The sequence below is a fragment of the Rattus norvegicus genome, chromosome 11 (genome assembly GCF_021556685.1).
Source record: "Rattus norvegicus strain SHRSP/BbbUtx chromosome 11, alternate assembly SHRSP_T2T, whole genome shotgun sequence".
In the NCBI taxonomy this organism is placed as follows: domain Eukaryota; kingdom Metazoa; phylum Chordata; class Mammalia; order Rodentia; family Muridae; genus Rattus; species Rattus norvegicus.
The window spans coordinates 15,677,174-15,965,531 of NC_141544.1; the positions used below are offsets into that span (position 1 = coordinate 15,677,174).

General features: G+C 38.2%; 1 protein-coding gene and 1 non-coding gene across 3 annotated transcripts; one reads left to right on the forward strand and one right to left on the reverse strand.

The window, feature by feature from the left end:
* Positions 1-114,395: 114,395 nt before the first annotated feature.
* Csnk2a2ip (casein kinase 2 subunit alpha' interacting protein) lies at positions 114,396-240,210 on the reverse strand. Of its 2 annotated transcripts, NM_001398858.1 has the most exons (3): positions 240,029-240,210; positions 146,474-146,578; positions 114,396-116,901 (listed from the first exon to the last, which is right to left on the reverse strand). In NM_001398858.1, the coding sequence occupies exon 3, from the start codon at positions 116,604-116,606 to the stop codon at positions 114,423-114,425; it is 2,184 nt and encodes a 727-aa protein (NP_001385787.1). In that variant the 5' UTR covers positions 116,607-116,901; positions 146,474-146,578; positions 240,029-240,210; the 3' UTR covers positions 114,396-114,422. The 2 variants fall into 2 exon arrangements, with proteins under 2 accessions (NP_001385787.1, NP_001385788.1); NM_001398859.1 differs by lacking the exon at positions 146,474-146,578.
* Positions 147,175-147,278, forward strand: LOC120095814 (U6 spliceosomal RNA). Its single transcript, XR_015633829.1, has one exon. It is a non-coding gene; the product is annotated as a U6 spliceosomal RNA (small nuclear RNA).
* Positions 240,211-288,358: the final 48,148 nt, after the last annotated feature.

A 288,358-nucleotide genomic window follows, 5' to 3' on the forward strand; every position in this document is an offset into this window, starting at 1 on the left:
ATAATTCCATAGGCTATATGCTACACTGTGAATGAATAAACAATGGAGAAAGACAACTGGTCTGCTCTACCTCAGGATGTCAGCACCTCCCTCCTGGAAAAATTTCTAAGCTCTGTGTAGCCCTCATTGGCCTTTAACGATGACTGCATGCTGTCTATCTGAGAAAGCTGCCAGAATTATGATATAAACAATACCTTTCCCTTCTCATCCATTTCTACTTTTTCTTATGATACTTTCACTTTTGTCACATTGTGTCCCACTTAATATTTATGTTACTTTCTATGTGTGCATTCATTTTCTGTCTCTATTAAGGCATTAACTTCTATAAAGAATAATGATCTATCTTTTCTCTACTGTGTTACCAATGCCCAAGGTACAACCTTATATTTCTTTTCAAATGAATGGATGAATGAGTGAATGAATGAACGGATGAATATGACCAGGTTTCATTTTGAAACACCCCATGTTTCAAAAGAGCTTATGATTAGATGTTGGTTGTTCTATTCTACTTAAAAGTCTACTGGGTGGAACATTTCCTTTCCACGTCCAAATACACATAAAACATATGCAGCACTTCCCCAACTGGTTCCCACTATTACAACTATAGATATTCCAGTCATCTTTTAATTTCCACATTAAAAGACATTTCCTTCCCAAATACTTTAGCTTTCCAGATGTATTGAATCAGTTGTTTCCTCTCAGTTGCTAAGATATTCTTGTTATAATCTTTATTTACTTTAGATTTTATATCCTTCTGTCCCTAATTAGAGTGGTTAAAAAATAATTTACTTCCTTTTTACTGCTCTTAGCAGTGAGACCTAAGAGAATTGAGACTCTAAATGAGGTGAACTAATGCCTCACACAGTAGCCAACTTTATTCAGAGCATCAGACAATTTCTTTTTGGGGGGTTAAGGGGAGTCACTTGAGTAAAGTGTATAATGATAAGGGATGCCACCTGTGGCAGGCAAGCCTCATACGGCAAAAACATGTTTTTCTATGAGTCATATATCAAATAACAATATCCAGTTGTAGTGAATAATATGAAGTAAACTTACTCGTAACCAATACACATTGGGGGAAACAGAAACATAATTTAAGAACAATTCCTTGATTTTGAAGAAACTGAGGTTATAAGACCCTTATCTTGGTTTCTTGGAGTTTTCTTAGAAACACTCAGAAATCTCCGATAACTTTAGTCTGGAATCATGTCCCAACATATTCTTCATTTAAAAAAAAACACAAGATATCCAGAGTGACTTTGATTTGAGATGTTGTAGAGAAATCTAATTGTCATATGATTCATGGATATCCTATAAGCAAGCAAATTATAAACACAATTATGAATATTAGAACAGTGAAATCATTGTATAAAATCCTCTGCCACCAAGAACAGGAATCCAAATGAACCCAGGTACTATTGGTTACATTATTATATTGAGCAGAAAAATTGGAGAATAGGATAAAAAGAGAGTCATATGATTAGTTGTTTTAGTCCCTGTTCTAACACAAACCTATATTTGCCCTTCAATAGGAACAAAAATGTAATGATGTACTACGCAAATTGGAGGTGATTCAAATTCCAAGAAAAAAATTAAATTCAGTCCCTTCTTCAGGTGAATGAATGAGTCTATTACACTCCCAAAGTCTAGTCATAAACAGAGTCACTAATAAAGAGAAAAGGAGCTGGTTCCATTCAATCTACAAGTTGAAGCAGAGAAAGATGAGAAACCTAAAACCCATACTTGTGCTCAGAGGCACTCACTGCAGATAAACAGGTCTAAGCAGGTAACACTGCCAGAAAAAGATTCTCTGGTGACATAGGGCTCTGTCTGCTTTACAGGATAACATTTCCCTTGGTGATTAGAGCCTGAATGTGGCCCCGGGGTAGGCAGACATGACTTTTGATGATATGTTCAGCATCTCCTTTGACCATTTTGTGTTAATGTCCATCGTCTTCTCATCAACAATCATTGTCCTTGATGGCCTGGGGCCACTGGCACCAAAGAGGAATCCATAATGTTTCAGTGTATCCATCTGTAATAACAGATGTACACCCCTTCCCAGTTTTCTACTAGATATGTAAAAGTAGGGCAAATTAATGCATCAACTTGCTTGTTTCCTTCTGCAATAAAGCTAAGGAGGCTGTAGTATTCACGGGTATGAGTGTATTGCTGGAAATAAGCCTACAACATAGGCAGAATCTGGAACAATATTGAAGGGCCTATGAATTAGTTATAATAGATGAATCAAAATAGCCAGAAATTCTGCTGGGCTGAAGACAAGGAAATATTAATATTTTGATGAATATTTGGACCATGAATCTTTACTATATCCTTAAATGAACCTTCAATAAAATAAACATCTGCCAGTGGAATAAGAGAAAGTTGAGACATTTTTATAATCTCAAAATCAGTTCGTAAGAGAAAATCCCATATCTTACTATCTGGATAATGATTTCCTTACTTTCCATAGCAATCTGCTGATTGTTAGTTAAGGGTAAAATAGTACAGCTAGGATCAAATCCATATAATTGTTGACATTGGGTCCTCTGATTTACTAATTGATAAAGAATAGTAAGATAAGCAATTAGTATTTTCTGGCCCTTGTGATGTAAATAAATCTATTGCGAAGGTTTATCATAGCTCTGTCTTTACTTTCAATGTTGCCTGAATGAGGAAAATTTCCTTTTCTGTGTATTTTACTAATAATTGTTTAATATTTAATAGTTAGTATTCAGCTTCCTCCTATAAAATGATGCACAAGCTCAATATAAGGTAAAGCCTTCTCTGGTTTCTGCCCCATTATTCTCACACACCTCTTTCCCTGAAGATCCCTACTCTTTAGGTACCTAGCTTTAGGTACCTAGCGCAGGTGTCGCTTATCACCGCTGTAGAGGCTGTGGTATTTAAGAGAATGGAGTTAGTAAATAAGGCTGAGTAAAGTGTCATTCAATAGCAAACTTTGTTCAGAGCAACAATTTACACTCTAAGGGTTAAGAGGAGTCACGTGAGTAAAGTACACAATTATAAGGACACACAGAGAAAAAAATATGTTTTTGCATAAAGGCATATAAACTAGTAACAATTGCCAATTAATAATGAGTAATATTATGTAAACTCACTCCTACCCACTACATCTGGGAGAGGTGTAAAAGCACAATCCAAGAACAATTTTGTATTTCTGAAGAAACTGAGGTTACGATACTCTTATCTTGGTTTCCTGGAGTTTGCTCACCAATGCTCAGAAAACCCCACAGAAGGCTCCATTTTTGGAATGTATCTGACAATCTCCCAACTCTGTGAGGCAAAGAGTCTGCAGCATCCTATCCCTAAGGTAATTTGCCTGATAAAGAAAATAATAAATGAATTGATTAAATGCTCTCAGCCAATGTCCACAAAAATACTGATGTGCAGAGGGATTCATAATAATATAAATTTAAATAATATTTAATTATTCTGATCTACCGTTTAAAAACATAGGCAGGGACCACTTATGTTGGCCACTATGCAAAATAAGAAACATACCTACAAGATCATTTTTTTCCCTCCAGATACTTTTAACCACGCATGAATTTATAGGCTGAGTAGTAAAGATCTTCAGCAGAAAAGGCTGTGTCTTCACACACTGCCTGCTTGACATTTCTGTATCTGTGAAAACTCCATTGTGTTAGGAGATGTTGCCTCTATTGTGTGTTGCCCATAGCTTGTTCTCTCATTCTTTAATAATATAGAGACTCCATGTCTAGGACAAAAGTACATTTCAAGCATGTCATAAATATCTGGATATGGGGCCTGGTGATTATCAGCACACTTCAAGGAAAAAGTTCAGATAATGTCTTTTCATCCACGCCTTTGCTGTTAAAGATGTTGCCTGAGGGAAGGCCAACAGTGAGTATCATTACTGCTAGAATCCTGAGAAAGAATCCAATCAGGGAACTGTGACCATTTCTTAACATTAGTAGGAGGCAGCACACATTGTTGCAGAAATCCATTTCAAAGCAAGGCTGCTGACAAGAAAACTTGAAGAGGGCAAAGCCTTTACAAATGGTCAGAGGCTGACAGCAGGCACTATTGACTTTCCCTGGAACGATCCCTTGCCAAAGTCTCAGAGGAGGCTAGAGGAGCCTTGCAGGAGGCAGGTGGGGGGAAGGAGCTGGGCTTTCTCAGAAACTACCTGCTGCCAGTCAGCTTGGCATCATTTAAGGCAGCAGGTGCTCTGCAGGATAAAATGAAAGATTGTCAGAGAGTATCCTTTTCCTTTCCTTTCTGTTTTTGACAACTCATTGATGAAGAGACTTGGTTGAGATGAAAGTTCAGTTGCCATTGACAAGATAGCTTTTCCTCCTAGCTATTAACCCAGTCAGTGGTCTGTGACAGATTAGGGAAAGGGACTCATAGATATTTAGCTTTCACCAGCTTCCCTCCCCTCCTTTTCTTATTCTGCACATGAAAGATATAGATGAACAGAGAAATTACAAGGCAGCATTTGAAACACGGTCCCTCCCCTAAATACTTACTAGTGTGCTGTGTTTGTTTTGATTTTACGATCCATCTCTATCAACATCTCTGATCTACAGAAAGACAGACTTTTGCATAATGTTACTGCCATGTGTTGCCTGAGTTAAGTAACCTGAAGATGAAGTCAAATGACTAGACACAGTTTTCATTTTTAGCCTAAGTTACCCACATGGAAAAAAGTCTGTAAACGATGCCAAAATTTCACAAATAAAATCTGTTATGGTAATACAGCATTGTGCCATACCTAATGAAGTAGCCAAATGCTGTGCCTAAAGTTACACCAAAGTTACCAGAAAGTCCCTAGAAACCACTAAAGATGGTGAAATAATAAACTTGGCTATAACATTTGATACACGGATATGAGTAATGGAAGATAAAAATTAAAAAGAGTAATGCATATATTTGGCTTACTTTATGAATTTAATTTAGAATCAAAGCTATCACTTTTACTACTGAAGAAAGAAAACACTAAAATGTCCCCATTAAAAGTAAATTAACGAGTCAAGATATAAGGAGAAGCACGCTATGCAAAACAGAGAAAGATCACATTCCAACAAAACTTTGCTTAATTTAATCAGGTTCTTGTGTGCATCCACAATTATAACTAAAAATAAATAAGTCACCTCATGTGATAGAGTTTTCAACATTTCTAAATACAACCTCATCATAGAAAGAAACACGGAACAACATTCTATACAATTAAGACCCCAATCCTTGTGCTTGGGCCCCACGGCTCTTCACCACCTCAGATGCTGATAATTGCTAATATGGTTATTTACATGGAAGAAAGAGACACAAATAGAAAAATTCCACCATCCATCTAGCAGAGTTGATGAAAATCTAGCCCTTTTATTCAATAGTTTAAAAAAAGATTTGGTTTCTTCACAGGTCATTGGTCATAACACAGCCAGACTTGAATTCGTCTTCTAGAGGTAAAAAGCAATGAGCTTTCCTTACACATCTCAGCCTTTGCTATGCTTCTTGGAAGTGTTCTAGAAAGCTAAAGATGTACACACACACACACACACACACACACACACACACACACACACACAAAGAGAGAGAGAGAGAGAGAGAGAGAGAGAGAGAGAGAGAGAACAAGAACAAAATCTAAGTTTACCCAGATATGCACAATCCCACATTCTTCACAATATTTGCTCTCAGAAGTTTTATGACATCACTCTGTGAATGTCTATGTGCCCTGGCGATACTGAAGCATAGCTGAACTGCCTACCTTAGCTCTAAGTCAGAAGAACCAAGGGTCACAATGAGGGATTAATCTGTGAAAAGCCTGATAGAGGCCATTTTATTATATTTTGTTCTGCTTTTTTGAACAAACTCTTTGAAAGACAATTGACATGCTCTCCAGGACGTCCATTTAAAGTATACATTCAATCGTTTCCCAGTGTATAGAGCACTTAATTTGATTATTGGCACCGCTTCAGAAAGAACCTGAATACCCTGTAAAGGTCTTGCTATCTTCCCCACTTGCAACTTCTGAAAAATGTGCATCTATTTTCTGATTTCATAGGTTTTTCTGTTTCACATGCTTCTTATAAATGAAATCATACATTTTTGTTTGGCAATACCTTATAAATATGCATGCTTAAATGTATATGGACACAAATACACATAATTGTGTATGTATACACAATTGTATACAAACATATATGTATACAATTTTGAGTATCTGTTTAAAAAGTTAGAATTTAAAGTTGGGAGAGAAGGAATGGAATATGGGAAGAGTATAATTTGCTATGCGATACAGATTCTAAATGCTGAATAAAGGTATACCAAGTGATGGGAAATAGAAAAAATCATTCAAACTCTATAAAAGTAGTCACAGCCCTACATTGTCTCCATATTCACTCGGTTTTGAAACTCCTACTTCAGACTAGACTAGGATTCACTTGTGAATCTTTAATTTCAATCATTAAGTGACACAAAAATATAACCAGGGTAATCATTACAAAGACATGTAGCTGCAATTATTAATACTTCATCCAGATCTTTCTCAAAAACCCTCACAAAAGACATGCATCAACTCTGATAATTATTCAACTGTTCCCCTGTGGGATTAAGCATATATCAACTATTCAATACTAGTTTGCATTTTATATTTGTGGTTTTTTTATTATTGTTAAAGAACTGAAAATATGCCAGGTCAAGGGTCGGGATTCATAGGCTTCAAGTGAATTAAGTCATAAGTAAGATTTTATTGACATATAGCCAGGCACATTCATTCACTTAGGGCTGCTTCTCCACGATGGTGCTCAAGCTGAGCCACAACAACCGCCCCTACGACCTGAGAAGCCTAACACATTTACCACATGACCTTTCGGAGAATAATGTTTAGCGAGAAAGAAATACAAATGTTGTAAAAGTCCCTTCCCTGTAGACTTGGATCAATTGAAGTAAGTGAAGAAAGCTAAGTGAATAATTAGTTGAGAGTTTTCATTAGGGAAAGTCATTAAGTGGCCGCATAGTAAATTGTACTTCAGTTCTCAAAATCATTGGATTATTGACTATTATTAGATTTTGCTAGGCTTACATTTTCAAGACACCTAAAATACACATTTTAAAAAGCATACTTAAATAAGATAGTGTCAATCAAAATCAAACAAAATTGATAATTAAAATGTGCCACTTTCTATATTTTTATCACCACCATGATTACATTTCTATGCTAATGCAATTGTTTGCAAAAGCATACATTGCCATTTTCTAATCCACCTAAATTAGTGTCTGGTTAGTTTAATGCACATTGTCTTATCTAAGAAGAAATCAAATACTCCGAGTCAATTATTTACATAAATGAATTGTTTTCATTGTTTCTCTTTAAAACTTCTCCTTTTATCTCTCCCCTAGCCTAGGTAGAATTAAATATATTTCAAGCATTGTCTCTAAATAAAAGCATAATGAACCCATCAAAATCATGTATCTACTCACACAAAGCATGCGAACATGACAAAGTAGTTGTTTGCAGTCAACGTTGAGAGTAGCCCTTATTTATTTCTGACAAGTATTAGTTGCATTATTTAGACTTAGGTTTGAAAATTCACTAATTTGTATTTCCTCATTTTACTACAACTCCAGAACAATGTCTACATCTTTGCATCTCATGTGAACTTGACTCGGCATTATTTAATACAATTTTCCAACCAGGCGTACTTACCAACTGAATTTCTTTCTTTGGGAAGTGTTAGGGAGAGTTGAAGTTAAATTTAGTAAAAGATGATAGTTCCTATTTATTATTTTCATACATAAGAATTTTACATTCAATAAATTTGAAATATCAGTTAAGCAGACTTATCAATTTTGTTTACATTTACAGGTCCTTAAAGGCAAACTCTTGACTACATTAAAATTAAAAATATATTAATTTAATTTTAGATAGACTTCTTTTGATCTTGTCTTATTTTGGAAACATGTGGCAAGGTCTGGTTTCTACTGTGTGAAAAATAACATTACCGTATATTTTAAATTCCAATTTCAAATTGTTCTGCTTCCAGAATGTTCTGAATCTTTTTTTTCATCTTTATTAACTTGAGTATTTCTTATTTACATTTCTATTGTTATTCCCCTTCCCGGTTTCCAGGCCAATTTCCCCCTAGCCCCACCCCCTCCCCTTCTCTACTGGTGCTCCCCTTCCCATCCTCCCCCATTACCTCCCTCCCCCCAACAATCAAGTTCACTGGGGGTTCAGTCTTGGCAGGACCAAGGGATTCCCCTTCCACTGGTGCTCTTACTAGGATATTCATTGCTACTTATACAGTTGGAGTTCAGGGTCACTCCATGTATAGTCTTTGGGTAGTGGCTTAGTCCTTGGAAGCTCTGGTTGGTTGGCATTCTTGTTCATATGGGGTCTCAAGCACCTTCAAGCTCTTTTAGTCTTTTCTAAGATTCCTTCAACGGGGGTCCGATTCTCAGTACAGTAGGTTTAATGATGGCATTCGCCTATGTATTTGCTGTATTCTGGGTATGTCTCTCAGGAGAGATCTACATCCGGTTCCTGTCAGCCTGCACTTCTTTGCTTCATCTATCTTATCTAGTGTGGTGGCTGGATATGTATGGGCCACAGGTGGGGCAGGCTCTGAATGGGTGTTCCTTCAGTCTCTGTTCTAAACTTTGTCTCCATATTACCTCCCAAAGGTATTCTTGTTCCCCTTTTAAATCAGGAGTGAATCATTTGCATTTTGTTCATCCTTCTTGATTTTCATGTGTTCTGTGCATCTAGGGTAATTCAAGCATTTGGGCTAATAGTCACTTATCAATGAGTGCATACCATGTGTGTTTTTCTGTGATTGGGTTACCTCACTCAGGATGATATTTTCCAGTTCCAACCATTTGCCTACGAATTTCATAAACTCATTGTTTTTGATAGCTGGGTAATATTCCATTGTGTAGATGTACCACATTTTCTGTATCCATTCCTCTGTTGAAGGGCATCTGGGTTCTTTCCAGCTTCTGGCTATTATAAATAAGGCTGCGATGAACATAGTGGAGCATGTGTCTTTTTTATATGTTGGGGCACCTTTTGGGTATATGCGCAAGAGAGGTATAGCTGGATCCTCAGGCAGTTCAATGTCCAATTTTCTGAGGAACCTCCAGACTGATTTCCAGAATGGTTGTACCAGTTGCAATCCCACCAACAATGGAGGAGTGTTCCTCTTTCTCCACATCCTCGCCAGCATTTGATGTCCCCTGAGTTTTTGATCTTAGCCATTCTCACTGGTGTGAGGTGAAATCTCAGGGTTGTTTTGATTTCATTTCCCTTGTGACTAAAGATATTGAACATTTCCTTAGGTGTTTCTCAGCCATTTGGCATTCCTCAGCTGTGAATTCTTTGTTTAGCTCTGAACCCCATATTTAATAGGGTTATTTATCTCCCTGCGGTCTAACTTCTTGAGTTCTTTGTATATTTTGGATGTAAGCCCTCTATCAGCTGCAGGATTGGTAAAGATCTTTCCCAATCTGTTGGTTGTTGTTTTGTCCTAATAACAGTGTCCTTTGCCTTACAGAAGCTTTGCAGTTTTATGAGATCCCATTTGTCGATTCTTGATCTTAGACCATAAACCATTGGTGTTTTGTTCAGGAAATTTTCTCCAGTGCCCGGGTGTTCGAAATGCTTCCTCACTTTTTCTTCTATTAGTTTGAGTGTATCTGGTTTGATGTGAAGGTCCTTGATTCACTTGGACTTAAGCTTTGTACAGGGTGATAAGCGTGGATCGATCTGCATTCTTCTATATGCTGCCCTCCAGTCGAAACAGCACCATTTGCTGAAAATGCTATCTTTTTTCCATTGGATGGTTTTGGCCTCTCTGTCAAAAATCAAGTGACCATAGATGTGTAGGTTCATTTCAGGGTCTTCACTTCTATTCCACTGGTCTTTCTTTCTGTCTCTGTACCAATACCATGCAGTTTTTATCACTATTGCTCTGTAATACTGCTTGAGTTCAGGGATAGTGATTCCCCCTGAAGTCCTTTTATTGTTGAGGATAGTTTTAGCTATCCTGGGTTTTTCCAGATGAATTTGCAAATAGTTCTGTCTAACTCTCTGAAGAATTGGATTGATATTTTGATGGGGATTGCATTGAATCTGTGGATCACTTGTGGTAAAATGGCCATTTTTACTGTATTAATCCTGCCAATCCATGAACATGGGATGTCTTTCTATCTTATGAGATCTTCAATTTCTTTCTTCAGAGGCTTGAAGTCCTTATCATACAGATCTTTCACTTGCTTGGTTAAAGTCACACCGAGGTACTTTATATTATTTGAGTCTATTATGAAGGTGTCGTTTCCCTAATTTCTTTCTCGGCTTGTTTCTCTTTTGTGTAGAGGAAGGCTACTGATTTATTTGAGTTGATTTTATACCCAGCCACTTTGCTGAAGTTGTTTATCAGCTTTAGTACATCTCTGGTGGAACTTTTGGGATCACTTAAATATACTATCATATCATCTGCAAATAGTGATATTTTAACTTCTTCTTTTCCAATCTGTATCCCTTTGATCTACTTTTGTTATCTGATTGCTCTGGCTAGAAGTTCAAGAACTATATTGAATAAGTAGGGAAAGAGTGGTCAGTCTTGTCTCGACCCTGATTTGAGTGGGATTGCTTCAAGTTTCTCTCCATTTAGTTTAATTTTAACTACTGGTTTGCTGTATATGGCTTTTACTATGTTTAGGTATGGGCCTTGAATTCCTATTCTTTCCAGGACTTTTATCATGAAGGGGTGTTGAATTTTGTCAAATGCTTTCTCAGCATCTAATGAAATGATCATGTGGTTTTGTTCTTTCAGTTTGTTTATATAATGTAATATGTTGATGGCTTTCTGTATTTTAAACCATCCCTGCATGCCTGGGATGAAGCCTACTTGATCATGGTGGATGATTGTTTTGATGTGCTCTTGGATTCGGTTTGCCAGAATTTTATTGAGTATTTTTGCGTCGATATTCATAAGGGAAATTGGTCTGAAGTTCTCTGTCTTTGTTAGATCTTTGTGTGGTTTAGGTATAAGATTAATTGTGGCTTCATAGAAGGAATTCGGTAGTGCTCCTTCTATGTTAATTGAGAGTTTTGCTGGATACAGTAACCTGGGCTGGCATTTGTGTTCTCTTAGTGTCTGTACAACATCTGTCCAGGATCTTCTGCCTATCATAGTCTCTGGTGTGAAGTCTGGTGTAATTCTGATAGATCTGCCTTTATTTGTTACTTGACATTTTCCCCCTTATTGTTTTTTAGTGTTCTTTCTTTGTCTTGTGCATTTGGTGTTTTGACTATTATATATGTGACTAGAAGAGTTTCTTTTCTGGTCCAATCTATTTGGAGTTCTGTAGGCTTCTTGTATGTTTATGGGCATCTCTTTCTTTAGGTTAGGGAAGTTTTCTTCTATGATTTTGTTGAAGATATTTACTGGCCCTTTGATTTGGGAGTCTTCACTCTCTTCTATACCTATTATCCTTAGGTTTGATCTTCTCATTTTGTCCTGGATTTCCTGTATGTTTTGAGCCACTAGCTTTTTCCGTTTTACATTATCTTTGACTTTTCGTCAATGATTTCTATGGAATCTTCTGCTCCTGAGATTCTCTCTTCTATCTCTTGTATTCTGTTGGTGATGCTTGTATCTACAGCTCCTTGTCTCTTCCTTTGGTTTTCTATATCCAGGATTGTCTCCCTTTGTGCTTTCTTTATTGCTTCTATTTCCATTTTAAATTCTTTCACCCATTTGATTGTGTTTTCCTGTAATTCTTTCAGGGATTTTCGTGATTCCTCTCTATAGGCTTCTACTTGTTTATTTATGTTTTCCTGCATTTCTCTAAGGGAGTTCTTTATGTCTTTCCTGAAGTCCTCCATCATTATGATCAAATGTGATTTTAAATCTAGATCTTGCTTTTCTGGTGTGGTTGGTTATTCAGTGTTTGCTTTGTTGGCCGAATTGGGCTCCGATGATGCCATGTATTCTTTTATTCTGTTGCTTGGGTTCCTGTGCTTGCCTCTCACCATCAGGTTGTCTCTGGTTTTACCTTGTTCTGTTATTTCTAATAGTGGGTAGACTGTCCTGTAGGCCTGTGTGTCAGGAGTGCTATAGACCTGTTTTCCTGTTTTCTTTCATCCAGTTATAGGAACAGAGTGTTTTGCTTTCGGGCATGAAGTCTTTCCTGTCTACTGGTCCTCAGCTGTTCCTGTGGGCCTGTGTCCTGAGTCCACCAGGCAAGTCGCTTGGAGCAGAAAACTTGGTCTTACTTGTGGTTCCACGGCTGAAGTGGCTCCTAGGGGGCTGCTTTTGAGCTCTCCATGAGGGCGGCAATCAGGAGGACCTGTGCCACCTTTTCCTGGGGGCCCCATGCATCAGGGTCCCAGATGGCATTAAATGTTTTCCTCTGGAGTCAGAAATGTGGGCAGAGTGTAGTCTCTTCTGACTTCCCAGGCCTGTCTGCCCCTCTGAAGGTTTAGCTCTCCCTCCCCCGAGATTTGGGTACAGGGAGATTTTGATTGTGTCCCTTCATCTGGACTGCAGGGAACCTGCCGCTTGAGTGCCCCTATCTTCCAATTCCCAGAGGCCCTATACAGTTTCCTCTTCTGCCAGGGATGTGGGCAGAGGTGGGCAGTATTGGTGGTCTCTCCTGCTCTGCTGTCTCACGAGTGCCCATCTGTCTGGACAGTGAGCTCTCTCAAATGTTCTGAAACCTATATATAAAATACATAAGAATGTAGAACCTAATGTTAATCGAACTATTAATTGTGAGTATAAAATACTCACAAAAGTTTTGATCTGCTGTGCTGGCAAGTTTGCCTCAACTTGATATAAGCTAGAGTTATTTTGGCAGAAAAAAAGCTCATTTGAGAAAAGTTCTTCGCCAGAATTACCATTGGTGAAGCCTGTGGTACATTTTTCTCTAATGATGCATGGCATGAGAGGGCCCAGCTCTCAATGGGTCACTATTGGTCCTAGATATTGAAGAAAGCAGGGTGAGCAAAGTATGAACAAACCAGTAAGCATCATTCCTCCATGACTTCTACACCAGTCCCTACCTCTGGGTTCTTGCCTTGAGTTCCTGCCTAACTTCCATAGATGATTGATGGGTTATAATGTGGAACTATAGATGAAGTAAATCTTTTCCTCCCCCAAATTGATTTTAGTCATGATGTTTAATTATAGCCATCGAAATTCTAATTAAGCAGAATTTTTCAAAACTCTCATGTATACCTCAGTCAACCTTCAAAATAGACAGTTTTGCTCTCTAACAAGAATGAAGATTTTCATGAGACGACAGGCACTGTCTGTCAGAGCACAAGCTAACGTAGCTGTGGCTCTGGTAACTCTTCCCGTTTTCTAAGCTCTCCACATGACAACAGTTCTAAGCCATCAGTGATCCTGGCAGCCATTGCCCTCAGTAGCAACTTCCCACACTGCACCAAAACTGGGAAAAGCAGAAGTAACAGTGCAAAAGTCCTGAGGGATCTGGTTGCATGGGGCCTCCAAGAATAGAAATTTATTTCCCTATGAGACTGTAATCTCAGTTGGTAGGAGCTGGGTAGTCCACGCTTCTAAAAATATCCATGTAGAGAAGAGACTGCTCTCTGCACACACATCCCGAACGCCAGAGGAAAACACTAAAGGCCATCTGGAACCCTGGTGCACTGAAGCTCCCGGAAGGGGTGGCGCAGATCTTCCTGGTTGCTGCCTCTGCAGAGAGCCCGTGGGCAGCACCCCACGAGCGAACTTGAGTCTCGGGACCACAGGTAAGACCAACTTTTCTGCTGCAAGAAAGCTGCCTGGTGAGCTCGGGACACACGGAGGCAGAATTCCTCTAGGACCGGGCACGTCCTGTGTTTACCGGAAGTCCCACACCCGAGGATCCCGGCATGCAGCAGCACTCTGCTCCCAGACCCCGTGAGAGAGAGACCCAACCTCCTGGTCAGGTGGGCACTCCTGAGGCTGCAGAGCAGAAGAGACCACCAACACTGCCCACCCCTGCCCACATCCCTGGCCCAAGAGGAAACTGTATAAGGCCTCTGGGTTCCCGTGGGGGAGGGCCCAGGAGCGGCAGGACCCCTGCCTGAGACACCTCCAGAACCTGAAGGAAACAGACCAGATAAACAGTTCTCTGCACCCAAATCCCGTGGGAGGGAGAGCTAAACCTTCAGAGAGGCAGACAAGCCTGGGAAACCAGAAGAGACTGCTCTCTGCACATACATCTCGGATGCCAGAGGAAAACACCAAAGGCCATCTGGAACCCTGGTGCACTGAAGCTCCTGGAAGGTGCGGCACAGATCTTCCTGGTTGCTGCCACCACAGAGAGCCCGAGGGCAGCACCCCGCGAGCGAACTTGAGCCTCAGGACCACAGGTAAGACCAACTTTTCTGCTGCAAGTGACCTGCCAGGTGAACTCAAGACACAGGCCCACAGGAACAGCTGAAGACCTGTAGAGAGGAAAAACTACACGCCCGAAAGCAGAACACTCTGTCCCCATAACTGACTGAAAGAGAGGAAAACAGGTCTACAGCACTCCTGACACACAGGCTTATAGGACAGTCTAGCCACTGTCAGAAATAGCAGAACAAAGTAACAATAGAGATAATCTGATGGCGAGAGGCAAGCGCAGGAACCCAAGCCACAGAAACCAAGACTACGTGGCATCATCAGAGCCCAATTCTCCCACCAAAACAAACATGGAATATCCAAACACAACAGAAAAGCAAGATCTAGTTTCAAAATCATATTTGATCATGATGCTGGAGGACATCAAGAAAGACGTGAAGAACTCCCTTAGAGAAACAAAGGAAAACATTAATAAACAAGTAGAAGCCTACAGAAAGGAATCGCAAAAATCCCTGAAAGAATTCCAGGAAAACATAAATAAACAAGTAGAAGCCCATAGAGAGGAGACACAAAAATCCCTGAAAGAATTCCAGGAAAACACAATCAAACAGTTGAAGGAATTAAAAATGGAAATAGAAGCAATCAAGAAAGAACACATGGAAACAACCCTGGATATAGAAAACCAAAAGAAGAGACAAGGAGCTGTAGATACAAGCTTCACCAACAGAATACAAGAGATGGAAGAGAGAATCTCAGGAGCAGAAGATTCCATAGAAATCATTGAGTCAACTGTCAAAGATAATGTAAAGCGGAAAAAGCTACTGGTCCAAAACATACAGGAAATCCAGGACTCAATGAGAAGATCAAACCTAAGGATAATAGGTATAGAAGAGAGTGAAGACTCCCAGCTCAAAGGACCAGTAAATATCTTCAACAAAATCATAGAAGAAAACTTCCCTAACCTAAAAAAAGAGATACCCATAGACATACAAGAAGCCTACAGAACTCCAAATAGATTGGACCAGAAAAGAAACACCTCCCGTCACATAATTGTCAAAACACCAAACGCACAAAATAAACAAAGAATATTAAAAGCAGTAAGGAAAAAGGTCAAGTAACATATAAAGGCAGACCTATCAGAATCACACCAGACTTCTCGCCAGAAAATATGAAGGCCAGAAGATCCTGGACTGATGTCATACAGACCCTAAGAGAACACAAATGCCAGCCCAGGTTACTGTATCCTGCAAAACTCTCAATTAACATAGATGGAGAAACCAAGATATTCCATGATAAAACCAAATTTACACAATATCTTTCTACAAATCCAGCACTACAAAGGATAATAAATGGTAAAGCCCAACATAAGGAGGCAAGCTATACCATAGAAGAAGCAAGAAACTAATCGTCTTGGCAACAAAACAAAGAGAATGAAAGCACACAAACACAAACATAACCTCACAACCATATATGAATATAACAGGAAGCAATAATCACTATTCCTTAATATATCTCAATATCAATGGCCTCAACTCCCCAATAAAAAGAAATAGATTAGCAAACTGGATAAGCAACAAGGACCCTGCATTCTGCTGCCTACAGGAAACACACCTCAGAGACAAAGACAGACACTACCTCAGAGTGAAAGGCTGGAAAACAACTTTCCAAGGAAATGGTCAGAAGAAGCAAGCTGAAGTAGCCATTCTAATATCAAATAAAATCAATTTCCAACTAAAAGTCATCAAAAAAGATAAGGAAGGACACTTCATATTCATCAAAGGAAAAATCCACCAAGATGAACTCTCAATCCTAAATATCTATGCCCCAAATACAAGGGGACCTACATACGTAAAAGAAACCTTACTAAAGCTCAAAACACACATTGCACCTCACACAATAATATTGGGAGATTTCAACACCCCACTCTCATCAATGGACAGATCATGGAAACAGAAATTAAACAGTGATGTCGACAGACTAAGAGAAGTCATGAGCCAAATGGACTTAACGGATATTTATAGAACATTCTATCCTAAAGCAAAAGGATATACCTTCTTCTCAGCTCCTCATGGTACTTTCTCCAAAATTGACCATATAATTGGTCAAAAAACAGGCCTCAACAAGTACAGAAAGATAGAAATAATCCCATGCGTGCTATCGGACCACCACGGCCTAAAACTGGTCTTCAATAACAATAAGGGAAGAATGCCCACATATATGAGGAAATTGAACAATGCTCTACTCAATGATAACCTGGTCAAGGAAGAAATAAAGAAAGAGATTAAAGACTTCTTAGAATTTAATGAAAATGAAGGTACAACATACCCAAACTTATGGGACACAATGAAAGCTGTGCTAAGAGGAAAACTCATAGCGCTGTGTGCCTGCAGAAAGAAACAGGAAAGAGCATATGTCAGCAGCTTGACAGCACACCTAAAAGCTCTAGAACAAAAAGAAGCAAATACACCCAGGAGGAGTAGAAGGCAGGAAATAATTAAACTCAGAGCTGAAATCAACCAAGTAGAAACAAAAAGGACCATAGAAAGAATCAACAGAAGCAAAAGTTGGTTCTTTGAGAAAATCAATATGATAGATAAACCCTTAGCCAGACTAACGAGAGGACACAGAGAGTGCGTCCAAATTAACCAAATCAGAAATGAAAAGGGAGACATAACTACAGATTCAGAGGAAATTCAAAAAATCATCAGATCTTACTGTAAAAACCTATATTCAACAAAACTTGAAAATCTTCAGGAAATGGACAATTTCTTAGACAGATACCAGGTACCGAAGTTAAATCAGGAACAGATAAACCAGTTAAACAACCCCATAACTCCTAAGGAAATAGAAGCAGTCATTAAAGGTCTCCCAACCAAAAAGAGCCCAGGTCCAGACGGGTTTAGTGCAGAATTCTATCAAACCTTCATAGAAGACCTCATACCAATATTATCCAAACTATTCCATAAAATTGAAACAGATGGATCACTACCGTATACCTTCTACGAAGCCACAATTACTCTTATACCTAAACCACACAAAGACACAACAAAGAAAGAGAACTTCAGACCAATTTCCCTTATGAATATCGACACAAAAATACTCAATAAAATTCTGGCAAACCGAATTCAAGAGCACATCAAAACAATCATCCACCATGATCAAGTAGGCTTCATCCCAGGCATGTAGGGATGGTTTAATATACAGAAAACCATCAATGTGATCAATTATATAAACAAACTGAAATAACAAAACCACATAATCATTTCATTAGATGCTGAGAAAGCATTTGACAAAATTCAACACCCCTTCATGATAAAAGTCCTGGAAAGAATAGGAATTCAAGGCCCATACCTAAACATAGTAAAAGCCATATACAGCAAACCAGTTGCTAACATTAAACTAAATGGAGAGAAACTTGAAGCAATCCCACTAAAATCAGGGACTAGACAAGGCTGCCCACTCTCTCCCTACTTATTCAATATAGTTCTTGAAGTTCTAGCCAGAGCAATCAGACAACAAAAAGAGGTCAAGGGGATACAGATCGGAAAAGAAGATGTCAAAATATCACTATTTGTAGATGATATAATAGTATATTTAAGTGATCCCAAAAGTTCCACCAGAGAACTACTAAAGCTGATAAACAACTTCAGCAAAGTGGCTGGGTATAAAATTATCTCAAATAAATCAATAGCCTTCCTCTACACAAAAGAGAAACAAGCCAAGAATGAAATTAGGGAAACGACACCCTTCATAATAGACCCAAATAATATAAAGTACCTCGGTGTGACTTTAACCAAGAAAGTAAAAGATCTGTACAATAAGAACTTCAAGACACCGAGGAAAGAAATTGAAGAAGACCTCAGAAGATGGAAAGATCTCCCATGCTCATAGATTGGCAGGATTAATATAGTAAAAATGGCCATTTTACCAAAAGCAATCTACAGATTCAATGAAATCCCCATCAAAATACCAATCCAATTCTTCAAAGAGTTAGACAAAACAATTTGCAAATTCATCTGGAATAATAAAAAACCCAGGATAGCTAAAGCTATCCTCAACAATAAAAGGACTTCAGGGGTAAATCACTATCCCTGAACTCAAGCAGTATTACAGAGCAATAGTAATAAAAAACTGCCTGGTATTGGTACAGAGACAGACAGATAGACCAATGGAATAGAATTGAAGACCCAGAAATGAACCAACACACCTATGGTCACTTGATTTTTGACAAAGGAGCCAAAACCATCCAATGGAAAAAAGATAGCACTTTCAGCAAATGGTGCTGGTTCAACTGGAGGTCAACATGTAGAAGAATGCAGATCGATCCATGCTTATCACCTTGTACAAAGCTTAAGTCCAAGTGGATCAAGGACCTCCACATCAAACCAGACATACTCAAACTAATAGAAGAAAAACTAGGGAAGCATCTGGAACACATGGGCACTGGAAAAAATTTCCTGAACAAAACACCAATGGCTTATGCTCTAAGATCAAGAATCGACAAATGGGATCTCATGAAACTGCAAAGCTTCTGTAAGGCAAAGGACACTGTGGTTAGGACAAAACGGCAACCAACAGATTGGGAAAAGATCTTTACCAATCCTACAACAGATAGAGGCCTTATATCCAAAATATACAAAGAACTCAAGAAGTTAGACCGCAGGGAAACAAATAACCCGAATAAAAAATGGGGTTCAGAGCTAAACAAACAATTCACAGCTGAGGAATGCCGAATGGCTGAGAAACACCGAAAGAAATGTTCAACATCTTTAGTCATAAGGGAAATGCAAATCAAAACAACCCTGAGATTTCACCTCACACCAGTGAGAATGGCTAAGATCAAAAACTCAGGTGACAGCAGATGCTGGCGAGGATGTGGAGAAAGAGGAACACTCCTCCATTGTTGGTGGGATTGCAGACTGGTAAAACCATTCTGGAAATCAGTCTGGAGGTTCCTCAGAAAATTGGACATTGAACTGCCTGAGGATCCAGCTATACCTCTCTTGGGCATATACCCAAAAGATGCCTCAACATATAAAAAAGACACGTGCTCCACTATGTTCATCACAGCCTTATTTATAATAGCCAGAAACTGGAAAGAACCCAGATGCCCTTCAACAGAGGAATGGATACAGAAAATGTGGTACATCTACACAATGGAATATTACTCAGCTATCAAAAACAATGAGTTTATGAAATTCGTAGGCAAATGGTTGGAACTGGAAAATATCATCCTGAGTGAGCTAACCCAATCACAGAAAGACATACATGGTATGCACTCATTGATAAGTGGCTATTAGCCCAAATGCTTGAATTACCCTAGATCCCTAGAACAAAGGAAACTCAAGACAGATGATCAAAATGTGAATACTTCACTCCTTCTTTAAATGAGGAAAAAGAATACCCCTGGCAGGGAAAGGAGAGGCAAAGATTAAAACAGAGACTGAAGGAACACCCATTCAGAGCCTGCCCCACATGTGGCCCATACATATACAGCCACCCAATTAGACAAGATGGATGAAGCAAAGAAGTGCAGACTGACAGGAGCCGGATGTAGATCGCTCCTGAGAGACACAGCCAGAATACAGCAAGTACAGAGGCGAATGCCAGCAGCAAACCACTGAACTGAGAATAGGACCCCCGTTGAAGGAATCAGAGAAAGAACTGGAAGAGCTTGAAGGGGCTCGAGACCCCATATGTACAACAATGCCAAGCAACCAGAGCTTCCAGGGACTAAGCCACTGCCTAAAGACTATACATGGACTGACCCTGGACTCTGACCTCATAGGTAGCAATGAATATCCTAGTAAGAGCACCAGTGGAAGGGAAACCCTGGGTCCTGCTAAGACTGAACCCCCAGTGAACTAGACTGTTGGGGGGAGGGCGGCAATGGGGGGAGGGTTGGGAGGGGAACACCCATAAGGAAGGGGAGGGGGGAGGGGAATGTTTGCCCGGAAACCGGGAAAGGGAATAACACTCGAAATGTATATAAGAAATACTCAAGTTAATAAAAAAAAAGGTAAAAAAAAAATCCATGTAGTAAAAGCTGGGAAAAGAGAAAATATTAATAATAAATTCTATTTTTATATTCATTAATACGTGCTATTATGGGGTTTTTTTGTTTGTTTGTTTTATTCTGGCATGTGCTGTTGTAAAAATATAAAAATAAAAAAGTAATGACTGTCTTTTACCCAGCTTTCTCCACAGGGCGGTGCCCCAAGACATCTGCTAGATATCTTGGCGTAAACACAGCCCAGCCACACACTTTCCTACACTCAAACCCTCAAATAAAAGAACACACAACACAATAATCTTTGACCCAATTGATAAGATGTAATTGCCCACTTAAACATACAAAGCCCAGTACCATCCATCCCTTAAGAACATTAATAACAACTTGTAAATACACAGAGCGGAATCTTAATGTCACCTGCCATCTTGTCCTGCCACGGCTCCTCCCCTCTCTCCCTTTTGTCTCCTCCTCTTCCTTCAAACTTCCCTCCCGCCCATCCTTCCTTCTCCTCCAATGACAGGCTTCCTTCTATCCTGTACCTGCCCCTCACCTGTACTTTACAAATTCAATGGGGAGGTGGTTCTGGTGAAGTCTTCTGACATCTGAGTACCTACTAGGTAGCTGTCCTTGGGGCAGTGGAATTAGCATTAAAATACAGATAACTTCAGGGTTTAAATGTTTCTTGAGATTTAGATGTTGGCACGCCAATCCAGTTTTCTTATGACAATAGACTTTAAGCTCCTTTGGTATAATTATTACTCTAAAAAAATAATGAAATTGAAGGTCAGAAAGACATAAGTCATATGACCATGTGATCTACCTCTCAATTCACTTGAGAGCTAAGATTCAAATTAGGTTTCTTTGAATTTAATGATTTCATTACTTTAATGTTAAAAATATGGCTTTATGTATTTGGTACATATGTATGATATTTAAACAGAGAATTCAATAAATAATGTTATTATGAACATTAATACACAGAAAATCTTCTCCCTTTTGCCAACTTTCATGGCTGTATGGTTTTATGTGTGTGCATTTTTGTATGTGTGTGTCTATGTGTATGTGTATGTGTGTGTGTGTGTGTGTGTGTGTGTGTGTGTGTGTGTGTGTATTTGTGTCTCCTTGAATAGGTGTGCTCATTTGTAGCAAGATGAGAGGTTGACAAGAACCATGTATAGGAAAAAATGAGTGAGTATACAGAATCACAGAGTTGCTATATCATGTAAAAGTTTGAGTTAATACTTGAAAACTTCATTAGAATTAGTATCAGGTCATAAGTGTACAAAATTTAGAATTGTTTTTAATAAAGAGTGTTTGAACTGCTTTTAATATAAGAAGTGTTTCATAGCAGGAGGTCTTGTTTTTTCTTTGTTTTTGTTGTTTGTTCAATTTTTTTGTTGTTGTTGTTGTTGTTTTTGAGATGGGGTTTCTCTTTATAGCCTTAGCTATCCTGGAACTCTCTCTGTAGGCCAGGCTAACCTTCAATTTATCGAAATCAGCCTGCCTCTGCTTCTTGAATGATGGGATTAACGGTGTATACTACCACCCTGACTTACATTTCTTTTTAAAGACAAGGTCTCAGTAGACTTGGACTGCCTTGAACTCTTGACCTTCCTGCCTTCACATTCCAAGCGCTGGGACTGCTAGTATACACAAGCTACCACATCTAAAGGCAGGACAGCCTTCAGAAAACATATATTTTTCCTAAAATTAACTTCTTGATAAAATAAAACAACATAATTCATTTAAAATATATTTAAATTATCAGAGAGAATTTTGTTTCTTTTTTCACAGCCCCCAGTAACATGCTATCACCACAACTTTGTATGATTTCATGTCTCAAGTCATCCACACCACCATTATGGGCAGTATGTCTTATATCATATATGCAGGTAGGTATAATCTGTCAAAATGGTGCTACATGTTAGTGAGGGATCAAGTCCTATACTGAGCCTGCATATCCATCACTTGACAGGTCCAGTTCCCAAGAATTCTTTGTGGTTCCTGTGGACAAACAATGTAAACCAACTTCCCTTCAAATTTTAAGCCAGTTGAGTTCATCACTCAGAGGACTGTTGACCTCTGGGTCAAAAGCTGGCAAGTGTGCTGTCAGGTGTGCTACTATATTGCTGTCAGGTGTACTGCTATACTGCTGTCAGGTGTACTACTATACTGCTGCCAGGTATACTACTATACTGCTGCCAGGTGTACTAATATACTGCTGCCAGGTATACTACTATACTGCTGCCAGGTGTACTAATATACTGCTGTCAGGTGTACTATTATACTGCTGCCAGGTGTACTACTATACTGCTGTCAGGTGTACTACTATACTGCTGTCAGGTGTACTAATATACTTCTGTCAGGTGTACTACTATATTGCTGTCAGGTGTACTACTATATTGCCATCGCTCTTCTTCCCAAGAGCTGTGTTGAAAAAGGACTCGTTCACATTTGGACAGCCCTTCTCTTCACATGGTCTTCTCTTCAGGACTCTATAATTACACTTGACCTAAGAATATCAAATGTTTCTAAACATATAATTTTTTTTACAACCAAAACAAAACAGAACAGAAAACAACAAAAAAAATTGTCTTTAAAAACTAGGAAAAGGCTAGCAGCACTGAGAAAAGATACTGAATTTGTTATATGAATTAGAAAATATAGAAATGAAAAATGTTAAAGAAGTCACATCTTTAAGAATTTCATCTTTATCAGATTTTTAAACATAATTCTGTTATACTTGCAGACAGGAGCCTAGCATAACTGTCAGCTGAGAGGCTTCCCATAGCAACTGATGCAAACAGATACAGAGACCCACTACAGAGACTCACAGGTAAACATTAGATGGAGCTTAGGGAATTTGGTCTAAGATGGAGAAAAAGGATTGAAAGAGCCAGAGAGTTCAAGGATGCCATAAGAAAGCAGAATGAACTAACCTGGTCCCATAGAGTTTCATAGAGACTAAGCCACTAACCAGAGAGCATGCATAGGACAGACCTAGGCCCTTTGCATAGATGTAATGGTTGTACACCTAGATATTCATGTGGAACTCCAAAGGAGCAGAGGCTTTAGGAGACTGCACTGCCTGCCTTCAGATCTCTTTACTCTTACTGGGCTGCCTTTTCTAGCCACAATAGAAGTCCTATTGTGCCTTTGTAAACCAATTCATGGGAGCCATCCCTTTTCTGAGAAGTAGAGAAAGGGTGAATGGAGGGAAGGGGAGATGAGAGGGAGAGAATGAGAGAAGGGGAAGCAGCCATGCTGATATAAAACAAATAAATGACAATAAGAAAGATGAGTTTACATGTGCTTAATTTGATTTAAACAGAACCATTTTCAAAAAAAAAGTATAAACTTTGCATACAGTTTATTTCAATGACTTATACTGAAAGGAAAATTATACAGATTTAAGGTTTAAAAATATGAAGTTAAAAGAGTAAGTTTCAAAACTCACAAACTCAGGACTAAACACTGTGAAAAGCAAATTCAGGCAGCCCCGCCCTGCCGCTAGAACTAACAGACCATAAAAGGAAAGGAATGCAGAACAGACCAGGAGTACCGGATCTGACTCACAGGCCACCTGGCAGGAAGAGATAAGCCCCCAGCCCTCGACATTCAGGATGCCCCAAACCTGCCAATGTGTGCAGCTATACCTTATTACCTCATCATGTGAAATAGCCAATCATATGTGAACATGTCTATGTGCCTCGTTTGAATCCCCCAATCCCTGTAACTATGCATCTGCTCCTGTACGCCCGCTTCTGCTTCCCCAAACCCTATAAAAGCCCCATGCTGGAGCTGCTGGGTGCGCAAGTCCTCCGAAGAGACTGTGTGCCTGCAGGTACTTGTGTTTTCCAATAAACCTTCTTGCTGATTGCATCTGAGTGGACTCGACTCGGTCATTGGGTGCTTGGGTCTCCTCCTGAGGGAAAGGTCCTCTCCGGAGGTCTTTCAATACCTTTACTTTTTTCTAAAAGTAGAACATGATGGTATAGTTGAAGAAGTCTAACGTTTGCATGATGCTAATGGTTTAGTCCGGGTGTCATAGTGTTATAGTATTATAGTCAGTGTTATAGTTTAAGGAATTAAGTTCAGTTAAGAACATAGAAGACTGTATTGTAGAAAGAAAAAAGAAATAGAGACAGAAGAGGGAGAAATGAAGAAAAGATAAGTTCTGTTATGATAAATGTGCAGCCATGAAATGATTACTGTATAAATTCATTTTTAATCTATAAATATATTATTTAAAAGTATATTTCAATGAATAGTTTGATTATGATGTGTATCTCCTGAGTAGAGAAGTTTCTGCCTTATTGCTTTGAGTAATCTGAGTAACAAATACTCATATTATCTTTCTATAATTATGCCATTCATAAGCAGGACTCTTCTCCACATTTCATAGTTTATGGTTATAAATGCCTTTCTTCTACTTGGTATGTCCCACGTGCGACTTCCCGGCGGCAGGAAACACGTGGGTACACAGAAATCCTTACAGTGGCCAACTTTATTAATCTTAGAAGAGGAAGCCCGCCGCGCCAACATGGCGCGCTTATAAACACCCTAGTGCGGCGCACCCACACCTGATTGGTTGCTTACCCATGATCTCATAAGGAACGCCCCGGAGTGGGCAAAGACCTGGCACGAAGGCACTCTTGCACATGCACACAGTTAACTTCCTGAAAGGGGGCCGGCTGGCGCGGTGAAGGCTGGCGCCATCTTGTAATAGCGGAGGCTATCCTGGCCTTCCAGGTGGGGCGCAGTGGAAGCCAGCGCCATCTAGTGGTGGCGAATGTTATTGTGGCCCTCTACAATGGTAGAGTCATTAGGAAGAAAACAACCTATGTTTTACCAGGTTTCTATTCAAAATACTTCTATGACTCCAGTCCACAACTCTGTACTAACACAGCTGAAGCTTTATCTCCAATGTGCATAACAAAGACCTAAGTCCTCTGGTAGGGTGAGGTACTTAGCCAATTAACATATCCTTAGAAGCTTAAAATTAGCTTCAAATATTCTTATCTGGAGTAGTGTAACAGCTACTCCCCAGATATCAAAGCTCATTTTGAGAGCAAAGGTTTGTAGTAAAAATTTCCATATACATTAAAAGATTTAAGTTCTAACTTCTTACACTGAAGAAGCAACAAAATTACCTAATATAAGGCTGTTAGCAATCCTCTAAATCTATCCTGAAAAGGCAGTTGGAGTAAGTAAACTGGCTGTAATGTTCTCACAAGTTCCAAAACCTCATCAATCCTTCGTAAATCTTGTAACAATCTCTACCTGTTTGATTTTTTTTAATTATAAATAAGTTTGAGTTAGTCAATGTAACACTGGCAATCTTTAATCACAATCTTTAAGTTCTCCTTGTGACACCAGAGCACAGTCACAATTTTGGAAAGTCACCTGAGTTCTGAGTATGTGACTAGGCAGCTGTTCTTGGGGCAGTGGAATTAGTATTAAAATATAGGGCAAACCACAACTTTGGAAAGCAAAACTCAGCTTCTAACAAACTAGCTTTTAAAATCTAGTCTCTAAAACACCCCAAGTCTATCTTTTATGTTACAAAGTTTGACTGCCAATTCTAACATCAATGCACGATGGTGCGGTCTCTAATACCTCAACAAAGAGACATTGTCCTAAATTCTTTTAGAAGCCTGGTTTCTAGAATAAGAATTCCATAAAAACATTACCTCAATTTAGACCTGTCTCCCTAGGTTGGCCCATGTCACACGCTGTCTAGAATGACTCCATCCAGATTACCAGCTTTATGTCAACTTTCTGTTACCAATATTATACCCTTCTAACCGTATCCAATAACTTGAAAGCCAATAGTCCATAACCAAGGCAAGTAGAGCATATTTATACATTTAAAACCAATGAGAAACAAAATTGAAGTGGCTACACATATCTTTAATATTTAGACCAAACACCATTTTTACCTTTTTAGCTATGATTTTAAGAGAAGCACCTTGTCACCTGTTGAGTCAAATAATAAGTCAGGGATCTCTCTAAGAGAAACAGCTATCAACTCTTGTATCAAAGAAGCTGAGAAGCTGTTGGTGTCTTTAAGATCAGCTTGTGTAGACGCTTAGCCTCTGGGCAGCTTCTCCAGCTAATCTAGACACCTGGCTCCAGGCACAGGGGTCCAAAGACCTGATTGAAACTGTTTTTTATTCATTTGTTCCCTTTTGAAACGAGTTAAAACCAAGTCAAGGTGTGCACGACCAGCAGATAAAGTTTTTACCATTTTTTCTTTTGAACATGAAACATAAAACATTTAAACAACGAGAAATAAAAACCACAGACATACACTGACAGACATGGGGACATCCTGGTGCACCAGAGACAAACAATAGACAAAGAGGGAAAAAACCAGATGGTGTTCACCGCGACTATCCACTCGAGTGGAGTCGATATGGGCGATGGATTGTCTCAATTCCTGGACTAGTCCACCAACGTGTTGAAACCCAATTCCTGTAAGATACTGAGATATATTATCTGAGCAGAACGACTGACATTTGCCAGTGGTATGGAAGTGAAACACAGCCCTGAATATATTTACTCACAACCCAATTACATTAACTCCATCAGGCTGTGCACAGGCACTGAGATGTCCTTTTGTTTGATTCTCCTGAATAAATTTTCAGGCGGTCTGACTCTATCAAGCCTAATCAGTATGACTCTGCAAAGCCGGAGCTTAAGCACACTTCTTACAGGCACAAAGACAAATTTTTTCTCCCAAAATGCTGTGTTCCTTTTATCTCCTCCCTTCTCCTCACCTGGGGCGTTCTTTCCCCAATCTTTCGCCTCTGGCGGTGGTAAGACCGCAGGGGGGCCTGGTGCTTGAGGTCGATCAGGTTCTTTTCTCGTTGCAACTTTTCACTACCCTCTGTTTCTGACACGCTTCGCCCTTCCCCCAACACTCTCTGCTTTGCTGTTACAGCTGGGCAGTTCCCACGCGACCTCTGACACCGTTTGGCGGTTACTAGAAACTCAAAGGTCAATAGAAACAACCCGAGGGCTGCCAGAGCAACCATAGCGGCTCCTGCCGCGTCTGGCAGGGGACTGAGCTGGAACAGGTCAAGGCTAAACATAGTCTCTCAGAGTCTTACCCGCATTCCACAGCTTCTGGATTTCTTCCGTGAAACGGATCATCCTCTTGGCACCAGCGATGATGTAGCTTTTTTGTGTCCCGGGTTCTCGGCACCAAATGTCCCGCGTGCGACTTCCTGCAGGCAGGAAACACGCGGGTACACAGAAATCCTTACTGTGACCAACTTTATTAATCTTAGAAGAGGAAGCCCGCCGCGCCAACATGGCGCGCTTATAAACACCCTAGTGCGGCGCACCCACACCTGATTGGTTGCTTACCCATGATCTCATAAGGCACGCCCCGGAGTGGGCAAAGACCTGGCACAAAGGCACTCTTGCACATGCGCACAGTTAACTTCCTGAAAGGGGGCCGGCTGGCGCGGCGAAGGCTGGCGCCATCTTGTAATGGTGGAGGCTATCCTGGCCTTCCAGGTGGGGCACAGTGGAAGCCAGCGCCATCTAGTGGTGGCGAATGTTATTGTGGCCCTCTACAATGGTAGAGTCATTAGGAAGAAAACAACCTATGTCCTCACATGAAGTGACTGCATAAATTAATGTAAATTCTGTATAGACTGTAGATATTTCTAAATTTTCCTTCAGTGGTTATAAACTCTATTAGCTGAGGTTTTCCATAGACTGTTTAACGAATTTTCCAGAAATAAGGTGGAGCCACTGTTCATTTATAATTTGATATGTACCTAGATTGGTGTATGATTTCTGGCTGTTTTATCCTATTTTTATATTGTTCTTGCTAAATTCTTAGTATTTTTATGATTGGATATATATTCATTATGTATATATTTTAAATGTATATTCTATACAATTATAATGATATTGATATCTATATGCGAGGGTGCAAAGACCAAAGTGATTAATATAATGTGATATAAGTTATGAGTCATTGATGATGCCAACATTCAGGTGAAACGAATTCAGTAATGTATCATTGTAAACATGGATTAAGTTGTTTTCCAAAATATAAATGACCAAAGAATTACAAAAAATTTCATAAGAAATAGCATTGAGAGTTTCTCCTCTTAACCTTTGTTCTTTAAATTAGCTGATACTTTCACTTACATTATTTGAGACATATAAAACTCAATTTTACATGTCTTCAAAAAGTAACAATTTTTCTATTAATCACAAAAGATAAAATGATTGAAGATAAAGTTATTATGTTAGCAAAGTGACTGATAAATATTCAAACTGGTCTTAACCTTAATGAAAGTTAAGCCCATAGGGTATAAACTAAATATTTGTTTCATGGGCTATTTTTCTAGATATTATTGATATTTAGTTAAGCAAATCTATAATACAGAATTGTGTTTTTCACTACTCATTTCACAAGAGCTATTAGAGGGGGAAAAAAGCAAATTAAAGAAAAATATGGCCATGTGTTTCTACAGAGTAGAACTAAGATTTTAACTATGAAAGTGAAAGGTGAAAGAGGAGGCCAAGCCCTGGGGGAGGCAGCAACACTGAAGGAATAGATTGCGGGGAGGGCGGTAATGGGGGGAGGATGGGGAGGGGAACACCCATACAGAAGGGGAGATGGAGGGATTAGGGGGATGTTGGCCCAGAAACCGGGAAGGGGAATAACAATGGAAATGTAAATAAGAAATACTCAAGTTAATAAAGATGAAGAAAAAAAGAGAGAGAGAAAAAAAGAAAGAAAAAGAACATGAGGCCTGAGTCTCGTCTGAGTGGCCACGCAAAAGCTCTGGCCTCCCAGAGCTTATATTTCTTAGTCTCTGTTAAATAGTTCGAATCAGGATCGAAGCCTTCTAAGTCACGGAGCGAGCTGAGTACAGGTGGACACTGCACACACTTTGTAAACCCAAAAGCACTAGACATTTTCTGTTCATGTTCTTTGGGTGGTGTCTGCAGAGACCCTGGAAAATTCCATCAAGCGAATGAAAAACTCAGGTAAGGTTCAGCCTAGAAAAAAAAAATGTTCCTTGCTCTCGCCCAAAATTATTCTTAATTCCTTCCTTACCTCAAGGACCCTTGCTACACCTTTCACCCTACGTGGGTGTAGGTTGATGTCATTATGCAGGTGAAGGCAGGTACAGGATAGAATGAGGACTCTCATTGGAGGAGAAGGAAGGATGGACAGGAGAAAATTTTTAGAGAAGAGACCAGAGGGAGGGGGAGCAGCAGAGAGAACATGGCAGCGGATGTTAAGATTTCTCTCTGCACATTTACACATTGTTATGACCATTCTTAAGGGATGGGTGTGTACAGGATTTTGCACTGTTTCGATGGGCAAATTATATCTTATCAATTGGATCAGAAAAAAAAAGGAGTTGAAGATGCCATGGGCATTTATTCAGAGGGGATATTAGACACAGCAATCTGCAACTGTCAGTCAAAGGCATAACCTTCAAGTTCACACCCTTTGCAAATCATCAGGACATTATCTTCTCAGTAACGGCAATACAGGCCATCGGTTTATATTGGGAGTGATGCCTGGCTTAAAAAGTTGGTCCACAGTATTCAATATGTAACTCTTACTGTCGTTATAAACATTCTATAATTTTTCCATTGTTATACGTTGGATTGGCATAAGTATAAGGCATTGAGCAAGGTCCTTCATATAGTTTCTTTCTCTTTCTCTCCATTCTTTGTGATACTCATCCTCCGCAGCATGCCAGGGCATGAAGAAAAGTCAGAAAAAGGCAAGAGAGTGTAGGTTTATGGAGATGGCACAGGGGCAAAATCACTTGGAACTTGGGAGTCACTGGAACTTTCTCTGGAAGAGTTACAATCCTCTGTATCAGATGATATTAACACAATCTTTCTCCCTGCATCCTTGGAATGTTCATCCCTCCACTCAACAGAATCAATATAACATAAACACAGCAGCAATAGATAAAAACTGTTCTCCAGATTCCACTAGAGATCTGAAAGAGAAATTTCACTAATGTATGAATATTTTCTTTCCACAAAAATCCTACACTTCTCTGTTCTTAGTCTCAGGGTATCATATCTAGCCCCTGCTTGCTTCTTGCTTTTTTTTCCCTCCCAATATGCAGACTTCTGGTTTCCCTATTCCTTTTCTTGAATTACAATTTTTGTCTAGCTCTGTCTTAATCTCCATACCATCGCTTAGCACATGGAATCCAGTAAAAGAGAGACTATTTCTCAGGTGTACCAGTCATATGTCTGGTTACACTTGGCTGTTTAGAGCTGTCTGTCATGTTAAGGGCAGACTCACCTTCAGTGGAATAGAAATAGTCTGTATGAAGCTGCTTTCTGTGCCCATGATACCTTTGTGAACACCATCATTTGAGGGCTCCACATAAACAATTCACCTTTGTGACATTCTGTATAACTTTAGGTTGGTCTAGGAATTCATTTTACATGACATAAGATATAGGCATAGGCTTCTACTTAGAGTGTCATGTACTTTGTGTGCATACTTTATCACTTGGTGTAGATCTCTTAATTAAGTGTAGAGTAACTAAAACTCCTAAATATGACTCGGTTATGGAAACAGTTGACAGAAAACCCGGAAAGCATGGTATTCCAAATAGACCCCTTCATAGGTCTCATCTGTGAAAGAGGAATAATAAACAGCACTTATTTTTAAGAGGGTTATATTTCATGCTTTCCTATTCAGGTGGGTAGAGAAACTCTAAGATTATGAATCACATTTTTGAATGTTAAAAGGTTAAATCCAAAAACTATCTTTGGTGGGTTTTACTTGTTCATTGTGATGTGCATCATGATTTTATTATTTATAACTTCAGACAAGTTTAGTCAACTATTAAATTACCATCTTTAAGTAATAAAATTATTATACCAAGAGATTTTTAAACATAGCTAAAAAAATACATGCATGTTCTATTATCTGCCTTTTACACATTTCTCAAATTTTCATGATAAAGCATATTTTTTCTAAATAAACCTACACACAAAATTTATAAGTGCATCAGAAATTGTTACCACTTGTGTTTGATCTAATATTGTACCGTTCGAACACAAAATTTAGGAGAATAAAAAGTTATGTGAACTCAATATTAAGCAGTTTACTGTTCTAGGTCCAATATCTAAAACTGAGAATCTACTCAGTCTGAAGTACAGTCATGACTTATGTTAAATTGCTAGAAAACAGATTACAGAAAAGCACAGCATAGAATAAGAAGTTACATTGAAATGGTTCATATGAAAATATAATTATCTTCCCATGAGCATATGCGTTCACAAAAGCAATATGAATCTGTATCACCTGCTGGCTACATTCTCATTATTATGAGACAGGAAATTTCAAACACACAATTTGTTCTACCTATTGAAGTAAAATAAATAGGGTTTATTCTGACTACTCCCCTTCTGATTTACAAAATGGAAAATAGTCAACCGTGCCGCATATACCCTCTAAAAACCAGATAGACTTTCAAACAAAACTTTGTAAAATATCATATGTCATAGGAAGAAAATCATCATACAAAAAGTTCCAGAGCTCGATGGTGATTTATGGATGTATGAACCCTCTAGCCTTTCTAAAAGAGAAAGGAAATTATACATATATATAGTTATAACATTTGTGGCAAGTATGAACCTATTACTCTAAGAATCATTTTCTATATCTACAAAATGGATTTAATATTTTCTACTTTACACAGTTTTTTTGAAAAAATAACACACCATAATTGTAAAGAACTAAGTTGAGTTCTCTGCACCCAAATCCCGTGGGAGGGAGAGCTAAACCTTCAGAGAGGCAGACACGCCTGGGAAAGCAGAAGAGACTGCACTCTGCACACATCTCTGATGTCAGAGGAAAACACCAAACGCCATCTGGAACCCTGGTGCACAGAAGATCCCGGAAAGGGCGGCGCAGATCTTCCTGGTTGCTGTCGCCGCAGAGAGATCATAGGCAGCACCCCACGAGCAAACTTGAGCCTCGGAACCACAGGTAAGACCAACTTTTCTGCTGCAAGTGACCTGCCTGGTGAACTCAAGACACGGACCCACAGGAACAGCTGAAGACCTGTAGATAGGAAAAAACTACATGCCCGAAAGCAAAACACTATGTCCCCATAACTGGCTGAAAGAAAACAGGAAAACAGGTCTATAGCACTCCTGACACACAGGCTTATAGGACAGTCTAGCCACTGTCAGAAATAGCAGAACAAAGTAACACTAGAGATAATCTGATGGCGAGAGGCAAGCGCAGGAACCCAAGCAACAGAAACCAAGACTACGTGGTACCATCAGAGCCTAATTCTCCCACCATAGCAAACACGAAATATCCAAACACACCAGAAGAGCAAGATCTAGTTTCAAAACCATATTTGATCAGGATGCTGGAGGACTTCAAGAAAGACGTGAAGAACTCCCTTAGAGAACAAGTAGAAGCCTAGAGAGAGGAATCGCAAAAAATCCCTGAAAGAATTCCAGGAAAACATAAATAAACAAGTAGAAGCCCATAGAGAGGAGTCACAAAAATCCCTGAAAGAATTCCAGGAAAACATAAATAAACAAGTAGAAGCCAATAGAGAGGAGTCACAAAAATCCCTGAAAGAATTCCAGGAAAACACAATCAAACAGTTGAAGGAATTAAAAGTGGAAATAGAAGCAATCAAGAAAGAACACATGGAAACAAGCCCAGATATAGAAAAACCAAAAGAAGAGACAAGGAGCTGTAGATATGAGCTTCACCAACAGAATACAAGAGATGGAAGAGAGAATCTCAGGAGCAGAAGATTCCATAGAAATCATTGACTCAACTGTCAAAGATGATGTAAAGCGGAAAAAGCTACTGGTCCAAAACATATAGGAAATCAAGGACTCAATGAGAAGATCAAACCTAAGGATAATAGGTATAGAAGAGAGTGAAGACTCCCAGCTCAAAGGACCAGTAAATATCTTCAACAAAATCATAGAAGAAAACTTCCCTTACCTAAAAAAAGAGATATCCATAGGCATACAGGAAGCCTACAGAACTCCAAATAGATTGATCAGAAAAGAAACACTTCCTGTCACATAATAGTCAAAACACCAAATGAAAAAACAAAGAATATTAAAGGCAGTAAGGGGAAAAGGTCAAGTAACATATAAAGGCAGACCTATCAGAATCACACCAGACTTTTCGCCAGAAACTATGAATGCCAGAAGTTCCTGGACAGATGTCATACACACCCAGAACACAAACCTGAGCCCAGGTTACTGTATCCGGCAAACCTCTTAATTAACATAGATGGAGAAACCAAGATATTCCATGACAAAATCAAATTTACACAATATCTTTCTACAAATCCAGCACCACAAAGGATAATAAATGGTAAAGCCCAACATAAGGAGGTAAGCTATACCCTAAAAGAAGCAAGAAACTAATCATCTTGGCAACAAAACAAAGAGAAGAAAAGCACACAAACATAACCTCACATCCAAATATGAATATAACAGGAAGCAATAATCACTATTACTTAATATATCTCAATATCAATGGCCTCAACTCCCCAATAAAAAGACATAGATTAACAAACTGGATACGCAACAAGGATCCTACATTCTGCTGCCTACAGGAAACACACCTCAGAGACAAAGACAGACACTACCTCAGAGTGAAAGGCTGGAAAACAACTTTCCAACCAAATGGTAAGAAGGAGCAAGCTGGAGTAACCATTCTAATATCAAATAAAGTCAAATTTCAACTAAAAGTCATCAAAAAAGATAAGGAAGGACACTTCATATTCATCACAGGAAAAATCCACCAAGATGAACTCTCAATCCTAAATATCTATGCCCCAAATACAAGGGCACCTACATACGTAAAAGAAACCTTACTAAAGCTCAAAACACACATTGCACCTCACACAATAATAGTAGATTTCAACACCCCACTCTCATCAATGGACAGATCATGGAAACAGAAATTAAACAAAGACGTAGACAGACTAAGAGAAGTCATGAGCCAAATGGACTTAACAGATATTTATAGAACATTCTATCCTAAAGCAAAGGGATATACCTTCTTCTCAGCTCCTCATGGTACTTTCTCCAAAATTGACCATGTAATTGGTCAAAAAACGGGCCTCAACAAGTACAGAAAGATAGAAATAATCCCATGCCTGCTATCAGACACCATGGCCTAAAACTGGTCTTCAATAATAATAAGTGAAGAATGCCCACATATGTGTGGAAATTGAACAATGCTCTACTCAATGATAACCTGGTCAAGGAAGAAATAAAGAAAGAAATTAAAAACTTTTTAGAATTTAATGAAAATGAAGGTACAACATACCCAAACTTATGGGACTCAATGAAAGCTGTACTAAGAGAAAAACTCATAGCGCTGAGTTCCTGCAGAAAGAAACAGGAAAGAGCATATGTCAGCAGCTTGACAGCACACCTAAAAGACTAGAACAAAAAGAAGGAAATACACCCAGGAGGAGTAGAAATCAGGAAATAATCAAATTCAGAGCTGAAATCAACCAAGTAGAAACATAAAGGGCCATAGAAAGAATCAACAAAACCAAAAGTTGGTTCTTTGAGAAAATCAACAAGAGAGATAAACCCTTAGCCAGACTAATGAGAGGACACAGAGAGTGTGTCGAAATTAACAAAATCAGAAATGAAAAGGGAAACATAACTACAGATTCAGAGGAAATTCAAAAAATCATCAGATCTTACTATAAAAGCCTATATTCAACAAAACTTGAAAATCTGCAGGAAATGGACAATTTCCTAGACAGATACCAGGTACAGAAGTTATGTCAGGTACAGATAAACCAGTTAAACAACCCCATAACTCCTAAGGTAATAGAAGCAGTCATTAGAGTTCTCCCAACCAAAAAGAGCCCAGGTCCAGACAGGTTAAGTGCAGAATTCTATCAGACCTTCATAGAAGACCTCACACCAATATTATCCAAACTATTCCACAAAATTGAAACAGATGGAGCACTACCGTATACCTTCTACGAAGCCGCAATTACTCTTATACCTAAACCACACAAAGACACAACAAAGAAAGAGAACTTCAGACCAATTTCGCTTATGAATATCGACGCAAAAATACTCAATAAAATTCTGGCAAACCGAATTCAAGAGCACATCAAAACAATCATCCACCATGATCAAGTAGGCTTCATCCCAGGCATGCAGGGATGGTTTAATATACGGAAAACCATCAACATGATCCATTATATAAACAAACTGAAAGAACAAAACCACATGATCATTTCATTAGATGCTGAGAAAGCATTTGACAAAATTCAACACCCCTTCATGATGAAAGTCCTGGAAAGAATTGGAATTCAAGGCCCATACCTAAACATAGTAAAAGCCATATTCAGCAAAACAGTTGCTAACATTAAACTAAATGGAGAGAAACTTGAAGCAATCCCACTAAAATCAGGGACTAGACAAGGCTGCCCACTCTCTTCCTACTTATTCAATATAGTTCTTGAAGTTCTAGCCAGAGCAATCAGACAACAAAAGGAGGTCAAGGGGATACAGATCGGAAAAGAAGATGTCAAAATATCACTATTTGCAGATGATATGATAGTATATTTAAGTGATCCCAAAAGTTCCACCAGAGAACTACTAAAGCTGATAAACAACTTCAGCAAAGTGGCTGGGTATAAAGTTAACTCAAATAAATCAATAGCCTTCCTCTACACAAAAGAGAAACAAACCGAGAAAGAAATTAGGGAAATTAAGAAATAGACCCAAATAATATAAAGTATCTCGGTGTGACTTTAACCAAGCAAGTAAAAGATTTGTACAATAAGAACTTCAAGACACTGAGGAAAGAAATTGAAGAAGACCTCAGAAGATGGAAAGATCTCCCATGCTCATGGATTGGCAGGATTAATATAGTAAAAATGGCCAGTTTGCCAAAAGCGATCTACAGATTCAATGTAATCCCCATCAAAATACCAATCGAATTCTTCAAAGAGTTAGACAGAACAATTTGCAAATTCATCTGGAATAACAAAAAACCCAGGATAGCTAAAACTATCCTCAACAATAAAAGGACTTCAGGGGGAATCACTATCCCTAAACTCAAGCAGTATTACAGAGCAATAGTGATAAAAACTGCATGGTATTGGTACAGAGACAGACAGATAGACCAATGGAACAGAACTGAAGACCCAGAAATGAACCCACACACCTATGGTCACTTGATTTTTGACAAAGGAGCCAAAACCATCCAATGGAAAAAGGATAGCATTTTCAGCAAATGGTGCTGGTTCAACTGGAGGTCAACATGCAGAAGAATGCAGATCGATCCATGCTTATCACCCTGTACAGAGCTTAAGTCCAAGTGGATCAAGGACCTCCACATCAAACCAGACACACTCAAACTAATAGAAGAAAAACTAGGGAAGCATCTGGAACACATGGGCACTGGAAAAAATTTCCTGAGCAAAACACCAATGGCTTATGTTCTAAGATCAAGAATCGACAAATGGGATCTCATAAAACTGCAAAGCTTCTGTCAGGCAAAGGACACTGTGGTTAGGACAAAACGGCAACCAATAGATTGGGAAAAGATCTTTACCAATCCTACAACAGATAGAGGCCTTATATCCAAAATATACAAAGAACTCAAGAAGTTAGACCGCAGGGAGACAAATAACCCTATTAAAAAATGGGGTTCAGAGCTAAACAAACAATTCACAGCTGAGGAATGCTTAATGGCTGAGAAACACCTAAAGAAATGTTCAACATCTTTAGTCATAAGGGAAATGCAAATCAAAACAACCCTGAGATTTCACCTCACACCAGTGAGAATGGCTAAGATCAAAAACTCAGGTGACAGCAGATGCTGGCGAGGATGTGGAGAAAGAGGAACACTCCTCCGTTGTTGGTGGGATTGCAGACTGGTAAAACGATTCTGGAAATCAGTCTGGAGGTTCCTCAGAAAATTGGACATTGAACTGCCTGAGGATCCAGCTATACCTCTCTTGGGCATATACCCAAAAGATGCCCCAACATATAAAAGAGACACGTGCTCCACTATGTTCATCACAGCCTTATTTATAATAGCCAGAAGCTGGAAAGAACCCAGATGCCCTTTAAAAGAGGAATGGATACAGAAAATGTGGTCGATCTACACAGTGGAATATTACTCAGCTATCAAAAACAATGACTATATGAAATTCGTAGGCAAATGGTTGGAACTGGAAAATATCATCATGAGTGAGCTAACCCAAGCACAGAAAGACATACATGGTATGCACTCATTGATAAGTGGCTATTAGCCCAAATGCTTGAATTACCCTCTATGCCTAGAACAAATGAAACTCAAGACGGATGATCAAAATGTGAATGCCTCACTCCTTCTTTAAAAGGGGAACAAGAATACCCTTGGCAGGGAAGAGAGAGGCAAAGATTAAAACAGAGAGTGAAGGAACACCCATTCAGAGCCTGCCCCACATGTGGCCCATACATATACAGCCACCCAATTAGACAAGATGGATGAAGCAAAGAAGTGCTGGCCGACAGGAGCCGGATGTAGATCGCTCCTGAGAGACACAGTCAGAATACAGCAAATACAGAGGCGAATGCCAGCTGCAAACCACTGAACTGAGAATAGGTCCCCCGTTGAAGGAATCAGAGAAAGAACTGGAAGAGCTTGAAGGGACTTGAGACCCCATATGTACAACAATGCCAAGCAACCAGAGCTTCCAGGGACTAAGCCACTACCTAAAGACTATACATGGACTGACCCTGGACTCTGACCTCATAGGTAGCAATGAATATCCTAGTAAGTGCACCAGTGGAAGGGGAAGCCCTGGGTCCTGCTAAGACTGAACCCCCAGTGAACTAGACTGTTGGGAGGAGGGCGGCAATGGGGGGAGGGTTGGGAGGGGAATGCCCATTAGGGAGGGGAGGGGGGAGGGGGATGTTTGCCCGGAAACCAGGAAAGGGAATAACACTCGAAATGTATATAAGAAATACTCAAGTTAATTAAAAAAAAGAAAGAAACATCCCTCCCTGGCCTCTGCATCAGCTCCTGCTCCCTGATCTGCTTGAATTCCAGTCCTGACTTCCTTTGGTGATAAAACAGCAATGTTGAAGTAAACTGAATAAACCCTTTCCTCCCCAACTTGCTTTTGGTCATGATGTTTGTGCAGGATATAAACCCTAACTAAGACATCATCCTTTCTTGTTTTGTTAGAAACGGAGTCCAAGTTAATTTGGAATCACTGTGTAACCTAGAAAGGCAATCATTCTGCCTCAGCTTCCAGAATGCTGATAGAAGATATCTGAGCCACAGAGACAGCCACTCATCTCACAGGGCCTAATCTTTAAATCTAGATAGCCTTCAGGATAAGAACATGTGGCACACACACAGTAAACAGCTCACTGGGAGATTTCCCAGAAAACAAAACCAATAGCATGAATTTTAATAGAAGCAGATTTAAGAAAGACTCATGTGATTTTGCAAATTAGAACATGCGGCAACTTCAGAATGGGACAGCGTGTTAGACTTATAAAGATGTCCAAGATTTCAGTTGAAACACAAAGGCCCTTAACTGCCAGGAGGACCTGTTGCCCTGAGTGAGCTGGCCTTTCTTCTACCTTGGCCGTTAACTAATTGGGTAAAGTCTGTCCACTCTAGACAGACATCAAAGTTCACTGACTTAAACCTTGATCTCATTCAAAATCACATTCACAAAATATCCACAAATTAAATGTGACTGTGAACTAGAGTAGCATGGCCCAGATAATTTGACAGTAAGTTCACACAGCTCATCTCAGCAGTTCTGCATAAGTCAACACTTGTACTTTATATTTTAAGGAAAAAAATCACACATTCTCCTCTTTCTGAATTCGTTGCTTTTCTCTTTTATAAGATAATGTGGAGAAACACGTTCAGCATGGAAAATTGTGAAGTATCCAAAAATAGCTAATGTGGTCCTCCTCATAAACACTTGAAATGTAGACATTTAAACATTTATTTAACTGGTTCTTATTTGAGAGTTAAGTGCTCAGTGAGCTATAAAAGACTCAAGATGCCATCAATCTATGGGTTTATTATCACCATTAATATGGAGCTTTGGGAGAGTGTCCAGAGCATTAGTTCTGAGTTATATCTAGATTTCTAACTGTATCAATAACTGTAATGTGTTTTTACACTCCAGCTTATAATACACACAAAAAGTTGGAGGTGGTTTAAAAATGAACATTTGTACAAATTAAATAAATTTCAATGTGCCATTTGAAAAGATCACCACTTTCATCAGTGATGTTTATTTTTACTTTATTTTTATTGTACATTTTATTTTTAGTTGTGTGTGTGCACGCGTGCATGTGTGTGTATGATGGGGAGGGGGTGTTTAAAAGTATAGTCGATGCAGGATAGAAGGAGGTGTCAGAACTCCCTGGAATTGGAATCATAAGCAGTTGTGAGTCAAATGATATGGGTTCTGGAAACTGATTTGAGTTCTCTAAATGACAGTACATGCTCTAACCCTCTAAGCTACTTCTCTAAGACCTTATTCATATTTTAGGGGATTTATTATATATGTAGGCATCTTAGGCTATCTGAGTTTATGAGTACCATATGTATTTATGGGCCAGCAGTGGCCCTGGATCCCCTGGAACGAGAGCTACAGACTGCCGTGACCCCCTAAAACTGCAGTTTTAGACTGTTATGAACAGCCATGCACGCACTGGGAACTGAACCTGTGTTCTCTTTAAAAGATTCAGGGTTATCTCCCTGGCCCAAACCTTTGAAAAGCTAATCATATCTACAAATGTCTCTCTTCAGAGTTAGGTTGTGTGATCATCAGTAGTCCTGCTAACTATGAATGGGCTCATTTGAATGAAATAGTTACCATTTTATATTGAGATGTGCATATTGCAAACAATTGTTTCTAATTTCCAGAACTGCAGACATTCTTATCTCCAGTTACTTTTGAGTGTAGTCTAAACTGTGTCAAGGTATCGATACTTAGAATGGCAGCATTTCTGGATGGTGGAATTGTTGTTCTTTTCATATGTAAAGAGAAACGGGAATTCTGAAAGATTATAATGAATAAAGTCTTTTAGCAGCTCAGTGAGCTCTGCAGTCAGAAAGAAAAAAATTTCAGGCAATTCTTAAACTATTCAGCAAAGAAAGGATATTAAATGAGTAAATCTTTACAGCTATCTAGTGTAAGAGAGATCTCCAAAGGTCCTTTAAAGAGTTATTTAACTTGCCCACCAGGATGTAATGTAGTATAATTATTAGCAGTAGTTTCCATGATGTTTTCCTTCTTTTTTTTTTTTAATGAAGCTGCAACATTTGTATGGATGTATTCACACAGGGGATTTTTAAGAAAGGAAATAACTCAGCTGTTTTGCTAATATATAGTCCACATGTTCACATAATTTCAAGATTTTGTAACTATGAGCTATTTTACAGCATACGACAGATTCATGGGTGTGACATAAGAATTGTGACAAACTCATTAGTGCAGGCTTTACTTTTTCAAATACATTGTGAAGAAGAGCCACTGCCTTTGGCACAGCATCAGTGTCTGGTCTGAATATCTTTACTTCAAAATTGGATTTCATCTCAACGTCAACCAAGTCTCTTTTGTCCTGTGTCTAGGCTTCTTTAAGAATGTATTTATAGAAATACTTTTAGTATGGCAAGGGTTAAAGCTATCCATCAGGACAGTCTTCATATAAAAATGTTTTGTTCTGAGTAAATCTAAAACAACTGATCTGTGTGTTGTCTAACTCAGTTGGCCTAGCTTTATATAAGAGAAGCAAAATTTTATATTTCATGCAAGCAATAATTTATCCTAAGACTGATTAATGCCTCATTCTCTTTCTCTTCTCTTCAATCACCTAATTATCCATAACAGTCAATACTTAAAAGTACAGCACTTGAGAGTAGTGGGTGGTACTCGATAGGTAAAAATGTTGAGAATTTTTCCAAAGCCAAGAAAATTGATTAATTAATTGTGGGAGAGTAGTTAATGTCCTGCCACATAACAAAACAGAACAAGAAGGGACTCTGATAAAAGAAAAGTAATTTTTAATTTGTTATTCAGTGCTTTTGGTATTTTTTGCTGCTTTTCAAGTATAAGTCACAAGTGTTGGGAGTGTCTGCTTGTGTCATGGATGACTCAGGATAATTATTATCAACTATATACTAGTTTTACATAGAACTGAGGAAAGCAATGGTTCCTTTGACATAGATAGCTTTAATACATGTTAATTTATTCATGTTAATGCTTTTAATCAATGAGAAATAGGACCTTATTTTCATATCCAGGTATATACATTTATGTTTAGAAAGTATATATTGTATAATCATTTTGTTCTGTAACCTTACAAGTAATTGACTAGATAGATATAATAGAAAGACAACCAAAAGCAGTGCAGTGCTTCTAGTCTGGGCATGATGAAACACAATCTAATGTGTTTGGGAATCAGAAGAAATAGAAATGTCACTCACTGAACACCAACATGAACTATATTGAGCTCTAGGCCAGCCAGAGCTACATAGTGAGACCCTTCAGATAAGCATGTGAACACACACACACACACACACACACACACACACACACACACACACATCTCATAAAGCAATGCTCCTATTTGTAAAATTTTCTTCACATTTAATGCCTGAGCTCTAGCTAATTAAAGATTTCCCCATGGTTTGTATCCTACAAAGCCAATAAGAACTAAATAATGACCTGGAGATTACAGTGTAGTTTATTTTGACATTATTTATTGTAGTTTATTATGTGTATCGTTTTCATTGAATATTCAAAGTCATGTGAATTGACAATTTGCACAAGTACGGGAAATGCTGGATATACATATGGATTAAGGAACAGTGCTTGTGGAGTGCATGTTAAAATCTGTGAATCAAAAACTATGAAATAAACACACCTTGGGACATATGGAAAAATAGCAAAAGAGGCAGTGTCCATAGCATTTTATAGAATTTTATTTGGAATATGTCATTTGTATATCATATTTGTACTTTAAGTAAAATTAAGATTTACTTATAATAATTTTTAAAAACTATAATTTTAGTGACTCAAATTATAATTTGCATTCTTAGTTATAGACTAAAGTTTAATTTCTTGCTTCCTCCATAAAATTAAATATAATAAATCAATGAGAAAATATTAATAGATCTAGAAACAAAACTAAATGTGAAAAGGAAGCTTAAGACAGTAAGTCATCGGGGTTGGGGATTTAGCTCAGTGGTAGAGTGCTTGCCTAGCAAGCGCAAGGCCCTGAATTTGGTCCCCAGCTCCGAAAAAAAAAAAAAAAAAGACAGTAAGTCATCATAAGTCATCATGGTTGAAGACAAAATAATGGTGTTGATAATGTCATCATTAGTAAAAGCATGAATATAATATTGGTAATTTATAAATTATAGATTGTATAATTGTACATTTAATTATGGAAGATTCAGTTTCATTGATAAGACCACAAAAACTTGATATTAAAATTTATTGATAGGAACAGATCAATTAATGACAAGAAAATTTCATTAAAAACAAGGTAAAATTCATATATTAAATGTATTAAAATCTAGTTAATCATTTCCAGACAGAATTGGATTCAGAATTGGAAAGATGGTATTGCATTAAAAGGATCAATTAAAAACTCGTCTAGTTTTACAAAAGAAAAATTATATACACAGAAATTAAGTAAATGAGCTTAAATTTCTTTAAATTCTCTATATCAGTGAAAATTAAATTTCTTAGATTATCAGATTAAGACAAATAAATCTCCGACCCTGGAAAGTCCACAACACCCTACAGCAAACATGCACTTAGTATAATTCTTAAACTCACCAGCACTCTCTAAGATGAAGACAGCACATATCTACTCAGTGGGTTATTCTTCAAGAGCGAGCTAAAGATCACCCGAGACAATTACACAAACAGATAACTTACCACAGAAATAGCAGAGAAGGAAACCAATACATTATTTTCTTGCGATATAGTTTACTTATTCAAAGTACATATTTCAAGTAATTTAATGACCAGGATAATGTCAGGCATATAAAAATTTAAATAAAAGCTTTTTCCATAACAAATAATATAATGATACAAAGGTATTAGGTTATCCCTGTGACCCAAAGTTTGTGTAGGAATCAACATAGCCACATGTAAATAAAAGATTATAAAAATTATTTCAAATGGTTTCCTACCCCAAAAAATGAACAAATTTTATATGTACACTAATAACTCTAAGTTTACAATTTTTCTAATTTTATAAACTCTAATACTAGTTTTAGGAATTTCAACAAAATTTAAAATTATAGTAAGTTTCATATACCTCAGATAATTGGGGAATACAAGAAGAAAGCTAATCAGTGCAGCCCTTATTCATGCAAAAAAATAGTAATCAAGGTTGTTATGGTAGCAGTTACAGGTCAAACAAACAAACAAACAAACAAACACATAAACAAGCTACAACAATAAAACTAGATGCTTCCAGAGAATGGAACCTGGAATTCAACACGATGTAAGAGAATTGTGATATTGTTGTTTCTATCACTGTGATGAACACTATGACTAAAAGCAATTTATGGAGGAAAGAGTTTTTTTCACTTACACTTTGATATCACAGTTCATCATTTAAGGCAGTCAGGGAAGAACTCAAGCAAGGAAGGGCCTGGAAGCAGGAGCGGATGCAGTAGCCATGGCTTGTTCCTTATTTCTTGCTCAGTTTTCATTTTTATACACTCCCAGAACCACATACCCAGGGGAACCACAACCAAAATGGGTTGGGTCCTCCCATATCAATCACTAATTAAGAAAATATCCCACAGGTTTGACCTCAGGCCAAGGTGGTGGGAGGCAATTTCTCAGTGTTTTTACTCTCTAATGACTTACTTGTGTCAAGATGAAATTAAACTACCCAAACCAAGGATGCCATGTAACAGAAACAATCTCAAAAGCAGAAGGAAAAGAGGAACAACTAAAGATGCTGACTTGCACCATCAGATGATCAAAGTTAAGAAAATTATATCCAAGAGTTCTTTAGGGTATGGGAGGTGGTGGGAGGACTTCTTTATGCTGTATGATAGAAATGGAACACAGTCAGACATCAAGCATTACTTTGGAAGCATGAACTAAAAATGAACAAGCAGGACAGTTACCCACTTAAGATTTCTCGCATTGCTGTATGAGTGTCACAGGGAATACAATCTCTGTTGTCTTTAGAGAAGAGTAGTTTAAAATATCAATGTAAAGTGATGCAGGAATAACTAAATAAATATGGAACACACAAATAATTAAATTATGTAATAGAGATTTAAAAATAACTATAACTTCATAAACTAGAGGAAATTGGAAACTGTAATACTGGAGGAAGAAGCCAGAATATTTTTAAAAATGCTGTAAGTTAAATAAACAAGAGTTGGAAATGAAGGTTTGTGTAATGAGGTTAGAAAGGAGGAAATAAGAGAAACCAAGAGGACGAAACAATAAATATGAGAAGGTGATCATGTCTAGATTAATGGTGTTTCAGAAATAAATTAGTTTTCAATAATTTTCTAAAAATAGGTCATTCATGCAGCAATATATAATGAAATACAAACATGATATATGTGGTATTTATATAATTATCTTTTGTGTAGTGTTTCCTAAAATGACATAAACTCAGACCAACAAAACACCAAAGTTGCAGTTCTGCTGGAGTCCAATTTGATGAACTAGTGAGTTTCGTGGAATTAGTGTAGGTTAGAGATTACACAGAGGGACAGGGATAACTTGTGAAGGTCCCATTCCTGGAGTTTCCTGCATGACTTAAATTGAACTATATAGATTAGATAGTTTCCAGTACCCTGCAGAATATAATATTGGTGGGGAAAGAAAGGTTATAAGTTTTGCAAATTTCAAGAACATTCTGAGATTTGTAAGTTGCATGTTACCTGGACGTTATAAATCCCATTTACTTTATTACTCATAGGAAGCCTCCTTCTAGACAAAAATATTTTTTTAATCTTTATTAAATTGGGTATTTCTTCTTTAAATTTCAAATGTTATTCCCTTTCCTGATTTCCAGGCCAACATCCCCCTAAACCCTTCCCCCCTTTCTATAAGGGTGTTCCCCTCCCATCCTCCCCTCATTACTATCCTCCCCACAACAATCCTGTTCACTGGGGGTCCAGCCATGGCATGACCAAGGACTTCCTTTTCCACAAGTGCCTTTACTAGGCTATTCATTGCTACCTATGAGGTTGGAGCCCAGGGTCAGTCCATGTATAGTCTTTGGGTAGTGGCTTAGTCCCTGGAAGCTCTGGTTGCTTGGCATTGATGTTCATATGGGGTCTCAAGCCCCTTCAGCTCTTTCAGTCCTTTCTCTGATTCCTTCAACGGGGGTCCTGTTCTCAGTTCAGTGGTTTGCTGCTGGCATTCGCCTATGTATTGGCCATATTTTGGCTGTGTCTCTCAGGAGAGATCTACATCCGGTTTCTGTCAGCCTGCACTTCTTTGCTATCCATCTTCTCTAGTTTGGTGGCTGTATATCTATGGGCCACATGTGGGGCAGGCTCTGAATAGGTGTACCTTCAGTCTCTGTTCTAAACTTTACCTCCGTAACCCCTCCCAAGGGTAATCTTGTTCCCCTTTTAAATAAAGAGTGAAGCATCTGCATTTTGGTCATCCTACTTGAGTTTCATGTGTTCTGTGCATCTAGGGTAATTCGAGCTTTCGGCCTAATATCCACTTATCAATGAGTGCATACCATGTCTGTTTTTCTGTGATTCTGTTACCTCACTTTAGGATGATATTTTCCAGTTCCATCCATTTGCCTATGAATTTCATAAAGTCATTGTTTTTGATAGCTGAGTAATATTCCATTGAGTAGATGTACCACAATTCCTGTATCCATTCCTCTGTTGAAGGGCATCTGGGTTCTTTCCAGCTTCTGGCTATTATAAATAAGGCTGCGATGAACATAGTGGAGCATGTGTCTTTTTTATATGTTGGGGCATCTTTTGGGTATATGCCCAAGAGAGGTATAGCTGGGTCCTCAGGTAGTTCAATGTCCAATTTTCTGAGGAACCTCCAGACTGATTTCCAGAATGGTTGTACCAGTCTGCAATCCCACCTACAATGGAGGAGTGTTCCTCTTTGTCCACATCCTCGCCAGCATTTGCTGTCACCTGCGTTTTTGATCTTAGCCATTCTCACTGGTGTGAGGTGAAATCTCAGGGTTGTTTTGATTTGCATTTCCCTTATGACTAAAGATGTTGAACATTTCTTTAGGTGCTTCTCAGCCATTAAGCATTCCTCAGCTGTGAATTCTTTGTTTAGCTCTGAACCCCATTTTTAATAGGGTTATTTGTCTCCCTGCAGTCTAACTTTTTGAGTTCCTTGTATATTTTGGGTATAAGGCCTCTATCAGTTGTAGGATTGGTAAAGATCTTTTCCCAATCTGTTGGTTGCCGTTTTGTCCTAACCACAGTGTCCTTTGCCTTACAGAAGCTTTGCAGTTTTATGAGATCCCATTTGTCGATTCTTGATCTTAGAGCATAAGCCATTGGTGTTTTGTTCAGGAAATTTTCTCCAGTGCCCATGTGTTTGAGATTCTTCCCCACTTTTTCTTTCATTAGTTTGAGTGTATCTGGTTTGATGTGGAGATCCTTAATCCACTTGGACTTAAGCTTTTTTACATGGTGATAAGATTTTAATCGAGACAAAATTGCTACCTGGTGTTATTTGTGCTCCTTCTTCATGTATTATGAACATACCTTTACTTATCTTTCCCTATGAAACCAGAGAAACATTTTGAACACAAGGAGAAATATTTATATTCTACTAAACAGGCAAGTTAATTTTTAATGTCTTTCCCTACAGGTGTATATTTAGTTTGTTTTAATTTTAATATCTGTTTTAAAAAGCACTTAATGAATATTTCATGAATATATTTGCAAACTTATAAAATATAACTGTGCCTTTCTTACATATATTTGTCCTCCTTATTTAAGTTTAACTACAAAACAAGTGCCTAAATAGAAGTGATGAATTAAAGATTATAGAAATTTTAATTCTCTATTGTTATCTTCAGATTACAATAGATAATTGTATTTAATAATTAGATTAAACATCTAGAATTTCTGGTTTAAATGTTTATATCTTTGAGTCATAGTAAATTTATTTAATGTAAAGGAAGTGGTGATATAGTTTTAATGAGATTGCATGTTGTCACAGTAGCAGCTACTAAAATACCATTTCCTCATATTCTCATAAACCAGTTTTTCCTATGATGTTCAATCTCTCTTTGGTTCTCATTCCTCTTAGGAACAGAAGATTTACAGGTTGGAGCTTTCTGGTTACAATCTTCTACATTTTGTTTTCTTTAAATCACATTAGTAAATGGTCTCACTTATTATATTTCAAAGCCCATTATTTTTAAAATGTTAATTAAAATATTATACTCTTCCTTCCCTTCCTTTTCCTCCCTTGAACCTTTCCCATGTCCAGTTCCTCAAGCCCCTTCCATGTCTTACCTCCTTACTCCTCAAATAATGGCCTGTTTTCCCTTGATTCACATTGTTACACAAACATAAAATCACACATACACTTCAACCTGTTGATTCTGTTCAGTGTTACTTTTCTTTTTTTAAGTTTTATAAAGGATAACATTTAATTGGGGCTGGCTTACAGGTTCAGAGGTTTAGCCCATTATCATGGCAGCTTCCAGGCAAGGCACGATGCAGGAGGAGCTGAGTTCTACTTCTTCACCTGAAGGAAGCCAGGAACAGACTGAGCATCGTCAGGAAACTAGGAGGAGGGTCTCCAAGCCCACCCCACAGTGACACACTTCCTCCAACAAGGACACACCATCTAATAGTGCCATTTCCTGGGCCAAGCGTATGCAAACCATCACAGTATTCACATGAATTTCACAAAAGTTCATCTTCAACTACTTTGACAGTTTTCTTGGAAGCCTCTTCCCCACACATCTACTGCCTTCTTCATTCGTGCTTTCACTTAAATGCCACTTGTGCGGAAGAACTTGTATGCACTACCTTATCCAGAATCTCAACCTCCTACTCTTGACAAAACCTATGCTTTGAGTGTCTGAGGTCCTGGGGACCAAATCCAGTAGTTTGTACATCCTAGACCAGCTCTCTACCTCTACCTACATCCCCTGAACCTCATCTTTTTTTTTAATCCTTATTAACTTGAGTATTTCTTATTTACATTTCGATTGTTATTCCCCTTCCCGGTTTCCTGGCCAACATCCCCCTAATCCCTCCCCTTTCCCTTCTTTAGGGGCTTCCCCTCCCCATCCTCCCCTCATTAGCACCCTCCCCCCAACAATCACGTTCACTGGGGGTTCAGGCTGGGCAGAACCAAGGGCTTCCCCTTCCACTGGTGCCTTTACTAGGCTATTCATTGCTACCTATGCGGTTGGAGCCCAGGGTCAGTCCATGTATAATCTTTGGGTAGTGGCTTAGTCCCTGGAAGCTCTGGTTGGTTGGCATTCTTGTTCATATGGGGTCTCAAGCCCCTTCAAGTTCTTCCAGTCCTTTCTCTGAATCCTTCAATGGGGGTCCAGTTCTCAGTTCAGTGGATTGCTGCTGGCATTCGCCTATGTATTTGCTGTATTCTGGGTGTGTCTCTCAGGAGAGATCTACATCCGGGTCCTGTCAGCCTGCACTTCTTTGCTTCATCCATCTTATCTAGTTTGGTGATTGTATATGTATGGGCCACATGAGGGGCAGGCTCTGAATGGGTGTTCCTTCTGCCTCTGTTCTAAACATTGCCTCCCTATTCCCTGCCAAGGGTATTCTTGTTCCCCTTTTAAATAAGGAGTGAAGCATTCACATTTTGGTCATCTGTCTTGAGTTTCATGTGTTCTGTGCATCTAGGGTAATTCAAGCATTTGGGCTAATAGCCACTTATCAATGAGTGCATACCACATGTGTTTTTCTGTGATTGTGTTACCTCACTTTAGGATGATATTTTCCAGTTCCATCCATTTGCCTATGATTTTCATAAAGTCATTGTTTTTGATAGCTGAGTAATATTCCACTGTGTAGATCTACCACATTTTCTGTTTCCATTCCTCTGTTGAAGGGCATCTGGGTCCTTTCCAGCTTCCGGCTATTATAAATAAGGCTGCTATGAACATAGTGGAGCATGTGTCTCTGATATAGGTTGGGGCACCTTTTGGGTATATGCCCAAGAGAGGTATACCTGGGTCCTCAGGTAGTTCAATGTCCAGTTTTCTGAGGAACCTCCAGACTGATTTCCAGAATGGTTGTACCAGTCTGCAATCCCACCAACAATGGAGGAGTGTTCCTCTGTCTCCACATCCTCGCCAGCATTTGCTGTCCCCTGAGTTTTTGATCTTAGCCATTCTCACTGGTGTGAGGTGAAATCTCAGGGATGTTTTGATTTGCATTTCCCTTATGACTAAAGATGTTGAACATTTCTTTAGGTGTTTCTCAGCCATTTGACATTCCTCAGCTGTGAATTCTTTGTTTAGCTCTGAACCCCATTTTTAATAGGGTTATTTGTCTCCCTGCAGTTTAACTTCTTGAGTTCTTTGTATATTTTAGATATAAGCCCTCTATCTGTTGTAGAATTGGTAAAGATCTTTTTCCCAATCTGTTGGTTGCCGTTTTGTTTTAACCACAGTGTCCTTTGCCTTACAGAAGCTTTGCAGTGTTACTTTTCTTTATACGACTTCATGGATGACCACATGGTATCAGATAATGAACTGGGAAGCTTTTTCCTGGGAAGGATTATTTCTTCTATTCACAGCATAGTTGTCTGTGTGTCTATTAGGGGTGGGGCCTATGAGACTTCTCCCTTCCACATTGGTATATCTATTCATGTTGCAATTGTTAAGCTCTTGGTGAAGCATCCAGAAGTAGCATGACATTCCTAGGGGACAATAGGAAAGAAAGCTAAAATTTCTGTATAATAATTTTCAAAATTATTTTGCCAGATATGTCTGCTCTTGAAAATTCTATTCATCTAATCTTGTTCCATACACTAAGAATAATAACTTCACACTTTCATTCCCATTTTGATATTCATTATAACTTTCTTTTGGCAATTTGCATTGGTGAGACATTTTCTAACAATGTTAAACAAAAAATAATGGTGCTACCAGTTCCCTATCCATGTCTATAGAATTAACTGCTGCCAAACTATAAAAGTTTAAAACAAAAACAGTATTTTTTCTGCCATAGCTTTATGCTCATTCTGACATAACTTGGAAATTCTGCTTTTCTTAATTAGGGTTGTTCTTCCAGGTGCCCTTGGTCCTAGAGACCAGATAAAACACTGTCACCACTAAGTTTATCTTGTTTCTGTATTTTGTCACAGCATTCTGCTGTCCTGTTCTTATATTCTTTCCTATAGCATATTGAGACTTTCAACATTGAAATTTATTTTTAATTGGTTATTTTATTTATTTACACTTCAAATACATCACACTTCCTGGTTTCCTTTCTACAAACCCCCATCCCATTCCTCATTCCCCCTACTTCTATGAGGGTACTCCTCCACCCACCCACCCACCCACCCACCACTCCTGCCTCACCATTCTAGCATTTCCCCACACAGGGGCCTCCCCTTCTATTGATTTCAGATAAGGTCATTCCCTGCTACAAATGCAGCTGGAGTCATGTGTCCCTCCATGTATATTCTTTGGTTAGTGGTTTAGTCCCTAAAGTGCTTGCTGACAGGATCCTGATATAGATGTCTCCTGAGAGGCTTTGTCAGAGCCTGACCAATACAGATGCAGATGCTTGCAACCAGCCATCAGAATTGAGCACAGGAACCCCAACGGAGGAGTTAGTGGAAGGACTGAAGAAGCTGAAGGGGTTTGCAACCCCATTGGAAGAACAAAAATATCAACACTGAAATTTAAAACTTCAAAAGTGCATAGTTAATTCAACCCCTTGGAAGACAGAGGCAAGTGGATCTCTGTGAGTTCAAAGTTAGCCTAGCCTGCCTAGTATATTCCAGGACAGCCAGAACTACACTGTCAAACCCTGTCTTGGAACAAAGCAAAAATACAAAGAAAGTAAGAGCCAAATAAAAAGTGGCTAAAATTTTCTTAAGTCTTAAACCAAGATTTGTGTCAATTATTTCTTCTCTTAGTAAGGTCTCAGAAAAAATATTCAGAAAAAAAGAATCAATGAAAAGGAAAACTTTATTCCTTGACATTAAGTGATAAGGTCATAGTTTGACTTAACTTTTTTACCTACTTATAACAATTTGGATCATGGTTTAGTTATGCCCTATGGTCACATTTTGAACTTTAGGGTGGAAAATTGGAAAGTTAAAGAGTCTTTACGTTTGAGCCTAGTGACCGTTTCTTTGCTTCATTGGTGACACACTGTCAAAAGATGAAATGATATTTCTTATTGGATCCCTCTTAGTACTCTCAAGAAGTTTGCTATAAAAGCCTGAGTCTGATTTAGAGATGATACAAAACTAATGACAGATAATAATAGTTCCTAGGTTCTGATCAGAATAAGGGTAAACATAGTAGTAAATTTCTGGACTAGGACTGAACCTTACTCAACAAAGGTGGTTTTCTGTGGCATATGGTTCTGTTCTTTGTGCTCTGTTTGACTTTATCTTATGGCTTTTATTCCATAAGGCACAATATAAGTAAGCCATTGAGTAGCTTATATTAGTGAGCTTCCTGTCATAGGAGATCTGTGACCTATAGTATTCTTATTTTGCTCCCTTCTAGAGCATATGGGTATAAGTATTTTAAACTATTCAACTTTCCTGAGTCTCAGAACAACTTATTTCAAGGCCAAGAGTCACACACACTGACTTGTTGCAATGGTCCCCCTTCTACCTTAAACTGAGAGCCAAAGAATTGTGATGCCACACAATTAAAACTTCAGTAGCTTCTCGGGAGGTGTGGTCCTGGAGAACTGTATTTCTTCTTCTGTCATAAGTCATTGTCTGTTGCTCTTTAAAGTAGGGTTTTGGCCTTGTGAAATTTCCCTGATCCATGCCTGCTAGCATGTCAACTGTTAGTCTGAAGGTCTTGTTTAGGACCTGTTGCTGTAAAATTATAATATGAGGATTCTTTTACCCTGCACTAGATCCAGCACTACAGTGCCCCAAAATATCTGCTAGATATCTTCATCTCAGTCAGCAAAGCATCTCACCTGCTTTGCACTATTACACATCACAGTGATGATGGCTACTTTCTGAGCCTGGCAACAATCTCTCTACCCATTTAGTTCCCAGGGCAGGTTGTCACCATGCCAGACATACACATGTTTACAGCTACCACATACTCTCTTGAATTCAATTAAATCACCACATGAAAGAACATACAAAACAATAACCTCTGATCTAATTATCTTATCAAGATATAATTGCCCACCTAGACATACAAAGCCCGGTACACATTCATCCCTTAAGAATATTCATAAGAGAGAGGAAAAAGCCTAGCACTATCTGGGCCCCCTGGCCACAGGGTCCTGAGAGAAGGCGGAGCAGTCCCTTCTGGTTCTGCCCTCACAGAAAGCTGAAACCCAGCTCTGAGGAGTGACTTCAGGCCTGAGACCAGAGGTAAGACCAACTTTTCTGCTCCAAGTAACCTCCCTGATGGACTCAGGACACATAAAGGCTAAATTCCTCTGGGACCAGACACTTCTGGTTTCTATCTGGGGCCCGAAACTCGCTGATCCCAGCTCTCAGCTCCCTGATCCCAAACCCTGTGGGAGAGAAAGCTCATCACATAGACAGGTGGACACTCCTCAGAGTGTAGGGCAGGAGACACTGATAGTACTGCCCACCCTTGCCCACGTCCCTGGCCCAAGAGGAAACTCTGGGAAGAGGAAGATAGGGGCACTCAAGCTGTAGCAACACTGCGGTCCAGAATGCGCCCAGATCTGAAGGGGCCCGGGCAAACAGGGCCATGCACCCAAATCCTGAGGGAGGGAGAGCTAGACCTTCAGAGGGACAGACATGCCTGGGAAGCCAGAGGACTCTACTCTCTGCCCACATTTCTGATTCTAGAGGAAAATGCCTAGTGCCATCTGGGCCCGCACTGGGGCCTAGTGCACAGGGTCCCGAGAGAAGGCAGGGAAGGCCCTTCTGGTTGTTGCCCTCACAGAGAGCTGAAACCCAGTCGCTCTGAGGAGCGACTTGAGGCCTGAGACTAGAGATAAGACCAACTTTTCTGCTCCAAGTGACCTGCCTGGGGGACTCAGGACACACACCAACAGGAACAGCTGAAGACCAGTAGACAGGAACAACTACACGCCTGAAAGCAGAACACTCTGTTCCCATAATTGGCAGAAAGAAAACAGGTCTACAGAACTCCTGACACACAGGTCTATAGGACGATCTAAGCACTGTCAGAAATAGCAAAACAAGGTAAAAACAGAGACAACCTGATGGCAAGAGGCAAGCACAGGAACCCAAGCAACAGAAACAAAGACTATGTGGCATCATCGGAGCCCAATTTGGCCAACAAAGCAAACACTGACTATCTAAACACACCAGAAAAGCAAGACCTAGATTTTAAAACATATTTGATCATGATGATGGAGGACTTCAGGAAAGACATAAAGAACTCTCTTAGAGAAATGCAGGAAAACACAAATAAACAAGCAGAATCCTATAGAGAAGAAACACAAAAATCCCCGAAAGAATTACAAGAAAACACAATCAAACAGGTGAAGGAATTGAAAATGGAAATAGAAGCAATAAAGAAAGCACAAGGGAGACAAACCTGGATATAGAAAACCAAAGGAAGAGACAAGGACCCGCAGATACAAGCATCACCAACAGAATACAAGATATAGAAGAGAGAATCTCAGGAGCAGAAGATTCCATAGAAATCATTGACGAAAAGTCAAAGATAATATAAAATGGAAAAAGCTAGTGGCTCAAAACATACAGGAAATCCAGGACAAAATGAGATCAAACCTAAGGATAATACGTATAGAAGAGAGTGAAGACTCCCAATCAAAGGGCCAGTAAATATCTTCAACAAAATCACAGAAAACTTCCCTAACCTAAAGAAAGAGATGCCCATAAACATACAAGAAGCCTACAGAACTCCAAATAGATTGGACCAGAAAAGAAACTCTTCCAGTCACATACATAATAGTCAAAACACCAAATGCACAAAACAAAGAAAGAATACTAAAAAAAAAAAATAGGGGGAAAATATCAAGTAACATATAAAGACAGACCTATTAGAATTATATCAGACTTCTCATGACAGGCTATGAAAGGCAGAAGATCCTGGACAGATGTTGTACAGACACTAAGAGAACACAAATGCCAGCCCAGGTTACTGTATCCAGCAAAACTCTCAATTAACATAGAAGAAGAAACCAAGATATTCCATAACAAAACCAAATTTACACAATATCTTTCTACAAATCCAGCCCTACAAAGGATAATGAAGGATAAAGAACAACAAGGAGGCAAGCTACACCCTAGAAAAAGCAAGAAACTAATCGATTTGCAACAAAACAAAGAGAAGAGAAGCACACAAAAAAAATCTCACATCTAAACATCAATATAACAGGAAGCAACAATCACTATTCCTTAATATCTCTTAACATCAATGGACTCAATTCCCCAATAAAAAGACACAGATTAACAAACTGGATAGCCAACATTTTGCTGCGTAAAGGAAACATACCTCACAGAAAAAGACAGATACAACCTCAGAGGAAAAAGCTGGAAAACAAATTTCTAAGCAAATTTGGTCTGAAGAAGTAAGTTGGAGTAGCCATTCTAGTATCGAATAAAATCGATTTTCAACCAAAACTTAACAAAAATGATAAGGAAGCACAGTTCATATTCATCAAAGGAAAATTCCACCAAGATGAACTCTCAGTCCTAAATATCTATGCTCCAACTCAAGGGCACCTACATACTTAAAAGAAACCTTACTAAAGCTCAAAGCATACACTGCACCTCACACAATAATAGTAGGAGATTTCAACACCCCAATCTCATCAATGGACAGATAGTGGAAACAGAAATTAAACAGAGACATAGACAGACTAAGAGAAGTCATGAACCAAATGGACTTAACAGGTATTTATAGAACCTTCTATCCTAAAACAAAAGGATATACTTTCTTCTCACCACCTCATGGTACTTTCTCCAAAATTGACCATATAATCCGTCATAAAATAGGCCTCAACAGGTACAGAAAGGGAGAAATAATCCCATGCGTCCTATCAGACCACCATGGGTTAAAGCTGGTCTTCAATAACAATAAGGAAAGAATGTCCACATATACATGGAAGCTAAATAATGCTCTACTAATGATAACCTGGTCAAGGAAGAAATAAAGAAATTAAAGACTTAGAATTTAATGTAAATGAAGGTATAACATACCAAAACTTATGGGACACAATGAAAACTGTGCTAAGAGGAAAACTCATAGCTCTGAATGCCTGCAGAAAGAAACAGGAGAAAACACATATCAGCAGCTTGACAGTACCTCTAAAAGCTCTAGAACAAAAAGAAGCAAATACACCCAGTAGGAATAATAATCAAACTCAGAGATGAAATCAACCAAGTAGAAACAAAAAGGACTATACAACGAATCAATAGAACCAAAAGCTGGTTCTTTTAGAAAATCAACAAGATAGATAAACCCTTAGCCAGACTAACGAGAGGACACTGAGTGTGTCCAAATTAACAAAATCAGAAATGAAATGGGAGACATAACTACAGAATCAGAGGAATTCAAAAAAAACATCAGACCCTACTACAAAAGCCTACGTTCAACAAAACTTGAAAATCTGGAGGAAATGGACAGTTTTCTAGACAAATACCAGGTACTGAAGTTAAATCAGGAACAGATAAACCATTAAAACAACTCCATAACTCCTAAAGAAATAGAAGCAGTCATTAAAAGTCTCTCAACTGAAAAGAGCCCAGGTCCACATGGGTTCTGTGCAGAATTCTATCAGATCTTCATAGAAGACCTCATACCAATACTATCTAAACTATTCCACAAAATTGAAACAGATGGAGTGCTACTGAATTCCTTCTATTAAGCCACAATTAATCTTATACCTAAACCACACAAAGACCCAAAAAAGAAAACTTCAGACCAATTTCTTTTATGAATATCGATGAAAAATACTCGATAAAATTCTGGCAAACCGAATCCAAGAGCACATCAAAACAATCATCCATCACGATCAAGTAGGCTTCATTCCAGGGATGCACATATGGTTTAATATACAGAAAACCATCAACATAATCCACTATATAAACAAACTGAAAGATAAAAACCACATGATCATTTCATTAGAAGCTGAGAAAGCATTAGACAAAATTCAACACCCCTTCATGATAAAAGTCCTGGAAAGAAAAGGAATTCCAGGCCCATACCTAAACATAGTAAAAGCCATATACAGCAAACCAGTAGCTAATATTAAAGTAAATGGAGATAAACTTGAATCAATCCCAGTAAACTCAGGCACTAGACAGGGCTGCTCACTTGTTCCACTCTTTCCCAACTTATTCAATATAGTGCTCGAAGTCCTAGCCAGAGCAATCAGACAACAAAAAGAGGTCAAGGGGATACAGATTGGAAAGGAGGAAGTCAAAATATTACTATTTGCAGATGATATGATAGTATATTTAAATGATCCCAAAAGTTCCACCAGAGAACTGCTAAACCAGATAAACACCTTCAGCAAAGTGGCTGGCTATAAAATTAACTCAAATAAATCAGTAGCCTTCCTCTATGGAAAAGAGAAACAAGCCGAGAAAGGAATTAGGGAAACGACACCCTTCATAATAGTCCCAAATAATATAAAACACCTCGGTGTGACTTTAACCAAGCAAATGAAAGATCTATATGATAACCACTTCAAGCATCTGAAGAAAGAAATTGAAGAAGTTCTCAGAAGATGGAAAGATCTCCCATGCTCATGGATTGGCAGGATTAATATAGTAAAAATGGCCATTTTACCAAAAGCAGTCTATAGATTTATTGCAATCTCCATCAAAATTCCAATCCAATTCTTCAGAGAGTTAGACAGAAAATTTGCAAATTCATCTGGAATAACAAAAAAACCCAGGATAGGTAAAACTATCCTCAACAATAAAAGGACTTCTGGGGGAATCACTATCTCTGCACTCAAGCAGTATTACAGAGCAATAGTGATAAAAACTGCATGGTATTGGTACAGAGACAAGACAGATAGACCATTAGAAAAGAATTGAAGATCCAGAAATGAACCCACACACCTATCGTCACTTGATTTCTGGCAAAGGAGCTAAAACCATCCAATGGAAAAAAGATAGCATTTTCAGCAAATAGTGCTGTTTCAACTGGCGGTCAGCATGTAGAAGAATGCAGATCGATCCATGCTTATCACCCTGTACAATGCTTACGTCCAAGTGGACCTCCACATCAAACCAGATCCACTCAAACTAATAGAAGAAAAAGTGGGGAACAATCTCGAACACAGGGGCTCTGGAGAAAACTTCCCAAACAAAACACCAATGGCTTATTCCCGAAGATCAAAAATCAACAAATGAGATCTGATAAAACTACAAAGCTTCTGTCAGGCAAAGGACACTGTTATTAGGACAAAACAGCAACCAACAGTTGGGAAAAGATCTTTACCAACCCTACAACTGATAGAGGGCTCATATCCAAAATGTACAGAGAACTCATGAAGTTAGACAGCAGGGAGACAAATAACCCTATTAAAAATGGGGTTCAGAGCCCGGCCCGCAGCAGCTCTCTGCTCCCAAACCCCGTGGGAGAGAGACCTCACCGCCTGATCAGGTGGGCACTCCTGAGGCTGCAGAGCGGAGGAGACCACCAACACTGCCCACCCCTGCCCACATCCCTGGCCCAAGAGGCAACTGTATAAGGCCTCTGGGTTCCCGTAGGGGAGGGCCCAGGAGCGGCAGGACCCCTGCGCCTGAGACACCGCCGGAACCTGAAGGAAACAGACCGGATAAACAGTTCTCTGCACCCAAATCCCGTGGGAGGGAGAGCTAAACCTTCAGAGAGGCAGACACGCCTGGGAAACCAGAAGAGACTGCACTCTGTGCACATCCAGACGCCAGAGGAAAACACCAAACATCATCTGGAACCCTGGTGCACGGAGGCTCCCGGAAAGAGCGGCGCAGATCTTCCCAGTTGCTGCCGCCGCGGAGAGGACTTAGGCAGTACCCCACGAGCAAACTTGAGCCTTGGAACCACAGGTAGGACCAACTTTTCCCCTGCAAGAAACCTGCCTGGTGAACTCAAGACACAGGGCCACAGGAACAGCTGAAGACCTGTAGAGAGGAAAAACTACACGCCCGAAAGCAGAACACTCTGTCCCCATAACTGGCTGAAAGAAAACAGGAAAACAGGTCTGCAGCACTCCTGACACACAGGCTTATAGGACAGTCTAGCCACGGTCAGAAATAGCAGAACAAAGTAACACTAGAGATAATCTGATGGCGAGAGGCAAGCGCAGGAACCCAAGCAACAGAAACCAAGACTACATGGCATCATTGGAGCCCAATTATCCCACCAAAGCAAACACGGAATATCCAAACACACCAGAAAAGCAAGATCTAGTTTCAAAATCAAATTTGATCATGATGCTGGAGGACTTCAAGAAAGACATAAAGAACTCCCTTAGAGAACAAGTAGAAGCCTACAGAGAGGAATCGCAAAAATCCCTGAAAGAATTCCAGGAAAACACAATCAAACAGTTGAAGGAATTAAAAATGGAAATAGAAGCAATCAAGGAAGAACACATGGAAACAACCCTGGACATAGAAAATCAAAAGAAAAGACAAGGAGCTGTAGATACAAGCTTCACCAACAGAATACAAGAGATGGAAGAGAGAATCTCGGGAGCAGAAGATTCCATAGAAATCATTGACTCAACTGTCAAAGATAATGTAAAGCGGAAAAAGCTACTGGTCCAAAACATACAGGAAATCCAGGACTCAATGAGAAGATCAAACCTAAGGATAATAGGTATAGAAGAGAGTGAAGACTCCCAGCTCAAAGGACCAGTAAATATCTTCAACAAAATCATAGAAGAAAACTTCCCTAACCTAAAAAAAGAGATACCCATAGGCATACAAGAAGCCTACAGAACTCCAAATAGATTGGACCAGAAAAAAAACACCTCCCGTCACATAATTGTCAAAACACCAAACGCACAAAATAAAGAAAGAATATTAAAAGCAGTAAGGGAAAAAGGTCAAGTAACATATAAAGGCAGACCTATCAGAATCACACCAGACTTTTCGCCAGAAACTATGAAGGCCAGAAGATCCTGGACAGATGTCATACAGACCCTAAGAGAACACAAATGCCAGCCCAGGTTACTGTATCCTGCAAAACTCTCAATTAACATAGATGGAGAAACCAAGATATTCCATGACAAAACCAAATTTACACAATGTCTTTCTACAAATCCAGCACTACAAAGGATAATAAAGGGTAAAGCCCAACATAAGGAGGCAAGCTATACCCTAGAAGAAGCAAGAAACTAATCGTCTTGGCAACAAAACAAAGAGAATGAAAGCACACAAACATAACCTCACATCCAAATATGAATATAACAGGAAGCAATAATCACTATTCCTTAATATCTCTCAACATCAATGGCTTCAACTCCCCAATAAAAAGACATAGATTAACAAACTGGATACGCAATGAGGACTCTGCATTCTGCTGCCTACAGGAAACACACCTCAGAGACAAAGACAGACACTACCTCAGAGTGAAAGGCTGGAAAACAACTTTCCAAGCAAATGGTCAGAAGAAGCAAGCTGGAGTAGCCATTCTAATATCAAATAAAATCAATTTTCAATTAAAAGTCATCAAAAAAGATAAGGAAGGACACTTCATATTCATCAAAGGAAAAAATCCACCAAGATGAACTCTCAATCCTCATCTTCGATTGGTTTATATACAAGTGTGCAATTTCTAGGCTTGAAAGTAAAATGATGCTATCTGGTGCTGGATAGAGGAACCTTATTTTTTATTATGGCAGCTTACTATTTTTGTAACATGGTGATTTGGTTGAACACAATAAAGTACAGTAGTAACTGATCTCCCCCTCTTCCTGGATGAGTGAGGAGATGATTAAATGTTGATGTCAGCATCCATGAGCATATTCAGATGAGCTTCTGCTTCTGTTGAAAAGGATGCTGTGTTTGATTGTGGTCCGAAGCTTTGAAGCACTACTTGGCATCTCCTTCCTTGGAGGTCTCACTGTTTAAACATAACAGATTTGATAGCTTGTTGGTAAGGTGAGTTCCAGCTTGTCTCCACTAGGTCATCTTCATGTGAATCCGGTGGTTATACGGTTTTGTTCTAGGGATATTTCATTTTTTTAATAACGGTTTTAGCTGACATTCATGGAGAGAATGAATCCTTAGAAGTGTGCCACTAGTGAAAGGAAATCCTGTCTAGAGTATGTTTCTTTACAAAGCTGTGTCACACCATCCTTTGGGCCCTCTGCTGGAAAAGTAGAATCAAGTCTCAAATAATGCCTTTTAAATTGTATCCTCTAGTATTATAGATGTAGGACAGTACTGTATCATACCTCTGTGGATGTAAAATAGCTTGTACCTGCTTTATGATACGTAGTAGTGACCGTGCTTTATCAGAGCTGTATTTAATGATGTTGCTCAGAATGTTTTCTTTCCAGATGATGATTGAGAAGCTAATTTAAAAAAAAATGGTGCCAGGTACCACAAGAGTAACAGAACTGTGCTGTTTTCTCGGGTTTTGTTTTTTTACTTTTTTTTTTTTAATGGAGTGTGCTGGATGTCTCTACAGTTTTGTTCAGATCACTGCAGAACCTGGAAAAGCTGTTGCTGCTGTTGATGCATAACACACTGCTATTATTGGTCTTTTTATATAAATATAAATATATAGATATACAGATATATAATTTGAATTTTTTGAAACTTTACCTGTGCTGTCAACTTTCGAAAAAAGTATCCCCGTTTACTGTGTTGAGTTGGCACTGTACAGAAATTAACAGCCATATTGGTCTAGAAATGTTGAACTTAAGTTTTTTCCATTTGTACAGGGGTAACACACTGTATTAAATATGTAAGGTCTTATATACGTGGATTTGATTACAAAAACTAATAAAGTATTCTCTAAACTAAAAAAAAATGTGAATGCTTCTCTCCTTCTCTAAAAGGGGAACAAGAATACCCTTGGCAGGGAAGAGAGAGGCAAAGATTAAAACAGAGACTGAAGGAACTCCCATTCAGAGCCTGCCCCACATGTGGCCCATACATATACAGCCACCCAATTAGACAAGATGGATGAAGCAAAGAAGTGAAGATGGACAGGAGCCGGATGTAGATCGCTCCTGAGAGACACAGCCAGAATACAGCAAATACAGTGGCGAATGCCAGCAGCAAACCACTGAACTGAGAATAGGACCCCCGTTGAAGGAATCAGAGAAAGAACTGGAAGAGCTTGAAGGGGCTCAAGACCCCATATGTACAACAATGTCAACCAACCAGAGCTTCCAGGGACTAAGCCACTACCTAAAGACTATACATGGACTGACCCTGGACTCTGACCTCATAGGTAGCAATGAATATCCTAGTAAGAGCACCAGTGGAAGGGGAAGCCCTGGGTCCTGCTAAGACTGAACCCCCAGTGAACTAGACTGTTGGGGGGAGGGCGGCAAGGGGGGAGGGTTGGGAGGGGAACGCCCATAAGGAAGGGGAGGGGGGAGGGGGATGTTTGCCCGGAAACCAAAGAATTATTATTAAGTATTAAATAAATAAATAAAAAAAAAGAAAAAAATGGGGTTCAGACTCCTCCATTGTTGGTGGGATTGCAGACTGGTACAACCATTCTGGAAATCAGTCTGGAGGTTCCTCAGAAAACTGGACATTGAACTTCCTGAGGATCCAGCTATACCTCTCTTGGGCATATACCCACAAGATGCCCCAACATATAAAAAAGACACGTGCTCCACTATGTTCATCGCAGCCTTATTCATAATAGCCAGAAGCTGGAAAGAACCCAGATGCCCTTCAACAGAGGAATGGATACAGAAAATGTGGTGCATCTACACAATGGAATACTACTCAGCTATCGAAAACAATGTCTTTATGAAATTCGTAGGCAAATGGATGGAACTGGAAAATATCATCCTGAGTGAAGTAACCCAATCAGAGAAAAACACACATGGTACATACTCATTGATAACTGGATATTAGCCCAAAGCTAGAATTACCCTAAATGCACAGAACACATGAAACTCAAGTAGCATGACCAAAATGTGATGCTTCACTCCTTCTTTAAAAGGGGAATAAGAATACCCTTGGGAGGAGATAGGGACCAAAGTTTAGAACAGAGCCTGAAGGAACACCCATTCAAAACCCTCCCCACATGTGGCCCATACATATACAGCCACCAAACTAGATAAGATGGATGAAGCAAAAAAGTATAGGCTGACAGGAACCAGGTGTAGATGTCTCCTGAGAGACACAGCCAGAATAAGGCAAATACATAGGTGAATGCCAGCAGCAAACCACTGAACTGAGAACGGGATCCCCGTTGAAGAATTCAGAGAAAGGATTGAAAGATCTTGAAGGGGCTTGAGACCCCATATGAACAACAACGCCAACCAACCAGAGCTTCCAGGGACTAAGCCACTACCCAAAGTCTATACATGGACTGACCCTGGGCTCCAACTGCATAGGTAGCAAAGAATAGCCTAGTAATGGCACCAGGGGAAGGTGAAGCCCTTGACCCTGCCAAAACTGATCCTCCAGTGAACAGGATTGTTGGGGGAAGGGTGGTAATTCAGGGAGGATTGGGAGGGGAACACCCATATAGAAGAAGAGGGGGAGGGGTTAGGCAGATGTTGGCCTGGAATCCAGGAAAGGGAATAACATCTGAAATGTAAATAAGAAATACCCAATTTAATAAAGATGGAGAAAAAGAATATTCATAAGAACCTGTAATTGTACAGAGAGGAATATTAACATCTGCCTCCTCCATGTTCTCTCAGCTGCTTCTCTCTCTTCTCTTCAGTCTTGTCGTCTTGTAAGACTTTTCTCCCACCCATCCTTCCTTCTTATGCAATGACTGGCCTAGTTCTGTCTTGTGCCTGCCTTATCCTACATAATGACATCCTCCTATAAGGACCTTATTGTTAAGATATTAGATATTATGGATGTATCTTCTCTGTCATATAACGAATAAAGAATCCCAGAGCAGATAGGCGTATTTTTGCTTTTGGGATCTTAGAATTTGTTCCATCCCAAAAGTAGTCATTCATAAACACACTTAAATATTAGCAATGCTAAATGAATTTAACAATAATAATGAAAGAAAATGATGTCACGAAGTTGAAGGGGAATGGATGGGTTGAAGGAAGAAATGGGAGGATAGAAAATCTGGGTTGGAAATGATTTAATAAAGTGCTCATGTAAGAAATTCTCAAATAAAATGTGAAAGAGTTTTTAGCAACTCTTCCATTTAATAGAGGTCCAACTCTCGGCAGTAGGAGCAGTATAACCCTAACCTTGAGTGTCCCAAGGCTCCATGACACCTCTAGTGTGAAAAAGCTGAAATGCCTTCTTACTATTCATTGGAATCCTGAAAGAGTTCATCTGTAAATCCATTCAGAGACATCTATTATTTTTATATGTTTAACTGTCTGGACATTTTCCTCCTTCATTTTACAGGTACAACTCTACTGATTTGTTTTAAATTTCAACCTGGGTTGATTTGCTCTTTTTAATTTCCCTAGGAAATTACATACTTCCACAGTTTATTTTATTTTTTAAATACTATATGCCTAAGGGGAAACATAGTTCAAATCCCTCTGTTCTTGGTAAATTTACCCATTCCAAAGTATAATTTTGTGTATTTTGGCTTTATCCATACTTTGGTCAGATCGGGATGGAGACTGAAGCAGAACAAACATAAAAAGAATATCATCATTTATGACTTCATTGAATAGGAAAAACAACCCAGAAAATTCCTTTGGGAATGTTTTACTTCAAGTATTACATAGGCAGGCTCACATTTCTCTCTAGTACCGAAAGAGATTTCTGTTTCTTGAAGGACGGGTGATGTACATACAGGCTTGAGCTGAGAGGACTTCTGTATGAAAAGTTGATGCATGAATAAGCACTAACATAGTTCTTACATGCCACACCCGAAGTGTTCACAGTATGAAAAGCAGCAGTGTGATCAAGTCAGGTACCCAGCAGTTAGTCCTCAACCTCACACAACCCCCAATTAGAGCATATTCCTAGGGGTAATGCAGTGTGGCTTTTGGAACCCTTCAGAAGTACTGATAGCAGAAATGAACTAAAGATTTGAAGAGAAATCTGCTCCTAACCTCTTGCTATTTTCTTTCATTGTTCCCAATCCCATGCATTTTTGCACAGATTCTTTATACCTTTGTCCCCAAGATTATAGACACTTCTTTATTTCATTAAAGACTATGAGTTTTCTCTCTGTTATTTCAGTTTGTGTTTTGGTTTTGCTCCTGGCATCTTTGAAGACAAATTCAATTAAAGCACCCTGCTGTCTTACATTTAATCTAAAATCAAATTTCTCATTCAATTTTGTCATTTTTGTACTATGATTCTCTAAAATTTTCATTTTAACCAAAAACACTGCAAGTTATTAAACTGAATAGCTGAATTATAATAACCTGTTTTTATCCCAAATATTAATTTCATAATTGATTTGGTTTATAATTGACTTTTAAAGTATATCAACACACACATGTCTGTGTATATATAGTATACATATACATATATATACAATTAAATATAATATTGACATTAGGGATTGTAGATACTTTAGAATTCCATCTCTAAAATAATAAAGTACATTTCAATATTATCAGTATTTTACTTCAAAAGTCATAACAATATGTAATGTGCTGGATTTAATATTCACTAAAGTGAGCATAGTGATTCAACTATATTAATTAAACATCAAAAAGTATGGGAGACATAGAGTTCAGGCATGTGCATCTGTTCTCATGCCCATACATGCCAAAACCTATTGCTGGTTTTGTATAAATCACTGTGGGGCAAGCTCTTCCTTCTGTCACATGTACTCACTCTGAGTTTCCCAATTAATTTCTATATTTATTCATGTTTATAAGAATGGAAGGATTTGATTATAAGTGGAAGTTATTTTTAAAAAATATTCCCTCAAAAGTATATTCATTTTCACCTATCATTTCCCAGTATCTCTTAGGATGTTTCTCTTTTCATTTCTTCATTCAGCTGTATGTGTAAACAAGAACTTAATGTTTGCCAAAATCTGTGCTCATTCAATGGAAATATAATATTGAGCCTCTCCCTGCATGTAACATAAAAATACAGCCAGAAAGTTATTTTAAAAGTGAACTGACAAGTATAACAATTTGACAAACGCTAAAGTATGAAAGACACCACGACCATAGACATCAGATAAAAAGGGCTAAGGCACACAATCTAGAGAACAAACAACAATAAAAATGAGAGACAGTTTATGAATAAGTCATCATCTTTGCATATTAACTGTTTATTTCAGTTTTCATTCTAACAGAGTCTCTAGCCTGCCTAAGTAAACTGTGCTTTAATTACAAGGTTTGAACTATTCGTAAATTGGCAAAAAAACTCTTTTCTGTTTGTCTCATTGTTTTTATACATTAGAAAACTCATTTCCTCCATAAAGTTTGCTTAATATATAGAGGTAAAACACTGAATTAGTCAAAACCAAATTGAAAAATCATTATTGCAATGAAAACAATCCTGGTTTTTTCCATACCGAGCTTGAAGGTTCATGGCTGTGCATAGCAGATTCCATAAACTCTTTACATATTGAAGAAAATCTACCTACTTTTTAACAATATGAACATTATAGACTACCTTACAAATAACACTTCTTGCTCTCTATTTCTGGACCTTCACTTGATGGAAAAATTTCTAGTGTTAATGCATTAAACTGAACTTCACAATTCTAAGGTCCTGTGGTTAAATCATTCTTGTAGACTTAAATAATGAATGTCATTCTGTCCTCATTTATTTTGGCTTAACAACCTAATAGAAACCCCCAAAATGTCGTTGATCAGGGAAAAAATAGTAATAATCTCTGTAGACAATTGGTTTTCAATTTGGCATCAGCTGAAACAATTCAAACCAGCTTATGTCTCACACATCTACTTCATAGACGGCCACTAAGATGTTAGACATTACACTGTACACATAGTATGTATTTCTTGACACTAAGATGAAGATGTTGGTAAATACTCTAACGTTGAAAGGAGAAATAATATACAATGTTTACGAAACATGTCCACTGTATGTGAAATCCATCTTAAAGGCTGTAAGGGAGCTCTATGATAAAAACATATTTTTTCTAGAAAATTTTCACCTTTTACATTAACATCAGCCTAAAACTTTACTTGGGCCAGACATCTGAACCAAGGACCATGCAAATTAACCATATTTTTCCCATCTAACTTTCCTATATTATGGAAAAGCATATTGTAGTTTTAAAAGTTAGTGTATCTAACAATCAGTTGGTTTAATGGAAAACAAAGTCAGAGATACATAGATTTTTGTCATTGTTTTTTTTAAAAGGATCACCCTTTTTCTCTCTCACCCTTGTCATGTTGGGGATTGTCTATAAGCTAGTTTAATTCTTACAGTCAATAAAAATTATTCTAGTGTGTAATTTCAATTTTCTCAAATGAAGGTTTACAATGAACTGTGGCTACTTGGATATGGAAGCAGTTATTATAGTATCGTTCATCCACATCTCCATTCTCTCTAAGATCTAGTTCCAGAATGGCAGGGAATTACCTTAACTTTGGCTATTTCTATTTTAATTTTAACATCCTCATCCCTGGCACATGTGGCACATGTGAATGTTGAACATCCAGGATTTGTGGTTTTCTCCTTTGAATTATTTTGAAAACCTAAGTTTCACATCAAGAGGGATTCAATTTCCTTTACCTTACCCACTTTTGAATTACCTACTCATTTCCCTTTGATCACTAGGCAATATACATTGTGGGCTATAACAGTGGAATCTCAAGTTTGTTGACTTTGGTTGTACTCTTCCAAGGTTGCAGTCCTTGAAACTCACATGGCAGACCAGCTAATGATGAGATGCCCACTGATCCACTCCATGACTATTTCTCATCTAATATGACCTATCTTTAATTGTTCTCCTTGCTGCTAACATATAATAGGGCATGCCTATCAACTATGGTCTAAAGGATGAATAGATGGCTATAGTTCTACAGGAATCCTCATCGCCCATAGTATTGCTCCAGAGAGGTTTTTCATATTTCACATGAGTAAAATTAAAGAAAATACAAATACCTATTGACCTGATAATTAAAGCAAAAGAATTGTGAATTCCCCCAAACCCCAGAGACAATTGATTGTGTCTGCAATTTCATACATTAGTCACCAAATTCTGGCAATACATAAAATTACACATGATGGCATCCCAACAACCATAGCCTATGGGTAAATGAATGGAGATTCTATAGAAATAACACAAGAAGTTCACAACTGTTCTTGATTGCTGTTGTTGTTGTTATTGTTGTTGTTGTTGTTGTTCTTCTTCTTCTTCTTCTTCTTCTTCTTCTTCTTCTTCTCCTTTCTTCCTCTTTTTCATCTCCTTCTTTGACTAATAATGTGATACTAAATACCTTGGTAAAGTAACATTTATTTGACAACAAGGTAAATGAGTCTAATAAACATGATTGTTAATATAAATTAATATAGATAGAAAGAATGTGAACATCAGTAAAATTATTTTATGGTATTCAAAATCAGTTAGGGAAAATAGTAAGCAGCCTCAAAATTAACCCAAGGATTTATTTCAGGTTATTAATTGCTTTTCAATTTAACCAAGATTTCCAAATGCCTAAATATATTTCTTTACTGTATTATACCAAACTACTTTTAATTTGTTTTATATGACATATTTTTATATGATGGTAGTTACAGACTGTGTTGTATCACCAATTAAACTAATACAAGGATATGAAGGTAAGTAAAATCACAAAAGCAGATCTCTCTATTTTGATAAAATAAAAAGTCTTATAAAATAAAGCAATGATGACATGATGATAATGATGATTCCCCTTTCTCCTCTTTCTTCATCTTGGTGGCTTCAATATTGAAAGAGCTAGACTCTTTAAATGTAAATGTATTAATGTTTCAAATCAAGGACACGATAGGGATGAATATTAAATTTTAGTGGTCTGCTATCACAAGTGCCACACTTTACCTTCAGGAGAACACAAAGAGACTGAATAGAAAAAGTTATGTTGCTCTGTACCCAAGTCCCATGGGGGAGAGAGCTGGACTCTCAGAAGTGAAGACTTTTTGAGAGCTAAGGAGAGATCACCACTTCTACTCACATTCCTGGCGCAAGAGGAACCTCCTAGTGCCCTCTGGATACAGGAACATAGGAGCAGTCAGCAGTATAAACCTTCTAGTTTGTGCCTGCCCTTACAACTGAACCAGTCCCACAGCTCTCTGTACCCATATACCAAGGGAAGATACCTGGACTCTCAGAAGTGCTGAAAGCCAATCACCAGGAGTGATGATAAAGCTGAGAGCAGAGGTAAGACCAATCCTTTTGTACCAAACAACACTCCTGGAGGTTCCAGGACACACCAACCCAGGAGCATATCTCTGTTCCTGGATCAGACAGAAAGAAAACAAGTCGACAGGAGTACTAACACATAGACCTAGAGAAGGGTCAAGCCACTGTCAGAGACAGCAAGACAAGCTAATACCAGAGACAACTTGATGGCAAGAGGCAAGCACAGGAATCTAAGCAACAGACCAAGATTACTTGAAATCATCAGAGCCCAGTTCTCCCACCAAAGCAAATAGTAGATAGACAAACACACTGGAAAAAGCAAGATTTAGATGTAAAATCACATTTTATGATGATGATGGAGGACTTTAAGAAGGATATAGAAACTCCCTTAAAGAAACAAAGGACAACACAGGTAAACAAGTAGAAGCCCTTAAAGAAGAAACACAAAAATCCCTTAAATAATTGCAGGAAAACACAACCAAACAGGTGAAGGAATTGAATAAAATGATCCAGAATCTGAAACTGGAAAGAGAAACAGTAAAGCACAAAGAGAGACAACACTGGAGATAGAAAACCTACGAAAGAGATCATGAGTCATAGACAGAAGCATCACCAACAGAATACAAGAGATAAAAGCTCAAAACACACATTGCACCTCACACAATAATAGTAGGAGATTTCAACACCCCACTCTCATCAATGGACAGATCATGGAAAAAGAAATTAAACAGAGACATAGACAGACTAAGAGAAGTCATGAGCCAAAAGAACTTAACAGATATTTATAGAACATTCTGTCCTAAAGCAGAATGTTCTTCTAAGCTACTTTCTTCTCAGCTCCTCATGGTTCTTTCTCCAAAATTGACCATAAAATTGGTCAAAAAACGGGCCTCAACAAGTACAGAAAGAAAGAAATAATCCCATGCGTGCTATCGGACCACCATGGCCTAAAGCTGGTCTTCAATAACAATAAGGGAAGAATGCCAACATATACATGGAAATTGAACAATGCTCTACTCAATGATAACCTGGTCAAGGAAGAAATAAAGAAAGAAACTAAAGACTTTTTAGAATTTAATGAAAATGAAGGTACAACATACCCAAACTTATGGGACACAATGAAAGCTGTGCTAAGAGGAAAACTCATAGCGCTGAGTGCCTGCAGAAAGAAACAAGAAAGAGCATATGTCACCAGCTTGACAGCACACCTAAAAGCTCTAGAACAAAAAGAAGGAAATACACCCAGGAGGAGTAGAAGGCAGGAAATAATCAAATACAGAGCTGAAATCAACCAAGTAGAAACAAAAAGGACCATAGAAAGAATCAACAGAACCAAAAGTTGGTTCTTTGAGAAAATCAACAAGATAGATAAACCCTTAGCCAGACTAACGAGAGGACACAGAGAGTGTGTCCAAATTAACAAAATCAGAAATGAAAAGGGAGACATAACTACAGATTCAGAGGAAATTAAAAAAATCATCAGATCTTACTATAAAAGCCTATATTCAACAAAACTTGAAAATCTGCAGGAAATGGACAATTTCATAGACAGATACCAGGTACCGAAGTTAAATCAGGAACAGATAAACCAGTTAAACAACCCCATAACTCCTAAGGAAGTAGAAGCAGTCATTAAAGGTCTCCCAACCAAAAAGAGCCCAGGTCCAGACGGGTTTAGTGCAGAATTCTATCAAACCTTCATAGAAGACCTCCTACCAATATTATCCAAACTATTCCACAAAATTGAAACAGATGGAGCACTACCGAATTCCTTCTATGAAGCCACAATTACTCTTATACCTAAACCACACAAAGACCCAACAAAGAAAGAGAACTTCAGACCAATTTCCCTTATGAATATCGACACAAAAATACTCGATAAAATTCTGGCAAACCGAATCCAAGAGCACATCAAAACAATCATCCACCATGATCAAGTAGGCTTCATCCCAGGCATGCAGGGATGGTTTAATATACGGAAAACCATCAACGGGATCCATTATTTGAACAAACAGAAAGAACAAAACCACATGATCATTTCATTAGATGCTGAGAAAGCATTTGACAAAATTCAACACCCCTTCATGATAAAAGTCCTGGAAAGAATAGGCATTCAAGGCCCATACCTAAACATAGTAAAAGCCATATACAGCAAACCAGTTGCTAACATTAAACTAAATGGAGAGAAACTTGAAGCAATCCCACTAAAATCAGGGATTAGACAAGGCTGCGCACTCTCTCCCTACTTATTCAATATAGGTCTTGATGTTCTAGCCAGAGCAATCAGACAACAAAAGGAGGTCAAGGGGATACAGATCAGAGAAGGAGAAGTCAAAATATCACTATTTGCAGATGATGTGATAGTATATTTAAGTGATCCCAAAAGTTCCACCAGAGAAGTACTAAAGCTGATAAACAACTTCAGCAAAGTGGCTGGGTATAAAATTAACTCAAATAAATCAGTAGCCTTCCTCTACAGAAAAGAGAAACAAGGCAGCAGCTCTCTGCTGCCAGAACCCGTGGGAAAGAGACCTCACCGCCTGGTCAGGTGGGCACTCCTGAGGCTGCAGAGCGGAAGAGGCCACCAACACTGCCCACCCCTGCCCACATCCCTGGCCCAAGAGGAAACTGTATAAGGCCTCTGGGCTCCCGTGGGGGAGGGCCCAGGAGCGGCAGGACCCCTGCCTGAGACACCGACGGAACCTGAGGGAAACAGACCAGATAAACAGTTCTCTGCATCCAAATCCCGTGGGAGGGAGAGCTGAACCTTCAGAGAGGCAGACAAGCCTGGGAAACCAGAAGAGACTGCTCTCTGTACATACATCTCGGACGCCAGAGAAAAACACCAAAGGCCATCTGGAACCCTGGTGCACTGAAGCTCCTGGAAGGGGCGGCACAGGTCTTCCTGGTTGCTGCCGCCACAGAGAGCCCTTGGGCAGCAACCCGCCTGGTGAACCCAAGACACAGGCCCACAGGAACAGCTGAAGACCTGCAGAGAGGAAAAACTACATGCCCGAAAGCAGAACACTCTGTCCCCATAAGGGACTGAAAGAGAGGAAAACAGGTCTACAGCACTCCTGACACACAGGCTTATAGGACAGTCTAGCCGCTGTCAGAAATAGCAGAACAAAGTAACACTAGAGATAATCTGATGGCGAGAGGCAAGCCCAGGAACCCAAGCAACAGAAACCAAGACTACATGGCATCATCGGAGCCCAAATCTCCCACCAAAACAAACATGGAATATCCAAACACACCAGAAAAGCAAGATCTAGTTTCAAAATCAAATTTGATCATGATGCTGGAGGACTTCAAGAAAGATGTGAAGAACTCCCTTAGAGAATAAGTAGAAGCCTACAGAGAGGAATCGCAAAAACCATGAAAGAATTCCAGGAAAACACAATCAAACAGTTGAAGGAATTAAAAATGGAAATAGAAGCAATCAAGAAAGAACACATGGAAACAACCCTGGATATAGAAAACCAAAGGAAGAGACAAGGAGCCGTAGATACAAGCATCACCAACAGAATACAAGAGATGGAAGAGAGAATCTCAGGAGCAGAAGATTCCATAGAAATCATTGACTCAACTGTCAAAGATAATGTAAAGCGGAAAAAGCTACTAGTCCAAAACATACAGGAAATCTAGGACTCAATGAGAAGATCAAACCTAAGGGTAATAGGTATAGAAGAGAGTGAAGACTCCCAGCTCAAAGGACCAGTAAATATCTTCAACAAAATCATAGAAGAAAACTTCCCTAACCTAAAAAAAGAGATACCCATAGGCATACAAGAAGCCTACAGAACTCCAAATAGATTGGACCAGAAAAGAAACACCTCCTGTCACATAAAAGTGAAAACACCAAACGCACAAAATAAAGAAAGAATATTAAAAGCAGTAAGGGAAAAAGGTCAAGTAACATATAAAGACAGACCTATCAGAATCACACCAGACTTCTCGCCAGAAACTATGAAGGCCAGAAGATTCTGGACTGATGTCATACAGACCCTAAGAGAACACAAATGCCAGCCCAGGTTACTGTATCCTGCAAAACTCTCAATTAACATAGATGGAGAAACCAAGATATTCCATGACAAAACCAAATTTACACAATATCTTTCTACAAATCCAGCACTACAAAGGATAATAAATGGTCAAGCCCAACATAAGGAGGCAAGCTATACCCTAGAAGAAGCAAGGAACTAATCGTCTTGGCATCAAAACAAAGAGAATGAAAGCACACAAACATAACCTCACATCCAAATATGAATATAACGGGAAGCAATAATCACTATTCCTTAATATCTCTCAACATCAATGGCCTTAACTCCCCAATAAAAAGACATAGATTAACAAACTGGATATGCAACGAGGACCCTGCATTCTGCTGCCTACAGGAAACACACCTCAGAGACAAAGACAGACATTACCTCAGAGTGAAAGGCTGGAAAACAATTTTCCAAGCAAATGGTCAGAAGAGGCAGGCTGGAGTAGCCATTCTAATATCAAATAAAATCAATTTTCAACTAAAAGTCATCAAAAAAGATAAGGAAGGACACTTCATATTCATCAAAGGAAAAATCCACCAAGATGAACTCTCAATCCTAAATATCTATGCCCCAAATACAAGGGCACCTCCATGTGTAAGAGAAACCATACTAAAGCTCAAAACACACATTGCACCTCACACAATGATAGTGGGAGATTTCAACACCCCACTCTCATCAATGGACAGATCATGGAAACAGAAATTAAACAGAGATGTAGACAGAGTAAGAGAAGTCATGAGCCAAATGGACTTAACGGATATTTATAGAACATTCTATCCTAAAGCAAAATGATATACCTTCTTCTCAGCTCCTCATGGTACTTCCTCCAAAATTGACCATATAATTGGTCAAAAAACGGGCCTCAACAGACACAGAAAGATAGAAATAATCCCATGCGTGCTATCGGACCACCACGGCCTAAAATTGGTCTTCAATAACAATCAAGGAAGAATGCCCACATATGCTTGGAAACTGAACAATGCTCTACTCAATGATAACCTGGTCAAGGAAGAAATAAAGAAAGAAATTAAAAACTTTTTAGAATTTAATGAAAATGAAGGTACAACATACCCAAACTTATGGGACACAATGAAAGCTGTGCTAAGAGGAAAACTCATAGCGCTGAGTGCCTGCAGAAAGAAACAGGAAAGAGCATATGTCAGCAACTTGACAGCACACCTAAAACCTCTAGAACAAAAAGAAGGAAATATACCCAGGAGGAGTAGAAGGCAGGAAATAATCAAACTCAGAGCTGAAATCAACCAAGTAGAAACAAAAAGGACCATAGAAAGAATCAACAGAACCAAAAGTTGGCTCTTTGAGAAAATCAACAAGATAGATAAACCCTTAGCCAGACTAATGAGAGGACACAGAGAGTGTGTCCAAATTAACAAAATCAGAAATGAAAAGGGAGACATAACAACAGATTCAGAGGAAATTCAAAAAATCATCAGATCTTACTATAAAAACCTATATTCAACAAAACTTGAAAATCTCCAGGAAATGGACAATTTCCTAGACAGATACCAGGTACCGAAGTTAAATCAGGAACAGATAAACCAGTTAAACAACCCCATAACTCCTAAGGAAATAGAAGCAGTCATTAAAGGTCTCCCAACCAAAAAGAGCCCCGGTCCAGACGGGTTTAGTGCAGAAATCTATCAAACCTTCATAGAAGATCTCATACCAATATTATCCAAACTATTCTACAAAATTAAAACAGATAGATCACTTCCGAATACCTTCTACGAAGCCACAATTACTCTTATACCTAAACCACACAAAGACACAACAAAGAAAGAGAACTTCGGACCAATTTCCCTTATGAATATCGACGCAAAAATACTAAACAAAATTCTGGCAAACCGAATCCTAGAACACATCAAAACAATCATCCACCATGACCACGTAGGCTTCATCCCAGGCATGCAGGGATGGTTTAATATACGGAAAACCATCAACGGGATCCAATATATAAACAAACTGAAAGAACAAAACCACATGATCATTTCATTAGATGCTGAGAAAGCATTTGACAAAATTCAACACCCCTTCATGATAAAAGTCCTGGAAAGAATAGGAATTCAAGGCCCATACCTGAACATAGTAAAAGCCATATACAGCAAACCAGTTGCTAACATTAAACTAAATGGAGAGAAACTTGAAGCAATCCCACTAAAATCAGGGACTAGACAAGGCTGCCCACTCTCTCCCTACTTATTCAATATAGTTCTTGAAGTTCTAGCCAGAGCAATCAGACAACAAAAGGTGGTCAAGGGGATACAGATCGTAAAGAAGAAGTCAAAATATCACTATTTGCAGATGATATGATAGTATAATTAAGTGATCCCAAACGTTCCACCAGAGAACTACTAAAGCTGATAGACAACTTCAGCAAAGTGGCTGGGTATAAAATTAACTCAAATAAATCAGTTGCCTTCCTCTATACAAAAGAGAAACAAGCCGAGAAAGAAATTAGGGAAACGACACCCTTCATAATAGACCCAAATAATATAAAGTACCTCGGTGTGACTTTAACAAAGCAAGTAAAAGATCTGTACAATAAGAACTTCAAGACACTGAAGAAGGAAATTGAGAAGATGGAAAGATCTCCCATGCTCATGGATTGCCAGAATTAATATAGTAAAAATGGCCATTTTACCAAAAGCAATCTACAGATTCAATGCAATCCCCATCAAAATACCAATCCAATTCTTCAAAGAGTTAGACAGAACAATTTGCAAATTCATCTGGATTAACAAAAAACCCAGGATAGCTAAAGCTATCCTCAACAATAAAAGGACTTCAGGGGGATTCATTACCCCTGAACTCAAGCAGTATTACAGAGCAATAGTGATAAAAAAACTGCATGGTATTGGTTCAGAGACAGACAGATAGACCAATGGAATAGAATTGAAGACCCAGAAATGAACCCACACACCTATGGTCACTTGATTTTTCACAAAGGAGCCAAAACCATCAAATGGAAAAAAGATAGCATTTTCAGCAAATGGTGCTGGTTCAACTGGAGGTCAACATGTAGAAGAATGAAGATCGATCCATGCTTATCACCCTGTACAAAGCTTAAGTCCAAGTGGATCAAGGACCTCCACATCAAACCAGACACATTCAAACTAATAGAAGAAAAACTAGGGAAGCATCTGGAACACATGGGCACTGGAAAAAATTGCCTAAACAAAACACCAATGGCTTACGCTCTAAGATCAAGAATCGACAAATGGGATCTCATAAAACTGCAAAGCTTCTGTAAGGCAAAGGACACTGTGGTTAGGACAAAACGGCAACCAACAGATTGGGAAAAGATCTTTACCAATCCTACAACAAATAGAGGCCTTATATCCAAAATATACAAAGAACTCAAGAAGTTAGACCGCAGGGAAACAAATAACCCAATTAAAAAATGGGGTTCAGAGCTAAACAAAGAATTCACAGCTGAGGAATGTCAAATGGCTGAGAAACACCTAAAGAAATGTTCAACATCTTTAGTCATAAGGGAAATGCAAATCAAAACAACCGTGAGATTTCACCTCACACCAGTGAGAATGGCTATGATCAAAAACTCAGGGGACAACAGATGCTGGCGAGGATGTGGAGAAAGAGGAACATTCCTCCATTGTTGGTGGGATTGCAAACTGGTACAACCATTCTGGAAATCAGTCTGGAGGTTCCTCAGAAAATTGGGCATTGAACTGCCTGAGGATCCAGCTATACCTCTCTTGGTCATATACCCAAAAGATGCCCCAACATATAAAAAAGACACGTGCTCCACTATGTTCATCACAGCCTTATTTATAATAGCCAGAAGCTGGAAAGAACCCAGATGCCCTTCAACAGAGGAATGGATACAGAAAATGTGGTACATCTACACAATGGAATATTACTCAGCTATCAAAAACAATGACTTTATGAAATTCGTAGGCAAATGGTTGGAACTGGAAAATATCATCCTGAGTGAGCTAACCCAATCACAGAAAGACATACATGGTATGCACTCATTGATAAGTGGCTATTAGCCCAAATGCTTGAATTACCCTAGATACCTAGAACAAATGAAACTCAAGACGGATGATCAAAATGTGAATGCTTCACTCCTTCTTTAAAAGGGGAACAAGAATACCCTTGGCAGGGAAGAGAGAGGCAAAGATTAAAACAGAGAATGAAGGAACACCCATTCAGAGCCTGCCCCACATGTGGCCCATACATATACAGCCACCCAATTAGACAAGATGGATGAAGCAAAGAAGTGCAGACCGACAGGAGCCGGATGTAGATCGCTCCTGAGAGACACAGCCAGAATACAGCAAATACAGAGGCGAATGCCAGCAGCAAACCACTGAACTGAGAATAGGACCGCCGTTGAAGGAATCAGAGAAAGAACTGGAAGATCTTGAAGGGGCTCGAGACCCCATATGTACAACAATGCTAAGCAACCAGAGCTTCCAGGGACTAAGCCACTACCTAAAGACTATACATGGACTGACCCTGTACTCTGACCTCATAGGTAACAATGAATATCCTAGTAAGAGCACCAGTGGAAGGAGAAGCCCTGGGTCCTGCTAAGACTGAACCCCCAGTGCACTAGACTGGTGGGGGGAGGGCAGCAATGGGGGGAGGGTTGGGAGGGGAACACCCATAAGGAAGGGGAGGGGGGAGGGGGATGTTTGCCCGGATACCGGGAAAGGGAATAACACTCGAAATGTATATAAGAAATACTCAAGTTAATAAAAAGAGAGAGAGAGAGAGAGAGAGAGAGAGAGAGAGAGAGAGAGAGAGAGAGAAACAAGCCGAGAAAGAAATTAGGGAAACATCACCCTTCATTATAGATCCAAATAATATAAAGTACCATGGTGTGACTTTAACCAAGCAAGTAAAAGATCTGTACAATAAGAACTTCAAGACTCTGAAGAAAGAAATTGAAGAAGACCTCAGAAGATGGAAAGATCTCCCATGCCATGGACTGGAAGGACTAATACAGTAAAAATGTCCATTTTACCAAAAGCGATCTACAGATTCAATGCAATCCCCATCAAAATACCAATCCAATTCTTCAAAGAGTTAGACAGAACAAGGCAAATTCATCTGGAATAACAAAAAACCCAGGATAGCTAAAACTATCCTCAACAATAAAAGAACTTCAGGGGGAATCACTATCTCTGAACTCAAGCAGTATTACAGAGCAATAGTGATTAAACACTGCATGGTATGCTTATCACCCTGTACAAAGCTTAAGTCCAAGTGGATCAAGGACCTCCACATCAAATCAGACACACTCAAACTAATAGAAGAAAAACTAGGGAAGCATCTGGAACACATGGGCACTGGAAAAATTTTCCTGAAAAAAAACACCAATGGCTTATGCTCTAAGATCAAGAATTGACAAAGGGGATCTCATAAAACTGCAAAGCTTCTGTAAGGCAAAGGACACTGTGGTTAGGACAAAACGGCAACCAACAGATTGGGAAAAGATCTTTACCAATCCTACAACAAATAGAGGACCTATATCCAAAATATACAAAGAACTCAAGAAGTTAGACCGCAGGGAGACAAATAACCCTATTAAAAAATGGGGTTTAGAGCTAAACAAAGAATTCACAGCTGAGGAATGCCGAATGGCTGAGAAACACCGAAAGAAATGTTCAATATCTTTAGTCATAAGGGAAATGCAAATCAAAACAACCCTGAGATTTCACCTCACACCAGTGAGAATGGCTAAGATCAAAAACTCAGGGGACAGCAAATGCTGGCGAGGATGCGGAGAAAGAGGAACACTCCTCCATTTTTGATGAGGTTGCAAACTGGTACAACCATTCTGGAAATCAGTCTGGAGGATCCTCTGAAAATTGGACATTGAACTGCCTGAGGATACATCTATACCTCTCTTGGGCATATACCCAAAATATGCCCCAACATATAAAAAAGACACGTGCTCCACTATGTTAATAGCAGCTTTTTTTATAATAGCCAGAAGCTGGAAAGAACCCAGATGCCCTTCAACAGAGGAATGGATACAGAAAATGTGGTACATCTACACAATGGAATATTACTCAGCTATCAAAAACAATGACTTTATGAAATTCGTAGGCAAATGGTTGGAACTGGAAAATATCATCCTGAGTGAGCTAACCCAATCACAGAAAGACATACATGGTATGCACTCATTGATAAGTGGCTATTAGCCCAAATGCTTGAATTACCCTAGACGCCTAGAACAAATGAAACTCAAGACGGATGATCAAAATGTGAATGCTTCACTCCTTCTTTAAAAGGGGAACAAGAATACCCTTGGCAGGGAAGAGAGATGCAAAGATTAAAACAGACACTGAAGGAACACCCATTCAGAGCCTGCCCCACATGTGGCCCATACATATACAGCCACCCAATTAGACAAGATGGATGAAGCAAAGAAGTGCAGACCGACATGAGCCGAATGTAGATCGCTCCTGAGAGACACAGCCAGAATACAGGAAATACAGAGGAGAATGCCAGCAGCAAACCACTGAACTTAGAATAGGACCCCCATTGAAGGAATCAGAGAAAGAACTGGAAGAGCTTGAAGGGGCTTGAGACCCCATATGTACAACAATGCCAAGCAACCAGAGCTTCCAGGGAGTAAGCCACTACTTAAAGACTATACATGGTCTGGCCCTGGACTCTGACCTCATAGGAAGCAATCAATATCCTAGTAAGAGCACCAGTGGAAGGGGAAGCCCTGGGTCCTGCTAAGACTGAACCCCCAGTGAACTAGACTGTTGGGCGGAGGGCGGCAATGGGGGGAGGGTGGGGAGGCGAACACCCATAAGGAAGGGGAGTGGGGAGGGGGATGTTTGCCCGGAAACCGGGAAAGGGAATAACACTCGAAATGTAAATAAGAAATACTCAAGTTAATAAAAAAATAAAAAAAAAGAGATAGAAGACAGAATATCAGGGACAGAAGATACCATAGAAAACATTGACACAATCATCAAAGACAATGTAAAACGCAAATAGCTCCTAAACCAAAGCATCCAGGAAATTAGAAGAAAACTTCTCTAATCTAAAGAAAGAGATGCCTATAAACGTACAAGAAGCCTACAGAAATCCAAATAGATTAGACAAGAAAAGAAATCCTCCCATTCCATAATAGTCAAAACACCAAACACACACACACACACACACACACACACACACACACTCACACACACGCAAAGAATATTAAAAGAAGTGTGGGGAAAAGGTCAAATAACATATAAGGGCAGGCCTATCAGAATTACACCAAACTTCTCTACAGAGATTATGAAAGTGAGATCCTGGGCTCATGTCATACAGCCCTTAAGAGAACACAAATGCTAACCAGGCTACTATTTCAAGCAAATCTCTCAATTAACATAAATAGAAAAACCAAGATATTCCAAGACAAAACCAAATTTACAAAATATTTTTCTACAATTCCAGCCCTACAAAGGATAAGAGATGGAAAACTCCAAGAAAAGGAAGAAAACTACACCCTAGAAAAAGCAAAACAATCTCCTTGCAATGATATACGAAGAGAGACACACAAACTTAATTCCACTTCTAACAACAAAAATAACAGAAAACAATCACTATGCGTTAATATCTCTTAACATCAATGGATTCAATTCCCCAATAAAAAGACATAGACTAACAGACTGGATGAGTAAAGAAGTCCCAGCATTTTGCTGCATACAGGAAACAGATCTCAGAGACAATGAGAGACACTACTTCAGAGTACAAGATTGGAAAACAACTTTCCAAGCAAATGGTCCCAAGAAAAAAAGCTGGAATAGCTATTCTAATATTGAATAAAATCAACTTTCAAACAAAAGTTATCAAAAAAGATAAGGAAGAACACTTCATATTCAAAGAGGAAAAATCCACCAGGATGAATTTGAAATTGAATTCCTATGCTTCAAATGCAAGAGCATCTACTTTCATAAAAGAAACCTTACTAAAACTCAAAGCACACATTGCACCCCACACAATAGTAGGGGGAGACTTCACCACCCCACTCTCATCATGGAAACCGAAAGTCAATGGAGACATAGAGAAACTAACAGAAGTTATGAACAAAATGGATTTTACAGATATTTATAGAACATTTCATCCTAAAACAAAAGAATATATCGTCTTTTCAACACCTCGTGGAACCTTCTCAAAAGTAGACCATATAATCAGTCACAAAACAAACCTCAACAGATACAAGAAGATAGAAATAATTCCATGCATCCTATCAGATCACTAAGAACTAAAGCTGGTCTTCAGTAACAACAATCACTATGGAGAGCCCACATATACATGGAAGCTAAACAACACTCTACTCAGTGATAGTTTGGTCAAGGAAGAAATAAAGAAATCAAAGACTTTTTAGAATTTAATGAAAATCATTAGTGAGCATACATTAGCAGTTTGACAGCACACCTAAAGCCTCTAGAACAAAGAGAAGCAAATACACCCAAGAGGAGTAGACAACAGTAAATAATCAAACTCATGGCTAAAATCAACCAAGTAGAAACAAATATAACTATACAAAGAATCAACAAAGCTGGTTCTTTGAGAAAATCAATAAAACAGATAAACTGCTAGCCAGACTAATGAGAAGGCACAGAGCCAGTATCCAAATTAAGAAAATCAAAACAGAAAAGAGAGACATAACAGCAGATCCTGAAGAAATTTTAAAAAATCATCAAATCCTACTACAAAAGCCTGTATTCAACAAAAATGAAAAATCTGGATGAAATGGACAATTTTCTAGACAGATACCACATACAACAGTTTAATCAGGTTCAGATAAATCATCTAAGCTCTTAAAGAAATAGAGCAGTTATTAATAGTCTCCCAACCAACAAGAGTGCAGGACCAGATGGGTTTAATGGACAACTCTACCAGATCTTCATAGAAGACCTCATATGAATACTGTCCAAACTATTCCACAAAATAAAAACAGAAGGAGCACGACCAGATTCCTTCTTTGATGCCACAATCAGGCTTATACCTAAACCACACAAAGACCCAAAAAAGAAAGAGAACTTCAGACCAATTTCCCTTATGAATATTGATGCAAAAATACTCAATAAAATTCTCAAAAAAGGGTTGGGGATTTAGCTCAGTGGTAGAGCGCTTGCCTAGCAAGCGCAAGGCCATGGGTTCGGTCCCCAGCTCCAAAAAAAAAAAAAAAAAAAAAAAAAAGAAAAGAAAAGAAAGAAAAGAAAAAAATTCCCCCTATGAACAACAATGCCAAGCAACCAGAGCTTCCAGGGATTAAGCCACTACCTAAAGACTATACATGGACTGACCCTAGACTCTGACCTCATAGGTAGCAATGAATATCCTAGTAAGAGCACCAGTGTAAGGGGAAGCCCTGGGTCCTGCTAAGACTGAACCCCCAGTGAACTAGATTGTTGGGGGGAGGGCAGTAATGGGGGGTGGATGGGGAGGGGAACACCCATAGAGAAGGGGAGAGGGGAGGGGGATGTTTGCCCAGAAACCGGGAAAGGGAATAACATTCGAAATGTATATAAGAAAGACTCAAGTTAATAAAAGAAAAAAGAAAAAAAAGAAAGAAAATGTAAGTAAGAACTGAGAGTGAGAGGACCATCAAGGGAGGAATATCAAAAAAATCTCAAAAAATAAAAATAAAAAGAACACATCAAAACAATCATCCACCATGATCAAGTAGGCTTCATCCCAGGGATGCAGGGATGGCTCAATATATGGAAAGCCATCAATGCAATCTACTATGTAAACAAACTCAAAGAAAAAACCACATGATCATTTCATTAGATGCTGAGAAAGCATTTGATAAAAGTCAACACCCCTTCATGATAAAAGTCCTGGAAAGAACAGGAATTCAAGACCCATAACTAAACACAGTAAAAGCCATATACAGCAAACCAGTAGCCAACATTAAACTAAATGGAGAGAAACTTGAAGCAATCCCACTAAAATCAGGGACTAGACAAGGCTGCCCACTCTCTCCCTACTTATTCAATATAGGTTTTGATGTTCTAGCCAGAGCAATCAGACAACAAAAGGAGGTCAAGGGGATACAGATTGGAAAGGAAGAAGTCAAAACATTACTATTTGCACATGATATGATAGTATACTTAAGTGACCCCAAAAGTTCCACCAGAGAATTACTAAGCCTGATAAATAACTTTAGCAAAGTGACTGGATATAAAATTAACTCAAACAACTCAGTAGCCTTCCTCTACTCAAAGGATAAACAGGCTGAGAAAGAAATTAGGTAAATGACACCCTTCAGAATAGTCACAAATAACATAAAATACCTTGGCATGACTCTAACTAAGCAAGTGAAAAATCTGTACGGCAAGAACTTCAAGTCTCTGAAGAAACAATTTGAAGAAGATCTCAGAAGATGGAAAAACCTTCCATTCTCATGGATTGGCAGGATTAATATAGTAAAAATGGCCTTTTTTCCCCAAAAGCTATCTACAAATTCAATGCAATCCCCATCAAATTTCCAACTTATTTCTTCATAGAGATAGAAAGAGCAATTTGCAAATTCATTTGGGATAACAAAAAACCCAGGATAGTGGAAAACTATACTCAACAATAAAAGAACTTCTTGGGGAATCACTATCCCTGACCTCAAGCAGTATTACAGAGCAATAGTTTTAAAAACCTTACGGTATTGGTACAGAGACAGGCAGGTAGATCATTAGAAAAGGAGACCCAGAAATGAACCCACAAACCTATGGTCTCTTGATCTTTGACAAAGGAGCTAAAACAATCCAGTGGAAAAAAAGATAGCATTTTCAACAAATGGTGCTGATTCAACTGGAGGTCAGCATGTAGAAGAATGCAGAACGATCCCTTCTTTTCACCCTGTACAAAGCTTAAGTCCAAGTGGATCAAGGACCTCCACATCAAACCAGATACACTCAAACTAATAGAAGAAAAAGTGGGGAAGCATCTCGAACACATGGGCACTGGAGAAAATTTCCTCAACAAAACACCAATGGCTTAAGCTCTAAGATGAAGAATCAACAAATGGGATCTCATAAAACTGCAAAGCTTCTGTAAGGCAAAGGACACTGTGGTTAGGACAAAACGGCAACCAACAGATTTGGAAAATATCTTTAACAATCCTACATCTGATAGAGAAAGGACTCAAGACATTAGACTCCAAAGAGCCAAATAACCCTAATAAAAATTGAGGTACAGAGCTACATAAAGAATTCTCAGCTGAGGAATATCAAATGTCTGTGAAGTACCTAAAGAAACATTCAACATCCTAAGACATCAGGGAAATGTACATAAACCAATCCTGAAATTCCACCTCACACCAGTCACAATGGCTAAGATCAAGAGCTCAGATGATAACAGATGCTGGAAAGGATGTGGAGAAAGAGGAACACTCTTCCATTTTTGGTGAGATTGCAAACTGTTATAACCACTCTGGAAATCAGTCTGGAGATTGCTCAGAAAATTCAACATTGTACTACCTGAGGACCCAGGTATACCACTCCTGGGCATATACCCAAATGATGCTCCAACATACAACAAAGACACATGCTCCACTATGTCCAAATAGCATCCTTATTTATAATAGCCAGAAGCTGGAAAGAACACAGATGCCTTCAACAGAAGAATGAATACAGTAAATACACAATGGAATACTACTCAATTATCAAACACACATGGCATGCACTGATATGTAGATATTAGTCTAAAAGCTCAAATTACCCAAGATACATTCCACAAATCACATGAAACTCAAGAAGGATGACTAATTTGCGTATGCTTCAGTCCTTCTTAAAAGGGGGAACAAAAATATTCATAGGAGGAGATGTGGAGACAAATTATGGAGCAGAGACTGAAGAATGGCCATGTCAGAACCTGCCCCATTTGGGGATCCAGCCTGTATATATATACAGTCACCACACCTAGACAATATTGATAAAGCCAAGAAGTGCATGCTAACAGGAGCCTGATACAGCTGTCTCCTGAGAGACTCAGCCAGAGCATGACAAATACGGAGGGGAATGCTAGCAGCAAACCATTGACTGAGAATGGGATCCTAATTGGAGGAATTAGAGAAAAGACTGAAGGAGCTGAAAGTGTTTACAACCCCATAAAAACAACAATACCAACCGAGCAGATCTCCCAAGTACTAAGCTACTATTCAAAGACTACACATTGACAGACCCATGGCTCCAGCTGCATATGGAGCAGAGGATGGCCTTATTGGCCACCAATGGGAGGAGAAGCCCTTGGTTTTGCCAGGGCAAAACTTCCAGCAGTGTAGGTGAATATCAGGGTTGGGAGGCAGGAATGGGATTGGTTTTGGAGACCAATTGGATTGGATGACACACTTATAGAAAAGGCAGAGGGGGATGCCATAGGAGGCTTATGGCTGGGAAACCGGGAAGGGAACAACATTTGAATTTAAATAAAAATACCCAATAAAAATGTTAATAATAATGTTAATAAATAATGTTAATAATATAATTTATTATTATAAATTTATTATTATAAATAATAATAATAATAAATGTTAAATAATAAGCAAAAAAGTGATAATATAGATTAAATTTATATAACAGGCTTTGTTATAGCTTTCTTTTTTTTTATTAACTTGAGTATTTCTTATTTACATTTCGAGTGTTATTCCCTTTCCCGGTTTCCGGGCAATCATCCCCCTAATTCCTCCCCCTCCCCTTCTTTATGGGTGTTCCCCTCCCCATCCTCCCCCCATTGCCGCCCTCCCCCCAACAATCACGTTCACTGGGGGTTCAGTCTTAGCAGGCCCAAGGGCTTCCCCTTCCACTTGTGCTCTTACTAGAATATTCATTGCTACCTATGAGGTCAGAGTTCAGAGTCCAGGGTCAGTCCATGTATAGTCTTTAGGTAGTGGCTTAATCCCTGGAAGCTCTGGTTGCTTGGCATTGTTGTTCATAAGGGGTCTCGAGCTCCTTCAAGCTCTTCCAGTTCTTTCTCTGAATCCTTCAACGGGGGTCCCGTTCTCAGTTCAGTGGTTTGCTGCTGGCATTCGCCTCTGTATTTGCTGTATTCTGGCTGTGTCTCTCAGGAGCGATCTACATCCGGCTCCTTCCGCTGCACTTCTTTGCTTCATCCATCTTGTCTAATTGGATGGCTGTATAGGTATGGGCCACATGTGGGGCAGGCTCTGAATGGGTGTTCCTTCTGTGTCTGTTTTAATCTTTGCCTCTCTATTCCCTGCCAAGGGTATTCTTGTTCCCCTTTTAAAGAAGGAGTGAAGCGTTCACATTTTGATCATCTGTCTTGAGTTTCATTTGTTCTACTCATCTAGGGTAATTCAAGCATTTGGGCTAATAGCCACTTATCAATGAGTGCATACCATGTGTGTTTTTCTGTGATTGGGTTACCTCACTCAGGATGATTTTTTCCAGTTCCAACCATTTGCCTACGAATTTCATAAAGTCATTGTTTTTGATAGCTGAGTAATATTCCATTGTGTAGATGTACCACATTTTCTGTATCCATTCCTCTGTTGAAGGGTATCTGGGTTCGTTCCAGCTTCTGACTATTATAAGTTATAGCTTTCTTGAACCTAGTTCATGTAATATGTGCATAAATGACATCTCCATAGAAAAATATGTAACTATAAATATATTCAAACTACATGAGAACTCTTAAATATATAAAACAAATGGTGATATTCTAAAAAGGGAATCTAATATGTATGCAATAATAAAAAAGACTTCAGTACTCCAGACAACCCATAGAATACCCAAAGAAAATCAATAGACCAATTTGAATAAACCTATAGAATAAGTTAACATTATAGACATACACAAAACTTTACAATGAACAGCAGTAGAAATCTACATTCCTTAATTGCACACAGAATGTTCTCTAATATAAGTAAATTTGAAGTAACAAGAGAATTCTTCACAAACGTATGATAAAAAGAATTTCATATATCTTTTTCATGCACAATGATTCAAAGGTCAACAGTATTTATAAGAAGGGAGGGCAAAAACTACAAAAAATCTAAGTAGCATAAACTTGAACCTCTGTCCTAGAAGAAATTAAAAGGATGCTCAGGAATGGGCAGATGACTCAGTGGAGAAAAATGCTTGCTCTGTAAGCAGGAAGACCTGAGTTTATAAGTTTATAAATCTATAAGTCCAATAGGTAGACTTATTTCCAGAACTGAGATTCTGCTAAATAGTTACCTCTAACAAAAGAGTCCAGGAAGTTTATAATATTGAAAACATAATTTTTTAAAAGGACCTAGGCTGCAAAACAAGACATTTTTAAAACAGTACCAATACACTGAAATAAGAAACTTCAACAGACTCCAATTTGATAGCAAGAAACAATGATCATGGTGAGATTTAACAAACAAGGTAACAGGGAGGAAATGATAGTTCATGTGGCAAGCTGAGTGTACAGGAGGGTTCAAAGGCAATAAAATCTGATGACTCTGGAGATGTAGTCAGGAGTCAGATGGGAAGTCAAGGGTAACCCCTTTAGTTCTGTATCATCCATAGATGTGGCAGCTTTGTGTTATTAGGAGACTCGATAAATTATGCATTCAGATATTTGACAAACTAGAGAGGAGTGGCCAGAACTGGGAGTAGGTGATGCATGTGAAAGTCTGAGTCATGTTTTTATCTTTAATTTGATGGAACATTGAAGGATGGTATTTTGGATGTGACAAGAAGAAACCGGAATGATGTTATTCTTACTTCATACCATTGAGCTTTGTGGGGAAGAGGAAGCCACTTGAAAATACTATGCTTGTTAAAATTCCACCAGGAAAAACAGTTTTACACAGGACAGGGCATAAGAAGACACTGGCAAGTATGTCTGTACATTATAGAGGCTTGTTAGTTGTGAAGATGTAATTGTGGTAGGCACCGGGAAAGGATTTCTGCAATGGGGAAATAACCTGAAGGAAGGACCTTACCCAGGTACGAAAAAAAAAGTTATCTAACTGCTTTAGAAACTCTATTCAGCAAAGCTCATAAAAATGCTGATAGAAATGAGATGGGAAATTTGCATTTAGTCTGGAAAGTTTTCAAAGAAGAGGACCACTAAGCTTAGAATCTGTGAACTGAGACAACGCTCAAACCAGCAGAATTCAGATTCACCTAGAGTGGTTCGGATCCCTGTTATTGGGTTCAGACATGTTCAATGGCATGAAGATCCATGCTTCTGCACATAGTCCTTACCAGAGCAATGCTTTAAGTATATCACAAATGGGATCTTGTTTGACCCTCTAAGTAGCTTGACGATGTTACATCACTATCATTACAATTTATCATGGGAATTCTGCAAAACTTGTTAACTAAAGAGATCATACTACCTTCCTAGTATCTCACAGGTAGAAAATAGTGGAGCTAGGATTGAGATCTGCCATTCTGACAACAGCTTCTGCTTTATGATAGAAAATGATTAAATCTGTTTTAACCTGATGTGAAGATGTATAAAGTATATAAAAGAGGACATATTTAAAGGAATATATAGCTGGTTACAACCAAATATCTTTGTTTGTTTGTAGACAAGGTTTCTCTGCATAACAGTGCTGGTAGTCATGGAACTCACTCTGTAAAGCCAGCTGGCCTCGAATTCACAGAAATCTGTAGCTCTCTGCCTCTCAGAGATGACATGGTATGTGCTGGGATTAAAGGCACATACCATGCATCACCATGGCCCAGCTAAATGAACTCTTTATTTTTTACAAAATTCAAATTTTGTTCTAGATGGCAATACAAAGACTAAAACACTTTATTCTGTAGCAACCCTTACAGTGTTTTGCATGGCAGTGACTATGTCTTCTCCGAAAGTGGAGGAGAAGACAAAAGGAATATACAAGCATACTCCATTGGAATGATGGTGGCATTCCCCCATCACTTATCTTTTCCTGCCCATTTCTGTCAACACAATAAGTGGACCTTCATGACCAACACTGGACCCAGAGGTAAATTTGAGGGACGATACTAAGGAAGCACTCTGGATCTGGTGAAACCTTGACACTGCCAGGTTTTTCTGACTTCCTAATTTCAAGTTACTTTATGTGAGAACAAAACTCCTTTCCTGATTTAGCCACTGTTCTCATAGTTTTATTTTTTGTTTTGTTTTCTGTTAAATTTTACTCAGTCAATATGTAAATTCAAGATACTTGTAAAAAGCTAATTTTCTAGTGAGGTACTTTATTAGCAAAGAGATAACCTACTCAAATGTGCTTATTGCTGTAAGAAATGGATGGTATTGGTGACTTGAGAAGAGAAAACTCAAATACTCATGACTAATGGTTTTAAAGGTTCTTTGATTTAGAAGATTAGAGATAGAAGCAAATAGTACAAAATAGAAAACAAAACCAATCTGAATGTTATATGCATTATGGGTTTGCGTGAAAAAGAATATAAAGACAAGGAAAGTGAGTGAGGGAAGTGTCAGACACTGTTGGGATATGACAGTTTGCTTTGGTCTTAAGAAATGTAAAGCCAGATGTGGTGATGGAAACACAAGGGTTTGAGGTGGGATGTCCTGAGCTTTCCGGGCTACATAGGAAGACCCCCTCCCATCTCAAAAGAGAGCAATTTAGTTTGACACACAACTACAGTTGTGTATATCATACTGGATGAGCACAAAGTATATGGGTTTATAATTTTATATGAGAGGGAGCTAGAGTAAGGGGAAGAGATAAAAATGGAAGTAAGAAGGCACTTTCAGATGGGGTGAATTTCTATTTATGTGTGATGCTGTAAGTGAAATTTCTAAATGAATCAAAGTCAATCTAAGACTCTGAATTGAAATAAATATGCACAGCAACTAAAGACGTATGTGTTACACCTCAGTGCTTAGGCTGTAAGATAAGCTTGCACCTGCATAGCCTTAATTTGTACTCTTGCTGGTAATTACATCAGAATATTTTATTAAAAATATATATTTAGAATTTTTATCAGACTAACTTTAAGATTTCACTTCACTTCCAACTTATAAGTATTCTGGGAGGATATTATTTCTGAGAATACTTGAAATTGAAACTGAGAAACTCACAGTGCATTTCAGAAGTAAATGTTTCAGGAAGATTCTGTAGCAGACTGTTTATACACCAGCAGTCACTTTTTTTTTTTTATTAACTTGAGTATTTCTTATATACATTTCGAGTGCTATTCCCTTTCCCGGTCTCCGGGCAAACATCCCCCTCGCCCCTCCCTTTCCTTATGGGTGTTCCCCTCCCCATCCTCCCCCCATTGCCGCCCTCCCCCCAACAATCTAGTTCACTGGGGATTCAGTCTTGGCAGGACCCAGGGCTTCTCCTTCCACTGGTGCTCTTACTAGGATATTCATTGCTACCTATGAGGTCAGAGTCCAGGGTTACTCCATGTATAGTCTTTAGGTAGTGGCTTAGTCCCTGGAAGCTCTGGTTGCTTGGCATTGTTGTTCATTAGGGTCTCGAGCTTTCCAGTTCTTTCTCTGATTTCTTCAATGTGGGTCCTGTTCTGAGTTCAGGGGTTTGCTGCTGGCATTCGCCTCTGTATTTGATGTATTCTGGCTGTGTCTCTCAGGAGAGATCTACATCCGACTCCTGTCTGCCTTCACTTCTTTGCTTCATCCATCTTGTCTAATTGGGTGGCTGTATATGTATGGGCCACATGAGGGGCAGGCTCTGAATGGGTGTTCCTTCTGTCTCTGTTTTAATCTTTGCCTCTCTATTCCCTGCCAAGGGTATTCTTGTTCCCCTTTTAACGAAGGAGTAAAGCATTCACATTTTGATCATCTGTCTTGAGTTTCATTTGTTCTAGGCATCTAGGGTAATTCAAGCATTTGGGCTAATAGCCACTTATCAATGAGTGCATACCATGTGTGTTTTCCTGTGATTGGGTTACCTCACTCAGGATCATATTTTCCAGTTCCAACCATTTGCCGACGAATTTCATAAGGTCATTGTTTTTGAGAGCTGAGTAATATTCCATTGTGTAGATGTACCACAATTTCTGTATCCATTCCTCTGTTGAAGTTTATCTGGGTTCTTTCCAGCTTCTGGCTATTATAAATAAGGCTGCTATAAACCTAGTGGAGCATGTGACTCTGTTATAGGTTGGGGCACCTTTTGGGTATATGCACAAGAGAGGTATAGCTGGGTCCTCAGGTAGTTCAAAGTCCAATTTTCTGAGAAACCTCCAGACTGATTTCCAGAATGGTAGTACCAGTCTGCAATCCCACCAACAATGGAGGAGTGTTCCTCTTTCGCCGCATCCTCGCCAGCATTTGCTGTCACCTGAGTTTTTGATCTTAGCCATTCTCACTGGTGTGAAGTGAAATATCAGGGTTGTTTTGATTTACATTTCCCTTATGACTAAAAATGTTGAACATTTCTTTAAGTGTTTCTCAGCCATTCGTTATTCCTCACCTGTGAATTCTTTGTTTAGCCCTGAACCCCATTTTTAATAGGGTTATTTGTCTCCCTGCGGTCTAACTTCTTGAGTTCCTTGTATATTTTGGATATAAGCCCTCTCTCTGTTGTAGGATTGGTAAAGATCTTTTCCCAATCTGTTGGTTGCTGTTTTGTCCTAACCACAGTGTCCTTTGGCTTACAAAACTTTGCAGTTTTATGAGATCCCATTTGTCGATTCTTGATCTTAGAGCATAAGCCATTGATGTTTTGTTCAGGAAATTTTTTCCAGTGCCCATGTGTTCCAGATGCTTCCCTAGATTCCCTTCTATTAGTTTGAGTGTATCAGGTTTGATGTGGAGGTCCTTGATCCACTAGGACTTAAGCTTTGTACAGGGTGATAAGCATGGATCGATCTGCATTCTTCTATATGTTGACCTCCAGTTGAACCAGGACAATTTGCTGAAAATGCTATCTTTTTTCCATTGGATGGTTTTGGCTCCTCTGTCAAAAATCAAGTGCCCATAGGTGTGTGGGTTCATTTCTGGGTCTTCAATTCTGTTCCATTGGTCTATCTGTCTGTCTCTGTACCAATACATGCAGTTTTTATCACTATTGTTCTGTAATAGTCCTTGAGTTCAGGGATACTGATTCCCCCTGAAGTCTTTTTATTGTTGAGGATAGTTTTAGCTATCCTGGGTTTTTTGTTATTCCAGATGAATTTGCAAATTGTTCTGTCTAACTCTTTGAAGAATTGGATTGGAATTTTGATGGGGATTGCATTGAATCTGTAGATCGCTTTTGGTAAAATGGCCATTTTTACTATATTAATCCTTCCAATCCATGGCATGGGAGATCTTGCCATCTTCTGAGGTCTTCTTCAATTTTTTTCTTCAGAGTCTTGAAGTTCTTACTGTACAGATCTTTTACTTGCTTGGTTAAAGTCACACCGAGGTACATTATATTATTTGGATCTATAATAAAGGCTGTTGTTTCCCTAATTTCTTTCTCGGCTTGTTTCTCTTTTCTGTAGAGGAAGGCTACTGATTTATTTGAGTTAATTTTATACCCAGCCACTTTGCTGAAGTTGTTTATCAGCCTTAGTACTTCTCTAGTGGAACTTTTGGGATCACTTAAATATACTATCATATCATCTGCAAATAGTGATATTTTGACTTCTTATCTGATCTGTATCCCCTTGACCTCCTTTTGTTGTCTGATTGCTCTGGCTAGAACATCAAGACCTATATTGAATAAGTAGGGAGAGACTGGCCTTGTCTAGTCCCTGATTTTAGTGGGATTGCTTCAAGTTTCTCTCCATTTAGTTTAATGTTAGCAACTGGTTTGCTGTATATGGCTTTTACTATGTTTAGGTATGGGCCTTGAATTCCAATTCTTTCCAGGACTTTTATCACGAAGGGGTGTTGAATTTTGTCAAATGCTTTCTCAGCATCTAATGAAATGATCATGTGGTTTTATTCTTTCAGTTTGTTTAAATAATGGATCACGTTGATGGTTTTCCGTATATTAAACCATCCCTGCATTCCTGGGATGAAGCCTACTTGATCATGGTGGATGATTGTTTTGATGTGCTCTTGGATTCGGTTTGCCAGAATTTTATTGAGTATTTTTGCGTCGATATTCATAAGGGAAATTGGTCTGAAGTTCTCTTTCTTTGTTGGGTCTTGGTTGGTTTAGGTATAAGAGCAATTGTGGCTTCATAGAAGGAATTCGGTAGTGCTTCATCTGTTTCAATTTTGTGGAATAGTTTGGATAATATTGGTATGAGGTCTTCTATGAAGGTCTGATAGAATTCTGCACTAAACCCGTCTGGACCTGGCCTCTTTTTGGTTGGGAGACCTTTAATGACTGCTTCTATTTCCTTAGGAGTTATTGGGTTGTTTAACTGGTTTATCTGCTCCTGATTTAACTTCGGTACCTGGTATCTGTCTAGGAAATTGTCCATTTCCAGCAAATTTTCAAGTTTTGTTGAATATAGGCTTTTATAGTAAGATCTGATGATTTTTTTAATTTCCTCTGAATCTGTAGTTATGTCTCCCTTTTCATTTCTGATTTTGTTAATTTGGACACACTCTCTGGGTCCTCTCATTAGTCTGGCTAAGGGTTTATGTATCTTGTTGATTTTCTCAAAGAACCAACTTTTGGTTCTGTTGATTCTTTCTATGGTCCTTTTTGTTTCTACTTGGTTGATTTCAGCTCTGAGTTTGATTATTTCCTGCCTTCTACTCCTCCTGGGTGTATTTGCTCCTTTTTGTTCTAGAGCTTTTAGGTGTGCTCTCAAGCTGCTGACATATGCTCTTTCCTGTTTCTTTCTGCAGGCATTCAGCGCTATGAGTTTTCCTCTTAGCACAGCTTTCATTGTGTCCCATAAGTTTGGGTATGTTGTAACTTCATTTTCATTAAATTCTAAAAAGTCTTTAATTTCTTTCTTTATTTCTTCCTTGACCAGGTTATCATTGAGTAGAGCATTGTTCAATTTCCATGTATATGTGGGCATTCTTCCTTGATTGTTATTGAAGACCAGTTTTAGGCCGTGGTGGTCTGATAGCACGCATGGGATTATTTCTATCTTTCTGTACCTGTTGAGGCCCGTTTTTTGACCAATTATATGGTCAATTTTGGAGAAAGTACCATGAGGAGCTGAGAAGAAGGTATATCCTTTTGCTTTAGGATAGAATGTTCTATAAATATCTGTTAAGTCCATTTGGCTCATGACTTCTCTTAGTCTGTCTATGTCTCTGTTTAATTTCTGTTTCCATGATCTGTCCATTGATGAGAGTGGGGTGTTGACGTCTCCTATTATTATTGTGTGAGGTGCAATGTGTGTTTTGAGCTTTAGTAAGGTTTCTTTTACGTATGTAGGTGCCCTTGTATTTGGGGCATAGATATTTAGGATTGAGAGTTCATCTTGGTGGATTTTTCCTTTGATGAATATGAAGTGTCCTTCCTTATCTTTTTTGATGACTTTTAGTTGAAAATTGATTTTATTTGATATTAGCATGGCTACTCCAGCTTGCTTCTTCTGACCATTTGCTTGGAAAGTTGTTTTCCAGCCTTTCACTCTGAGGTAGTGTCTGTCTTTGTCTCTGAGGTGTGTTTCCTGTAGGCAGCAGAATGCAGGGTCCTCGTTGCATATCCAGTTTGTTAATCTATGTCTTTTTATTTCGGGGTTGAGGCCATTGATGTTGAGAGATATTAAGGAATAGTGATTATTGCTTCCTGTTATATTCATATTTGGATATGAAGTTATGTTTGTGTGCTTTTCTTCTGTTTTGTTGCCAAGACGATTAGTTTCTTGCTTCTTCTAGGGTATAGCTTACCCCCTTATGTTGGGCTTTACCATTTATTATCCTTTGTAGTGCTGGATTTGTAGAAAGATATTGTGTAAATTTGGTTTTGTCATGGAATATCTTGGTTTCTCCATCTATGTTAATTGAGAGTTTTGCAGGATACAGTAACCTGGGCTGGCATTTGTGTTCTCTTAGGGTCTGTATGACATCAGTCCAGGATCTTCTGGCCTTCATAGTTTCTGGAGAAAAGTCTGGTGTGATTCTGATAGGTCTACCTTTATATGTTACTTGACCTTTTTCCCTTACTGCTTTTAATATTCTTTCTTTATTTTGTGCGTTTGGTGTTTTGACTATTATGTGACGGGAGGTGTTTCTTTTCTGGTCCAATCTATTTGGAGTTCTGAAGGATAGAAATAAACCCATACGTCCTATCAGACCACCACAGGCTAAAGCTGGTTTTCAAGAACAATAAGGGAAGAACACCCACATATACATGGAAGTTGAACAATGCTCTACTCAATGATAACCTGGTCAAGGAAGAAATAAAGAAAGAAATTAAAGACTTCTTAGAATTTAATGAAAATGAAGGTACAACATACCCAAACTTATGGGACACAATGAAAGCTGTGCTAAGAGGAAAACTCATGGCTCTGAGTGCCTGCAGAAAGAAACAGGAGAGAGCATATGTCACCAGCTTGACAGCACACCTAAATAGAACTAAATGAAGCAAATACACCCAGGAGGAGTAGAAGGCAGGAAATAATCAAACTCAGAGCTGAAATCAACCAAGTAGAAACAAAAAGGCCATAGAAAGGAACAACAGAAACAAAAGTTGGTTCTTTGAGAAAACCAACAAAATAGATAAATCCTTAGCCAAACTAACAAGAAGACACAGAGAGTGTGTCCAAATTAACAAAATCAGAAATGAAAAAGGAGACATAACTACAGATCACATGAAATTCAAAAATCATCAGCTCCTACTACAAAAGCGTATATTCAACAAACTTGAAAATCTGCAGGAAATTGACAATTTCCTAGACAGATACCAGGTACTGACGTTAAGTCAGGAATAGATATACCATTTAAACAACCCCATAACTCTTAAAGAAATAGAAGCAGTCATTACAGGTCTCCCAACCAAAAAGAGCCCAGGTTCAGATGGGTTCAGTGCAGAATTCTATCAGACCTTCATAGAAGAACTCATACCAATACTATCCAAACTATTTCACAAAATTGAAACAGATGGAGCACTACCGAATTCCTTCTATGAAGCCACAATTACAATTATACCTAAACCACACAAAGACCCAACAAAGAAAGAGAACTTCAGACCAATTTCCCTTATGAATATCGACACAAAGATACGCAATAAAATTCTGGCAAACTGAAGCCAACAGCATATCAAAACAATCATCCACCATGATCAAGTATGATTCATCCCCAGTATGCAGGGATGGTTTAAAATACAGAAAACCATCAACATATTCCATTATATAAACAAACTGAAAGAACAAAAGTACATGATCATTTCATTAGATGCTGAGAAAGCATTTGACAAAATTCAACACCCCTTCATGATAAAAGTCCTGGAAAGAAAAGGAATTCGAGGCTCATACATAAACATAGTAAAAGCCATATACAGCAAACCAGTTGCTAACATTAAACTAAATGGAGAGAAACTTGAAGCAATCCCACTAAAATCAGGGACTAGACAATGCTGCCCACTCTCTCCCTACTTATTCAATATAGGTCTTGATGTTCTAGCCAGAGCAATCAGACAACAAAAGGAGATCAAGGGGATACAGATTGGAAAAGAAGAGGTCAAAATATCACTATTTGCAGATGACATGATAGTATATTTAAGTGATCCCCAAAAGTTCCACGAGAAAACTACTAAACCTGAGAAACAACTTCAGCAAAGTGGCTGGGTATAAAATTAACTCAAATAAATCAGTAGCCTTCCTCTACAGAAAAGAGAAACAGGCCGAGAAAGAAATTAGGGAAATGACACCCTTCATAATAGTCCCAAATAATATAAAATATCTTGGTGCGACTTTAACCAAGCAAGTAAAAGATTTGTACAATAAGAACTTAAAGCCTCTGAAGGAAGAAATTGAAGAACACCCCAGAAGATGGAAAGATGTCCCATGCTCATGGATTGGAAGGATTAATATTGTAAAAATGGCCATTTTATCAAAAGTGATCTACAGATTCAATGCCATCACCATCAAAATACCAATCCAATTCTTCAAAGAGTTAGACAGAACAATTTGCAAATTCATCTGGAATAACAAAAAACCCAGTATAGTTAAAACTATCCTCAACAATAAAAGGACTTCAGGGGGAATCACTATCCTTGAACTCAAGGACTATTACAGAACAATAGTGATAAAAACTGCATGGTATTGGTACAGAGACAGATAGACCAGTGGAATAGAATTGAAGACCCAGGAATGAACCCACACACCTATGGGCACTTGATTTTTGACAAAGGAACCAAAACCATCCAATGGAAAAAAGATAGCATTTTCAGCAAATGGTGCTGGTTCAACTGGAAATCAACATGTAGAAGAATGCAGATCAATCCATGCTTATCACCTTGTACAAAGCTTGAATCCAAGTGGATCAAGGACTGCCACATCAAACCAGATACACTCAAACTAATAGAAGAAAAAGTGGGGAAGAATCTTGAACACATGGGCACTGGAGAAAATTTCCTCAACAAACACCAATGGCTTATGCTCTAAGATCAAGAATCGACAAATGGGATCTCATAAAACTGCAAAGACACTGTAAGGCAAAGGACACCTTGGTTAGGACAAAACAGCAACCAACAGATTGGGAAAAGATCTTTACCAATCCTACAACAGAGAGAGGGCTTATATCCAAAATATACAACGAACTCAAGAAGTTAGACTGCAGGGGGACAAATAACCCTATTAAAAATGGGGTTCAGATATAAACAAAGAATTCACAGCTGAGGAATTGCAATTGGCTGAGAAAGACCTAAAGAAATGTTCAACATCTTATCACTTATGACTAATAAGTGATTACAAATCAAAACAACCCTGAGATTTCACCTCACACCAGTGAGACTGGCTAAGTTCAAAAACTCAGGTGACAGCAAATGCTGGCAAGGATGTGGAGAAAGAGGAACACTCCTCCATTTTTGGTGGGATTGCAGACTGGTACAACCATTCTGGAAATCAGTCTGGAGGTTCCTCAGAAATTTGACATTGAACTACCTGAGGACCCAGCTATACCTCTCTTGGGCATATACCCAAAAGATGCCCTACATATAACAAAGACACGTGGTCCACTATGTTCATAACAGCCTTATTTATAATAGTCCGAAGCTGGAAAGAACACAGATTCCCTTCAACAGAGGAATGGATACAGAAAATGTGGTACTTCTACACAATGGAATATTACTCAGCTATCAAAACAATGACTTTATGAAATTCATAGGCAAATGGAGGGAAATGGAAAATATCATCCTGAGTGAGGTAACCCAATCACAAAAAAAACACACATGGTATGCACTCATTGATAAGTGGCTATTAGCCCAAATGCTTGAATTGCACTATATGCACAGAACACATGAAACTCAAGACAGATGACCAAAATGTGAATGCTTCACTCCTTATTTAAAAGCGTAACAAGAATACCCTTGGGAGGGAATAGGGAGGCAAAGTTTAGAACAGAGGCAGAAGGAACACCCATTCAGAGCCTGCCCCACATGTGGCCCATGCATATACAGCCATTCAATTAGACAAGATGGATGAAGCAAAGAAGTGCAGGCCGACAGGAGCTGGATGTAGATCTCTCCTGAGAGATACACCCAGAATACAGCAAATACATAGGTGAATGCCAGGAGCAATCCACTGAACTGAGAACGGGAACCCGTTGAAGGAACCAGAGAAAGGACTGGAAGAGCTTGAAGGGGCTTGAGACCCCATATGAACAACAATGCCAACCAACCAGAGCTGCCAGGGACTAAGCCACTTCCCAAAGTTTATACATGGACTAACCCTGGGCTCCAACCTCATAGGTAGCAATGAATAGCCTAGTAAGGGCACCAGTGGAAGGGGAAGCCCTTGGTCCTGCCAAGACTGAATTCCCAATGAACCTGATTGTTTGGGAAAGAGTGGTAATGGAGAGAGGATGGGGAGGGGAAAGCCGTAGAGAAGGGGAGGGGAAGGAGTTAAGGGAATGTTGGCCCAGAAACCCGGAAGGGTTATAACAATCGAAATGCAAATAAGAAATACTCGTGTTAATAAATATTAAAAAAACATTTCATTTTCTCTAAGAAAAGTGTCATTAGGAAAACAAAGTACTCTTAAGGATAGACCACATGACGCTGGTAAGAAGAAACAAACCCAACAGCGTCATTGGATGTTACTTGTTTTAAGCCACACAAAGGTTTTTCCCTTTTATTTCAACATTTTTACATTTTGTTTGATTCTTTCTACCCTGCTGGTGTATTGTGTATACATTATGGATTCTCATTTTCCATTTTCATAAACAATAGGTCTTTGCACACATATCTGGTTTTTGTCCATTTCCTGGGCTCTTTTCTTCCATTTGCTTGTCCTATTCCTATGTCCTTCTTCTGCATTATATTATTTTATTTTTTATTTCACTTAGATGCATGCTTGTTTTAAAGACAGAGTTGAGGGGAGATAAGAAGGAACTAAGAGGATAGAGAAAGAGGAAACCATTATCAATAAATATGTGAAAAATACAGATTAGGCGCTGGCTTAGCACCCAGTCCTCCAACACACCCGGGATCAGAGGTGAAGAGGCCACAACTGCCTCAATACTGTGAGAAACTGGGACCCCTGGGATCCAGTGATACAAGGGACCCACACACAACCAGGGTCATGTATCCCTTCCAGTCTGAACCAGTGCCCTGAGCAGACCTTGGGCCCTGACTCTGCAACAAGCACCACAACACCAAGAAGAGCCAGACTCCCAGGTGCTCTAACACATCCAGGATCAGAGGTCCACTCAAATGTCCAGGATCACAGGATCACAGAGGAAGCTCGACTCCCAGGATATCAGACACACCAAGGATCTCAAGATCTCAGAATAATAGGATCACACAGACAGATGGATGATGATGAGTTCTGACACAACAAGGATCACAGGAGAGACAGGCTGTAGTCAGAGATAGCAAGGGCAGGTAACACTAGAGATAACCAGATGGTGAAAGGCAAGTACAAGAAAAAAAAGCAACAGAAACCAAGACTCCTTGGCATCATCAGAACCCAGTTGATCTGCTACAGCAAGTCTTGAATAACCCATCATACCAGAAAAGCAAAATTTGGATTTAAAAACATATTTCATAATGATGATAGAGAACTTTAGAAGGGACATAAATAACTTCCCTTGAAGAAATACTTGACAACATAGGTAAACAGGTAGAAGCTCTTAAAAAGAAGAAACACAAAAATCCCTTAAAGAATTACAGGAAAACACGACCAAACAGGGGATGGAATTGAACAAAACCATCCAGGATCGAAAAATGGAAATAGAAATAATAAAGCAATCATAAGGAGAGACAACCCTGGAGATAGAAAACCTAGAAAAGAGATCAGGAAACATAGTCATAAGCATCATCAACAGAATACAAGAGATAAAAGAAGGAATCTCAGGTGCAGAAAATACCATACAAAAATTGAAACAAAAGTTAAAGAAAATGCAAAATGGAAAAAAATACTAACCCAAAACATCCAGGAAATTCAGGACACAATGAACTTTTAATTCTCAATATCTATGCTCCAAATGCAAGGGTACCCATATTCATAAAAGAAACTTTACTAAACTCAGAACATATTGCACCTCACACAATAATTGTGGCAGACTTCAACAAACCAATCTCATCAATTGTCAGATCAAGGAAACAGAAACTAAACAGAGACACCAAGAAACTAACAGAAATTATAATCAAATGTACTTAACAGATATCTATAGAACATTTCATCCTAAAAAAAAGAATATCTATGCTCATGGTACCTTTTCCAAAATTGACCACATAATCAGTCATAAAACAGGCCTCAACAGATACAAGAATACTGAAATAATCCCATGCATCCTATCAGATTACCATGGACTAAGGCCGGTCTTCAATAACAACATAAATTACACATACACATGGAAGTTGAACAACTGTCTACTCAATGGTAACTTGGTCAAGAAAGAGATAAAGAAATTAAAGACATTTTAAATTTGATGACAATGAAGGAAAAACATACCCAAATTATGGGACACAATGAAAGCAGTGCTAGTATGAAAACTCATAGCTCTGAGTGCCTCTAAAAAGAAACTGGTGAGAGCATACATTAGCAGTTTGACAGCACACCTAAAAGCTCTAGAACAAAATGTAACAAATACACCCAAAAGGAGTAGAAGGCAGGAAATAATCAAACATAAGGCTGTAATCAACCAAGTAGAAACAAAAAGAACTACACAAAGATTCAACAAAACCAGGATCTGGTTCTTTGAGAAATTCAACGAGGTAGACAAACCCTTAGCTAGACTAACCAGAGGGCACAGAGACAGTATTCAAATGAACAAAATCAGAAATGAAAAGGGAGACATAACAACAGAATCTGAGGAAATTCAAAAAATCATCAGATCCTACTACAAAAGCCTATATTCAACAACACTGGAGAATCTGGAGGAAATGGACAATTTTCTAGACAGATACAAGGTACCAAAGTTAAATCCAGATCAGACCAACGATCTAAACAGTCCCATAACACCTAAAGAAATAGAAGCGTCAGGAAAAGTCTCCAAACACAAAAAGCCCACGACTAAATGGGTTTGGTGTAGAATTTTATCAGACCTTCATAGGAGACCTAATACCAATACCCTTCAAATTCTAGGACTATGAGAAAGCAAAAGGACATCAAAGGATACAAATTGAAAAGGAAGAAGTCAAAATATCACTATTTGCAGATGATATGATAGTATATTTAAGGAGACCCCCAAAATTCCACCAGAGAACTCTTAAATTTGATACACATCTTCAGCAAAGTGGCTTGATATTAAATTAACTCAAACAAATCAGTAGCCTTCCTCTACTAAAAGAATTAACAGGCTGAGAAAGAAATTAGGGAAACGACACCCTTCACACTTGTCACAAATAACACAAAATATCTTGGCATGACTCTAACCAAACAAGTGAAAGATCTGTATGACAAGAACTTCAAGTCTCTGAAAAAAGAATTCAAAGATATCAGAAGATGCAAAGACCTTCCATGCTCATGGATTGACAGGATTAATATAGTAAAAATGACCATCTTATCAAAAGCAATCTACAAATTCAATGCAATCGCCATCGAAATTCCATCTCAATTCTTCATAAATTTAGAAAGAGCAATCTGCAAATTCATTTGGAATAACAAAAAAACAGGATAGAGAAAACTATAATAGAACTTCTGAGGAAATCACCATCTCTGACCTCAAGTTCTATTAGACAGCAATATTGATAAAAAAAAAACATGTTGTACTATACAGAGACAGGAAGATAGATCAGTGGAATAGAATTGAACACCCAGAAATTAACTCATACACCTATGGTCACTTGATTTTTGACAAAGGAGCTAAAACCATCCAATGGAAAAAAGACAGCATTTTCAACAAATGTTACTGGTTCAACTGGCAGTCCAGCTGTAGAAAAATGCAAATTAATTCATTCTTATAGCCTTGTACAAAGCTCAAGTCCAAGTGGATTAAGGACCTCCACATAAAACCAGATACACTGAAACTAATAGAAACGAAATTGTGGAAGCAACTCGAACACATGGGCACTGGAGAAAATTTCCTGAACAAAACACCAATGGCTTATGCTCTAAGATCAAGAATGAACAAATGGAACCTCAGAAAATGCAAAGCTTCTGTAAGGCAAAGGACACTAAGACAAAAGCAACAACCAACAGAGAAGGCTAATGTAGTAGACGGCTGCCAAAGGACGATCACTTCTCTCTGACATGGATGAGATTCTTTTTCCTAGCTTAGGCAGGTGATACGATCGACCATTCTAGATGTAATATGTTCCTATTTATTTAAAAGGTGAGTGCATGGGGAGCATCTCATAAAAGCAGAGGGGAGGGGGCATGGAATAGGGAATGGGTAGAGGGGAAACCGGGAAAGAGGATAACATTTGAAATGTACATATTTAAAATAACTAATAAAAATAAATATTTACAAAAATATTTGTACGTCCATTCAAAGCTATATGGACATCACAACTAGAATGTGTTGGAAGAAACCATGTTAGAATTAAGCGTTTCTACAATAAGATTTCATAAAATTCTAATAGTAGCCATCAACATCCAAGTCTGTATAAAATAATGTAAATTGTATTTGAAAAATTTCTGTAGAACAGAATGCTATCTCTGGTCAAATCAGAATGATTTTCTGTCTGAGGCCTGATATCTCAAAATATATATTAAAATTTATAATTTTTCAGGATGTTCACTTTGTGTGTTCTCGCCCTGAGAAGAGCTACACACACACACACACACACACACACACACACACACACACACACACACCTATCTATAGAATCTAGTGGTAAATGTTGGATGTCAGTCCTTCACTGGTACCCAACATGGTTTTGTGACAATTTGTCTAACTGATCTAAAGCCCGCCAATTTGGATAGATTAGCTGGACAGCAGACCCAATCTGTCTATGCATCTCAGCAGCACTAAAATTAAAAGTGTATACCACCACACCTGGCCTTTTACATGAGTTCTAGGTCTAACACTCATGTCTTAAGTGTTGCATTAAATGTGTTATCTTCTCAGGCCTTAACAAGCATTTTTTTATGACTGTACACTAGCCAGTTACCAAGCTCTCTGTTCCCACCTCCACTTCTCCAGTGCTGAGATTACAGGTGGTGCTACCACATCCAGCTTTTTCAGTGGGTACTGGGGATCTGAACTCCATTCTTCAGGCTGTGTAAAAAGAACTTTATTAATTCATTTCCTGTCCCCAGTAATTTTTATTTCAAAAAATCAGACATGAAGATGGAAAGCAAAAAGGAAGAATGGTGATTGATGAAATGTCTGCTGCTTACAAATCCCGTGAAACATCAAATGGGGTCCTAATCACATTGTCAACTTCTATATACTTAAATATATTCATAAATACCAATTAAGGGTTGGCTATGTTTCTCTCTGGCCTTAGAGTGTGGAATAGTTTCAAATTATTCAGCCTTCCTGTCTCCATGTTGATATTCTTGGTCAATACTGTCTACTAGAAATTTGAGCCATATGTATGATTAATAATTTTCTAATATATGCAAAAAGAACAAAAATAACATTAACAGGATATTTGACTCACATTTAAAGTATAATCTGTAACATATAATGAATATAAATATATATAAATATAAGTGAAAATTTTCTGTACCATCAGATTTAAAATTGCATGAGATAAACTCATAAGACATCTGTTTAGATTCTAAATTTTCATCATATTAATCCGTATTTATAATTGGCACATATGCATTTAATAAATAACTTTATCAATGTGTTTAGGATTTTCAAACATTACAATGATGTCTAAAGACTAATTTAAATATCAGAAATCATTTTGGTTTTGCTCCTTCATGCAAGTTAATAAAATGAGTTTATTCTTTATAGAATATGTTGATTTTGAAAAAAATTCTTATTACTGTCAAAACTATTCCATGGGCTAAATGTATCCAGTGATTCTGTAAGATGAAGGACTAGTATTCTTTAGTTTTCTTGTAGATTTTGAGGCCAATTTACATAATGTTGTCCATTATAGTAAAAAAAAATGGCATATGAGTCAGGTTGGGAAATGCATAATCATTATTATTGATTTAATTTACAACACACTTTCATTCCAACATAAATCTAGCCTGTCTCCCTGGATCATAAATAAGTTTTTCCATGCTACAGATTTCACATGTTGATACTCATTGTTATATAGCTGAAAAAAATGCAAATCACACACTGTCATTTTTAGTTTAGAATGTTGAACATTTGCCATAGATTTCTTTCATTTCAATAACACAATAATTTAAGATAACAGTTTAAATAAAAGGAAGAATCATTTCTATAGCATCTGCACACATCTCAGCAGATGAGTATTAGGAAAGAACCAGAGACACTAACTTCATTATCTTGACTTTTAACAGGTTTTATAAATTGACAAGGGTTCATAGTACTAGCGCACATAAACTGAGTGATCTTTAACAGCTGTGTGCATGACATTTAATATAATTATCTAAAATTCGAGCACAGATATTTTAACATTTATCATGCATTGCTGTTTTAAGTAACAAATCTGATATTTCTGCCTAACTGCTCAGAGCGCTCACTATACATCTAAATAAAAGTTATAGTTTCTATATATTCTTGCTGCAATTCAGTTTTAACAAATAAAAAAAGATCATCAGAAGTTCATGATAAAAGTTTTAGTCCATTTGGATGAGATCTGAGGAAATATTAAACTCTAAATACTTAGTAGACTTTCTCAGGGACTTTGTAACTCAAGTTTCAAATAAACTAATTTATTATAGCAATAGAAAGATTTTGTATTCAGTTATTGCTTGATTGTTTAACAAAAAAATTGCTTTTAGACAAGTGGGATGGTTTTATGTATGAAGGAACCTGTCACCAAGTATGATGTCGTAAATTCAATTCCTGGGAATCACGTGATAGAAAAGTCAACCAACTCCTACAAGTTGTCTATTGACCTTAGAACATGAGCATTAATCAAGTATGTATTAAGTATGTACCCAAGGAAGGGGAGGGGGGAGGGGGATGTTTGCCCGGAAACCGGGAAAGGGAATAACACTCGAAATGTATATAAGAAATACTCAAGTTAATAAAAAAAAAAAAAAAAAAAAAAAAAAAAAAACTTTCCAAAAAAAAAAAAAAAAAAAAAAAAAAAAAAAAAAAAAGTATGTACCCAAATAGGTGTACGCACAGAGAGAGAGAGAGAGAGACAGAGACAGAGAGACAGACAGACAGACAGACAGACAGACAGACAGACAGACTAAGGATGGGAAATAATTTTTAAGTAAAACATTTATTAGGGGGCTGGGGATTTAGCTCAGTGGTAGAGCGCTTACCTAGGAAGCGCAAGGCCCTGGGTTCGGTCCCCAGCTCCGAAAAAAAGAACCAAAAAAAAAAAAAACATTTATTAGGAATATATGATTTATCATCCTTTCCTTTCATTTTAACAGTTCCCATAACTAAAATAACTTTCCACTTCCCTGCATCAAGCTGGTTTTCCTTATAATTTGGGTCCAAACTATCTTATACCTTAGCAAAATTATACTCATTTAAAAAAATGTTTAAATGTTTTGCCACGTTAAGTGATGATTTTGGCAGATAAATCTGTGGAAGCTATTTGATTACATGTTTACTGAAGGTGTTTTCCTCGCTGTCTATTTAATTTTAGGTTGCTGTTTTGTAGCACAATGCAGTTGCTGTCATATTTTTGCTCTTCTCTTTAATATTTCTACATTCAGAATTTCTGCATTCACACACTAGTTGGGGGGAGAGTAGTAATGGGGGGGGGATGGGGAGGGGAACACCAATAAAGAAGGGGGAGGGGTTAGGGGGAAACCGGGAAAGGGAATAACAATCGAAATGTAATAGGAAATACTCAAGTTAATAAAGATAAAAAAAAGAAATTGCAGTAGCCAAAGGCAAGAAAGAGTGTGCTTGACACAGAATACATGGTAAGTGCTAAGGACACAAAGTGAGACATCTTTCATGAAGGAAAAGTGTAGAGAATCAAAGACTCATAAAATTAAATATAGGACTATGGGCATCATGGCATTTCCATACTAAATTACATCATAAAACTCCAACTATCACTAAATCACAAAGCAAACCTAAGGAACTAGGAAGAACCCAAATGGACTAAGATAATATTCCAGTTCCAAATTGTTTGTTGTGGTTGTTGTTCGTGGCTTCAGGAAAGACTCTAAAGTAGAGACTTTGAATGATTTCTCAGAGATTTCAGGATTTGGGACAGAAGTGACTTACTTAAAGTGAACAATTTATGTTAGATAAATAAATGAAGAAATGAGTCTTGAATATTTTATGAATTGAAATTAAGTGAAAAGTGATGGTAGTTTGTGTATGTCATCAGAAGTGGACGTGAGAGCAATATATACAACATATTAGCCAACCCACGAGGCTGTTGTTAAGTATTTGAAACACTCCAACAAAAAAGGAGGGAAATTACATCCTATGTGTTTTAGTAAAGAACAGACTGATCTATACTTATATATTATGTGTACTGTGCAAACAACATGAAACACTATTGGTGTATTTATTATTTACCTTCCAGGTATACAGATAAAGGTAAAAGAAGCAATGTCACTTGTCAATTGACCCACAGTTTGGAAACATGAAAGTCAGATCCAAAATTTTGTATGGGCAATTCACTGATTGACACTACTTGGGGAGAAAAGGACACTGTATAGCAGCAGCTTTTGGCAAGGACCACAATCGTAACAGTTTGATATTAAATGAGGTCAAAGATAAAGTCATGAATTTGCTCTTAAAAAAAGAAGAAACCAGTAGAACATGTTTGGGGTTTATTCCAGTGCTCTAGTTGACAAAAACTTCCCAGAGATTGTGGTAGAACAGAAGAATGAGGGAGTTAGTGGAGGAGCGTAGGAAAAGGAGGATATAAAAATAGCACTAGTTGAAAATCAAACTGAATTTTTATTTTGGAGACACTAAGCTATTCCATGTGTCAGAGAAACAAAGGTTCATCGAGACCCTGAAAAGAGGGATGAAGACAGGGACCTGGGCCACCAGCCGGTGACAGGGACTGGAATGCAGGCAGTGCACCCGCTGGTTTCTTAGGATACTCCTGACATCCCGCTTCCTCCATTCGTTCCTTCAGTTATCCTTCCTACTCATTTATATTTCACTCAAGTTTCCCAAATAATTGAAAAGCCAACGAAATGGATTTTATAACCATTTCTAAATTTAAAGGCAGCTAAAACATTTCCCTTTTAACATTTATGATTCCATCTTCTCATATTTCCATTAAAGCCTTTGAGGAAACCTAGTGCTCTAAAGCAGACCAGCTGTGGCTAGAGCATACGGAAAATAAAGGAGGAAAAGCCTACCTGGAACTGACTTTAGAAATAGCTTTTCTACAATCTCAGAAACATCCGCTATCAAAGCAGCTCTCTCAAAACATGCTAGAAAATGTTTAAGGTCACAGTGGACACACCTGGCACAGACTGAAGAACCCTGTACTCAGATTTACCTAAGGATTTTAAATTATAGGTCTTCAAGGCCAAAGATAAAGGAAAGAAAACCTGAGCTTCCCTGGAAGCTTCTGTGATCTGCTTCCTATCCTTGCTCTTACATATGTTATTTATTCTAGAAGAACTACATGCCAGGTTTTCTGCTTTTTAAGCTATCATCTTACATTTTTTAAAAGTATTACAAAATATCACCAGTTTGTGCCCAGAAAGTGGTATGGCATATTTGACATTCAATGGTGATCTGTGCATTAGACATTCATAAACTCTAGTTTTATCATTATCATAGTCATCATCATTACTACTACTACTACTACTACTACTACTACTACTACTACTACTACTATTATTATTATTATTATTATTATTATTATTATTATCATTAACCAGAGATACTTCTCCAAGGGTGTGTTATAAGTAAGAATTACTTCTCTTAGAAAGAGTCCGTGGTTCATTTAAAGGAAACTCTATTTAACAAAGTGGGTACCAGTTGCCTGTTTTATTTTCTTGATACTGTGGGGTTGAAGAATTAGGGAAAGAAGAATTCTTCCTAAGATAAACAAATTCCAGGCAAACCCTTTAAATACTTTATCCAAGAAACTTCAGGCAATACAAAGCAAATCAGTATCTGAAGGGTCAGGCTCCAGGAAATTATGTCCTAACTCTTAGATGCAATGGATACGTCAAATAAATAATATCAGTGCACGTTCATGCTGCAGTGTGTGCCCTGCTCATTTTGCTAACTACACACATGCAGAAAGGTTCTGTTGAAAAAAAATGGGTGGGAGAAAAGCAGAGAACTGGGGAACTAGTCTCCTTAAAGAGAAAAAGGGAAAGAACTGGGCAGGGCACAAGGAATGTACCCAAAGTAAAATATCTAATTTCTCCACAGAGGAAGGAAGAGTGGTGCTGGCAGGGCTTGGGATGACAGTGGTTTGTGTGCATTTCAATATAATGTCAAATCAAATAAAAACTTGATAAATATGCCGTTTCATTATTAACTGGTCTTGTAAATAGTCCATAAAACTTAGAAAAGAAGCAAAAATACATTGGTACAACTCAGAAATGTTATCTTGCTCTTGTGGACATTTGAAAGTAATAAAAAGCAACAAAAATTTTAAGAGTTCAGTTAAGGGGCTGGGGATTTAGCTCAGTGGTAGAGCGCTTACCTAGGAAGCGCAAGGCCCTGGGTTCAGTCCCCAGCTCCGAAAAAAAGAACCAAAAAAAAAAAAAAAAAAAGAGTTCAGTTAAAACTCGAATGGGAGACAGAAGCAAACAAAATATAGCAAGATGATGCAGGAGTAAACCTCAGATGATTTTCAAGATTTTTCAGAGACTGAGGAGACAGGAGAGATGAAAAACGAAACAGTGGCACCAACACACAAAAAACTAGGGGTCATAAACAGGGAGCAAACCACAAGGAATGGAGTCGTCAGCAAAGTTAACCAACACAGTAAAAACGGTGTACGTAGAAATCTGATTGTTTTAAATTTTTAAAAATAATTTAACAAGAGGAACAGCAAGATGGTGGCAGAATTCCTCCAATGTTTTCTCCAGTCTGGACAGCTATCTATGTTCAGGATGACTTGCTTTTTTGCGCAAGTGGATCAGAGGAACTCAAGGTAGCAGCTAAAGATGAAGCAGCAAAGAAACACTGCTTTCTGGCTTGTTTTGCCTAGTTGGCCCATATATATATACATATATATATATAATGTGTGGGTGTATGTGTGTATGTTTATATGTATGTGTGTATGTGTGTATGCGTGTATGCGTGTCTATGTGTGTATGTATATGTGTGTGTGTGTGTGTATATATATATATATATATATATATATATATATATATATAATGTATGTGTGTATGTATGTATATGGTCTACTTGCCTAGGGATGGCACCTTGCACAGTGAGCCGGTCCCTCCCATATCAATCAATCAATAAAATGCCCTGTAGTGGCTGTCTAGCTGGCTCAGGAATTAAGAGCACTTTCTGTTCTTGCAGAGGACTTATTTGCTAACAGACAAATGGCAGCTCGCAACCATTTGTAACTCATTTTAGGGGATCCTGATTCATCATTTGACCATTTCAGGTCCCAGACATGCACTCAATATACTTCCATACATGCAAGAAAAACACTAAGGCACATAAAATTTAAAATAATTTTTAAAAAGAAGAAAAGGCCCCAGAGTCATTCTCACAGGACAATCTGAGGAAGGTGATTGAAGCTCACTGTTGCTGGGAGACTCTATACTGATGTATCTTCTGTTCACTGTTATCCTTATCTGAAAATTGCTTTTTAAACTTTAGACATAATTGCTTAGCTATCTTTAATATGTTTTATTTTCTCCACTCAGACTAGGATCAGGGCCATTATTTATGTCCATAGCTCTGTGTTCTCTACTAGGTTCCTCTATCATTAAGGGGTTAAAATATTATTTAATTCGAATATTAATTTTAAAAAATATTTTGATAGGAAACATTATCTATATGACCTATTTTGTATTTTCTGTAGTGTATTTACACATTCCTGACTATTTGAAGCAAATAGAAATTGTTACAATTTAAAATACTTTACGTAACTCACAATAATTTTGGGGTGTGTGTGTGTGTGGTGTGTGTGTGTGTGTGTGTGTGTGTGGTGTCTGTGGTATGTGTGTATGTGTGGTGTGTGTGTGTGTGTTTGTGGTGTGTGTGGTGTGTGTGTATGTGTGTGGTGTGTGTGTCTGTGTGTTTGTGGTGTGTGTGGTGTGTGTGTATGTGTGTGGTGTGTGTGTATGGTGTGTGTGTGGTGTGTGTGGTGTGTGTGTATGTGTGTGGTGTGTGTGTATGTGTGTGGTGTGTGTGTGTATGGTGTGTGTGTGGTGTGTGTGGTGTGTGTGTATGTGTGTGGTGTGTGTGTGTATGGTGTGTTTGTGGTGTGTGTATGGTATGTGTGTGTGTTTGTGGTGTATGTGTGTAGTATGTGTGTGTGTATGTATTATGTAAACAGGACATCACAATGTAGCCCAAGTTGGCTGAAACTTGTAAGCATTGTGATTCTACTCTGAGTGCTATGTTTACAAGTATATGCCATAAACTTAGCTCATATTTTTTCCTTGAGAACAATCTTAAGGGGTAAAACAGTAGAGAAGTAATTCTACTTCGGGTTTTGCTATAACTGCCGAATTATTTTCCTGGTGTGCCATGCGGCATTGCGCTAAGCAGCATGGTCAACTGTGAGCCCATAGAGCCTGTCATACATTGACTTGCCCTTCACTATTAGATATCACTGATATTTTGAGGTTAATTTTCAAATAACCTCCTTCTTTAATGATTAAATTGTGAATACTACTTCCTTTAAATATAGTCTCATCTTTTCAAAAAAACTGGAAAAATATTTTTATCTTTCTATCACCAACAGGATTGTCCCCTCATGAAATTCTGTCTAGCTGAGAGAATATCACAGTAATGATTACAAAAAAAAATGATGTGTTATCACCAAAAGTCTAAGATGAAAAGAGCCTGCGTTACAATTCTCTGAAAAGGTTACAGAAAGCCTTGTATGTATTAACATATCAATAATGCCATTTTGCCCATGTCATTATTAAGATAAGAAGTAAGAACCACAATTTACAATTAACTATATTAGAACGCATCAGACCAATGAAACATTACTTTAAAGTTTTGGTTTTTTTTTTAATAAAGAACTCCAATACCATGACCTCAGCATTTACATATATTTTAGGGTACTTTACTTCAAAAATAAGGATTAAAAACAACAAAAAGAAATCAGAAAACTTCCCAACGAAAGTTTTTAATCTGGAGAGTCAAAAGAAATAGGAACAAAAACCCCACTGTCATACACTGTCATACACTGTCACACACTGTCACACACTGTCACACACTGTCACACTGTCACACTGTCATACACTGTCATACACTGTCACACACTGTCACACACTGTCACACACTGTCACACACTGTCACACTGTCATACACTGTCATACACTGTCATACACTGTCATACACTGTCATACACTGTCACACTGTCATACACTGTCATACACTGTCACACACTGTCACACTGTCACACTGTCATACACTGTCATACACTGTCATACACTGTCATACACTGTCACACTGTCATACACTGTCACACACTGTCACACACTGTCACACACTGTCAGACACTATCACACACTGTCACACACTGTCATACACTGTCACACACTGTCATACACTGTCACACTGTGATACACTGTGATACACTGTGATACACTGTCATACACTGTCATACACTGTCATACACTGTCACACACTGTCACACACTGTCACACACTGTCACACTGTCACACACTGTCACACTGTCATATACTGTCATACACTGTCATACACTGTCACACACTGTCACACACTGTCACACACTGTCATACACTGTCATACACTGTCACACACTGTCACACACTGTCATACACTGTCACACACTGTCATACACTGTCACAACTGAGAGCAGCACATGGGTGAGCAGCACCTTTTATGTTCATAGGAAAGCCAGTCTGTGTACACTAAAGAAGAGAAAGTTTCACAGAAGACACCAAGGAAAAACTGACACTTTTTGGATAAAAATGCACAAATGGTAGTTCTTCCCAGACAAGAAGGCTATGAATTTAAAACACGTGAAGGGATAAAGCCCTCACTATAATTTATTCATTGTAAAAAAAATCAGTGTAGTGAAGCAACAGAGCAGAGACAAGAGAGAAGAAATTCGCTTTGAGAAAGCATTGTGGTTTCAGGAGTGAGCTGGTTCTGGCCCTGAGATGCTTCTAACAAGAATGACCCACCTAGACTCAGACACTCGGATGCTTGGTTCTAAGTTAATACTACATTTAGGTGGATTAGGAGACGTGACCTTGTGGAGGACATGTGACATTGTTAGAGAAAGTGTCACTCGTGTGGAGGGTGTGGGCACTGTACACTGTTCTGTCTCTCTGTCTCTGTCTGTCTCTGTCTCTGTCTCTCCCCCTCTCTGTTTTTCTCTCTGTCTCTCTCTCTGCCTCTCTCTCTCTCTCTCTCTCTCTCTCTCTCTCTCTCTCTCTCTCTCTCTCTCTCTCTCTCTCTCTCCCCTACACATCAGGATATAAAACTCTCAGCTATTGCTTCAGCGCCATGCTTGCTTGCTTTCGACTATGGTGATAATTGACTTTAAACTACAAAGCTTACAATGAAATGCTTTCTTTATAAGAGTTGCCTTGGTCACAGGACCCCTTCACAGCAATAGAACAATAATTGATACAGGTGGTAAATGCACTTGTTATGCAAGCCTACTGACATGAGTTTGTAATGAACCCACATAATGGAGGAAACAGAAAACTGACTCCAGAAAACTGTCTTGTGATCTCAATTTATGAGTGCTATGGTACATACACAAACACATGCACATAAATAATAATAATTAATAATAATAAAAACAGTGATGATTATTATATTTTTAGAAATTATTATGCTTCATCTAGGAATTTAAATACCCACAAAACAAAGGACAATGATTGATTTAAATTATAGACAATGGAAAAGTATCAATCTTTTATATCTCAAATTCAAACTCAGAAGTAAAAGTGCATGTTTACAGGTTATTGCTACAATCCATGTGACAAATAGCTGTGATCAAGACTAGGATCGACTATGATAGTAACATGGGGGAGCAACAGACCACAACAATAGTTCTACACAGTTAATGACCTAGGTTAAGAGATAGGTAGTGAAAACAGTCCCATGTGACTATGTAAAGATGGAAATTATCATTGTAAAAATGAAGAATTGTGTCTAGGTCATGTTGAGTTTGAGATGTCATGGGCTGGAGAAACAGGTTTGTAAATTAATAATTCTTATCATAGGAACTGATCATCAGCCTTGGGGCTACCAGCAATCCATTGTTAGATTCTGGAACAGAATCATATCATTTAAACATTCTTTTTATCAACCCAATGGCTGAATAGATGAAAGTAATAAGCAAGTAACATTAAAACCCATGTCTGAAGAGTCTACAAGCTCATAACTGAACTTTTCTGTATGTTCTCACCAATTGAGTGAGACCTGAATTTTTGTTAGATCCAGAAAAGCAGATTTGCATAAATTGGCTTAAGAATCCTGCTATTAATATATCTTATGAAGTAGAAGAACAACATGCCATTCAGGACCAGGTGGGAGGAGTATTTCTCACATGTGGCCATAAGCTTATTCATTAGCAGTTACACAGTTTCTGCCATAAGCAAGGAAGATACAAGTTTATCCTCCAACTGACAGATACATTCTAAAAATAATGTTTCTCCTTGTGTAGATACTTAGTCAACTAATATACAGAATCATAATTTTCAATAAGAATATAAGCATGGTAAGAGAAACAGGCATTAGTGTCAAAGAAATAGAAAAAATCATTGGTTTCAAAGAGACAGAAAGTTGATTTAATCAGGATTTCTCATTTTGAAACTTTGTTTGGAAATATTTGAGCAATGCGCTGGTTTCCCTTCTCCCTTTTTTCAAGCATTTCGTATTGTGAGACCTCACAGGCTTGGTTTTGGCTGATGTCGATTGTCTTAGTTTGGTGGTGTCAGAACTTGAACCCCTTATGAACTCAAGCCAGGAGGTCCCTGGAGGTAACCGGTGATAACTTCGCACCTTTCCAAGAACATAACCTGGAACATGAGCTGGAGTGGGATCTGTGCAAAGAGTGGGTGGAGAGGGACGTCCAGAAGAGGAAGAGGAAGAGGAGGAAACGGAGGAGCAAGAGGAAGAAGAGGAGGAGGATGGGCCTTGAACCTGGGTTTGGGACTGAATACCATTACTATTTTTAACATACAACAGCCAGTCAATAGACTGGGGCTCTTGGCTTGTATCTTTGCTCTCGGAGGATACAGCCAAACATTTTCGCTTTGTCTTGAGCCCCTGGATAAAATCAGATTCAGATGCAGGGAAAAATTGTGTTATCTTCTCTAATACGTCCAGATTATCATCGAGGGCTTCTAAATTATTTTCAGATTGACTGTCTTTCATAGGAAGTTGGAAACAGGATGAGGAAGGTGTCTCTGGTAGAGAAAGGATAAGGATTATTTTCACGTCTGCTTTCCCATCGGTGCCACTCTCGGGTGTTGGTATGACAAAGAGTGTCGCGCATCGAGGATCTCTCTTTCCTGTAAGATGGTTACACTGAGATTTTATGGCAGAAGCACATTCTAAACAAACAGAATATGTTGATGAAAGGCGGGGACCAGGACGAGGATTTGGCTTTCCTCTCATTCTTCGCAAGAGAATCTGCCTAGAGAGATCCTTTTGGATTGTAGACTTGGAGATGGAATTGACAATTTTATTTACGACATCAACGGGAAGACTACCACCTTTAATAATGCAGGGATGACTATAATCTAATGACCAAAGGACTTCACTCTCTGCCTCTGACGTCACACTCTTTTCAAAGCTACATTTATTCGGCAGTCTGGAACACGGGACTGAGGCATTTTTGCTCTTGATACAGGGCTTAGGACTTAGTATTCTTTGGCCTGAGATGTTTGGTTTAGTGTGAACTGAGGGTAGCTGACGAAGTCTGTGTTTGTCAATGAGTGAAGCAGTATTCTGGACCTTGGGATGGCAAACAGTTGCACTGATGGCCCGGGTACTAGGATCACATCTAGCTGCAATTTTAGGTTTGGGCTGGCACGTTGATAAACTCCGAGATGGCAGAAAAGAATGTGACGATGGAGCTAACTTTCTCGATTTTGCTTGGGACAATGGTAAAGTAAAAACATTGTTATTAGAGTTAGATATAGGAATTTTCAGAGACTTACAGTCAGATAATGGTGAACTCTGAACCACTCGATTGGATTCAAGAGCTGAAGTTTGGGGAAAGCTGTGTCGTTGAAGTTTGTGGGTGAGTGATGGCGAGCTCAATGGTTTTGGATTGGATTCTAATAAAGATGTCCAAAGGCAGTCTAATGAGGAATCTTTCTGTGATTTAGATTTACATAATTGTGAGTTACGTTCACTTTGACTAGATTCCAAAGAAGGCGTAGACCAGATGATATTTAGGGAAGATGTTTCGCGTTGGCCGAGGGGAGGTGAAGATGATGTTGAGATTCTTTGAGTAGACTCCAATGAAGGTGATTTCCAGCAAAGGTCAATACTTGATGGTGTCTGCGTCTTCGGGAGGGGTAACCTTGATCTTGGACTTGTTTTGCTAGGTTCCAAAGATGAAGTACCGGTAAAACTTGATGATGTCTGAGATTTGTGATGAGGCAAAGACGAGTCCAAGGATTTCCAAGAGAGCTGTGATGAACTTTTCAAGAGGGAGTCTTTCGAAGTTGTTGCTGGGCATTTGGAATATAATAATGGTGATGATGATTTCATAGCCCTATTATAGGAGCCTTTAGTGACTTTAGAGTTCAGAGGAGACAATGCAGAGAAGCTCTGGGCCTTCTTGTTAAAGCTTGATGGGGACACCACAACTGTATTTTGGGGTTGTTCTTTGCACATGGGTTGGCTGTAAGGTTGGTTTAGTTTGTCACCTGTGTAATGATGTGCAGGGGAATTATTTGCAGTTTGTTGCAGACAGTCTTGTAAATACACAAACGGTTTATCATTATAGCCCAATGGTACCATTGTGTGCTGAAGTAGGGATCTTTGGAGAAGCACTTGGCTTACAGGATGTTTTAGTAACAGGCTTTAAAACAAGAATCCATGGACAATGGTCACTTAAATAAGCACTAGTAGTTCTAATTCCTATGTTGTTATGTTTGTGTTAATGACAAATGTTGTAGAATGTGTCACAATTAAGCTGTAAGTGAAACTGGAGGGCCAGTGTTACAGTGTTACCATTTAAGCTTTTCTCTGTCTTCCATTTAATTTCCAAGAGTTCCGGTTTTTTGTCTCTCTGTCTCTCTTCAAGGAATAATTCCTGTTAACAAAATTGTAGAGAATTTAGAAGAGGTCCTCATAGGATATACTTTTACTAACTTGTAGTAATTAGAACACAAGGTTTATAAGACTATCCCCAGAATGTATACCCCAGCCACCTCATGTATCTTCTGAATTAATTTTTCTAAACCCATTACATATCTATAAAATGTATACATTTAATTTCCTGAGCTAAAGATTAAAGTAATACATATAAATTTCTAATAGTTCACAGAAACTTAAATGCTCAGAAAATAAAAAAGGAATTACTTTTACTTCATAAGTATTTTATTCCTATTAAAAATGAATTTAAAACTTCTTATGCGTAATAACAGCATCTTGAAGAAAGGTAAAAGGCAAATTTGGAAATGTTGGCCTCAAAAGTAGATTCAGTTCTCATTATTGTCACATTTTTTAAAAACTTAGATCTAAGAATCTAAACATCTAGTTGAAAGTCTCTTATATTTAGTCTCATTTCTGCCTGTCATCACTTCAGTACCTTAAGCATGTTCTGTTCGCTTCTAAAACTGCTGGCTTCTTGAAATTCACTTTCTCTTATTTCTCTGTAGATCCCTGTATTGTTCATTATTTGCATCTCAGCACAACACAGTTTTCAGCTACATCATTGTGGTGATTTAGGTGAAAATGGGACGCAAAGGCTCAAAAACTTGGGTGCTTGGCCTTCAGTTGATAGAAATGTTTTGGGACAATTAGGACGTATGATCTTATCGTTTTGATATGTCATTTTGAGGTCTTAAAAGCTCATGACATTTCCAGCTAGCTAGCTTTCTCCCTCTTGCTTGTGGATGAGCTCTGATCTCTCAACTACTCTTTCAGTGCCGTGCATGCCCTCTTCCTGCCATTGTCCCCTCTGTGGTGGCCATGGACTCAACCTTTGAAAATGTAAGCCCCAATAAAGTGTTTTACGGGTTTTTTTGATCCTCATGCTTTCTAACAGCAATAGAAAGATAGCCAAGGTAACTACCATTTCTCTTTTCATATAATCCCTGGTTAAGTTCAACAATTATTGTTTAGAGTTTGAAAAGAAACTGTAGAAGTTTCATAAGAAAAGTAGACACTCATTCCTAACTTAAGGAAATCTTTACTGAGATATTAGATCTAAAGTTATTATTTTTTCTACTCCTCTATCCCCCTACCACTACCAACCTAATATATAATAAAAATAATGTATTATTCACATATATCAACTTATTCAAGTAATGTAGGAACAATTACGTTATTGCTATTGATGGTACCCTTTTGAAAATGTAACTTGATAGATTTATTTTCACTCTACTTGCAATTATTTGAAACACATCTTATGAGAATCCTTAGTGCAATTGCTTTTAAGTATTTGGTCATTGAGATCAATAGTATTTATTGATTCAATAGCAAGTCTTCCTAATACTAGTTTTCCAAAGCATGCCCCGATTATTTCCTCTACTTCAAAGGTGTCCAACAAAGCATCAAACTTCTCCATCTAAAAGTGCCAGTGATAATTCATACACAAAGAAATAAAACTCAATTAATTCAATTTTTCCTAGAGAAATTTATTTTCCCGTGTCTTCTATTGTAGTCCTAAAACTTAGCCATTTATTTTAGAATCCTTGTAGTAATAGAAAATAATTTCATTTTATGAAGCTATGTAAACATCAACATTGATTTTTGCCCCTTTCATATCTTAGTTTTCCAGTCTCACCATTTCAGTTTTTCTACAGGTAAATCTCAGGCAAATTAATGTGTGATTATATTTACTTCTATAAATCATGTGCCTATAAATGAAACCTTTTCTATTTCTCTTCACCAAACATAAAAATGTAAACCATCTCTGGACAGACAGCCCTGATGCTCACTCATGGGTTTTACAAGCTTTCAATTTCTGAAAAGGTGTGGTTAAGTTTTGAGTTCAGACCCTCAAAATCCAACAAATTGCCCATTTAAATATCTGAACAATATATTAGTAAATATCATCAGAATTTGATAGACAAAATGAAACTGAAGTATTCAAAATGTTCGTGTACTGCTAACTTGGCAAAGATAATTTTGTTTGATAAGTTTGGTTAGATCTGTTAATTAAATTAATTTTATTATTAAGGAGAGAATTTCCACTGCAAAGAACATTACAGCAGGGAACAAGATAGTCTTTGAGTATTTTCATAATAACCACAAACTAGAATCAAGTGCTGATCAATAGTAGACTATATAAATAATGTATATTCATTCAAAATTAACAAACTGAAAATTTACAGAAAATATAGCACAAATGCAGTTGTGTACATGAATCTCATATGGAAAACTTTCAGTGAAAGAAAACACATATAAGTGCTAAATGTTTCATGATTTTATGTATGAAATTACAAAAGGTGGTGACCCTGACCATATTGCTAAAATGAACGTGTTTGGTGAGGTGGGGATTAGGAAAGAGAACAAAGATATGTCTGAGAGGTGATGCTGTACTGCTTTATGGACCTGGATCCTGACGGGATAAATGAGCTCATTTGGTGATAATTGAGTTCTAACACTTATAATATGTGCATTCTTGTAGATCCCTTCACTAAAATAAAAAGTGTAAAAGTAGATGACTTGAGGCTAATTAGAAAAGACACATCTGAGAGAGAATTGCACAGGAAGGTGAAACTTTAAAGAACAGATCAAGGTCTGGTTCACAGATGCAAGAGACCCCACCCCCACCCCAACCCACACACATACAAAGAGAAATTGAGAGAGAAAGAAAGGGAGAGGAAGAATGCAAGGCAGAAATCCTGCTAGCTTATCAATGAGAATTGGAATGAGCCAGAAAATTCTAAAGGTAAAACTGCAAAGAAAATAACATTTCAGAATGTTTCTACTTTCAGAATTACTCAGCAAATATTATTTATATTTTAAAAGCATATCTTTCAATAGCTATAGAAGTATTACAAATATCAAGAGACAAGCTTGGACTCTCCATAAAGCTACAATTATTGAAGAAAATTAACACTAATATAAAACCATTAAGTCAAATATTCCCTCTGTTCTAATGCTTTTATTCTCGGATTGATTCAAATGTTCCACAAATCAGGGTAACATTAAAATTCTTCAAAGTAAGATAAAAATAGAAAAGCTCAATTTGTTCTTTGAAAATAATGTACAATTTATACATGTCCGTATGACAATGTCAAAATAAATAAGGGGAAAATTAATATTATAATTCACAAGTGGAAATAATGAAACCCTTATTCCTTTTTTTAAAATGGTGTGTATAACTGTTGTGCCTGCAGGTGTGCACATGAGGCTGTGCATGTCTGGTTCGTACAGGCCAGAAGATGGCATTGGATTTCTCAGAACTGGCATGGGAGTTGAAGCTGAGTCCTTCAAAGGAACAGCCAGTGTGCATAACCACTGAACCACCTCTCCAGCCCACCGTAATTTTTTTAATTATGTTTTTATGTTTCCAGCTTTCATATAACTTTGGCATTTCCCATTTTCTTTTTCTTCCTCCAAACCCTTTCATGTGCTCCTCTTTTCTATCTTTCAAATCATGGCCTTTTTCTCTTTAGCATGTTTGTGTATGCATGCAAGGGTGTGCATGTGCATATGTGCATGATGTAATGTGTGTCCGTGTGTGTCCGTGTGTGTGTGTGTGTATGTGTGTGTATGTTTGTGTGTGTGTGTGTGTGTGTGTATGAATGTGGTGTGTGTGTGAGTGTGTGCTGTGTGTTTGTGTGATATTATTAGTTGTACATGTACATTTTATGTTTTCAGGGTTGACCATTTGATATTGGATACCAATGGTATATTCTTCCCTGTAAAAGACTATTTATCCTACTTGCAGAAACCCTTATTTATCTATAATTATTTACTAGTACTGATGCCTTGAGAGCTCCCCCCATTCAGGGTTAGCCTGTGTGTTGGAGTCATCACTGTTCAGGTCATATTTATGCAGCCATGTTGTTGAGACTACATGGATATAGTTTTCAAGAAACAATCTCACAGCAAGTTCATATTCCTCTGACTATTACAATTTTTCTATAACAATCTCTGAGCTTTAGGTACAGGATTTGTGATATAGATGTACCAGGTAAGACTGGACTCTATCTCTTGCAAAGAGAAGTTTTCTTGATGAGAACTACATTTATCTGTGGTTATAAGGATAAATATTAAGAATGTTGTTAGGAATTATGCAATGATGAGTCAACTCTAGGGTTTTTTTCTCCAAAACATGTTTCATAAGCTCTGGGTAGTTGGCTGGTTATCAGTTCAGGCATGATCTCTGAAGAGAGTATTGCCAGTGAGCTTTGAGGTGCTTTGCAATTATGATATCCACACAAATTTGTTATTCTAATATGTTCAGTTTAGTCACACTAATATTACTCAGAATACCATGCTAATATAAAGGTTAAACCACCATCTCACTAGCCAGGGAACAGTTGGTCAGAAAATGCTACGGGGTTCTACTGGGGAATCTTCTCTGGTTGCGGTTAGGATGTTTCCAGAGTTTTGAGGGTGGAACCCAGATCCAACACGGATGGATGAAATCCTTCAACCCTGTGCCAGGCCGGAAGGATGGCACTGATGGAAGTCCAGAAGGTCCTTCAGAGTTCCTGCTGGTGGCTACACTGACAAGTGATCATGTATGAGCTTGAGATTGGTATGGAAAACTCGACAGTCACCAAAACCAGGACCACACAAAGAGGACAATATCAAAGTCCCTTGCCAGTGGGTTTAAGATGCCACATCCTGGGAGCAGTACACAGTGAGGATACGGACCATTTCTCATTGCAGCACATGGAGACCATTACAAAACCAACACAACTTGTCAAAACACAAAGAATACTGGTTGTGGAGTTCAAGACAAACATATCCATCTACCACACAACTTCTACCTCTACATTTCAAAGAACATCATGGAAGGTGGGACAAAACCTTAAGAGTCATAGGATCAGAAAGTCTTCTGGAAAATTGTGTCTGCTAGAAATAATAGTGTAGCTACATCCAAGAAAATATGGCTGCCAAACAATAGTGACAATACCAGAAGACATGGTAATGGGTAAGAAGAAACTCTCAGAGGGATCTGCCTCTAAACAAAACCTGAAGCAACGAATAACTGCTGAGGTAGGGAGAATTAGTGATCCTCAGGAATGAGGGCCACATTGTTTTTCCAGTCCCAAGTGCTAAGCTAGAAAGTCATACATGGACATGAGAGACTAAACAAACTCAGTAGGTAATATTTATTTATTGATTGATTTGTATATACATGTAATAACAAAAAGAAAAGGACTGCAGATATTTGAGAAGTAGGAGCAAACATGGAGGGGATGAGAGGAATGAATGGGAAGAGAGTAAATAAAATACATTTTCATTTTAAAATAAAATAAATATGTATTTAAAAAACAAAAATGATAATACAGTTTCTAATGCTCTACAAATACACTGTGAGACCAAGAAAAGTTGTGATTCAGAAAAGAATTTCTATAATATGCATTAAGAAACTTAAAGTCACAGGGTGAAGAAAAGAGAGCATTGTCACATATTTATTAGATTAAAGCATAGAGAATAAATAAGTGCTATCCTGGATGGACTATTAGACCAGTAAGCTGATATCAACTAAAAGCTTTACAAAGTTCTGTGACATTGTCAATAGTGTTGTCTCAGTTACTTCCTTGTTTTGATAAATGACATAGTTTCCCACAATGAAAACTCTGAAGACCCTACGAGAACATCAGTGAAATATAAAAGTAAACTATGTGAAGCTCCAGTGTGCAAAATAAATAGACCAAGATTATATGCATCTCTTCATGGCCATAGCAAACCATCCACAAAAGCCAAGGTTTTTCCTCCCAGTTCTGTTCTTGGAAATTATTGACATATAGAAAAATCTCTCAGGTTCTGCATGTCAGGTTTGTGTCTTGCTAATCTACTGAAAGTGTTAATTAGTCTTAACAGTTTCTTAGTGGAGTCCTGATGGTATTTCAAATTTAAAACCATGCTTTCTGCAGATAAGTACAATGTGACTTCTGTTTATTGATATGCCTCTTCTTTCTCTTGTCTTGACAAACAGTTTGAGCATTACACTGAAAGGGAGAGAGAGAATAAGCACATCTGTCTTGTTACACATTTTAGAGGAAATTTTTTAAGATTTTCCTTGTTATCATCATGTTGGCTATAGATTTGTCACAGATCCCCTTTATTATGTTGAAGACGATGTCAAGCTGTAGTGCCAGCTCAAGTTGTGACCTGCCTCCACCACTCCACCTCTCTCTGTTTCAGTGTACTAACCCTTGGAAAACATGTTCTTTGGCAGTTGTTTTATGAACAAAAGAGCCTCTTCAATTTAGGCTTTCTGCTTTCATAGAAATTTTCTTCTGTACAAGATAGAATCTCTCGGGAATAATGTTTTTCTTTAAGAACACCTTTCCTATTGACCCAAGTGTGTGAGGTTTCTCTTCCAGGCTGCTAATCCATTTAACAATTAGAGCCGATTGCTCAACTCCACCCTCAATGCTGTCCTTTTATTGACATTTCCTTTGCTAAACAAGCTACTCTGTCAATTAGTTCCACAGAACTAAGAACCTCATAATCAGTTTTATCACACACACACACACACACACACACACACACACACACACACACACACACACACACACACAATGGTCCCATTTCTTCAGAGATCAGATGAGATTAGGCACATTCAGGTTGAATGGTAATAGACATGGCCCCATTTCTTAAACCTAGTTTCTGTCATAGTTACAACTCTGGCTGCAGTGATATAATATCTTTACAAAAGAAATAAAAAGGAGAAAAGATTTATTTTGTGTCACAGTTTAACGTTGTAGTCGAATATTTAAGGGCACAGCCTCAGGATTCAGGAACATGGACAGCTGGTCACATTGCACCCTTATCTGAGAAACAATAAGGTTCTATTCAACTCATTTTCTCCTTTTCATAGAGTTTAGGATCTCAATCCAGAGATCATGACAAACCACAGAGAATGGGTCTTCCCACATTAACCAAATAAAGATGAACAAAAATAATCACATACCAGAATGCTCAGAGGCCCTCTCCCAAGTAATTTGAGATTTCATCAAGTTGACATTTAAGCTTAACCAGCACAGATGAATTATTGCTCTTACTCCCTATTCATGTGAGACACTAGCAGACATACTGTTTGTTTGACCTGAAATTTTTCCTCTTAATCTTTCTTTGTTAATCTGTTCCTTCATGAAATTTATTCTCTACTATACTATAATGGCTGAAACTGTCTTTCTCTTGTGAATATATTCAAGTATCTTCTGTAGTACTCGGTTATTGTTCTTAAAATTCCTTATCTTGACATATCTTTATTTATTCTTCATTTTTAAGAGACAGTTGACTGCATGAAGGCTTCTTTTTTCCTTCTTTTTAAATTTAATTTTATTTACATTTCAAATGTTATCCCCTTTCCTGGTTTCCCTTCCAGAAACCCCCTATCCCATCCCTCCTCCCCCTGTTTCTATAAGGATGCTCCCTCACCCAACCACCCACACCCTTCCACCTCTCTGCCCTGACATTCACCTACACTGGGGAATCAAGCCTTTATAGAACCAAAGGCCTCTTCAACCACTGATGCCCCACAAGGCCAGCCTCTGCTACATATGTGGCTGGAGTCATGGGTCTCTCCATGTCTATTCTTATGTCAGTGGTTTAGTCCCTGGGAGCTCTGGGGAGTCTGGTTGGTTGATATTGTTGTTCTTCCTATTGGGTTGCAAACCCCTTCAGCTCCTTCAGTCCTTTCTTTAACTTCTCCAGTGGGGATCCCTTGCTCAGTCCAATGGTTGGCTGTGGGCATCCACCTCTGTATTTCTCAGCTACATAAGGGATTCTTGGTTGGCATGTTTGGGGTTGCTGTATTGGTGGTAGATGCTGTTCTTGTTTTCAAGAAATACAGCATTCTTTACATTTTTGTTCTTGAGGATTGCTAGGGAGAAGATTGATGATATTCCAATATTTCCGTCTTTGTGGGTGAGTCCATGTTTGCCCCTCACAATTCTTACTGTTATGCTTTGCTTTGTATGTTTGCCACATTGACAATAATACAATGCAGAGTTCTTTCCTGATCATGCTTGTTCTAATTTCTAAACATGCCTCATGTGTCTGAATGTTTCTTCCTCTAAGTTTGTGGGGTTTTCTTCTATCATTTCATTGAATAGATTCTCCACAGCTTTGGGCTTTCTCTCAGATTGTCATTCTTAGGTATAAGACTGGTAGATATTCTACTCTTTATTACAGTTGATGTTTGAGTAGTATTTTATTCTCTCTCTCTCTCTCGTGTATATTTCTTTATTTACATTTCAAATGTTATCCCCTTTCCTGGTTTCCTGTCCATAAGCCCCCTACCCCTACCCCTACCCCATAAGGGTTTTCTCCCAATCCCCCCTTATGACGACCCGCCAACAGTAATATTTCTCCTCTAGTCCAAATAGTCTTTCTTCAATTGATCAAGTCCATTGTTGGTGCCTTTCACTGTGGTTTTCATGTGATTTAGTTTTTTATCTCCTACATTTCTTCTTTGTTTAACATTCTCAAGGCTTCAGTAAATTTTTCTTCAATGTTGCTTTCTTTTTCTCACATACTTTACTGTTTTTTTTTCTTTTTTCTGTGTGTTGATGACTTCCTTCTCTGGGCCTACGTTGAACATACATTATTAGGACTATCATCTTTCAGGTCACTAATCTTTATATCACAAACTTTGTGAACTCTCCTAGCATTTTCTACCTTTGAGTTCGGTAGTTGAACATTGGGGGTGTTTGAGAGTATTACTGCCTTGGTTTGTTCATGTATCTCGTATTTTTGTGTTATTATGTGTTCATGTGTTGATTTCAATATTTGTTCTGAATTTGACAGGGGAGGGAAATATCATTCAGCATCCTATTCTTGTGTTTCCACCCTCCAGCACCTTTCATCAAAGAGAAAAGGAACTGCTCTGCAAGAAGCAACATCAAACCACATGAAACACAATGTATACTTAAATTCTGTTGTAAACTACTAATAGCTAACCAATAAACCTTAAAATGGCAATACTATGTATAATGCATGTTGAACTTGAAATTTATCTAGAGTAAGTGTGGAAATAGTAAACAAATGAGATGCAGAAGGAGTCAGGAAATGAGGAGAGCATAGTTACAATAAAGAAGGCAGAAGAGGCATCCAGAAAAATATCCTGGGGAGAACAAAATCAAGATTTGAGAAAACAAATATCCTCATAATGAAGCCATGAAAAACCAAATTCATTGAAGAGGGAACAAAATTAAAACATGAGAGTATTTAAATACATTATTAGGTATAGCGTGGGAATAAAAAATGAGGAAATATAAGGTAAAATTAATGTTTGGATAATATTGTTAGAAGGTTTGATTTTTAAAACAGATTTTAATTTAATATTTATGTGCTGAGTAAAGACAGACATAAGAAAATATTAAGCTTTGTTTCCTATAATTACAGCATATGTTTTCCCTAAGTGCATACATCTTTGCACAATAATTAACACTGCAATTCATAACTTACAACTGTTTCAAACCTGAGCCTAGGTGTTTCATGCAACAGTTCTTGGTACTGTGTGATATGATGTCATCCCCTTGATTTTCATGACATCAAATGATGCAATAGATATATTGTCAGAAATACCTCAGATTCACCACACATTTGATTTTGCACTCTGAAGAATAATTTATTGAGCTGCAGAGACTGCTCGGCAATTTAGTACATGCACTACTCTTGGAAAGGCATGAGTTCTGTTCACAGCACCCACATTGAGTTGCTCACAGCTGCCTATAACTTTGCCCTCAGGAGAACCAGATACCTCTGAATCCACAGGCATTGGCACTCATCAACACACACAGAAACACACCACACACACACACACACACACAGAGAGAGAGAGAGAGAGAGAGAGAGAGAAACACATACAAAACATGTATACACATTACTTAAAATAAATTTTACTACTGTTAAACTTTTGGAAAATTCATGTTCAGTTACAGGACTATGAAATTATGACTCAGGTTAAAAGTTTGTAAATATTGTTCTTCTCTGCCTTCTACTAATTATATACTATCTTAATATCCACACATGGAAATAGGTCAAATTATAGCTAACTACATTTTTTGCTGTTGATTTCTTTTATTCATTCATATTGCAGCAGATAATATTGGCAAATGTCAAGGCAAAGACAGAAAGTTAAACTCTTACAAACTCCCTAGGTGGGACCCAATAGCACTGTCTCACTAATCCCTACATGTTAATAATGTATAATTGACTTCATTTTACTCCAAACGCGCACACTTACAATCAATCATAGAGTCAGCTGCTGACCAACTTTGCATTTGGCTCCTCAATATGGGTTCAGTAATCCCTTGGGATGAAGATCTGAGATACAGTGATTGGATTGCCTTATAATAATGCTTTTAAAGAATGGCTGAAGCTCATTTTGTTCTACAGTATTATACACTAAATTTTGCAATAGTTTGTCATTAATTAGGTTTCTAGTGCTGTGATAAAATACCATAGCCGAAAGCAACACAGAAAAAGAAAGGTTTTATTTCAGTTTACTGTATCACTTCATAGGCCATTATCGCAGGACATAAGAGCAAGAACTCAAGCACAGTAGGAACCTGGGGTCAGGACCTGAAACAGAAGCCATAAAGGAATATTTACCAACTTGCTTCCCCTAGCTGCTAGGCCTGACATTTTATGCACCACAGGACCACCTGCCCAGTACGCCATGCACAATGGGCCAGGTCCTACCAGATCAATCACTAACTTTAAAAAGTGACCCACAGGCTTGCCTGCAGGTGAATCTTATAGAGGCATTTTCTCAAACATGTCCTCGCCTCAGATAACTTTATCTTGTGCCAAGTTGACAGAAATAACAACAAAAAAACTTGAAAATGGCCCTGCCCTCATTTACAAAGTCACAGTGTAGTAGAGTGCTGAACGAGGGACTCACAAACATTGACTCTATCAGTGACAATGAAACGATACATCAAGTTGCTGTAGATCAGAGATCGCTGTCCAGTGTTGTCTTCCTGGATTTGTTCCCTAGGTTTAAATGAACAGCAAAAATACCTTCAAAGTTATGTGAGACACAGCACTCTAGAAAGCAGCTGTGCAAACAGAGAGAAGAACCTTGGAGAACCATGGCACATATGCAGACTTGTTGATAACACCTCATGCCTAATTGAAGATATTTTGCTTCTACAAAATCATGAGACGAGCCTGCAAAAGATAATTTGCTAGGTTACACACTGCCTTCATTTTATTTGATTCATGTTTCCCACTTAAGGGAATACCCGCTCCAGCTGATGAATCTAAAAGGATTAGACTTCAGTAATGCCTGCTTTCTTCCAACTGCACTGAACTACTTAATGCATGTGTGCAACATTTTCAGATCAGTGTACATAACAATGGCCAAATTTTAATCTTTTACAGATAAGAATGAAATATTACAATTTAAAATATCATATTTGATAAATATCTAACAGTATTAGTGTGCTTTTTCAAATGTAGGATGCCCTTTTTCTTGCTATGACAACAAACACAAATATCATAATGACAGGTAACATCTTCATTTTCTGCACTTTATATAGTTTAAATATTGTATGACCTTTGCTGATCAGAAAGGCTTTGATTACTTCTTAAAATGAGGCAAATTAGTGACTAAATTTTCACTAGTTTAAACCATTTTACAAGGTTTGGTGTTTAAAAGAGAAACTATTTTGAATCCTTGATTCATAATTGAAAATATTTTTCTTTAGGTTCGGTGTTGCTTTCTGTTTAATATTTATTTGAACTATTCTGGGAAAAAATCAAATTATGAGAACTAAATCTAATTTTAGTTATCTTTTTTACTGATTAATATTATTATTTAGTAATATTAGTAAGAGTATGTATTAGTGTTAGAGACAAACTACTGGGTTCTGGGGATGATCTTGCCTCAGCTTGCCTAGTCAGTGAGGATTCCTTGCCACCATACGCCCCAGAGCCCAGCTGATAGCTTCTATGTTGACATATAAAAATCAAAAGAACTATGAGACAGTCTTACAATATCCCCAACTGGAAGTCTACCCATTATGCTTCTAAACTGATTTTTCTAAGGGTTCTCCATTAGCTCTAAGCTGAAAGAAGAAAAAAATAGGAGAGAGGTACGAGGTCTACTTAGGTCGCGGATATCACAAATCCATTTTGATCAAGCATGCCTTTTATGCTTTCCTGTCCCACACTCACATTTCTTCTCACAGAAAACTGAGTTGTGAAGAGTGAAACTATCAAAATTCATTCATCCCTCATGCGGCACTCATTCAGCCTTCAGCTTGCGAATCAGGTCTTTCTGTGCTCTCCGGAAGACCCTTCCACTAACATCATCCCAATTTCGTGAGGAACCTGGCCTAACCATGCAGTCCACCCTCAGGTTTGTTATTTTCATGCAGGATAAGAAGGATTGATTTCCAGCCTTTGCCCTTTCCCTCTGTTTGATTTCTGTTTCTTTTTCTGAGTGATAAATAACTTTCAGAACTGCCATCCTCTCAGCTCTCTCTCTCAGCCTGCTGCCGACATCTGTTTTTAGTCATGTCCGACATACCTTCCAAAGTCTTCTCATCTTCCTAACCTTTCTCTGTCACCCAGATCTCTGTACTTCTTTTCTCAATTTACGCTCCATTTTCCTAACTTCCTTCTAAAACTTTCTTCTACTTCACAGTGAAGTTGGTCAGTGTATATTTAAATATATATCACCCACACTCTGGGTCTATTAAAACTGCTAGTATTTAAGTATCAAATACATAAATTTTAAATATTTGAGGTAAAACACAGATGCTCATATAGAAGAGTCAAACACAAAACACAAAATAAACAGCATTTTTACAAAGCCCCTGTTGCATGGTGCTTCAATCCTAAATCTATCCAGAGTTATGTGGGTTTAAAAAAAAAGGAAAAAAAAAAACCAAAATTGTCGGATTTGGAAGTCATTTGAAAAACATCACTGTTTGACTTGAAAAAATTATGTGCTATTTTCTCATATTCCCTAATATAGAAGTTCAGGATTTGTACCTCAGCATTTTCAAAAGGCACACACATTTTCTTTCTGTGTTTTTTTTTAATTACCCTTTTATTTTTTTCTCCATCTTTATTAAATTCAGTATTCCTTATTTACATTTCAATTGTTTTTCCCTTTCCCGGTTTCCAGGTCAAAATCCCCCTAGCAACTCCCCCTCCACTTCTATATGGATGTTCCCCTCCCCATCCTCTCCCCATTACCGACCTCCCCCCAACAATCACGTTCAATGGGGGTTCAGCCTTGGCCGGACCAAGGGCTTCCCCTTCCACTGGTGCCCTTACTAGGCTATTCATTGCTACCTATGCAGTTGGAGCCCAGGGTCAGTCCATGTATAGTCTTTTCAGTAGTGACTTAGTCCTTGGAAGCTCTGGTTGGTTAGCACTGTTGTTCATATGGGATCTCAAGCTGCTTCAAGCTCTTTCAGTCCTTTCCCTGGATCCGTCAACAGTGGTCCCGTTGTCAGTTCATAGTTTGCTGCTGGCATTTGCCTATGTATTTGCTGTATTCTGGCTGTCTCTCTACATCCGGTTCCTGTCAGCCTGCACTTCTTTGCTTCATCCATCTTATCTAGTTTGGTGGCTATATATGTATCAGTCACATGTGGGGCGGACTCTGAATGGGCATTCCTTCAGTCTCTGTTCTAAACTTTTAATGACTGCTTCTATTTCTTTAGGAGTTATGGGGTTGTTTAAGTGGTTTATCTCTTCCTGATTTTACTTCAGAACCTGGTATCTGTCTAGGAAATTGTCCATTTCCTCCAATTTTCAAGTTTTGTTGAATATAGGCTTTTGTAGTAAGATCTGATGATACTTTGAATTTCCGCTGATTCTGTTGTTATGTCTCCCTTTTCATTTCTGATTTTGTTAACTTGGACACACTCTCTGTGTCCTCTCGTTAGTCTGGCTAAGGGTTTATCTATCTTGTTGATTTTCTCAAAGAACCAGCTCAGGTTCTGTTGATTCTTTGTATAGTCCTTTTTGTTTCTGTTTGGTTGATTTCAGCTCTGAGTTTGATTATTTCCTGCATTCTATTCTTCCTGGGTGTGTTTGCTTTTTTTTGTTCTAGAGTTTTTAGGTGTGCTGTTAAACTGCTGATATATGCTCTTTCCTGTTTCTTTGTGCAGGCACTCAGAGCTATGAGTTTTCCTCTTAGCACAGCTTTCATTGTGTGCCATAAATTTGGGTATGTTATACCTTCATTTTCATTAAATTCTAAGAAGTCTTTAATTTCTTTTTCTTTCTTTCTTCCTTGACCAGGTTATCATTGAGTAGAGCATTTTTCAACTTCCATATATATGTTTGTGTTCTTTCTTTATTGTCATTGAAGACCAGATTTAGCCCGTGGTGGTCTGATAGGATGGATGTGATTATTTCTATCTTTCTGTATTTGTTGATGCCTGTTTTTTGACCAATTATATGGTCAATTTTGGAGAAAGTACCGTGAGGTAGGGAGAAGAAGGTATATGCTTCTGTTTTAGGATAGAATGTTCTATAAATATCTGTTAAATCCATTTGGTTCATGACTTCTCTTAGTCTGTGTATGTCTTTGTTTAATTTCTGTTTCCATGATCTGTCCATTGATGAGAGTGGGGTGTTGAAATCTCCTACTATTATTGTGTGAGGTGCAATGTGTTCTTTGAGCTTTAGTAAGTTTTCTTTTATTTCTGTAGGTGCTATTGTATTTGGAGCATAGATATCTAGGATTGAGCGTTCGTCTTGGTGGATTTTTCTGTTGATGAATATGAAGTGTCCTTCTTAACTTTTTTGATGACTTTTGGTTAAAAATCAATTTTTCTCAATATTAGAATGGCTACTCCAGCTTGCTTCTTCCGACCATTTGCTTGGAAAGTTGTTTTCCAGCTTTTACCCTTAGGTAGTGTCTGTCTTTGTCTCTGAGGTGTGTTTCCTGTAGGCAGAAAAATGTTGAGTCCTCCTTACATATCCAGTTTGTTAATCTGTGTCTTTTTATTGGGGAATGGAGTCCATTGATGCTGAGAGATATTAAAGAATAGTGATTGTTATTTCCTGTTGTACATGTGTTTGGATGTGAGATTATGTTTGTTTGCTTCTCTTTGTTTTATTGCAAAACATTTAGTTTCTTGCTTTTTCTAGGGTGTACCTTGCCTCCTTATGTTGGACTTTACAATTTATTATCCTATGTAGGGCTGGATTTGCAGAAAGATATTGTGTAAATTTGGTTTTGTCATGGAATATTTTGGTTTCTCCATCTATGTTAATTGAGTTTTGCAGGATACAGTAAACTGGGCTGGCATTTGTGTTCTCCTAGGGTCTGTATGACATCTTTCTAGGATCTTCTGGCTTTCATAGTCTCTGATGAGAAATCTGGTGTAATTCTGATAGGTCTGCCTTCATATGTTACTTGACCTTTTTCCCTTACTGCTTTTAATATTCTTTCTCTGTTTTGTGCATTTGGTGTTTTGACTATTATGTTTTTTCCTGGTCCAATCTATTCGGAGTTCTGTAGGCTTCTTGTATGTTTATGGGCATCTCTTTCTTTTAGGTTAGGGCAGTTTTCTTCTATGATTTTGTTGAAGATATTTACTGGTCCTTTGTGTTGGGAGTATTTACCCTCTTCTATACCTATTATCCTTAGGTTTGATTTCTCATTGAGTCCTGGATTTCCTGTATGTTTTGGGCCAGTAGCTTCTTTTCATTTTACATTATCATTTATAGCTGTGTTGATGATTTCTATGGAATCTTCTGCTCCTGAGATTCTCTCTTCTATCTCTTGTATTCTGTTGGTGATGCTTATATTTACGGCTCCTTGTCTCTTTCTTTGGTTTTCTATGTTCAGGGTTGTCTTCCTTTGTGCTTTCTTTATTGCTTCTATTTCCATTTTTAATTCTTTCACCTGTTTAATTGTGTTTTTCTGCAATTCTTTCAGGGATTTTTGTGTTTCCTCTCCATAGGCTTCTGCTTGTTTATTCATGTTTTCCTGCATTTCTCTAAGTACTCCTCTTTATGTCTTTCTTGATCCATCATCACAATCAAATGTGATTTTAAATCTAGATCTTGCTTTTCTGGTGTGTTTTGATATTCAGTGTTTGCTTTGGTGGGAGAATTGGGCTCTGATGATGCCATGTAGTCTTGGTTTCTGTTGCTTGGGTTCTTGCGCTTGCCTCTTGCTATCAGGTTGTCTCTGGTGTTACCTTGTTCTGCTATTTCTGACAGTGGCTAGACTGTCCTATATGCTTGTGTGTCAGTAGTGCTGTAGACCTGTTTTCCTGTTTTCTTTCAGCCGGTTATGGGAACGGAGTGTCCTACTTTCTGGCATGTATTCGTTCCTGTCTACTGGTCTTCAGCTGTTCCTGTGGGCGTGTGTCCTGAGTTCACAAGGCAGGTCACTTGGAGTAAAAAAGTTGGTCTTACCTCTGGTTTCAGGCCTGAAGTCGCTCCTTGTTGCTGGTTTTCAGTTCTTCCTGAGGGCAGCAACCAGAAGGGCCTGCCCTGCCTTCTCTGGGGTCTCTGTGCACAGGGGGCCCATATGGTGCTAGGCGTTTTCCTCTGGAGTCAGAAATGTGGGCAGAGAGTAGTCTCTCCTGGCTTCCAAGGCTTGTCTGCCCCTCTGAAGGTCTAGCTCTCCCTCCCACGGGATTTGGGTGCAGGGAGCTGTTTGACCAGGTCCCTTCAGATCTGTGTGCAATCTGAACCGCAGTGCTCCTGCAGCTTGAGTGCCCTCTATCTGTTTTTCCAACTGAAAATCAATTACCAAAGAAATTAGAGTAAAATAGGAAGTTAAATTATATCGTATGGAAACAGACCAGAGTCAGTCATGTTTCTGTATGGCGTTAGAAAATCTATGTCAGGCAGTGAAAACTGTGCTCAGCTCTGGCCTTTTTTTAATGTTATACCTTATACAACTTACTTAAGACTGCCTCTTCACCTATGAATCAAATATAATTATACATACAGAAGTATTTTATAAAGCCGATGTTAATATGCCAAATGTTGGGCAAAACATTTAATATTGCTTGAATGATCGAAAATTTATTTTTAAAGATTTTTTAGTTGTAATTGTGTATATGCACACATGCTCTGTGCACTCACAGGCGTGAGCATGCGCCAGGTGCCTTGTAAGAGCAATATGTTTTCTGACTGCAGAGCCATTTTTCCAGCCCCATTTCAACAAATTACTATTGCCACAAAAGCCACCCATTTGCCTTATACAGAAAAAAGTCAAATTATTGAAAAATCTTCTTTATAATGCTTCATAGATTGTTTGAGCATTTTGTTCCTGGGAAGGTAGGGTGATTTTCCTTAGCTGTATATTTGCAAGGATATATTGAGACTTGTGACTATTTGAGTTGGGGATGTGGTTCAGTGCAAGAGTTCTTGTTTCACATGTGTGAAGCCTCAGGTTCAAATATTATTAGAAAGAAAAGGAAGAAAGATAAAAGAAAGAAAGAAAGAAAGAAAGAAAGAGGGAAGGAAGGAAGGAAAAAAGAAAGAAGAGTAAAAGAATTGTGAATATTCTACCAGAAATTAAACCAAAAGTAAAAAGACTTTATGGATGATGAATATGTGTATATATACACTTGTTACATAATCATATGCTCTACACTAAATTTCATATGTAGTATGAAAGATTAGCACAAGATATGTAAATATTTGTCTTTCCAAATATTTTTCTTAACATAAAACTAACATTTTAATCTTCTTAAAAACTATATTATTTTAGCCTCCCACAAAATTCTTTTAAAGACATTTTCCTAAGTTAACATTGTAGCCCATGCCTGTATTTCTGACACTTTGCAGGCAGAAGGTAGAGTATTAGGAGATCAAGGTCTGCCTGACTACATTAACACTCCATAGACAGGAATAATATTACATCAAGGTCTGCCTGGACTATATGGCAATCTTAAGGTTTGCCTGAGCTATATAGCAAAATCCAGACAAAAATAAAGAAAAAAGTATTAATAATCTTGGCTTCTATTTTTAAAATAACCCCATTCTATTTTCACAATAGCTCTAAGACAATTTTGTTTTACTGTGGATGCAGAACACAGCTCTCACCTCAAAAAGAATAATAAAGTGGTTTGTACAGACCCCAATATAAACGAGTGCAGCCTAGGATGTGAATATAAACTGCTCTGGATAACAAGGTTACATGAACTTCATAGTCACAAAGGAAATCCAGACATTTTCAAGGACTTCGGTGTACATCAGGCAGGCAGGTACAGCCATGCAAGGAGAACAGGGCAGGTTTGCACTGTCATCTTGTTACATTCTTACCCACTGGTCTGTAAAGTTAAAAATTCCAAAGTGCTTATCTGAAGGTTAGACTTGTGTAAGGTGAGACACAGAGGAAGGTGGTGAATGAATATGAAAAGGGCTAAAATTGACCCAAGATAATTCTGATACTGGTTTTAAATATGTCAGCTCTGTACAGGAAGTTCCAATCCATCTGCCTTTAGAAGCCTTAACACACAGACACCTTTATACTCTAGAAACTTAATGTTAGTGAATAAATAAAAGTACTTTCCAGAGAAACAGCCTATCTTCTAATTAATGTGACTTTTCAATAATGTGTAGAAATATTAACGCAATTAGGAGACCATTGAAAACAAAACATCTCTACATTTTCTACTGGCGTGTTTTACTGCCCTGGGTGCCATAATAAAAGTCAACCTGATAGTTTCAATTAAAAAATAAAGACTTTAAACCAGCATACAGTCAATCATAGAAATACAATATACAAACTTTATTGCTTTTTTTGGCCTAGTTTAACAGCTGAAAGAAGAAATAACCTCGATATCAGCTAGCATGGGAAACCAAGAAGCAAGTTTCATTTAAATCCAATGTTTATTTTTTCTCTCTACAACAATAAAACTTTCTCTCTCTCTCTCTCTCTCTCTCTCTCTCTCTCTCTCTCTCTCTCTCTCTCTCTCTCTCTTTCTCTCTCTCTCCACCCTCCCCTCGGTTATATTGTCTAACAAATGTGGGGCTGGCACCTTTCAGACACGCGTAGCTTTCAAACCCAGACATTGAAGAACAACAAACTTTAATTGTTTCCTTGGCGAGAGCTAAAGATTAATCAGATAAATCTTTTAAGAAATCACCTTTACACCTCTCTAGTGTCCGGTGGTTAGCTAATAGAAGCTCCTTTTGTTATCCTAGTGTAAAGTTCCTTCCTTTAAAAAACTCATGAACTTCTCTAGGCAACACTAAGATAAATCCGTCGTTTATTAAATTATACTCTCCTTTTGGTTCAGCTTTGACCCCTTGGCACAGGTTATTAAGCAAGGCAGCCAAAGTTTCTCTTTGCACCTGCAAAGGACATTTCAATTTACAATTAAAGATCATTTCCTCTTCTTTGAAATTCAAATAACGGTGTTAAAAGAGAGTAATGCTTTCTGTCTGCATCTGGTCAGGCTATTTCCTGGTGTGTGTGATGAAATCACAAGATGAACGTGTGAAAATGGTTCAGAAAGAGGCAGAGATCAATTCTAGGTGAATGAAGAAAGGCAAGCAGCATCTAGAGTATGGGATGAGTATAGAGTTGTGTAAGCAGACACACTCTAGAATGCTTTTAAGGGACAAAAACAAAAGATAGCATGATCTTCTTCATAGATAATTAAAATATGGTCAACATTAATGGTACTTAAGGTAAAACATAAAAAAATAATTATTTCTAATACCTGTAAGAATGATTTTTCCAGACTTACAGCACACATTATCCTTCCCAGAGTCACACATCCTTTGTTTGAGGTGGTCATTTTGATTTAGAGCAGAATGTTCACTATCTGACTATACCAAAGTCTTCCCAATACCTCTCTTTTGTAATATCTGTAGATTGTGTCTAGTATGTATATTAATTTATTCTTGCATATACTACAATCCTAATGTCTCAATTTTTGTTAGTCCATTCCCAACAAATCTGCAAACGAACTTACTTTTAATTGCAAATTCTAAATCATTTTTAAATATCATTTTGTAGAAAGGCTTTTCCTTCATTCACATTACTCCTGAGTTTAAAATGCCAAATGCAAAATAGATGGTCAAAAATTAATAAGGAATTAAAATGAATCCACAAAACAGTTATATATTTTGTTCAATTCAATTTTATATCTATCACAAACTCCAGAGGCATGAAAAGTCTCAAATGCTCAGTTCAAGTTTGTGATAGATGAATGAAAAAACTAAGTTTTAAAGTGGTTAGATTTTTTCTTCAGCCATTCAGTTTTCTATCCAGATTGAAATAAATCTGGGAATAATTGATGTGGGCTTTGATAAGGAAACTTATTCGTGAGGATAAGTAAAGTTTTAGAGTACTTAACTAAATAAATGTTAGATGTTCTTGCAATTGATATTAATGAAGTGAGTCTGCTGTAATTGAACATGCCTGGAGCCCCAGTATTTGGAAGGCAGAGAAAGTGGAATAGACTGCTCAAAAACATGGGTTGGGGGTAGTAAGAGATAAGGTCTGGGATGTTAAGAACCAGGAAAATAAACTGACCATTGCAGAGGGAAGGGTAACAGATACTAAATATTGAAACAATATCTACAGACAGTACACAACGCATGTAATTAAAGCAGACATTTTTAACATTAGGATAAGCTCATCCAGTCATAAATTAGTGTTTGATAGCAGTGATTAAATGTCACTCTGTTTTTATATGACAATTATTTTAAATTAGTATTTCTGGCATTAAGCGGTGATTTTTGACTCCAAAAGCATTGCAGTTTGTTCTTTCTCTCTGATAATAACATATGTAAAAGATGAAATGAATTACAAGGTGCTTATAGGTTTATAGTAATATTGTTATTGAAAATTCCTCTCTTTGTCTATGATCGCGTGGGTATTGGCCATTTTCTAATGGCTGCTTAGCTTCAGGTAAACTGATGATATAGTAATTTGTATTTAACTGAGGAGTATGCCATGAATAATGAGGCATACGTCACTAATTGAGTAGAATCTCTAAATGGAATAAAACTTGTTCTCTGTTAACAGTCCTCTAGTGAAATCAACTCTGGGCACCTCCAAGCAGATTGAGACTATTGAAGAGGAAGTCAGAGAAAAACTGGTTCCTAACTCTCATCTATCCAAATTATGTTAGTTGGACACCAAAGCAACCAAGTATGAAAAAATTAAACATGGCATTAACTTGGAAAAAGTGTCATTTTGGCCCAATAAAAAGAGAAATCAAGTGTCTTTTGTTCAGATTATCCATACAGTTATGGAACCAGGCAGATCTCAAATAAATAAAGCCCACCACATTTAATTCTAAGACAAAGTAAATTTTTTTTCTAGCCTTCAACACTAAGAGCTTGACTGGAAGGTAACAAAGTTCACACTTTCTCTTAGCCCACATGTTCACAATGGAAAACAGGTTTGCTGTGAATTTTGAAATTGAATTTTAAATTTTGAATATGGAACTGAGTGAAATTTCCAGTTGAACAATAGTATGAGCAGCATGGATCCGGCTTGCTTTAGGGTTTGCTCTTGTTGCAGTTACACCACCGTAGTCAGTATTCAGCAGGCTAACCCCTCCTAACCAGTGTGCTATCAAGACCAGATGAAGAGTCTCCTCCTTTCCCATTAATCAGCGCAGAGATAGAGCTCCAGAGGGGTCGAGCTTGTTTTGATTATTTTAATTATGAACTTATGTCATGTTTGTTTTCTTTCTGAATTTATACACTTTCACATTTTTATAATGAAATTTAGAATTTGTTTAAATTTCAGGAAGGGATTATACTTAAGGAAAAAGCATCCTGTTAGCTTTATTGAACTCAACCATCAGTTAGACTGTGAAATGTGGCCAGAAGTGACTTTTGGGATCAAAGAGATGTTTTTAAAGGGGAAGAAACTTCACTTATATTTTTATTTGATTTATATCCTCTTGTCAGACTTCTGCAGTTATCTTGTTAGTCTGTCACATGACTCCTGTAGTTGGAAATTTCTCTTAATGATCTTTACCTTACAATTGCATTTTGTCCAGCATTTTAGTCAGTCCAGAATGACTTTTCATTCCTTCAAATGTGTTACCACTTAAAATTCACAAAATATTTTGGCATTTGGTACTACATGTTACATAAAGTGTTTATGAGGTTTAAATGTAATATTCCATCTTGCTAATTTGGGTCATTCGGGCTATGAAGATTCTTAGTAAATATGCTTTTTTATTCTCTCTCTTCCTCTGTCTTCCTAAAAATAGCATGTTTTAATTTTTATTTAAAAGATCTTTCTTGAAGAAAGGAGAGGCGTAAATGAGAAAGTAGTGGAGGATGAATCTGGTCAAAATGCATTAAATGAAGAGGAAAATTGATAAAACAAAGAGTGGATATTTACCTGGGGAGAGGAAGAGCCAGGGACAAAGGTGCTTGAAATGGCCACAAAAAAATTACAGGAAATATTTTATCTGTACAGAAAATATTTATGCTACTGTGTGTGCACATGTTTATAAAATAAAGTTATTCCACTTGACATGACAGTGCCACCCACCCTGTGCGCCACAAGGAGGTACAATCTCAAAATCTCCTGTGCCAGGCATGGTGAGCCTTGCATTGAGTTGTTTGACAGGAGAGAGAAATAAACTTCCAAAATGACATAGGCTTCTGCCCTGAGCCTGGGTTGCCTTCCAGAACGTAAAGGTGAGGCTCCATTGCTGAAGACGCCACACTCCCCTGGCACAGTAATTGAAAAAAGATTGAACCGAAACGAACTTCGAAGCTTCCATGTGGATTAGCTCCCGGAGCACCTGAAGCTGCTATATAAGCTTCTGAGCGGAAGGCAATCAATATTCCTACCCAGCTAATGCCTGTGAACCACCACAAAGACCAGCAAGGTAAAATATTCCCTAGGTTGCAACAGTGGCACTTACAGCTTACAGGTAACTAGCAGTAATCTAATTGGCTTACTGAAAAGGCATTCATGCCTCATCCTATAAGTCTAGCCAACTACATGTGGCTGGCTAGGTGATCGTTTCCCAGTATAATCTAATCCCTAACAGCTTTCTAAGTGTTTATTCTTCTACCTACAGAGAAGTACAGCTCTCACCCCTCATCAAAGAAGTTTCTTTTATGGAAAAAGAACATGGAGACAGTCACAGAAATCTACAACTGCTTAAATTCAGAGAACAACTGTCCCGGAAATGCTTGACCTGAATTGATACATCTACAACACAATCCCTGCACCTAAGGCTCTGGGGACATCACAAAAAGATGGTACAGAAACATAGTAAAAGTCAGGGTACCAAGAGGTCTACTATAAAATAGTATACTCTATATAGTGCACGAAAGTTACATCCATGAAATCTCAACAAAATGAATGCCCCAAGTTAAGGAATGGAGCCCCCACTAATTTTAAATTTTTTTAACCCTGAATTGTCCCTGTCAAAAGGAAATGCAGCAACAAAGGTGAAGCACAGGCTGAAAGCAAGGCCAACCTGAGACCACCCCACCCCACCACCACACCATCCATCCATCCACAGACACCACCACACCACACCACACCATCCATTCCAACCCCAGACACCACCACACCACACCACACCATCCATCCCATCCACAGACACCACCACACCACACCATCCATTCCAACCCCAGACACCACCACACCACACCACACCATCCATCCATCCACAGACACCACCACACCACACCATCCATTCCAACCCCAGACACCACCCCACCCTACCACACCATCCATTCCAACCTCAGACACCACCACACCATACCACACCATCCATCCATCCACAGACACCACCACACCACACCATCCATTCCAACCCCAGACACCACCACACCACACCACACCATCCATCCCATCCACAGACACCACCACACCACACCATCCATCCATTCCATCCACAGACACCAGAGCCCTCACACTATTGCTAATGCCAAGATGTGCTTCCAGACAGGTGTCTGGTATGACTGTCCTCTGATAGGCTCTACCAGCACTTGACTAAGGCAGATGCAGACACTCACAGTCAAACCATTGGACTGAGCCTGGGGACCCCAGTGGAAGAGTCAGGAGAAGGACACTTCAGAGTTCCAGGGACTAAATGATCAGTCAAAGTATACACATGGTCCAGTCCAAACATTTAGCAGAGACTGCCTCATCTGGCATCAGTGGGAGTGACGCGGCTGTTCCTGTGGAGACTGGATGCCCAGAGAACGGGTATCTTACAGGGGAGAGGCATGAGTGGGTACGTGGGTGGGTGGGGAGCACCTTTTTAGAGGCAAAGGGGAGGTTTAGGGAGGGATTCATGGAGGGGAGATCAGGATGGGGATATCATTTGAAATGTTAACAAAATGATTAATTTTTTAAAAAAGATATTCATAATGACAATGACAACACCAGTTGCCATGTCAACACGGATATGAGAAACATCATAGTTCCCTGTGCTTAGATAAGAAAGCTACTGGAAATTAATGGCATAATTATAAGAAAAGGAGAATTAATCTTCTTGAGGAGCCAGCCTCTGACAGTATATTTAATCCCAAGTGGTCACTGCTAAATACATAACTATGAGCAAGACTAGACTCAGGGTGTGTGTGTGCGTGTGTGTGTGTGTGTGTGTGTGTGTGTGTGTGTGTGTGTGTGTGTAGATATAAGAAAGGTCATGAATTTGAGAGAGTAGTAGGGGAAGCTGGAAGAGGTAAGAAGGGATAGATAGAAGTGACATAAATCCAACACTCATATGTAAAATTCTTAAAAATAAAACTGAAGATATACCTCCAATCTTGCATTTTAAAACTCTTATAGCTGTTACTTAGCACATCTAATATTTATACAAATTTATTCTGGCCAGGGAATTTTTTTTGGCTTGAACAACAGGAAATCCAAGCTCAAAATGAGATACTATCAATCATGAAAAGATCTTTAAGTCCTGAGCATTTTCAAACAAGCAGACATGAACTAAGATCTTGAATTACAGATAGGAACTCCACCAGACCAGTAGTAGTTACATTCAAAGGCAGGAGTGATGGCTACACAGTAATCACTACAGTGAGGACTAAGAACAGCAGTAAGGGCACACGCTACTGTAGTCACTGTGCATGTGTTCATGACATGGCACTTTGATAAGATAGGTGTGCATAGTGTCATAGAGTTCAACAAATACTCACACTCTTTATACATAAAGTCTTCAAGAGAAGACTGATGTGACATCACTATGATGTGGCTGCCACAGAGGCTTCATGAAACCTCACTTTAAATTCTGGTGATACCATCTTCCCAGCAATCAAACCAATTTTATTTTTGCAAACTTGCAATCAAAAGCCAAGACACTAGTTAATTGTTCTAATTAAATATTATCATACTTAATATTTATTCCAATATGAAGTTCCAATTAGGAGTTAAAATAGATTTTTTAAAAATTAAAGCCAGTAGCAATCAAACATTTACATGAGGCAAACTTATCCATGTAGAGGGTGGAAAATTGATTATTTAGAAATCAACACTATCTCAGGTCAATTGTAATAATATTTAAAATAATGTAGCAAGCTCTTTTCTACCTCTGATCCACTGGGTGATACATTGTATAAAATAACCATTAGCTCAAAACCCAAAAAATGTTACTAAATTTTTTACCACAAAAAAATTGTGCTATGTGTATAATGTGTGTATGTCAAATGAAAATGTAATAGCCTAGCAATTTAAGTCAAATGTCCACAAAAGTGTGTTTATTAAGTAAAGGATTTACACGTCAAAGAGAAAACCATATGTTACATTACATTACAAAGTAGAACAAATTTCTGTCCTGACCAGCAATTACAGCAATTCAACTGTTTAAAAAATAGTTGGTTCATGAACAGGTTTATAGTACCAGGCACGAAATCCTACCTATGGACCAGGACCCAATCAGAAAGTGCTTGATTATAAGCATACCTACTTCTCCATTACTATAATAAAACACTGACCAGAAATAACCTAGAAAAGGATGGTTTTATTGAGATTACAAGCTATAGTCCATCATCAAGACAAACCAAAGTAGGGACACAAGGCAAAAGCCTGACTATAAGCTTGCTTCCTTTGACATGATCAACTATCTTACAAGCCAAGACCACCTGCTTCAAGATGGTATCACCCATACTGGATGAGCCTTCCAATAACAACTAGAAATCAAGAATATTTCCCCAGAGACAGGCCGAAAAGGCAATCTGATGGAGTCTATTCCTCAGCTGAGGTTGTTTCCTAGGTGACTATGGTATGTGTCAAGTAATACCAGCACAGTTACTCCTACCACTGCCATGTCATTCTCCCCTTCAAGGGCACATCTGGTGAGACAGGTGAGTATTGATTGATAAAAGGATCATAATAGATTTTAGAAATGTATAACATTTTCAAAAATAAATAAAAGATGTTATTTTAAAATTAACTATTAGCAGCAGTAGAAAAGCAAAATGTTCATACATTGGTAATCAACAAATTATTTAAAAGTAACTAGTAAATGTTTCAAAGTTTAAAAATTAACAGTAGGTTCTCATGGTGGTCTGCATAGATTAAATCCTTGTAATGTCCGATATTGATATAATTAATTCAGCATAAAGTTTTTGAACTTTTCTTAATAAATAAATGAACTTTAAAACTTTCAAGCCTACTTCTGCTTCCTTGTTTAACTTTAACCAAAGATTTGAGGGGAAAGACATGAATTCTCAGCAAAGATTTTTTTCTTATTAGTGGTATTAAAATTTTGACTGAACCTAGTGGCTCATGCCTATAACCCTAGCACTAAGGAGTCAGAACCATGAAAATCATCAAAAGTTCAAAGACTTGGGAATATCCAGCCAGCCAGAGCTACACAACCATAAACCACCTCAAACAAAACAAGACAAAATGTGGGAAGAGGCAGCTAGGCCTAGAGTGCTAGCCTAGCACTGGCCAAACTCAGGGTTTCATCCCAGTGCCACAAAACTCAGAACTGAGAGAAAGAAAACAACCTCAACATCGTGACTTCATCACTTATTTAATTTATGGAATGACATGCTCTATAATAATTTCAAAGCACTGTTTTCAAAGACTAATCATTGGTGAGGGATATGATCCAGTCAATAGTACATGAAATTAAAAAAAAATAACAATGCAGGCTTAGATTTAAAGGCTAACTGCACTGTAAGAAAGAGTTGTTGAAGCACCTACTTGAAACTGCATCTCTGGTTGACTGAGAAGTTGCAATTGGCCTTCTGAGTTCTGCTTGCTTCCAAGTCAGTTTGTTCATGTTTGGGAAATTTTGTTCACTTTTTAATAGAACTGTTTTTATCATGCACATTTACACCTATAGTACAATCCTCTGCTATCCTTTCCTTGATACATCATACATGTACATAGTGATTTGTACACTTCAGTCCACTAATACTGTCACAGAACTATCCTCCAGTTTCATGTGTATAAGAGTGCTTAAAATCTACTCTCATGCAAATTACTATCCCATGACACACCACTATTATATTTAGCATACATTTCTTTAAGCAATAGACTTCAGATATATGATAATGAATATGTTTTATGTTTTCATTTCTGCTTACATGTATTATATATGAACTTTCATTAATTTTGAATTATACAGTAATGAACTGAAATAAGGAATTAATTTCCTAACTTTAGATAAATATTTTTCTTGGTAATAGAAACTCTTTCCTAAAACATTCTCCTAAATTAAAACAATTGTGAAAATATTTAGTGGATAGGGCTACTTGTATGATTTTGAAGGTATGAGTGTTATGACTTAGAATAGATTACTTTCTCTGCAGAAATAACATAATAATGAATCATTTAAAAGTCAGAGGCATTGTCAATGTATAAGACAATAAAATTAAGCTACTATTTATATGCAAAAATTATAGAGAAATTGAAAGAAAAATATCTAATAACTTAAAGAGTCTCCAGAAATGACAAAACTTTATAAAAAAAAAAGAATGCCCACTGGGAAAATTATCCATTCTATTTTGCATAATTTTAAATATTAACTGAGACATACAAAATAAAATTTATATTTGGTATATTAATACATTGTGATAAAAATAGATACATGAAAAACTAAGTCATGTAACCCTTATTGATATTTTACTCATTGTGTCTTAGTGCAGCTTCATTTTTTTTCCACTTACTTAGCTAGCAGATATTTTGAGAAAGTTTAGTCAACTATTTATTGGGTATATGCATATAGTCATTACACTGTTACTATGTTTTTCCTTTCTTTTTTTTCTTTTTCTTTTCTTTTTCTCTTTTATCTGGACGGGTAGAATGGTTTGGTTTGGTGTCCTTTTGTTTGATTCATTGTTTCTATTTTGTTTTGTTAGAGACAGGATCTCTCTCTGTACCCCTCCCCCCTCCCCCCCCCCCCCCCCCCGCTGTCCTGGAACTTGCTATGTAGACCAGGGTGGCCTCAAACACAGAGATCCACTGGGCTCTGCCTTCCAGGTGCAGTGCTTAAAACTGTGTGCCACACATCCAGCTGCTATGTTTGTCATGAAGCATGTCGTTTGATTGATTAATTGCTTCCTTTTGGAATATTTTTATAGCTTTATGATTCCAAGATTTCAAGTTAATTTGCTTTTCTGTTCTTGGTATTAACTCCTCCTATAACACATGAAGAATTTCTCTGTCTTCTTCATGTACTCAGCTTGTGGTTCCTATCTCTACACTGAAACTCCAATGTCAAAGGATGAAGCAGTACCATACAAGCTTGCTGTTTTATGACTCTGGACTTCCTTTTTATTAGATTCAGGAATGGCTTACATTAATTATTCTGTTAATTTTTAAAAGGAAACACATGCACATGATAAAATTACTGAGCACCAGGGCTTCTCATAAACTCATTCAAACATTTGATTTCTTACTCAAAATTATAGTTGAAATGATTATAAATTATTGGTGAAGCTGTGTTGTCAGAAAACAACTGAGGCACAGTTTTAAAATATTTTGTAATCAACTGGAGTTAAGTTCTCATGGTAGAAAACTGAACAGAAGCCTGTAATTCCCTCAAAAGTGTTCTGGATCATAAATATTTAACTGGTTTACTTACTAAAACTCTTATGTTCAATACCACAATAGTAAAGAATAGTGCTTTTTACATGTTGATATGCATCAAGCAAATATTCAATCTGCACCCATTACATAACAGACTCAGTGGTTGCCACTGGATAGTAGGGCAGAAAGTCTGACACCTGGGATTCTTCTTACAGATGTGGTGATTTCTGCTCAACTCCTAAATGAAACCTAATATTTAACCTAACCGCATCTAGATTTACTTAGAAGTAGTTATCCGCCATCATAAAATTAATTATTTTAAAGGTCTATTTTATGTTTAAAAGCTGATAACGTTAAATTTGTTGGTCAAAGTTTGCATGTTGGAAGAAAACTACATCAGCTATCAGTCACAGAGCAATCTACAAACACGTATTACCATTTGTAGAAAACAAAAAGTTAAGGAACTAAATTGAGCTTAGTAATTTGTGCTATGAAAATTTATAAGAAAACATGCAGACCCTCTGCAGAAATGACTCCTAGGATAGTGTCTGCTAAAAGTTGTCCTTACAAATAAGCTCACAGCACAGTGAGGAGCAATTCCAGATGGCTGCTGGGAGTGGTGCTTTGTTGCTGGAGTTTGATTTCTTGATCATAGGAGGCAAGTGCAGTCTTTCTAAAAAATAAAAATTGTTTTTAACTATTGAAAACATGAACTGAAGTCAAACCAACTGAAGGGAGATTTTACACAAGGCTGCAGCCTCAAGGCAGAGGTGCCCTGAAGGTTTGCATAGCTCAGACAATAGAAGTCTACTGCATAAGAATCCCCATCTCAGTGCTGAAACTTGGGATTAGTACAGTTTCTTAAAATTTCTTAGTCTATATCAGATATTTTGAATATTTTTCTACTTTAATTTTGAATTTTTTTTCTGCTATAGTCATAAGAGATTATTTCTCACTGAAAAAAAACACAAGTTAGAATAATGTTTAGATTCGACAGGTTTATACAAAAGACATAGAGCAAGCCAGGTAGATCCAATATTACAAAAACAAGTAAAATGACCTAAAAGATGGTTTTCTGAAACATGAAAAAATGGAGGATACACAATAGGCTCTAAATGTATCTCACAGATCTCTACAATTTGTGTTCTCTGTAAACATTCACCTCAGTGCTTAAATTTGTGATTTAATACAGTTTATTTAGATTCAACACAATCCACATCAAAATTCCAACGCGATTTTTCAAAGACATGTAAAGAGAACTTCTCCCAGACTTGCTTCCACACACATACACTAAAATTGGAACGAAACAGAGAAGATAAGCATGGCCCCTGCTCAAGGATGACATGCAAATTCGTGAAGCGTCCCATATTTTTAATCGTCTTGGCAACAAAACAAAGAGAAGAAAAGCACACAAACATAATCTCACATCCAAATATGAATATAACCAGAAGCAATAATCACTATTCCTTAATATCTCTCAACATCAATGGCCTCAACTCCCCAATAAAAAGACATAGATTAACAAACTGGATACGCAATGAGGACCCCGAATTCTGCTGCCTACAGGAAACACACCTCAGAGACAAAGACAGACACTACCTCAGAGTGAAAGGCTGGAAAACAAATTTCCAAGCAAATGGTCGGAAGAAGCAAGCTGGAGTAGTCATTCTAATATCGAATAAAATCAATTTTCAACTAAAAGTCATCAAAAAAGATAAGGAAGGACACTTCATATTCATCAAAGGAAAAATCCACCAAGATGAATTCTCAATCCTAAATATCTATGCTCCAAATACAAGGGCACCTACATACATAAAGGAAACCTTACTAAACCTCAAAACACACATTGCACCTCACATAATAAAAGTAGGAGATTTCAACACCCCACTCTCATCAATGGACAGAACATGGAAATGGAAATTAAACAAAGACGTACACAGGCTGAGAGAAGTCATGAACCAAATGGACTTAACAAATATTTATATAACATTCTATCCTAAAACAAAAGGATATACCTTCTTCTCACCACCTCATGGTACTTTCTCCAAAATTGACCATCTAATTGGTCATAAAACAGGCCTCAACGGATAGAGAATGATAGAAATAATCCCATGCGTCTTGTCAAACGACCAAGGGCTAAAGCTGGTCTTCAATAATAATAAGGGAAGAATGCCCACATATACATGGAAGTTGAAAAATGCTCTACTCAGTGATAACCTGGTCAAGGAAGAAAGAAAGAAAGAGAGAGAGAGAGAGAGAGAGAGAGAGAGAGAGAGAGAGAGAAATTAAAGACTTCTTAGAATTTAATGAACATGAAGGTACAACATACCCAAACTTATGGGACACAATGAAAGTTGTGCTAAGAGGAAAACTCATAGCTCTGAGTGCCTGCATAAAGAAACAGGAGAGAGCATATGTCACCAGCTTGACAGCACACCCAGAAGCTTAGAACAAAAAGAAGCAAATACATCCAGGAGGAGTAGAAGGCAGAAAATAATCAAACTCAGAGCCGAAATCAACCAAGTAGAAACAAAAAGGACCATACAAAGAATCAACAGAACCAAAAGTTGGTTCTTTGACAAAATCAACAGGATAGATAAACCCTCAGCCAAACTAACGAGAGGACACAGAGAGTGTGTCCAAATTAACAAAATCAGAAATGGAAAGGGAGACATAACAACAGAATCAGAGGAAATTCAAAAAATCATCTGATCTTACTATAAAAGCCTATATTCAGCAAAACTTGAAAATCTGCAGGAAATGGACAATTTCCTAGACAGATACCAGGTACCGAAGTTAAATCAGGAACAGATAAACCAGTTAAACAACCCCATAACTCCTAAGGAAATAGAAGCAGTCATTAAAGGTCTCCCAACCAAAAAGAGCCCAGGTCCAGACGGGTTTAGTGCACAATTCTATTGGACCTTCATAGAAGACCTCATACCAAAAGTATCCAAACTATTCCACAAAATTGAAACAGGTGGAGCACTACCGAATTCCTTCTATGAAGCCACAATTACTCTTATACCTAAACCACACAAAGACCCAACAAAGAAAGAGAACTTCAGACCAATTTCCCTTATGAATATCGATGAAAAAATTCTCAATAAAATTCTGACAGACCGAATCCAAGAGCACACCAAAACAATCATCCACCATAATCAAGGAGGTTTCATCCCAGGCATGCAGAGATGGTTTAATATATGGAAAACCATCAACGTGATCCATTATATGAACAAACTGAAAGAACAAAACCACATGATCATTTCATTAGATGCTGAGAAAGCATTTGACAAAATTCAACACCCCTTCATGATAAAAGTCCTGGAAAGAATAGGAATTCAAGGCCCATACCTAAACATAGTAAAAGCCATATACAGCAAACCAGTTGCTAACATTAAACTAAATGGAGAGAAACTTGAAGCAATCCCACTAGACAAGGCTGCCCACTCTCTTCCTACTTATCCAATAAAGTTCTTGAAGTCCTAGCCAGAGCAATCAGACAACAAAAGGAGGTCAAGGGGATACAGATTGGAAAAGAAGAAGTCAAAATGTCACTATTTGCAGATGATATGATAGTATATTTAAGTGATCCCAAAAGTTCCACCAGAGAACTACTAAAGCTGATAAACACCTTCAGCAAAGTAGCTGGGTGTAAAATTAACTCAAATCAATAAGTAGCCTTCCTCTACACAAAAGAGAAACAAGCCGAGAAAGAAATTAGGGAAAGGACACCCTTCATAATAGACCCAAATAATATAAAGTACCTCGGTGTGACTTTAAGCAAGCAAATAAAATATCGGTACAATAAGAACTTCAAGCCTCTGAAGAAAGAAATTGAAGAAGACCTCAGAAGATGGAAAGATCTCCCATGCTCATGGATTGGCAGGATTAATATAGTAAAAATGGCCATTCTACCAAAAGGGATCTACAGATTCAATGCAATCCCCATCAAAATACCAATCCAATTCTTCAAAGAGTTAGACAGAAAAATTTGCAAATTCATCTGGAATAACAAAAAACCCAGGATAGCTAAAACTATCCTCAACAATAAAAGGACTTCAGGGGGAATCACTATCCCTGAACTCAAGCAGTATTCCAGAGCAATACTGATAAAAACTGCATGGTATTGGTACAGAGACAGACAGATAGACCAATGGAACAGAATTGAAGACCCAGAAATGAACCCACACACCTATGGGCACTTGATTTTTGACAAAGGAGCCAAAACTATCCAATGGAAAAAAGATAGCATTTTCAGCAAATGGTGCTGGTTCAACTGGAGGTCAACATGTAGAAGAATGAAGATCGATCCATGCTTATCACCCTTTACAAAGCTTAAGTCCAAGTGGATCAAGGACCTCCACATCAAACCAGACACACTCAAACTAATAGAAGAAAAACTAGGGAAGCATCTGGAACACATGGGCACTGGAAAAAATTTCCTGAAAAAACAGCAATGGCTTATGCTCTAAGATCAAGAATCAACAAATGGGATCTCATAAAACTGCAAAGCTTCTGTAAGGCTAAGGACACTGAGGTTAGGACAAAACGGCAACCAACATATTGGGAAAAGATCTTTACCAATCCTACAACAGATAGAGGCCTTATATCCAAAATATCCAAAGAACTCAAGAAGTTAGACCGCAGGGAGACAAATAACCCTATTAAAAAATGGGGTTCACACTGAACTGAGAACAGGACCCCCGTTGAAGGAATCAGAGAAAGAACTGGAAGAGCTTGAAGTGGCTCAAGACTCCATATGAACAACAATGCCAAGCAACCAGAGCTTCCAGGGACTAAGCCACTACCTAAAGACTATACATGGACTGACCCTGGACTCTGACCTCATAGGTAGCATTGAATATCCTAGTAAGATCATCAGTGTAAGTGGAAGCCCTGGGTCTGCTAAGACTGAACGTGATTGTTGGGGGGAGGGCGGCAATGGGGGGAGGATGGGGAGGGGAACACCCATATAGAAGGGGGTATGGATTAGGGGGCTGTTGGCCCGTAAACCGGGAAAGGGAATAACACTCGAAATGTAAATAAGAAATACTCAAATTAAAAAATAAAATAAAATAAAATAAAAAGAAAGGGTAAGTTTCACATAATGTAATTGCTTCTCCAGGTGAGATTTGTGGATTTTGGTTTGAGGCACATAATGCCGTTTATTTATAGTTGAGTGGGTTTCTCTGGTTACTGAAGAACATTCTTTTATGTTTTAGTGTGGCAAGACAAGGCATAGAATCCTGTTCATTTTATTTTTATATTAAACTCTAGTATGTGGAGTGGATATACATGTAGCAAAGTAACTTTTCAGTTTCAAGTGAAGGCATCACTGGTTTATTAAGACATGGTCACAAAGCTAATATTGTTGGGTGTTTTTCTCATTAAGATTAAAATCTCCTGGGACTGTGTACTCTTCTGGATGTCATGCAGGATCTATATTCTTCTCTCTCTTTTGTGTGAAGAGAGGAATAAATGTTAACAACAATAAGATTTAACTTAATAAAAGCCTAACCCCCCCCCAAATGGGGTTCAGAGCTAAACAAAGAATTCACAGCTGAGGAATGCCGAATGGCTGAGATACACCTAAAGAAATGTTCAACATCTTTAGTCATAAGGGAAATGCAAATCAAAACAACCCTGAGATTTCACCTCACACCAGTCAGAATGGCTTAGATCAAAAACTCAGGTGACAGCAAATGCTGGCGAGGATGTGGAGAAAGAGGAACATTCCTCCATTGTTGGTGGGATGGCAGACTGATACAACCATTCTGGAAATCAGTCTGGAGGTTGCTCAGAAAATTGGACATTGAACTGCCTGAGGATCCAGCTATACCTCTCTTGGGCATATACCCAAAAGATGCCCCAACATATAAAAAAGACATGTGTTCCACTATGTTCATAGCAGCCTTATTTATAATAGCCAGAACCTGGAAAGAACCCAGATGCCCTTCAACAGAGGAATGGATACAGAGAATGTGGTACATCTACACAATGGAATACTACTCAGCTATCAAAAACAATGCCTTTGTGAAATTCATAGTCAAATGGTTGGAACTGGAAAATATCATCCTGAGTGAGGTAACCCAATCACAGAAAAACACACACGGTATGCACTCATTGATAAGTGGCTATTAGCCCAAATGCTTGAATTACCCTAGATGCATAGAACACATGAAACTCAAGACAGATAATCAAAATGTGAATTCTTCACTCCTTCTTTAAAAGGGGAACAAGAATACCCTTGGCAGGGAATAGAGAGGCAAAGATTAAAACAGAGACAGAAGGAACCCCCATTCAGAGCCTGCCCCACATGTGGCCTATACATATACAGCCACCCAATTAGACGAGATGGATGAAGCAAAGAAGTGCAGGCAGATAGGAGTCGGATATAGATCTCTCCTGAGAGACACAGCCAGAATACAACAAATACAGAGGCGTATGCCAGCAGCAAACCACTGAACTGAGAACAGGACCCCCATTGAAGGAATCAGAGAAAGAACTGGAAATCTTGAAGGGGCTCGAGACCCCATATGAACAACAATGCCAAGCAACCAGAGCTTCCAGGGACTAAGCCACTACCTAAAGACTATACATGGACTGACCCTGGGCTCCAACCTCATAGGTAGCACTGAATTTCCTAGTAAGATCACCAGTGTAAGGGGAAGCCCTGGGTCCTGCTAAGACTGAACCCCCAGTGAATGTGATTGTTGGGGGGAGGGTGGCAATCGGGGGAGGATGGGGAGGGGCACACCCATATAGAAGGGGAAGGGAGGGATTAGGGGGATGTTGGCCTGGAAACCAGGAAAGAGAATAACACTCAAAATGTAAATAAGAAATACTCAAGGTAATAAAAAAAAAAAACAACGACTTCATGAAATTCTTAGGCAAATGGATAGAACTAGAAATTATCATCCTGAGTGAGGTAACCCAGTCACAAAAGAACACACATGGTGTACATTCACTGAGAAGTGGATATTAGCTCAAATTCTCAGAACACCCAAGGTACAACTCACAGACCATATGAAGCTCAAGAAGACAGAAGACCAAAATGTGGATGCTTATTAGAAGGGGGAACAAAATACAGGAGGTAAAGGGTGGGAGGGGCTTTGGAGGAAGAGAGGATGGGAGAGAAAAAAGGGGTACAGAATTAAGTATGAGAGGAGACAAGGATAATATACAGAGGGTCAGGAATTTGAACTGAGGTATGTAGCAATGGGGGATGTGGAACTGGGGGTAGTCACTTGAAAGTCCCAGATGCCAGGAAAGCAAGGACCTAACAAGGATGAGATTAGCTGAAATGCCCAACAAAGGGGAGGGAGAACCTGTAGAGACCATATTCAGAGGTTAGGCAAAGCCAATGATTGGGGGATGGGGCCACCTGCCCTTCCTAAAATTTTAACCCAGAATGGTTTCTGTCTAAAGGAAATAGCACGACAAATAATAGAGCAGAGACTGAAGGAAAGGCCATCCAAAGACTGCCCAACATGGGCATCCATCCCATATGTAGCTACCAAACCCAGTCACTATTGCTGATGCTAAGAAGTTCTTGCTGAGAGGAGCCTAATATGGAAGTCTCCTGAGAGGCTCTGTCAGAGCCTTACCAATACAGATGAGGATGCTTGCAGCTAATCATTGGACTGAGCATGCGGACCTCAATGGAAGAATTAGAGAAAAGACTGAAGGAGCTGAAGGATTTTACAACCCCATAGGAAGAACAACAATATCAACCAACCAGACCACCCTGAGCTCCCAGGTACTAAACCACCAACCCAAGAGTATACATGGGGGGACCATGGCTCCAGCTTCATATGAAGTAGAAGATGGCATTGTCTGGCATCAACGAGGGAGAGAAGCCCTTGGTCCTTTGATGGCTCCTTTCCCCAGTGTAGGGAATGCCAGGGTGTTGAGGTGGAAGTGGATGGGTGGGAGCAGGAGCATCCTCATAGAAGGAGGAGGAGGGGGTAGGGGGGACCTAGAAAGGGGAAAACATTTGAAATGTTAATATATAAAATATCCAATAAAATGCCAAAGTAAATGATAAAAATATATATATAAAAAACCAATGGTCAAAGTCCTTAGTCATCAGGAAATATGAATCAAACTGACCCTGAGATTCCATGTTATACCAATCAGAATGGCTAAGATCAAACACTCAAGTGACAGCACATGTTAGCAAGGATGTGGAGAAAGAAGAACACTCCTGCATTATTGGTGGGATTGCAAACTGGTACAACCATTCTAGAAATCAACCTGGAGGTTCCTCAGAAAATTGGAAATAGATCTGCCTGAAGACCCAGCTCTACCACTCTTGGACATATACCCAAAAGATGCCCCACCATAGCATACAGTAGGTGTTCACATGCTATAGGAATTAAATGAAAGTATACTTAATATATATTCTGCAGTCAGAAAACTATTAGTGCCTTAATTTTTGCGAAAGGATAATATGAAAATTATATCTCATTAGTCATAAATTTTGCACTGAAAAAACTTTATTTAAGTTAACTAAGAATAGAGGGCCACTAGAAATATGTGCTAGGAGAAAACCTTAAGTATATAGTACTAGCAAGAAAAAAGTGTCATTGAGTCTTTATTAACAAATGATAGGTTCAAGACAAGTGCCTGTTTATTAAGTTAAGCACTTATAGCCTATCCAGTTTGATTTAGAAACTGGATAGTTTTACCTCAATTAGAAACAGCAAGACATTGCTTCCGAATGTCAATAATGCTGTGTATAGCTGCAGTGACAACTCAAGTATGTATGTGATGTTTATGTTGTACTACAATGGTCAAGTTGTTGCAATTCCTGACTAAATATTGGAACCATCTAGGAGATATTGAAAAGCACTTGTATCTCTGGTTAAAATAACTAGAATGTCATGGTACAAAACTGGGCATGATGAGAATTTTTTTAAATATACTCTTTGGTGATATTGAGTCGATACAATTGCACTATACTGGCTTTACTCTCAGACACACATTCTTCATCACTCCTAGGGGCCTTTTGAGCATCCCAGGCATCAAAAAATGCTTTCATTTGCCTTAAAAAGAATATCAACCAACATTTAAAAAGACTGAATTGAGCCTTTAGGCAAAAAGTGGTTTTGCTGCTTCTTCTTTTATTACTAGAATTGATAATTTTCATAAAAATTCATCATTTTTCTCCATATTTAAAAGAAAACATTTTAAAACAAAAAGCCTTTCTACAAATAATATACAAATATTTAGTCCCCAATTACAATTAAAATTGTATTTGTTTTTCTTCATCTGGCCTCACTGAATGAAGCTATGCGGCTAGTTAAACCCTAATTTTATGATACTAAATGCTACTTAAGGATAGAGAAAGTCTCTGTCATGAACATACATTTGTATATGCACGCGTGCGCGCGCGCGCACACACACACACACACACACACACACACACACACACACACACACTGACCTTCACTTCCCTGTAGACATTTGAAAGTTGTCATCAGTAGCATACTGACAGTCCTAATTATTAAAGTTACTCTTCTGTAGAGAGTACTTTAGAATAAGATGCCAACAGGCAGGCAATATGTTAACTGTGTGACAATCTTTTCTTTCAAAAATAAATGAAATTCTGAGAAATACTCCACCGGCTTTCATCAAAACGCCCTCAGCAGTCCAGTGACATTCCCATGGAATTACCAAAAAGTTCTCATATCATAAGGAATCCTAAACCACCAAGATGTATTTTATTATCATGTTCATTCAGGAAATTCCACGTAACTACAACTACAACTATAAAATGTTTTGTGTTCTGGTTTCTTATGTTTCATATAACTATATTTTTAGAAATTCTCAAATAATTTATGACATCATATACACACTGAAATTAAAACACTATAAATTTTAAAATGTTTCAAAAATATATTCCTTCTTCTCCCAAAAAGAACTATGCTTTAAAGTACTTTCTATAAGTGATATTACATTTATATCTCAATGTACCTGTCTAAATGCACAATAATTATTCTACTCAATTCTAAGTTAAGTATCTCATTTTCTAACATGGGCTTCTTTAGGTAGGAGAAAATGTCGAACAGAAGATTCACTGTCAAAAAGAGAAAAGCAAAGTTTAAATTGTTAGAAGAATCAAAAAGTTGCCAGGTACCCGGAAGCAAGTTTGGGATAAGTTTACAGTAAAGTAGTGAAGGAAACAAGTTGATCTAACTAGTTTTTGTTTCTTTGTGGTTTTTGGTTGGTTTGTTTGTTTTGTTTTGTTTTAATGAGGCTGACACTGGGTCTTTGCATGTGGCTCAATGAACAGCATGCTTGGCCAGCACATGCGAAGCCTTGGTTTGATTCCCCAGCGTTTCATAAAACAGGGTGAGAGTTGTACACCTATAACACTCAGCAGCTCTGGTGGTGGAAACATTGAAGGTTATCCTTCTATCCACACTAAGTTTGAAGCCAGATCTGCTACATGAAAGCTAGTTTTAACAATTAATGATTTTATATGAATCCTAGTCTTGTGATGGTGGTAGTTGTCCTGATTCAGTAGGGACCGTGCAAGAACTCACCACCTTTAAAAATGATATACATTCTCAGTCAGCTCCATTTGCCATGGGGGTGGCCAGCATTCGCTCAGACAAAGGGAAGCCCAAATTGAAACACTGGTTCCCTACCTCTGTCTTTCTAACCCACATACAGGCTGCCTTCCTAACCCAAGCAGGAGAATTAAATATTTGAGGTTTTTAATGCCATCCCTTTCAGCTTCCAAGGAAAGCTTCTGTTGGTCCAGATACTAAGAAGAAGGTGTAAGCACAAATCTTTATCTCAGAGGGCAGGGGCAGATTTCAGAAGGATAAATAATAAACATGAACTACTAACAAATGCAGCTATTTACTGTGTCAATAAACTAAATTGCCTCCATGTTTTTAGGTCATTGCATTCTCCTGTGTAGTTCAGGACAGAATATAAATTAAATGTTTACTAATCTTTAGGTCTACATCATGGGTCTTGTACTCAGAAACAAGGCCAGGTAGCTTTGGTCTTGTTTCCAAAAAAAAAAAGTGTTTAAGGTAAAGAATATTGAGTGGTTTATGTAACATTTAAAAGTGCGGTTTGTTTGGAAAAAAGTCTCTCTCTCTCTCTCTCTCTCTCTCTCTCTCTCTCTCTCTCATATACACACATACACACAGATACATACATACATACACACACACACACACACACACACACACACACAAACACTGTGGTATGCTAAATTATTTTCATGCCTCACTAGATCATGAGTTCATACAACAAATCTGTTAGCGTGGGACATTTAATAGAACAATACTCTTAATTTGTAAATAACAGTCAAAATGTCATTTTATTTTGATATTTTTTTTAAAATGAGCTTATTGACCATATTTTAACAAAATTTAGATGGGTGGACTAGTCTGTTTTTCATCCCCTTTGTGCTAGAAGCAGCACATAATGGAGAATCATATTCAGAAAGGTAAATTTTGAGCAGACAGTGAGGGAGTTCTGCAAACACCGAGGAACATACCATTGTAATCATCCCAGCTCAAAGTTAGAAGGCCATAATACTGATCTCTCACTACCACAATGGCGCTTAGATCTATTGATCTGTGGCTTGAAAGTTATACTCATGAGCATACAAGCAGCATTCAAATTCACAGAGCAAAGGTTACAAATAAAAGTAATAAAATAAAATAAAAGCTAGCATATTGTTTTATCCCCTTAGCCAAATGTCTGTCCATTTTTAGCACTTAGTTCAGATCTACTAGGAACCAAGGTAAGAATTGATGTCTGGGTCTCTGAATTCTGACAAAAAACTCACTTAAAGGTGTCCCAGAGGAACTGAAGCTGTAATGAGGGAAATGGTACCCTCTCAAGAGGTCACACCTGCCAAGACCATTTCCCCCCAGGTTGCTAGACTGGATGAAACACTATACCTCCACAATCTGGCTCTAGGACTCATAAAGCAGACTCAAGGCATTAACACAGCCCTGGAGATCAAATGACCTTTGCAAGGAATTATACCCAGAGTGCCTCACTGTTCTACAAGGATTAAATGAGATTATGTATGTCCAGGTTTGGCATAGTATAAATATCAAAGTGTTTCTCTTTCTCTCTTCCCCCACTTCTCTCCACTTTCTTTCATTTGGTGACCACAGCTCCCTTATTTAGACTTACCAGTTTATAAAGGGGAGAGAAAATGAAAATTGACAGAGTAAGTACCTTTTCTTTAAATGGCATTGTGATGAATGTTGAAATCAGCATTTAGAAAAGTCAGGCTGATCAAACCACATAACTCTCTGTCTCATAAAAGGTGCCCCGTACATTTTCATGTGCAGAATGCTTACCGAACATTCTTATTAAGCAACAGACTCCACTAAGTCTGATCCCCTGTGGCCTCTATGGCCTCAGTATCTGGATGTGTCTGTCTTCCTTGTTGGTTTTCTCTCTGTAATCTGCATTTTCCCACCTTTTGTAAGAGAGTGTTGGCTGCTATTTTTATTTTTGCTTGCTTATTTTTTGTTTGTTTCCTCATCACCAAGTGAAATAATAGTGATAATTTAGGGAGAAAGGGAAGAAAGTAAGGAAAAAACAACACCGTAAGACACTGTCCATAACTCTGCCTCTTAGAGATTGACTAAAGCAGTTAGGCTCTTTGGCTTTCTCTCCTTTTACCAGACTATAATTAAAGCATTTCTGTAGTTCTTTACAAAGTTAATGTACTGAGGGCTTTTTTGCAAGTGTTTACAGAAATATTGATTACAAAATCTTTGCATGCTTAAATTTTAATGAAACCAGTTTCCTAGGATATTTAAGGCATAATTTATTCACAAAGTCCTGTGGAGGCCCATGTTAATCATTTCTATTGGAATACTGTACTGAGAGCTGAGTATTCTCATCAATTCATTAGGCAAGATGAATTGTATAGCCGTTCCATTGAACTGCTGAATAACTGTATCAGCACCAAGACACAGGAATTAAAACAACCTCTACTCCAAATACAAGAAGTGCCAACTGTATAACACGCTACCTTTAAAGAATATGCTCTTGAAAATCCCTTGATAACTTGTTCGCATTAGATTTCCCAAGAGTTGCTAATACAAATTGTTAAACAATCGTCTCCACATACTACCTTTTTAGCAGCAGTTTAAGAGTGCTAGAGAGATGACTCAGTGGGTAAAGAACTTGAAGTGCAAGTATGAGGCTCATGGTTTGAATCCAGAGAATATTTGTAAATGCCAGAAGTTGTGTATATCCGCAATGCCAGTGTTTCTGTGGTGAGAAGGAAGACAGCAATACCCAAAAGCTTGCAGGACAGTCAGCATGTTATATGTGAGTGCAACCCACAAAAAACCCTGCCTCAAAAAAAGAAGATAGCAAGAACCCACATTCAGTTGTGCTCTGACAACTACACACATGTCATTGCACATCCATTTAGTATATATTTATCCAAATGCAGGAACATGAACACATACACATATGCACCAGAGGGGGAAAAGATTCAAACACATTACTGATAACTTCATATTTTTTTAGTTAAATAAGAAACACATTTATTGCCTAAAGTGTGAACTCTCAGAGCTAGCTTGTACCAAAAGTCAAAACAGACTGGCCTACTGTGGTGGTTTGAATAGGTGTGGCCTCCACTAGGCTCATGTGTTTGAAAGCTACCAGATGTAGATCTCTCCTGAGAGACACAGCCAGAATACAGCAAATACATAGGCGAATGCCAGCAGCAAACCACTGAACTGAGAATGGGACCCCCGTTGAAGGAATCAGAGAAAGGACTGGAAGAGCTTGAAGCGGCTCGAGACCCCATATGAACAACAATGCCAACCAACCAGAGCTTCCAGGGACTAAGTGACTACCCAAAGACTATACATGGACTGACCCTGGGCTCCAACCTCATAGGTAGCAATGAATAGCCTAGTAAGAGCACCAGTGGAAGGGGAAGCCCTTGGTCCTGCCAAGACTGAACCCCCAGTGAACGTGATTGTTGGGGGAGGCCAGTAATGGGGGAAGGATGGGGAGGGGAACACCTATAGAGAAGGGGAGGGAGAGGGGTTAGGGGGATGTTGGCCTGGAAACCAGGAAAGGGAATAACATTTGAAATTTAAAGAAGAAATACCCAAGTTAATAAAGATGGAGGGAGGAAAAAAAAGAAAAGAAAACTGGACCCATTGGGAATGGCACTATTAGGAGGTGTGGTCTTGATGGAGTTAGTGTGTCACTGTGGGGGCGGGCTTTGGGTTCTCCTAAGCTCCAGCTACTGAGAAAGACAGTCTCTTTCTGCTTACTTCCCATCAAGATGTGGAACTCTTAGGTCTTTCTCCAAGACCATGTCTGCCTGCATGCCACCATGCTGCTTGCCAAGAGTATAGTGGATTAAATCTCTTAAACTATAAGCCATCCCCAATTAAACATTTTCCTTTATAAGAGCTGTCATGATCATGCTATACTTTATAGCAATGAAACCTTAACTAAGACACATATTTTTTAATCCCTTAAAAAGTACTAATTTAACCAATCCATTGTAACAAAGGTAGCTGCAAAATAACAATTCAAAGATTTACTACACATCTCCATATTAGTTTCTTTTAGTTGTGATCAAATACCATGAATCTTATAGCAAAAGTTATTTATAGCAAAAGTAACTTATAGCAACAAGTAACTTATAGCAAAAGTTAGGGAGTCACAGCAGCAGGATGCTAGAGCAGAAATGGGGAAGTCACCTCTTCAGTCCCAAATATGAAGAAGAGACTAAACTGGAGGTGGGGTGAGGCTGTACATTCCCAAAGCCTACTCCTACCCCAGTAAGACTCCACCACTTAAATACTCCATAATCTCCGCAAGGTTCCGAGGGTGTCAGCAGTTGAAGTAAGGGCATTGATTGGCATATAATTTGGATTAATAAAGAATAGGATCCTATAACTTGGGATGAGAATGTGTGGAAGGATCCTGTTGAAGCTGAGAACTTAGAATTCTCAAGGATTTACCTCACCTGAGGAAATAGTACCCTCAGCCTCACCCCTTGAAATAATGCCTTTTTCATATGAAGAAATGAATCCTCATTGCCTGAGAAACCAGCAGTGACTTCGTCTGAAGAACAGGACAGGTTGATGTTCCTCAAGACCCACCAATAGTTGCCTCTAATCAGACTCAAGGCAAAACAGGCCCCAAGAGGGAAGGTACAGAGTGTAGTCCATGAGAATGTATGCTTCATTACTAAGGAGCTTGATGAGTTTTCTAATTCATTCAAACAGAAGTCTGGGGAATATGTATGGGAATGGATTTTAAGACTGTGGGATAATGGTAAAAGGAAAAAAAGTTTATTGTTATGGGCCCTCTGAGTAGATTCTGGGTTTAATATGGAAACTTGAATGTTTAAAAAAAGTATCAAATGTTTGTTTAAATGCTTGGCTGAAGCATTTATCAAATGTTGGCCTACTGAAAAGGAGGTGGAGATGCCTGGTATCCCTTGGATAGTGTTGATAAAGGGATTTTAAGGCTTGGGGAAATAGCAAGACTAGAGCACCACTAGCATTAATTGTGCCCCAAGGTAACAAGGGCAAGGTGGTAGCATTGAACTGCTAGAGGCCAGGTGATTGCAGTTACTATAATAAACAACTTAGACAAAACAACATTCATCATAACCTATTCCATAATGGCCAGCACAGGAGAGGTGAAATGTATAATGGAATGACTCTTATGGATCTTTGGTACCGGTTAATTACTCATAGTATTTCCAGGCATGAAATAGACAAGAACTCAACTGCATTTCTGTTTGCTCTGTATATGCAGAAAAATTCTCAAACAAATGAAAGAAAGGCGACATTGAATTGTACCAAAAGGCAATCTGGGCCAGTGAATCAATTTCCAGATTTGTACCAACTTGCACAGCCAGAATCCATTGAATGAAGTGATGACCAAGTTCCCCTGAGGAAGGACCTTGATAAGACACCTAAAAGTTTTGCTGTTAGCCTTTCTCCAGTTCTTTCCCAGAGAGGGTAACTGTACACTAGGAATAAGGAAATAATCAGACTTTCTTGGGTTTACTGGATACTGGTTCTAAATTGACGCTGATTCCAGATTCCCAAGGAATGTTGTGACCCTCCAGGTAAAGTAAGGGCTTTTGTAACCCCGGTGATGTCCAAGTCACAATAGGTTCCCAAATTCATCCTATGGTTATTTCTCCAGTTCCAGAATGTATAATTGGGATAGATATACTTAGAAGTTGGTATAACTCTCACATTTGTTCCCTGACCTGTGGAGTCAGGGCAATTATGGATGAAAAGGCTGAATGGAATCCTTTAGAGCTGCCTCTGCCAAAGAAAGGAGTGAATTAAAAATGGTATTATATTCCTGTATAGATTGAAGAAATGAAAAGCTTAAACCCAGGCAAGGAGACACACACAGAGGCAATCAGATCTGTGAGCTCAAAGCCAGCCTGGGACAGAGAAAATTCCAAGTAAAGAACAGCTTAGCTCCAGGTGTGGTGGTACATATCGTTAATGTGGGCCATACTGTCTGCTGGAGGCCTAGAGAAGGACAATGGAAGAAGGAAGGCTCACTCTTCTTCCCCTGCTTGCGCTTACTTGCCAGCACGTCTGTTGGAACCTACTTTGTCAGGACTCTAGCTTATACCAGCTGAAACACCTAGTCTCATGACACTGAGCAACTACTAGACTCCTGGACTTCCCAGTCACAGCTGCCCATTGTTGTGTTAGTTGGACTGTAGACAGTAAGTCATTCCAATAATTTCCCCAAATACATAAGGACATCCCATAAGTTATGTGACTCTAGAGAACCTGAATAATATACATACATATATAAATACATAAATGATAAATAAATAGAATGATAAACAAACCAATGATAGATATGACAGAATGTGTAGATATGTTAAAATGTATGGAAAGTTCAATGTTGCATGGATATCAATATCTAACATGGAAGAAAATAGCCTAAACCCAAAAGTAGAAATTCGAGATTTGTTCTGAACCATACAAACAACTGTATCTTTAAAATGTACTTCTTAGGTTTACTTTTACTATTTGACAAAGACTTGCATTTTATTATGGCATTCTTCAAAAGGAATTTGTGTCATACCTTTTGTCCATCACTTTCTTCCCCCCGCCCTCTGCCCTCCCACTGACGTCCCTTACAGTTCCATGTCACACACAGGTGGTCTTTTCCTTCATTCTTTTTGTCAACATCTGTTATAGTAACAAGCCTGACTTCATAGTTGTATCACTCTCACAAGCTCTTATTTATGAACACAGATCCATTCACAGTATCTACGTATGAGTGAGGACAGATCTTTGTGTTTTTGAGACAATCACCCCACTCACCATAATCTTTTCCAGTTCCATTCACTTCCCTTCAAATTTCCTATTTTCATTTTCAACACAGCTGACTAACATTCTTTTTTTTTATTAACTTGAGTATTTCTTATATACATTTCAAGTGTTATTCCCTTTCCCGGTTTCCGGGCAAACATCCCCCTAATCCCTCCCCCTCCCCTTCTTTATGGGTGTTCCCCTCCCCATCCTCCCCCCCCATTGCCGCCCTCCCCCCAACAGTCTAGTTCACTGGGGGTTCAGTCTTAGCAGGACCCAGGGCTTCCCCTTCCACTGGTGCTCTTACTAGGCTATTCATTGCTACCTATGAGGTCAGAGTCCAGGGTCAGTCCATGTATAGTCTTTAGGTAGTGGCTTAGTCCCTGGAAGCTCTGGTTGCTTGGCATTGTTGTACATATGGGGTCTGGAGCCCCTTCAAGCTCTTCCAGTTCTTTCTCTGATTCCTTCAACGGGGGTCCTATTCTCAGTTCAGTGGTATGCTGCTGGCATTCGCCTCCGTATTTGCTGTATTCTGGCTGTGTCTCTCAGGAGAGATCTACATCCGGCTCCTGTCGGCCTGCACTTCTTTGCTTCATCTATCTTGTCTAATTGGATGGCTGTATATGTGTGGGCCACATGTGGGGCAGGCTCTGAATGGGTGTTCCTTCTGTGTCTGTTTTAATCTTTGCCTCTCTATTCCCTGCCAAGGGTATTCTTGTTCCCCTTTTAAAGAAGGAGTGAAGCATTCACATTTTGATCATCTGTCTTGAGTTTCATTTGTTCTAGGCATCTAGGGTAATTCAAGCATTTGGGCTAATAGCCACTTATCAATGAGTGCATACCATGTGTGTTTTTCTGTGATTGGGTTACCTCACTCAGGATGATATTTTCCAGTTCCAACCATTTGCCTACGAATTTACAACATTCTATTATGTATGCTACATTTTCATTATCCATGTATACTTCTGTTTTCCTTCTATGGTGAAGCAATAAATATGGATGTCTAAATATTCCTGGAGTCAGATATAGAGCCTACGGGTATATACCCAAGAGTGCTATAGCATGGTCATTTGGTAGTTTTATTTTTAAATTTTTTGAGGATTCTCATCCTGATTTTCATAGTAGTTGTTCTAGTTTACACTGATGAGCAATCCCAATGAAATGCATTTTTAATCTGACTGTACTTTTAGCTTTTTTCCTCATTACTATTAGTAAGAAAAATTATATCATAATTATAATAAAAGATCAGTTTATAGGAGCTGTAGAGATGGCTCAGTGTTTAAGTGCATTGGCTGCTCTTCCAGAGGTCCTGAGTTCAATTCCCAGCAACCACACGGTGGCTCACAATCATCTGTAAGGAGATTCAATGCCTTCTTCTGGTGTGTCTGAAGAGAGCAACAGTGTACTCATAAAATAAATAATTATATTTTAAAAAATCAGTTAATACTTTCTTACAAATGGCATGAAACCAGTTCATTATTAATGGAACATAACTAAGTTCCCCATATAACATCATAAGTCTTAGTGTTTCAATCATAAACTATGTCTAATCCAACCAACAGTTAAATTAAGGAGTCATATTTTTACTGTCAGTGTTTTTTTTTTTGTTTTGTTTTTTTGTTTTTTTTTTTTTGTTTTTTTTTTTTTTTTTTGAGCTGGGGACCAAACTCAGGGACTTGCGCTTGCTAGGCAAGTGCTCTACCACTGAGCTAGATCCCCAACCCCTACTGTCAGTGTTAATAGCTCATAGACTCGCCATTTGTTTTACTGTTTCTCTAAACATGAGAAAAGTCTATTTCACAGATTAATTTTAGAGACTCAATACGTGTGTTTGAGAATTCATATTATTAATCAGCCATGAGACAAGAACTTGTTGTGAAGTTGAGGTCTTAGAACCAGGAGTGAATTTAATGGTGCCATTTGTAAATAGTTAAATTCCAGTTTGACTATCACAAAGAACAGCAGTAGTAAAGAATAGCGTTAAGAGTGGAAGTGCTATATTTTTAAGAACTAGTTTATATTCAACACCAAAGCACAGATTCTAAAGATGTTAAAGTCATGTCATAAGCAGTCAATCAGAAGATTTGGTCAGAGCCACAGAAGCCAAATTGCTTTTTAAAAAAAAAGAGAATTATGATTTACATAGGAACAGATGCACACACTATACACATAGACACACAAACAAACTCACACATACATATTCTCTCTCACACACACACATATACAATCCAGAAGCCACTGCAACCAGAGATTTTGATGAATACTAGATACCCGACCTTTATCTATAGTGCAAGTATAGATTGTCACAGACTTTAAGGATGGATTGTTTATAGCTATAGGAATGACTCACAGTGTGACAGAAAACCCCAAATTCTGTAGGGGGACATACCCTCAGGGTAGTCTAAGCTTGGGACCTTAATTACTCTGTCATCTGGATTTTTGTTCACCCAACTCAGGGTGACAACTTGGTCCATAAAGTGAAGCCTGTATGGTAATGATTATTTTCTTACAGTATTTGATTTTTTTCTATTAAATACTTTGGAATTGTTTGTTTGTTTGTTTGTTCTGACTTAGTTTGGATAGGTTTTCTCAGCAATGATCAGGTAAAAGGCCTCCCTAATTCAGACAGAGCCAGTGGCCCTAAGGGAACAAAATAATATGTCACTGATGCCTTTGCCACAGATGTTAGTGACTATCCCCGCTTTCATAGCATTCTATAGTAAAGAATGATTTAATACTGTATTGTTTCATTTCACAAATGACCCATAAAATGAGTATTGGATGTCCTTACAAATACTAAATACAAGGGCACCGAATTTACTGGAAAATGTGACAAAAATAGAAATCCAAGAAGGCGACCCTGGAACTAAATTTCTTGACTCTTAAATTATATTCAACTCAACCTGCTGGCAATCTGGTACACAGCTGCTGCGAGGTGAGCCCAGAACTTCACTTCACACTCTACAGAATAAAATGGTTTTTCTGCTTGCTTCATTTTGTATAATTAAGTACTGAGCATCCAGAGGGAGGAAAAAAAATCCGGTTTAGAGAAAATTTTCCCACATGACTTAATCCTAGACTTTTTTCTCCCTTGAAGAGATCTGAATCATTTTCATCTCTGATACTCAGCCAGTGTAGCAGCAAACCCCACACTGTCTAAGCCCTACTGCCAAAGACTAGGCAACTTATTGGAATACCTAGCAAATTTCTGCAAGTGGATGCTTCCAGATTTTTCAGAAGGGAGGGAAGTTGAATGGGAGACAGAGATGGAGGAGGGATGGATACAAGCAGAGACTAAAGTGGAGGAAAGAACTGCTGAAGCATGGCTAATCAGACAGGACACTTCATGCATATTATGGACCCTTTGTGATAATAAAATTGGAATCAAATTGCCTATCCAAGCCACTTGAGGCATCCTGCATCTTTAATTTTTAAAGTTATGAAGACACTTGACACAGAAGGGGATCAATTATCATGAGTTTTCGTGCAAATACTTACTTAAGCCATGCCGTGGGTCAGAGGCAGTAGGGAAATTGCAGGCTTGCAGCCACATAATAGCAGCTAATTACACTGCTCTGTGGACCCTCTCCAGTGGGCTCAGTTGGCAGTAATGGTCATGGTTGATTTATTTGAATTCATTTTCAGGGGCCTGAAGTTATAATAAATTTATGTATTTGCTGAAGATAACTGGTTTGGATTGTGAAACCACCAAAACATGAAAACAAAAGGGATTCCTCCAGTTAACTTGTTAGGAATTCAAATCCTTGGGAAAAAATAATAACTTGGCAATGCATTACATTTTTTATATATGGAAGCTTAATATTTATTTAATGAGGTTCCCCAAAGCAATGGGGGAGATACTCTTTAGTGAGGTTAAAAATACCATGTTACTTTTAAAGTAAAGATTTTCATCATTACTTAATTTCTATAGTTTGATTCTTAAATGGTTATGTATAAAAGCCTTGTTCCTGAAACTTGGCATTATTTAGAAGTGGCAGCACCATTAGGGAGTGGAATAGAGTCCTCTGGCATGTGACAGAGAAAGCCTCCATCTTGAATACATCCAGGTAGATGAGAACAGCTAGCAGAGGGTTTTAGTTCATATAAAGAAAATTCATCAATTATTTTAACTTCTGTTAACCATAATTTTAAGACTTTCTTAGGCCTTGGTATGTTTCTGAATTATTAAAACCAATTGGACAACACCCGCGGATCCCGGCCCGCAGCAGCTCTCTGCTCCCAGACCCGGTGAGAGAGAGACCCAACCGCCTGGTCAGGTGGGCACTCCTGAGGCTGCAGAGCGGAAGAGACCACCAACACTGCTCACCCCTGCCCACATCCCTGGCCCAAGAGGAAACTGTATAAGGCCTCTGGGCACCCGTGGGGGAGGGCCCAGGAGCAGCAGGACCCAGCCTGAGACACCGCCAGAACCTGAAGGAAACAGACCGGATAAACAGTTCTCTGCAACCAAATCCCGTGGGAGGGAGAGCTAAACCTTCAGAGAGGCAGACAAGCCTGGGAAACCAGAAGAGACTGCTCCCTGCACACACATCTCAGACGCCAGAGGAAAAAAACAAAGACCATCTGGAACCCTGGTGCACTGAAGCTCCGGGAAGGGGCGGCACAGGTCTTCCTGGTTGCTGCCGCTGCAGAGAGCCCGTGGGCAGCACCCCACGAGCGAACTTGAGCCTCGGGACCACAGGTAAGACCAACTTTTCTGCTGCAAGAAAGCTGCCTGGTGAACTCAAGACACAGGCCCACAGGAACAGCTGAAGACCTGTAAAGAGGAAAAACTACACGCCCGAAAGCAGAACACTCTGTCCCCATAACTGACTGTAAGAGAGGAAAACAGGTCTACAGCACTCCTGACACACAGGCTTATAGGACAGTCTAGCCACTGTCAGAAATAGCAGAACAAAGTAACACTAGAGATAATCTGATGGTGAGAGGCAAGCGCAGGAACCCAAGCAACAGAAACCAAGACTACATGCCATCATCGGAGCCCAATTCTCCCACCAAAACAAACATGGAATATCCAAACACACCAGAAAAGCAAGATCTAGTTTCAAAATCATATTTGATCATGATGCTGGAGGACTTCAAGAAAGACATGAACACACTTAGGGAAACACAGGAAAACATTAATAAACAAATAGAAGCCTACAGAGAGGAATCGAAAAAAATCCCTGAAAGAATTCCAGGAAAACACAATCAAACAGTTGAAGGAATTAAAAATGGAAATAGAAGCAATCAAGAAAGAACACATGGAAACAACCCTGGATACAGAAAACCAAAAGAAGAGACAAGGAGCTGTAGATACAAGCTTCACCAACAGAATACAAGAGATGGAAGAGAGAATCTCAGGAGCAGAAGATTCCATAGAAATCATTGACTCAACTGTCAAAGATAATGTAAAGCGGAAAAAGCTACTGGTCCAAAACAAACAGGAAATCCAGGACTCAATGAGAAGATCAAACCTAAGGATAATAGGTATAGAAGAGAGTGAAGACTCCCAGCTCAAAGGACCAGTAAATATCTTCAACAAAATCATAGAAGAAAACTTCCCTAACCTAAAAAAAGAGATACCCATAGACATACAAGAAGCCTACAGAACTCCAAATAGATTGGACCAGAAAAGAAACACCTCCCGTCACATAATTGTCAAAACACCAAACGCACAAAATAAAGAAAGAATATTAAAAGCAGTAAGGGAAAAAGGTCAAGTAACATATAAAGGCAGACCTATCAGAATCACACCAGACTTCTCGCCAGAAACTATGAAGGCCAGAAGATCCTGGACTGATGTCATACAGACCCTAAGAGAACACAAATGCCAGCCCAGGTTACTGTATCCAGCAAAACTCTCAATTAACATTGATGGAGAAACCAAGATATTCCATGACAAAACCAAATTTACACAATATCTTTCTACAAATCGAGCACTACAAAGGATAATAAATGGTAAAGCCCAACATAAGGAGGCAAGCTATCCCCTAGAAGAAGCAAGAAACTAATCGTCTTGGCAACAAAACAAAGAGAATGAAAGCACACAAACATAACCTCACATCCAAATATGAATATAAAGGGAAACAATAATCACTATTCCTTAATATTTCTCAATATCAACGGCCTCAACTCCCCAATAAAAAGACATAGATTAACAAACTGGATACGCAATGAGGACCCTGCATTCTGCTGCATACAGGAAACACACCTCAGAGACAAAGACAGACACTACCTCAGAGTGAAAGGCTGGAAAACAACTTTCCAAGCAAATGGTCAGAAGAAGCAAGCTGGAGTAGCCATTCTAATATCAAATAAAATCAATTTCCAACTAAAAGTCATCAAAAAAGATAAGGAAAGACACTTCATATTCATCAAAGGAAAAATCCACCAAGATGAACTCTCAATCCTAAATATCTATGCCCCAAATACAAGGGCACCTACATACGTAAAAGAAACCTTACTAAAGCTCAAAACACACATTGCACCTCACACAATAATAGTGGGAGATTTCAACACCCCACTCTCATCAATGGACAGATCATGGAAACAGAAATTAAACAGTGATGTCGACAGACTAAGAGAAGTCATGAGCCAAATGGACTTAACGGATATCTATAGAACATTCTATCCTAAAGCAAAAGGATATACCTTCTTCTCAGCTCCTCATGGTACTTTCTCCAAAATTGACCATATAATTGGTCAAAAAAACGGTCCTCAACAGGTACAGAAAGATAGAAATAATCCCATGCGTGCTATCGGAACACCACGGCCTAAAACTGGTCTTCAATAACAATAAGGGAAGAATGCCCACATATACGTGGAAATTGAACAATGCTCTACTCAATGATAACCTAGTCAAGGAAGAAATAAAGAAAGAAATTCAAAACTTTTTAGAATTTAATGAAAATGAAGATACAACATACTCAAACTTATGGGACACAATGAAAGCTGTGCTAAGAGGAAAACTCATAGCGCTGAGTGCCTGCAGAAAGAAACAGGAAAGAGCATATGTCAGCAGCTTGACAGCACACCTAAAAGCTCTAGAACAAAAAGAAGCAAATACACCCAGGAGGAGTAGAAGGCAGGAAATAATCAAACTCAGAGCTGAAATCAACCAAGTAGAAACAAAAAGGACCATAGAAAGAATCAACAGAACCAAAAGTTGGTTCTTTGAGAAAATCAACAAGATAGATAAACCCTTAGCCAGACTAACGAGAGGACACAGAGAGTGCGTCCAAATTAACAAAATCAGAAACGAAAAGGGAGACATAACTACAGATTCAGAGGAAATTCAAAAAATCATCAGATCTTACTTTAAAAACCTATATTCCACAAAATTTGAAAATCTTCAGGAAATGGACAATTTCCTAGACAGATACCAGGTATCGAAGTTAAATCAGGAACAGGTAAACCAGTTAAACAACCCCATAACTCCTAAGGAAATAGAAGCAGTCATTAAAGGTCTCCCAACCAAAAAGAGCCCAGGTCCAGACGGGTTTAGTGCAGAATTCTATCAAACCTTCATAGAAGACCTCATACCAATATTATCCAAACTATTCCACAAAATTGAAACAGGTGGAGCCCTACCGAATTCCTTCTACGAAGCCACAATTACTCTTATACCTAAACCACACAAAGACACAACAAAGAAAGAGAACTTCAGACCAATTTCCCTTATGAATATCGACGCAAAAATACGCAATAAAATTCTGGCAAACCGAATTCAAGAGCACATCAAAACAATCATCCACCATGATCAAGTAGGCTTCATCCCAGGCATGCAGGGATGGTTTAATATACAGAAAACCATCAACGTGATCCATTATATAAACAAACTGAAAGAACAAAACCACATGATCATTTCATTAGATGCTGAGAAAGCATTTGACAAAATTCAACACCCCTTCATGATAAAAGTCCTGGAAAGAATAGGAATTCAAGGCCCATACCTAAACATAGTAAAAGCCATATACAGCAAACCAGTTGCTAACATTAAACTAAATGGAGAGAAACTTGAAGCAATCCCACTAAAATAAGGGACTAGACAAGGCTGCCCACCCTCTCCCTACTTATTCAATATAGTTCTTGAAGTTCTAGCCAGAGCAATCAGACAACAAAAGGAGATCAAAGGGATACAGATCGGAAAAGAAGAGGTCAAAATATCACTATTTGCAGATGAAATGATAGTATATTTAAGTGATCCCAAAAGTTCCACCAGAGAACTACTAAAGCTGATAAACAACTTCAGCAAAGTGGCTGGGTATAAAATTAACTCAAATAAATCAGTTGCCTTCCTCTATACAAACGAGAAACAAGCCGAGAAAGAAATTAGGGAAACGACACCCTTCATAATAGACCCAAATAATATAAAGTACCTCGGTGTGACTTTAACCAAGCAAGTAAAAGATCTGTACAATAAGAACTTCAAGACACTGAGGAAAGAAATTGAAGAAGACCTCAGAAGATGGAAAGATCTCCCATGCTCATGGATTGGCAGGATTAATATAGTAAAAATGGCCATTTTACCAAAAGCAATCTACAGATTCAATGCAATCCCCATCAAAATACCAATCCAATTCTTCAAAGAGTTAGATAGAACAATTTGCAAATTCATCTGGAATAACAAAAAACCCAGGATAGCTAAAGCTATCCTCAACAATAAAAGGACTTCAGGGGGAATCACTATCCCTGAACTCAAGCAGTATTACAGAGCAATAGTGATAAAAACTGCATGGTATTGGTACAGAGACAGACAGATAGACCAATGGAATAGAATTGAAGACCCAGAAATGAACCCACACACCTATGGTCACTTGATTTTTGACAAAGGAGCCGAAACCATCCAATGGAAAAAAGATAGCATTTTCAGCAAATGGTGCTGGTTCAACTGGAAGGCAACATGTAGAAGAATGCAGATCGATCCATGCTTATCACCCTGTACAAAGCTTAAGTCCAAGTGGATCAAGGACCTCCACATCAAACCAGACACACTCAAACTAATAGAAGAAAAACTAGGGAAGCATCTGGAACACATGGGCACTGGAAAAAATTTCCTGAACAAAACACCAATGGCTTATGCTCTAAGATCAAGAATCGACAAATGGGATCTCATAAAACTGCAAAGCTTCTGTAAGGCAAAGGACACTGTGGTTAGGACAAAACGGCAACCAACAGATTGGGAAAAGATCTTTACCAATCCTACAACAGATAGAGGCCTTATATCCAAAATATACAAAGAACTCAAGAAGTTAGACCGCAGGGAAACAAATAACCCTATTAAAAAATGGGGTTCAGAGCTAAACAAAGAATTCACAGCTGAGGAATGCCGAATGGCTGAGAAACACCTAAAGAAATGTTCAACATCTTTAGTCATAAGGGAAATGCAAATCAAAACAACCCTGAGATTTCACCTCACACCAGTGCGATTGGCTAAGATCAAAAACTCAGGTGACAGCAGATGCTGGAGAGGATGTGGAGAAAGAGGAACACTCCTCCATTGTTGGTGGGATTGCAGACTGGTAAAACCATTCTGGAAATCAGTCTGGAGGTTCCTCAGAAAATTGGACATTGAACTGCCTGAGGATCCAGCTATACCTCTCTTGGGCATATACCCAAAAGATGCCTCAACATATAAAAGAGACACGTGCTCCACTATGTTCATCGCAGCCTTATTTATAATAGCCAGAAAATGGAAAGAACCCAGATGCCCTTCAACAGAGGAATGGATACAGAAAATGTGGTACATCTACACAATGGACTATTACTCAGCTATCAAAAACAACGAGTTTATGAAATTCGTAGGCAAATGGTTGGAACTGGAAAATATCATCCTGAGTGAGCTAACCCAATCACAGAAAGACATACATGGTATGCACTCATTGATAAGTGGCTATTAGCCCAAATGCTTGAATTACCCTAGATCCCTAGAACAAACGAAACTCAAGACGGATGATCAAAATGTGAATGCTTCACTCCTTCTTTAAATGAGGAAAAAGAATACCCTTGGCAGGGAAGGGAGAGGCAAAGATTAAAACAGAGACTGAAGGAACACCCATTCAGAGCCTGCCCCACATGTGGCCCATACATATACAGCCACCCAATTAGACAAGATGGATGAAGCAAAGAAGTGCAGACCGACAGGAGCCGGATGTAGATCGCTCCTGAGAGACACAGCCAGAATACAGCAAATACAGAGGCGAATGCCAGCAGCAAACCACTGAACTGAGAATAGGTCCCCTATTGAAGGAATCAGAGAAAGAACTGGAAGAGCTTGAAGGGGCTCGAGACCCCAAAACTACAACAATGCCAAGCAACCAGAGCTTCCAGGGACTAAGCCACTACCTAAAGACTATACATGGACTGACCCTGGACTCTGACCCCATAGGTAGCAATGAATATCCTAGTAAGAGCACCAGTGGAAGGGGAAGCCCTGGGTCCTGCTAAGACTGAACCCCCAGTGAACTAGTCTATGGGGGGAGAGCGGCAATGGGGGGAGGGTTGGGAGGGGAACACCCATAAGGAAGGGGAGGGGGAGGGGTATGTTTGCCCGGAAACCGGGAAAGGGAATAACACTCGAAATGTATATAAGAAATACTCAAGTTAATAAAAAAAAAAAATAAAAGCAAACATTTGACTGGGAAAAAAAACCAATTGGACAGTTGCTTAAGATTAATTTTGATTTATGTATATGTAGTTGTTTACCATAAGTGGAAGCACCCCCAAAGGACAGAAAAGGGGTATCAAGATCCCCGGAGCAGGAGTTACCAGCAGTTGTAATTTGCCCAAAGTGGAAGCATTGGGGGCAGAACTGGGTCCAGTAAAATAATGATAAGTTCTCTAGAGTGCTTGAGCCATCTTCCCAGCCCTCCAATTCAAGAGTTGTTGTTATTTTTCTATACTACCTAAGAGTAATCTGCTGATTCAGTAGGAGACTCTCAATTAGTTCTTCGTCCATAATGTCTTGAGGAAGTAATGTTACTTTCACACTGTGATGTAAGGAAAAAATAGCAAACTGGTCCAATAGACAAGGAAACTTAACAGCCCTTTTAAGGTCAGAAAAAAGAAACCATCAGAAATTAAATGAGTGTTGAGAGACTTCTGATGAACAACATAAACAAGGAAACTTCCCCCTGGCTGCCTCAATTTCCTTGAGGGAAGAGCAGCCTATACCCCTATACCTTGCGTATGTCACCACCTGTGAAAACCACCTAAAGGGCAAGTGAGGACAGAGTGCTTCCTTTCTTACAGCTATAAGCTTTTAGCACATTGCCCTTCACGAAGCAAGTCTGGTAATGGTGAATTAGTTTCTTTCTTCTTGCCTTCTTCTGCCTTAATGCATATTTTAATATTAACCCATTGTGTATAAAAAAATAAACCCATTGCATAAGATCTTCTGGAACCTATTGCAAAGATAGCAGCTGCATAGGCCATAAAGCTTTGCTTTTGAAAGAAATTCTCTCAGCCATTAAGGAAAATAGACCAGCAGTGTTACTACCTGCCCAGTTGAGACAGGGTACAGACCTCTGTTGAATGAAATGACACTCATTCTAAAATGGAAAAGAGATAATGTTCAGGGTGGCATAGGTTCCCCCAGAAGCTGCTCGCATTTTAAAGATCATTCCTTTGCTCCCTTGGATTTAGTAACAAAAACCTTGTTCTACATTAAACCATGGTAAAATATGAAATACCCCTGCTTACACATTCCACCCAGGAAATGGTATGCGGAGTGCATAGAAAGGGTAAGGACCTTGGTTCATCTCCTAGACCATTAATACAGAAAGATGCCAAGCAAACAAACAAAAATGTGAACATTCATTTATTTCTGTCTTTATCTAAAGTTCTTCCTTTAGTTAACTTTCAAATTTAGAATGTGCTAGGATTTGAGAACAAATACAGATTATCAGGTGACTCATTACTGGCACAGTAGTCTATAAACAATTCCTCTCAGACTTTCACGTCATCCTAAGCATTGGTGGGATGGCAAGGCTACCATTCCCTATGGATCTTTGAATTAATATGGTTACCAAAAGTAGTTTCTCTTTGTTTTCTCCACTCTGCAGTCTGTGTGGGAGTTTGAGGCTGTAAGCTTTGATATGGGAACTAACAGCATTACATGCTACAGAGAGCCAGCCGCCTGAGAAAGTTTCCTAAGGCAGAGCCAAAGCAAAGGGAATAGAATCCTCCAGTCACCTCTCAATCAGCACATGACAGCGGAACTCCCACATCTTCTCCACAGGGCAAATTCCATTACAGAAACTGACTCTGTGGCCAATATGCGAGTGATGGCTTTGGGTCTGCCTTAAGTATGAAATTTAAATAGTAAACAGTACAGATGCTTTTTTCTTTCCACGGATTAAGCAAAATGAATAACTTTTAGTAACATGGTTTACTCTGCTTTACCTCATTGAAAACAACAACAACAACAACAACAACAACAACAGCAACAACAACAACAACAAAAACCTTCTAAGTAACAAGATCTGCATGATCTTTGAAAGCAATAGTGCAGCAGTACTGTTTGGTGCTTTAATATGCAAGCCAAGAGAAGAATGGCCCCAAATTTCCAAGGGATTCTCATTCCTAAAAACATTTCCAAACTATTCCCTAAGGCCTGACCCATAAGAAGTGAGTGCCTTTTTGTCTCCATTTAAAATGTTACACATTCTGAAATTATCTCACCACTTCCAAAGGCATAAGAAGAAAATGGCATAGAGTAGACCACATTCAAGCAAAACTTTCTATAGTTATGAAAATATTCAAAGCAGGCACTGTTCACGTATACTCTGCAAGAGGTGAGGCAGCTATATTAGTAAATACTGAAGTTTAAAGTACATACAGTCAATGTACATCAAATAATTACCCAAACTTAACTTCATTGTTTTCTCTAGTTTTGAATAAAACATCAGTGTTTAAGGTTAAAATACAAAGTGAGATAATCATTATAGTTATTTATTTGACATTTTTATGTCTAATTGGCACTTTTGTATTTTGGAATCATTTAGATCTATCATCTTCCCCATAGAGTTCTCAAATACTTTCCCAAAACATAGACTAAAATTTAGCACTACATGATATTAAAAGATCATATATTCCTTATCTAAGGAAGTAATAGAATCTTAAAGTTGGAAGATCCTTTTAGCAATGATCTAATGCAAACCCTCTAATTTTTATAAGGAAAAATAATGAGGTTTGGGGGGAAATTAATCATTTAAACTGGCTATCCACACTTTCCATCTTGAAATATTTTTATTCTGTAAGCTTCCTAATGAAATAAAGATTAATACACATTATAATCACCTTTGTAAAAAATTGAGTGCCTGAGAAGGCCTGAGTCCGGAGTGTGCAAAGGAAAGAAATGATTTAAAACAGTTGACTTGCTCAAGTTCCCAGAAGGAAGTAGACGATACACTCCAGCCGAGATAATTGGGAGAGAGTTTAATGAATGAACTACTTGCCAAAATATAGGCAAAATATGAAAATATTACAAAAACCAAGTTATCAGAATCCTTGTTGTACCTGTTGAAATAGTTGCTACTTATTTCTCTCATAAAAACCAATCTCCCTGATGAAGTAGCAAGGTCGGGCGAAGTATGGAGAACTCATTAAACAGATGACACATGGTTCTTACTGCTACGGCTCTGATGGGCTTTGTTTCAGAAGGCAAGCATAAGACAAGACATGGTGGAACCACTGGAATAATATTTTGCTGACACTAACATAGCCTAAATATACACTTACATACACACTAAGCAAATAATCTATCACTGAACTAAACTCAGCCTTCCAAATGGAATTTTTACATTTCAGGAGAGAACTTGAGCTGAATTTGCAGTGTATAGTGGGTAAAGAAAATGGGTCAGTGGACGAAAAATTGCTAAATAAAAGCATCAAAGCCAAGATGAATTTTAGGTAAATCAACAAGATCCACGCTGAGGGTAGGCCTCTGTCCAGAAGCCCCCCACATTCTTTCTATATATTCATCAAGGTATCATCCCCCAAACCACCCTGACACATTCAGATGTGCCATGCTCCATAAATTTATCTCCACAAATCTCTGGCCCACTGTTTTTATTCTGTTATTCCATCTCTTTCTTCTGGTTACTTAGTATTTGATTTCTTCCACAGGAATTCACAGACATGGCAGGCCAAATACGTGAAATTTGTCTCCCAAAAAAGGGTAGAATCTGCCTGACTTCTGGGATCTGAATGTGTTTTTTTTGCCCCCACTCTATGTCTTTAATTCTCTCATTTTCACCATCCAAATCATTTTCAAGTTCACATCACAGTCTTCTTAGAATTTTGTCACATGAATTTGTGTGAGAGTTTAGAACATACACGTGCCAAGGTGGACTTGTGGAGATTTAAATAAACAAGCAAAAGAGAAAACTGGGGGTGGGCAGCAAGATGTCTCAGTGCATAAGGGAAGTTGGCACCAAGTGTGTTTAAATTTGTTGAGATTATATCCGTTCCACAAAACTTCTATATCTATATCCAGTAAAGCTAAAGGTGACAACTTCAACCTCAAGTTAAAAATCCTTCAGGAGACAATCCATATAAAGTTATAAACCTGTGCTATATGTAATAAAATGTTTATTTTACTATCATTATTATTATCATTATCATTATTACTATTATTACTTTCTCAGTAATCATAAGCCGATAATTTTTTACAAAAAAAAAATGGTGAAGAAAGCAAGCTATGAGGGGCCAAGGCTATGAGAAGGAAAATGAAAAAGAAAGAATAATGGTGGCACCTGAGGGTCCTTTGTGTCATTAAGCTAAAGTGTTCTCTAGTGACACACTGACAGGAGTGATGAATATTTATCCCCATAAGTCAAATTGGGTAGTCCAGAATAAAGTTACAAATTTTAATAGTGACTTTAACTTTTCAGAACTTGTACTTAATGAATCATATTTTGGGAACTCAATTTAATACTTTCTTCTTAAACCCAAAGAATTAGGTTAGAGTTCAGTAAAAATCTGAAAATCTTTGAGAAATAGTTTGGAATTATGACCTATACAAATGAAATCAAAGTTGAAACGCAGACTGAGGTATGTGGGGGAAAAAACAGTTTTAAGCTTGAAATAAGATCAGCAGAATCACACAAAATAACCCAAATAAAGGTACATTATGCTACAGACATTAGTCCATATGATAAGAAATAGCTCAATGTTTAATTGGTTAAATTTTTGAAAGTACACAAAATTAACCTAACGAATGCCACTCACCAACCTCATGGACTTAATTTAACATAGTACATTTTCTTTGGAAAGTTTCAGAATGGCCTAACCTAGTAACGATTGGTTGAACCTTTTCTGTCCCCTGCATGCTATTCCCCTTGAACCCACCATATAACAGTCATGCTAAAGTTGAGGTGTATCCCTCTTGCTGACACTTTTATACTTCTATACATTTCATTACATGGCATATACATTCATATTCATAGCATAGTATATCAGTTTTCTAGGGAGTTTGATTTCCCTTCTCCACTGTGATTGCTTTTTATAAAGTTATCCATTTCTAATAATAGACACTTAGGTTGTTACTGGCTCCTTACTGTAAGCAATGTTGCAAACCATTATCTTTATATATTTTGTTGTGCACGTATGCTAGAGTTTTTCTAAAGTAAATACTGCACTTACCGATGCTGGATCCTTGTCAACTCAACTAAGCATTACCAAACTGTCTTCAAACCTTCCATCAATTTATACAATCACTAATGTCTTACAAGGGTTCCCTTTGTTCCACATCTTACTGGTACACAGTGCTGTCAGAATTTTTGACTGTTTATTGTTCTGGTGAATGTGAAATCAAATAGCACAGTTTAGATTTTATTTGAAAGCTAACATTAAAACAAATTCTCAGATGAATGTCTTCTAAGCAATCAATTGTAGAGTTGTGGGTTTGAGGTAGCCTGCTACATTTCTATTTAACCCATAGTTTACCTGTCTGGAATGTTACAATATACAATATTCTGAATTGTCCAAAGGTTTAACAAATGAAGCATAGCATACTGCCCTTCTCTTCCAAACAGAGGGAACAGTTGTCTTATCCCATCTTTTCTATGCCCTAAAGTTCCCAAACATAACACAGCTCACTTAAATGGTTCAGATTTCCTATTTGAGAATGTCGAAGATAAGGCGACTGTGTTTACATCATTTCTGGCTCTCCAGAGCTCTCCCTATTCTAACTCACCCTGTGTTCCCATCCCACTCCCTTAATCATCGTCTCTTCTTCTATAATTATTATTGTCACATATACATATACTCCACAATCTGCTGGATTTGCTTAGTGTTACATGTGAAGTATATGTGTTCGGGTCTGACCATTTGAGATTGCATAGCCAATCAGTGGACTTGTCAGTGCAGAAAACTAATTTTTTTATCCTTCAATAGCAATTGGCCTGTAACTCTTCATCTGGGAATGAGGCATTGTGAGGTTTCTTATATCCACATGACATATTGAATGGTGTGCTTAGTAGGCAAGTCCTATTTATGCAACTGTACTGTTTCTTGGGTTAGGATTCCCGATCATGACTGGAAGAAATTACCCCACAGCAGGCTACCACTAGTGCAGACTTCTGTTGTGTCTGGTTACCTTAGATGTTCTCATTTCTTTCTTTTCCTTTCTCTGCTTACCTATTTCACCTGTGTTGAGGGTTCTCTTTCCTCTTAAGAAGAACCCATTTAGATACATTTAGTTGTTTAAAGCCAATGGCTTAGACACTTCACCAAAGAGGACTAAGACTCAGTCTTTCTATCTTTGTAAGAATGGAGAAGTTCATGATAATTCATTCAAAGATTTACCAGCACTAATGAACCTCTTTGTCCTAACCAGAATCCCAGCTACTCTGGAGTTTGAAACAAGGTAATCAACACTTTAAAGTTTGCCTGAGCTACAAAATGAACTCAAAGGCAACCTAGAAAATCTAAGACCTGTCTCAAAGAAAAATGAGCTGAGGAGACAGCAGAGTAATAGGATAATTGGCTGATGGGAAGCCCACGTTTCAATCCCCCAGAACCACACAAATGAAAGAAAAACAAAGAACCTAATTTCCATATTTCCAAAATAGTCACAGCATTATTTGCTGCAAATTTTCTACCAAAGTATCTTTGTTCTAATGGTTCATTCATAGAAAATGGTTTTAATAAAATGAATTTTCCATTAATATTTTCTTTACCAGCACCAGCAATAACTACATTGATGTATTTGTTTCATTGTTATTGTTGATGATCACATAATATTTTATGTATATGTACATTATTTGACAGAAATTATTTCCTAGAGTTAAAATTAATTGAAAATGTATATATAAGGTTTAAATTCTTGTGAAGCAATAAGAATTTGCTCATTAAGTATGAATTCAAAAATTCTTAATGTTCATTGTCAACAAGACTGGATTTAGGATCATCATAGAAACACAGCTTTGGGGAGGTCTATAAAAGTGATTTTAAAAAAGATTTAACTGAGAAGAAAAAATCTGCCCTGAAAGTGAATGGCATTATAACATGAGTTGGGGTCACATGAGAACAGCAGAAAGTCAACTGAACAGCAACAATCACATGCCTTTACTTCCTCCATGCAATGTCAAAACTCCCATCATGGTCCTAGCACCATGATGCCTTCATTGTGACAAGCTATATCCTCAAGCATGAGGGTAAATATAATCCTTCTTTCTGAACTTTTAGTTTTGTCAGTCATTTTGTTATGGCAGTGGAAATATCGCTTTAATGATATTATTTTACTATTTACTATTCACTATCCCTTGATCTTCATATTTTATCAAAGTACAAATAGCAAAATTAAATGTTTCCCTTAAGTTCTCTGTTAATACAATATGTATATTCTCTAGCTATTATAAACTTATTATTATTAATCATAAAAATAAAACTGTTACTTAAACTTCAAGGCCCTCAATACCTTTACCCAATGTAGTTTTATCCTAAACTCATCACAAACCTCAATGACATTTCTTGGTGATTCTTGTTGTAGTTCACCACTACAACAAACTTTTCTCCATTGGTGCCATGAGTCACGCTGCAACTTTCTGTGGATAATTTTGCATCATTTTCCTTTTGCTAATAAACAGCCTCTTATTGAAAGTCTTAAAACCACATATATTACTTTCTTATTCTTTGAAGTTTAGAAGTTTAACACAGATTTTCAATGAAGTAAGATAAAACTGTTGTCAGGACCACACTTAGGGGATCATAAGTATAATAACTCGACAAGATCTAGAAGTGTCTCTTTGAGGATATAAGCATCTGGATGTGCCTATGAGAATTATTATTATTAGATTAATTGAGCTGGAAAGACCCATAATAACTGTGGTTGTCAATATTCCATGGGAATGACTAAAAATTCAATCATGAGTTAAGACTTGGTATTCGTAGCTCTTGCTTCCTAACTGCAGAAATAATATGCAGAATGGCCTCAAGCTTCTACCAACATGACATTTTCCCAGGATGGACCTGTGAGCAAAAATACCTGCCCAGAGCTGGGGTGCTGGCTCCTTACACAGTCCCACAACACCCAGAGGAAGGGCAATTTACAGATTCTCTAACACGCCCTGGATCAAGTGAGGAGGATACAACATCAGTCCCAAGACCCAGAGTCCCCCAGGATCCAGAGACACAGGAAACCCAGCCCAGCCACAGCACAGGTCCCTTTCGGTCTGAACCTGTGCCCTGAGCACAGAAGACTTTGCACCCAAATGCATAACACTCAGAAGAAGCCCAACTCCCAGGTGCTGCAACATGCCCATAATTACAGGTGAAAAGGTTAAAACAACTGCAGCAATACCCAAAGTAACTGGGTCCCCCGGAACCAGAAAAACACAAACCCCTGTCCAGCCAGAGGCACAGGTTCCTTCCAGCTTGCAACTGTGCCTGGAGCAAACCCAGAGCTCTGACTCCCCAACCAATCCCGCAAAACTCTGAAAAAGCTTAACTCTCAGGAGCTCTGACGCAGCAGGATCTTGTTCAGACCCAGGATTTCAGGATCCCAGAGGCAACTTGTCTCTAAGGAGTTGTAACACACCTAGGATTCCAAGATTACAGGATCCCAGAATAACAGGATCAGAGAGATAGCTGGAATCTGAGGAGTTCTGACACAACTAGGATAGCAAGAGGGACAGGCTTCAGTCAGAGATAGCAAGGGCAGGTAAGACTAGAGATAACCAGATGGTGAGAGGCAACTGCAAGAACATAAGCAACAGACACCAAGGCTACTTGGCATCATCAGAACCTGATTTTCCCACTACAGAAAATCCTGGATACCCCATCACATTGGAAGAGCAAGATTCTGATTTAAAATGACATCTCATGATGATGATGGAGGATTTTAGGAAGGACATAAATCCCTTAAAGAAATAGAGGACAACACAGGTAAACAGGTAGAAGCCTTTAAGAGGAAACACAAAAATCCCTTAAAGAATTACAGGAAAACACAACCAAACAGGTGAAGGAATTGAAGAAAACCATCCATCATCTAAAAATGGAAATAGAAACAATAAAAAAATCACAAAGAGAAACAACCCTGGAGATAGAAAACCTACGAAAGAGATCAGGATACAAGAGATAGAGAGAATCTCAGGGCAGAAGATACCACAGAAAATATTGACACAACAGTCAAAGGAAATGTAAAATTCAAAAAGCTCCTAACCCAAAATATCCAAGAAATCCAGGACACAATAAGAAGATCAAACCTAAAGATAATAGGTATAGAAGAAAGCGAAGACTAATAATTTAAAGGGCCAGTAAATATGTTCAACAAAATTATAGAAGAAAACTTACCTAACCTAAAGAAAGAGATGCCTATGAACATACTAGAAGCTTACAGAACTCCAAATGGACTGGATCAGAAAAGAAACTCCTTTGATCACATAATAACCAAAACACTAAATACACAAAATAAAGAAAGATATTAAAAGTAGTAAGGGAAAAAGATCAACTAACATACAAAAGCAGACCTATCAGAATTATACCAGACTTCTCAACAGACACTGTGAAAGCCAGAAGACCCTGGACAGAAGTCATACAGACCCTAAGAGAACATAAAAGTCAACCCAGACTACTATACCCCAGCAAAACTCTCAATTGACAATAGATGCAGAAACCAAGATATTTCATGAAAAAATCAAATTTACACAATATCTTTCTAGAAATCCCATCCTTCAAAGGATAACTCCAACACAAGGAGGGAAACTATACCAAGAAAAAGCAAGAAAGTTATCTCCTTGCAAAAAAACCCAAAAAAAGAGAGACACACAAACAAAATTCTACCTCTAACAACAAAAATAGCAACAGGAAGCAACAATCACTTTCCCTTAATATCTCTTAACATGAATGGACTCAATTCCTCAATAAAAAACACACAGACAAAGTGATTAGATACATAAACAGGACCCAGCACTTTGCTGCATACAGAAAATGCACGTCAGTGACAAAGTCAGACACTATCTCAGAGTAAAAGGCTGGGGAAAAGTTTTCCAAATAAAGGGTCCCAAGAAACAAGCTGGAGCACCCATTCCCATATCAAATAAAATCTACTTTTGAGCAAAAGTTATCAAAAAAGATAACCAAGGATCTACTTCATACTCATCAAAAGAAATATCTACCAAGATTAACTTTCAGTTCTGAAAATATATGCTCCAAATGCAAGGACACCCACATTCATAAAGAAACTTTACTAAAGCTCAAAGCACACATTGCACCTCACACAACAATACTGTGAGACTTCAATACCCCACAGTCAGCAATGGACAGATCGTGGAAACAGATTCTAAATAGAGACACAATGAAAACCCAATGTATTTAACAGATATCTATAGAACATTTCACCCTAAAACAAAAGAATATATCTTGTTCTCAGCATGTCATGGTACCGTCTCAAAAACTGACCATATAATTGGTCAAAAAAAAAGGCCTCAATAGATACAAGATTGAAATAATCCCATGCATCCTGTCAGATCACCATAGACTATGAACCATGCTCTACTCAAAGATAACTAGACCAAGGAAGAAATAAGAAAGAAAGAAAAGACCTTTTAATGAAAATGAAAGCAAAACATACCAAAACTGATGAGACACAAAGAAAGCAGTGCTAAAAGAAAAACTCTTAGTTCTGAGGCACTCCAAATAGAAACTGGAGAGATCATACACTGGCAGCTTAACAACACACCTGAAAGCTCTTGAGCAAAAAGAAGCAAATAGACCGAAGAGGAGTAGATGGCAGAAAATAAACTCAGAGATGAAATCAACCAAATAGAAACAAAAAGAATTATACAGAGAATCAACAAAATCAGGAGCTGGTTCTTTGAGAAAATCAACAGGATACATAAATCCTTAGCCAGACTAACCAGAGGGCAAAGAGACAGTATCCAAATTAACAAAATCAGAAGTGAAAAGGGAGACAAAATAACAAAAACTGATAACCCCCCTCCCAAAAAAATCATCACATCCTACTATAAAAGCCTATAATCAACAAAAATGGAAAATCTGGATGAAATGGATAATTTTCTGGACAGTTATCAGGTACCAAAGTTAAACCAGGATGAGATAAGCCATCTAAACAATCCCATAAACCCTAAAGAAATAAAAACAGTCATTAAATGTCTCCCAAACAAAAAAAAGCCGAGGACCAGATTGGTTTAGTGCAAAGTTCAAAGAAGACCTAAACCAATACTCTTCAAACTAGTCCACAAAATACAAACAGAAAGAACACTACCCAATTCGTTCTGGGAAACCACAATTACACTTATACCTAAACCTCACAAAGACTCTACAAAGAAAGATTATGTTAGACCAATTTCCCTTATGAATATTAATGCTAAAATACTTCATAAAATTCTTCCAAACTGAATCCAAAAATACATCAAAATAATCATTCACCATAATCAAGTAGGCTTTATCCCAAGGATGCAACGATTCAATATACAGAAATCTATCAACATAATCCTCTATATAAACAAACTCAAAGAAAAAACACATGATCATCTCATTAGATGCTGTGAAAGCATTTGGCAACATTCAACAACACTTCATGGTAAAAGTCTTGGAAAGAGCAGGAATTCAAGGCCCATACCTAAACATAATAAAAGCAATACACAGCAAACCAGTAGCCAACATCAAACTAAAAAGAGGCTGCCACACAAGGCTGCCCACCCTTTCCTTACAAATTCAATAAAATACTCAAACTCCTAGCCAGAGCAATTACACAACAAAAGGAGGTCAAAGGGATACCAATTGGAAAGGAAGAAGTCAAAATATCACTATTTCCAGATGATATGATAGTATACTTAAGTGACCCCAAAAATTCCACCAGAGAATTCCTAAACATGATAAAGCACTTCAGTAAAGTGGCTGGATATAAAATTAACTCAAACAAATCAGTAGTCTTCCTCTACTCAAAGAATAAACAGGCTGAGAAAGAAATTAGGAAAACAACGCCCTTCACAATAGTCACTAATAATATAAAATATCTTGGTGAGACTCTAACCAAGCAAGTGAAAGATCTGTATGACAAGAACTTCAAGTCTCTGAAGACAGAAATCAAAAAAGATTTCCCATCCTCATGGACTGGCAGAATTGACATAGTGAAAAACACCAATCTACAGATTCAATGTAATCTACATCAAAATTCCAAACAATTATTCAGAGTTAGAAAAATTGGCATATTCATTTGGAATAACAAAAAACAGGATAGCAAAAAATAATCTCAACAATAAAAGAACTTCTAGAGGAATCACCCTGCCTGACCTCAATCAGTATTACAGAGGAATCATGATAAAAACTGCATGGTATTGGTACAGAGACAGGCAGGTAAATAAATGCAACAGAATTAAAGACCCAGAAATGAACTTACACATCTATGGTCACTTGATCTTTGACAAAGACCCTAAAACCATCTAATAGAAAAAAGAGAGCATTTTCAACAAATGATGCTGGCTCAACTGTCAGACAGCAAGTAGAAGAATGCAAATCAATCCATTCTTATCTCATAGTACAAAACTCAAGTCCAAGTGGATCAAGAACCTCCACATAAAAGCAGATACACTGAACCTAATAAAAGACAAAGTGAGGGAAAGCCTCAAAACATGGGCCCAGGGGAAATTTTCCTGAATAGAACACCAGTGACTTATGCTCTAAGATCAAGAATTGACAATTGGGACCTCATAAAATTGTAAAGCTTCTGTAAGGCAAAGAACAGTCAATAGGACAAAACACCAATCAACAAATTGGGAAAAATCTTTACCAATCCTACGTCTGACATAGGACTATTATTCAATATATACAAAGAACTCAAGAAGTTAAGATTACAGAGAACCAAATAACCCTATTAAAAATGGGGTGCACAGCTAAACAAAGAATTCTCAACTAAGAAATATCAAATGGCCAAGAAGCACTAAAGAAATGTTCAACATCCTTATTCATCAGGGAAATGCAAACCAAAACAGCCCTGAGATTCCACCTCACTCCATTCAGAATGGCTAAGATTAAAAACTCATGTGACAGCAGATGGGGGAAGGATGTGGAAAAATATGAACACTCCATTGTTGGTGGAACTGTAACCTGGAACCACCACTCTGGAAATCAGTCTGGCAGTTCCACAGAAAATTGGACATAGTACTACCTGGAGACCCAGCTATACCACTTCTGTGCATATACCCAAAAGATGCTCCAACTTCTTACAAGGACACATGCTCCACTATGTTCATAACAGCCTTATTTATGAGAGCCAGAAGCTGGAAAGAACCCAGATGTCCTTTGACAAAGTGAAGGATACAGAAAATGTGGTGCATTTACACAATGGAGTACTACTCAGCTATTAAAAGCAATGACTTTATGAAATTCTTAGGCAAATGACTAGAACTAGAAAATATCATCCTGAGTAAGGTAACCCATTCACAAAATAACACACATTCTATGTACTCACTGATAAGTGGATATTAGCCTAAAAGCTCAGAATACCCAAGATACAATTCAGAGACCACATGAAGCTCAAGAAGAAGGAAGACCAAAGTGTGGACGCATTAGTCCTTCTCAGAAGGGGGAACAAAATACTCTCAGGAGGAAATATGGAGACAAAGTGTGGTTCAGAGACTGAAGGAAAGGTCATCCAGAAATTACCCCACTTGGGGATCCATCCCATGTACAGTCAGCAAACCCAGACACTATTAGGGATGCCAAGAAGTGTATGTTGACAAGAGCCTGATATAGTTGTCTCCTTAGAGGCTCTGCCAGTGCCTGACAAATACAGAGAAGGATCCTTACAGCCAACTCTTGAACTGAGAATCAGGTCCCCAACGGTGGAGTTAGAGAAAGGATTGAAGGAGCTGAAGGGGTTTGCAACCCCATAGGAAGAACAACAATATCAACCAACCAGAACCCCAGAGCTCCCAGGGATTAAACCACCAACCAAAGTGTATACGTGGAGGGACCATGGCTCCATCTGCATATGTAGCAAAGGTTGGCTCTGTCAGCCATTAATGGGAGGAAGGGCACTTGGTCCTGTGAAGGCTCAATGCCCCAGTCTAGTGAAATAAAGTGCCTATGCTAATTTTGAAGAGTATGTTCTTCAAGCATGACTTCACTAAAAACATCACACACATCAACACTGATATTCCCAAAGTTCAGAATTTTATTCTTATTTTATTTAAGTGAAGCATTTATAATTATTATTCATTTTGTATAACTTCTATTTTACAAATATTAAATCCCTCAGATATACTGAGTATATTTTTGAAGGCTTATGCCTAACACAATATTTTTAAAAGCTGTTATGAAAGAAGTAGAATATGGCGGCATACACCCACATTCCCAAAACTTTCAGAGTATTATGGGATCAAGTCAAGCCTGGGCTACACAAAGACTTCCAGACTAGCCTAGACTACATAGTGAAACCACTTCTCAAAAATCCGTGTGCTAGTTACTTTTTGTAAACTTGATACAAGGTAGAGTGATCTGGAAAGAAGGAACATCAATTAAGAAATTGCCTTCATCAGATTGTACTGTAGTTAAGTTGTGGGAACTTTCTGAATTAATTGGTGATGTGGGAGGGCCGTGTCCACCATAGGTGTTGCCACCACTGGGCAGGTAGTGTTGGGATGCATAAGAAATCAAACTCAGTAAACCATTTGAGCAGGACACCAAGCAGTGTTGCTCCACGGTCTCTGCTTGATGAACTGGAAATTTCTGGTTGTGTCTTTTGATGCTTCCCTGAGGCATGCTCATATAATGTTTTGCTAAAGCAAACTCTTGTGACATTTTGTTGAAGCACACCTATAAGAGGACATGTGATATATGCAGAATATAAATAGGACCAAACAGATGGTGCTTATGCATAGCTAGCCATGCAATGCTTCATTGGTCTGAAGTCTCAATGAACTCTGGCTAGTTCTGATGGATCCTGCTGACTCCTGCCATTTTGGTGGAGGTCTGGATGTTTCTGCTGTATCATGCCAATGCTGCTGATTTGTGTTTGGTGACACTTTTTGAACTGGTATCCTAACCAGTAGTATCCTAACACTACTGAATGTGACTGCTGCTATCTTGAAAACAGGTTGGAATTGCCCCCAAAATACTACATCTAAAGGGTCTACATCTCTATTGTCCTATTTACCATCTTTTCTCCCCTATTTTGGATGGTGAACTAGAAGACAAGTCAAAGCATTTGAGAACCCTTACTGAAGTAGATATTAAAAACTCTAAGCCTACAGCTTTAGTACCTATCTCCAAGCTCTGTCTTTCATTGAGTCCCTGCCTGGACACCCAGTGATGGACTCTGAGTAGGATATGTAAGTCAATCTAATCCTTTCCTACCCAAGTTGCTTTTGGTCATGGTCTTTAATCACAGTAACTGAAAATAACATAAGACAAACCATAAGACATGTAATGAGTGCAGTGGTCTCCATACTTAATATTCCTTTCTCAGACACATTTTTGGCATTAATGTGTATACAGTGAATGGTAGGGGTTGAACAGATTTTAACACTGAAAAAGAGAAAGGTCAATGTGCCATTGGGGGGGGGGGGAGAGAGAGAGAGAGAGAGAGGAAAGGCCACACCAAAGAAATAGCTGTCTCTTTATACAGATTCCCATTGAAAATATCTCAAAAATTCTTCTATCTCAAGGCTTACATTTCTACTTTTATTAGTAACCAAAATCTCCTTGATATTGATCTGAAATGTGTAGTTTCTTTTTATGTTCAAAGTATTGTCTTTATATGTCCATAAAGATGAGCAGACCAGAGTAGAAAGAGCTACTCTGATAAGATGAAGCACATATTTTGTGTATAGATAGATACCTTTATTACTATTTAAGTCTATGTGTAACAAATTTGTGGTAGGATTAATTTCACTGGTGCCCAGATTTAACAGTTTTAAATTATAGGCTGGCATTTAGACTTTCAGAGCATGCTGGGCTTGCTACTTCTTAAAACATGAAAAGTTGAAGGACAGAGAGAAAGTACATTTTTCTTCTTATTTTACTGATGACAAACCAAGAACATGGGACTTTTGAGTATTTTGCTCTAAATCATCTAATGATTCCTGATTAAAATCGCTGTTAGAAATCGGAGCTTTTTATTCAATGGGTTTAACAATGAGCCATTTATCTTCCTTTGACATTTTGCATAAGTAATAGAAGCTCAAGATGAAGAACAATTCCAGAAGCCATAATGTCCACATTCTTCTGAACATTAGAGCATTTAATTTTCTGTTTATAAATTCAGCATATTTCTCTGAGTTGGATGTAGTTCATAGTTTTATTATAGGAAATCATATTTTTTCCTGTAGGTTGTCAGGAAACAGTTACCCAATTTTACTAAGTTATAACAATGGTTCTTTTCCAAATAGCTGTTATAAGTAATGAAAATGAGATCAATTTACTGGCTCAGCTCCCAGTCAGGGATTGCTTTATGAATAAAAAAAATAATACATGGCATCTGAAAGGAGAATGGACAACATATATTATCAGGGCACTTCTTACTTTTCACTTTTAGTAATGAAACACTATTTAGAATTGAAATCAGTCAAACCATTATTTAATTTTGCAAAATGGATGAAGGAAATAAATAGCTAAATATCCTATTAATAAATAATTTAAGTTTAGTTTGTGTAATAATTTTATACATACTAAATAATTTTAATATTTTATAAATATACAATGTCTCTTCCCTTTTATGTCAACACAACAGTATGTCACATTGAGGTAAATTCTTTCAAGTTTTAGGTCTTTCTTGAGATCTCTCACGAACTGATGAAGTAGAGGAAAACACTACGTGACACATAGAATTTGAAGTATAAAATAAAAATACAGAATTTAAAGAGATGGGAATAATATGATCTCAGTGCCAACATTATTATTTGGTAGGAAAAAAGATAAAGAGATTGGAAGGCAACAGAGTGTTAGTGCTGGCGAAGTTACATGACAGCAGCCACTCACTGGTACCTCAGTAAGCTACTGATTTTGATTGTTAATAAAGAGTGCTTTTATCTTTCCTCCATTTTATTTCACTCATATTTTATGACCACAAACTTAAACAATAAGACACATTAAAGTCCTTCAGGAATGTCACTGCCTATACTTATTGATCACTCTATGTCGATTGTTTTTCCTTCAGTTTGTTTTTTTTTTTTTTCTGAGAAAGGATCTTATATACAGCTGGATTGGAACTCCTGATTTTGCTTATTATGCCTTCTAAGAACTGGAATTATAGGCAAGTGGCACCAAACCACTTTTATTATTATAAAAAATACTTTTATCTGCTACTGATGGGATTATTGTATATTGTGTACACATCAAATAAACCATTCTCCATGCAATTTAATTATTTTAATGATTATTTAAATTATGTATTGGGGGTTGGGGATTTAGCTCAGCGGTAGAGCGCTTGCCTAGCAAGTGCAAGGCCCTGGGTTCGGTCCCCAGTTCCAAAAAAAAGAAAAAAGAGAGAGAGAGAGAGAGAGAGAGAGAGAGAGAGAGAGAGAGAGAGAGTTTAAATTATGTATTGTTCATTCCATTGGACCACAGTCTTTTCAGTGTGTTGTTAAAAGTTTAATTATAATATGTTATGGAGAACTTTTTCTGATCCTATCCATTTGGTGTTCCTGTGGCCTCTTGTACCAGCATAGGTAGCTCTTTCTCTTGGTTGAGGAAATCTTCTCTGATTCCACTGAAGATATTTTCTATGTCTTCACCACATTTTCTCCTCCTCCTTGTATGCCCATAATTAAGAGGCTGTTCCAAAAACTTCCCACTTTCCATTTATATTTTCTTAAATTCTCATTGATCTTAACTTAGTAATCTAGTTCCCTTTCTTTATCTTCCATTACTGACTATTTTTGACTGACTCATTCTGTTTCTGGGGCTTTCTGCTCTGGTTTTTAATTGGTTTATTGAATTTTTTATTTCTACCATCATTTCAGTTTACATTTTCTTTTTTTTTTTGATATACCTATCTCCATCTATCTGTCTGTCCGTCTGTCTGTCTATCTATCTATCTTTCTATCTATCTATCTATCTATCTATCCATCCATCCATCTATCCGTCTATCTATCCGTCTATCTATCCATCTATCTGTCTGTCCATCCATCCATCCATCCATCTTTCCATCCATCCGTCCATCCATCCATCTACTATCTATCTATCTATCTATCTATCTATCTATCTATCTATCTATCTATGGGTTTTGGTATTAATGTCTTAACTTTTTTTTTTTGGTTGAAATAAAAACTTGTAGAAACATGTTTATTCAAATTTAAATGGAGAGCAGAGTTTTGTTTAACATAACCAGTTAGCTTTGTATTTTTTGGAATAGTTCTCATAGCAATTGTTTTACAATCATGAAATAAACCTTTCCTGTGAAGTTAGGTTTTGGAAAAGTAACATTCTTTTTTTTTTTATTAACTTGAGTATTTCTTATATACATTTCGAGTGTTATTCCCTTTCCCGGTTTGCCCGGAAACCAGTTTACATTTTCTTAAAGAATTCAAACTCTCTCTTGGACAGACTGTTCACTTCATACATCTCTTCGTCTTTGTTTTCTTTGAGTTGTTGACCATACTTATAATCATTTCTTGTGAATTCTTTGTAAGCTCTTTCACACAATTTTCACAAGGGGTCACTATCATAGAATGTGTATTTTATTAAAGTGGCATGTTATTTTGGCTTTTTGCATTGTTTTTTATCTCAGAGTTGGGATTTGCACATCTGGGATTAGTTTGTTGGTTGTGTTTTTTGTCTGCTGTACGTTCAAGTCACCTGTCTTCTTTTAGCAAAGATACAATGTTCTGTATATGGTTAATTCAGAGCAGGGTTAGGATCTTGATTTCTTCTGTTCATCTGCTATTTGGAAATACAGCCTTTATCCAGGTCTTTTCTTTCTCTGCTATAGCCTAGTGCCATATCCAGTTTAGTCAGGTTTCTCCTGAATGTATAGTCTGGTTGTGGTCTTAAGGGGAGATAAGACAATTAGAATGTTCCTATCTGGCAGTTAGCAAGGGTTCATCATGCTCAGTCAAGCCTTGTTTCTAGTATGCTAAGCCAAATATCCAACTGCCTTCACATCAGAATTTTAGTTTGAAGCAAGTTTTATTAGCTTAATATTTGCCTGCTTCTTTATTGCATGCATTATTTTTACAAATGATATTCTGATCTTCTCAAGTGATTCCAGCCAGAAACCTGAGACTTGGTTTTAGCCATTCTGTCTTTGTCAGCCTACAACAGGTACTCTTGCATAGCTGTCACCAGAATACCCAAGAGGACAACTTAAGGGAAATGGATTTGTTCTCAGATTTTCACAAGTGTAAGAATATGGTCAGTTAGCCCTGTGTAACTGGGGAGAACATGATGGACATAGGAGCATCTGTCAGAGGAAGTTCTGTGACTCAGATGGATGGGAATCAGAGAGATGGATTCCCATGGAATTCCCATGTTATTCCCTAGGAATAACACGAAGGTAAAGTTACTGCATTGAAGGAAGCAACCATGTTTGAAAGTAAAGTCTAATTTGTTGGCAGACAAAGTGATGAATCAGAAAAAGATTTAACAGAATAAACAACATGCCCAACTCTCACGGAGAGAGGAAAAAGAAGCAACTGTAGTGTAGAGAGAAAGAAAAATGAAGCCAGTTTACTGGGAGACTTTTACAAAGACAGGTTGCAGAGAGAACAAGCTAGACAGACAAAGACAGAACAAGCCAATCAGAGAACGAGAAGGATCCAGAAGATTAGAACAAACTGCCAAAGTTAGTATGAAGACAAGCAGAGCAATTCAGAAAATGCCTAGAGAAACCAGATTAGATCAGTTAGTGTAGAGAGGAGTGTGGAGCTGGAACAGCTAAGTTGAACCAGTCAACAAGAAAGAGCAAGAAAGGGTGAGCTTATTTATCAATAAGTCTCAAAGGCTGAAAACATTCTATGCCTAACTAGATTATCCAGAGGATAGAAGCTTCCAGGACTAGACAGAGTTAGCAGGTGGAGGTAATAAGCCTCCAGACGACAATTACATCAGATGAATAAAAGTTACTATGACAAATTCCCATACTATACTATCACGTTTATAACTATCAAAATACATGATGTGGAAACCTTGAGGTTCCTAAACTTTATAATACTCATGGAAAAAGTCAGACATTTATTTTGCTGAACTAATTTTTTTTCAAGCTGCTTCAACCTCACTAGCTAAGAGTAAAATGAACAGGACCTGTGATTCTTGATAGAGTTAATGTCTTGCAAAAGCATACTCCTTATAATCTTCCTACAACTTTGAGGAGATAATTAAAATACTAGTAAGAATTCTCTGTTTAATTTCAATGTTTTGTCATACTTTTCTTTTATCAAATATTTAGGACTAATTTTTCTCCCTTGGAATATTTGCTGTATATGCCTTTGGTTGTATATATATATATATATATATATATATATATATATATATATATATATATATATATATAAAACAGAAGCCAGCTCTTGTTTGCTATACACATTATCATGTGCTTCTACAGTGACAATTTTATCAAGTTAAAGTATGTCCTATATCCTAGACTTTTACCCAATATCTTCAAATTTTGATATTTCTATGTTTAGTCTTTAATTCCAACAGGCTACACATAAGATAGTATAACCCTTTGTTCTCAATTAACACATGTGAATCCCATTTAGCTCCAGTGAAATCAGAAATCAGAAAGCCATGTGTGTTTCCCATGTACCTGTAATCCAAGTACTCAAAAGACTGATACAACCACACTATAAATTAGAGGCCAACCTTTATTGCAAAGCAAGACCTGGGGTAGTGGTTCTTGGAACAAAGTCTGTCACACTGACTTGGATCCCTAAAACCTACGTCATGGAAAAAAGACCTGACTCCTTCAAGTTGTCCCTAAACTCTATATATGTTCAAGTGGGACACACATATATGCACATGTATGCACACATGCATACACATACTAAAATAAACAAACAGATAGACAGATGTAGGAAGGAAGAAGAGAGAGGGGAGGGACATATCATTGTCATCTTGAATTTTGTCATATTTCTCCCCTTACCCTCAATGTGCCAATAGATTTTCTTGCCAAAAATAGCATTAACATTTTGTGTATTTTGCATCTGCTATATAGAGGAAGAGATTTAAGTCCTATTCACCTTCAAACCTGTGTTCCTTTTCTTACTCTGACAAGGAGTTGTTTTCCTCCAGAGTATTGTGTAGGATACTTGTTTTACCCAACTATTTACAATGCTTCCTTTTTTTCTTTTTAATCAATCTCTGACTATAGTTCAAGCTGGTCTCGAACTCATCATGCAGATGAATATGAGATTTCATTCATCATTCTGGTTTCATGTGGTGCTAGTCACCAAAACTAGATCCTTGTATATACTAGCCAAGCACTCTAGAAACTTAACTATGTCCCCATTTGGGGATTTTTCTAATGAGAAGGGAAATATAGAAGCATGGTGTCTATTCAGTGAACACAGTACTTATCTCATTTGCAGAAAATATGTTTTCTTAGATTAAAATAAATACATAGGTACATAAATAGATGTTGACACTTTTATCTTTTTCTACTACCACATATCAAAGTATATTTTTATAATAGATTACTCCTGTTGGCTGTCTTTGCTATTTTTTTTCTGGACCAATCAACTTTTTCACACAAAAAGTTGATGCTATTTTTGGCAAGAGAATTCTGCACATTGAAGGTCACATGAGAAATGTGACATGGTTCAAAGCGACTATAAGTTCCCCCTCCTTCCTTCTTTTTCTTTTCTACATTTGTTTGTTTGTTTAGTGTGAGTGTGTGTGTGTGTGTGTGTGTGTGTGTGTGTGTGTGTGCGTGTGCACATGTACCATCAAAACATTATAATCTCCTAGGTGGTCATACCAGTATACTCTGACTTCTGCCTTCCTTACCCTCAACTGTTTTCCTCTCTGTTCCATTCTCAATACAGGTTGAAAGGTCATTGTGCATAAACACCAGGCCAGTCATATTATCCCTCGGTTCACTAATTTTTTACATCAGTCACAGGAAAAGTTAAAGTCACTATGATGCCTTATAATCTCATCCACCATCTGACATCTGAAGTCCCTAGCCCTGTCCCTTTGATGCTTAGCCTGTCTCTCTAGACACATTGATCTTAGAAACTTCTTTGCAGATTGCTTCTCCTTGGTTAGTCTTTCCCTCCATAAACATCATCCTTATATTTGATCAGCACAATATTCAAAGAGAGGACTTTCCCCACTCCTGATTTTAAAATGTGCCCTTACCCTGCTATTCCCTATTCCTATTTTTTCCCATTTGGTGTATCTTCCTTTTCTATGGAAAAAATATTATCACCTAACAGTACTATCATATTAAAATGAGCAAAGTGAGAAAGTAATGTTAAAGGGACAGCAAATATACCCTCTTTAAAAACCTTCATTATGGTTAAACCATCAACCTTAATTCAGGAGTTATTCAAGTAGTCAATGATGCAGACAGCTGATGAAATACTGTTTATATCTGTGTGGAATGTAAACGCTTTGGAGCACAGCAAATAGAAATAAATTAAGACAGCAATGATAAGGACATACGATTTTGTCTCTAATCACAGATCATAAAATAACTTTCTCCACTTCCTGACATCTATGAATTTGCAGTGTCTATCCTAACACTGAATTACAGACTTGCATTTAATTAGATAATAGATTCTGTACATTTACACTTCCTGTAAAATAAAAGACCATCATTTTGACCTTTATAATTGACTTAATCTGCCAAGATTCTGACCAAAGACTGTAACATTTTGACACTACATTTTGCAAAAAGCTTTTATATATTGAAGCTTGATCAAATTGGATAATATATGTGCAGGGACTGGAAATATGTACTTTGCTTAATATACTCAAATTAACATAATTGGCCTAGAACCAAAAAATGGCTGAAAGAGTTACATATTTTAAAATATACAGATATTAAAAAGACCACTCTTTCACATAAGATGCAAACCACATATGTGTGTATTTTTTTTTATTATTATTAACTTGAGTATTTCTTATATACATTTCGAGTGTTATTCCCTTTCCCAGTTTCCGGGCAAACATCCCCCTCCCCCCTCCCCTTTCTTATCGGTGTTCCCCTCCCCACCCTCCCCCCATTGTCCCCCTCCCCCCAACAGTCTAGTTCACTGGGAGTTCAGTCTTAGCAGGACCCAGGGCTTCCCCTTCCACTGGTGCTCTTACTAGGATATTCATTGCTACCTATGAGGTCAGAGTCCAGGGTCAGTCCATGTATAGTCTTTAGGTAGTGGCTTAGTCTCTGGAAGCTCTGGTTGCTTGGCATTGTTGTACACAACTACCAGCCCTTGTAGCTCAAGTGGAGGCCCTGGGAGTCCCACCAAGGCCTCACCCACACCAGAGCCTAGCACACCTCTCCATAAACGCTGACGCACCGTCAGCCAGAGAAGGACATGGCATCAGTCAGAGAGCAAGGCCACAGTCCTTCAACACCGTCCTGCCCCAGCAAGAAGCCTAAGACCCATCTCATTTCGACTTCGAGGACTGTCTGTTCAGTGCAGGTGACTGTCATGGCTGCCTCCAACCTCAGCCATCCAACCAGGAAGACCTGAGGAGACAGCCCTCTCACCTCAGAGCTGTTGTCACCGAGGGCTGACGGTGCGCTGGACAGGACTCTGGGCGCCAGGCTTTCCGACTTTGTGAGAGTCTTGGCCTATGAATATTTTGTGGGCGTGAGGTCCTGCTTTTCAGAGTGGCCTGGACCCTACACCCGGTTATCAAAGCTGGGGCTACACCCTGTGGGCAGGGAGGGCACTTTGTTATAGTTCAAGGGCGCTGAAAATTTAGCAATAAATGTCAGAACCTAGAAAAAAAATATGTGTGTATTTTTATGATTCAATCAGGAATTACATGAACAATGTCAAGAAATAAGAGGAATCACTGGAACACAAAATATGAATGATAAGGAAATGTATAACAATAATGTTGCCATTAGTACCAAAATAAGCAAATAATGTAAACAAAGAGATAGAAAACAGCTAATTAAGAAGCTCTACTATAGCATATATATACTATACATATAATATATATATATATATATGGTATATGTATGTATAACCCCCCTAGCTAGATGTCTCTCACTAGTAAATGAAATCTCCAGTGCCAGAAGTGGATCATGTCTAACTGAGCTATTGGCCAAATGAAATTGGTTGAACATAGAAGAATCAAGTTGGTGTCTATCTAGAGCTTCCACCTCTACGGACTAGTGTTTATAGTACTAGGAAACACACCTAACACTACCAGAGAAGGACAGTAATGCCAACAAAGCTATAGACCCTGCACTCTACAATGATAACCTGCCTACATAATACACAGATGCAATAAGGGTGCTTAAGCTGTAAGCATGACCAATCATTATCTGATTGAATTTCGGGCCTTACTCCATGAGATGAATCCATGCCTGGCACTGCTTTTATGGTCAAGAACTAGGACTAAACAGGTCATGTACCTCGAGGAAAACAAAACACTATTGTTTTGTTAAAGAAGTGAAGCAACATTTACTGACTCATAACAACATTCAGCTACACCCATATATAAGTGTTTTGGGCAGCCATCATCAAAGGAGCATTTACCTGCAATAAAAAGGAACAAATACAGAGATTCACAAGTGGAAATGTGCTTACAGTGAGAGACTGTGAATACTAAGTCCTAAATGGGATGTCTCTATGCAACTTTTCCCCCTCTGGGCTCAGAGAACCTTGTAAAAGAGGAATCAGTACCAGAGGAGTTGGGAGACATCAAGGAAAAAAGTGGTGTCCAGACACAACAGAACTGATGTACCTGCAAGCTCACAGAGACTGTGGCAGCATGCACAGGGCCTGAACAGGTCCAACCCAGATGTGGTCACAGACAAAGTGGACATGAACTCCATTCCTAACCAAGAAGCTATCTTCAGTTGACAGCGTCTCATGAAGGAATGATTGCTTTTCTTCAAAGGAGTAACACCGGGTTCTAGAAGCTCCATACCCAGCAGCAGATAGCAAACTCAAATCAAACTCATCGATACTTTTGGAGGAGGTTTTGACTGACAATACTTTGCCTGGGCATTTGGTTTATTTTGTTTTTGTTTATACATTATAAGTTCTGATCTTTCTGTTGTTATGAGTCTTCTGCCTATACATAGATCACTGAGTATTGTATGTGTGCATGTGTATATATGTATCTTTGTGGTTTTGTTTTGTGTTTTTGTTGCTATTGTTTGTCTGTTTGTTTTCCCACTCTGTTGATTTTGTTTTATTCTAGATTCTTTGGGCTTCTTTTAAATTTATCTATTTGTTTTCTAAAGAGAGAAAGAAAATATGAAGTAAGATGGATGGAGAGGTGGGGAGGGTCTTGGAGGAGATGGGAGAAGGAAAACCATGATCAATATATATTTTATGAAAAAATCTATTTCCAATTTAAAAAAAAGATAAAAGAAAGCAAAGGCCAGACTTGAGCTTCAAGTTGATCTCTAGTTACTGCTCAGCCCCTACCCAATGCAGTGTACTCAATACCTGAAAAGAAGGAAGGAAGGAAGGAAGGAAGGAAGGAAGGAAGGAAGGAAGGAAGGAGAAGAGAGGAGGGGAGGGAGGGAGGGAGAGAGGGAGGGAATGAAAGAAGGAAGGAAACAATCAAGCAAACAAGCAAGCAAGCAAGCAAGTAAAGTTGGTAGAAAATTTAAAGTATCTCAGAGAGTCTCTAAGTAAGAAAACAGAAGACAAAATTCACACACCAATACAACCCTAAAACATACAGTGTTAAGATAATCTCTGTATTAAACTTTTAATGAAAATATGGTTTAAATGGTAAGAATTTGTCATGTGACTAAATCTACTCTCCAAAGCAGGGTACAGATATGCAAAGCTATGGTAGTAATAGATACATTTTAGAAAAAAAATGCATGTATTTTCTGCCAGTTATATTGATTGGGCAGTGGTTGTTACTATGTGAGCACATAGAAATACAAACTGTCTAGAATTGAGAAGTTCACATATGTTTAATTCCCCTTTGTCTCCACATCACTTCTAATGCCCTGTTCATTGTTTGAAGAATTTTGCTTCTTTCCCATTGTGTGTGTATTCCAGGTCTCTGTTTTATCTCATTGTCTAGCCATTTTGCTGGTGACATCACATGTGATCACCTTCCTGACAACTGATCTCGCAGGCCCTGGCCCTTGTCAGCTTTGATTACCTCTCTTCCTCCCACAAAGTCAAACTGTGTGCTGTTTCTTAACAACAGTACATTAAGAAATCTCCATTTTTACCTTCCAATCACTGACCACCATGTGGTTTTCTCCCATTTTCCTTGTAACTGCACTCTTAATCATCCTCTATGTGATTAACCGATCACGGTATCTTGACTGTATCCTTCTCTACTATCCTCTTATACCTGACCTAGAACACAAGTTTCCATCATTACAATCACTCCACACAAATACACTCAATTCTTGCCTTTTCTCTATGTCCTACCTGCCTGACCTAATGGCCTCATGTCCAATGCAACCACATTGCTTTTTTTTCTTATAATTTCAGTGTAACACATGAATTACTGACGCAAAAATAATTACTGATGGATAGCTGCAATTCCATTGTATACTTATGAATTTTAACCCAAATTGAACTCTTAACATGACTCTCATGTTTTCAAATGTGATTAGAATCTTTTGCCCACTTTCTACCTCCTATTTCATATCATTCTCAATGCCTTCCAATGAAGAATGTGTCCTGTCACTTTAACAAATGTTTTTACCTAGTATTAATTGAAAAAATCAGGCAACAACATTTTTTTCACTCTCTGACTTCCAACTATGCATAGAGCACATAAGAAAGTATTTCTTTACCTTGTAACTTTCCTAGGAGACTGAAACATCATATGACCCTCTAAGGGTAAATCAGGTTAAGCTATAGCCTTCAATTAATCTGATCTGTGTGTTCTACTTACCAGCCTTATGCATTTCTCCTACTAAATAAACATTTCCAGTTGCCTTAATCAGTGTTCTAGTCTACTGCTATGAAGATATACCACAGCAACTTTTATAAAAGTATTTACCTGGGGCTTGTTGATAGTTTCATTGTAGGAGGGTGCATGGATTCACACAGGCAGACATGGTACAGAAGTAGATGAGAGTTCTACATTTGGATCCACAGGTGACAGGAAGAGAGACACACTGGGCCTATTTGGGGCTTTTGAAACCTCAAAGCCCACACCGACTCCAACAAGACCACACCTCCTAATCTTTCCCAAGTAGTGCCACTCCCTAATGATGAAACATATCAAATATAGGAGCCCACAGAGTCATTCTCAGTCAAACAACCACAGCAGTCATTCTACAAATATGTCTTGTAGCATGCATATTAATGAAAAAAATATTGATTCCACATCCTCCTTCAATTTCCATTTTAATCTTTAATGAGTTTCACTAAAGTCGGGAGCTCATATATTTTCATATTCATTGTGGTAGTCCCAGTACTGAAAAAAGCCTGACAAAATATACCTATCATTATGTGGTGAAACTAGTCATTATATATGTGGTGAATATTGCCATGCAAAATGTATGAAATATATCAATTGTTATCACATAATGGCTAACTGAAGAAAGTTATTGATTCCTATATGCCAGTATCTGCAGTCACAAAGCATAGGAAGATTCTATTGGCTGTTTAAAGTAGACCAATTTCTACCTCATGAAAAGTCAAGCTGAAGTCATGTCAGTTGGGCCAAATTGTGGCAAGGGAACAGAAAACAGGTTTGTTGTCAATCTGGGACCTGTTGAATGGATGGTAAAGTTTATGCTAGGAGTAATCCTTCATGATAACAAACACTCCAAAACATGGGTTGTCATCACGATTGTGCAGGTAACAAGTTTAACCAAAGAAAGAAAAGATTGCCTAAAATTTCATGAACCATAAAAGATGAGTTTCAGATTAGAGACTGTCTGACCAACTCCAAAGTACATATTCTTTCTAAGCACATATTCTTTCTATGATACTATACAATCTTATCTGTTTTCTCCTTTTTCAAAAGAAATTAAAGGTGTTGCTACTGCTTCTTAAACTTGGTAATGGCACTACTTTCTTACACAGACCATGTTAGGAGACAGAAATGTGTTTCTAGTTTTAAACTTCTACAAACAAAGTCCTTCAGATTCCTCCTCTGTGTTAACTGCTTTTTTTGGTCACAACTGTAAGGAAACAAAAATGAGAAAAGGAAAAGGTAGGACTATGGCTCAGTGTTCGGAAGACTGTTGATACAAGTTTTGACTCACAATCCTAGCAAAAACCTGAACTGGACAGGTCTTCGTGGCATTGGAGAATGCTTATCCTAGATCTTTATTCCATCTCCCATAAGTATACGGTGTGTTTCTATGGAGTTTGAATCTTCAAGCAGGGTTCTTCCTTTCACATTTTGTTTTGCTCAGCACTTTGGGTCTACGCATTCATGTTTTATTGCCATTTTTATTTAGTGCAGGGTTTGATTAATGACTGCATACACGCTAAACAGTGTCACTTTGAAATTTATATTTGCTCAAATTCATGTCTAATCTGCAAACATATGCTTTGGGTGCCTCAGCTTCAGAAAAACACAACAAGGTAATATCTAAAGAAGCCTGCAGGAAACCTATTTGTTATGCCCAACTGAACCTGCAAAGATTACAGAGGATAGGAAAGAAGGGAGAGACCTGCAAGGTAAGCTATCACAGTGAGTCATACTGTGGTCAGTAATGGGAAATGTGACTTAGAAATCAGGTCCAGAATTGTTCTAATACTTCCATTCAAACAGTTCAGTCTAATACAAATTAGAAGCACATAGCTAAGTAATAATGCACAAATGGCATAGGGTCATATGATACAATGAGCCAATCAAATCAGCAACAAAATCCATTGGTTAAAAAAATAAGATTGATGTCATGCTCCTTGAGTCTTCCCCCACAAAAGCCAAAGTTACTTCAATGATAGTGTAAGTTTCAGAGAGCATCAATGAGGACACTACTAAGGACTTCTGTCCTGTCCATCTTCAGATCTTTACAGTGAAGCCCAGTGCCCCACTCTCAACCACACACAAGTTTTGTAACTGGGCAATCTGCAAAATGTGTGTTAGAAAGAAAGTACCACAAAAAATCTGATAGGGAAAAAATGCAATCGGGAAATCAGTACTGTATAGTGTGTGTGTGTGTGTGTGTGTGTGTGTTGTGTTTGTGTTGTGTTATTTATATATGTATGAGTGTATATACCTATGTATTCTCATTCTCAGGGTTTTCCCATGACTTTGATTATGTTTGCATAGTCATCTCCAAAAGGACAGCCCAGTAGCAATATAACACTCTGACTCTTATCACACATGCCTGGCACTAACAGCAGCCTTCGACTCAGCTTCTCAATACTGATATACTGACTTTAGAGGGCCACACCAGTTCATATCTCAATGCCTAACCTCAAAGCAGCCAGCCTTCATGCACAAAGATACCCCTCCAATGAGTTAGCTGAAGAATAACATCCAAGAGAAATGCTGATCCTGAAGACTGAAGAAATTAGATCCACACTACTGAGGTATTTGAACAATGGGTGCTTACCCACTCTAAGTTAGCAAGTGCATAAGTGAACATAGTTGACCAAAGGATTTTGTCTGCAACATGTTTCTTAGAACAGGTAGAGCAGACACTTTTAGATGTTTTGGGGGTACTGGGGCTGATACATATTTTCTTCCTAGTTTATTTGTTTGAAAATTTATTGAGTTATAATTCAATAAAAACCTATACATCATTCTTATATACAACTCAATTAAGTTGGAGGTATAATTCCATGAAGCCATAAACTAACCCAACACGCCTCTTCCTATGCTCTCCTGAAATCAAGTCTATGGGTGCCTCACATCCAATCCTCCTATACTGGCAATGCCTCTCAGTCTTAAAGTTATGATAACGTGGAGACTACTTTGCCCAGTCATATAGTTCTTCATTTTATCTATCACACTAGAAGCCTAATGATGCACACATGTAAGAAACCACTCCCACACCTCAGTAAATTGTTTCCACCTCAGTGCTAAAGCCAGACCAGGATCCATTCTCCCTTGGTACCATGATCTATGCTAATCAGCAATGCCTCATAGAGCACCAGCAAGGATAGCAATAATTAGTCTAATTAACTAGCCCATAATTCTCTTCTAAGGTAATTTTTTAAGAATTTCATGCAAAATATTTTGATCATATTCCATCTCCCTCCTTCAGTTACTCCACCCACTTATGTGCCTTTTTTCTTTAAACAGTTGACTCTACTTGTGATACCTATATACGGTTAGGTGGGGATTCATCACTAAAGCATGCTCAATCTGCCAGAGACCACATCCTTAGAAAAACAGTATCATTGCTTGATGTTGTTGTTCTTCCTATGGGATTGCAAATCCATTCAGCTACCTCAGTCCTTTCTCTAACTAGTCCATTAGGGACCCCATTGTCAGTTCAATGGTTGGCTGTTAGCATCCGCCTCTGTATTTGTCAGACTCTGGCCGAGCCTCTCAGGAGACAGCTATATTAGGCTCCTATCCACATGTACTTTTTGGCATCCCCAATAGTGACTGGGTTGGATGACTATAGGTGGGATGGATCCCCATGTGTGCCAGTGTCTAGATGGCCTTTCCTCTGTCTTTATTCTACAATTTGTCTCCATATTTCCTCCTGTGAGTATTTTATTTCCCCTTCTAAGATGGACTGAAGCATCCATACTTTGGTCTTCCTTCTTCTTGAGCTTCATGAGGTCTGTGGATTGTATCTTGGGTATTCCGAGCTAACAGATCCTCTAGAGCTCCCAAGGACAAAATCATCAACCAAAGAGTACACATGACCTATGGCTCCATCTGTATATGTAGCAGAGGATGGTCTTGTTGGGCATCAATGGGAGGAGAGGCCCTTGGTCCTGTGAAGGCTCAATGCCTGAGTGTAGAAGAATGCCAGGGCAGGGAAGTAGGAAGGAGTAGGTGGGTGGGTAGGGGAACATCCTCATGGAGGCAGGGGCTGGGAGATAGGATAGGGGTTTCCATAGGGAAAACCTGGAAGGGAGATAATATTTGAAATAGATAAAGAAAATTTCCAACAAAAAATGAAAAAAACTATTTCTACAAGTAACTATAAATTATAAATTGCAAATAGTGCCTCAGAAAAATTGAAGAAAAAATACAAAATGATGGAAAGCCTTTTTGTGTTTATATATTGGTAGGAGTGATATTATGAAAATGAACATCCTTCCAGAAGCAATCTGCAGTGCCCAACAAAATTCCCACATACTTATGAACAGAAATTGAAAAATAAGCTTAAATTTCTGATGGAAACAGATGCATTTTGTATATTATTTCAGGGTCTCCTGGCTCCACTTCTACCACTAAATGTGGGCATAGCTCTTTAGTAACTCAGCTTAGATTCTCATACCAGACTTTCAGGGAGAAATATTGAAAATACTGACTTTTTTCTATTCTGAAGGTCTCTGATCTTTTATAAAAAGACTATACTTTCTCTTAGGGAACATAGTTTGTGGTTGGAGACCCTTTAGAGTGGAAACTTTGACTGATACTTGCCAATGCAGAACAGTGTCCTAATTGGAACTCTAACCTGGCAGAAGCTCAGCCAATCAGAGACATCACTTAATTGCTTCAGGACTGTCACTCTTCACCTGAGACAAGGAAGAGTGGGGCATTTTAAACAACTTCTTTCACTGAGAACATATTTAAGCTTTAATTTGACTGACACCCTGTTTACACATCTGTAAAAGATATATTTCATCTCAAAATATTATAACATCTAAGCTCCTCGACAGAAATAAACTAGTAGTAAGATATTAATTCTTTTTTTTTTATTATCTTGAGTATTTCTTATATACATTTCAAGTGTTATTCCCTTTCCCGGTTTCCGGACAGACATCACCCTCCCCCCTCCCCTTCCTTGTGGGTGTTCCCCTCCCAAACCTCCCCCCATTGCCACCCTCCCCACATAGTCTAGTTCACTGGGGGTTCAGTCTTAGCAGGACCCAGGGCTTCCCCTTCCACTGGTGCTCTTACTAGGATATTCATTGCTACCTATGGGGACAGAGTCCAGGGTCAGTCCATGTATAGTCTTTAGGTAGTGGCTTAGTCCCTGGAAGCTCTGGTTGCTTGACATTGTTGTACTTTTGGGGTCTCGAGCACCTTCAAGCTCTTCCAGTTCTTTCTCTGATTCCTTCAACGGGGGACCTATTCTCAGTTCAGTGGTTTGCTGCTGGCATTCGCCTCTGTATTTGCTGTATTCTGGCTGTGTCTCTCAGGAGCGATCTACATCCGGCTCCTGTCGGTCTGCACTTCTTTGCTTCATCCATCTTGTCTAATTGGGTGGCTGTATATGTATGGGCCACCTGTGGGGCAGGCTCTGAATGGGTGTTCCTTCAGTCTCTGTTTTAATCTTTGCCTCTCCCTTCCCTGCCAAGGGTATTCTTTTTCCTCATTTAAAGAAGGAGTGAAGCATTCACATTTTGATCATCCGTCTTGAGTTTCCTTTGTTCTAGGGATCTAGGGTAATTCAAGCATTTGGGCTAATAGCCACTTATCAATGAGTGCATACCATGTATGTCTTTCTGTGAGTGGGTTAGCTCACTCAGGATGATATTTTCCAGTTCCAACCATTTGCCTACGAATTTCATAAACTCGTTGTTTTTGATAGCTGAGTAATATTCCATTGTGTAGATGTACCACATTTTCTGTATCCATTCCTCTGTTGAAGGGCATCTGGGTTCTTTCCAGTTTCTGGCTATTAAAAATAAGGCTGCGATGAACATAGTGGAGCACGTGTCTCTTTTATATGTTGAGGCATCTTTTGGGTATATGCCCAAGAGAGGTATGGCTGGATCCTCAGGCAGTTCAATGTCCAATTTTCTGAGGAACCTCCAGACTGATTTCCAGAATGGTTGTACCAGTCTGCAATCCCACCAACAATGGAGGAGTGTTCCTCTTTCTCCACATCCTCCACAGCATCTGCTGTCCCCTGAGTTTTTGATCTTAGCCATTCTCACTGGTGTGAGGTGAAATCTCAGGGTTGTTTTGATTTGCATTTCCCTTATGACTAAAGATGTTGAACATTTCTTTAGGTGTTTCTCAGCCATTCGGCATTCCTCAGCTGTGAATTCTTTGTTCAGCTCTGAACCCCATTTTTTAATAGGGTTATTTGTTTCCCTGCGGTCTAACTTCTTGAGTTCTTTGTATATTTTGGATATAAGGCCTCTATCTGTTATAGGATTGGTAAAGATCTTTTCCCAATCTGTTGGTTGTCGTTTTGTCCTAACCACAGTGTCCTTTGCCTTACAGAAGCTTTGCAGTTTTATGAGATCCCATTTGTCGATTCTTGATCTTAGAGCATAAGCCATTGGTGTTTTGTTCAGGAAATTTTTTCCAGTGCCCATGTGTTGCAGATGCTTCCCTAGTTTTTCTTCTATTAGTTTGAGTGTATGTGGTTTGATGTGGAGGTCCTTGATCCACTTGGACCTAAGCTTTGTACAGGGTGATAAGCATAGATCGATCTGCATTCTTCTACATGTTGCCCTCCAGTTGAACCAGCACCATTTGCTGAAAATGCTATCTTTTTTCCATTGGATGGTTTTGGCTCCTTTGTCAAAAATCAAGTGACCATAGGTGTGTGGGTTCATTTCTGGGTCTTCAATTCTATTCCATTGGTCTATCTGTCTGTCTCTGTACCAATACCATGCAGTTTTTATCACTATTGCTCTGTAATACTGCTTGAGTTCAGGGATAGTGATTCCCCCTGAAGTCCTCTTATTGTTGAGGATAGCTTTAGCTATCCTGGGTTTTTTGTTATTCCAGATGAATTTGCAAATTGAAGATATTAATTCTTAATAGCTGAACATGTGAAATGAACGGAAATAAATCTGGGCTTCTTTCTCCTAAAAAATTATCACTTGACAATGGGTGTAAACTACTTGGTTTCTTTTCCTGATAGAATTTCCTCATTACTAAACTTGCCATACACACATACACACACACACACACACACACACACACACACACACACACACACTATATATATATATATATATATATATATATATTAGTGTGTATGTATGTATATATATATAGTTTTCTTCTTGTCTTTGTTATGAATAATACTTTAAATGTACTAAGTAGTGGTACTAAAATGGTGCTTTCCTCATAACAGGTCTAATGTATATAAATAAATAATCAAATTCTATTGTTTTTAATAATATCAATAAATTACATAAAATCCAACAGTAATGTGTAAGAACTTGTTAATGTAGGGTTTGGGTTCTTTCAACAAAAATATTTTTATGTGTCTGTAGTATTCATTAGCATAAGCTAATATTTTTAAACTGTCTCTTTGGGCCCTTAAATTACAAACATTTATCTGTGCAATACATAGTAACTGGGTAGTTATACTATGATATATCCCCCTAAAATTTTTTAAAAATGATAATCAATTGCTAAAGAGGAGGCTGAGAGAGTGTAAAGTCCAAAGGACTAGAGAGGCACTGTGAAAATGCTGTTGTCTACACATAGCAAGGCTATACAATAGTAAACTCAGAGGAGTTCTAACTTTACCCTTACAAGACAAGATCACTGAAGCCAAAATTACAGAATAGGTGGGGGAGGGGCTTCTAATGGCCCAACCCTTACTGAAGAGCTATTAGCCTGTGACAGATGCTGGGAGAGGCAGAGTCATTCTTCTTTTTGATAGGATCACTAGGAGACTTCTCATGCATCAGTGGATCTCCCCACAGCCATGTACATATGTACAGTATGAATTAGACTTAGTGAGCTGCAATAGAGGAAGAAAAAGGAAGAGGTGGGATCTTTTGTATTTTCAAATCACCATTAATTTGCAGGACTGAAGGGAAAGACCTAGATGGTGGACTTGAGGAAGATCCAAACAATTCAAACTGTAGAAAAAGAAGTTTATCTGTCAGCCTGAAAGAACTTAAAAGACGATGTGATGATGTGAAGCAAAAGTATCACTACTATTAATTGCTCAGGCATATTAAAAGGACCCCAGAATGTGACCTCCTCTAAAACAGAGTATGCATGGAGAAAAATGTGTCTTAATCTTCTATTTTGCACTTAAAAAAATGTCAAGTATATCTATCACCTCAATTAACCATAGGAAAAAGCTATCGGAATCTAATTCCTTCTCTGACAAGGCATTTATTCCAAAGCCAGCAGAGGGAGAAATTGGCAGTTGCATTAGAAAAAGACAGGTGTCACAGGGGTCTGAGCCACTTGGGGAGCCATCCATGTGCATGGTGCTGATTAGAACCCTGGTTAGTTTACACCTCCATGCTCAGGGCCTTCTCGACTCAGCCAGAATACAACTAAGACTCTGTGTTCAGGAGTTGAAATTACTACAAAAGGTGTTTTGAATTTGTAGCAATGCTGGAGAAAATGTGAATGAATTGATAAAATAGAAGCACTTTTCTTTAAGGAACATGAATGCCAATGAAATTCTAAAAACATGTCCTTTGCCTTTACACTTGTGAAAAAACTGAATTATGGAGAAGCTTTTTAAACAATTAATGTTAACCTAATTAAAGTCAACACATGGTTATCCAGTTATTCAGTTATATAACAAAAATGTATTTTGTGCTTCTAAACAAAAATATACTCGATGCATTAGGATACACAGAACATTATAAAGTGCAGATTTCGACGGGTTATCTGACCCAGCAAGTAAAGGTGTCTTAACCTAAATCCTGAAGATATGAACACGGTTCTCAGGACTCAAAAGGTAAAAGAAACTGATATTAACCACTGTCGTTTGACTACAACATGTACACAGTGCCATGAATGTAAATGTACACACAAACACAGACACACACACACACACATCACTCTATACAGTATAATAACATTCTTACTGAAAACATATTTTTCACACAATGCATTCTGATTCCAGTTCCCCTTCCTCAGATCCTCATCAGTTTTCCACTCAGCCACATTTTCCCCACCCAGGAATCTAAAACTAATAAATTTATGCACCAAATGAAATATGAATGAAATAATATAAAATAAATATGATTATATGTAAATATTAAAATGTATAGGACAAGGAGTTTGACTGCTTTCCAGTCGGACATGAAGACCAGATTACAGATCTCCAGCAATCAACCGAAATGCACAGTGGTCATGGTAATCCAACTGTGCTTCCAGCACTAGATGACAGTGAGAGGAGATGCTCTAGAGTAAGCAGGCTAGCAAGACTATCTCTATCAGTGAGCTCTGGGTTCAAGAGATCCTGTCAGTTGATATGACAGAGCTTAGAATCCAATATGTAATCTATTATACATCTCTGGGTATTTAAAGTAGCTAAATTAGCTGGGGCTAGAGAGATGGCTCAGTGGCTAAGGATATTGACTGCTCTTTCAGAGGCTCTGAGTTCAGTTCTCACCAACCACAATGGTGGCTCACAACCATCTGTAATCGGACCTGATGCCCTCTTCCAATCTTTCTGAAGAGAGAGACAGTGTACTCACATACATAAAATAAATAAATAAATCTTAAAACAAGAAATTAGCTAAATTAGTAATTCTAAAATTGACTTCCTCAGTTATGGTAGTTATATTTCCAGAACTGCACAGCCACATATGCAGCGTCTACTGTGCTGGCCAACCTTTTTCTTTATTGTGAAGTCTCACTGGAAAGAATGATTCGAGCACAGAAATATATCAAACTCTATTAAAACAAATAAGCTAAGTCCTTCTGTGCAAACCAAATGGAGTGAATTTTGAAAGAATTAAATGGATAGAATTAAAAAGTTTATGTAGTAGGATATCAAAGGCAGGGAAATAGCATCACTTCAGTCTACAGGTGAATGGAATAAGTAGAAGGAGCCAAAATTAGGTTTATTAATTTATAAGTACTCAGATACATTTTAAAGGTGTCTTTTTATTTTTAATCTGCTTAGATTTATATACATGGGTGTTTTGCCAGTATCTATGTACATGTTCCTCATGTGTGATTGGTGTCCACAGAGGTCAGAAAGGGTATCAGATCCCCTGGAACTGGAAGTATTGATGGTGGTGAACCACCATGTGAGTGCTGGGAACCTAACCCAGGTCCTCTGCAACAACAGTAAGTCTGCAGTCCTATCCAGTGACTCTGCAGCCCTATCCAGTGACTCTGCAGCCCTATCCAGTGACTCTGCGGCCCTATTCAGTGACTCCGCGGCCCTATTCAGTGACTCTGCAGCCCTATTCAGTGACTCTGCAGCCCTATCCCGTGACTCTGCAGCCCTATTCAGTGACACTGCAGCCCTATCCAGTGACTCTGCGGCACTATTCAGTGACTCTGCGGCCCTATCCAGTGACTCTGCAGCCCTATTCAGTGACTCTGCAGCCCTATCCAGTGACTCTCTAGTCATATTCAGTGACTTTTTAAAATGAGGCAACAAGCAGTAAAAGAGAGAACTGTACATTTTATTAATAAACCTACATGAGTAGAAATTTGCATAATAGCATACTAAGTTTCAGTCTGTTGTGAAGAGAAGCATGTCCTAAAATATAGTGTTATATGATTTTGGTATACAGAAATGGTATACAGATGACATTGTTATTTGAGTAGTTGTGTATGTACTTTACAGGCATGTAAACACTGAAAAGAATGTATCACCAGCACGAAATAGAAGCTTTATCTTGCTGAGGAGGGAATGGCTTTTGTTCATGTGTGTAGGGTAAAGGGAACATAAGAAAATGTACACATATTCATGCACATGGATGGCATCTTCTTGGATTGCCGTCCTCTTTATTTACTGGGGCTTGGTCTCTCATTTTGAATTGTCTTCCAGACACGTTGTTCAAGAGATGTCCTGTCTCTGCTCCCCTGAGATTACAGTTGGTCCCAAGGCTTACTGATTTTTATGTGAGCCCTGTGGATCCAAATTCTGGTCTTCGAACTTCTGTGGAAAACGCTTTACTCACTGAGCTACTGACTGAGCAGTAGTTTCTACAGCCCCTGAGGCTGAATTCTTTACAATAGCTAAACCATAAACTGAATCAAGCTCACACACACACACACACACACACACACACACACACACACACACACACACAAAGTGGGCAATGAAGTCTTTTCTTATTTTATGGCTATGATAGTCAGCAATTGTGAGTAAAATCATCAAACACAATTTAAATCCTTATCCATGCTTCACTCTATTTCTACAAGTTGGCATATTCAGATATCTATTGGGCTAGGGAAATGACTCAGAGAGTGCAGTGTTAGCTCTGTGAGCATGACAAACTGACTCTCCAACACCAACTTAAACCCCTGGTGCTGGCATGAGCTTCTCTAACCCCAGTGCCCAGTTGAAGAGAGAGAGGAGGATCCTGGAGGCTGATCAGCCAGGCAGTTAAGACCAGGCCTCAAAAAAATACAAGGTCAAGCAGAGTTACAAAAGATCCTTTACTTTGTTCTTTGTTCTTTACACATAACACACATATACCTGCACACACAGATGTGCACATAAAATTAAAAACTATGTCTATACTATAAGACTTAAGATTTATAGGAAAACAAATTGTAAATGACTACAAAAGGGTGGGTAGCCTATTTGAAACACTATTTTTTTCATTACTATTAATGGTGACTTCTACAGCATTAATAGAACTTCTATGTTCTTGGTAGGTGCTGCCTGCCCTGCTTAGTGGCCTGCCACACTTCTGTGCTCGATTTTCACTGACCCTTTATAAGTGCCTATGTGTCTGATTCTATTTCATGGTTTTATGATTTTGATAAATTGTTTCCCCCCCAAAAAGTTTTAATGTGGCAACTGAATGCTACTTAGGTGAGTAGGAAAGACATCAAATATAGTACATGGTTTTGTATTTTTCTTTTTCAATTTCTCTTTGTAGTGTAGAAAACCACAGCAAAAGCCTCCCATAGCATAGGTAAACACTCTTCCACTGAGTTCTACTGCCATTACTACTACATGACACTGTAATAGGGAAGAAAGAGTCAGCAGCATCAGATGAAATCACTCCAAATTGAAAACGGTTCTGTGTCAGAACAGGGCGATAACAATAGGTGTAGACGAGCACATCAGTGTTGTAGACTCAAAACTGTGCAAAGATCTAGGATTTAAATAAGTTAAGATGAAGATAGAGGAAAGTTGGAACTCAAAAGAAATAGTGAAATTCTCAAGTCTAGGTAGAAGGGCACCAACATATAGTGAGAAGCAGATGTTTGGGAAGAGAGATGATGGGTTTCATTTCAAAAATATTGACTTTGAGGTTATGGCAAAAACTTCAAACCAAGGCATCCAAAAATACCAGAGGGAAAGAAGAGCCTGAAGCTAGGCAGAAAAGTCAGGGGTGAGGGTTTATAAACCACCAGCACAGTGTTAGTGACTAAAGTCAAGATGCCACATTATCAAGGGTGAGGGTTTATAAATCACCAGCACAGTGTTAGTGACTAAAGTCAAGATGCCACATTATCAAGGGTGAGGGTTTATAAACCACCAGCACAGTGTTCGTGATTCAAGTCAAGACGCCCCATTATCAAGGGTGAGGGTTTATAAATCACCAGCACAGTGTTAGTGACTAAAGTCAAGATGCCACATTAGGCTGCTGCTGGAACTAAGGTGGATGAAAGAATTCCTCAAGAGCACCTCTGTGTAGCAGAAGCATCATCTAAGGCTATCACTGCAAGTAAACACAAGAATTAGAGAAGCCGATGAGAAGTCAGGCTGCTCATACAAAAGCCAAAGAACAGAAAGGTTACCAAAGACATGGTTAGACACCAATATTAACGGCTGCAGCGTGGTTAAAGAGGATGAGAACTGAGAAAAACCACAGAGCTTAATAACTAGGAATTACTAGGAAGCTTGGAATGAAAGGTCTGGGATGTGCCAAAACCAGTGTCCAAGCTGGATATGAAGGTCAAATATTGAGGCTTTCTCAGTAAGCTTAGTCACAAAGAGAATGAGAGGAAATATGTTCATTGGGGGAGATGGCAGGGAAAGTTCTTGCTTTTGCACATATTTGTAGACTGAAAAAAATAGCTAGCGACAAAATCCATAGAGCTTGACTTTGAAACCAGGAATATAAGTGGGCGATGCTTGTGTTTTCATGTATTAGCTGAAATAAATTTGATTTTTAAAATGTCTAAAAGGAATATTAGATCTCAGCTTGGCAAAAAAGGAAGATTTTATTATGGGAGAAGAAAATGACAGTTGCTGAAGTTCTACGGAAAGTAAGACACTAAAATTAGCTGCTGAAAGAAGCCAATAGTAGCAGGCCTTGGTATCCATTCACTTGTTTAAAAACTACTTGCTGAATAATGTGTCACATATACCTTGCAAGCTGGTAATTCAGAAATAACAAATGCAGGATACAGGGCTGACAAGACAGTTTGCTGGCTAACAGTATCTACCCATGTCTGCCACCAACATTGAATGTTCTACTCCATGGCCTACATGACTGAAAAAGAGAACTGAATGCAGCAAGTTGTCTTCAGACCTCCACGTGTATACCATGACACATGTGCCCCCACATGCATACATAATATATATATACATAATACAAATACACATACATACAAGCACATACATACATATATATATACACATACACACATACACGTGTACATGCATATAAACATACATATATACATACATACATACATGTTATAAAAGGCAGGAGCCTGATTTTATTGAATATATTTTAAAGTGAGGAGAAAGAAATATAAATAAACCAACAAAACAGGATGAAAATGGAGAAAAGTTGAAAATAATAGTTAATTATCAAACTCATTTAAAATAATGATGTTGTTTTGGAGAAAATTCAATTCCATAATAGAATAGCACTTGGCTGACAAGGTGGCACTTCAGTCAGTCAGAGAATGCAGGAGATATCATTGACGTTGGATAACACAGCTAAAGTATAAATTTAACTGAGCCCACTGCAGGAAAGCAATGGTCTCAAAAGAGAAAACAATGTTTGTGTGTATATACATACATACATATATACACACACACATACATACAAATGTGCGTATACACACAAATATATATATACATACACACACACACACACACACACACACACACACACATATACACACAGGTGAAAGTAAAAAGACAACTCACTAGGTAACAATACTTATCACCAGCATTGAATCACTGCCTTTTTTGTTATTTCTGTATTACCAGCTTTTAGAAGAAAGCATATCCAATATACTGTAAAGCAAATGATTTTTGAACAAATAAATGGTTATCAGCCTTCTAATTTTAGCTATATATATATATATATATGTGTGTGTGTGTGTGTGTATACATATGTGCATATGCACATATATATGTATGTATATCTAGATATATCTCATGAGTGAAAGAAACATGATGGTATAGTGGAAATGGTATCACCCCCAGGAAGAAATGTTGTCTTACGTGTCCAGCATATGAATAAACAATTGTTTGTTTGTAAGAATCATTTTGGAAGAGTTACATAGACCTGAAAAATACAGAATAAAGAGACACATTGTTTCTTGTTCTCAAATGTTTCTAAATGACTAGTTGACTGCAGGGATCAGCCCAGGGCAGCCTCCACACCACATCCTATAACTATTGTCCAAGGAATTCCATCTAGTTATTTGGGGAAAATGTGTCTGGACACAGATGACCTTTATCTTAAGCCTGGACTCCTTAAAGAGAAAAAACTATTCCACATGATGTTTCATTTGGTCATTGCAGAAGCATTTTTAATGCAGTACATGTAAATTAGATTTCATCAAGACTCTTTTATCCCATCTCTAATTTCATTGCTCTCTAGTTTTCTCTATTGAAATAATTTGCCTCATTTAATGTTCCCTGAGACAAAGACTAGTGGACATCTTGATTGGCCTGTCATGCCACAGAACTATCAATACTTAGCAAGCACTATCAGCATTATATATACAAAGCTTATTTAGTTCACTGTCAATTTAACATACCTGGTTAGAATCAGGTCTTGACATATTCCCATGCCCCTCTGTGATTCATTCTCAAAGTACCAGGTAAATGAATATTTCCAAAATGACTCTAAATAGAATTGGTATTGTATATTTTTAAATGTTACAGAAAATCCAATCTACCAAGTCATCAATGACCTGAGTTCCTTGAGAAATTTTATTTATTTAGTTAGTTAGGTAGTTAGGTAGTTAGTTAGTTAGTTAGTTAGTTAGTTAGTTAGTTTATCTATATACTTACTCATGATCTGGTTAGTAAACAAGAGCTTTGTATATACTAGACATGTGATCTACCAATGTATGATGCTCTCATGTATGAAAGGCTTTAAGTTGAAATTTCTACAGTCTCATTTTAATTGACATTAACCACTTAGGACTTATCATTTAAAATTGGCCTTTTACTAGCCCAAAAGCTCCAATTACCCAAGATGCAATCCACAGATCACATGAAGCTCAAGAAGAAGAATGACCAAAATGCAGATGCTTCACTCCTTAAACAGGGAACAAAAATATCAAGGTGTTTGTAACCCCATAAGAACAACAATGCCAAACAACCAGAGTTCCCAGGGAGTAAACCACTACACAAAGACTATACATGCATTTCCAACTGCATATGTAGCAAAGGATGGCCTTGCAGGGCACCAATGAAAGGAGAAGTCCCTGGGTCCTGCCAAGGTTGGAACCCCCAGTGCAAGGGCATGTTGTGGGGGAGAGGTAAAGGGGGTGCATGGGGAGGGAAATACCTTTATAGAAGAAGGGGAGGGGTATAAGATGGGGGCTTATGTTCGGAAAACTGGGAAAGGGAATAACATTTGAAATGTAAATAAAGAAATATCCAATAAAAAATTACAAAGCTTCTATACAGCAAAGATCACTGTCATTAGGACAAAATGGCAACCAACAGATTAGGAAAAGCTCTTTACCAATCCTATGTCTGATAGAGGGTTAGCATCCATAATTTTAAAAAATAAATAAATAAAGTTGGCCTTTTAAAATAACTTCGTCTACATCATTAAAAAGCCAGAAAGGTTATTTTGGTACAATGTCTTTTCCTTTAAATTTGATATTTATATGAAGTGTGGTTTTTTTATCCTTGTATCATACCATAAAAGTACAAAAAAAAGAGATATTGTCTACAGGGAAAAAAATCTGAGGCTAAAGTTTGATACAGTTATAATCTGCTATAAATATGTGAAATAAAAAGTCTATCTTTGCTCATGAAAATCTTTTGTATATTTCAGGATTCACTTAATAAATATTGGCTATTACAAAAAACTATATTAGCATCATCTAATCTTTATTGAGCTCCATTCTGGTTTCCTTGTCTAGATAGATATTTACAATTTTTGTTGCTATTTTAAATATTTTTTTGGCTTAGTTATGTCTATGTGTAGGTTACTGTATATGCCCAAGTGTGTAGGTGTCCTCAAAGGTAAACATGATGTATCAGACACTCTCCTGCTGGAGTTATAGGCAGCATCTAAGCAGCATTCAACATGTCCTCTTCAAGAGCAGCAAGTGTTTTTAATGGCTCAGTTGTCTCTCCAGCCCCATTTGTTTTTCTTCTTAAGGGAGTGATTTGTTGTACTGCTCCCTCTCTTAATCATTGTTTTCTATTTTCATTGAGTAACAGTTAAAATAAGTACATCTTCCTTGTGACTTAGATTGACTTTGCTATCCCTTTTTCTAGAATCTTGGGGAATCCATGGGGATTTAAACTCATCCTTTTCTCAGAGAATCATCTGCTGTTACAGATTCTCTTCCTAGTACAAATTCTCCCAAATTTTGGTACATTGCATTTTTAAATTTTATTCATCTTAAGATATTCTCTCAGTTCCATCTATTTCATCTTTACCCCAGGGTTATTTAAAAGTATAATCACCAGGTACAAAATGTATGAGGCTTTCCCAAATATCCCATTGACTCCTAATTTAGTTCTACTGTGGTCAGGGGACATATTTTTCTATGACTGCAATCCTTTCAAATAAATTAATAGTTTTTTACTGCCCAGAGTATGGTCTATTTTGTAAATGTTCTGTTTCCGTGTACTTCTGAGAAGAAATGGAGTATTCTCTTGTCTACTAGGGTCAAATTATCTGATAGTATCGATCAATTTTCTGTATCATTAACAAGTTTTTTCTATGGATTAATATAAACACCAACTATATCTGCTTATCCGTCATCCCTTGTATCTTACTACATCTCTTTGGTAATTCATGTTTTTCATTAAAATTTACTTACACAATATACTTTTATCATGTCACCTAACTCCAGATCCTCCCCACTTCCCTGCATACCCCACTTTATATCTTTATATGTTCTCCTCTCTCTCTCTCTCTCTCTCTCTCTCTCTCTCTCTCTCTCTCTCTCTCTCTCTCTCTCTCTCCAGAAAATGAACAGAAACCAAATCTAAGTTTGTTTTATGTTATAGAATGCTTCCTGAGTATGGGAACTGTCCTGGACTGTGGTTGATATTCTCAGTGGTATTCCAATAGAGAAAACTGATATTTCCTTCCCAAATGTTGTCCTCGCTAGCAAAGAAGCTATCTATACCATCTAAATTTGTCTTTAAACATTTTTATTAGTTGAGTTTGTTTATAATTGCTAAAACTTCATTGCAATCATTTTATCACTATGAATTATCTACTTTGTGTTTAGTAATAACTTCAAAGTCTACTTAATTCAATGCTAATCATAGATATTCCAAATTTCACATGTTTACTGCCTCAATCAAACATATTTCTATCGTTTTATTTTTACCAAAATTTAGAGTGAAGCAATGAATCATGTGGTTTCATCTGTGATAAATCCTTTGATAGCCATACACACGTAAAACAGTCACCCAATTGAACTGGTCTCAAACGCACTCTGTTGCCTTTTCCTTTGTGTTGGCTTCATTTGTGATAAATCGCTATTAACTAGACGATTCAATTTTTTTCTTATTAGTCCTGGGCCTTTCTATGATAAGGAAGTTGGCAAAGTACCAATCAAGCACAAGAAATTCAAGTTTCAGAGGCCTTATGAAGATTTCAGACTTGGTAATCCATGCTGCTTGTAATCGCAGAGCTGAGCAAGCAGAAACAGAAAGAACCCTAGGACTTGCTGGTCAGCCAGTGGGGCCTATTTGGTGAGTTCAAAAAAAGAAAAGGAACTAAAGAACTAAAGTGGGCATTGCCTAAGGACAAACACCTGAGGTTGACCTTTGACTACTGCATACATACACAAAAAGTAGACACACACATTTACATATGTATAAATATATACATAATTACATATGCGTACACAGATCATTCCATTTGTATAAATTTTCTTTGTTTTTATTTCTCTGATAAGATTTTATTTCTTTTCAAGCATTAAAAAATGCACTGTTCTGCATTGGCCCATACACATACAGCCACCCAATTAGACAAGATGGATGAAGCAAAGAAGTGCAGGCCGACAGGAACCTGATGTAGATCTCTCCTGAGAGACACACCCAGAATACAGCAAATACTTAGGTGAATGCCAGCAGCAAACCACTGAACTGAGAACAGGACCCCCGTTGAAGGAATCAGAGAAAGGACTGGAAGAGCTTGAAGGGGCTCGAGACCCCATATGAACAACAATGCCAACCAACCAGAGCTTCCAGGGACTAAGCCACTACCTAAAGACTATACATGGACTGACCCTGGACTCTGACTTCATAGGTAGCAACGAATATCCTAGTAAGAGCACCAGTGGAAGGGGAAGCCCTGGGTCCTGCTAACACTGAACTCCCAGTGAACGTGATTGTTGGGGGGAGGGCGGTAATGGGGGAGGATGGGGAGGGGAACACCCATATAGAAGGGGAGGAGGAGAGGGAGGGGTTAGGGGGATGTTGACCCGGAAACTGGGAAAGGGAATAACATTCAAAATGTAAATAAGAAATACTCAAGTTAATAAAGAAAAAAAATGCACTGTTCTAACTGAACACATTTTCCTTTCATTTGTTGAATAATATAAATAGATCCTTTCATATCTGTGCTAATTTAACATCTGAACTAATTGGAATCAGATTGCATTAAGAATTTCTTCCTACACTATGAATATACTTTTTGTTTTATTTCTGTGCCTAGCATTTTTATCTCTCTGCAAACTTAACATGGTAGGTAGGATGCTTGGGCTACCACAATGAAGTATATAAGAGTAAGCAGATAAAAATGAGAAAAATGTACTCTCTCAGTTCTGGTGCTTATAATTTAAAGAGGAACATGTTGGCTGATTTGATTTCTGAGGAAGACTTTTTGTGGCTTGCAGAGGGCTACCTTCTTGCCTGGCCTTTTCTCTGTACATCTGTAGAGAGGAATAAAGTTGTAGCTTTCTCTGTCTCACCTAAGACAAACAATCTTATGGGATCGACACTGCCTCATGGCTGTAATAACTGTTTCTGAAGGAGTAAAACTTCCATCTCCAAGGCTCAGTGAAATACTACATTTCAACAACACAGATCAATGGTCAATGTGGACACATTAGGGAATAAACTGGAGGGAATGGGAAAAGAATCCTGTGGCTGTAAGAAATAACCTTGATTGGAAGTGAAGACTTTTAAGCAGTTGTGGGTACAACTGCTTAAAAGATGTTATTCTGTGAATAACAGGCATTCCACATTTGAGACACTGAAGTACTTTTTTAAAGAATCATTGGATTGGGGTTCTAGTAAGAGAGGAGACTCATGTGAACTACTACTAAACTCCAACTCCCCCATGGTGTGGAAAGAGACTGGTGTCACTGCCAAATTTTCTTGGCTTCTAGTTACTGCTGCTTTAGCCTGGCCCCCTGGTGGTCTCTTCCATGCCTATTTTGTTTAGGTGCCTGCCAAGGAATTTAGCTGAGTTTATACTCAAGATTTTGAGGCTCACCCTTTTGGTGGTTTCTTGCCTGTAGGCCCCCCTAGTAAATTTCCAGTTGGTCTTCTATCCCATAATTCTGCCCTCTAACGAATCAATCTAATAGGCTTCTGTTTTCTGCCACCCAGGCTGTGTGCACACTATAAAACTCATTGAAGCAAGGGTAAACTCCAACACCTCACCAGAATCAGCCACATCTTTTACCAACAAATTCACATCTCCTCCCTTCGTGCCATTTCATGATGCTCTCAGGATTATACACAAATAACATATGCACTAGTCATCCGGGAATATAGACATATTTTTAACCACAGAGTTTTAGACTTGGGGTTTGTTGCCTTGTTTTTTGTACCCCTGCTTCTAGCAGTTCACTATAGAAACCTAATGATTCTATTCATCTACAATAGCATCCTTCAAATTGTCCACACAGCAGAAGCCATGACTTACCATTCGACCTCATAGAGTATTGATGTTTCAATAGTAAATTAGATTTAGGTCACTGCCTCATCTTAGTTAATTTCCAGGCCTTTAGAATTACTGGTTTTGATTATTCTCCAGTGTCTGAAATTGGGTTCTACAGGAACAATGAGCCAATCAACACACATGCATCTGTATATTTGTTTACATGTAAATACCTAAAACTACAAAATATAATTTTCTTTCAAGTACAGTAGATTTCAAAATCAATATCCTAAAAGACTCTACATAAACTAATCTCAGCCTCCATATCTTCCCTCATGCATTTCTAGTCTTTTTCACTGTGCTTTAAAGTACGTAATCATTAGGTTGCCTGACAATCACTTTGGCCATCCACCCTTGTCCTGAAAAAGCATTATGAATTTATTTTTATTCCCTTCCTTGTGCTTTTCAGGCTGTGAATCTCTGGGGGATGAGGCAGTAGAACCCTCTTTCCTAGTAAGTCAAGGTGGAGCTGACTTACCAAAGGGAATTCTATTCTCTTCCCCAAGGTCTAGCTCAGGAGTTACACCAACATGGATTTAAGAGATTCATGGCACTTCTGAGAAAAGAGCTGGGACTTTTTGAGAGATGATGGGCAGTCTCTTCCTGGCCTTTGGAACATGATTGGTGAGGTTCCCAAAGCTCCTGGAACACATACACAGCTATGAAGTATAATGACTTCCAGTAGATAGAAAGCAAAGGCCGTCATACTCTGGCAAAGGAAATTTAACAAGGGGAGAAAAATAAAAACAAGTCTGAGTTATACAAACGGGATCAAACAGTCCTGACAATAGCTGGCCTTCATACTTCTAATTCCATGATTCCAGAGTAGCCTGAACTTCCTAACTCTTTAAACCTACAGAAAACACATTACTGTTTTGAGAACAAAATGACAGTAGCCTCTTTTCCAGCTCAAAATATAAACATTAATATCTCAAACTGTTCCTAGCCTAATACCTTTTAAGTAACTATTTCTACATCATAGAACCCTTCACCTAGATCTTAATTTGTGTCTTATTATTCAAGATCCCAATTCCAAACAACCTCTTAGCCACCCATTGAACCAGCCCAACTGAAGGAGTCTCTTAGTTGCCCAGTTTTTTTCCATCATCAACCCATTGGATTCATAAGTTCTTTTGTGTCCTTCTCCACAGTAACTAAGACTACAGATCTTCACTTCAGTTCCTGACTTTCCTCGTTAACTTTGTAAAGGATTTCCCTACTTTAGTTTTTCTATTTGATATTCAATAGCTCCTAGTTACTAGTTTCATCTCTTTTTCCCAGCAGGAATGCCATGTTCAAGATAGACATGCTGTCTTGTCACCCTTATGTCTCCAGTGCCTCAAACAGAGACCAACAGCTAATAGGCCTTCAACAGTGGAGTCATTACTGAGAACTGCAACACAGACAACCCAACTTGCCTAGAAGCAATTATAACAATAACACTTTCTGCCTTAAAATAGACCCCTTCCCAAAGCACAGACTGTAAACTATTTACTTCTAAGGCAGAAATGCTAATAATGCCATTCAACTCCATATTGTTTAGCTCATTGCTTCTTTTCCTCCCCATCATTCCTTGGAGACTTGTGCTCTCCAAGATATTTGTATATGCATTTTCACAGCAGAGAGGGATCTACCACTTAAAACTAATTTAAAGGTCACTGTTTCCATCACTCAAATTCCTGGAACTCACTCTGTTTACTTGGAAGAAAGACAAAATATTATCATCTTACCATTCATTAGTCAGAAGACTTGCATTTTTAATAAATGCTATCCAAGTGGGCTTTTGGGAACAGGCCTCTACAAATTAGCACTGGATCATATGCCCACAAAACCAAACAAATCATTTCGATAATGCAGAACTGTTTCATGTCCTTAGCATTCAGCAGCATCGTGTAAAGTGTTCCCGATCAAGGAAAAGACTAGCGTGTGCTTTGTTGGTACAATGGTTTACATTAGCCTGATTAGACTTAGGAATCTGTTTGCCAAAGCACTGAGTAAAACAAAGTTAAAGGCCAGTTCTAAAAACTTAGACTTGGAGCTATTAAAGGAATATCAAGAAGCAACATGGCCTTTTCCAGAACATCTCCTACCTTAAAAACTCTTTTTCAATTTTAATTGCAAATACTGCAGAAGAATGAAGCAGGAAAAGCAGCATTCAGCCAGCGCAGAGCGACTTCCCCAAGTATCATAGGTGCTGCATCCTTTCTGCCTACGATAGCTACCAAACTTCCACTGAAGGAAGTTCAAAACACGAGGCACACAGAGGCTCGCCTTCCCAGTACAAACGTCTGACTTCCCTCCTCATTCAAGTCCTGTGGTGTTCCTGTGAACTAAATATTTCTCTTCATAATAACAAGGACTCAGGGGCAGGCAAGACTCAGAAAAAGAACACACACCCTGCAAAATTAATCATGCCACTATTTAAGATACTTCCCCTCGGCATTAGCTCGAATTTTTAGTTTCACTTGAACCTTGCCCTTTCCCCTACTTCAGTACAGTCACCACCGCTTTCATTTTCTTAATTCTAGAAAACGGTTAATCACTTTAGTACCTCAATTAAAACAACTAAAACAAACATGGGAACACACAATCATTACTTGAAGAAATATTTTGCTTTTAGCTTCAACACTCATTCAATAACCAAGATTTAAGTCTTGCTGACATGAAAGCATTAAATGGATTATTTTTTCACTTTCCCCCTAATTTGCCATCTTATAGGTGGACTTCAGAGCAGGCCAGCATAATTTGCTTTTCAGTCAGCCCGATCCAGAACTTGGTGACAGCATGATTAGTGCATGTGACAGTAGCTGGATGTCACATACACTGTTCTGTCACTGTTAACTACTGAAGCATCTGACCCAAGGCCCCTGGCCACCACAAGAAAGCCACATCCTGGCACAGGCCAGTGGGTCTGTAACACCTCCTTAAACTAAGGACTAAACTAGACCCTTGAGGATTATTTTAATTTTCTACCAAGGAATAAATGGTGCAGAGCAGAAAAACCCACATTAAACAATGTCAGAGTAAGAAAATATTGCCAAAATGCAGAAACCTTTGGACTGAATGCCATATTCCAGGCCTTTGGGGTACAACACGGAGCTGATGAAGGTCTCCTCCCTTCTCAGACTGATATTTGTACCATCTTCCTCTCAAATCTCCATAAGATATTTATGTAAATGACAAGCCTCTTTAAAAGTATGTTAAATATTAGGGCACCCATACGCTTTTCTACTTTAAGTTGACAAACATGCAAGAATCAACTCCATGGCCTGACTTTTATCTATAAGACCTATATGGTGTAGGGAAAGAACCAATTCCCATGAGATGTCCTCTGACCTCCACAATGCGTGTGTGTGTGTGTGTGTGTGTGTGTGTGTGTGTGTGTGTGTGTGTGTGTGTTTGTGTATGCATACACACGTGCAAGCTGTACACACATATATGCGTGCGTGCACACATGCCTGAATACGTGCACACATAATTTTTATTTAATGGAAAAAATGTAAGATCCATCCAAAAAAAGACATTCCATATCATTCCCAAATAATAAGTCACGCAAAAATTAATTTCACAGCTTTGGTGCATCCATGTATAGCTGTCCTGGTGAATTTTGCTACTTATCAAACCAGCTGGGTTGGTCCATGGAATATACTGAAGTTTCCGTCAGTGAAGTGTCAGGTCAAGGGACACATAGAGGCCAGCACAAAGACACTATGTCCCAAACAATGACAGTAAAACTTTCCTGAGGAAGACCCTTGATTACTTCTGGAGAGATTTCAATAATACACAGGAGAGAAGCATGTATATCCATTTACAGGCTGGCAGTCAAAGATATAACATCTTTTCTTTCACAATAAAATGAGGTTTCCAATGTTCTAAGTGTAAATTCTTTAAAACCCTAAAAGAAACCATTTATAGAAAAGAGTCTGTTACTGAGATACCAGGAAAAGAAGGACCTCTATCTAAGATTGTTTATAATGCACGCCTGATCTCCAGTAAGTACATAAAAAAAAGAAGTGACTTCTCTCTAGCCACACCTTTGGTGATAGGGTGACTTGACTCAAACAGTCACAGAGCAGCTTTGGTGTGAACTGCCACCCATACTGAGAGTCCAACATGGACCAATCAGGACCAGCATGACTTATTGGCACTGTAGGAGCTGCATGGTGAAAATCCTAACTGAAAAGAAGATACCCTCCACTCCGTATAAAAGTGTCACAGAGTAAGTGTAATTATGTGTACTATGACTAGAAATAGGACTGAGAGAAGAGAAAAACAGGTTGTAAGAAAGGTTGTAGAGAGAGAAGCTGGCAGCCTGGTTATTCTTTTATTACTGGCCTTACCCACTTCTTCCAGGTGGAGTATTCAACAAGCATATTTTTCTACTCTGGTCTACAATAATAGGTTAATTCACTCCACTATCAAACCCTACCACATCATCAACAATAGCTAGCTACAAAAATAAAATGTTAGTAGTCTACCCTCTACCTCCGATTCAGCCATTGCCAGGGGTACACTTAGTGTCTACAAACATGAATCACCAAAAACATCCTGAACATTCTCAAATGACCAACTCCAGTTACCTTTGCTCCAGTTCTTTCATCACCCACTTTAGGCCCAGCTTCACCCAAAACTGCTCAGTCTTTGGCATCTTTAGCATTAGTATCCTGCTTTGGGACCACAACCCCTAGTCCTTCCAGCTCTCTTGCATATTTTAATCCATTCCCATTTTAAACTCATTGGCAACATAGTCAGTGGTTACATGTGTGGGCTCTTAAATCAGGCTACTTGGACCCACATTCTCAATCAGTCACTTCCGAACTGTATAAACTTAGGCAAAGGCTTCAATTTCCTCATCTAAAGAAAATGGAATTACATGTAACCCAGTGGATATCCGTAATGCGCCTACTATGTAAGCAATGGGGAAATAAGATCATACAGAAGATAGAACACACGGGGAGTTCCACACACGGTAGGTTCTAAATAAATATTACCTATTGCTTATCAATTTATCCTTGGAGTTATTCATTTTTTTCTTTATTTCTTCCCCAGCTGGCCTAAAATCTGTGTTTTATTATTTTCACTTTCCCATATAACACATGATAAATTTAACCAAATATTTTCTCTGCCTGATGCCAAGACCTTTGTAAAATGATGGAAAATATTTCTCTATAACAATTAACACAACCATAAATACTGTAATTCTTTCTGAAGTAAATGAATTGTGCTTATAGCTCAAGAGCCTTCACTTGTCAATTACCAACAGCACCTTAAAATAATAACCATGCATATCGCAATCTTTCACCACATCCTCTATTATCTGCTTCCTATAAAAATTTTAAAACTATACTGCTTAAAGACTCTTTCTACACCAATTATATTCTTCTACTGTATTTTTACCCTCTTTTCTAAGATTTTTATCAGATTCTTCAATATTCTTGCTAAGTTAAGAGAGAGAGCACAAATGGAGAGAGCCTACATATAATATCTTTAGATGTTTCAAAATTACAAATCAGTTTAGTGGAACCTTGTAAGTCAACTCATGATGTGGAAACAGTGACTAGCTAGATTTATTCTATATAGAGCAACATCTACACTCTAAATGACAAAAATAAAAGATATAAAACAAGGAAGTTAGAGACAATGGATACCAGTCAATAAATGCCAGTGGTCCTTTTATGGTGAGGTGAGCCACACAAATCTCTTATAGTCCAGACCTGAGAGAGTTCTCAGAGTGGAACTCATGAAAGAGTAACCCAGAGGCTCCCTGAGTAGGGGAATCCGAGCTGCAGTGCAGGGGGGAATATGCCTGCTCGGATTCATGGGAAAATGTCAGAGGAGAGAAAAACACTTAGAATCAAAACCCTGAGTGTCTACAGAGGTTTTCCTCAAACACTACGCAGATTAAACATGTGTACATGTATGAGAAAACTACCCAAAGCATGGAGAAAGACTGGGAACATGCCTGACACTAAGGTAGAATCAAGAAGGGAGCCTTTCCTTACCAGGCAGACTAAGGATTCTATTCACCAGTGATGACATAGGATGCTCAGGAGAAACTGCTCTCAAACATTAAACCTAGAATTAACCCTAGAATGGGTTATATAACCTTGGAACAACCCATAAAAGGAAAAACCAGACCAGCGACTCCCAAATCACTTAAATAAAACCTGGAGGGAAGTTCACGAATAATTAGAGGAACACAAAGCTTCTATGAACTAGAAGGGTAAATTCCCACTAATGCCATCCAATGAAATCATGTTGGTCAAACCTATGAACACTTAAGAAGTGTGCCAACATGAAGAGAATGGTGAATAGAATATCACTGAGCCAGAATGGGCAGTTTGCATTCGAGTTAGCAAAGACCAATAAAATGTTTATAATTATACTGTGAACTGGAGGTCAGAAAGATTAAAAAATTAGATCCAAATCTAATTTATAAGGATAAAATATATTTATCAGTAATATCATATCAGTAATATCATTTTCAGAAAAAATATGAGCAAATTGGCATCATAATGAAGAAAGTGTTAAAAATTAAAGAGAAAATTTAATAAACAAATGATATGGTAAAAATTAATAGTGGGAAGCATTTAGCAACTTGAACACAAATGTGTGAAAAGATATTTTGAAACACCTCAAGCAGCACCAGACTAAACACTCTTTTCTAAAGCAGAGTTCTTGCCAAAACAAACCACCGTCTAGCCATAAAACAAGTCTCCATAACTCATAAAAAAGGATATTATTTGACACAGTGGAAATAAATTATAAATTAATAAAGATATCTGGAAAACCTTCAATTACTAAAAATATTACATTTGTTTAAGTAAACCATGACTTAAAAAGAAATGAGGAAAAATAAAAAAAAATGTTTTAAGAACCAACATGGTAGAAGGCCGATGCCAAGTCAAGAAGTCGTGGGCTTGCAGCTTGAGTAGAAATGTCTGAGCTCAGAGGTTCCTCATCATCATTTAACCATCCACCTTGATTGTCCACTACCACAATCATTTCACATAAGCTACCAGTGCCCTCCTTATTTCATCCATAATGAATCAAAAAGTATCTTGGCTTTGCCAACTTCCATGCCTATAGCATGGCCATTCCCTGCTCACATCTTGCCCAACTTAGGCATCCGTCATAGTCAGCATTCTCTTCCCTGTCCTGTTTATTCTCCCTAAGAGCAGTTGACTCTGCAATTGCTAGGATATTTTAGTAAACCAGCATTGTCATTCTATCTGTGATTTCAGAATATATATGCACATATATACATGGGGAACTTGAGAATGAATTCAGGCAGTATAGTGTGTGTGTGTGTGTGTGTGTGTGTGTGTGTGTGTGTGTCAGAGAGAGAGAGAGGTCACATGCATCCATTGTTTGGGTGGTGATTCAATATCATGTTTTTGGCTACTTTGTTAGTCTTTCTAAAATGTCAATTTGATCTTAAAACTCACTTATCTACAATAATCAGGGTAATTATTACCCCAAACAGGGTAAGTGGTTTCATTTTCCTTCAATTATTCAAGCTTTGCTTCATCCGCATTCATTTTAACAGGTGAAAGTCACCTACACAGTTGCCTGCCTCTGCTGTCTGAGTTCTTGAACAACAGGTAACAACTGCCGAACACAGTCTCTTGCCTCTGCCTGAAGTTCTAAGCTAATAGGTGATAGTCACCTAACATAGTCACCTACCTGAGGTCTAGGTTAACAGGTAGTCACTTAACACAGTCCCCTGTCTCTGCCTGACATGCCTGTCTTATAGTTCACCAGCTTCCTGACTCAACTTTCAAAATTCTCTTCAGCATTTAAATGAAGCTGTTAGATCAGTACCATCTACTCTACATCATAGGTGTATTTAGAAAAGAACTTTTCTATGCATTTTCATGTATGTTCACTAAATTCTGGTATTCTCACAATTATAGTCAACTACATGGTAAATGATGAAATCCCTCTTAGATTAAAGTCAGAAAAGAACTATTTATACTACACAATCTTTAATGCTTCTAGAACGTAATACTTATGTTTCGGTGATAACATCTCATAATATCAGGACTTCAATACTCTCCTCCTACTTGTTCAACATTGGCCAAGATAATGGTTGTACTTATTGTGGCCTCTCCTTGGTCCAGGCTGGCAAGAGGTCTTCTTTAATATGTGTTCCTTGGCATGGAAACAAATGTCATAGAGTCAGGCACAGGAAACAAATTGTGACAAGAAAGGAATAAAGTGATATCTAATGGCAATCACTGATGCCAAAGAAATATTAATAGCCAATTTACAGCTTAGAACTATAAAGGTATGACTAGATTTGGTGACTATTACTAATCTCTCTTTGTGTTTGTTTTCTTTTTCTGAGCATATTTTAAGTATGAAGTAGTAGTCAAATGAATATGCTTGTTTAGTAGATAAATAATGATGGCCTTTCCAGAATAAAGGTATTTGTAGGGCTAATAAAATAGGGAATAAAATGCTGAGCTTAACTAATTTAAGTAATTTCTCCAATATTAAAAATTATAATAGACATAATTTCTATACAAATAATAGAGGTAATGTCTTAAGAAATGGAATATAGACCTTTACTTCATTGTCTCAGACAACAAACAGTACAGATTTTTCACAAGAAACAAGACAAAATCACCTCAAAGGAGAGTTTACAGGGCTAGTAGAATTTCTTCTGAATTTCTAAAATAAGTTTATGATGTATTCTTTTTACATACCTCAGTGTGACATTGGACAAGACCAATACAATGTTCAGCAGGAGACTACCTGTTGGATCTCTCCTGTAAATATGTGTGGAACTTGAGAATGGACTCGTGCAGTCTGCTTTCCATTCACAAATGTCAGATTAGTCTAGGAGATCGCCATTAGACTCAATTATTTGTATAAAAAGAAGTCTAACAAATTATAAAAGAAAAAAGTTGTTCATGACATGAACTCTTTAAAACCTCAGAAGTATATTTTTCATGACACTGTCTTTCCTTATGTGTAACATGCATACTCAATAAAATCAATTTTCAGATAAAACCAGTTCTTCCCAAGGGTACTTTCTCAATCCTTTTGTCTTGAATGGTAGTTCAGATATTAGGTAAAGCATTAATGCATAGATTATTCCAAAATTACCTTCCTCTGGGTCAGGTTTAAAAGTACATATTCATAGAAATGAATACAAATAAAGAAAGCATTAATGTGACTGAAATAATAAGAACATAGACTTATAAAAAATTGGTATATATCTTGAGCTTATTCTTGGAGCCTAATCACAGAAGACCAACTTTTGGATTCTTTGTAAGGAAGGGCACAGTAAGCACAATGTAATAAATCGTCATACTGTGGAGAGGAACAAAAACACAGAAGAGATGAATGGTATGTAAATGGGTACTTGGGGCTTGGTATAAAACTTTCAGTAAAAGTGTCAATTCCAAAAAGATGATGGGCTCAGACAAAAAGAGTCCCTCCACTCTTGTCACCACTGATGAAAACTTCACAATGTCTCACAGAATAACAAGCTTTAAAAAGTAGTCAGCATTGTAAATGAACTCAGTACTTATTAAAATAAGTGGTTTGTGTTTCCATAATCAATGAATTAATCCTGTGATGGAAAGAAATTAGGAAACATTTAATGCAGCATTCTCATGAATATAAGTGATTAGTACCTGATGTTTGACATGGGAAATGACTGTTATTACATGGTATTCATTACCTAGTATATTTTATCATATAATATTTTCAAAATAACTACTTATACAAAACTACATCGTAATAAGTTACCTATGATTATGTTTATCAACAAGTGAGGGATAAGATTCAGGTTAATCATTTTGTTGTTTACTTTTACCTATGTCTGAATGCTCTTCAATTTACAGAATAATGTTGACAAAATATGCAGAATAAACATGTTTGAAGTTATCAATCTACTGCAATCACTTTGACTGAAGAACTATGTCTTTATTGAACAAGTTCTGGCATCCCATAATAAATTCTTTATAGTGTTGTGATAAAATACTATGAATTAAGATGTGGTTGGTTGATTGTATTTTCAGTTGGTTAGTTGATTAGTTGGTTATGAGTTCCCCAATTTGAGAGGGGCTTGGAAGCATGTTGCTGACTTAGCCGCTAAGTAGGTTCCAGCTGATATTAACAAAACTGTAACCTGTGCATGCAGGAGAGTTTCCTCACCATCTGTTTATAAGAAAGTTCTTATACACGAAAAATGCAAAAGGGTTTTCAGGAAATCTTTAAAGTGGTTTATTTTAAAACCAAGTTAGATAGCCTCACTTTTCATTCAATATGTCTATGATGTCAAATATTTTTGTCTTATTATATAATAGCAAACATCATGGTGTGTTTCTAATGGTTGTTTACCCTCTACTTGAAATAGAAAAGCAAATGTGGATGTTTTCCACCATTTCTTATGGCTGCATGAATACACCCTCTGAGCTTTAATTGTCCTTTTGAAGTCTAAGTGCAGTAGGCAATACTCTGCTCACTGATAGCATTTTGAAGCTGTCTGACCCATTATTGCATAAAGATGAGTGTTTCACTTAATAAAGCCTTACAGTAACACAATTTGTTACACTATAATTAAAGATGGACACATCTGTTCCATTTTAATTCAAACCCCTTTGAACATAATTACATAAAGCTGCAAGAAAAGAAATTCTGTCTTAGAAATTTGCAATAGAAAAAAATCCATTCTGTCCATAGAGTCTACATGGTCAAAGGACAATTTGTAAAATGAAGTCAAATAGATGACTCTCCTCTGTATCAAAGCATTCAATAGAGCTAAAGCCACATATTAAAGTAGTCTCCTCCTCTGAAAGCCACTATTATTTAAGGAAAATGAGAGGAAGGACAATCATAAAATATTGCTATTCAATCCCTGTGGTGAAACTCTACCTTTCTATGTTCTCTTGACCCATACGTGCCAAGGTTTTGTAAAACAAAGAATACTAAAAATAAAAGAAAATGAAATAGGAGACATTCTGCCTTCATGTGTTACTTAATTTTCCTAATAAGTATTAAGCTTTATGCCATGCTGATAGTTTATACAGGATTTGCCAAACAGTAATACATCTTCTTCCAAGAGCCTACCCATTATATCCCCCATCATATCCAGAGTGTTTTGCTGCATAATAAGATCTGATCTGATATGTTATTAAAGAAAGCAGAAGTAAAGGAAACTCCATTGCAAAACGAGTTCTAAAAAAATGCAATAGCAAGCATGGAATGGAAAACCATGAACGCAAACACCCCTAAAATGCAGGTTGTTACTCTGTTTTATTTACATCTCTGTATCCCGAAGATGGCTTATTGAGGAGATGCAATCAGTGATAGCCAAGCCGTGAGAACTTGGAGTGAATGGGTGGCAGTTAGATTTATATAAATATTTGCAGAGACTGGAAAGAGCAGATGCTCCTCTAATCCAGACAATGTGTGCACACTTGATTTTAAAATATAATACAACAGTAGAAAGCCAAAACATAATTAATCAGAGGAAATGCTTTAATCAGCATCTTCTAAATCATTAGGCACTGCTGAAAAGATTAGAGAAACATATGTGAAATTAAAATATAATATTTGAAAGAAAATCAGAATTAGTCTTATTCTAATTTTTTTATTTCAGATATGCTTAGAGCATGGAATTAATATGCATTACAAAACCTTGGCAACCAGTGAGATTTGCTGAGTTTAAGGTGCTAAATAAATCACCTAAGACTTACTGTATAATTTACAATGTGAGTAATGATATCTCTCTCCATTATTAATGTATTATGGGAAATGTATGTTCCTGTCATTATTTCCGATGAAATTAAACACCTTTATTTCCAAAAGAAGTAGAGACAACATGTTTAAATATGTACTGATTTCATACCAATAGGCTGCATGTATAGATTTTTATGTTAAAATATTTGCATGTTAAATATTAATATAGTGAATCCATGTAGATATCCAATTTGTTATATATAAAGCAAAACAAATAGGATTAGCTTTGAATTCTGGGCTCATCTCTTGTACACTCTGAGCTAATGTTTTCTGCCCAATATTTGATGAGCTGTTCAAAATGATCCCGTAATTATTGCTGAAGCTTAGGGAATAAACAAAGGTTTTTAAAACAATGTCTCAACAAAATAAAAGCACAGCCTTCACTGAAAGTTCAAAAATATAAACATTTAAATCTCAAAGCACTTGTTTTTTCCATAAAAGAATGGTTTTGGGTGATGAAAATTATTTCATATATCTTAGCAGAATATGATTTAAAAGGAATAAGCTTTAAAAGGATGGTGACCCTGTGAGTGGGATTCTGTCAATTCCAAAGACACCTTCAAGTACAACCTGACGTTGGTTGTAACTCCTATCCAAAATAAAAATCAGTATCTACTAAAATTCTTGCCCAGAACTTCTGAGCAAAAATCATAAAATCTTCAACGTTTAATCAATCCTGCAACAACATTGCAGAGATTATCCATATTGAAGTACCAGAAGACAGAATTTCTTGTTATGTGCTATTCCTGTAAAGAAATGTAAACAAGAGAAAACTGATTGACCTAGGAGAACGCTTCTAAAATCTATATTGGGACAACAATGCTTTAAAGCAGTTGCATAGCTACTTATGTTCTATCATAAGAAACAGCAGCCTATCATTACTAATGCATTAAAAAAACAGGATGCACACAAACTTCATTTAAATAAAAACATCATGAAAAACTAAAAGATCATATTGGTATTAACAACCTAAGATTGATACATTTTATTATTTAGACTTAAGAATACCAAATTACTTACATGGTTTTATACAAAGCTCTACTTGACAAAAAAATTAAAAATTTAAGTGGGGAAAGATAGCTCAACTCTCAAAGTACTTGTGACAAATACATGAAGAGCTGAATTTGGATTCCCTAAAAAATAGCTACATAATCCCACATACAAATACAAGTAATTACCATCATCATCGTTGTCGTCGTCATCATAGAAACTATGTAGATGGAGACAGGAGGATCTCTAAAGATCATTGGTAGCCAATCTCATCAAATAAGGAGCATCAGGTCTACTAACTCTCCCTCAAAAAGTAATGTGAAGAGTGCCTGAGGAAGACCCCGATGTCAACTTTCTTTCACACACGTTTGTGCATTCATGTGCCCATGCACTCATACATAAAAGAATAGATACAAATAAATACATAAGAACATGTGTACACACACACAGAATAAGCAAAAAAAAACCAATACATCAGTGTATGAATCATTCTAAAGCAATACCATTGTCTTCAAATACACCAAGCTTTATACATTTAAATAAATGGTGATCTTCTCAAATACATGATTTTCAGAGAATAAACATCATCTTCAGACTTTGTTATTCTTGTGAATAGAGTCAGTGATATTAGGCCTTCATAACTCAATGTTTTCTAATTCCTACTCTGGGTGAAAATTATTCTGCTTATCAAAGTGAAACTAAAAACTTAAGGACTTCTTGAATAGGGATGACAACAGTAAGAAAGTGTGAATAAAGTGTCTGTGGCACATGAAGAAGTACAGAGCACTTGACACAGTTATTTCCGTTTTATCATTTCCCATTTAACAATGGGAAACTGGTGTTCACAGATATCCACTAAGTTTCCTAGAGCCCCAAGGAAGACACTGAAAACAAAGGTCCAGACTCAGAAACCTCTCCTTGTCAGATACTGGATTAGCTCTCACTGAGAGATTCTAAGATAAGTTTCTTATTTATAAGTCTTTCCCAATTTCCATTATAGTGTGCCATGTCAATTATGGCTCATATCAGCACTTAATGTATATTTTACTACCTTATTTTTAATAGAAAACAGTCTGTTTAAGAAAAATTACTCAATTATCTTCCTAAATATATTCTAGTTTAATATAAATTTAAAAAAATAAAAGCCTCAAGAAAATTGATTAGTTTAGTTAAATATAAGTTACTCGATAGACTTAAATTTCATATGGATTCTCTAAAGTTAGTAGAAAAGTAAATATGCATACATATAAACTTGCCACATGAGAAGTTCTATATGTATTTAAGTTCTAGGATATTTACCGAAACCTAAAAAAACCTGATACAATACACTATAATTTCTAATCTAGTACACATTGGTTCCAATGTGCTAATTGGAAAACTGGTAAGGACTTTATAGTGTGGTTTTTAATAGCTATGGGTGGAAATCAGTAAGACAAAAATCATATGTATGATCGAGCATTCAACTACGAACACTAGGTAAAGTTGCTTAAGCGCAAAGTGTAGTGTCACAAATGTTGTGGAAGTAACCAACCCCCATTTGATGGCTCAATAAGATGGAATCCGTGGAAATGGACACCAACACCCATCGCTAACCAAGAAGCTCTCTTCAAATGGTAATCGCTTGCAAAGAACATAGTTTTCTCTAACGGAGTCTCACTGGGTATATACACCATACCTAATGGTAGGTAGGTAGGTCCCACCCTCAGCAGCAGATGGTTAACATAAAATAAACTCAATGGTCAATTCTCTAATGTTATTTTCCTTGGGTGTTTTTTTAATCTTACCAGTCTTTGGCTTATTAGACAGTAGGGCCTCACAATTTGTGTTGTTATGGGTTCTCCGGTGTTTGTTTTTAGCGTGCGTGCGTGCGTGCGTGCATGTGTGCGTGTGTGCGTGCGTGTGTGTGTGTGTGTGTGTGTGTGTCTGCGCGCGCGCATGCATGTGTGTGTGCGTGTGTGTGTGTGTGTATGTATGTATGTGTGTGTGTACAGTTCTCATGCTTTTTCCTCTTTTTATTTATTCTAGTTTGCTTATGTTGTATTTGCCTGTTTTCTTTCTTTTTTTTTTTTGTTTTGTTTTGGTTTGGTTTTTGTTTGCAATATTCTTTTACTTTTCATTTTATAGATGGATTTCCTGATATTTAGTCTTTCTTTTTTTTCCCTCCATCTTTATTAACAAGTTGCCTGTTTTCTTAAAAGTGAAGGAAGATATAGAGCAGAGATGTGGGGAGGATTTGGGAGGGGTTCAGGAAAGGAAAACCATAATGAGAAAATATTCTATGAGAATAAAATTAAAAATTGATTTCAATAAAAAAACAAATTTAATGCAGTTACATAAATGCAGTTTATTACATATTATTTGTATTAGAATGAAGAAGGCAAAAACCTTCCAAACATCCCATACTAAAAACAAATTATAAAGGTTAATCTTTATTAATTGGAAATTTTTTATTTACATTTCAAATGTTATCCCCTTTCCCAGATTCCCCTCCAGAAACCTGATATCTCCACCCGCTTCTATAATAGTGCTTCCCCATCCACTCATTCACCCACTCTCTCCCACCCATCCATTCTATCCCACTTCCCTGCCCTGACATTTCCCTACCCTGAAGCATCAAGCCTTCACAGGACCAAGAGCCTCTCCTCCCATTAATGCCCCACAAGTCTATCCTCTGCTACATATGAGGCTGGAGACATAGATCCATCCCTATGTACTCCTGGGATGGTGGTTTAGTCTAATGGAGCTTGGGGGTGGAGAAGGTCTAGTTGGGTGATATTGTTGTTGTTCTTATGGGATTGCAAACCCCTTCAGGTCCTTAGGTCTGTTCTCTAATTCCTCCATTGGGGACTCCATTCTCAGTCCAATGGTTGGCTGCCAGCATCTGCCTCTGTATTTGTCAGGTTCTGGCAGAGGCTCTAAGGAGACAGCTATATCAGGCTCCTGTCAGAATGTACTTCTTGATATCCTCAATATTGTCTGGGTTTGGTGGCTGTATATGGGATGGATCCCAGGAGGGGCAGTCTCTGGATAGCCTTTCCTTCAGTGCCTGCTCCAGACTTTGTCTCCATATTTCCTCCTGTGAATATTTTTGTTCCCCATTCTATGAAGGACTGAAGTATCCACTCTTTGGTCTTCCTTTTTCTCGAGCTTCATGTGGTCTGTAAATTATATCTTGGGTATTCAGAGTTTTGGGCTAATATTCACTTATCAGTGAGTACATGCCATGTGCGGTTTTCTGTGATTGGGTCACCTCACTCAGGATGATATTTGCTAGTTCCATACATTTGCCTAAGAAATTGATGAAGTCATTGTTTTTAATAGCTGACTAGAACTCCATTGTGTAAATGTACCATATTTTCTGTATTCATTCCTCTGTTGGAAGACATCTGAGTTGTTTCCAGCTTCTAGCTATTATAAATAAGGCTGCTATGAACATAGTGAAGCATGAAAATTCCAACTCAGTTTTTCACAGAGTTAGAAAGAGCAATTTGCAAATTCATTTGAAATAACAAAAAACCTAGGATAGCAAAAACTATTCTCAACAATAAAAGAACTTCCTGGGGAATCACGATCTCTAACCTCCAGCCATAGTATACAGAGCAATGGTAATTAAAAAAACTATATGGTATTTGTATAGAGACAGGCATGTAGATCAATGAAATAGAATTGAGGACCCCCAAATGAACCCACACACCTATGGTCACTTGATCTTGGACAAGGACCTAAAATCATCCAATGGAAAAAAAAGACAGCATTTTCAACAAATGGTGCTGGTTCAACTGGAGGTCAGCATATAGAAGAATGCAAATTAATCCATTCTTATCTCCTTGTACAAAGTTCAAGTCCAAGTGGATCAAGGATCTCCAAATAAAACCAGATACACTCAAACTAATAGAAGGGAAAGTGGGTAAGAGCCTTGAACACACAGGCACAGAGGAAAATTTCCTGAACAGAACACCAATAGCTCATGCTCTAAGATCAAGAATCAACAAATGGGACCTCATAAACTTGCAAAGCGTCTGTAAGGCAAAGGACATTGTCAATAGGACAAAAACGGCAACCAACAGATTGGGAAAAGATCTTTACCAATCCTACAGCTGATAGAGGGCTTATATCCAATATACACAAGGAACTCAAGAAGTTAGACTCCAAAGAATCAATTAACCCTATTAAAAAGTCAAAGACAGAGTGAAAAAAAAAGAGAATTCTCAACTGAGGAACATCAAATGGCTGAAAAGCACCTAAAGAAATGTACAATATCCTTACTTATCAGGGAAACGCAAATGAAAACTACCCTGAGATACCACCTCACACTAATCAGAATGGCTAAGATCAAAACCTCAGTTGACAGGAGATGCTGGCGAGGATGTGGATGAATAGGAACACTCCTTTATTGTTGATGGGATTGCAAGCTGGCACAACTATTCTGGAAATCAGTCAGAAAATTGGACTTAGTAATACCTGAAGACCCAGCTATACCTCTCCTGGGCATATACCCAAAAGATGCTCCAACATTTAACAAGGACACATGCTACATTATGTACCTTAATTCTTAAAGCTATCCCTTAACCCTTAAAGCTCAAAGAAATCTCCAAACCTAATCACACACAGCCTGGTGACTGGTACTCGGATTTATATGAGGTAAGGAACACTCCACAAATCCCAACTGGTTTCTTGTCGCAGTACCACTGAGACCACAGAGGAACATGATTACAAGGACAATGTCTTGGTGCTTACTCGTGTGTCCTTCTGAAGAGTATGAGGTTTTGTTTTCTAATAGCTACTATTCTTTGAGAATGGCAGTCACTCCCGATAAGTCACAAGCCAGTTGATTTCTATCAGCCTCTAAGTAGAAAACACACATTTTTAACTGAGAAAACGACTCACCTCTGAAACAATAGTTACTAAAGTTTTCTCTCCTGGAAGTGTCCTTTCTCCACATCTCAGCCCATTTAATCACACTCCTAAATACTACTTCATACTCACTGCAGACAATGGGATTCTATAAGTATTCAAAACATACATCTGTGTACCCATTTCTTTCGAAACAAGAAAATTACTTAGTTGTAATTCAGGAGTCTCAATGAGTTGTAATTACAATGCTAAACCTCTTGAACCCAACTGCTTCCATGACATATTTGAGGTAAAATATTCCATCCAGCAATCTTGAAATCTATTCAATGCTCTCACAAAAAGGAGAATGTATATCTAATTCTTCAGGTTCAATGCATGTTGAAATACATCTGCATTATACGTCAAGACAGAAAATGGTGACTGAAGACAGTTTCAAGAATGGCCGGAAAAAAAAAATCAAGGTAAAAGGAAAAAAATCACTTCCATAGATTCTAAATAAAGTGTTTCTCTACGTAGGAAAATAACTAAGTTCTCACCCCCATAATTGGGAGCTGTTCTGGTTGACATTCCTTTTAACCAAGAATTACATGGTTTGTCGCTGTTCAAAGATTTACGAAGATTACTAAATCTATGCTGAAAATAGTTTAAGTATGGATGATTCAGAATTTCCTCCAGGACTTCTTCTCTGCCCTGGGCTTTATCATTACCCATATACCAATTCCCATTGTATACACTTTATACAAAATGTATCAGAAATGGACCCATTTTTGTGCATACTTTTAAAGTCTTCCCTTAATATCTGTGTAGAATTTGTTCAAGGATTGTAATAGATATGAAGTTTACAAATTCCAAAGACTCTCATATAAAATAATACAGAATTTTAATATAACCCATGTACAACCCCCCCATTTACATTACCACATTTGTAGATTATACATATTATACCTCATAGAACACAAATGCTATGCCGATAGTAATTTTACAGTACTGTTCAGGGAATAAAAATTAAAAATGGTTTGCCTGTGTTTATTCAGAACAGAAGCATTTTTTCAGATACCTTGCTACACATTTAGATAACACACCAATGTCATAGAAATATTACTGGGTGTTAATAAATCCACTTTCATTCTACTGAATGAAAATTTATCTTTCAACCACAAAGGCAGAGAACAAAACAAAGAATTATTCCGTTATTTGTATGTTTGCAAGTCAACCTGCCTTCTGTATATTCAGGACCAAAAAAGAAGAAGAAAAAAACACATACATAGCAATACAGTGCTTCACAACAGAGACAGTTAGTTTGACACATTCTTGAAAAAAAAATCAAACATGTTGTTGGAAACTTACCACCACGCTGTAGCTGCTGAATGGTTCTTTTCATCCCTTTAGCTGTGAGTGACCCCAGGATCTTCCTTTAATGTTCACTGATGGTGATGCTTGTTTCTGGGATCCCCCTTACCCCATTGCTTTTGTACTTGATGCCAAGGGAGTCTTTCTGTCCTACCCTCCCTGATGGTAGATGAGGGTGTGGAGTGTGAGTGAGAGGCTGTTTCCACTACCACATCTATGTATACCTCACAATGGGAGATGTGTTCCAGAATCTTGAGATAGAAATTTGAATGTGTTTTCTCATGGAAATAAAAACCTAAGTAACTGAACCTTCTCAGACTGTGAGTGCCATAATTCAGTCAGGACACAGTATTTGGTGGGTAAGTTAGGATAAACAACTTCAAATCACATCAATCTCATTAATTTAAAAACTGTATATCTACCTTTAAAATAACTACAAGATTAGTTTTGAAATACATCTTATTCTCTATTTAAGAAATATCTATATGTTAAAAATGGAAAAGAAAAATTGAAGCACTATATAACAAAATCACTAAATGTTACATAACTTTAGTGAGGATACTTTTCAACTATTACATTGAAAAAAACAATCAAGTCATAAACATTGAAGCAATAAATTATATGAAATTTTAAGTCCTGAATCTATATGTATAATTATTTAATCCCAGCTCCACTGATTGTTTCAGTTTTTGTTTCTATTTTCCTTCAGTTCACAGACCTGATGGTATTGGACAGTACTCTGTTGTATTATAGTAATATAAGGAGACATTAACTCTTTCTACTATTCACATTAACTGACACTAATTTCCTATCCAAACAAAGTAGAACTTTTAGAAAAACTTGTCTTTGTGATTTCCAATTCCCACTCTTAATAAGCTGTAAACCTGTCATTCTACCACAACTGTTCCTGTCAAGATTTTTTGCTTCTAGATTGCTCAGTTCAATGGCCAGAGTCTGATCTTGACTTCCCAGCAACATTTGGCATAATTGAGGTCATTTTTTTCCTTTCCAGGACCCTTTTCCATTCTTGGCTTGAGTTCTATAATTCTATCATAGTTATTTAATTCCTCAGGTCCTCACTGTATTTATAATTTTATCTGATTCCATTACATACTTTAGCACATTAAAGACATTATCCCATCATCTTATAATGTCCACAGTCTCTGACAATAAGTCAGTGGCTTTCTTGAATATCTTTTCCAAGTAGTTGATAATCATTTTTCTTTTGATACTTTCACGGTTCTCCCATGCTGGTCTTTGGAAGTCTGCTGTGATTTTGTCAAACACAGCATGATTTGTTATCTACCCTGGTCTGTGTGTGCTTAGTCTTATTAATCCATAATGTTGAGTACTACACCAAACTGAAGACATGTTCAGCCAATTTTTGTACCTTATTTTTCTGCCTCAGTATCTTTCCTGTTTTCTGAACTCCTATTTAGTTGTGTCAGATATTTTTTAGTTTATCACAGAGAACAAAATCTGTTTTAACTTCTGAATCCTTATTTCCTTGCTATTTCAGACTGAAAATATTATAATTTTTCAAGCTCTTTAATTCTTTAATTTTAATTCTGCAATTAATGCATCCATCGTTTTCTTCCATTCAGATGCTGCAGCTTGGTTATAGAATTTTCATCTTATTCTTTTCCATATTTTCTTGTTTTCTGCTTAAATCATCCATGTTAACAGTTATAAGCATTTTTTCACTGATTAAAATTATTTTTCAAATCTGAGTTATCTTGAAATAGTTTTATTTTCAAGTTCTTCATTAAATATTTATTAAGAGATCTTTGATTATATTCTGCATAAATGTAAGGCTCTTTCTATTTGATTTTTTCAATTGTAAGCTATTCATTTATCTGACAGCTCATTTAACTGAACTTAGACTGTAGGCGGTGTTTCTCCAAAAGTAAGTCAATGAAGTACTTGTTCATTAATATAATGTCCACTAATGTAGAGACCAAATATTAGCCACAAATTTGGTAACTTCCATATGCAAGAGGCTTCCTCTCTGCCCCTTTGTTTCCTAGTTTTATTTTGTTTTTTGTTGTTTTTGTTTTTGTTTTGTTTTTGTAATCTATGGGCAGGTCAAACTCTGTCTTCTGATTCTTCCAGATTTTTTTTCTGCTAAAATTTTAGACACATTTCACTGAAACTCCTAAAGACAGTATATAAGTAAAAAGTTCTTTAAAAATAATCAATTGGGGATGCCAAAAGGTGCATGCTGACAGGAGCCTGATATAACTATCTCCTGAGAGGCTCTGACAGAGCATGACAATACAGATGCGATGCTTGTAGTCAGCCATTGAACTGAGAATGGGTTCCCCAATGGAGGAGTTAGAGAAAGGACTGAAGGAGCAGAAGTGGTTTGCAACCCCATAAGAACAACAATATCAACCAACTAGACACCCCTCCCCCAGAGCTTCCATGGACTAAACCACCATCCCAAGAGTACACGGGGTTGGTCGCATGACTCTAGCCACATATGTAGCAGAGGATGGCCTTGTGGGACATCAATGGGAGGAGAGGCCCTTGGGAGAATGCCAGGGCCTGAAGGCGGGAGGGAGTGGATGGGTGGGGGAGCACATTCATGGAGGCAGGAGATGGGGGGATGAGATAGGGAGATTCCAGAGGGGAATCCTGGAAGGGGAATAATATTTGAAATAGAGATAAAGAAAATAACCAGTAAAAAATGAAAAAAAATGAGCAATTGGCCCAAAGAGATTTATTCCTGTTATGCTCCAATTTTACTCCATAGTCTGACTAGCATATTAATTTCTTGGAGCTTTTGCATGGCTCCTTTTGGTATTTTGTCTGGAATTTGCACTTGTCACTTACGAGATAATATTCTGTCCCATGATTTCTCAAACATATTAAAGAAGAACCCGCCCTAAACTCAGACCCGTAGCTTTGCATAGTTGTGTTGAGACCCAAACACCCTCCAACTGGGATTCCTATTCAAGACCTACTACACTCATACCACTACGTGCTCAGCATTCCAGAGCAATACACGAAAGGGGGAGAGAGGAATCTATAATTAAAACTCTTTTGTTTTTCTCATCATTCCCACATGCCTTCTTCATTACCATGGGCGACAATTTCATTCACCTAGTCTCTCAGGAAAGAAACTCAGTCCCCATAAGAAATATTTACAGGATTCAAACCTTAAAATCCTAGAGCTGGCCTTCTCAATTTCTGGATATCAAAATGTCTGTGGATTTTTATCAATGTGTCCCCCACCTGTTGTGAATAAAAGAAAAACAAAAGCAGGAGGGAAGAGGGGATTTGAGGCCCAACTCTTGGTGACATTCTCTGGCCAACTCTCGTCTATGCTCAGCTTCATGGGCCAGAGGTTGTCTGGGTGGAAGCAGGAAATGTTCAAAACTAGACCATAAGTATTCCCTGTAACACACCCTTTTGAAACATAAAGCTTTTAAATTTAAAATCAAAGACTTTGCTACCTGTTGTTTTTCTTCCCCACTCCTCTAATCTTTTGTCATTATTATTTTTAGTTCTCAGAATGCAGTCAACAACTAACTTTTAGATGCCTCAAATGGAGAAGACACAGGGGAACGCCCCCAGAAAAGAAAATCAGCAAAGCTTAAATGTGAAGGAATCAGTGTGGGGAAGAGAGAAGTAACCAGAGATTTCAGTGTTCACAAACTTTAACTCAAATCTGTTATTTGAAGAGCTTATAACTGTTATTTGAGCAGCTTATAACTGACAGTGTTTTAGCTTAAAGAGAAATCCTACAACAAAGAGAAATTTTTAAATTAGAACTTATAAATCCTTTTTTCTCAGAAGATAGAGCTTTACAGTTATATTGAACTTATGGAGTGTTTCTAAGAAAGTAAAGAGCAAGCCAAGTGACTTCCTGGCTGTGAAGGTTTGATGGAGTAAGAAAAAACAAATCTAAGTGAGGTAAGAGTGTGAGGGATTTCCTGCCTGCTTCCAGGATGGCTTAGAGATTCTGGAACACAGAGAAGAAAGAGAAGAAGAGAATTATCACTCTGACATAAAGTGTTGGGAAACAAGCAGCCTTAGCATCATGTAAAGCCAAAATCTAAATGAAGAAATTCTTAGCCTTAATGAAGGTCGTGTGTAAACATTCAGAGAATTCCACACCACTTTTAAAAGGAAACTTGGGAAATTAACTTCCACACGATTAAAACTTTGAGCTTTTCAGAGGAAGGCAACAACTGCCTATATCCAAAGTCATATTATTTAAAACCTAGTTTCTTTTATAATTAATGAAGCAATTGAAAGTGATTTACTTTTTATTACAGGGAATTAAATTAAAAAAATAAGTCCTCGGGATATTTGTATAGACTTTCCATTTGCCAAGCTCAGTGTCCCAGTCCCAAGACGGCATCAGCTGGACTTGCCTTTCCTCAGAAAGCCTTCAAGAGTACTCTGAGAAGGTTCAGTCACCCTCACCTCTGTCACTCAGCATCCCTATGGTCTAAAAAATTTGAAGTTAATTTGCTTGTGTATTTACTTGCTATGGTTTACATTCTGCATCAGATTATAACTTTGAAATGTGCAATGATTCTGATCTAATCTCTCAAAGTATAGACCCTTGAGGGGTTTCGTCCAGAACCCTCCTGGAATACCACAGCCATGGCTACTCAAGTCCTTACATGAGATGATAAAATATTTGCACATCATCTCTGCAAGGCCTGCAGTAGACTCTAAACATAGCACGGCTTACTGGCCACAACTTGTTCTAGTTTTCCCTGGGAACTGGCATGTCAGCTCACTGTTGCAGTAATCACTGTAAGGCAGAGTTCTGGTAAATGCCAAACAGCACAGTCAGTGTTCAGTAGGACTACAGGCTTACAGGCTGTTTACTGATGGGAAGGGTTTGTAGCCTTCAACTTATAAGCAATAATAAAATACTCAGCACTCACCATGAGAAATTCAACAATCCCATCGAGTTCTCAAAAAAAAAAAAAAAAAAAAAAACCCAAAACACAAACCCTGGTATTGATTTTTCAGAACACTTGTGCCTATAAGAACTAATATTTGAAAATGAAAATGCATTTGTAATTGACAAAGAAGCACAATACTTATGTAGATAACAGTGAGCATTTTGTTTATGTTATTGAAGAGAATACCAACACAAAGACAGATGTTGGAATGTGACACCTGTATCAGAGGTGTCATTAGCTTTTTTGCTGAATCAGCCACTGTAATTTTCAGATATAAGGAAACATTTCTCAACCATCTGCAGTTTTGACATCTAACACCTGAACTGACCACAGCACCATTAAGTTTAATATGCAATACTGATGTTTGCCATTGCAATTTCTTATGATAACAAGAATAAACATTTTATATGAGGAGATAATGAACATTATAGACCATATCATCTCTATAGTGACACCTTGCTGCCACTGTACTATATAAACATCTGTGGGCCATATATGAATAAACGAGGAGGTCTCGTTTCCAACAAACTATGAGTACAAAAGGAAATAGTGGGACAGGCCTTCTGGTACATGTCCATACCTTAGAATGCCAGCACTCAGAAAGCTCAGAAAGAAGAAACATGAATTCAAGTCCAGCCTGAGCTACATATTGAGTTCTAAACTAGTCTGGGCTTTAGAGCAAAGTTTTAATTCAAAGAATAAACCAGTTTTTGAAAGTAGACTGGCCCCTTAGTACCGGAGCCAGCTTGAATGGTAGTTCCCTAAGCCATACTGCTTGGTACTGTGAGGTACATCCTCAGGCAAGCTCCGAGGTTGCGAAATGTAAGTATGGGTCATTAAGAATTTTATTCCTTGAGATACTGCTCAGACCTGGAGGGATCCAGTCAATAGTTCTCTGCACTCAAAACCGGTAGGAGAGAGAGTTAAACCTTCAGAGGGGCAGACACACCTGGGAAGCCAAAAGAGACTACATTCTGCCCACATTTCTGACTACAGAGGAAAACACCTAAGGCCATCTGGGACCTCGGTGCACTGGGTGCCCCAGGAAAAGGCTGCTCAGGCCCTCCTGGTTGCCACCCTCATGGAGAGCTAAAAAGCAGCCCCCCAAGAGAAGCTTGAGCTGCAGGACCACAGGTAAAACCAAATTTTTTGCTCCAAGCAACCTGCCTGGTGGACTCAGGACACAGGCCCACAGGAACAGTTGAAGACCAGTAGACAGGAAAGACTACACGCCTTAAAGCAGAACACTCTGTTCCCATAACTGGCTGAAAGAAAACAGGAAAACAGGTCTACAGCAACCCAGACACACGGGACTATAGGACAGTCTAGTCACTGTCAGAAATAGCAGAACAAGGTAACACCAGAGACAACCTGACGGCGAGAGGCAAGTGCAGGAAGCCAAGCAACAGAAACAAAGACTACATGGCATCATTGGAGCCCAGTTCTCCCACCAAAGCAAACACGGAATATCCAAACACACCAGAGAAGCAAGATCTAGTTTCAAAATCTTATTTGATCAGGATGCTGGAGGACTTCAAGAAAGACATGAAGAACTCCCTTAGAGAAACACAGGAAAACATAAATAAACAAGTAGAAGCATATAGAGAGGAATCACAAAAATCCCTGAAAGAATTCCAGGAAAGCACAATCAAACAGTTGAAGGAATTAAAAATGGAAATAAAAACAATAAAGAAAGCACAAAGGGAAACAACCCTGGATACAGAAAACCAAAGGAAGAGACAAGGAGCCTTAGATACGAGCATCACCAACAGAATAAAAGAGATAGAAGAGAGAATCTCAGGAGCAGAAGATTTCATAGAAATCATCGACACAACTGTCAAAAGATAATGTAAAACTGAAAAAGCTACTGGTTCAAAACATACAGGAAATCCAGGACTCAATGAGAAGATCAAACCTAAGGATAATAGGTATAAAAGAGAGTGAAGACCGCCAGCTCATAGGATCAGTAAATATCTTCAACAAAATCATAGAAGAAAACTTCCCTAACCTAAAGAAAGAGAGGCCCATAAACATACAAGAAGCCTACAGAACTCCAAAAAGATTGGACCAGAAAAGAAATTCCTCCCGTCACATAATATTCAAAACACCAAATGCACAAAACAAAGACAGAATATTAAAAGCAGTAAGGGAAAAAGGTCAAGTAACATATAAAGGCAGAGCTATGAGAATCACACCAAACTTCTCACCTGAGACTATGAAAGTCAGAAGATCCTGAACAGATGTCATATGGACCCTAAGAGAACACAAATGCCAGCCCAGTTTACTATATCCAGTAAAAGTTTCAATTAACATAGATGGAGAAACCAAGATATTCCATGACAAAACCAAATTGACACAATATCTTTCTACAAATCCAGCGCCACAAAGGATAATAAATGGTAAAGTCCAACATAAGGAGGAAAGCTACACCCTAGAAAAAGCAAGAAACTAATCTTCTTAACGACAAAACAAAGAGAATAAAAGAACACAAACATAACCTCACATCCAAATATGAATATAACAGGAAGCAATAAACACTATTCCTTAATATCTCTCAACATCCATGGTCTCAACTCCCCAATAAAAAGACATAGATTAACAAACTGGATATGCAATGAGGACCCTGCATTCTGCTGCCTACAGGAAACACACCTCAGAGACAAAACAGACACTACCTCAGAATGAAAGGCTGGAAAACAACTTTCCAAGCAAATGGTCTGAAGAAACAAGCTGGAGTAGCCATTCTAATATCGAGTAAATTCAATTTTCAACTAATAGTCATCAAAAAAGATAAGGACACTGCATATTCATAAGACGAAAAATCCACCAAGATAAACTCTCAATCCTTAATATCTATGCTGCAAATTCAAGGGCACCTACATACATAAAAAAAACCTTACTAAAGCTCAATGAACACATTGCACCTCACATAATAATAATAGGAGATTGCAACACCCTACTCTCATCAATGGACAGATCATGGAAACAGAAATTAAACAGAGACATAGACAAACTAAGAGAAGTCATGCACCAAATGGACTTAACAGATATTTATAGAACATTCTATCCTAAAACAAAAGGATATACCTTCTTCTCACCACCTCATGGTACATTCTCCAAAATGGACCATATAATTGGTCATAAACCAAGCCTCAACAAATACAGAAAGATAGAAATAATCCCATGTATCCTATCAGACCACCACGGGCTAATGCTAGTCTTCAATAACAATAAGGGAAGAACGCCCACATATACATGGAAGTTGAACAATGCTCTTCTCAGTGATGACATGGTCAAGGAAGAAATAAAGAAATTAAAGACTTCTTAGAATTTAATGAATATGAAGGTACAACATACCCAAACTTATGGGACACAATGAAAGCTGTGCTAAGAGGATAGCTCTGCATACCTACAGAAAGAAACAGGAGAACATATATCAGCAGCTTGACAAAACACCTAATATCTCTAGGACAAAAAGAAGTAGATATACCCAGGACAAGTAGAAGGCAAGAAATAATCAAACTCAGGGCTGAAATCAACCAAGTAGAAACAAAAAGGACCATACAAAGAAACAACAGAACCAAAAGGTCATTCTTTGAGAAAATCAACAAGATAGATAAACCATTAGTCAGAAAACGAGAGGGCACACAGAGTGTGTCCAAATTAACAAAATCAAAAGGAAAATGGAGACATAACTACAAAATCAGAGGAAATTCAAAAAAATCATCAGATCCTACTACAAAAGCCTATATTCAACAAAACTTGAAAATCTGCAGGAAATGGACAATTTCATAGACAGATACCAGGTACCGAAGTTAAATCAGGAACAGATAAACCAGTTAAACAACCCCATGACTCCTAAAGAAATGGAAGCAGTCATTAAAGGTCTCCCAACCAAAAAAAGCCCAGGTCCAGATGGGTTCAGTGCAGAATTCTATCAGACCTTCATAGAAGACCTCATACCAATACTATCCAAACTATTCCACAAAATTGAAACAGATGGAGCACTACCGAATTCCTTCTATGAAGCCACAATTACTCTTATACCTAAACCACACAAAGAACCAACAAAGAAAGAGAACTTCAGACCAATTTCCCTTATGAATATCGACGCAAAAATTCTCAATAAAATTCTGGCAAACCGAATCCAAGAGCACATCAAAACAATCATCCACCATGATCAAGTAGGCTTCATCCCAGGCATGCAGGGATGGTTTATTATATAGAAAACCAACAACGTGATCCATTATATAAACAAACTGAAAGAACAAAACCACATGATAATTTCATTAGATGTGAAAATATCACTATTTGCAGATGATATGATAGTATATTTAAGTGATCCCAAAAGTCCCACCAGAGAACTACGAAACCTGATAAAAAAAAACTTCAGCAAAGTGGCTGGGTATAAAATTAACTCAAATAAATCAGTAGACTTCCTCTACACAAAAGAGAAACAAGCCGAGAAAGAAATTAGGGAAATGACACCATTCATAAGAGTCCCAAATAATATAAAATACCTTGGTATGACTTTTACCAAGCAAGTAAATGATCTGTATGATAAGAACTTCAAGCCCCTGAAAAAAGAACTTGAAGAAGACCTCAGAATATGGAAAGATCTCCCATGCTCATGGATTGGCAGGATTAACATAGTAAAAATGTCCATTTTACCAAAAGCAATCTACAGATTCAATACAATCCCCATCAAAATACCAATCCAATTCTTCAGAGAGTTAGACAGAACAATTTACAAATTCATCTGGAATAACAAAAAACCCAGGATAACTAAAACTATCCTTAAAAATAAAAGGACTTTTGGGGGAATCACTATCCCTGAACTCAAAGAGTATTACAGAGCAATAGTGATATAAACTGCATGATATTGGTACAGAGACAGACAGATAGACCAGTGGAATACAATTGAAGACCCAGAAATGAACCCACACACCTATGGTCACTTGATTTTTGACAAAGGAGCCAAAACCATCCAATGGAAATAAGATACCATTTTTAGTAAATGGTGCTGTTTCAACTGGAGGTCAACATGTAGAAGAATGCAGATTGATCCATGCTTATCTCCCTGAACAAAGCTTAAGTTCAAGTGGATCAACGACCTCCACATCAAACCAGATACACTCAAACTGATAGAAGAAAAAGTGGGGAAGCATCTGGAACACATGGGCTCTGGAGAAAATTTCCTGAACAGAACACCAATGGCTTATGCTCTAAGATCAAGAATCGACAAATGGGATTTCATAAAACTGCAAAGCTTCTGTAAGGCAAAGGACACTGTTGTTAGGACAAAACAACAATCAACAGATTGGGAAAAGATCTTTACAAATCCTACAACAGAGAGAGGGCTTATATCCAAAATATACAAAGAACTCAAGAAGTTAGACTGCAGGGAAACAAATAACCCTATCAAAAATGGGGTCAGAGCTAAACAAAGAATTCACAACTGAGGAATGCTGAATGGCTGAGAAACACCTAAAGAAATGTTCAACATCTTTAGTCATAAGGGAAATGCAAATCAAAACAACCCTGAGATTTCACCTCACACCAGTCAGAATGGCTAAGATCAGAAACTCAGGTGACAGCAGATGCTGGCGAGGATGTGGAGAAAGAGGAACACTCCTCCATTGGTGGGACTGCAGACTGGTAAAACCATTCTGGTAAACAGTCTGGAGGTTCCTCAGAAAATTGGATATTGAACTACCTGAGGATCCAGCTATACCTCTCTTGGGCATACACCCAAAAGATGCCCCAACATATAAAAAAGACACGTGCTCCACTATGTTCATCGCAGCCTTATTTATAATAGCCAGAAGCTGGAAAGAACCCAGATGCCCTTCAACAGAGGAATGGATACAGAAAATGTGGTACATCTACACAATAGAATACTATTCAGCTATCAAAAACAATGACTTTATAAAATTCAAAGGCAAATGGATGGAACTGGAAAATATCCTGAGTAACGTAACACAATCACAGAAAAACAAACATGGTATGCGCTCATTGATAAGTGGCTATTAGCCCAAATGCTTGAATTACCCTAGATGCACAGGACACATGAAACTCAAGAAGGATGACCAAAATGTGAATGCTTCACTCCTTCTTTAAAAGGGGAACAAGAATACCCTTGGGAGGGAATAGGGAGGCAAAGATTAGAACAGAGGCAGAAGGAACACCCATTCAGAGCCTGCCCCACATGTGGCCCATACATATACAGCCACCCAATGAGATAAGATGGATGAAGCAAAAAAGTGCAGGCTGACAGGAAACTGATGTAGATCTCTCCTGAGAGACACAGTCAGAATACAGCAAATACATAGCAGCAAACCACTGAACTGAGAATGGGACCCCTGTTGAAGGAATCAGAGAAAGGACTGCAAAAGCTTGAAGGGGCTCAAGACCCCATGTGAACAACAATGCCAACCAACCAGAGCTTCCAGGGACTAAGCCACTACCCAAAGACTATACATGGACTGACCCTGGGCTCCACCCTCATGGGTAGCAATGAATAGCCTAGTAAGATCACCAGTGGAAGGGGAAGCCCTTGGTCCTGCCAAGGCTGGACCCCCAGTGAGCGTGATGATTGTGTGGAGAGCAACAATGGGGGGAGGATGGGGAGGGGAACACCCATAGAGAAGGGAAGTGGGAGGGGTTAGGGGAAGTGGGCCTGGAAACCGGGAAGCTTATAACAATCAAAATGTAAATTAGAAATACTCAAGTTAATAAAGATGGAAAAAGGAAAAATAAGAAAAAAAAGTAGACTGATTTGGCCTAAGAAATTAATTTTGCTAGCCTCATATAGTAATAATTAACAGAATCAGAACCATTGACATTTTCATTGTCTAAATACTCCCAACATTGCCTATTTCAAACTGTAGAGCAACACAATAGAGTACATGGTTAAATATTTACGGTACCCCAATTTTTTTTCCTTTTTTTTTTCATCTTTATTAACTTGGGTATTTCTTATTTACATTTTTTTCTTTTTATTTTTTAACATCCCCCTATCCCCTCCCCCTCCCCTTCTTATTGGGTGATCCCCTCCCTATCCTTCCCCCATTGCCGCCCTCCCCCCAACAATCACGTTCACTGGGGGTTCAGTCTTAGGAGGACCAAGGGCTTCCCCTTCCACCAGTGCTCTTACTAGGATATTCATTGCTACCTATGAGGTCAGAGTCCAGGGTCAGTCCATGTATAGTCTTTAGGTAGTGGCTTAGTCCCTGGAAGCTCTGGTTGCTTGGCATTGTTGTACATATGGGGTCTTGAGCCCCTTCAAGCTCTTCCAGTTCTTTCTCTGATTCCTTCAACGGGGGTCCCGTTCTCAGTTCAGTGGTTTGCTGCTGGCATTCGCCTCTGTATTTGATGTATTCTGGCTATGTCTCTCAGGAGAGATCTACATCCGGCTCCTGTCTGCCTGCACTTCTTTGCTTCATCCATCTTGTCTAATTGGGTGGCTGTATATGTGTGGGCCACATGTGGGGCAGGCTCTGAATGGGTGTTCCTTCTGTGTCTGTTTTAATCTTTGCCTCTCTATTCCCTGCCAAATGTATTCTTATTCCCCTTTTAAAGAAGGAGTAAAGCATTCACATTTTGATCATCCGTCTTGAGTTTCATGTGTTGTGTGCATCTAGGGTAATTCAAGCATTTGGGCTAATAGCCACTTATCAATGAGTGCATACCATGTGTGTTTCTCTGTGATTGGGTTACCTCACTCAGGACGATATTTTCCAGTTCCAACCATTTGCCTACGAATTTCATAAAATCATTGTTTTTGATAGCTGCGTAATATTCCATTGTGTAGATATACCACTTTTTCTGTATCCATTCCTCTGTTGAAGGGCATCTGGGTTCTTTCCAGCTTCTGGCTATTATGAATAAGGCTGCTAAAAACATAGTGGAGCACGTATCTTTTTTATATGTTGGGGCATCTTTTGTGTATATGCCCAAGAGAGGTATAGCTGGATCCTCAGGTATACCTGAGGAACCTCCAGACTAATTTCCAGAATGGTTGTACCAGTCTGCAATCCCACCAACAATGGAGGAGTGTTCCTCTTTCTCCACATCCTCGCCAGCATTTGCTGTCACCTGAGTTTTTGATCTTAGCCATTCTCACTGGTGTGAGGTGAAATCTCAGGGTTGTTTTCATTTGCATTTTCCTTATGACTAAAGATGTTGAACATTTCTTTAGGTGTTTCTCAGCCATTCGGCATTCCTCAGCTGTGAATTCTTTGTTTAGCTCTGAACCCCATTTTTTAATAGGGTTATTTGTCTCCCTGTGGTCTAACTTCTTGAGTTCTTTGTATATTTTGGATATAAGCTCTCTATTTGTTGTAGGATTGGTAAAGATCTTTTCCCAATCTGTTGGTTGCCGTTTTGTCCTAACCACAGTGTCCTTTGCCTTACAGAAGCTTTGCAGTTTTATGAGATCCCATTTGTCGATTCTTGATCTTAGAGCATAAGCCATTGGTGTTTTGTTCAGGAAATTTTTTCCAGTGCCCATGTGTTCCAGATGCTTCCCTAGATTTTCTTCTATTAGTTTGAGTGTATCTGGTTTGATGTGGAGGTCCTTGATCCACTTGGACTTAAGCTTTGTTCAGGGTGATAACCATGGATCAATCTGCATTCTTCTACATGTTGACCTCCAGTTGAAACAGCACCATTAGCTGAAAATGCTATCTTTTTTCCATTTGATGGTTTTGGCTCCTTTGTCAAAAATCAAGTGCCCATAGGTGTGTGGGTTCATTTCTGGATCTTCAATTCTGTTCCGTTGGTCTATCTGTCTGTCTCTGTACCAATACCATGCAGTTTTTATCACTATTGCTCTGTAATACTGCTTGTGTTTAGGGATAGTGTTTCCCCCTGAAGTCTTTTATTGTTGAGGATAGTTTTAGCTTTCCTGGGTTTTTTGTTTTTCCAGATGAATTTGCAAATTGTTCTGTCTAACTCTTTGAAGAAATGGATTGGTATTTTGATGGGGATTGCATTGAATCTGTAGATCGCTTTTGGCAAAATGGCCATTTTTACTATATTAATCCTGCCAATCCATGAGCATGGGAGATCTTTCCATCTTCTGAGGTCTTCTTCAATTTCTTTCTTCAGAGTCTTGAAGTTCTTATTGTACAGATCTTTTACTTGCTTTGTACCCCAATTTTTTAAAGTTTATCTTATGTATATGAGCACACTTTAGCTATCTTCAGACTCACCAGAAGAGGGCATTGGATCCCATTATGTATGGTTGTCAGCCACCATGTGGTTACTGGGAATTGAACTCAGGACCTCTGAAGGAGCAGTCAATGCTCTTAACCACTGAGCCATCTCTCCAGCCCTCTCCCCTTAGTTTAAAGTTTTTTTCTCTTATATGCACATGAGAAAATGATGGAGAAGATTAGCAATATATATGAAACTAAAAAATTTCGATACATGTACAGGTGTTACATGTGAAGATAGTATAATATTGAAAAATTATTCTTTCAGTATTTGAAAATCAAAGTGTCTGATTCAGGGGGAAAAAGGTATTTGCCCCATTTACAAGGTACTGTCCTTTGCAGACTCAGTGGAAAGCATCATTCTCTCATCTTTACTCATCATATGGAATACATATTAAACCCTCAGAAGTCTGGGATAACACTAGTAGATAGTAATAGGCCTTGAAAGTGATTATGTCTGTGTTTTTGTTAGCTTTTTTTTAAGAAATATTGTGTATTGGGGAGTTTATGTAATTTAAGTGCATCACAAGTTTTTCATTGATTATGTTCGTAAACTGTTAAATCACTACAAATTTAGCCATCTGCATGTTATGGACGGGAGTGGGTTTCCGTATGCCTTTTTTTTCTGGTTTTTTTTATTGGACATTTTTTATTTACATTTCAAATGTTATTCCCTTTCCTGATTTCCCGGCCATAAGCCCCCTATTCCATTCCCCTCCCCTTCTTCTATAAGGGTGTTCCCCCTCGGAAACCAACCCCCTTCCTGCCTCCCTGCCCTGACATTCCCCTACACTGGGGGGGGGGGTTGTCCAGAGTTGGCAGGACCAAGAGCTTCTCCTCCCATTGATGCCCAACAAGGCCATCCTCTGCTACATGTGCAGTTGGAGTCATGGATCTGTCCATGTATATTCATTTGGTAGTAATTTGTCCCTGGGAGCTGGTTGGTTGGCATTGTTGTTATTATGGGATTGCAAACCCCTTTCTGCTCCTTCAATCTTTTGTCTAATTCCTCCAATGGGGACCCCATTCTCAGTTCAACGGTTTACTGCTAGCATTCACCTCTGTATTTGTCTCTGTATGCCATGAACCTCCTCTTCTTCCTGAAAGCCACTGAACCTTGCATCTCCAACCCCACTTCATCTTCTTCAAAAAGGAACTTTCTGTCACTTTTCGGTTATTAAATTCAGTGTATCTCTGTTCTTCTAGCATATATAAAAAGTATTCTCTCCTTAAGAGCTTTGGCATTGCTGAACATAGTCACTAGATATATGAATATGTGAATCAGCAGTTCTGTGTTATCATCCAGATTCCTAGACAGGAAGCTTTAAAAAAGACTCCAAAGAACACATGTGAGTTTACATTGTTGTCAAGTGTTTTGAGCTTCAAACAGCTTCAATTTTCTAACCCAGTCTCTTAGCTCTTATTCAAGATATTGCCACCATTTCTTACTCAAATCAATGTGATATTTTAGGTTCGATGTCTTCTTAGCCAGTATACTGCCCTATCAATATTTTGTAATGAACATATTGTACTTATAGATCTCTATCAAATTTCCATCTTGCTGCTCCTATGTATTTATAACTGTAATCCTTAGTTGATATGCCTTTTCCAGCCTTGACATCTAATTGTTTCTCATCATATTCTGAGAATCGTTTATTCTAAATCCTAAACTCCTGGTTAAGAACAAAAATTGATTCTATTGGCTACTTCCCTAAATCTGCATGTTTAAAGGATTTCATAATTTAAATTTGTCTTTACTAAGCATTATGATTTTCTAATAACTCCCCAAGTCCATAAACTTCTTAGACAATATAAACTTGTATTTTATTTTTATTTGGATATCCAATGAATATCTTTTAGATATAATTTAGTTAACACTTTTTATTTAAATGATTATAATTGAATTAGAAAATTGGGAAATGTTTCCAGTTGAAAAATAAAAATACAATAACTTGAAGAAGCTTGTGGATGTCACGAGGATGATTAATATGGAAAAATTCATTATCCATCTACTTATACATTAGACTGAAAAAACAACTTAAGTCTTGAGGGTTATGCTACATGTGACATAGATACATAAAATAAGATATATTTTCTATCTTCACAAAGATTCAGGAAACTCAAAGATAGCACAATGAATGTAATTGGGAATAGTATTATCCCAGGAAGGGTGTAAATATTAATGGGAAAGGTATTAAAACCTAAAAATCTATATACCATTAAAAGAGTTGTTTAAAAGAAGAGTTGCATCTTTATTTTTTTTAAAAAGGATTGTTTTATTTATGAGTACATTGTTGGTGTCTTCAGACACACCAGAATAGGGCATCGGATCCCATTACAGGTACTTGTGAGCCACCATGTAGTTGCTGGGATTTGAACTCAGGACCTCTGGAAGAGCAGTCAGTGCTCTTGACCTCTGAGCTACCTCTCCAGCCCTGAGTTGCATCTTTACTGTAAAAAAAAATATTTGCTTCATTAAGTAGTGTGCATAGCTCAGTGTTAAAACACTTGCCTACTGTCTGCATGGTACTGAGTTCAATGGCCAGTGCTACAAAATTGAAACAACTAGAGTCTCCTTCATCAAGTCAATTAAATAAACATAGACAAATACCTCTTGTGAATGGATTCTAGCCTCTGACAATTAAATACGCATATCTAGGTGGGAAGAGATACAGGTACAAGTCAGAAACTAGAAAGGGACAGCAGTGACAAGGGGCGGGGAAAGAAGTTTGAGGGAAAAGGAAGAGGAAGACCATAATGCAAATAAAAAAGAACAGAGAGAGACAGGGGGTTGAAACAGTGATCAAAATAAATACCGTGTGAAAGTCCCCATATGGAAACTTTGTAAGCTACTATAAGCAAAAAAAAAAAAAAAAATGAGAAAATATCTCCTTTGATATAATTTCTTTTTAGAAGAGAAGTAGGTTGTGTCTGGAGAGACAATGCAGTTTGTTCAGAGTACAGGCTGCCCTTCCAGAAAACACGAATTCAATTCCAACTTTCATGTGGAATATCACAGTGGTTTATAATTCCAGATCCATATGGTCTTATGAACTACACTGGCCCCTGTGGGCACCATGTACACATAGAGTACCCATGTGTACACATAAAATAAATAAATTCCTTTTACAAAAGAGAAGTTGGTTTAACATGCTCATACCACTGCTCTTGGTGACCCACCTGAAATTGATGGTGAGACACTATTGTCACAAGCACCATACACTTGTATCTCGGGACATGGAAAACACAATCTCCTACCTAGAGGCTAGTTTTCACAGTGATGGTAGGTACTATGTAGACAGCTAGGGAAGAAAAATAATCAAAAGTTTTACCCAGCAATGAACCTTGAAAGACACAATTGTGACTGATCCTGGCAAGATACATACATTGCTTCAAACCACACTCTCCTCCACATGGTGGCACTTACATATAGTATTGGAAACTTATCCAAGAACCTGCACCTAGGATGTCATGGGCCCTAGAGGAGAACCTGCAACTATTATTTTGCTAATTAGTCATAGTTTTAAATTGTATTCTACATATGTTATCTTCGTACTTATAATGAGTACATCGGCCAACCCTCATCAGAGATCGTTCTTTCACAGTGGACACTAATGAATGCAGAGACAGGCAAGCGCTTAACATACAGAAAGTACATGATGGTAGTGTGCTCAGCCCTAAGAATAAAAACTGCATTACACCTGTAACTCCCAAATCTCAAAAAGCATCATCTAGAAGGAGATAGGAAGATTATGAGAGCCAGACACCAGGGACTAGGGCTGAGACTGGTGACTTCCAGACTTGAAAAGGTTGTTACAGTAATGATCCCAAAGAAATTGTGGTCCACTGAGATGGAGGAGGAAGGTGGTCCCCTGCTGAGGAGCTACAGGCAGTTGCTGGCTTCTGAGAGAAGGGAGAGCCAGTTTATTCGGGGAATAGTTCCCAGTAAGTTGTAAATGCTTTGTTCAGTAAATGGCCCAGTAACCATGCACTTATAACTCAGTGAGTTATAAGTAAAATAAAATAAAAGGTAAAATGGCTCATGAAATTAAAAGCTGTAGTGGGGTTTGGGAGGAGATCACAACAGAAATATGGGTAGATGAGGTCCAAGATTCTTATATATGAATATATATATGAAATTTTCAAAGAATAAATTAAATATTTTAGGAATAGAAGTAGATTAAAACAGATTTTCTAGGGCAATTTTTAGCTAGCTCTGTATAGCAAATTAATAATACCTCTATCAGTGCATCTTTATGTTTATATGTCATAAAAGAAAATCTTTAGTCTTAATGATTACATAGTCCAGAACTAGAAAAAAATGTGTAAGACTTTTCTTTATCACCTTTTTTAATAGGTTGATTTTAGGTCGAATGTAATTGAAAATTATTGTTAATATAATACTAGCAAATATAAAAACATAATAAACATTAATGAATTACTACTTATGGGCTGGAGAGATGGCTCAGGAGTTAAGAGTGCTTGTTGTTCTTGTTGTTCTTTCAGAGGACCTGGGCTCAATTCCCAATGTAAACATAGCCATTTACAACCATCTCCTACTCACTTCCAGAGGATCTGATGCCCTCTTCTTACCTACACAGGACTAAGCATACATGTGGTTCACAGACGTTCATGCAGACAAAATACTCACAAAATAAAAGAAAATGAATAAATCTTTTAAAAGATGAAGAATGTCAGGAGTCAGTCGTCCCGTTAGTAAGATAGTGAGGCAACTCTTTACTTTTGTCCTTTTAAATAAATTTAAATTTCATTTTAAAAAGCCTTGAAATAATGTGTCACATATATATATACATATATATATGACACAATATTTCTGAATCAGAAAGTAATGGTAAAAAATAAATTACTAAATCCAGAGTATTTAATTCTTCATTTATAATTTAAAACCTAATTAAATAATATTTAAAGAAATGAATGCATTTTAATGATATAATATAGACAGTGTTTATCCACCTGGATTTCATGAAGTTCTTAATCTTCACTGTTATATTAAGCTTTAAATTACCTTCTTGCTTCAAGGGGATTAAGAAGAAATCTGTCTTCACTCATCCATTAGCTCGAGATAGACATTAAATCTCCTTCTCAGAATTAAACTCTTATGAATGTGTAAAGACAGAAAATTAATTTTTCAGTGACCATTATCTTAGGTAACTTTGTGTTTCTAATGTGATAATCTTTGTGTTATCTTGAAGCCACTTAACATTACGTTCCAGATGAATGAGAAGCTGAACAGATATCTGTTTCAGTCCCTAAATACCATGATCTCAGCCTGCAGGCTTCTCTTAATTACCTAAGGGTACATAAGAATTTTTCTGAGAACAATGTAGATATTAGTTCTCTTCTTATCTTGTATCCACTTTGCACTCTGTAGAGTTATCCACCAGTTACCAAACTTCATGATAACTTTCCATGGCTGATGCATTGTCAACTCTCAAAATATGATGTCACAACTAATTTGGAAGACAAACGTTGCAAGTTGGTCTGAAGTTCTTATTTTAGAGACATAAAATTAATTTGATTCTTCACTTATTACACAGTATTGCTTCTATATGGGTAAGGGAAAGAATAGAGTCACAGAAAAGGAATGCCTGTCAACTCAGATTATCTATGACACGCAACACCTGAGTGGTAAGAGTCATTTTCAATCCTTAAATTCTTTATAAAGAAGCCTGATGGTCCACACATTTAGCAGCATGAATGAAGAAAGGTGGCCATGTCCCTAGATTATGAGTTCCTTTCTATGCTGGTGACTCGAGCCTGGGTAAACTCCCAAGTGAAAGAATTCAGTATAAATGTATTCACTAGAGATATAAAAATTTAGAAGAAAATAGTGCCCACACGACTTTAGTTTTTTTCTGGTCCCCCTAGGCCTTCTCTCTCCACTCCTTCAAAACTCACCAAATTTAGAAGTACTCACTTCTTTCAATTCTAGGCCCCGGTGCATGCTTGGAAGGACTTCAGCCCTGAACTATCATACTAGCCTTTGAAATACCTTCTGGAACTACAGGATCGCAATCACGATACTATTTCTGGGAGTGCCGAAACAGATGCGGATAAGTAAATTAAACTATGGATATCTAGTCTTCAGACACACATCACCACAAAGCTCTGCTCTGGTTCTCCTTGCTCTTCTCCATGGTCGAAGGTCACAGACACCTTGGTTGAAACCGCCAGTGACCCTCCTGCCCAAGGTCTTCATTGCTTTCTCATTGCCGTGGTAAACACCCTGACAAAAGCCACTGAAAAGAGATCAGGTCTATTTTGACTTAAGGAATACGGCCCAACATGATAGAAAAGACATAGGAGTAGGCAAGGAAGGCATATTAGGAGGAGCGAGAGACTGGCTGGTCATACTGTATCCACACCAGGGAAATGGACAGAAAACAGGAAATCAGGCAGGGTTATAGAGACTCAAGACCCAAGCTCAGTGACCTACTTCCTCTAATTGAGGTCCTATTTCCTAAGAACCTACAACCTGCCCTAACAGTGCTACTGTCTGGAAACTAAGCAGGCATACACACACGGTTAGTGTGGAGATAACACAACAGCACTCCTCAAGCCTCCTCTCCCACAGTCCTGTTTTCTCCTCAAGACGGAAACGTATGTGGAGGGTAAGTGCTCTTCACTCAAATCTCAAAGATTTCCTTCTCAGCAACACGCCCACATTCCTAAATCAAGGAGAAATTATTCTAGCCTGAAATCAAGTCACCACTCTGTAGTACAATGCAATCATGACTCTGTCTATAACACACATCGGTTTTTTCATAATACCTTCATTCCTCCTGAAAGTCTAAACATAGGCTTTCAGACCCTGTCTTCCTTCTATTCTACTATTTCTGATTTGATGACCACACTAAAGATCAGGCTTGTTAAATGGACAAAAGGAAAACAAAAACAGAAAAAAAGAAAAATACAGAATAACATCTCAAAACATCATTGGATACAGAACTTCACATTTGCTTCATGAAATTTTTTGAAGGATATGAATCCCCTTGGAATATCCACCAGTCTAATCTAGATATACTGCTTTGTAAATAATCATTGTAGAACTGGAACTTATATCCAGTCCATAAACTCCCTATAGCATTCCCCTTTCCCCTTCTTCTATAAGGGTGTTCCCCCACCCATCCCCTCACCCCTTCCTGCCTCCCCACCCTGACATTCCCCTACTCTGGGGGATTGAGCCTTGGAAGGACCAAGGGGATGGGCAAGGGGTAGGGTAGAAGATCCTGCCATGAAAGTGCCCTTTGTTAAATTGCTTTACCTCTCCACTTTTGCACTGTAGAATCCTAAAGGGAGAAGGAAGGATGGTCCTGAGAAAAACATGCTTAACTACATGTTTCATACACTTAGAATACTAAGGACACTCAAGTTGTTCTTAACTTTATGTCCAGATTTATATCATCGTTATCATTGCCAGACTATGGGTTTCATTTCTATACAAAATATGTCATTTTATGTTGTGATGGTCTTTTAGATACTTTTTGTCTTCTCTTGCTTAGATTGCCTCTGATTCTCATTTGAAAGGCCTTGCTCTCGTTAATGTTGAAATACATGTCTGATTTCTATCTTTAAACATTTAATAAGCTACTGCTTCATATATCTTCAACTGTCAGTGCTTAACTTGATTTAAATGTGTGTGTGTGTGTGTGTGTGTGTGTGTGTGTGTGTGTGTGTGTGTGTGTTTACATACTATCCCCAAAGCTGAGTATGGTAGAATGTTGCTACAAGCTCCAACCTTTAGGCCACTGAGACAGGAAGATCATAAATTCAAGGGCTACCTAAGCTAAATAATGAGACTCTGTCAAAAAAAGAAGAAAAGTCAGAAAACAAACAGTAAAGAAAGGATCAAAGGCTATCTTTAAAGACAGACCCATGGCTACAGCTGCATATGTGGTCTTCTTGGGTACCAATGGGAGAAGCCCTTGGTCCTGCCAAGGCTCAACTCCCCAGAGTAGGGGAATGTCATGGTGGGGAGGTGTGAAGGGGTGAGGGGATGGGTGAGGGAACACCCTTATAGAAGAAGGGGGAAAGAGGATGAGATAGGGTATTTATGGACAGGAAACTGGGAAAGAAGATAACATTTGAAATGTAAATAAAAATATTCAATAAAAAATATGTGGAAATAAAATACAAATATGAATACAAAAAAATCCACCAACCAAAGAGTTTACGTGGAGAAATTCGTGGCTCCAGATACATTTGTACCAAAGGATGGTCTTATCTGACATCGATGGGAGGAGAGGCCCTTGGTCCTGTGGAAGCTGGATGTCCCAGCATAGGTGGATGCTAGAGAAGTGAGACTGCAGTGGGTGGGTAGGTGGAGGGGCACCCTCATGGAGGCAAAGAGGAGAGGATAGATGGGGGATGGGATGAGGGGGTTATGAAGGGGTAACTAGGAAGGGGTATCATTTGAAATGTAAATGAATAAAATGATTAAAAAATCCACATCTCTTTTGATAACCTTCCTTAGAAGAAACTCTAAAGTCAGTCTCCTCGTTGCTGTCTGCTGGGAACTTCTGGGGTCTTATACATTTTTAATTTGTCAGTCTCCATCTTCCAGTCATGCATTAACTCTCCAAGTCATTTATTGGTAGTGGCAAGTACATAGGACCCATGGTTTCTTGAGGAGACAAAGCAAAGGTAAAGGGGGAAAGCAGTATGCCTAACAGTCCTAACTCATAATTTACTGGAAGAAAAATACAGTCTCTTAAGATGCAAAGACCATGATGTTGGCCTGAGACTAATTTGATATGCCTAGAATTGTATTTTGGTTTATTTTTTTCTTCTCTTCTATTGCTTTGCTAATGCAGTTGCTGCTTGTTGATATTGTGAAATATTCCTTCACTGGACCTTAAGGGAGACTTTGTGAATATTTGCTTGAAACTGATTTTCCACCCCTGTTATTCTTGGAAATCGACTCCAAAATAAAAACAGAATACTTTATTAAATCATTCAAAATGTTTAGCTGTAACTAATCTTTGTCAGGTTCATCATGACACAAATCATCATATTATAAGATTTCAAGCTATTTTTTACCTTGGTGATATATTACTTTTGCAAGAATTTTCATGTTATAGCAACTGCTGGATCTTGTGCTCCATTTTACAACAGAGGCATCTTACATTTGTTATAACTTAAGAGACAGTATCAACCCAGCTTGTCTACATATACACTTCAGAAAGCAGTCCAAGGAGGCAAAGCTTTCTTGTTATCTATGAAGTTGTGTTTTCATATTTCTCATCTGGTAATCCTTTATATGAATTTATTATACTATCATGAATTTAGAAACATTTTGAAAACAGTTGGAAATAACAATACATGACATTTAGGAGGAAGAAAAGATTTGACAGAACAAAAGATTTAGAATTTTCAATTCATTTATTATTAGTTTGCTGCTGTTAACTTGAACTAATTTTTAATTTCTAATTTTGATTTCTTCACAGTTCACTATCTCCTCACCTAGTGAAGAATGGGTGGATTCTATTTACTCTCATGAACCAAACATTTATGAACTAACCTTGTGAGGAAATATTTTCTGCATCAGATAGTCAGCACATGTCTGATTTTTAAAGAAATTGCTGAAATGCATACTTAAATGGTCCTACCATGTTATGCACCCACTGGAAAGCTAGTCAAGCATATTCTACAACTGAGCAGGGCCTACCCTCTAGGACTACTCTTTGTCCTAATTTAACACACATTACATGTCAGCTCTGTGGATCACAGACTGAAACCAGTATCTGTAGGCTAAATTCAAGGTACTGACAGAGTTCCTTGCCTTTGGGGGGGTTCTAAATAATTTTAAATTCCTGCTGAAAAAAAACCCACTTTGTTTTGTTTTGTCTTTTAATTCTCCTCTGGTTTAGAAACAAAGAGCTCCTGAAATCCCAATATAAATTTCCTTTCTTTTTATTTCTCCCAAATAAAAAGATCTCCAACCATTAAAAAAAGAAGTCTCATAGTTATTTATTCTAATTGATTTTTAAACTTTTTTATTAATCAATTCTATTCATTTACATTTCAAATGATATCCCCATCTGTGGTTACCCCTCCATAATCCCCCCTCCCATTCATCTTCCCCCTTCTCCCCTTTGCCTCTATGAAGGTGGTACTCCACCCACTCACTCACTCCTGGATCACTACTCTAGCATCCCAGTATGGTGGGGCACCAAGCATCCACAGGATCAAGGGCCTCTCTTCCCATTGATGCCAGATAATGCCATCCTCTGCTACATATGTTTCTGGAGCCATGGATCCCTCCATGTGCACTCTTGGGTTGGTGGTTTAGTCTCCGGGAACTCGGGGGGGGGGGTAGGTCTGGTTAGTTGAAATTGTTTTTCCTATGGGGTTGCAATCCCCTTCAGCTCCTTCAGTCCTTCCCCCAGCTCTTCCATTGGGGTCCCTGGGCCCAGCCTGATGGTTGGCTGTGAGTATCTGCATCTGTATTGTTCAGGTGCTGATAGGGGGACAGTGGGGTGATGGTGCAGCATATAAGTGCCCTAACTGTTGATCCAGACAACCTGGATTCAATTCCCAACACACATGGTGGTTCATGACCATCCACAATTCCAGTTTCAGGGATCCAGTCTTCTGACTTCTGCTGGTACAGAGCACAAAGGTGTGCTCACAGCTATAGATGTGAGTAAAACACTCATACACATAAAGTCAAATAAGTAAATCAAAACTTTAAACAATCATTTTGTTTTTCTTTTCTGCCAGTGCTTCTCCAAGATGTGCATTAAACACAGTTCATCTGTGACAGTGTGTATGGACACCCAAACTGCTGGGAGAAGGTGATGGCATAAATCAGTTGATTTGATGCTATGCTGTAAATTTTCTTTCCCATAAAAAAATTAATTTTAGTTTGTCCCATCCAACCCTCATGCCTTATTGTCCACAGAGAATCAGATCCAGACATGCAGGACCCAGAGCACAAGCTCTATTTCCTGACATGTCCCGGGTTCTCCCATCCAGATCCAACGCTGTAGCAACACTGAAACTTCAGACTGCTTCGGGCTCTTTTATTTCCCTGCTTTTCCCCAACCAAGAATGAATCATCTTTCCTGGGAATGTTTCATGGTTGTATTCTTGTGCAACCAATCTGACTCCTGCACAGCTCTGGACACCACTGTGCGAAACACAGGTGTTTTTCCTCCCACATCAGAACGTTGAAACAAAGCATTATCCCCACCACCTGTGTTATCTTAGTGATAAGTGCAGTGTCCTGTGTGACCTGATAGTATTAAAAGGATGAAGACAGTAAGATTGTCATCCATTTCCTTCAGCAATTATGGTGATAGAGTGTAAACCGAACATTTCTTAATAATGGGAGGTCAGTGTTCAGCGATAACCCAGACATGTGACATGCCCATAATAAGAAGGCAAGCCATGGGCAGAGGGCACCGTACTTCTGTGCTTTACATGTATGCCTACTGTGATCTCTATTTAGTGGTATTGTTTCCGGTAGCCCTAGAGATGTTTAATATTGTTCATGAGTCCCTACGAGGCTGCCGGTGAATACCATGCTAGTTGACTCCCCTTATAATCTGTCATCACAATGCTCTATTTACCACCAACGGAGACAACATTGGCAGCGCAATGCTGAAAAATCAGCTTTTAACTTTTCAATCATATTTAGCTCCCTTTGCACTTCATTTTGATAAAAAAAAAAAGAAAAAAGAAGAAAAAAACGTAAAACAGAAAACATAGATGCTGGCAAAGTAGGACTAGGATTTATCAATTTTTGTCCCTGGTTTAGAAGTTAACGGGTCATCCCTGAGGCGGTGATCTAACTTGGCAATTCAATGTTCCAGTTCTCCATGCAGAACAGCCTAGTAATGAGCCAGTGTATACTTTTGACCTCTTAATATAACCTATAGATGTAAAAGCAAAGGACTTAAACTGGGCACAGTATATGCCTGAATGTATTCTTAATCTGCTCGTAAATCCTCCTGACCTGGTGTTTACCCTGTCCTTACATAAAATGGCGAAACATCCACATAAGCTCTCCTGACGATAAGAGCCAGAGATTTTCTATTATTGTTATTACATTTACTGACTTGTTGAAGGACAAGGCTATATACCATGGGTCATGCAGTGTTAGCCATGAGGTCAGAAGCAGCTTTGTAGAGAGTCAGTCCTCTCTTTCCCCTTTGCAAGTCTTGGGGGTTTGAACTCAGGTCCTCACATTTGGGGTCAAGAACCTTTACTCTCTGAGCCATCTCAAAGGCTAGGAAATTTTTTTTTTAAATCTTGGTTCCCAAATCCTTACCACATCAGAAACTAATCAAAGCTTAACATTTCCCAGAGCACATTCTCTGTAGCTATGTGTCCTGAACTTTCTGGCTCGTGTATTCATACTGGTCACAGTAGCTTGGGAGTTTCCCATGTCCTTTTGTACTGGTCAGGATTTTATCAAACTAATTTCCCTGAGCTCAGAGAGTCAAGGGAACTGAATAAATTCCACAGTGGGTGAGTAGGACAGAATCAATCCCAATGTAGCTTCAGCTTCACGTGGTTGGTGATGGGAGACACTGAGCATACCTTCCAGCTAACAGAGAATCCAGAGGCACAAGAGTCACTTGAAGGCAGAAATCAATGATACAATCCAGACCAGTATGAATAAAGGAGCCAGAAAATTCATAACGCACAGCTACAGAAAACCATAGGGTATCCTACAATCTGGTTATTGTGGAGGCTGTCAACCAATTCATCTTCTGTTTGTTCAGGAAGATACAGAAGAAATACCATTGTCAAGTTCTTGTGCTGCTGTTGAGGCTCTCCCTAGCCCTAGCCATGGGCCTCACATAGGGCTATTCTCAGTCTCACTTTCTGCTCAGACTTTTGTAACCGAGTATTTGTACCGAATGATATCTTAGTACTTTTGCTGTGTTCTAGTTGTTGAGTGTTGTCACATGTTCAGGGCAGGGTATGAAAAAAGAGAGTAAGAACCAAGAGGCTACTGAGTGCATCAGTATCTGCCTACCACAGAAAGGGACTTGCTCTGTTTATGTTCTCATTGCTGCAACTTAAAGCAACCAGGAATAAGACACTACTCAAAACGTAGTTAGTAAGTGGTTGAGTGCCCTTTCACATATTAATGTGATACTTAAAAGCAAGAACATGTAACCTGCTACATTCTAGCCTGGGATAATTTTAACAGCTATATATATTTTTAAATTCATTTTATTATGCTACACTTAAAATCAAAAATCAAATTTAGTTTTGCTCCAAGAAGGTATTATGAAAATAATACCACTTACTGAATCCTTTTGTGGATTTCCTGGTATTCTGCTGGAAACTGTCATTTTATGACATATAGCACTAGATAATATGGTTGAAGATAATGCAGTCTATTTCAAGATTTTAAGAGGCTTTTATGCTTTGAATTTATAAAAGTAAAATACACAGAATATGTGCATGTTATTTATTCTTAGATTGTTTGCTTTGATATCATTTAGAAGCTTAGTATTGAGTCAGGAAAAAATCGCATATTTATTAAGCAGGGGCAAGTTGCTTAATAGAAATATTGATAATGTAACATTAGTGTGTGTGTGTGTGTGTGTGTGTGTGTGTGTGTATGCATTAGTAGAGAGAATGTTGTTGTAAGATACAATTCTTGGAAAGAAATGAAATGGACAAATATCTACTCACACTAGACCGAGAACTGACAACTAATCAAAATACAGATATGATCAAAATCCAACCTGGTAGGCCAATTAATATATTGGAGTTATTTTTAGAAGTATGGGTAAGGGGTTAATTACAAGAGCAGAAATGACTCAAAGACAGGTGTACCACCAAAGTCCAGCATGAGTGACAATTCACTAAGCTGGAAAGCTCATTGTATCTCAAGAGACTACAAAAACTCCTTTCCAACTAGTTCAGTTAGTCTGAGCCATTTCCTGGAAGCTCAGCATGCCTGAGTGTGCTCCTGTGAAAGATGGAGTCTCTTACATCTGATCAGCTTCAGGGACTTCCTGAAACTTACAGATTGGTTATTTCTGAGTCTTACAAGCTTTCCTGTAGGATGGAATGTTTTATCTCAGAGGACATTGCTATACAAAAGGTGTACATGTGTTTGCTGAGGTATGTGATTGTGTGTACATGTAGATATCAAAGTTCAATCTTAGATGCTCACACTCAGCTGTCATTCATTTGTTTTAAATAGGCCCAGAATTCATCAAGTAGGCTATACAACCTGGCCACCCTCTGACTGATAGAATTATAATAATGAGTATGATTGCTGTTTTGTTGGGTTGTGTTATATTTTCAATATAAATTCTATAAATTGACTGAGGTCTTGGAAGGCAAGCATGTTACTGACAGAATTAATTTTCTATCTAGCCTTTAAATAGTAGATATTATTTTCTAGGTCCTGGATATTCAGAGTTTTGAACTGATAATTGAGTAAAATCTATAAAAATAATTAGGTAGATTATTACTGCTCTCTATAAATGTGAAAGACATATTCGTGGACTGGATTGGCTTCCTGAAAAGCCATACCAGGTATGTCCAGTATGTGGCCTGCAGGTCACTTACATCCCAGCAGAATTGTGAATATAGCCCAATACTTTGCAGATGACAAGACCATATCACAGTGTCAAAAGGTAGCATGCACTTGTGTGAACAAGAAGTAGGGGAAGGAGTTTAAATGTTCAGAAGCAGAGAAACACGTTATGATACATTGTTCAAGTATTTCCTTAAAAACTAAGAATAAATTTCCTAGCCAGACCACATCATAAACTATTTGGAAATTGCTGAACTTTGGAAAAAGAATGATTCTAACAAAATACTTTTACCTATTAACTAACTCATAACAGCTGTAAGTGCCTATCTCAGTGAGTGCAATTTTAGGTGTTAAGACGATGACATGCCAAGGGTTGGGGATTTAGCTCAGCAGTAGAGCGCTTGCCTAGCAAGCGCAAGGCCCTGGGTTCAGTCCCCAGCTCCGAAAAAAAGAAAGAAAAATAAAAAAAAATGACATGCCAATATTTGGGCAAATATATGTACTTTTCAGCTACTAAATGTTGCTGGTGATAGAAGAGAGTAAAGGAAAACATCACTCATTGTGTATTTTGTAGAATTGTGATTTTTAAAAATATGGTTCCTTATATTTCTCTTGTGTCTTAGAGTGCCTAGTACACTTCATCAAAAAAAATTTGTGGAATTTTTTTTCTTTTTTTCAAAGCTGGGGACAGAACCCAGGGCCTTGCACTTGCTAGGCAAGCGCTCTACCGCTGAGCTAAATCCCCAACCCATTTGTGGAATTTTTAAGGCTAATATTGAATAGTCCCAAATGGTACCTTACTGTGCTTGGGATGAAATGAATTCTATACTCCGATCTATCTCCAGAAGTTCATGTTTATGCAATAGTCAATTATTCTAATGCTATTTTAACTAAGTTTAAATTAAAAAATAATTTTTTTATTAAATAAAATTATGTTATCATGCTTACCATATAAATCCTCAAACTCTGACATTTCTGCTTATGTTTTTGGCCCAGAGGACAAAAAAAGACATTTAGACCCCTGAGAATTAGACTTATAGAAGGTTATGAGCTGCTTGAAGTAGGTGCTGGGAAATCAAACCTAGGTCTTCTATAAAAGCAGTATATGCTCTTAAATTCTTGGACATCTCTCCAACCCCTTCAATTGATTTTTTTAAACCTGTTATTCTTTTTTTTTTTTTTTTGAGGAGTATGTCTTTATTATTTCATCTTAAAGGGGAAAAAATTCTCTGCCAAGTTGACAGGACAATTTGTTGCCAGTGTTTTAGTAATTGAGACATAAAGATGTGGACCGTCTCCAACCATACAACTGTGCTAATTGGAGGACTTAATGTCTTCTGCATGTACCCTTCCCTTCCACCCAGTATTTCTGGCCCTCAGCAAGAGAGAATGCAGTGCGCTTCAGGAGTGTGTGTATGCATGTGTGAGATGCTGTTAGTAACGGCATACACAAAGCACTGTCATTAAAAAGGAGCCCATGAGTAACAAGCAGAGCTCCTTTCTGGGAAGGACCCATTGAGGATGAATGGTATGCACAAGGTACTTCAGAGCCAATTCATGCTTTCCAGAGTCCCCAGCTTGCGAAGGCTGGCTGGAGGTAAGTGCACTCACTGGTAGCCAGCCAAAGGATGGCCATCTCCAAGAGGCTGGGGTCCTGCTGAGACTTTTTCATCACCATGGAAACCAATTTGCCTTCTCAAAGTCTCCAAGTACTCCTGTGGCCATTAGTGCAACTGAGCAGAGGTAAGCTGGAGCTCTCTGCCTCTTTGACTTGGCCTAAGTCATCACAGACCTCTTGAGGCTGTCAAGCTTGTTGTCGCTAGAGGTCCCTTTATGGACAGCTATAAAATGCACCCTGCAAAGAAGTCTCCTGTGCAGTTTAGGGAACGAAAAACCCTAAGCACTCATATGAATGCCAAGTGCCAATGGGTGCATAAAAGTTCAGCCAAGAGCCCAGGTATGGCTAAGAATTGAGGGAGGATAAATACTTATAGATACCTGGAAGAGTCCGTCGGTCAGCCCCCAGTCTCCGCAGAGCTTAGGCACAGCCTAAATGAAGACACTGTCTTCAGTCAACCATCCCAAACGGGCATGACAACAGCACCTCTTTACTGACTGTCTCCTATTGTATACTTCTGTGATAGACAAGAGAATAAGGCAGTTGGAGGCTAAACCTGTTATTCTTAAACTATAGCTTGTAAATTTAAAGTTATTCAGAAATGTAATACTTTAGAAGAATTCCAAAAATGTCATATTCCAAAATTTTTCTAATTATTTGAATTTTGGTGTGACTCTTATTTTTAATTAAATTTAATTGAATTGATTAATTCAATTAAGCATTAATTTAAAAGAAGAGTTATCACCTATAAACGACCAAAATAAATTAATAATGTTATTTCTTGGTATTAGGTGGAAAATTTGTAAGAGGACTAGAATGTCTTCTAATAGACGCTCTTTTAGACATGACAGAAAACATTGCCCATAAAGTCTCAATAATACAGTTGCCAAAATAAGACCTGCATGTACACACAAGAACCAATTAGCATGCCTATGTGGCTGGGATTATTTTACAAAGTCTCACCCCTAGGAGTGATACAAGCAACCAATGACTGTTGGGAAGGGAAAAATCTGTTTTCTTCAAAAGTAAGGCCATGATAAGTTATCCAATGACATGCTTAGCCACAAGCTTACATAAGAATAACATTAAGTGAACTCAATATGGTGTGTGTGCTGTGTGTACATGTGTGTACGTGTGTGTGTGTGTGCGCGCGCGCGTGTGCACACATGCACATGCATGCAACCATAATAATTAAGAAAAATGAAAATGTGTTGAAAGGGAGTAGAGGACTTAGAGTAGTTAAAGTGTGGGTAAAAATTATATAAAGACTGTACTTTGTATTAAATTTTCAAAAAATAATTTAAATTAATAAAGACAACAAAAAGCATAATTTTAGGAATGAAATCTAAAAGTAGATCAGGTAAATAAGGGTCTAATGATTAGCAGAACTCTAGAGCAGCTAATAAGACTGTAGAGATTAAGGTTAGAACCTTTTTACAACCACAACTTCAACAGAAGGCAGTTCCAGTTGAGATGCTACTTTAATGCACTCAAAAGGCCAACTATTACAGAACTATTTGATTTTAGGAAAGTTAGATATCATTTTACTTTGTATAGCTGTAGAATCATGTAAAAGCAAAATACAGTTGTAAACATTGAAGGGAAGGGTTTCCATGTAAAGTTTCTAGACTTCCACACCTGTAGACCTTCTGAAACCTTACCTTACGTTGATAATAAATATCTTTCTAAAAAAGGCACCCGGAAGACAAAGGGGAAAAAGAAGATAATGTCTCCGTCTGCAGTGTTGGCTTCAGTGTGTGCAGCAGGGTGGAACATACCCCATGGTAAAACAGGACAAAGCAGAGTGCTTAGGAAAGTGTAGCTCAGGTAACCAGGACTGTGACAGTCTCAGCCAACACAAGGGAGCTTACAAGACATGGACATAAGGTGGTGAGAAGAGCAAACCTCTAAGAGTTAAGGAAGTGTTCTCTGTGGGCAACAATGCAGGTAAGAGAAGGTGCTGAGGTTCTGGAATGCACTGTGTCTATGTTTTGTGCAAGGAACAATATAATTCTCCTCCCAGATGCAGTTATAAAAAATCTGTTTTGCAATTGAGACAAAAGCTATTTGCTCCATATGCATTATTTGTTGTCCCAGTGATGTATAGCCAATAAATGTGGTTATAAATATTTAAGCTATTAATGGCTATGTTACACATTATAAATAGCTCTAGGAGCTCGCCAGGCATTGTAAGTGATACTCTCAGCTTCCCCAAGGAATGGCGGATAAAGTCATGGCCACATAATGTGCATTCACCAGTGACAGATGAGTACTATGTCAGAAACAGATATGACACTGGGTTTCTTTTAGTCAGTAAAATTGGTAGCAAAGAGGATATTATATAAACTGACCTCATCTAACTGACAGCACACTATGACTAAGGAAAAGTTTAGCTCGTGTAGAATTAATTTTACACCATATACCAAGTGTGATTTTTTAAAAAGCCTGAGATGAATGTGAAGAATTCATCGATGGCATTAGTTATTTAAGAGCCCTGTATGCAGCATTTTGCGTATTTCCACTACCTACTTTCTTCTTTTATCTAGCCTTATGTTTCCCAGCTTATACATATAATTACGCTATAAGTTAAAGGTAATGAATCATCTCAGCAGGATGCTAGAGGCACAGAAGTAAAGACAGGTCAGTCTCAGAAATGGCCATGTTGGATTGCTTAATTAATTTCCATGACTTGTGTTATACACAGCAATTAATCTATCTAATCTATCTGAGGATCACTTTTCTGTTGTTTTGTTTAAATAAGGAAACAGAGCCTAGAGAGATTTCTCAGCGGTTCAGAGCACTGACTGCTCATCCAGAGCACACAAGTCCAAATCCCATCCCCCGCATCATGGCTCACAACCATCCCTAACTCCAGTCCTAGAAGATACGATACTCTCTTCTGGGTTCAGGTGGCCCGAGTCTGCAGCAGTATATAGACGTTCATACAGGCAAAAAACTCAGGCACATAAAAAAAAGTTTAAAGTTAATGTATAAAACCAAGCTCAAAATTGTTGTGAAATTAAAATCATACACATAGAGAACCATTCATTGAGAGGTACCAAGGAAATGTCATTACTGAACTGCAGAAAAGAGATGATTTCCACCTTCTCTTTTTCCAATGTAATATTTGTATTGATAATTTGGGAATTTCACCCCAATGACATTGACTTCCCAGTCCCAGACAGATACGTGTGAGATGCACAGAATAATTTCACTGCTAATCCTTCACTCATTGAGCTTTAAACTTCATATCCACCAGATGTGCAGGGGCATCCCTGCAATTGTTTTAGCAACCTTGAAATGCAGGCATCATTTCTCTACTTTTTAAGAGACTAAAACTAAAGCTCAGGGGTGGTGTGCTCAAAAATCACACAAATATTAAATGGCAAAGCCAGAAGCTGACTTCAGCCCAGTTCTGTTAAATTCCAGAACCTGCAAGAGTTCCAAACCTACAAAGACGGCAGAGAGAGGCAGGGGACAAGAAGGCCTGATGAACAATCTCCTCACCCACCCACTCACCCACCGACTCACCCACCCACTCACCCCTCCTCATGCCCCTAATTCACTCATTCTCCCAAGGCGAGTTACGGGAATGTGTTGAAACTCAGTGTTCTGTCTCTAAGATTACCCTAGATGATCTTCAGAAACCCAGAGAAAGAATTTCCGAGAATGAATGAGGATTCTGGGATCTGTATATTTTTTAAAATGCGGTTTGTTTTTGCAAAGTCAGCTACCTAATTGAATCCTTTGCTTATCCTCAGGCAAGGACTGATGTTAACCCAGAGAAAAGGATGTCCTTAGGTCTCCAGAGGCACGAGAAAGTGTCTGCTACCAGTGCTCTGGACTCTCTCTGTTTGCTCATTGTGAATCTCAGATTTTTCAGCAAAAAATAAAGAAATCGCATTCTGTAATAAAGAATGTGTGTGTTTTCATAGATTTAGAGGATAAGTTTCAGGCAAATTTAAGGATGCTTTAGCTATTATTAGTAATGATAAATCTTTTTCCAGTCAGCATTTGTTGAATTCTATATTAAATGTGGACAAAGAAAATTGAGATTAATTCTCCAATCCTACAGAGAATGAGCATCAACTGGGATTTAAATAAAAGAGTTTATATTTTGTCCTGTCCTCATTATTCTATGCATCTGGGATCAGTGTATATCTGGACTGTCAGGCCTCTTGTGCCATCACCTGTAGACTACCCTATCTTATGTAAAGTCTGTTATATATTGCCCAAACTCCACATAACAAAAAGCTTGCCACATATGAATATACAGGAAAAGTTAATTGTAATATCTGCCTTCATATATACTTTAAGAGAATGACAGTAATTTGGGGAAATAAATGACATGTTTAGAATTGAGGACAGCCAAGGAGACTCCACATTCCATTATATGACTCGGTTAATGTGTAAATTTGAGGGAGAATGTTGAAATGAGATTTTGTTTTCTTGTCTTTAACTAAGGATAAAATGTATAATGGATTAAAACTGAAATAGCTGATAAATTATGATATATTTCTGACCACCGCTACATCTTACAATATGAAATTTGTGCTTATATTGTGTTATATTCTAACTTTCTCATTAAATAAATTAGTCGACTTCATCTGAAATGGAAGGAGATGCTACATAATAAAGCCTTGTGTTGATTGATTGTGATGTGTAACTGTGCTTAACATTTATTTTGCACTTTACATCCTCAAAGCACTACACAAACATTAGCTAATTAATCATCATGTCACTGTGATGTCAGAAAGGTGGTTGAATTCACATTTCTGAAATGAAGGAATTAAACAAAGTGGCTTATGACAATGAAGGGCCTTCCAAAGTTTAAGTATGAAGACCTCAGGCAAGTTCTCCCTAAGTGGCGGTAGCAGGAATTAACTGTGTGTACACAAGAGAAGAAAAGCAGGAGTCTCCGTGGCTCATCAGAGTTTTTATTCTAGAAACTTCTAACTTACCAACCACATTTAATTATAGAATCAAGATTTTTATGTATAAAATTGAGTTGACCCAAATGGCAACCAACAGATTGGGAAAAGATCTTTACCAATCCTACAACTGATAGAGGGCTTATATCCAAAATATACAAAGAATTCAAGAAGTTAGACTGTAGGGAGACAAATAACCCTATTAAAAAATGAGGTTCATAAAAAGAAGAAAATACACCCAGGAGGAGTAGAAGGCAGGAAATAATCAAACTCAGAGCTGAAATCAACCAAGTAGAAACAAAAAGGACCATAGAAAGAATCAACAGAACCATAGTTGGTTCTTTGAGAAAATCAACAAGATAGATAAACCCTTACCCAGACTAACGAAAGGACACAGAGAGTGTGTCCCAATTAACAAAATCAGTAATGAAAAGGGAGACATAAATACAGATTCAGAGGAAATTCAAAAAGTCATCAGATCTTACTATAAAAGCCTATATTCAAAAAACCTTGAAAATCTGCAGGAAATGGACAATTTCCTAGACAGATACCAGGTACTGAAGTTAAATCAGGAACAGATAAACCAGTTAAACAACTCCATAACTCCTAAGAAAATAGAAGCAGTCATTAAAGGTCTCCCAAACAAAAAGAGCCCAGGTCCAGATGGGTTCAGTGCAGAATTCTATCAGACCTTCATAGAAGACCTCATACCAATACTATCCAAACTATTCCACAAAATTGAAACAGATGGACCACTGCCAAATTCCTTCTATGAAGCAACAATTACTCTTATACCTAAACCACACAAAGACCCAACAAAGAAAGAGAACTTCAGACCAATTTCCCTTATGAATATCGACGCAAAAATATTCAATAAAATTCTGGCAAACCGAATCCAAGAGCACATCAAAACAATCATCCACCATGATCAAGTAGGCTTCATCCAAGGCATGCAAGGATGGTTTAATATACGGAAAACCATCAACGTGATCCATTATATAAACAAACTGAAAGAACAAAACCACATGATCATTTCATTAGATGCTGAGAAAGCATTTGACAAAATTCAACACCCCTTCATGATAAAAGTCCTGGAAAGATTAGGAATTCAAGGCCCATACCTAAACATAGTAAAAGACATATACAGCAAACCAGTTGCTAACATTAAACTAAATGGAGAGAAACTTGAAGCAATCCCACTAAAATCAGGGACTAGACAAGGCTGCCCACTCTCTCCCTACTTATTCAATATAGTTCTTGAAGTTCTAGCCAGAACAATCAGACAATAAAAGGAGGTCAAGGGGATACAGATCGGAAAAGAAGAAGTCAAAATATAACTATTTGCAGATGATATGATAGTATATTTAAGTGATCCCAAAAGTTCCACCAGAGAACTACTAAAGCTGATAAACAACTTCAGCAAAGTGGCTGGGTATAGAATTAACTCAAATAAATCAGTAGCCTTCCTCTACACAAAAGAGAAACAAGCCGAGAAAGAAATTAGGGAAACAACACCCTTAATAGTAGACCCAAATAATATAAAGTACCTCGGTGTGACTTTAACCAAGCAAGTAAAAGATTTGTACAATAAGAACTTCAAGACTCTGAAGAAAGAAATTGAAGAAGACCTCAGAAGACGGAAAGATCTCCCATGCTCATGGCTTGGCAGGATTAATATAATAAAAATGGCCATTTTACCAAAAGCGATTGACAGATTCAATGCAATCCCCATCAAAATACCAATCCATTTCTTCAAAGAGTTAGACAGAACAATTTGCAAATTCATCTGGAATAACAAAAAACCCAGGATAGCTAAAACTATCCTCAACAATAAAAGGACTTCAGGGGGAATCACTATCCCTGAACTCAAGCAGTATTACAGAGCAATAGTGATAAAAACTGTATGGTATTGGTACAGAGACAGACAGATAGACCAACGGAACAGAATTGAAGACCCAGAAATGAACCCACACACCTATGGGCACTTGATTTTTGACAAAGGAGCCAAAACCATCCAATGGAAAAAAGATAGCATTTTCAGCAAATGGTGCTGGTTCAACTGAAGGTCAACATGTAGAAGAATGCAGATCAATCCATGCTTATCACCCTGTACAAAGCTTAAGTCCAAGTGGATCAAGGACCTCCACATTAAACCAGACACACTCAAACTAATAGAAGAAAAACTAGGGAAGCATCTGGAACGCATGGGCACTGGAAAAAATTCCTGAACAAAACACCAATGGCTTATGCTCTAAGATCAAGAATCGACAAATGGGATCTCATAAAACTACAAAGCTTCTGTAAGGCAAAGGACACTGTGGTTAGGACAAAACGGCAACCAACAGATTAGGAAAAGATCTTTACCAATCCTACAACAGATAGAGGCCTTATATCCAAAATATACCAAGAATTCAAGAAGTTAGACTGCAGGGAGATAAATAACCCTATTAAAAAATGAGGTTCACAGCTAAACAAAGAATTCACAGCTGAGGAATGCCGAATGGCTGAGAAACACCTTAAGAAATGTTCAACATCTTTAGTCATAAGGGAAATGCAAATCAAAACAACCCTGAGATTTCACCTCACACCAGTCAGAATGGCTAAGATCAAAAACTCAGGTGACAATAAATGCTGGCGAGGATGTGGAGAAAGAGGAACACTCCTCCATTGTTGGTGGGATTGCAGACTGGTACAACCATTCTGAAAATCAGTCTGGAGGTTCCTCAGAAAATTGGACATTGAACTGCCTGAGGATCCAGCTAGACCTTTCTTGGGCTTATACCCAAAAGATGCCCCAACATATAAAAAAGACACGTGCTCCACTATGTTCATCGCACCCTTATTTATAATAGCCAGAAGCTGGAAAGAACCCAGATGCCCTTCAACAGAGGAATGGATACAGAAAATGTGGTACATCTACACAATGGAATATTACTCAGCTATCAAAAACAATGACTTTATGAAATTCGTAGGCAAATGGTTGGGACTGGAAAATATCATCCTGAGTGAGGTAACCCAATCACAGAAAAACACACATGGTATGCCCTCATTGATAAGTGGCCATTAGCCCAAATGCTTGAATTACCCTAGATGCCTAGAACACATGAAACTCAAGACAGATGATCAAAATGTGAATGCTTCACTCCTTCTTTAAAAGGGGAACAAGAATACCCTTGGCAGGGAAGAGAGAGGAAAAGATTAAAACAGATACAGAAGGAACACCCATTCAGAGCCTGCTCCACATGTGGCCCATACATATACAGCCATCCAATTAGACAAGATGGATGAAGCAAAGAAGGGCAGGCTGACAGGAACCAGATGTAGATCTCTCCTGAGAGACACAGCCAGAATACAGCAAACACAGAGGCGAATGCCAGCAGCAAACCACTGAACTGAGAATAGGACCCCCATTGAAGGAATCAGAGAAAGAACTGGAAAGCTTGAAGGGGCTCGAGACCCCTTATGAACAACAATGTCAAGCAACCAGAGCTTCCAGGGACTAAGCCACTACCTAAAGACTATACATGGACTGACCCATAGGAATAGGACCCATACTCTGACCTCATAGGAAGCAATGAATATCCTAGTAAGATCACCAGTGGAAGGGGAAGCCCTGGGTCCTGCCAAGACTGAACCCCCAGTGAACTAGATTGTTGGGGGGAGGGCGGCAATGGGGGGAGGATGGGGAGGGGAACACCCATAAAGAAGGGGAGGGGGAGGGATTCGGAAATGTTTGCCCGGAAACCAGGAAAGGGAATAACACTCGAAGTGTAAATAAGAAATACTCAAGTTAATAAAATAAATAAATAAATAAATAAATAAATAAATAAATAAATAAATAAATAAAAAACAGAGAATGAAAACAGAAAAAAAAATGAGGTTCATGGATGTAGATCTCTCCTGAGAGACACAGCCAGAATACAGCAAATACATAGGTGAATGACAGCAGCAAACCACTGAACTGAGAATGGGACCCCCGTTGAAGGAATCAGAGAAAGGACTGGAAGAGCTTGAAGGGGCTCAAGACCCCATATGAACAACAATGCCAACCAACCAGAGCTTCCAGGGACTAAGTCACTACCCAAAGACTATACATGGACTGACCCTGGGCTCCAACCTCATAGGTAGAAACGAATAGCCTAGTAAGAGCACCAGTGGAAGGGGAAGCCCTTGGTCCTGCCACGACTGAACCCACAGTGAATGTGATTGTTGGGGAGAGGGCGGTAATGGGGGGAGGATGGGCAGGGGAACACCGTAGACTAGGGGAGGGGTATGGGTTAGGGGGATATTGGCCTGGAAACTGGGAAAGAGAATAACAATCAAAATGTAAATAAGAAATACCCAAGTTAATAAAGATGAAAAAAACAGAAACTAAAAAAATAAAATTGAGTTGACCCAAACATTTATATAAAATCAAGTTACATAATTCATTAGACATGAAATGATTTTTTCATTTGAACTACCTTTGGCATAGTAAAGTAACTAACTATTGTCAGGAAAGAGTTGTTCTGGACCCTAGAAGGTCTCATTTGTCTGTCTTTTCAAAAGTTACTGATTAATAATCAAATGTTATGAAACACGACAATTATACAATATATAACACATAATATAGAAGACATGATATATGATATAATCTTGGCAATGTAAGTCCCCAACTTTTGTTTTTCTCTTTCAAATTACATTAGATTATTTATTGAAGAAACAAACATATTCCATGGCTGAGTTAGGTCCCCAGAACCCACAAAATGAAATGGAAAGAACTAACTCCATTAATTGACTTACTTCAACATATGTGCCAGTGATATTCTTGCACACATACATACACTAAATAAATTTTAAAATTAAACTTTAATTAAATATAAATATTGTTATAGAAATTGAAGTTTTTGCAGTATAAATAGTTTTATGAATAAATATGGTAAAGCCATTAGAACTTCATATGAATATTTAAATTCATCAACACCATAATTACTCTATATAGATATGACATATTTTGTAAGGTTTACTGTCAGAATGTATTGTTTTCACACTTTAAAATGGAATTGGTTTTTAGTGGAATTGTTTCAAGTGTCTCTCCATTTAGTTTGATATTGGCTGTTGGTTTGCTGTACATTGCTTTCATTATGTTTAGTTACGGGCCTTGGACTTCTGATCTCTCCTATACTTTAACCTGAAGGGTGTTGTAATTTGTCAAAGGCTTTTTCATCTAATGAGATGATCATGTAGTTTTTTTTCTTTGAGTTTGTTTATGCAGAGGATTATGTTAATGAATTTCTGAATATTGAACCATCCCTGCATCCCTAGGATGAAGCCTACTAGACCATGGTGAATGATCATTTTGGTGTGTTCTTAGATTCAGTTTACGAGAATTTAATTGATGCACCACATTACCACAGAGGCTCCATTATGTTCATAGCAGTCTTATCTGTGATATCCAGAAGCTGGAAAGCACCCAGGTGTCCTTCAACAGAGGAATGGATACAGAAAATGTAGTACATCTTCACAATAGAATACAATTCTGCTATTAAAAAATGATGACATGATGAGTTTTTAAGGCAAATGGTTGGAACTAGAAAATATCATCCTGAGTGAGGTAATCAGATCCAAAAGGCCATGCATGGTATATACTCAGAAATAAGGAGGTATTAGCCAAAAAAAAAAGTACAGATACAGAATACTCAGGATATAATCCACAGAACTCAAGAATATTAACAAGAAGAAAGACGCAAGTAAGGATGCTTCAGTGCCACTTGGGAGGGAGAAGAAGGCAACCACGGGAGGCAGAGGGAAGCACCTGGGCAGTGTCATAGGGTTTTATTCCTGCAAAAAAAACATAACAACAAAGAAGCAAGTTGAGGACAAAAGGGTTTATTCCACTTACACTTCCGCACTGCTCTTCCTCACCGAAGGAAGTCAGGACAGGAACTTACACAGGACAGGAACCTGGAGGCAGGAGCTGAAGCAGAGGCCATGGAGGAGTGCTGCTTAATGAATTGCTTCCCCTGACTTGCTCAGCTTGCTTTCTTATAGAAGCCAGGACTACCAGCCCAGGGGTGGCACCACCCTCAATTAGCCCTCCCACCCTTGATCACTAATTGAAAAAATGTCTTACAGCTAGATCTCATGGAGGCATTTCCTCAAGGGAGGCCCCTTTCTCTTGGTAACTCCAGCTTGTGTCAAGTTAACACACAAAATCAGTCAGTACAACTGACCCCTTGTCAATATGACATACAAATGCATCTGAATTAAGCCTTAATCCTTACTTTTTTATTCATCCCCATGATCTAAATAACTTTAAAAGCCCCATAGTCTTTACAAACTCTTACATATTAAAATATTGATTCATTTAAAATATCCAATCTCTTTTGAAATTCAAAGTCTTTTAACAATTCAAAGTCTCTGAACTGCAGGCTCCACTAAAGTACTTTCTTACTTGATGAGGGAAAAATATCAGAGCACAGTCACATTCCAAAGCAAAATCAAACTCTAACCTTCCCAAGTCTGAGTTCCTCTCACTATCTTCTGGGCTCTTCCAAGGGCTTGGGTTACTTCTCCAGTTCTGCCCTTTGTAGCACACACCTTGTCTTCAAGGCTTCAGCTGCCCGTACTCCACTGCTGCTGCTGCTGCTCTTGGTGGTCATCTCATGGTACTGGCATCTCCAAAACACTGCAGTCTTCTACTGCAACTGGACTGCACTTTCACAAGTAGCCTCTCATAGGCTTTTTCATGGTGCTAAGTCTCAATTTCTCTGTATAACCCCTTCAGTCCTGGGCCTTCAACTGCCACTGAGGCTGAACCTTCACCAATGGCCTCTCCTGGTCGCCCACAGAACCAAGAATCAACTGCTACCCCTTCACATTTCAAAACCAGTACCACCTGGGTGATTCTTTTTCTTTTTCTTTTTCTTTTTTTTTTTTTTTTGGTGTGTATTATTACCATGTTCTTTTTTATATAGTTTTTTTTCTTTATTAACTTGAGTATTTCTTATTTACATTTCGATTGTTATTCCCTTTCCCGGTTTCCAGGCCAACATCACCCAGCTCCCCCCCCCCTCTTCTCCCCTCCCCATCCTCCCCCCATTACTGCCCTCTCCCCAATAATCACATTCACTGGGGGTTCAGTCTTGGCAGGACCAAGGGCTTCCCCTTCCACTGGTGTTCTTACTAGGCTATTGGTTGCTACCTATGAGGTTGGAGCCCAGGGTCAGTCCATGTATAGTCTTTAGGTAGTGGCTTAGTCCCTGGAAGCTCTGGTTGCTTGGCATTGTTGTTCATATGGGGTCTTGAGCCCCTTCAAGCTCTTCCAGTCCTTTCTCTGATTCCTTCAACGGGGGTCCCATTCTCAGTTCAGTGGTTTGCTGCTGTCATTCACCTATGTATTTGTTGTATTCTGGCTGTGTCTCTCAGGAGAGATCTATATCTGGTTCCTGTGGGCTCACCTGGGTGTTTCTTATACATTACCAAGTCTAGCTGCTAACACATGCTACACCTGTGGCTGCCTCAGGAACACAGCTACTGTGTGCTCTCAGGAAACACTTCACAAAAGAGTTCACAGAAGATTTCACCTTAGTGATGCTGGTCTCTTCTAATTCACTGCTAATTTCTTAGTTCCAGCTGACCAGCATCCATCATCCCAGTAATGCAAAGATTTTGCTTTAGTAGGTCTGATATGTTATTAATCACAGCTAATTCTTCAGCCCCAGCTAACCAAAACCACAGAATCTTCAATCTTTCTTCTGAAATTTCACAAGCTAGGCTTCCATCATTTTCACTATCCTCCACTTATCCTTCAAGCTCTTACAAAACATCCCACAGAGCTCTTAACACCCAATAACTCTTCTAGCCCAAAGTTCCAAAGTCCTTCCACAGTCCTCACAAAATCTGGTCAGGCTGTCACAGCCTGGTACAAATTTGTCTTCATCAGGGTTTCTATTCCTGCACATAACATCATGACAAAGAAGCAAGTTCAGGACAAACGGGCATATTCAGCTTAAACTTCACATTGTTGTTCATCACCAAAGGAAGTCAGGACTGGAACTTAGACAGGGCAGGAATCTGGAGGCAGGAGCGATGCAGAGGCCATGGAGGAATGTTGCTTAATGAACTACTGCTTCCCCTGGCTTGCTCAGCTTGCTCTCTCATAGATGCCAGGACTACCAGCCCAGTGATGGACTACCCACAATTGGCCCTCCCACCCTTGATCATTAATTGAGGAAATACCCTCCATCGGGATCTCATGGAGGCATTTCTTCAAGGCAGGCTCCTTCCTCTGTGATAACTCCAGCTTGTGTCAAGTTGACACACAAAACCAGCCAGTACAATGGGAGAGAAAAGGGGGAGGAGGAGGGGAAAGAGGGAACATATTGGGTTGGGGGAACAGAACTGAAGCACCCATGGCCAGCAAAAACAATGGAAACAGGCAACCTCAGGAGGTAGCAGGTGGAGGCAGACCCTCTAGAATGCACCAGAGACCTGGGAGGTGAAAGAATCTCAGGACTCAAAGGGAGGGACCTTAGATGAAATGCTCAACAGTGGGGAGAGGGAGCTTGTAGAGCCCACCTCCAGTAGAAAGACAAAACACCAAGTGGAGGGATGGAGCTGCCATCCGACAGTCAAAAAGTCTGACTCAGAATTGTTCCTGTCTAAAGAACCACAGGGACAAAAATGGAGAAGACACTGAGGGAAAGGCAGTCCAGTGACAGCCCCAACTTGGGATCCATCTCAAGGGGAGGCTCCAAGACCTCATACTTTTATTGATGCCTACAGACAGGAGCTTAGATGGCTTTCCTCTGAGAAGCCGAAAAAGCAGCTGACTAACACAGATGCAGATACTTATACCTAACCAATTTTCTGAAGCTGGGGACACATGTGGTTGCATTAGGGAAAGGCTGGAAGAAGCTGAGGAGGAGGACAACCCCACATGAAGACCAGCAGTCTCAACTAACCTGGACACCTGAGATCTCCCAAATGCTGAACCACAAACCCGACAGCATACAAGGGCTGGTCTATGGCCCCCAACACATATACAGCAGAGGATGTCCTGATCTGGCCTTAGCGGGAGAAGATGCACCCAACCCTCAAGAGACCTGAGGTACCAGGGAATGGGGAGGCCTGGCAGAGGATCAGGGGGACATCTCTTGGAGACAAGAGGGAGGAGTAATGGGATGAGAAACTATGGGAGGGGAGACTGTGAGGGGGTAACAACTGGACTGTAAAGGTATAAATGGAATAAAAAATGGAATTGGTTATTTTATTTACTAGTAATTTCAGTTGACAAAATTAAACTTTTCTTTCATGTATTCATTTTATGATGAGCTATCACTGCTAAAGGAAATACGCTGCTAAACCCACCGACATGTATTTATAAAAATAACTATATAAATATATATGAAATACGTGTGTGTATGCACAAGCATATATACATGTCTATACACACCTGCGTGTCAAGTGTATACCTTATCCTAAATGCTTGGGATCATATTGTTTCAGGGCTATATTTTTTCTTTTTGCATTTTGAAGCCTTATCAAACACACACTGTGATACCTTGCCAATGGGATCCAATTCTGAGCATGAAGTAATTGTATGTAGATGTGTTTCTTATACTCAAACTCAACATGTTTACAACAATATTTTAAAAATTTTCAGTGGAAAACTTTTATAATATAACAACTTCCATTTGAGACAACATACCAGCATTTACATTGCTTCACATTTTGGAGTATTTCAGGCATCACCTATCCTGATACATCCATATGTGTAGTGGCAAGAAGGAGTTCCCTTCGAGATAGGAAACTATTGAGAGCTAAATCACGCAATTACCTTCTTGTAACTATTGAGCATGCTAGCTTCTGGGCTTTCAGTGAACTGCTAATTCTAGACAGTAACTGCTTAAACACAAGGAGAAATCTTGAACCTTCTGTAGTATCACAAGGCATGCCCCTCAGTTCAGACATCGGGTGCTTGATTACTTTTATTTTGTAGAGACATGGATCATACCACTACGCAATTGTTTTTATATCCTAGCCAAATGACGATCTCATTTAGATGCTTCATCCAAAAAGGATGTAAAAGACATAGTAAAAGACTGCTAATGCACTAGATAACTGAGAAATCCTTCTGGGTCTCAACCTTATTCTGAATTTGGAGTCTTCATACTAAACATAAGTTCACTGGCATTATAATTCTGCTTATGTTCAAAATACAGCTAGAAATAAAGACAAACAAGCCTTTGAAGATATTCAAATTTAATTCAATTTATTCAATACAATTAAAGAAATACAGATCCTTTCTAGGGTCTACCAATAAGTGTAGTCCTTACCCCTTATGGTGGTTTGAATATACTTGGCTCTTGGGAAATGTGACTATTAGGAGGCATGGCCTTGTTGGAGAAAATACGTCATTGTATAATCGGGCTTTGAGGTTTCCTAATACTCAAGCTCTGCTCAGGGTGCCTGAGGAACAGAGTGTAGAATCCTCAGCTCCCCCAGCACATGTCTGCCTACATATGCTGCCCTGCCTCCCACTGTGATAATAATGGACTGAACCCCTGAAATCGTAAGCCAGCCCCAATTAACTGCTTGCCTTTATAAGAATTTTCTTGATCATGGCATCTCCGCACAGCAATAAAATCCTTACTAAGGTACTTCTCATCAAGGAAACCTCTGTCTACAACAGACAGAAACCATAACAGAAAAGCACAATCAATCCAAATGCAGAATTGTGAAGCCCAGTCCCAAAAGATACATTCATAACTCAACTCCTACAACTAACCTGCAGTACCACTCTTATGTACCTCAGTGCAGAAAGGAGCAGGAAGATTGTAAGAGCTAGAAGACCACAAAGTTTTCTATGAGATCATGTCTCTTAAGAATGTCAGAAGCTGCACCCACAAACTCACATCACCAACATGGCTTCCTAAGCCAGAGGCAGCAAGAATAACAGCAATTCAACTAACATAGACAAGAGAATTAAAGGTTGAACTTTTTCATAAAAATGTCAGCAGATTATATTTGCATCAATGAGAAACATTATCTTTCCAAAGAATCCAAGTCTCTTCATTTCCATTTATATAGGAAATTGATTAATACTTAACTAATTGGTACTTGCAGAGAGGGATTAACAGAATTCACTTTTCTTCACTGCTCAACCACTGTAATTTAGATCCTTACTTCGATTTAATACTTTTATTATTTTCAAAGGTAATCATTTTCCTGTTGTTAGAAATAAAATATCAAGCCACTGTGCTAATTATAGCTTATGTGTGCCTCACCAATTAGCTGATTAACATCACTGAAAAGTAAATGTACATTGAGTAAAGTCTGAACCCCTGAGTGGGAGTCAAGCCTCCTGTGCTGCTCAGGGTGGAGAGATGTGTTGTTGTCTGTCATTAGGTCACATACACTTTGGAGCTAATAACTAGGCAAAGATTCACTGTTCGTCAGTAGGATAGCTTTTCTCTGATGCTTCAGTACAATTGTAACTGGAAGCTTGATCCATCAGTGCCCCACTAGACAGGTAAGAGCTACGAGGAGATGGAAAAGCAGCCATTTAAGTAAACTCACACAGGACACAGCCATTCACTGCTTGATTGAGGGAAGGGCAAATACCAATCACACTTGTAATTTTATATTTGCTTTATAATATGTTTCAAAACTTAAGATGCTAACAACTTTAATTCTTCAAGCTCAGAATAATTTATTAAGGAGAAAACAACTAGGAACCACAATAGCTTCTGAGACCATTAAACTCTACTCCCATACAAGTACAATGTATATGTAGTCAGAGAAAAGGAGAATCGTGACCACACGCTCCTTCTTCTATTTGATCAATATGTCCTTGGCACAAGGTTCCAGAACAAAGCTTATTCAGGGCCACTCAGCAGCTAATATATGTCTTGGATGATCTTAAAATCACAATGCTCAAAAGTGAGAAAGTCCAATAAAATACACAAACCATGTAATAAATGTAATAATATAAAACTCCATTTATTCAATGTTATGATAAGTGGCATAAATTTTTAAATTTGAGAACTAGGTAAAATCAAATTCATCTCACCCCATCCCTTTTTCCTGGGAAAACCACTGGCCATGTTGGACAGGGAATCTGGTAGCCAATTTGAACTCTCCTTTCCACCATCCAATTCCAAAGTCCCCAGGCTTATTTTCACTCGATAGCAGACCACCCTCCTGATGCTAGCTCTCCTTCCTCTCTGCCACTACTCCCAGGGACCTATGTAAATCCTCTCCTACATCTTTCCTTCCTTATCCCATCTTTTTGTCTTACTCACCAACACTTTAGACACTCTTTCTCTGAAAACCTGAAGGTAACGCCTAATAAAGAATCAGACCTTCCTGACAGACCCATCTTTTATTCCTCCTGTGGACCCTCCTAAGTCTGCCTGCCTTCTAGCCCATTTCCAATTCCTGCTTGTCTGCTTCTAATACCTCGAAACAAGTTCTACCTGGGGATCCCCAGTGGTCATACCTCACAGGGACTTAGAAGCACTCACTATCAGAAAACCCTCAGCTACCACATGCTTCTAAGATCCAGAAACTGCAACATACACAAAGAAATGGAAACCCCCACAACAATGACAAATCAGAATTACAACAATAAAAACAAGGCACTTAGATGTCAGTATAAAATACAAACAATAACAGACAAGAAAATGTGTTTCCACTAGAGTTCAGGAACCCTACTAAATAGGCCATGATAAATAAAATATAGTTGAAATACAAGACAAGGACTTCAAAATACTACGAATATGATGAAGGGCCTTAAAGGGCATATGAATAAAACCACTAGTTAAATCTATGAAAACACAAATAATCAGTGGAATAAAATGAAGAAAAGTATTCAGAACCTGAAAGTAGAAATAGAATAAACAAATGAAAATGCAAACTGATGAAAAACAGGAAGTAAATATTTTAAGAATTTGAACAAGAACCTCAGAGGCAATTCTCACCATCAAAGTACACTACATGATATGGAAGAGAGGATTTCAAGCATTGAAGACAAAAAAAATGTTAAATGTAATAAAATGCAGACACAAAAGATGCAAGAAACCATGCATGCTATGAAAGGCCAAATCTAAGAATA

Excerpts from the sequence above, each read along its gene's own strand:
- Csnk2a2ip (NM_001398859.1), bottom strand. The coding sequence starts at position 116,606 with ATGGTACCATTGGGCTATAATGATAAACCGTTTGTGTATTTACAAGAC.